The following is a 245,940-nucleotide window of genomic DNA, read 5'->3' on the forward strand; positions in this document are numbered from 1 at the left end:
CCTCAGACCAAGAGCCTCTTCACCACGCCAAGGAGCCCCCCTTGAAGAGGAGGTTCGGTCTGAGGAAGAAGACCGACAGGGCTAATTCCTCAGACCAAGAGCCTCTTCACCACGCCAAGGAGCCCCCCTTGAAGAGGACCATGTAATTCAGATCCAGCCATGTGATTTCCTGTTTACCTGGAGTTTACCTGGAGAGAGTTTCGGGGGTCAACGCCCCCGCGGCCCGGTCTGTGACCAGGCCTCCTGGTGGATCAGCGCCTGATCAACCAGGCTGTTGCTGCTGGCTGCACGCAAACCAACGTACGAGCCACAGCCCGGCTGATCAGGAACTGACTTTAGTTGCTTGTCCAGTGCCAGCTTGAAGACTGCCAGGGGTCTGTTGGTAATCCCCCTTATGTGTGCTGGGAGGCAGTTGAACAGTCTCGGGCCCCTGACACTTATTGTATGGTCTCTTAACGTGCTAGTGACACCCCTGCTTTTCATTGGGGGGATGGTGCATCGTCTGCCAAGTCTTTTGCTTTCGTAGTGAGTGATTTTCGTGTGCAAGTTTGGTACTAGTCCCTCTAGGATTTTCCAGGTGTATATAATCATGTATCTCTCCCTCCTGCGTTCCAGGGAATACAGGTTTAGAAACCTCAAGCGCTCCCAGTAATTGAGGTGTTTTATCTCCGTTATGCGCGCCGTGAAAGTTCTCTGTACATTTTCTAGGTCGGCAATTTCACCTGCCTTGAAAGGTGCTGTTAGAGTGCAGCAATATTCCAGCCTAGATAGAACAAGTGACCTGAAGAGTGTCATCATGGGCTTGGCCTCCCTAGTTTTGAAGGTTCTCATTATCCATCCTGTCATTTTTCTAGCAGATGCGATTGATACAATGTTATGGTCCTTGAAGGTGAGATCCTCCGACATAATCACTCCTAGGTCTTTGACGTTGGTGTTTCGCTCTATTTTGTGGCCAGAATTTGTTTTGTACTCTGATGAAGATTTAATTTCCTCATGTTTACCATATCTGAGTAATTGAAATTTCTCATCGTTGAACTTCATATTGTTTTCTGCAGCCCACTGAAAGATTTGGTTGATGTCCGCCTGGAGCCTTTCAGTGTCAGAGAAAAGCACGTGTCCTTTTGGTCAGCTGCCACCATATAGACAGACACCGAAAGTGTGACACCGGTAATTATTATATAGTGTAGATGGAATATTTTACAACGGAAAATTATAGTCAATTATTCTTAAAGTTAATAAAATTGAGAAAAAAATTAAAATCAGACGTTTCTTCGAAACCTAACTTTTTTTTTTCGAAAACTGCTGTTTATCATTCATTTTAGTTCATGTCTTATTTGTAATTCATTTTATTTCCATGTTGAGGCCCTCCCCCCCCAGGTCTAAATCCTGCCCTGATCAAAACTAAGCACTAAACCCACAAGAGATGTCAAATACGTAATCCTAAAAATCATTGTTCATTAGAATAATTGAGTGTCTTTGGGCTAGTGTCCAGGGCGTTTTAAATATCAAGGTTCAAGCCACGTTAACACAGTTACAAGACTGTTAGGCCTTTAGTTATTACAAAGTGACAACCATCCCCCCCTAAACATCACCCTCTTAGTAACAACTAACCACTCACCCCCACCCCCACCCCCTCCCCTTTCCCTAACGACCTCCCCCTTCCCCACAACCACCGACGTCATCACTCCCCCTCCCCCAGGTCAATGGCGCCATTTAGCCATGGAGGTCAAGAATAGTGGCACCACTAGTCATTCCTCTGCCATCCACCACACCAACTCAAGCTCTTTCTGTGCCATCAACCTGTGGTAATTTAAAAAAATTATTACTCCAATTTCATGGCAATTTTTTGATAGATCAACTTTGAAAATATTTTATCAATTTTTCTTTCTACAAAATATTGAAAGAAGCATTCTAAATACATAGTAAAAATTCAAACTATTGCTCACTGCCGTTCATGAATAATCTAGTAATGTCCATACTTTTATCTTTGCAGACATTGTTTTGGGGTGTTGCTGCTGGTGATATCTCTTAAGACTTGCAGCTGCCCACAACATGGACCTCACCACACAGCAGCTGCCAACATAGGGAATATCTTCATGCAAGATCCGCTAAACTTAAGATCATTAATTAAAATGTAACAAATATTGTCTGTATTACAACAAAGAAATGTTCAAAGAACACACACAAAGGGGGTTCAAAGAATACAAAAGAAATAGAAAAAGGAAATAATAGAAAAGCCTCAACTGCTGTATTTGTCAGCAGGAGGACAACATTCACACAATTCGGGAGCTTTAAGCTCGGAGAAAAAAAAATACCTACCCCAACCCTACTAACAGTAGTAATGAGGCGGACAGCCTCTATACTGCTATTATTAGTAGTTTGAGGTATAATACATTTTTAAATTTCATGACCTTGTGTTTGCATTGTCAGGAAGGTAATTGTTGCGACACTGGGCAGTGGACACTCGTGTACAACACTTGTACAAGTGCTTGCAGTGAAGATATGTAGTCTTCTAACACAGGTTATGATCACCTCTCGTCTCTAGTGTTCTATATTGTTTGTCAAGAGGATTCTGCGGCAATTAAACAAGTTGGAGAGTAAACTCAGTAACATACATTACAACCTAGCCAAACCTAATATCCCTTAGACACCTATATTTAACTGGAAAAAATCTTGTCAGCTCCTTTGAATCAAATCTGATTGGCTTTCATCGACCTGTCCCCCGAAAGTTTACCGTTCCCCCCCTCCTGTAAACAGTATCTTACATACGTGCACATTTACCTAAAAATTTCCCATAACTGTGTATAAACCCTATGGATGATAGAGATGTATAGTTTAGGGAATGTTAGGCAATCAGGTTTGATCCAAGGAAGGGGAGGGTACTTGCAACTACTTTTATCAAGATTACCTTCAAGGGGTGTCTTTGTATTAGTGAAGGTAAAGACACCCATTGAAGGGCATCCAATTTTAACATGAAAGTTAGGATCATTACCAAGATATTATATTTCCCCTACACTTCCACGTCCCTCGCAGCACACTCGGCTAACAACCAACACTATGGGTTATCTAACCAGTTGGAGCTCGGCAGTATTTATAACCTACCATACCTGCCACTAATGGCTGGCATCCTAGGCACAACCTGAGGACCACTACATTCAAGCTCAGACACTATTTTTCTGGGTTTCTAACCCAGCAGGGTTAATAACCCTATTCTCACTAATACCAGACTAAATCACCCCCCTAACTATACTACTCAGCATCAGTTAGTGAATCCTTTCTGCCGACTAACATTTCACTTCAGATCAGAGGATTTCATTATTTTCATCATTAACGTCTGCCAGAAGAGTTAGACTTAACTGCTTACAATCAAACCAACCACAATTCTGAACGCTAATACCTGTAAATATAAAAGAAACACAACCTGAAAATGAATAACTGAACATTATAAATTGTATATCTTAATTTTCCGAAACATTAATGTTTTATCACTGATTTCATAGCTTAGTAGCAGCGCATAGTCCTTGTGGCTTCAATATCAATATCCCCACGGAAACCACGAGCAATAACAGATTCCACCCAGCTTCTGAAGGTCGTTGGTGGGTTCCAGGCCCACAGTTCTACGTATTCTATGCCTTCAGGGGAGATTACTCTCCTACTATATGCATTCATAATGCATATAGATTCTCCAGTTCTATACATTACCTATCCTACTGACCACCTAATTCTATAAGTTATTTTGATAGAAACTAAATGTATATATATATATATAAATATATATAAATATATACATAAATAATAAAATTATATGTATATATGTCGTGCCGAATAGGCAGAACTTGCGATCTTGGCTTAAATAGCAACGCTCATCTTGCCATATAGGACAAGCGAAAATTTGTGTATGCAATAATTTCGCCAAAATCATTCTCAACCTAACGAAAAAAATATATTACACTGTTTTAGTATTAAATTATTATAAACAAATCTAAAATATATTTAGTTGGGTTAGGCTAAAATAAATTGTTCTTGCTATAATAATGTTAGGTAAGTTTTCTAAGATTCTTTTGGTGCAAAATTAAAAAAACTTTTACATTAACATTATTGAAAATAATATATCTTTAATCGTATAAGAGAAATTTTAGAAAGGACTTAATTTTAATTGAGTTCTTGCTAATTGACCAGTTTTACATATTCGGCACGACATAATGTATGTGGGTGGGTGTGTGTGTGTATATATATATATATATATATATATATATATATATATATATATATATATATATATATATATATATATATATATATATATATATATATATATATATATATATATATATATACATATATATACATACGCACATTCAGACTTCCCACTTTGACAATTTTCTTATTCTTTTTAGTAATCTTCACTGGAAAAGGGGTTACTAGCCCATTGTTCCCGGCATTTTAGTTGACTTTTACAACACGCATGGCTTACGGAGGAAAGATTCTTATTCCACTTCCCCATGGATATAAAAGGAAAAGTAGTAAGACCAAGAACTATTAAGATAAAATCAAAGAAAACTCAGATGAGTGTGTATAAATAAACGTGTACATTGTGTAGTGTGACCTAAGTGTAAGTAGAAGTAGCAAGACATGCCTGTAATCTTGCATATTTATGAGAGACAAAAGACACCAGCAATCCTACCATCATGTAAAACAATTACAGGCTTTCGTTTTACATTCGCTTGGCAGGACGGTAGTACCTCCCTGGGTGGCTGCTGTCTACCAACCTAATACTATCAGTTAAAAACAGAGTAAGGGAGTTAGTAGATGGTGAGAGGGAGGTATTAGGTAGATGGCGAGAATATTTTGAGGAACTTTTAAATGTTGAGGAAGAAAGGGAGGCGGTAATTTCATGCACTGGCCAGGAAGGTATACCATCTTTTAGGAGTGAAGAGCAGAATATAAGTGTAGTGGAGGTACGCGAGGCATTACGTAGAATGAAAGGGGGTAAAGCAGCTGGAACTGATGGGATCATGACAGAAATGTTAAAAGCAGGGGGGGATATAGTGTTGGAGTGGTTGGTACTTGTGTTTAATAAATGTATTAAAGAGGGGAAGGTACCTAGGGATTGGCGGAGAACATGTATAGTCCCTTTATATTAAGGGAAAGGGGACAGAAGAGATTGTAAAAATAATAGAGGAATAAGTTTACTGAGTATACCAGGAAAAAGTGTATGGTAGGGTTATAATTGAAAGAATTAGAGGCAAGACAGAATGTAGGATTGCGGATGAGCAGGGAGGCTTCAGAGTGGGTAGGGGATGTGTAGATCAAGTGTTTACATTTAAGCATACATGTGAACAGTATTTAGATAAAGGTAGGGAAGTTTTTATTGCATTTATGGATTTAGAAAAGGCATATGATAGAGTGGATAGAGGAGCAATGTGGCAGATGTTGCAAGTATATGGAATAGGTGGCAAGTTACTAAATGCTGTAAAGAGCTTTTATGAGGATAGTGAGGCTCAGGTTAGGGTGTGTAGAAGAGAGGGAGATTACTTCCCGGTAAAAGTAAGTCTTAAACAGGGATGTGTAATGTCACCATGGTGGTTTAATACATTTATAGATGGGGTTGTAAAAGTAAATGCTAGGGTGTTCGGGAGGGGTGGGATTAAATTATGGGGAATCAAATTCAAAATGGGAATTGACACAGTTACTTTTTGCTGATGATACTGTGCTTATGGGAGATTCTAAAGAAAAATTGCAAAGGTTAGTGGATGAGTGAGAATGTGTGTAAAGGTAGAAAGTTGAAAATGAACATAAAAAAGAGTAAGGTGATGAGGTTATCAAATGATTTAGATAAAGAAAAATTGGATATCAAATTGGGGAGGAGTATGGAAGAAGTGAATGTTTCCAGATACTTGGGAGTTGACGTGTCGGCGGATGGATTTATGAAGGATGAGGTTAATCATAGAATTGATGAGGGAAAAAAGGCGAGTGGTGCGTTGAGGAATATGTGGAGTCAAAAAACGTTATATATGGAAGCAAAGAAGGTAATGTATGAAAGTATAGTAGTACCAACACTCTTATATGGATGTGAAGCTTGGGTGGTAAATGCAGCAGCGAGGAGACGGTTGGAGGCAGTGGAGATGTCCTGTCTAAGGGCAATGTGTGGTGTAAATATTATGCAGAAAATTCGGATTGTGGAAATTAGGAGAAGGTGTGGAGTTAATAAAAGTATTAGTCAGAGGGCAGAAGAGGGGTTGTTGAGGTGGTTTGGTCATTTAGAGAGAATGGATCAAAGTAGAATGACATGGAAAGCATATAAATCTACAGGGGAAGGAAGGAGGGGGTAGGAGTCGTCCTCGAAAGGGTTGGAAAGAGGGGGTAAAGGAGGTTTTGTGGGCGAGGGGCTTGGACTTCCAGCAAGCGTGCATGAGCGTGTTAGATAGGAGTGAATGGAGACTAATGATACTTGGGACCTGATGATCTGTTGGAGTGTGAGCAGGGTAATATTTAGTGAAGGGATTCAGGGAAACCGGTTATTTTCATATAGTCGGACTTGAGTCCTGGAAATGGGAAGTACAATGCCTGCACTTTAAAGGAGGGGTTTGGGATATTGGCAGTTTGGAGGGATATGTTGTGTATCTTTATACGTATATGCTTCTAAACTGTTGTATTCTGAGCACCTCTGCAAAAGCAGTGATGTGTGAGTGTGGTGAAAGTGTTGAATGATTATGAAAGTATTTTCTTTTTTGGGTCACCCTGCCTCGGTGGGAGACGGCCGACTTGTTAAACCCCCCCCCCCACACACACACAGCTGTGCAGCGTACTCCAGGTTACTAATTTGCAGAACAATGACGGCGCAAGGGGGGATGAAGGGAGGTAAAGGTAAGATCAAGGGCTTCTAGGTGATGTCAAGAGGGGTCTAGTAAGATCAAGGAGGGTCTAGAAAGTCTAAATATTTACTGTACAACCCAGTTTCAAAACAAATACTCCCCCCTCAGATGCTCCAATACAGACTGGAGTTTTAAGCGCTAAACCCACATTGCTGTACTACTGAAAATATTTTTGGGACTTCAAAGCAGAAAATTACTTATCCAGGCCCTTTACAACCCTACTGAAAATAGGAAGATGTAGTTAATTCCACATTTCTGAGTAACTTATTTTTTTTTCCGGCTATAATATATTCTGCTTAAGGAAAATTTGTCCCGTACATGTGAAGTTAAAACTTTGGTTGTGTAGTTTTAAAAATAGGTTAGACAAACGAGTGGTTGAGTTGGACCTGCCTAACATGGGCCAATAGGCCTGGCTCAGTGCTCCTTTATGTCTTAATAATTGATATGCCTGATTTAATTGGCTTTCCTTAAACCCAGCATCAAGACCTCTACCATTACCCTCAACACTAAACTATCTCAGTATAATTATTAACCCGGTAAATTAACACAGAATTACACAAGTCAGGATGACATCTGACATTTTTATTAGGGTATTTATACTCCCCCAGGATGCGACCCCTACCAGTAGGCCTACTCAGGGCCAGTAGGGCTGCTGCAGTGTTCATGTGAACCGTGCCAATGGATATAAGGGAGCATGCCCACTTGTGACTGGGATCGAATCTCGGTTCTTCAGTTTACGCCACTACCAGCTGAGTCATGATATATAACTTACACATTTAATCTCTGCTTCCTACAATCTTGCAGGATGGGTATTTACTGCATAATAAACATATTACACAATCTAAAACTTCCTAAAATCTAATCAGTCTTCAATTCTAAGCTTTACAACCCATTTCTCCAATTTTTATTTCCACCCCATTCAAGGTAACCTATAGAATACATTCCTAATTATTTCCTGGCCAGAGATTTCATCTCCGGTCGTGAGAAGCTAATACTCTCCACTAAGCTACTTTTGATATCAATTGCTTACAATATTTCCTATACTCTCCCCACCACCTTCCCACCTATTACAATTACTATCTGCTTCGATAACCAAACTTTAGTGGACTTATAACCTGGAAATACCTTACAAGTGGGCCATGCCCACCTCAACATCAACTGTTGCATCTCCATATAACAGTAAATGTTACGGGTCAGATCATTTACTAGTGTGGCTGTGTCCACTCCTCAGACTGGTCAAGGTTGCCGTGTTGATCAATGTTGCAGCAGACAGTCAGGCACAGCAATCCTCAGTTACCACACCTGAAAAAATACTCATAACCATGAACATTACACATTCATAAGCAAACATTATCTTTTTCTTTAATAAACATTTCTTTCACAAATCTGATGACCAACAATTTGTTTACATGGAAGTTATCTGGATCACAAGGCGCAAGTTCCTTGGATCAAGAAACCTTCACTGTTATTTTTTAATAATTAAAAAAAAATCCCAAAACTGGATACATAATTATCAATTATGTAACGCCTAGTGTGAGAGTTATTGTTTGATCAGAGGAAAGGGAGTAGCTCAGTTCCTTGCATCAAAGCCCCTCCACTCAAAACCATCCCCCCCCTCTATTACAACCCAAGATTCCAAATGGCCTGTTATCCTGGGTGTAAAGGGAGCAAAATAAACAGAGCAGATAAGTTTTGACATCATATCCTTCACCAATTTAGAACAGCAATATGTACACTATATACAACAATAGGTATTATTGCACTCCACGGTAAGCAAGGCAGAATAGAAGCCACTAGAGAGCAGACCGTGCTTCAACCAGCTCTAGAATGGGAATGACAAGGGCAGAGAGGAGAGTGGTACCCACATAACCTCTGCGATTGCCAAAACCATCTTATTGGCTGGAATCTGGGTACTGATTGAAGGACGGGGCCCCATCGTCAACTCTGTCACCTGGTTCGCTGGTTGGGGGAGATAACCTGTAAATGAGGGTGTGTACATGCGCCGAATAAAGGTTAGGTACTCCTTGCATGCCACACCCTCTATTAAAAAAAAAAAAAAAAAAAAGTAATTTTTAAATATGGTAAGATTTACTCCAGATGTAATATATACAGACTTTGTAATAAAGAGTTCGACAAGTGTGACCATGGCGTAATAGCGCACAAAATGCGTGCTAAAGGAATAACAGGAAAAGTCGGTCGATGGATCTATAATTTCCTCACTAACAGAACACACAGAGTAGTAGTTAACAGAGTTAAGTCCGAGGCAGCTACGGTGAAAAGCTCTGTTCCACAAGGCACAGTACTCGCTCCCATCTTGTTCCTCATCCTTATATCCGACATAGACAAGGATGTCAGCCACAGCACCGTGTCTTCCTTTGCAGATGACACCCGAATCTGCATGACAGTGTCTTCCATTGCAGACACTGCAAAGCTCCAGGCAGACATCAACCAAATCTTTCAGTGGGCTGCAGAAAACAATATGAAGTTCAACGATGAGAAATTTCAATTACTCAGATATGGTAAACATGTGGAAATTAAATCTTCATCAGAGTACAAAACAAATTCTGGCCACAAAATAGAGCGAAACACCAACGTCAAAGACCTGGGAGTGATCATGTCGGAGGATCTCACCTTCAAGGACCATAACATTGTATCAATCGCATCTGCCAGAAAAATGACAGGATGGATAATGAGAACCTTCAAAACTAGGGAGGCCAAGCCCATGATGACACTCTTCAGGTCACTTGTTCTATCTAGGCTGGAATATTACTGCACACTAACAGCACCTTTCAAGGCAGGTGAAATTGCAGACCTAGAAAATGTACAGAGAACTTTCACGGCGCGCATAACGGAGATAAAACACCTCAATTATTGGGAGCGCTTGAGGTTCCTAAACCTGTATTCCCTGGAATGCAGGAGGGAGAGATGCATGATTATATACACCTGGAAAATCCTAGAGGGACTAGTACCGAACTTGCACACGAAAATCACTCACTACGAAAGCAAAAGACTTGGCAGACGATGCACCATCCCCCCCAATGAAAAGCAGGGGTGTCACTAGCACGTTAAGAGACCATACAATAAGTGTCAGGGGCCCCGAGACTGTTCAACTGCCTCCCAGCACACATAAGGGGGATTACCAACAGACCCCTGGCAGTCTTCAAGCTGGCACTGGACAAGCACCTAAAGTCAGTTCCGGATCAGCCGGGCTGTGGCTCGTACGTTGGTTTGCGTGCAGCAACAGCCTGGTTGATACATAAATACACATTAAAATCCATTAATCTTTAATATAATATAAAAATCAACTTTCTTTGGTCTAGAGGTATTTGAACTAACATCTGATAATATATACATGTTACAATAATAAATTATAATTAGCATTTTACTAAAAATAATTCGTGACCCTACACAGGGTACAACTTTCTTGACACTCCTGTGTCACTATATATATCTATGCTAAAATAATAAATTAAGTAACATTTAAAATAATAAATTTCAATCAACTGTTTCTCACGACACATCAGAGTTGTGACGCTCTCTCCACCGTGTCACACTTGACACCCTTTTCTCTGCGTCAAACTACCCGCATAGCGTCTTTGTCGAGGCCAGTCACATGACACTATTCAATGTACACTACAACCAGGCCATCTTCAGTGTCACACGACACCCTTTTCGTCTCAGTGTTCCACTACGGTCCTGTGCATGTCTCAGCGTTCCACTCCATCATACTTGCTTAAGTGTCACACTACGGACCTAGCCCAGTTCAGTGTAACCTTATCTTCATGTAATGTCCCACCAAACAGCATCCGATGACTCCGGCCCACAGTTGATCTGCGTAGGCGGTGAGTCCGCAGACATCACCGGTAGTCCTGTAAATACTCTCTAAGGCCAGTTGACACTCCGCTTGCCGAACACCATGCTGCAAGCTCACTGAATGCGGCCGTCAAGTAAATGAGGCCAACAGACTCAGTGAGCTGCGGTGAGCGGTTCTTCTAAAGCCAGTAGATGTGTACCATTAGGTGTCCAGGTACCTACTGCTTAGATGCGTACCCTGAGGAGTTCAGGTACTTAATGTTGCTGAAGCCAGTAGACGTGTACCCTTAGGTGTTCAGGTACCTACTGCTTAGGTGCGTACCGAGAGGTGTTCAGGTACATACTGCTCTAAGGCCGGCTCAGCAGTCCCCACAATGAGTTTGATGACGTACCCAGTGGTACTGCCGGCCGGCAGGTTAACTATTTAACCGCTAGTTTGGTAGGGGGCCGCAACACCCTCTAAGACATTAGACCCCAAAGAAAATTAAAACCTAAAATATTAATAAATTGGGGGCCAGGGGCTGCAACTCAACTCTGCTGTTGTACTGACAAATACATCACCAAACAATACTTACGTTATATCGGTGTATTAAAAGGATGAGGAGGCGGTAAAGCCGGCGGGGGTAGCAGGAGGCAGAGCTACACGTCTCTTCGATAGGACTATTGGAGGTTAACTGACCTTAAGCGTCCTAGAGGTTGGTCACTGTCCTGACCTTCACTATAACACCATCACTGATAACTTGACTAACTCTGACTACCACCACTAGATGGCACTACTACTACACCCTCAGTCCTCACTATCAGTACTACTGATGGTGGAGCGCTCAACCCTTAGGGGTCATAGGCCACCTGGGAAGATAAGTTCACTCCCAGGGGGCATAGATCACATTTCTTGGATCAAGAGACCCTCACCACCATCTTCAAAGAACCTCTCTCAAGGCCACCACTCTCACCACCAGAGGCGCTCACTACTATTGTACCTCTAGTACTCTACATGAGAATATACCTGGAGAGGGTTTCGGGGGTCAACGCCCCCGCAACTCGGTCTGAGACCAGGCCTCATGGTGAATCAGGGCCTGATAAACTAGGCCGTTACTGTTGACTGTACACAAACTGACATATGAACCACAGCCCGGTTGGTCAGGTACTGACTTTAGGTGCCTGTCCAGTGCCTTCATGAAGACAGCCAGGGGTCTATTGGTAATCCCCCTTATGTATGCTGGGAGACAGTGGAACAGTCCTAGGGCCCGGACACTTAGTGTGTTGTCTCTCAACATACTCGTGGCGCCCCTGCTTTTTATCGGGGGGATGTTGCATCTCCCTCCAGGACCTTCCAAGTGTATATTATCATGTATCTCTCTTGCCTGCATTCCAGGGAATACAGAACAAGGACCTTCAACCCTTCCCAGTAATTTAGGTGTCTTATTGTACTTGTGTATGCTGTGAAAGTTCTTTGTATGCTCTCCATGTCTGCAATGTCGCCAGCCTTGAAGGGGGTTGTTAGTGTACAGCAGTATTCCAGCCTAGATTATTATTATTATAATAAAAAAGAAGCGCTAAGCCACAAGGGCTATACAGAGATTCCAGCCTAGAGATAACAAGCGATTTGAAGAGTGTCATCACGGGATTGGCGTCCCTAGTTATGAAGGTTCTCATTATCCATTCTATCATTTTAGTAGCCGATGAGGTAGATACATTGTTGTGGTCTCTGCAGGTGAGATCCTCTGACATTATCACTCCCAAGTCCTTCACATTTCTGTTTCTCTCTTGTATGGTAGAATTTGTCGTATACCCTGATATATTTTTAATTTCCTCAAGTTTTCCGTATCTGAGTAGTTAAAATATCTCCTCGTTGAACTTCATATTGTTTTGAGTGGCCCATTTGAAGATTTGGTTGATGTCCGCTTGGAGTCTTGCAGTCTTCGATGGACGTCATTGCCTTGGCAATCCTGGGTCATCACAAAGCAAGACACGGAGCTATGTCTCACGTCTGTGTGTCAGAAATGAGGGGAGATTATTGTACCACTAGTACTCTACATGAGGGGAGATTATTGTACCACTAGCACTCTACATGAGGGGGGATTATTGTACCACTAGTACTCTACATGAGGGGAGATTATTGTACCATTAGTACTCTATGCTCAAGGCATATTCCTTTAAGAAAAAGGAGGAGTAGAAGTAAAATAGAGACAGGCGCTCCCTTTACATGCAACGGAAAAGGACAGAGCGGCTAAAAGAGGCCAATATATCTGAAATGCATAAGGAGACACTGGTCAGAGAAATAGCAACCATCGAACTAAAGCTCAAGGAATCTTATAGGAGTCAAGAATTGCAGGAAGAACCAGAAGCCATAAATGAAATCGAAAGAAACCCATAGTAGTATTTCTAATTAAACAAGATGGGTCCTGCACAGATGACAGCAAGGAAATGAGTGAGCTACTCAAGTCACAATATGACTCAGTTTTTAGCAAGCTGCTAACCAGACTGAGTTTACCTGGAGTTTACCTGGAGAGAGTTCCGGGGGTCAACGCCCCCGCGGCCCGGTCTGTGACCAGGCCTCCTGGTGGATCAGAGCCTGATCAACCAGGCTGTTACTGCTGGCTGCACGCAAACCAACGTACGAGCCACAGCCCGGCTGATCAGGAACCGACTTTAGGTGCTTGTCCAGTGCCAGCTTGAAGACTGCCAGGGGTCTGTTGGTAATCCCCCTTATGTATGCTGGGAGGCAGTTGAACAGTTTTGGGCCCCTGACACTTATTGTATGGTCTCTTAACGTGCTAGTGACACCCCTGCTTTTCATTGGGGGGATGTTGCATCGTCTGCCAAGTCTTTTGCTTTCGTAGTGAGTGATTTTCGTGTGCAAGTTCGGTACTAGTCCCTCTAGGATTTTCCAGGTGTATATAATCATGTATCTCTCCCGCCTGCATTCCAGGGAATACAGGTTCAGGAACCTCAAGCGCTCCCAGTAATTGAGGTGTTTTATCTCCGTTATGTGCGCCGTGAAGGTTCTCTGTACATTTTCTAGGTCAGCAATTTCACCTGCCTTGAAAGGTGCTGTTAGTGTGCAGCAATATTCCAGCCTAGATAGAACAAGTGACCTGAAGAGTGTCATCATGGGCTTGGCATCCCTCGTTTTGAAGGTTCTCATTATCCATCCTGTCATTTTTCTAGCAGATGCGATCGATACAATGTTATGGTCCTTGAAGGTGAGATCCTCCGACATGATCACTCCCAGGTCTTTGACGTTGGTGTTTCGCTCTATTTTGTGGCCAGAATTTGTTTTGTACTCTGATGAAGATTTAATTTCCTCGTGTTTACCATATCTGAGTAATTGAAATTTCTCATCGTTGAACTTCATATTGTTTTCTGCAGCCCACTGAAAGATTTGGTTGATGTCCGCCTGGAGCCTTGCAGTGTCTGCAATGGAAGACACTGTCATGCAGATTCGGGTGTCATCTGCAAAGGAAGACACGGTGCTGTGGCTGACATCCTTGTCTATGTCGGATATGAGGATGAGGAACAAGATGGGAGCGAGTACTGTGCCTTGTGGAACAGAGCTTTTCACCGTGCCTGCATCGGACTTTACTCTGTTAACTACTACTCTCTGTGTTCTGTTAGTGAGGAAATTATAGATCCATCGACCGACTTTTACTGTTATTCCTTTAGCACGCATTTTGTGCGCTATTACGCCATGGTCACACTTGTCGAAGGCTTTTGCAAAGTCTGTATATATTACATCTGTATTCTTTTTGTCTTCTAGTGCATCTAGGACCTTGTCGTAGTGATCCAATAGTTGAGACAGACAGGAGCGACCTGTTCTAAACCCATGTTGCCCTGGGTTGTGTAACTGATGGGTTTCTAGATGGGTGGTGATCTTGCTTCTTAGGACTCTTTCAAAGATTTTTATGATTTGGGATGTTAGTGCTATCGGTCTGTAGTTCTTTGCTGTTGCTTTACTGCCCCCTTTGTGGAGTGGGGCTATGTCTATTGTTTTTAGTAACTGTGGGACGACCCCCGTGTCCATGCTCCCTCTCCATAGGATGGTAAAGGCTCGTGATAGGGGCTTCTTGCACTTCTTGATGAACACGGAGTTCCACGAGTCTGGCCCTGGGGCAGAGTGCATGGGCATGTCATTTATCGCCTGTTCGAAGTCATTTGGCGTCAGGATAACATCAGATAAACTTGTGTTAACCAAATTTTGTGGCTCTCTCATAAAAAAATTCATTTTGATCTTCGACTCTCAGTCTGGTTAGCGGCTTGCTAAAAACTGAGTCATATTGGGACTTGAGTAGCTCACTCATTTCCTTGCTGTCATCTGTGTAGGACCCATCTTGTTTAAGTAAGGGCCCAATACTGGACGTTGTTCTCGACTTTGATTTGGCATAGGAGAAGAAATACTTTGGGTTTCTTTCGATTTCATTTATGGCTTTTAGTTCTTCCCGCGATTCCTGACTCCTATAAGATTCCTTTAGCTTAAGTTCGATGTTTGCTATTTCTCTGACCAGTGTCTCCCTACGCATTTCAGATAGATTGACCTCTTTTAGCCGCTCTGTTATTCTTTTCCGTCGCCTGTAAAGAGAGCGCCTGTCTCTTTCTATTTTACATCTACTCCTCCTTTTTCTTAGAGGAATAAGTCTTGTGCATACATCGAGTGCCACCAAGTTAATCTGTTCTAGGCATAAGTTGGGGTCTGTGTTGCTTAGTATATCTTCCCAGCTTATATCGGTTAGGACTTGGTTTACTTGGTCCCACTTTGTTTTTGTTATTGAAGTTGAATTTGGTGAATGCTCCCTCGTGACTAATCTCATTTTGTCGTTCTGGGGCTCTGCGCATACATGTCTGAACCTCAATTATGTTGTGATCTGAGTATATTGTTTTTGATATGGTGACATTTCTTATCAGATCATCATTGTTGGTGAAGATGAAGTCTAGTGTATTCTCCATTCTAGTAGGCTCTATTATTTGCTGGTTTAAATTGAATTTTGTGCAGAGATTTAAATGCTCGTGTGAGTGTGAGTTTTCATCAGAGCTGCCTCCTGGTGTTATTACTGCAACAATATTATTTGCTATATTCCTCCATTTTAGGTGCCTTAAGTTGAAATCCCCCAGGAGCAAGATGTTGGGTGCAGGAGCTGGAAGATTTTCCAGACAGTGGTCAATTTTTAACAGCTGTTCCTGGAATTGCTGGGATGTTGCATCCGGAGGCTTGTAGACTACCATGATGACTAGGTTTTGGTTCTCGACCTTTACTGCTAAAACTTCCACTACATCATTTGAGGCATTAAGCAGTTCTGTGCAAACAAGTGACTCTGCAATGTACAGGCCAACCCTCCCCCCCTTTTGCCTGTTCACTCTGTCACATCTGTATAGGTTGTAACCTGGATTCCATATTTCGTTGTCTAAGTGATCCTTTATGTGGGTCTCAGTGAAAGCCGTGAACATTGCCTTTGCCTCTGCAAGCAGTCCATGGATGAAAGGTATTTTGTTGTTTGTTGCTGGCTTTAGACCCTGTATATTTGCAAAGAAGAATGTCATCGGACTGGTGGTATTGTTGGTACTGGGGGGGGGATTTTTTTTCCGGCATTAGTCGAAGATCTAAATGAATTTTTTATGAGCCACAGAATTTGGTAAACACAAGGCTATCTGATGTTACCCTCATGCCAAATGACTTCGAACAGGCAATACATGACATGTCCAAGCACTCTGCCCCAGGGCCTGACTCGTGGAACTCCGTGTTCATCAAGAACTTCAAAAAGCCCCTATCACGAGCTTTTAACATCCTGTGGAGAGGGAGCATGGACACTGTGGTCGTCCCACAGTTACTAAAAACAACAGACATAGCCCCACTCCACAAAGGGGGCAGTAAAGCAATAGCAAAGAACTACAGACTGATAGTGCTAACATCCCATATCATAAAAATCTTTGAAAGGGGCCTAAGAAGCAAGATCGCCACCCATCTAGATACTCATCAGTTACACAACCCAGGGCAGCATGGGTTTAGAACAGGTTGCTCCTGTCTGAATCAACTACTGGATCACTATGACAAGGTCCTAGATGCACTAGAAGAAAAAAAGAATGCAGACGTAATATACACAGACTTTGCAAAAGCCTTCGACAAGTGTGACCATGGCGTAATAGCGCACAAAATGTGTTCTAAAGGAATAACAGGAAAAGTTGGTAGATGGATCTATAATTTCCTGACAAATAGAACACAAAGAGTAGTAGTCAACAGAGTAAAGTCTGAAGTGGCTACAGTGAAAAGGTCTGTTCTGCAAGGCACAGTACTTGCTCCCATCTTGTTCCTCATCCTCATATCTGACATAGACAGGAATGTAAGCCACAGCACCCTGTCTTCCATTGCAGGCACTGCAAGGTTCCAGGCGGACATCAACCAAATCTTTCAATGGGCTGCAGAAAACAATATGAAGTTCAACGATGAGAAATTTCAATTACTCCCATATGGTAAACGTGAGGAAATTAAAACTTCATCAGAGTATAAAACATATTCCAACCACACAATAGAGTGAAAAACTAATGTCAAAGACCTGGGAGTGATCATGTCGGCGGATCTCACCTTCAAGGACCATAACATTGTATCAAGCGCATCTACCAGAAAAATGACAGGATGGATAATAACCTTCAAAACTAGGGATGCCAAGCCCATGATGACACTCTTCTGGTCGCTTGTTCTATCTAGGCTGGAATATTGCTGCACACTAACAGCATCTTTCAAGGCAGGTGAAATTGCTGACCTAGAAAATATTCAGAGAACCTTCACGGCATGCATAACTGAGATAAAACACCTCAATTACTGGGAGTGCTTGAAGTTCCTGAACCTGTACTCCCTGGAATGCAGGCGGGAGATACATGGTTATATACACCAGGAAAATCCTAGAGGGACTAGCACCAAACTTACACACGAAAATCACTCCCTACGAAAGCAAAAGACTTGGCAGACGATGCAACATCCTCCCAATGAAAAACGGGGGTGTCACTTGCACGTTAAGAGACAACACAAGTGTCAGGGGCCCAAGACTGCTCAACTGCCTCCCAGAAAACATAAGGGAGATTGCCAATAGACCCCTGGCTGTCTTCAAGCAGGCACTGGACAAGCACCTAAAGTCGGTACCTGACTAGCTGGGCTGTGGTTCGCACATTGGAGTGCATACAGCCAGCAGTAACAGCCTGGTTGATCAGGCCCTGATCCACCGACCGGGTCGCAGGGGCGTTGACCCCTGGAACTCTCTCCAGATATACTAGTATTATACATGAAGGGCAGATTGCTTTACCAGGTTCAATCCAAGTTCTTTGGATGGAATCCCCTCACTGGCATCAGGGAACCTCTTGAGGAGGGGGAAGGGGAACACAATGGCATTAGTTACCTCACCCTAAGCCACCAGTGACTTGTGGGAACACTCCAACTGCAATAACTGTGCACTTCTAGAAGACAGCTAGAGAATGAATGATATTTCAATTATAACTAAGCGCTAAACCCACTAGGGTTATACAAAGAATGAATAACAAGTATTGTTGTTTACACCTTGGGTCACCCTACCCTAGCGAGAAATAACTTTTTTTGCGTATTATAATTCATACTTAGTCCTAAGGGAGGAGGAAGTTCGGGCGAGATATAAGCGACTATTGGCAGAAAGTTGGGCTAGTTCAAAGATGAGTAGTGGGGGGGTTGAAGAGGGTTGGAATAGTTTTAAAAATGCAGTATTAGAATGTGGGGCAGAAGTTTGTGGTTATAGGAGGGTGGGGGCAGGAGGAAAGAGGAGTGATTGGTGGAATGATGAAGTAAAGGGTGTGATAAAAGAGAAAAAGGTAGCTTATGAGAGGTTTTTACAAAGCAGAAGTGTTATAAGAAGAGCAGAGTATATGGAGAGTAAAAGAAAGGTGAAGAGAGTGGTGGGGGAGTGCAAAAGGAGAGCAGTTGATAGTGGGAGAGGCAATGTCAAGAAATTTTAATGAAAATAAGAAAAAATTTTGGAGTTAAAAAAGTTAAGAAAGCCTAGGGAAAGTATGGATTTGTCAGTTAAAAACAGAGTAGGGAAGTTAGTAGATGGGGAGAGGGAGGTATTAGGTAGATGGCAAGAATATTTCGAGGAACTTTTAAATGTTAAGGAAGAAAGGGGGGCGGTAATTTCATGCACTGGTCAGGGAGGTATACCATCTTTTAGGAGTGAAGAAGAGCAGAATGTAAGTGTGGGGGAGGTACGCAAGGCATTACGTAGAATGAAAGGGGGCAAAGCAGCTGGAACCGATGGGATCATGACAGAAATGTTAAAAGCAGGGGGGGACATAGTGTTGGAGTGGTTGGTACTTTTGTTTAATAAATGTATGAAAGAGGGGAAGGTACCTAGGGATTGGCGGAGAGCATGTATAGTCCCTTTATATAAAGGGAAGGGGAACAAAAGAGATTGTAAAAATTATAGAGGAATAAGTTTACTGAGTATACCAGGAAAAGTGTACGGTAGGGTTATAATTGAAAGAATTAAAGCCTTCGACAAGTGTGACCATGGCGTAATAGCGCACAAAATGCGTGCTAAAGGAATAACAGGAAAAGTCGGTCGATGGATCTATAATTTCCTCACTAACAGAACACAGAGAGTAGTCGTCAACAGAGTAAAGTCCGAGGCAGCTACGGTGAAAAGCTCTGTTCCACAAGGCACAGTACTCGCTCCCATCTTGTTCCTCATCCTTATATCCGACATAGACAAGGATGTCAGCCACAGCACCGTGTCTTCCTTTGCAGATGACACCCGAATCTGCATGACAGTGTCTTCCATTGCAGACACTGCAAAGCTCCAGGCAGACATCAACCAAATCTTTCAGTGGGCTGCAGAAAACAATATGAAGTTCAACGATGAGAAATTTCAATTACTCAGATATGGTAAACATGAGGAAATTAAATCTTCATCAGAGTACAAAACAAATTCTGGCCACAAAATAGAGCGAAACACCAACGTCAGACCTGGGAGTGATCATGTCGGAGGATCTCACTTTCAAGGACCATAACATTGTATCAATCGCATCTGCTAGAAAAATGACAGGATGGATAATGAGAACCTTCAAAACTAGGGAGGCCAAGCCCATGATGACACTCTTCAGGTCACTTGTTCTATCTAGGCTGGAATATTGCTGCACACTAACAGCACCTTTCAAGGCAGGTGAAATTGCCGACCTAGAAAATGTACAGAGAACTTTCACGGCGCGCATAACGGAGATAAAACACCTCAATTATTGGGAGCGCTTGAGGTTCCTAAACCTGTATTCCCTGGAACGCAGGAGGGAGAGATACATGATTATATACACCTGGAAAATCCTAGAGGGACTAGTACCGAACTTGCACACGAAAATCACTCACTACGAAAGCAAAAGACTTGGCAGACGATGCACCATCCCCCCAATGAAAAGCAGGGGTGTCACTAGCACGTTAAGAGACCATACAATAAGTGTCAGGGGCCCGAGACTGTTCAACTGCCTCCCAGCACACATAAGGGGGATTACCAACAGACCCCTGGCAGTCTTCAAGCTGGCACTGGACAAGCACCTAAAGTCAGTTCCGGATCAGCCGGGCTGTGGCTCGTATGTTGGTTTGCGTGCAGCCAGCAGCAACAGCCTGGTTGATCAGGCTCTGATCCATCAGGAGGCCTGGTCTCAGACCGGGCCGCGGGGGCGTTGACCCCCGGAACTCTCTCCAGGTAAACTCCAGGTAAAGACAGAATGTAGGATTGCGGATGAGCAAGGAGGTTTCAGAGTGGGTAGGGGATGTGTAGATCAAGTGTTTACATTGAAACATATATGTGAACAGTATTTAGATAAAGGTAGGGAAGTTTTTATTGCATATATGGATTTAGAAAAGGCGTATGATAGAGTGGATAGAGGAGCAATGTGGCAGATGTTGCAAGTATATGGAATAGGTGGTAAGTTACTAAATGCTGTAAAGAGTTTTTATGAGGATAGTGAGGCTCAGGTTAGGGTGTGTAGAAGAGGGAGACTGCTTCCCGGTAAAAGTAGGTCTTAGACAGGGATGTGTAATGTCACCATAGTTGTTTAATATATTTATAGATGGGGTTGTAAAAGAAGTAAATGCTAGGGTGTTAGGGAGAGGGGTGGGATTAAATTATGGGGAATCAAATTCAAAATGGGAATTGACACAGTTACTTTTTGCTGATGATACTGTGCTTATGGGAGATTCTAAAGAAAAATTGCAAAGGTTAGCAGATGAGTTTGGGAATGTGTGTAAAGGTATAAAGTTGAAAGTGAACATAGAAAAGAGTAAGGCGATGAGGGTATCAAATGATTTAGATAAAGAAAAATTGGATATCAAATTGGGGAGGAGTATGGAAGTGAATGTTTCCAGATACTTGGGAGTTGACGTGTCGGCGGATGGATTTATGAAGGATGAGGTTAATCATAGAATTGATGAGGGAAAAAAGGCGAGTGGTGCGTTGAGGTATATGTGGAGTCAAAAAACGTTATCTATGGAGGCAAAGAAGGGAATGTATGAAATTATAGTAGTACCAACACTCTAATATGGGTGTGAAGCTTGGGTGGTAAATGCAGCAGCAAGGAGACGGTTGGAGGCAGTGGAGATGCCCTGTCTAAGGGCAACGTGTGGTGTAAATATTATGCAGAAAATTCGGAGTATGGAAATTAGGAAAAGGCGTGGAGTTAATAAAAGTATTAGTCAGAGGGCAGAAGAGGGGTTGTTGAGGTGGTTTGGTCATTTAGAGAGAATGGATCAAAGTAGAATGACACGGAAAACATATAAATCTATAGGGGAAGGAAGGCGGGGTAGGGGTCGTCCTCGAAAGGGTTGGAGAGGGGGTAAAGGAGGTTTTGTAGGCGAGGGGCTTGGACTTCCAGCAAGCGTGCGTGAGCGTGTTAGATAGGAGTAAATGGAGACGAATGGTACTTGGGACCTGACGATCTGTTGGATTGTGAGCAGGGTAATATTTAGTGAAGGGATTCAGGGAAACCGGTTATTTTCATATAGTCGGACTTGAGTCCTGGAAATGGGAAGTACAATGCCTGCACTTTAAAGGAGGGGTTTGGGATATTGGCAGTTTGGAGGGATATGTTGTGTATCTTTATATGTATATGCTTCTAAACTGTTGTGTCCTGAGCACCTCTGCAAAAACAGTGATAATGTGTGAGTGTGGTGAAAGTGTTGAATGATGATGAATATTTTCTTTTTGGGGATTTTCTTTCTTTTTTGGGTCACCCTGCCACGGTGGGAGACGGCAGACTTGTTAAAAAAAAAAAAAAAACTTAGTCCTTTTCCCTTATCTTTTATTAACAGTCTTCTCATCCATATTCTCATTCTATTTTACTCATTGGTCCTATTTTACTGTTGATTCTCTAGTTCATGCTTCTGGTTCTCCTGTTTATGCTGGTACTCTTGCTTATGCCGCTGCTTCTATTACTGGTACTTCAGCAGGACTCCCATGAGTAACCATGTCAGCCAGATTTATCCATCAAAATCAAGCTGTAGGTAATTAAAACACAAAATAAAAAGCATATATATTTACAAAGCTGAGCTGAAGAGATCAACAAAGTATAGAACACAACGATACCTAATAATAACTAAAGTCACATAGATGTTAGTAAGGAGATTACAGTTTTTTTTTTTTTTCAGAAAACAGAAGTGTCTCATACATAGGTCTTTGTCAGATAATGACCTGACTCAGTGATCAAGCAACCACTGTCACACTAGTGTTGGGTATCAGCAATTAAGCAACAGCTGGTTACCCATGGTTAACCATCCAATGGTGAACTGGGGCTAAGCTCTTCCCCCAATTTAAAAACAGGGGTTCAGTAAATATTATGAACCTGGCACTGCATATTCACTTACTGGAAATCATGCTTAATAGCCTCTTTCTTGTGCTGGGATGAAATCACTAAACTTCAGGCATTCAATCCATTGACTGTCACACAAATTTTATTCATACAGAGTATCATAAAATGCTTGAAACTATATCTGAACATAACCCTTGTGAGATGTAGCCCAATTATGTCCTACTACAGTTATATTTTTCAGGGCTTTCACAAATTATTTATGACTCTCAAAGATTTGATTTTTATGCATTATACACAGCCAAGTAACTACAAAGTAGTACTGTACAGTTTTCTTAAGACACAGGTAAATTATTACAGTACATTAATACAGAACTGTATATGCTTTTCATGTACAACATACAGTAGGGCCCCACTTATACGGCAGGTTAGGTTCCAGGCTACTGCCGGAAAGCAGAATGCCATTTTTTCCCACTTATAAATGCATATAAATGCCAGATAACAAGTTTACACTAACATACATTAAGTTAGCAATAGAACTAGGCATTAAAAAACAATAAAAAGTAAAATACACACTCTGTACACTCATTATTTTCCTCAAAATATTTGTAGTCTTAATGCAGGGCAAAAGGTGAGTAGTATTTACTCTAAGAAGTCATTTGTGGTAACCCTCCTGGCCACCCCAGCCACACATAATATACTACGATGACGCTTAAAGCTCCCTCGAGTGATAAAATGCATATACAATACACTCATTACTTACCTTATAATATTTGTAGTCTTAAAGGTTTTAATGTAGGGTGAGAGGTAAAAAGTACTGATTTGTAGAAAGTCGTGTGGGAGATAGGGTAGGGTAGCCCGCCTGGCCACCCCACCTACTATGTAAACAAATGGACGAAGCGTCTGGTTATGGTTCATAAACATTCATACAAACACCTTATATTGTTTACAAGTTGTCTCCACAGTGGTACAGTAGAATAAATAAAGACCAACACTTCCATTCCCATGTAATTTTTAGAAGGAATGATGCTCTGACAAATCATTATTATTACAAGTTGTTATTATTATTGCAAGTTATTATTATAATCATAATAGAAAAGAAGCACTAAATCCAAAAGGGTCTTGAATAGCTATAGACAGAGTGAAGGCATACGAAAGTAATAAATTACTAGTTAAGTTACTGGTGTTTGACTAGAGAAAACATAATTCTTCTGACAATCCAACCAACAGCTTGGTAAACAAATCATATATTTATGTCAATTTTTATACTGTGGGTGTATCATGTTTGTATGTTACGTAGCATGTTTATTATATAATTTTGAGAAAAAAATCATAGATGGATGAATAGAAATGTCTATATTAGTGTAATATATGACATTTAATGCGCCCAACAGATTACATGTACGTATTATTAATACGGCGTCTTCAAGAGTAGAGAGACTCTTGGTGATTTTAATGTGTACCTCCATGCCAGCACAGTGTGTAAGTATATTTAGGTACAGGTACACATAAGAATAATTATCAGAGTACATATAAAATATGCAATAACTTTAAAACACTTGAAATTTTGGAAAATTTTCAGACATAATAGAGATATGTGTTCATGGAGAATGTAAACAAGCCGGATGGGGTGCACTGTATTTGAAAGACTGTTTGCTTATAGCAAATTTTGGTCATAATTTGAAATTGCCGTATTAGCGGAATGCTGTAAGGTGAAACGCCGTAAAGCAGGACCCTACTGTACTGAATGCAGTACTGTACATCATTGTCACATTTACAGTATGAAAGAAGATACAAGTCTTTAGGATACAGGAAGCATCAGATTTACTTGACTACTGATGAAATCTCATAAGCCATTACCCAAAATGCAACACCCATGTATTCTGTGTGCAACACATTAACATTAAAACCAGCAGAGTTGGAAAAGCAAATTTCATAAAAACTGCAGCAACCCAATTAACACAAAAATTAGTGAACTGTAGTGAAAATGTTTATTTTTCTGGTCACCCTATCTCAGTGGGAGATGGCCAATTAAAAAAAAATCAATCATGACTTGGCATTAAGTATGCAGAATTTTAAGTAACACCAGAGTGGAAATAAAAAATATCTCAAACTTAATAAAATATGTATCAAGTTATATGAAGAACAAGCAAAACTCTTGAATGACCATATATTAGTACAATAATATAGCAAACCAAGAAGTTATTATAACCATGCTCCATTAACTTATCTATCATAGGGATCTTCCCTCTGATATGGTTGGCATGACTTTAAAACCTTGAGCAGCCTTCTTAACTCTTTCTTGCCAGTTCTATTCTCTTTTGGCTCCCATACAAATTGCACCTACATGTGCTTCTCTACTCTCTTTGCCCTAGACATTTATAACATACAGATCATTGGATAATACTATAATATTATTACTCACATGGCAGAGGAAAATATTCATTAAAAGCATTTAACCTGAGATTATTATTTAACACTACATGACAGAGGAGAATGCATATTAAAGAAAAGAAAATTGCTAATTTAAAATGCAAAGAAAAGAAAGCTGGAAATTTAAGATGCAAAGGGAAATCAGGAGGAAAGATAATAACTAGGATGCATACATTAAAGGCAGAGTAACAAAGATATCTCGGACTATATAATAGCATCTTCATTAAAGATGGAATTTTCAGATTGACCGAGAAAGTGAGAGAGTGGACATAAAAGGGCATTAAGAGAGAAGATGAAAATAAAATTATGCTCTATGACATAGAGCACTATTAGGTACACCATACATGGTGTAATGTCATCCAAGGACAGAGAACAAGAAGAGAGCTAAAAGAAACAGACTGCTTTAGCCCCTGTGGAAATAACTGCAGGCTTTGATACAGTATATGAAATGGATGTCTTTTGTTTGTCAAGAAACAGGAGAGAACCTGTTACGTAAGAGGACATGTGCAATTGATGACATTTTATTGTGGCAACGTTTCATTCTTCAGGAGGTTTGTCAAGCCAATACAAGGGCACAGAGGGTACCCTACATATACCCTCTGTGTCCCTGTATTGCTTGTATTGACTTGTCAAAGCTCCTGGAGAAGGAAACATTGCCACAATAAAATGTCACATTAGTTGCTTATGTCTTTTTACCTAACATATTGTTGATAATTCTATCAATACTGTCACAACAGGAGAGAATCTCTTGACAATGGGATTTGTCTAATGATGACCTGATAAGGCATCTGCTGGCCTAATGGACCAAGCTTTTTACCACATATAAATAAAAATAACTTACCATAGTTATGTCCTATTTAAGAAGCCTGTTGTGAAGAAACCTTACTGGGGCACATGCATATACTGTAATTTTATACTCATTACCAGTTCTTATAATCTTACTGGTTTGTGTATAAAAGTTAGCACTGTATCAGAGCTGCTGAACTGATGCAATAAATCAAGTTTCTAAATTGAGTCTTTCCAAAAATACAATAATATTGAATCTGCCATGAATAGTCATACTACAGTTTTTTGCCTCTGCTAAATACTACAAAAATATAGCTATTATATTCTATAACAAAGCATAACAAACAGAGCACACAAACATCATGGCTTAAAAATATGTACTGTCCATCCAAAAACTCTTGCCAAAAGAAGCATATACCTACTATGGTGTAATGGGAAACAAAACAAAGTTTAAAATCCTCAAAACATAAGTGGTTGATTCATGTCATACATAATCTTCCCTGTGTATATGCACAAGACAAGAGAAAAACACTGTACAAAAGCTTTATAACTAAACATACTGTAATCACTAATGTCAACTGAAGGATATTTCTGAGCTTAACATTATGACTTACTAATGCTGTACTAATACAGTGAAGTACAATACCACAAATCTAAACTTTAGAAACTTGGGAACTTCCACAATTACGCAAACATATTTTTATTAGGCCCCATGAAATGAAATTAAGAAAGCTTTGAAATCCAAGGAAGTTTCTGAGACTTGCAATGTTCTTAATACTATTTTTCTGTCTCTGACGATCTGTTGGAGTGTGAGCAGGGTAATATTTAGTGAAGGGATTCAGGGAAACCGGTTATTTTCATATAGTCGGACTTGAGTCCTGGAAATGGGAAGTACAATGCCTGCACTTTAAAGGAGGGGTTTGGGATATTGACAGTTTGGAGGGATATGTTGTGTATCTTTATATGTGTATGCTTCTAAACTGTTGTATTCTGAGCACCTCTGCAAAAACAGTGATAATGTGCAAGTGTGGTGAAAGTGTTGAATGATGATGAAAGTATTTTCTTTCTTTTTTGGGTCACCCTGCCTCGGTGGGAGACGGCCGACTTGTTGAGAAAAAAAAAAAAAAAAAAAAAAAAAATTGCAATCAAACCTAAGCGCTAAACCTACAAGGGTAATACAGCGTTGTTTTTGATTATATGCTCTTATTTTCATGCACACATGTGGTGTCTTAAAAGAGTTTTGGTTAAAATCAGGCTATGTTTTTATGGTTCTTTTGGAAATTAGGAAAGAGAATCAAAATTTACTTTTTCTTTTTCCATCAAATTTGCTGATTTTTATATTTTTGGATATAACTGTTTTGCTTGGTGCATATTGGGCTATACAATAATATTTTATATCTGACGATAAATATGGGTATGTTTCTCTCTATTTTGGAAATGGAATTAATGAATTTCCTCCCTTTCACTTTCAATTTATGTCCACTGTGCCAATACTATGGTTGTTACCATGACTGATCAAGAAATGCCTAAAGCACTGCAAGAAGAAATTACTACAGTATTATATTCAAGGGAAAGCACTAAATACGAAAAGGTAAATAGCACTCAGGGTAGTGGAGGGATGAGGATAATCAATCTGAACCAAGGAAGGAAGGGTAGCTCCAATTCCTTTAATCAAGAGCCCTTCACCAGCATCAAGGTCCTCCTCTACCCTTTCCCCCACTTCAAAGGGTTTCTGAGAGAAGGTGGGTGTGAGAGGATGATTAACTGAATGAAATGTGATTTGTAAAAGACCGAACTTAGCCTGTACCTTTAATGATGCTGATGAAAAGCTCTTGATCCAAGGAATCATATACCTATCCCTTAGATCAAACCTCATAATCTCCCCATCATTACCCAAATGGGTTTAATACTTGCCTATCAATAACATTGTAATTACTATTATTATATTCATGGGACAAATGCAAAGCCCATTCTTATTATTATATTCAAACTGAGCACTAAACCCAAAAATATAATTATAATCAAAACCAAGTGCTAAACCTACTAGGGTTGCTGAACCCAAAAGGGTCAATGCAAAGCCCTTTGGGTTTTGCATTGTGCCTAGGAAAGGGTTCAATGGAAGGGAGATGAAATCCAGTTCCTTGGATCAAGAGCTTCTCACCAACATCAAGGAACCTCCCATGAGGGAAGATAATACTGTAATTAACTAAGATTGTAACAAGAATAGCAAAGAATTATTTAAGAAGACTGTACAGATCCAATTATTTTACTGAATTCAAAGTTCAAGTTATTTTTTTCTATCAAGAGCACTGAAACTTTGTATGTTTCCTTCAAGGAGGGAGTGATGGAGTGCCTAGATGCTAGTGAAAGGCTTCTGATCCAAGGAGCTGTAGTTGTTCTTCCATTTCTTAGATCAAACCTGATTACCTACCATTCCTCAGGTGCTGTTTCACCTCACATGAGTTTAGCACTTCCATGAATATAATAACAGTAATAAAAATAGTAATAGTAATAGTAATAATAATAATAATAACAATAATAATAATAATAATAATAATAATAATAATAATAATTAATAATAATAGATGAATGGAGCAAGGGGCTAGTAACTCCTTCTTCTGTATATATTACTAAATGTAAAAGGAGAAACTTTCGTTTTTCCTTTTGGGTCACCCCACCTCGGTGGGATATGGTTGGTGTGTCGAAAGAAAGAACATTTGAATTTCTAAACATTCACTTAAATCATGCATGTTACTTTAATGTTTTTGGAAAAATCAGTCAATTTTTTTTTTAAATGTTTGAAGTTGTTGGTAATTGGCATGGAATGATCTATTTTATTTTTTATCTGTTGATATCAGATGCTATGATTTTTGCGTAGAATCCAAATCTATGATAAGATATATACAGGTCTCCCTCAACATTCGCGAGGGTTAGGGGATCAAGAGCCTCGCGAATGTTGAAAAACCGTGAATGTTTGGTGCCCCAATATATTGTAGGGAAATATATTACAATACTGCTTCCTTAACTTGTTGAACCATGAATAATCATAAAATACATGAAAACGTTGTAAATTGTACTAAATACATGTATATACATGTTATGCTTTAATAACGTATGTTATTTAATAACATGTATGTTAATAACATGTATGTTATTAAATACCACAGACTCCATCACTGCCTCCACCACTGCGAGTCCCTACTACCCTCCCTCCGACCCTCAGTGTGGTGAGTGTTTTGTTTGTTCATTATTTGCTATTAAACTACAGAATAAATAATGTAAACCCATTCATGACTGCATATTGGAATGGCTATTAGGAAAGGTATTAGACGGTGACATCATGTGTTTACTCTTGAACACAGCAAAGAATCGAACATTTCTGCTATTGCTAATAATAACAATAGTAATAATAATAATAATAAAAATAATAATAATAATAATAATAATAATAAATACGATATAATTGAAGAAGGAAATTGTACAAAAATACAAGGGAGTGGTTGACACATCGTCAGTGTGACTTTGTTTATGCTGGAGTGAACATTAGTCTCCCTGCTCTTCCAAACATTTCACAATAATTCAGCGGTTGAGGCAGTGGTATTTAATAACATACATGTTAGGTGATGAAAGATTGAATATCAGATTGGAGGGAGAGAGTATGGAGGAGGTGAACGTATTCAGATATTTGGGAGTGGACGTGTCAGCGGATGGGTCTATGAAAGATGAGGTGAATCATAGAATTGATGAGGGAAAAAGAGTGAGTGGTGCACTTAGGAGTCTGTGGAGACAAAGAACTTTGTCCTTGGAGGCAAAGAGGGAAATGTATGAGAGTATAGTTTTACCAACGCTCTTATATGGGTGTGAAGCGTGGGTGATGTATGTTGCAGCGAGGAGAAGGCTGGAGGCAGTGGAGATGTCATGTCTGAGGGCAATGTGTGGTGTGAATATAATGCAGAGAATTCGTAGTTTGGAAGTTAGGAGGAGGTGCGGGATTACCAAAACTAATGTCCAGAGGGCTGAGGAAGGGTTGTTGAGGTGGTTCGGACATGTAGAGAGAATGGAGCGAAACAGAATGACTTCAAGAGTGTATCAGTCTGTAGTGGAAGGAAGGCGGGGTAGGGGTCGGCCTAGGAAAAGTTGGAGGGAGGGGGTAAAGGAGGTTTTGTGTGCGAGGGGCTTGGACTTCCAGCAGGCATGCATGAGTGTGTTTGATAGGAGTGAATGGAGACAAATGGTTTTTAATACTTGACGTGCTGTTGGAGTGTGAGCAAAGTAACATTTATGAAGGGATTCAGGGAAACCGGCAGGCCGGACTTGAGTCCTGGAGATGGGAAGTACAGTGCCTGCACTCTAAAGGAGGGGTGTTAATGTTGCAGTTTAAAAACTGTAGTGTAAAGCACCCTTCTGGCAAGACAGTGATGGAGTGAATGATGGTGAAAGTTTTTCTTTTTCGGGCCACCCTGCCTTGGTGGGAATCGGCCAGTGTGATAATAATAATAATATGTTATAAATAATAATAGTACATGTTATTATTAATAACATGTATTATTATTAACATGTATGTATTTAATAACATATATGTTATAAATAATAATAGTACATATTATTAATAACATGTATTATTATTAACATGTATGTTATTAAATACCATTGCCTCAATCACTGCCTCTACCACTCCAGTCACACTCAATCTACAAGCACCAAACACAATGAATTATTGTGAAATGTTTGGAAGAGCAGGGAGACTAATGTTCACTCCAGCATAAACAAAGTCACACTGACGATGTGTCAACCACTCCCTCGTATTTTTGTACAATTTCCTTCTTCAATTATATCATATTTATTATTATTATTATTATTATTACTATTGGTATTATTAGCTGTAGCAGAAATGTTTAATTCTTTGCAGTGTTCAAGAGTAAACACATGATGTCACCGTCTAATACCTGTCCGAATAGCCATTCCAATATGCAGTCATGAATGGGTTTACATTATTTATACTGTAGTTTAATAGCAAATAATGAACAAATAAAACACTTGCCACACTGAGTGGTGGGATGGCTGGCTGCCAGTTGCGGGGGTCGGAGGGAGGGTAGTAGGGACTCGCAGGTGGCGGGAAACTTAAATATGATTTGGCGGCTGGGAATTTGGTGGCTGGGAATTTGGCGGTTGGGAATTCGCGAATGTGTGAAGCCCACGAAAGTTGAAAATGTGAATGTTGAGGGAGACCTGTATTAAAATTTTATGGGGTAGACTAATAAGCCAACAGAAGGACTGTCTTATGAGCTAAAGCTTCACTGAGTGGATTTTCATATTACTAAGACCCAAGTCAGAAATTTAACCTTATAAATAAAATACCCCCCCCCCTCCCAAACTGTAGTGTGATTATACCTTTTTAAATGAACCAGTCAAAAAGTGTGGAAGTTTTTTTTTTTTTTTTGGTGAATCTGCACAAGTTGTTTAGTTAAGGCTTCGTAAAAAAAAAAAAAAGCATCCAGCCAAGAACTTGACCCAGATCATGTTGGATTTGTGGTGCCACACTATATCACAGTACTGTACTAAAGTTATAAAAAATATGCAAAAAATACTCACAAAATATAAAATACTACAATCAATACAAACTGGCAAGTTGTGACAAAACATCTGTCTCCAAATTTTGGGCACAGATGCTTTTTAAAAGGAGCAATTGTCTTTTTCTCATTTAAAATTAGTTATTCTGCCTCTACAATTTATAAACATATAGCAAAGGATTATTCCACAATTAAATTTTCATTTTAAGCTTAGGATAAAATGTCTATGCAATAAGATCCTCTTAATATATCTATATGGTACTGAGCACATATCTAATAACCAGGTAAACTGTTTTGTAACCTGGTACAACTAACTGATGTCAGTTGAAGGATGGTACAAAGACTGCCTTCTAAACTACTATGCAGTCACAGTTGTAACACAAATTTTATAATTAATTTTTACACAATAAACCAAAACTATTACCAGTAATAGAAACAGTTATTATTTGTTAACATAGTGCAAAATATTTTTAAGGATGAAGTAAAAATGGAAAAAGTTCTGCAAATATATATGTGAGGTATCCCCTGCATAAACTCAGCAAGTGCCATCCCAGACAAAAGTGTGCTCTTGTTTCTGAAAACATATTCTCACTTTATTGTTTTGTTTGGTTTCTCCTTGTCTATCGGCACTGAGACTCAAAGTAAGATTGCCTTGAAAATGACATCCTTGACCTTAGTAGCTTGAGCATAGTTTGAATAGAGAATTCTATGAAATAGTCAACCCACGGAAAACAAGTCTCAGCTCTCTGTCAATAGGAGCACAGGATTTGCACACATCTATGCCAGCAGCCACTTACAATTCAGTTTTTTGAAAGTGGCATTTACTGAGTTTGTGAAGGGTGCACCTTATATATTTATCAGTAAAAATTATGAATTAATAATGAATACTGGGAAAATATTTTTTCAAAGTAAAAAATTAAATTATTATAGAAATACTACATTGTTTTAATATTATCTATTATATAAATAAGTGCATTCATATGCCAAACTAAGATTTTGTTGGCTAGCATATCACAGCTAATTATTAAATATACGAGGCACTGTGCAGCAACAAAGAATAAACGCCTCCACAGCCAAAATCCGAGTCAGTGGAAGAATTGATTCCTTGTGTCATCTGTTTGTGGGAATGAGTGGATATTATCATCATCTGCATCTGTAAGTTAGGCTCACAGCCTCATAATAAAATATGGTAACTTAATCTTTGTAGCTCCAATCTCCCCCATACCTGCATTTTTCTCCACTGTGTGAATTTAGCGCTTATTCTTTGTCTGCCATGCAACACCCCATATTTAACATGATACAAACATGCATAGCATTAATTTCTTACAGGCAATCTGAATTATAATACATTAATATTTTGGCACCATAAATATTTTGGACACCTATACTTTATTAGGAGGAGGTAGATAACTACTTTGTTACTTGTTCTAGCCTTATAATGAGCTGATGTACCTAGCCACCTCACAGAGTCACAGTATTAGAAGCAGGCCTATCTTCTAAATATTTTCAGAATACACATTCATATTTTCTATGGGTTTTATTCATAACCAGGCAAGACAAGATAGGTACTGTTGTTGCTACAATATAAGACAATGTTATAAAGCTCACAGCCATAATATAAATTAATGGCAAGATTTCAGAGGCTACTTTAAATTTCAGAATTACACCTTGGAGGAGCTCACTATTAATCCTACAGTAACTTTTATGCATATATCTCAGTTCTACTATGTATTTTTAAGATATATTAATAGAGAATGCTAAAATCATTTGTGAAACTGAATGCAACTACTAAATCATCATATCAAAGATATGATGATTTATTAGTAATTAAACAAGTTATAAATATTTCTTAAGGGCTTAAAAAATATATATTAATATTTGACATTCAATATCCAGCAAGAAATGTAGTACTGTAGACTCTCATATAATGCTATTCAGATGACCCATTTTCAGTGTAAGTTTATATTCCTCAACCACCAATTCACAATGTGCCACAGCAAACATGAATTACTGTGAAGTTCAAAATGAAGACAAAAAAATGAAAACTTAGAATTCCACACTGCTACGGAGCATATCATAATTCAGTCATGTCATTTGCATGAGAGCGATTGAGAGCGCAGCCAAAAAAAGCAAGGAGTGTGAGCAAGTTAATATTTTGTGAAGGGATTCAGGGACACCGGCAGTTAGCTGGACTTGAGTCCTGGAGGCGGAAAGTACAGTGCCTGCACTCTACAGGAGGGGTTTGGGATATCTGCTGTTTGGAGAGACATCTGAACTGCCGTATCTGTTCACTTCTGGCAAGACAGTGATATTGTGAACGATGGTGAAAGAGTTACTTTTTTGGGTTACCCTGTCTCGGTGGGAGACATGCATGTACACGCACACAAGCAAGCAACTAACAGGCCAAATGTCTTTTGACAAGTGCCTTTAACAATTTGGTAACTGGTAACTAACACACACACACACACACTATGTTAGGTGAAAGTCTACTGTGCACTGATACTTTTAGGGTATATGTCACTATTCACCAAATTTAGCCAACATGACCTTTATATGCTGGGAAAACAAAACCAAATATCTATGAAGACAAAATGTTTAACATGCAGTACAGTAATATAAAGAAATACTATAGTTACCACTGAAAATTACAATCACTGCAATACTTTTAATAATTCTACAATCCCTCTATACTTAACAAGACCTGAAAAAGGCCTAATTCTAGACTTATTGTGCGTAATTTATCAATTAAACTTTATCACAGGTATGTATATAAACAAAAAACTACTTGTATATAGGGTTTGCTACTATCCAGTTTCGGGTATCTGCAGTTGGTCATGGAACTTATCCCTCATGAATATGGGGGGGGGGGGATACTGTGTTGATGTTAAATTTATAGCTGAAATTGTTACAAACAATAACATTTACTACGACTAATATTGTATCTGTACTACATCAGTTACTGGATAGCAAGGGTTGCCATTGCTTTTAGCTTACTAAAGTTTAAAAGAGAAACTAAACTGTAGAAACAATTTAATTTTAAGTGATTGAAATAAATCATGAAAAAATATACCATGTTGATTACTAAATACAATATGCCAGTTTGTCTTGTGCTGCACATTATTACAGCACTGTAGTACACCTTTCCCCCCACATATAATTTTTACCCAATTATAAAATTTAGTTCAATTATTTAAAAAACTAGCCTTAAGTTGATATACAATGTTCAAATTGTTGAAATATTTTTTCATTCCACTATATCTTTTTACCATATATTACTCAAGAGATGGCAGGCAAAGATACAAACAATATTTAGTGGAAATTGATTATTCAATCTTTTTCTTGCCAAGGAGAGAGTTGTGAATGTGTCGTGGTCTTGTACCATTTTTAATGCTCTCCTGGTAGGTTAGGAAGATCTTTGCATACTCTGGCTTTCTCTTGGCATATGCTTGAAAGTCCTCTGTTGGTGTAGAGACGAGTGCCACTTATTAACAAATCTTATAGGGGTGGATAAATTTGGAAACATAAAAGGAGATTTGCACTGAAATTATAACATGGTCTAGGAATGTATATGTACATAGCATGATGAGGGAAATGCAAGACAGAATGAGAGGCAGTGATTTAAAAAAAAAAGATGGACAATTAAAAAAAAAAAAAAAATGGGCAGTAGGTTCTTCTGAAATGCAATATAGCCCCTGGATTAACAGTTCTTGTAAGCATTAACAGAACCACTCTGAAATTAAACACTGATGATCTCCGGTATTCTACTCTAGTTAAATTGTTCAGGATGACAGCCTACAATAATGGAAAAAAAAAAAAAAAAAGATCAATAAACTGAATCCCTTAAATACTGACAGAAACAAGTACAGTGGACCCTCGACTAATGCTATTAATCCATTCCTGAGAGCTCATTGTTAGCCAAAATTATCGTTAGTCAAGTTAATTTTCCCCATAAGAAATAATGGAAATCAAATTAATCCGTGTAGGACACCCCAAAGTATGAAAAAAAATTGTTTTTACCACATGAAATATTAATTTTAATACACACAAACTGAAGAAGACATGCACAGTTACATGACACTTACCTTTATTGAAGATCAGGTGATGATTGATGGGATGGGAGGAGGGGAGAGTGTTGATGGTCTTAGTGTTTAGAAGGGGAATCCCCTTCCATTAGGACTTGAGGTGGCAAGTCCTTTTCCGGGGTTACTTCCCTTCCCTTTAAATCTCTCAAACCAACCTTTGCTGGCCTTAAATTCACTCACATCACTAGCTGCTGGCATTTTCTTAATTAAATCGTCATGCAACTTCCTAGCCTTTTCACATATGATCGCTTGAGAGATGCTATCTCCTGCTATCTGTTTTTCGTTTATCCACACCAATAACAGTCTCTCAACATCTTCGAGTACTTGCGATCTCAGTTTCGAAAACATAGTTGCACCTTTGGCAAGAACAGCTTCCTTGATTGCCGTTTTCTTGCCCACAATAGTAGCGATGGTTGATTGGGGTTTCGTGTACAACCTGGCCAGCTCGGAGACACGCACTCCACTTTCATACTTAGCAATGATCTCTTTCTTCATATCCATAGTAATTCTCACCCTTTTTGCTGTAGGGTTGGCACTAGAAGCTTTCTTGGGGCCCATGGTGACTTATTTTGCAGGTGCAATCACTAAAAAGGCTGTGATAATATGAAATGTTTCGATTGTATGCTTGGAAGCGACCGTGGTGACTGGCTGGCTTGTAAACACTGGCCAGAAGTGGACGCGTCTCAGACGGAATGAATAGTGTTGGTCGAGTTTTTTAGCGCAAGTCGAGGCAAAATTTTTGCGTTAAAATGTATCGCTAGTCGGATTTATCGTTAATCGATGCCATCGTTGGTCGATGGTTCACTGTATACAGAAAGTTTATGCCTCAATTTCTCGAGGAAGAAAATTATTGCACTCCACGAGACCTGATAGTCCAAAACTTAGACCAATATTTCAACTCGGAAAGATAATGAGAGGTAGAGAGAATTTCACATGCCTCTATGAGTTACCATGTAACAATTCATCCAATACTAATCCCAAAGTTGTCACTTTCTGGCAAAATTAAATTATCAAAATACATGAGAATGTACATAGGAGAAGGGGTACAAGATTCTCTCTCTCATTTGATACTATTCTACTAGGTACCTCAAGGAAGGAGTGAGTAAACAAACAAATCAGCAAATGTATTACTTTGTTTCAGAGCAGAGGTAAGATCTTATATCTTTCAAAGTATACCGCCACATTCATGGAAGAAAATTCAGAATAATGCCCCAATGGAAGTGATAGGAATAAATTATACACGACCCATTATCTTAAAAAGGATGGCAGAGACCCATTAAGGTGTAGGTTTTCCTCACTTAATGTGGATTACTTTTGTGGGAATTCTCTTATAAATGGTCAGTAGAACAGGTGGGATTTTATTCTGGGGGGCAGGGGGAGGGGAGCTTAAGCCAGGATTTCAATCTGGGGAGGCTTAGAAATAATAAGATGCTGTAAAAGTTGAAGAAATCATCTTTAAAACATGATTTTGAGTATGTATATGAAATTTCTTAAACTATTGTGCTTTCGTGGCTACTGGTCAATATAATACAGTGAAAATTAGCCTTTAATTTAAAAAGAAAAAGTAATCCACTGTATGTTTTGTGAGGAAGATTGTATAAAATGCCGGGACACAGTATGACTAAATATGAAGTCTGATCTCAGAAAAGTGTTTATGGGACAATATTAACCCTTTGACTGTTTTCGACGTATAAATACGTCTTACGAGCCAATGTTTCTGACGTATATATACTCAATAATTCTAGCGGCTTCAAATCAAGCAGGAGAAAGCTGGTAGGCCCACATGTGAGAGAATGGGTCTGTGTGGTCAGTGTGCACCACATAAAAAAAATCCTGCAGCACACGTTGCATAATGAGAAAAAAAAAACTCTGATCGTTTTTTTGGAATAAAACGCTGACTTTGAGGTGTATTTTCGTATAGTATTTATCGTTGTATTCGCGTTTTCATGGTCTTAGGTGATAAAATGGAAAACATATTACAGAAATAGAGATGATTTTCATTACTTTGACGATGAAAACGACCTTGAAACTGAGCTCAAAGTAGCGGAAATGTTCGATTTTTACCAATGTTCAAGAGTAAATAAATCACACCACACGTCCAATACACGTCAACTGGGGAGTCTAATATTCTTTCACTAGTGCACTGATATTATTTATACCATTTTTACAATAATGCAGTAGTCTGCATAACAGTAAATTTTGTATTGTTTTGTATGAATAAAAAATCAAAATAGAAAGCAATAATAATATAAGAGGGGCCTAGAGGTGTGACTACTGAACAGATCATATGTTATTTTAGTGCCACGAATGTCTACCTTGTTTATTCTGGACCCTATTTTGAAATTGGCATCTTTCTTAGTTTGCGTGAAATTGGCCAAATTGCCAATTTCTGACCACCATATTGGGTAGTCCAAATTAGTAAATGGGAGGTTTCTTGTACTCAGCTGATAGATAAAATGGAGTTCTAAAGAAATAGCTATGAGTTTGGTCAACTGGAACAATGGAATTGGCTGAAAATAGGGCTCAAAGTCGGCGAAATCGCCGATACGCATATGTCGGCGAAATCGCCGATACGCATGTCGCCAAGACCGCTAACTTCGCGGGAGCATAATTCCATGAGTTTTCGACCAAATTTCGAACTTTTGGTGTCATTACCATCGGGAAAAGATTCTCTATCATTTCATAAGAAAAAATAATTTTTTTTTTCAAAAATTGAGCGACATAGAATGACAGTTTCAGAAAGGGGCCTGAAACAGTCAAAGGGTTAAGGATGGGACTCTTCAAAATTTTTGCCAATATATATATACCAACACCCAGTTTTAAGCTGATACCATGAAAAGTAGTTGGTATCCACCAATACCGATACTTTAGCACACCCCTAGAAAAGATGACTAGTGAACTGCCCATGAGCTGTATCAAAAGCTGAATTATCCCACTGAAATGTCTGGAAGCACCTAAGTGATTATTAATAATATATTTAACCCTTTTACTGTTTCGGTCATATATATACATCTTACAAGCCACTGTTTGGCGTATATATACTCATAAATTTCAGCGGCTTCAAATCAAGCAGAAATAAAGCTGGTAGGCCCACATGTCAGAGAATCGGTCTGTGTGGTCAGTGTGCACCATATAAAAAAAAAATCCTGCAGCACACAGTGCATAATGAGAAAAAAGAAACTCCGACCGTCTTTTTTAACCCTTAAACGGTCCAAACAGATCGACGTTCAAATTCGTAGTGCTACAAAAGTAGATCTACTTTTTTTACATATTTTCAAATATAACAAAAAAAAATGTAGATTAAAGTTTTTTTACACGTTTTCAAATGTAAAACAAAAAAGAAGATCTACATTTTTTTTACATACTTTCAGATGTTGAAAAAACGTATATATACGTTTGAACCGTTTAAGGGTTAATTAAAATGCCGATTATGTGGTCTATTTTCGTATAGTATTTATGGTTGCATTCTCGTTTTCTTGGTCTCATTTGATAGAATGGAAAACATATTATAGAAATAGAGGTGATTTTGATTGGTTTTATTATGAAAAGAACCTTGAAATGGAGCTTAAAGTAGGGAAAATGTTTGATTTTTGCCGATGTTCAAAAGTAAACAAATGGTGTCGTTTTCCAATAAATGTCCAAGTAGCCATTCTAATATGCAGTCATGAATGGGTTGACATTATTTATACAATTATTACAATATTGCAGTAGTCTACATAACAGTAAATCTTTTATTTTTTGTTTGAATAAAAATTCAAAATAGAAAGCAAGAGTAATATCAGAGGGGCCTGGAGACGTGACTGATGAACACAGAAAATGTTATTTTAGAGCGTTGTTCATTCTGGACCCTATTTTGAAATTGTCATTTTTTTCAATTTTCGTGAAATTGGCCAAATTGCAAATTTCTGATCACGTTACTGGGTAGTTGAAATCGGTAAATGGGCAGTTTCTTGTACTCAATCGATAGAACAAATGGAGTACTAAAGAAAAATCTATGAGTTTGGTTGACTGGAACAATGAAATTAGCCGAAAATAGGGCTCAAAGTGGGCAAAATTGCCGATTTGTAAATATTGCCGAGGTCGCTAACTTCGTGAGAACGTAATTCTGTCAGTCTTCCATCAAATTTCGTTCTTTTGGTGTCAATACAATTGGAAAAAGATTCTCTATCATTTCATAAGAAAAAATCATTTTTTTTTTTGGAAATTTTGCGACACCAGGAGACACCTTAGGATTTGGGGTTACGACAGTTAAGAGGTTAAAAAGACATGCTAAATTCATATGGGCAGTACAGAAAAAACTAAAGAGTTGTCAAAAAACTTTTTAAGTTTATTAGGAAATGAAGTGATACAGTATTAGAAATTACTCACTTCAGACAATACTGTATGTGAACTATTGTTATGGAGTAATGTTTTATCCAGGCAGCTACTACATGACAATAAAAGCTATATAATGTATTACTTTCCTATACAGGAGGGCTCTGCATATACAGCAACCTCTTTTCAGTGTTCCACATTTTCTCTGGCTTTCAACTGAGCCATTGTTCATTATGTTTGGTGCTTTTACTGCTTTTCCACCATTTTCATGCAACAGTTGCGTAGGGGAAGGGTGACTGGCACCATATTTTATGGTAAGTACTATGCATTTATTTTACTTTTTTTTTTTTTTTCAACAAGTCGGCCGTCTCCCACCGAGGCAGGGTGACCCAAAAAAGAAAGAAAATCCCCAAAAAGAAAATACTTTCATCATCATTCAACACTTTCACCACACTCACACATTATCACTGTTTTTGCAGAGGTGCTCAGAATACAACAGTTTAGAAGCATATACATATAAAGATACACAACATATCCCTCCAAACTGCCAATATCCCAAACCCCTCCTTTAAAGTGCAGGCATTGTACTTCCCGTTTCCAGGACTCAAGTCCAACTATATGAAAATAACCGGTTTCCCTGAATCCCTTCACTAAATATTACCCTGCTCACACTCCAACAGATCGTCAGGTCCCAAGTACCATTCGTCTCCATTCACTCCAATCTAACACGCTCACGCACGCTTGCTGGAAGTCCAAGCCCCTTGCCCACAAAACCTCCTTTACCCTCTCTCTCCAACCCTTTCGAGGACGACCCCTACCCCGCCTTCCTTCCCCTATAGATTTATATGCTTTCAATGTCATTCTACTTTGATCCTTTCTCTCTAAATGACCAAACCACTTCAACAACCCCTCTTCTGCTCTCTGACTAATACTTTTATTAACTCCACACCTTTTCCTAATTTCCACACTCCGAATTTTCTGCATAATATTTACACCACACATTGCCCTTAAACAGGACATCTCCACTGCCTCCAACCGTCTCCTCGCTGCTGCATTTACCACCCAAGCTTCACACCCATATAAGAGTGTTGGTACTACTATACTTTCATACATTCCCTTCTTTGCCTCCATAGATAATGTTTTTTGACTCCACATATACCTCAATGCACCACTCAATTTTTTTCCCTCATCAATTCTATGATTAACCTCATCCTTCATAAATCCATCCACCGACATGTCAACTCCCAAGTATCTGAAAACATTCACTTCTTCCATACACCTCCTCCCCAATTTGATATCCAATTTTTCTTTATCTAAATCATTTGATACCCTCATCACCTTACTCTTTTCTATGTTCACTTTCAACTTTCTGCCTTTACATACATTCCCAAACTCATCCACTAACCTTTGCAATTTTTCTTTAGAATCTCCCATAAGCATAGTATCATCAGCAAAAAGTAACCGTGTCAATTCCCATTTTGAATTTGATTCCCCAAAATTTAATCCCACCCCTCTCCCGAACACCCTAGCATTTACTTCCTTTACAACCCCATCTATAAATATATTAAACAACCATGGTGACATTACACATCCCTGTCTAAGACCTACTTTTACTGGGAAGTAGTCTCCCTCTCTTCTACACACCCTAACCTAAGCCTCACTATCCTCATAAAAACTCTTTACAGCATTTAATAACTTACCAACTATTCCATATACTTGCAACATCTGCCACATTGCTCCTCTATCCACTCTATCTTATGCCTTTTCTAAATCCATAAATGCAATAAAAACTTCCCTACCTTTATCTAAATACTGTTCACATATATGCTTCAATGTAAACACTTGATCTACACATCCCCTACCCACTCTGAAACCTCCTTGCTCATCCGCAATCTTACATTCTGTCTTACCTCTAATTCTTTCAATTATAACCCTACCGTACACTTTTCCTGGTATACTCAGTAAACTTATTCCTCTATAATTTTTAGTCTCTTTTGTCCCCTTTCACTTTATATAAAGGGACTATACATGCTCTCCGCCAATCCCTAGGTACCTTCCCCTCTTTCATACATTTATTAAACAAAAGTACCAACCACTCCAACACTATATCCCCCCCTGCTTTTAACATTTCTGTCATAAGAACATAAGAACGAAGGAACACTGAAGCAGGCCTACTGGCCCATGCGAGGCAGGTCCAAGTCTCCTACCGGCTTATGCCAATGCACCCAACCTAGTCAGGTCAGGTCACATTGACTTAAGGGAGGAACATGGCAACCGACCTGGTAGCACAAGCTATCAGGTCCAACTCACACTCACCCACATCCACTCATGTATTTATCCAACCTATTTTTAAAGCTACACAACGTTCTGGCCTCTATAACTGTACTTGGGAGTTTGTTCCACTCATCCACAATTCTATTACCAAACCAGTGCTTTCCTATATCCTTCCTGAATCTGAATTTTTCCAACTTAAAACCATTGCTGCGAGTCCTGTCTAGGCTAGATATTTTCAGCACACTATTTACATCCCCTTTATTTATTCCTGTCTTCCATTTATACACCTCAATCATATCCCCCCTAATTCTACGTCTTTCTAGAGAGTGAAGATTCAGGGCTCTCAGTCTATCCTCATAGGGAGGGTTTCTGATACATGGGATCAACTTTGTCATCCTCCTTTGTTGGTTTAGAAAGACACGTAAGCAAACACTACGACATATTTATTAGAAAACGTTTCGGTCCTGGGACCTTGATCACTTATCAAGGTCCCAGGACTGAAACGTTTTCTAAACCAACTTGTCGGTATTTATTACCAAGGTTTATACCATCCTCCTTTGTACATTTACACACGTGTTTACACACGTGTTTACACACATGTGTTTACACACATGTATTTACACACGTATGTAAACACATAAGAACGAAGGAACACTGAAGCAGGCCTACTGGCCCATGCGAGGCAGGTCCAAGTCTCCTACCGGCTTAAGCCAATGCACCCAACCTAGTCAGGTCAGGTCACCTTGACTTAAGGGAGGAACACGGCAACTGTCCTGGTAGCACAAGCTAATCAGGTCCAACTCACACCCACCCACATCCACTCATGTATTTATCCAACCTATTTTTAAAGCTACACAACGTTCTGGCCTCTATAACTGTACTTGGGAGTTTGTTCCACTCATCCACAACTCTATTACCAAACCAGTACTTTCCTATATCCTTCCTGAATCTGAATTTTTCTAACTTAAAACCATTGCTGCGAGTCCTGTCTAGGCTAGATATTTTCAGCACACTATTTACATCCCCTTTATTTATTCCTGTCTTCCATTTATACACCTCAATCATATCCCCCCTAATTCTACGTCTTTCTAGAGAGTGAAGATTCAGGGCCCTTAGTCTATCCTCATAGGGAAGGTTTCTGATACATGGGATCAACTTTGTCATCCTCCTTTGTACATTTTCCAGAGCATTTATATCCATTCTGTAATACGGTGACCAAAACTGTGCAGCATAATCAAAATGAGGCCTAACCAAGGATGTATAGAGTTGAAGAACAACCTGAGGACTCCTATTATTTATGCTTCTTGATATAAAGCCAAGGATTCTATTAGCTTTACTGCGAACACTTATGCACTGTTGTCTTGGTTTCAAATTACTGCTAACCAGAACTCCTAAATCATTTTCGCAATCCGTAATATTAAGATCTACATTATTTAGTTTATATGTGGCATGGTTATTGTCCCGTCCAACATTTAGAACTTTGCATTTGTCTATATTAAACTGCATCTGCCACCTCTCCGACCACTGCATCAGTCTACTCAAATCTTCCTGGAGTGCTCTAATGTCCTCGTCAGAATGAATTCGACGGCCTATTTTGGTGTCATCGGCAAACTTGCTGATGTTGCTCTTTATGCCCTCATCTATGTCGTTTATGTATATTGTGAACAGCAGGGGGCCCAACACTGACCCCTGTGGAACACCGCTCGTGACGCTTTCCTACTCTGATTTCTCCCCATTTATGCAAACTCTCTGCTGCCTATTTGTCAACCATGCCTCTATCCAGGAAAAAATTTCTCCTCCTATTCCATGTGCCTTAATTTTCCTCAATAGTCTCTGATGTGGGACCCTATCAAAAGCCTTACTGAAGTCCATGAACACAATATCATATTCATTACCATGATCTACCTCCTCAAATACCTTAGTGAAAAAAGTTAACAAATTCGTAAGGCAGGAACGCCCCTTTGTAAAACCATGCTGAGATTCATTGATTAATTTATGCTTTTCAAGGTGGCTACGAACTGCCTCGGCAATTATTGATTCCATAAATTTTCCCACTATGGAGGTTAGGCTTATTGGTCTATAGTTTGAAGCTAAGGACCTGTCACCTGCTTTGAAAATAGGTATCACATTTGCCATTTTCCACTTATCTGGCACCATGCCAGTTTGTAGTGATATGTTGAAAAGATTAGCCAAAGGTTTGCTAAGCTCCACTTTACATTCCTTTAGAACCCTTGCATACAGTTCATCAGGGCCTGGGGATTTGTTAGGTTTTAATTTATCTATTTGCCTAAGGACCATGTCACTTGTGACCCTAATCGTGCACAGTTTATTATCGTCCTGTTCCACATAATTTATCATTTCTGGAATATCGCTGGTATCCTCCTGTGTAAAAACTGAGAGGAAGTATGTGTTAAAACTTCTACACATTTCCTTATCACTGTCAGTGAGCTGACCCGAGGAACTTTTGAGTGGGCCTATCTTGTCCCTGATCTTACTTCTGTATACCTGAAAGAATCCTTTTGGGTTAGTCTTCGAATCTCTTGCAACTTTAACCTCATAATCTCTTTTTGCTTTTCTAATTCCTTTTTTTATTTCTCTCTTTAACTGAATATATCGATTTCTTAATTGCCCCTCTCCTCTTTTGATTTGCCTATATATGCCTCTCTTTTGACCAATTAGATATTTTAATCTATTGTTCATCCATTTAGGATCATTTTTGTTTGATTTGATTTCCCTATTTGGAACATAATTTGACTGAGCAGCTAGAACTATGCCCTGGAAAGCGTCATATCGGCATCCATCACCACCCTTAGTCAGGTCATTCCAGTTCAGCCCACCTAAGTAATTTTTCAGTCCTATGAAATCAGCCAAGCGGAAGTCAGGGACAGAGACTTGATTGCCATTATTAGGGGAATTCCATGATATATTAAAATTGAGTGATTTGTGATCACCCTCCCCAAGGTCATCATTAACCTCAAGATTATTAATTAGTGTTTCCCTACTGGCAAGAACCAAGTCAAGGAGGTTATTTCCCCTAGTTGGCTCTGTCACAAACTCTTTCAAAAAACAATCCTGGACCGTATCAAGAAAGTCACCCGACTCCATATTTCCTGTCAAATTGCTCCAGTCAATCTGTCTATAGTTGAAATCTCCCATTAGCACAACATTTTCGTTTGTAGATGCCTTACGAATTTCGTCCCATAGAAGTTTACTGCACTCTCTATCAAGATTTGGGGCCCTGTAAATCACACCCAAAATTAGTTTTTCTCGGCCCTCGAGAAGCTGTAACCAAACAGATTCAGTGGCTGACGCTTCTAATTTTATATCTTGTCTAACACAACAATTTAAATTGTCTCTGACATACATCACTACTCCACCACCTTTCCTGTTGACCCTGTCAGTGTGGAATAATTTATAGCCTTGTATGTGACATTCAGAGGGCATCTCTCTATCTTTCAGATTGAGCCAGGTCTCTGTTATAGCAATAATATCTATGTTTCCTGCACTTGCAATTAATCTTAGCTCATCTATCTTATTTCTTACACTCCTGCTATTAGTATAGTAAACCTTAAGGGAGCTAGTCCCTTGCTGCCCTCTGCTGTCCCCCTTTGTTTGCTGACCTGATCTATTGTTTTTATTTATAACCTCATGCTGAATGCCTTTTATACATTTACTGTTTCGAACCCTAGTGTTGCAACCTGCTTGTTTCCCACACACACCCATACCTCTATCTTCTATCAGTTTAAAATCATAGGCATTTCACCAATGGCTTTCTCAATCGAGTCTGCAAGTGCTACCACCCCAGCCCCAGAGAGATGTACCCCATCCCTTGCATACATATCATGTTTGCCATAAACGTTGTTCCAGTTGTCAATGAATGGGATTGCAAGTTCCTTGCAGTATCTGTCTAGCCAGCAATTTACACCAATTGCCCTAGACAACCATTCATTTCCTACTCCCCTTCTAGGCAAGATGCTACATATGATTGGGATCCCTCCCTTAGACTTAATAAAATCTATAGCTGACCTGTACTTATCTAGCAGCTCTTCTCTCCTACCCTTCCCAATATCATTTCCACCAGCACTGAGACAGATAATGGGCTTGTTCCCATTACCTGACATGATATTATCCAGCCTGTTGACTATGTCCCCAACACCAGCTCCAGGGAAGCACACTCTATCTCTCATCTTCTTATTCCTATTACAAAAAGCATGGTCAATATATCTTACCTGAGAGTCACCAACCACAAGAATGCACTTACCTCCATTAGCAGGGGCAGTAGTACCCTTACCTTCACTGGCCACTGAAGTACATTCATCCTGAAGAACAGAGAAGCGATTTCCTACCTTCAGATCTTCACTCTTAACTTTCCTTACTCTGATGTGCCTCCCATTACTGTGAACCACTCGCCACTTGTAGCAGGTACTGGGCTGCACCTCACTGCTGGTAGCCGTTGCTACCTCCCCACCTACAGCCTCCTCACAGTGAGAGACAGACTGCACCTCACTGCTAGAAGCCTCATTTCCCACAACTCCAGCCACCTCACACTCTCTCCCAGACCCGTTGAGGTGGACCTTCAGCCTCCTAATCTCCTCCTGGAGAAGCAAGACCTCCTCCTTCAACTCTCCAACCTCAATTTTTAAAACACTGCAGAAGCAAGCCATGCTTTGTAACTCAAGCCATGATCCTATCAGTTCCAGCTGCTTTACCCCCTTTCATTCTACGCAATGCCTCACGTACCTCCCCCACACTTACATTCTGCTCTTCTTCACTCCTAAAAGATGGTATACCTCCCTGACCAGTGCATGAAATTACTGCCTCTCTTTCTTCCTTAACATTTAAAAGTTCCTCAAAATATTCTTGCCATCTACCTAATACCTCCATCTCCCCATCTACTAACTCCCCTACTCTGTTTTTAACTGACAAATCCATACTTTCCCTAGGCTTTCTTAACTTGTTTAACTCACTCCAAAATTTTTTCTTATTTTCATTAAAATTTCTTGACAATGCCTCTCCTACTCTATCATCTGCTCTCCTTTTGCACTCTCTCACCACTCTCTTTACCTTTCTTTTACTCTCCATATACTCTGCTCTTCTTATAACACTTCTGCTTTGTAAAAACCTCTCATAAGCTACCTTTTTCTCTTTTATCACACCCTTTACTTCATCATTCAACCAATCACTCCTCTTTCCTCCTGCCCCCACCCTCCTATAACCACAAACTTCTGCCCCACATTCTAATACTGCATTTTTAAAACTATTCCAACCCTCTTCAACCCCCCTACTACTCATCTTTGCACTAGCCCACCTTTCTGCCAATAGCTGTATTGAGCACTTAATATATAAAGTGTTAACATGTTATCAGGCATTTTAGATGCATTCAATTATGAAAAACTGCTCTTTTCCAACCTGAAGAGGGTTGGTAACCTAAGAGCTGTACAAACAGGGCCCTTCTGTACTTCTATTTCAAATCTTATATGAGGTTGTTTGGTGTATCCAATTAGGTAGAAACAAAACAAGGAAGGATCCATTAATATGATTTACCAACCTGGGGTCACAACACATGCAAACAAAAGGATAGGTGAGGTATGTCAGCAGACAGGATGTATATGTTATATCTGTTCAAAGTGCATTTTAATTTAAATAACCATGAAGTTCCAATTTTCTAGAGTAATGCTGACCACTTTATTAGTAAATAACAATGTATTATACCAAAAGAAAAATATCTGGCAACAAACACATGTACATTTGTTGTGTTGCTACACAAAAATAAGCTAGATACAATTTACTGTTTGTTTTCTTTTTTTCTTTTATCAGGTTTAAAACCAATCAACTATATAAGGATCATTAAAGCTGAAAGTCATCTGTATATTACCAGTGGAGGATATTTTAATATCTGTAGTAGTTATTAAAGTAAACTCTCAGTGTATATACCCTGAAAGATAAGTATATATACCCTTGACAATTCATTGTACAGAAAGATTGATTCACAGCCACTTACACCAGCCCTTATTACAGACACAGAATTCACTGCTAAACAAACTATTTCTTTGTGCAGTATAGAAAATGTAGCTTGTATGTAATAAAATATTAAGCACAAAAGAAAGCCACTAGCATGCATTTCAGGTAGACTAATCCTAATGCTTATAGACTACTTAAGACTAGACATGAGTTATTGAGTGGTAACATACACTTGATATGAATTACAGGGACTTGTACAGATCACACACTTACCGTATGTTATATAGCCCTTATTATCTTGATCGGCTTGCTTAAATATTCGTGTAGTCTCTTCTGGTGTCATATCCAAGGAAGCTCGAAGAGCTTTAACAAGATCATCAAGAAGAATATGACCTTTACCCCCCCGATCAAAAAGTTTAAAAGCCCACTTGAGAGTATCTTCTGTGTTGGCTGGCTCTGAATACTGACAGTATCCTACAAGATATTCACGAAAATCAATGGTACTCGAGTTGTCCTGAAAAGAAAAAAATAGTATTCAATTATTTACCATAACATATTCATTAAGAAATGAGACTAGTTACAGGTATATACCATCTAAAAGTTTAACATTTAATGATCTAACAAGTTATTATTCTTATAGTCATGGATGTCCTCAGTTCTTCTCTGTGTAACATCTTGTATTTAAAAAATTTCCACATTACTTGACCTATTTTTACCAAAAAGAAAGAGATAAAAGTTGATTAATAAAAAACTCTGAAGTAATAGTATCTCCAACCTTTAGCCAAAGGGAGTAAAGTATAACCTCAAACTAGAGTGACTCTTGGAATGAGAATTATTGATGCCTTGCTGGCATACGTCAGGTATGGAATACAAGTAGGGAAATAAGACTAATCAATATAAGTAATCAGCCCTGACAAAGCAACTACTGATGCTTCTTTGTTAGGCTGTGTGAGTGTGAGGATGTGTTGGGGACCCCTTACACCCCACAAAGAAAGTTTCAGAAAGAAAAAGATAAAATGATATGATACTTTCCTGATGGGAATACCAATTTCTTACCTTATCATACAACTTAAACAGCTCAACAAGGGCTGGTTCGGATTCAGGGATGCCTAAATATTTTGCAAAGTCTGTGAGTGTGATTTTTCCTTCACTGATGGCAATATCTGCATACTGACTCAAAAGTTTTTCTTCAACATTCTTCAGATTCAAACTGAAATTTAAATAACGATATGATATAATCTGATATGACAAAGAAAATATTGTACATGTTATACAGTATGTCTTTCATACTGTAGTACATATATCGTAAATTACTTAAAGTGGGATTAATATGAGGTAAAAGTTTCATTAGACACTGTAATATTGTAGGAAAAAAAAGTAGACATTAGAAACTGGATAAGATAAATGAGAAATAAACTAAAGTATGAGGTAATGCTGTGAAGCCTTTGGTAACTGGAAAATATAAACTGTTTCCCCCACCTTCAGAGGGGTGATGCCAGTGAAGGATTTTTGATTTAAGGAACTGAAGCACTCTTACCCTTCCTAGGGCCAGACCTAATTATCTTCCATTTCCCAAGTGTAGAGTAGCCCCATTAAAGATATACATTCACCATTATTCATTCAATATCTATCTTGCCAGAAAAATAGATATCATAATTCAAATGACCTACTGAGCTGTATCATCTCTGCCCCTCCTTCAGAGTGCAGGCACTGTACTTCCCACCTCCCAGTTTGCTTCCCTGAATCCTTTAATAAATGTTACCTAGCTCACACTCCAACATCACATGTGATCTCACATACTCTCACAAGCCTGCTGGATGCTCAAGCCCTGGCATTCAGAACCTAATTTACCACCTCCTTCCAGTCATTCCTGGGATGACCTTTACCCCTCCTTCCTTCCATCCAGTTTGCATACCTTCCTAAGCCTATCCATCCTATCCCTCTCTATCCTCTTTATATGCCCAAACCATCTCAACAAGCTCTCATCAGTTCTCTTAATTCTGTCTTTGTGATCCCACACTGTCTTCTAAGGTTTACACTCCAAATTCTTTACATGATATTCACATCACAAATCACTCTCTCAAACATGCCATCTCTACTTCCTCTACCCACCTCCTCAACGTAACATTCAAAGCCCAATCTTTACACAAAGGTGTTGGTACTATGATACTCTAGTACGTTTCCCTTTCTGCCTCCACAGATAAAACTTCTTGTGTTGAATGATGGTGAAAGTGTTTCTTTTTTGGGTCACCCTGCCTCAGAGGGAGACAGTGGTATGTTGAAAAAAAAAAAAGAGTAAAGTTCTTTCCATAGATACCTTAACACACTACCCACATTTTGTTTTCCATCTATTCTATGGCTTATATAATCTTTCACAGACCCATCTATCAACAAGTCCACTTCCAAATACAACCATTTTCTTTCAATTCCTTCCATCCAATACATCCAACTTTTCATTGCCTAGACTTTATGTTACTCTCAATATCTTGCTCTTTTCTTTTTACTTTCAATTTTCTTCTTTTGCATACCCCCGAAATTACTTTTCCAACCTTTGCACCTTATCTTCAATATATATTAAAAGACTCATATCATTGGCAAAGAGTAACTGTGACCACTTGCACTCAGCACTATTTTTATTTTTAACACACTGGCCATCTCCCACTGAGGCAGGGTGACCCAAGAAAGAAATGCTTGCATAAAGCTTTTCTTCTTTTATAAGAACATGCACCTTGTTCATAAACAAGGATGCTGAACACAAGCTCTGTTGTTCCATACACAAGTCAGCTGGATATCAAAAGGCAACTTTGACAGGTTCAAACCAATCAACTTCAACAAGGAATATGTAAGTTTAAGTACCAGGCAATGTTGCTGGGTTGCATCAAATTTATCATCTTTTAATTCCACACCACTACCGAACACCCTATCATTCACTCTTACAGCTCCATCTATAAATATGTTGAACACTATATTAATAAATATATATTATGAACACTGGAGCAAATATTCTTCAGTGTTCACAAGTTTATCCTGTATTCTTACTCACCCAAGCCGATGACGAAGTTTTTGATACTCACCCAAGCCGATGACGAAGTTTTTGAAATTCAATTAGTCCAGTTTGACAGGGAAGATTCTTGAGTTTAGCCTTGTACATTAATCGACAATCATCGTAAGTATAATCAGCCACAGGAACACCAAGGGCACTGTGGAAAAAAAAAAAAGAACATTTTCATACATTAAGGTCATGATTTTACATGACTCATTCAATTTTCACACAGTCAAGAGTTATTTAATTAAAATACTAAGCAAAGAAGGAAACTGTGAGAGTTGAAGAGCTTTGACCAATGAGACTGCTCAGTGCTCTTGGCAATTAAAAGTAAATATGAACTTATATGGGAACACCCAAGATAAAAAAATGTAACAAAAATCACCCATCTCAAAAACTAATAAATTCTATCTACCAACAAGGTCACAGAAAAAGTTACTAATGTGTGCAAAAGCAATGTTATGGATGTTGAGTGCTAGGGGTTGGAGCATCCAACAAGAGTTAATGAGCTTTTCACACCATACCTGGAGTATACCTGGAGAGGGTTTCGGGGGTTAACGCCCCTGCGGCCCGGTCTGTGACCAGGCCTCACAGTGGATCAGGGCCTAATCAACCAAGCTGTTACTGCTTTCTGCACATAGACTGACATACGAACCACAGCCTGGCTGGTCAGGTACTGACTTTAAGTGCCTGTCCAGCGTCCTCTTGAAGACAGCCAGGGGTCTATTGGTAATCCTCCTTATGTATGCTGGGAAAAAGTTGAACAGTCTTGGGCACCTGACACTTATTGTGTTATCTCTTAGTGTGCTCGTGGCACCCCTGCTTTTCTTTGGGGAAATGTTGCACAGCCTGCCAAATATTTTTTTTTCATAGGGAGTGATTTTGTGTACAAATTTGGTACTAATCCCTCTAGGATTTTCCAGGTGTATACCGTATCTTTCCCGCCTGCATTCCAGGGAGTACAAGTTAAGGAACTTCAACCATTCCCAGCAATTTATGCGTTTTATCATAATTATGTGTGCTGTAAAGGCTCTCTGTACACTATCCACGTCAGCAATTTCATCTGCCTTGAAAGGCACCATTAGTGTACAGCAATATTCCAGCCTAGAGAGAATAAGCAACTTGACGAGAATCATCATGGGCTTTGCGTCCCTAGTTGTGAAGGTTCTCATTATCCATCCCATCATTTTTCTAGCAGATGTGGTGGATATATTGTTATGATCTTTGAAAGTGAGATCCTCTGACATTATCATTCCCATTAGTTTTTCGTTCTACTGTGTGGTTGGAATGTGTTTTAAACTGCGATACAAGTGATTTTTATGACCTGATGTGCTGTTGAAGTGTGAGGAAGGTAACATTTATTAAGGTATTCAAATAAGGTTAGCTGGACTTGAGTCTTGGCGGTGGGAATTAGTGCTTGAATTCTAAAGGAGTGTTAGAAATGTTACAGTTCAGAGGGTCATCTGAACTGCAATACCTGTACACTTCTAACAAGACAAGCTATTGAAAGAAAGATAGTGATATTTACTTTTATTTGGTGTCTCTCCTTATCTTGATGGCAGACAGCTGATGTATTAAAAAAATATTATGAGCCACTCTTACCTCTCACAATCAGCAGCAAGAGAAAAAGCAATGACCCAACTTTGAGTGTATAGGATCACTGGTAAAATAATACCTACACCAATAAACAAGGACATGTTGCTATGTTATAGGTAGTAGGTTGGTAGACAGCAACCACCCAGGGGATTACTACCGTCCTGCCAAGCGAGTTTGAAACAAAAGCCTGTAATTGTTTTACATGATAGTATGACTGCTGGTGTCTTTTGTCTGTCTCATAAATATGCAAGATTTCAGTTACGTCTTGCTACTTCTACTTACACTTAGGTCACACTACACATACATGTACAAGAGCATGCATGCATGCATGCATATATATATATATATATATATATTTTTTTTTTTTTTTTTTTTAACAAGTCGGTCGTCTCCCACCGAGGCAGGGTGACCCAAAAAAAAAGAAAGAAAATCCCCAAAAAGAAAATACTTTCATCATCATTCAACACTTTCAAAACACTCACACATTATCACTGCTTTTGCAGAGGTGCTCAGAATATAACAGTTTAGAAGCATATACGTATAGAGATACACAACATATCCCTCCAAACTGCCAATATCCCAAACCCCTCCTTTAAAGTGCAGGCATTGTACTTCCCATATACTTCCCATATAGGATAGGAGTGAATGGAGACAAATGATACTTGGGACCTGATGATCTGTTGGAGTGTGAGCAGGGTAATATTTAGTGAAGGGATTCAGGGAAACCGGTTATTTTCATATAGTCGGACTTAAGTCCTGGAAATGGGAAGTACAATGCCTGCACTTTAAAGGAGTGGTTTGGGATATTGGCAGTTTGGAGGGATATGTTGTGTATCTTTATACGTATATGCTTCTAAACTGTTGTATTCTGAGCACCTCTGCAAAAGCAGTGATAATGTGTGAGTGTGGTGAAAGTGTTGAATGATGATGAAAGTATTTTCTTTTTGGGGATTTTCTTTCTTTTTTGGGTCACCCTGCCTCGGTGGGAGACGACCGACTTGTTGAAAAAAAAAAAAAAAAAAAATATATATATATTTATTTATTTATATATACACACACCCCTCTGGGTTTTCTGCTATTTTCTTTCTAGTTCTTGTTTATTTCCTCTTATCTCCATGGGGAAGTGGAACAGAATTCTTCCTCCGTAAGCCATGTGTGTTGTAAGAGGCGACTAAAATGCCGGGAACAAGCGGCTAGTAACTCCTTCTCCTGTATAAATTACTAAATTTAAAAAGAGAAACTTCTGTTTTTCTTTTTGGGCCACCCTCTCCAGGTAAACTCCAGGTAAACCCTGCCTCGGTGGGATACGGCCGGTTTGTTGAAAAAAACAAAAAAAAAAATGTTGCTATGTGCATCTAGCTTTTATTCCATGCTGGAAGTCATTAATATAAATTGCTGGCCAACACAACTGTAAGGCAAACTGATGTGCTGTAATACAAATCTTATGGTTGCTTATATAAACAAATGGTATATGGTAGGTGGAAGTATATCTTTACAGCTGGTCTTAGAAATGAGCAGAGGTTAGGATAACAGCTCTTGGTCTGTATCAATAAAAAAGGTAACACATAAACCAGCATTGGGGAAAAAAAAAAAAGAAAAATCAAACAACCTGAATTATTATACTGTACTTGGGTAGAATTAACCCTTAAACTGTCCAAACGTAGATCTACGTTTTTTCAACATCTGAAAGTATGTAAAAAAGTAGATCTTCTTTTCTTTTTTTACATTTGAGAAAGTGTAAAAAAACTTTGATCTACGTTTTTTTTTTTTTGTTATATTTGAAAATATGTAAAAAAAAAACATAGATCTACTTTTGGAGCACTACACATGTGAACGTAGATCTGCTTGGACAGCTTAAGGGTTAACAGGCAAGAGAAATTATACTTACTCAGCCATAACTTGCCGAACATTATTAGCAAATAGTTTGGCATCTTGCTTTTCTTCCTCATTGGGAGTGTATACAGGCAAATACTCCAATTCACAAAAATTGTGGAACTGGCAAAGTGTTACCCAAAGCATTTTTAATCTGTTTAAAGAAAAATGGAATTAATTTTGATGTGAATACTATGTGCACATTTTTAGAGTGGGTGACAGATAATGCTGATCATTATTTAATGGCAGCTACATTGAGAGAATGAGGTTGGAGCACAAGGTTATCAGTGAGTAAGAGTGAAGTAAAAGTGAATGAACTAAAGAAAACAGTTAGGGTAAGATATAAGCAACTTCTGGGTGAGAGACGGGTTAGAGAAAGAGTACAGGTAATGAGGTGGAAAGTCAAAGAGGTATAGGGTAGATTTAAGAATGCAGTGCTATATCTGTAGTAGAAGTCTGCAAGCACAGGAGGTATTGGATTGTCCTAAGAAATGTGGGAGAGAAAAGCTAAAGGAGATTTTGAATGTTAGAGACTTTAACTTGAAGATTTGTAGGCTAGTTATAATAGTTGAATACTAGTGAAATAGCTAAGAATTTGGTTGAAAGGAGCAATGGAACTGACTTTTAATAGGACTCAAAGTGGGCAAAATTGCCTTAGTGTAAACTGCGCCCAGACTGCTAACTTTGTGCCTGTGTAATTCCAAGAGTTTTCCATAAAATTTCATACTTTTTGTATCATTACCTTCAGAAAGATTCTTGACCATTTCAGATTTAAAAAAAAAAAAAGCGAACACTGGGAGCAATATTAATTTTGGAGCTCTGGACAGTGAAAGGGTTAAGAAACTGAAGACAGTAAAATGGTATGTAATGAGGCTAGTTCCAGAGCTAAGGGATATGTAATATGAGGAAATGCTAACAACATTGGAGGACAGAAGAACCAGGAGAGACATGATAACATTATACAAAATACTGATAGGGTAGACAGGGACAGTCTATTTGAGAGGTACTCAGGGATACAGCTGGAAGGTAAAGACACAGATGAGCCACAAAGATGTCAGGAATTATGTTTTCAGTCTCACGGTAGTCAGGAAGTGGAATAATTTCGACAAAAAAATGGTAGAAGCAGACTCCATACTGTACATGATTTTAAGAGCAGGTATGACAGAGTTCACGAGGCTAGAAGGGAGTGAATCAGGTAAGTGGCAGGTTGAGAGACAAGGCCAAGAGCTAAGACTTGACCCCTGCAACCATGTAGAGGTACAGTAGGGCCCTGCTTTACGGTGTTTCACCTTACAGCGTTCTGCTAATACAAACTTTTCAAATTATGACCAAAACTCGCTATATGGCTCCCCCCACCTGACTTTTTAATACAGTCACCACGCCCCAACCAGTTTGTTTACATTCTTCATGAGCACTGTGTCTCTCCATTATGTCTGGAAACTTTCCAAAATTTCAAGTATTTTAAAGTTATTTCATGTTTTATATACACATATTTTTTTTTCAACAAGTCGACCGTCTCCCACCGAGGCAGGGTGACCCAAAAAGAAAGAAAATCCCCAAAAAGAAAATACTTTCATCATCATTCAACACTTTCACCTCATTCACACACAATCACTGTTTTTGCAGAGGTGCCCAGAATACAACAATTTAGAAGTATGTACGTATAAAAATACACAATATACTCTGAAAAGGTTGGAAGGAGGGGGTAAGGGAGGTTTTGTGGGCGAGGGGTTTGGACTTCCAGCAGGCGTGCGTGAGCATGTTAGATAGGAGTGAATGGAGATAAATGGTATTTGGGACCTGACGATCTGTTGGAGTGTGAGCAGGGTAATATTTAGTGAAGGGATTCAGGGAAACCGGCTATTTTTATATAGCCGGACTTGAGTCCTTGAAAAGGAAAGTACAATGCCTGCACTCTATAGGAGGGTTTCGGAATATTGGCAGTTTAGAGGGATATATTGTGTATCTTTATACGTATATGCTTCTAAACTGTTGTGTTCTGAGCACCTCTGCAAAAACAGTGATTATGTGTGAGCGAGGTGAAAGAGTTGAATGATGATGAAAGTATTTTCTTTCTTTTTGGGTCACCCTGCCTCGGTGGGAGACAGCCAACTTATTAAAAAAAAAAAAAAAAAAAAAAAGTGTACCTGTACCAAAAATAAACTTACACACTGTGCTGGCATGCAGGTACACATTAAAATCACTAACAGTGTCTTATTAGTCTTGAGGATGCCACATTAATAATGATAATAATAATACGCAATAATAATCACTCTGAGGCGCATTAAATGTCGCATATTATGTTAATATAAACAATTTCTTTAATCTATGATATTTTTTTCAAAATTATATAATAAACAAGCTACGTAATATATAAACTTGATAAATACACCCCACAGTAGAATAAATTAACATAAATATAAGATGTTAGGTGTCGATGAAAGTATCAACTAAAAGCAGATGCGTTCATCTTTGTTAACATCCTTCGCATCTCTCTCCTCCCTCACTGACTCGTTCTCTCTCTCATTTATTCATTTTACCTCGTTTACTCACCTGTCACCTTACATTAAGACTACAAATATTTTATGGTAAGTAATGAGGGTGTGTAAAGGTAGAAAGTTGGAAGTGAACATAGATAAGAGTAAGGTGATGAGGGTATCATATGATTTAGATAAAGAAAAATTGGATATCACATTGGAGAGAAGGAGTATGGAAGAAGTGAATGTTTTCAGATATTTGTGAGTTGATGTGTCAGCAGATGGGTTTATGAAGGCTGAGGTTAACCACAGAATTGATAAGGGACAAAAGGTGAGTGGCGCGTTGAGGTATATTAGGAGACAAAAAACGTTATCAATGGAGGCAAAGAAGGGAATGTATGAAAGTACAATGGTACCAATACTCTTATATGGGTGTGAAGCTTGGGTTGTAAATGCTGCAGCAAGGAGGCAGTTGGCAGCAGTGGAGATGTCCTGTCTAAGGGCAATGTGTGGTGTAACTATTATGCAGAAAATTCGGAGTGTGGAAATTAGGAGAAGGTGTGGAGTTAATAAAAGTATTAGTCAGAGGGCTGAAGAGGGGTTGTTGAGGTGGTTTGGTCATTTAGAGAGAATGGATCAAAGTAGAATGACATGGAAAGCGTAAAAATCTGTAGAGAGAGGAAGGCGGGGTAGGGGTCGTCCTCGAAAAGGTTGGAGGGAGGGGGTAAAGGAGGTTTTGTGGGTGAGGGGCTTGGACTTCCAGCAAACGTGCATGAGCGTGTTAGATAGGAGTGAATGGAGACGAATGGTATTTGGGATCTGACGAGCTGTTGGAGTGTGAGTAGGGTAATATTTAATGAAGGGATTCAGGGAAACCAGTTATTTTTATATGGCAAGACTTGAGTACTGGAAGTGGGAAGTACAATGCCCGCACTTTAAAGGAGGGATTTGGGATATTGGCAGTTTGTGTATCTTTATATGAATATGCTTCTAAACTGTTGTGTCCTGAGAACCTCTGCAAAAACAGTGATTATGTGTGAGTGAGGTGAAAGTGTTGAATGATGATGAAAGTATTTTCTTTTGTTTTGGGTCACCCTGCCTCAGTGGGAGACGACCGACATGTTGAAAAAAAAAAAAATAATGAATGTACTGTACATGCATTTTATTGTTCTGGGGCACTTTAAATTTCGTAGTATATTACGTGTGGGTTGGGTTGGGTGGGGTGGCCTGGCTGGCTACCATACCTCCCACATCTGACTTCCTACAAATAAATATGACTCGCCTCTCACCCTACATTAAGACTACAAATATTTTAAGGTAAGTAACGAGCGTGATGTGTGTATTTTACTTTTTATTGTTTTTAGCCCTTAAACTGTCCAAACGTAACTCACGAAATCGTAATCTCAAAACGCGACGGTCTGGAGTTTTGAGACTCTCTGACCGCCGGTTCAATCCCGGCCAGGGTATGGTTTATCCAAATGTAGATCTATGTTTTTTCAACATTTGAAAGTATGTAAAAAAGTAGATCTTTTCTTTTTTTACATTTGAAAACGTGTAAAAAAACTTTGATCTACGTTTTTTTTGTTATATTTGAAAATATGTAAAAAAAACGTAGATCTACTTTTGGAGCACTACGCATGTGAACATAGATCTGCTTGGGCAGTCTAAGGGTTAATGCCTAGTTCTATTGCTAACTTAATATATATTAGTTGTAAACTTGTTATCTGGCATATGTATGCATTTATAAATGGAAAAAATGGCGTTCTGCTTTTCGGCGAAGTCCGCTTTCCGGCAGTAGCCTAGAACCTAACCTGCCGTATAAGTGGGGCCCTACTGTATGCGATTACTGTAAAGCACAGTGTAGTCCTCTTCTTTGACATTTCTCTGAAAGAAGGCATCTAACTAGCTTTCTCAATGAATTATAAGGCTGTAGAATTGAGAAAGTAACTCAAGAAACACTTTGGAAAAATTAAGGTGATGGGTGTATAATTAATGTTGTGCCTGGATACCCAGGTGTTGCATCTCACTGTTGGTATGTTGATATATCAAAAATGTTGTCCTTCTTTACAGAGGGAAAGGTACACAACACTTCAATCCCTTCAAAAGCTTAACCAACATCTTGCTACTAAACAATGTGTATTTCTTACGCTCCAGGACCATCCCAAGTCCAAGTAAAAGAGTCTGTGCGGTTGTGGTACCGGATGATGACTGGTTGAACAGGCACTCCTGGATAGAATGCTCCAGGCTTAAAGGTAATCAGGCATGAGCGATTGGTGCATGTTCCTTCTGGGAAGACCATTACCTGGAAATTTATAAACCTTTTAAAACTTGGTTTTATCCAATTATTTTATCACAAAACTTTTATACTGTTCAAGCAAGCAAAAACAAAACAAAAAATTGATGCATTAATTAAGTTGCAGATTACTCTAATAACAAGGACAATCGATACCTTAAAACAAAACTTCTGTTGTATACCATGTATATATAAATTATTTTATATTTAAATATAACAGTAATACAGTGCAACACTGCTAGGTCAGGTTCTTTTACTACTATCTCCTACACCCCACCCACCATTAAAGCAGAAATCACCAGCACCTCAGACAGGTCAGGTTACAGATTGGAAAAACTTACGGGTTATAAGATGAAGTTAATATAGATTATTCAGCATTTACGTTTATTACAACCTGGACAGTTGTTCAGGTCTCAGTCGTCTCCATAAAACTATCCTGAAGCAGACTTGTTTACATGTGTCTAATTTAGAGGTCTTTCCTAGGCACAAGCAAATTTCTTTAGTGAACTGCATAGAAATCAGAAGTGTCTAGGGGCTGCTTGATTCTGCTTTTATTACAATGCTAGCAGTATCCCATGTACAGCAAATGCTTAAGGCACTATTCTAAATTATATACTATTCCTTAGTTTTACTTAAAGTTAAAATATCTCTTATTGTCAAATACATAGTTTATCATGATTTGTTAGTAAATATGGTTGCTAATATTCCCATGAGTATTCAGGTAATGACAGATTTATGTTTAAAATATCCTTAATTCAGTAATGAAAAAACCTACAAATGTTTTTTTGGAGATAAAGGAAGCTTTCAGCACTAGGGGTTTGAACATCCAACAGGCTTGTGTGAGTGTTAGATCAGTGAGTAGAGACAAGTGGTTTTTATGAATTGACAAGCTGTTGGAAGGTGAGCAAGGTAACATTCATAGAGAGATTCAGGGAAACCAGTAAAATGTACTCGTGTCCTAGGGGCAGGAAGTACAGTGCCTATACTATAAAGGAGGAGTGATGATTTTACAAGTCAGAGGGCCATATGAACTGTGATGTCAGCACATGTCTAGCAAGACAGTAACTGAATGAATGATGGTGAATTCATTTTTTTTTTGTCACTACTTTGGTGAGAGATGGGTGGTGTGTTAAAAAAAAGATAAGTTAAACATCATATTTAGCTTTTTGCAACACTGCTCAAGACAGATATAACATATGTTAGTCTGCTGCTAATGTTTAGCATTTTCTTTTCCCCCAAGTGCTGGGGTCATCTCGCTGCCCTTTAAACTAACCAAACTGCACTTTAAAAAATAAAAATTTCAACAAAATCAGTTGATAAATTTGTTAAAATTAACAAGTTTGGATGGCTTAAATATCAATTATTCAAAAAGTAAACAAATTGTCAAAGAAAACTGAAGAACAATGAAACTAAAGAATTAATAAACAATAAACAAAAACCAACAGTCATTTTAATACTGTACCAAAGTACACCAGATGTACAAGTGGGAGATGACAGTAGTTGAAAAAGTAATTATAATCATATGGACAAGCTAAACCAATGAAGATCCTATAACACCTGGGAATGGGAGGCAATTAAATATGTATACAATATTTACCTGTGGCCAATCTTCTTCACTGGTAGCACGACGCTTTATTTCCTGGATAGTATTTTGGCGAGAATTTGTATCTTCTCGCCAGACATACACAGGTTGTGTATAATCAATATATTCTGCCAGAAATAAAGAATAAATAAATTCTTCAATAAAGCTGCCTGTATTGCATAAACCAAAACAGTGATTTTGAACAATATATAAATATTAATACAATATTATTATACCCAGTAGACTACAATACATGTAAAGTTTCTCATAAAACATTTTATCTGAAAATTTAGCTATAATATTTAGCTTAGAAGTGAAAATATTTATTATATCATCACTTACATATCTAAGTTATTACATTTCTTTCACTACCTGTGCCATCCTATGATTAGCATTAAAACATCTAAGTACTGCAATTTTCCTTGATAAACACATTTCTGCTGCACATTCTACCCTGTGCCTTAACATAATATCCATCACCACCCAAAACTTATGTAGATGCAAACTCCTTCCCATTTTGCCACACACGATGAAGTTCAGTGCCATTTCAGCAACTTTCTGAGTACAGTATTCTTCGTAGTCCGTTGTTTACCTTTTAACAAATTTTGAAACTACATTTACCAAAAATCTTCATTTTACAAAGAAATTATTCAGAGAGTAACATCTTAACAATAAATTCCTATTATCCATTATTAGAATGTGATCTGGTTAATAAATACATTACTATATATACATACAGAAGTATTTACATGGTATTAAAATTTTTATTTTGTTAAAAAAGTGATACCGTCATAGGCAATACCATATTTCAAAAAGCAGAGGATAAGTAAATACAGGCTATATCCAGGTCATGAGTTGCAGTCATGGTTCATAAAATTCCAAATGAGCTTGCTGTATGGAAAACAACAGTACAAAGGATGGTTATGTTTCACACATTCATACTGCAACTTGGGTGGTTGCAAACTATTATTGGTTCCTACATGTTTCATTTTTTAATATGGATGTGTAACTTGTGCTGACTACATTGTGGGACCTTCTGAATCTTTACAAGTTATAATTAAGTGTTAATGTGCAATGAGAGCTGTATGCTAATGGATACAATGTTGAAGGATTGACTTGTAGTGTGCAGGTTTTTTCTTAACAGTGACTGGCATGTCTGATCAATATTTAGTGGTAACTAGAGTATGGGTCATAGGAAAGTAGGGTACAAAGAGAAGGGTGTCAACAGGTAAAGAGGGAAGTGGAAATAAATGTGTTAAAATAGGGGATGGTAAGGTAGAGGTCTGAGTAACTTTTGAAAAAGGATGGCTAGGGTAAAAGTGATAAGGCAATGATTAGATGCAGTAGGTGTGATCTAAAGAATAAAAAGGAACAATACCATATAGTATAGAAGAGAGAAAAGCAAAGATTTGTAGAATGATGAAGTGAAAGGCTGGAAAGGAAGATAAAGTTAGCACATAAAACTTTTTACATTATATGCAAAATATGAATAAGATAAGACAGAATATACAATAATAGCAAGTATGAGATTAGGATGCGTGATGTCGGTTGCTGCTTTAATATATTTATACCCAGGTGAGGTTCCTAAAAAAAGTAAATACTGACTGGTGGGAAGAGGTGCAGGCTAAAATAATGATGACTCTGACAGAAAAATGGGATTAAAAAAAACCATACCGCGGACGGGGATAGAACCTGCGTTCAGAGAGTCTCAAAACTCCAGACCTGATCGCGGGTTCTATCCCCGTCCGTGGTATGGTTTGTTTGCAATCATGTCATTACGATTTTGTGAGTCAGAAATGGGATTAGTCACAGTTATTCCTTGCTTACAACACACAGTTTTTGGAAGATTTGGAAAAGAATTTTCACAAGCTGGGTATCCTAGCACTAAGTGAGACAAAGCTAAAAGATCAGTCATATCTGAGAGAATCGGAGCTAGGGCAGGAATAGCAGTAATATTAACTCTTATACTGTTGATCATGTACATCAGTGAGACTAATTTTGGTGCCACAGATCTATGCTTAAATTATGGTGCCCTCAAATTTACTGTGAGTGGCAAATTTTAGTCTAGACTTGAAAGAATGGGTCTCAACACTGGGTGTGAACTGTTTACAAAAAATTGTTTCCCCATGCAAAGCATGATGGGAACAGCTAACCACTGTTCCCTGGGTGAAAATATCAATTTTGCGGCATTTTCTAGGGTGATGTTCGTAGTTTCTTGGTGTCAACAGACTGGAAGGCATACTCATAAGATAAACAAGATCTGAGCAGTAGCTTGAAATACAATAGGCGTTAAATTGACAAAAAATGATAAAGTTTGAGAGATTTTCGAGGGAGGGGAGAGAAAGGCCCCCTACCTTGTCTGTTTTATGGATTTTTTAATAGATCAGCTTCAATTATTGGGACAACCTAAACCCTGACCAAGCATTCTTTAATATGGTTTATTAGCAGAAAAACAGCACTAGGTAATACGCTGTACTTTTGAAAAAGAGGCTAAGTACAGTACTATACAAGATTTGATGCAGGGTGCAGTAACAGCAGTTTTAAAAATTATGCACTAACAGACAAGAGGTCACCAAGTACACTTAAAAGAAGGAGACAATTTCAGAAAGATTTTTTTTCTTTTTTTTTTAACAAGTCGGCCGTCTCCCACCAAGGCAGGGTGACCCAAAAAGAAAGAAAATCCCCAAAAAGAAAATACTTTCATCATCATTCAACACTTTCATCTCACTCACACATAATCACTGTTTTTGCAGAGGTACTCAGAATACAACAGTTTAGAAGCATGTATGTATAAAGATACACAACATATCTCTCCAAACTGCCAATATCCCAAACCTTTCCTTTAAAATGCAGGCATTGTACTTCCCATTTCCAGAACGATACAAGCAATTATTGAGGAAATGGTGGGTTAGAAAAAATGCTGGAAATGAGGTGGTGGTGGTCAAGGAAAAATGGGGTAAATTTGAGAAAGCATTGCTAGAGTGAGAAGCAGAGGTTTGTGAGTATAGGAGGGTGGGTGGGTGCAGATGGGAAGAGGAATGATTGGTGGAATGAGGCAAAGAGAGTGGTAAGGAAGAAAACATGAGCATACAAGAGGCTTCTGCAAAAATTAAAAATGTTTGATGGAAAACAGAGTATATGGAGAGGATGGGGGATGTTGAAAGAGTAGTGTGTGAGTACAAAAGGAGAGCTATTGAAAGAATGGGCAACTCCGTATGAGAAAATTTTGAGGAAAATAAGGAACTATTTTAGAGAGATCAATAAGGTGAGGAAACCTGAAGAGCAAATGTACTCAGAAGTTAAAAACAAAAGAGGGGAGATGTTACAACAGGAAGGTGGAGGTACTGGAAAGCTTAACCCTTTCAGGGTTGCCAGGCCCTCTCTGAGATTTGCTCTCAGGGTCGCCAAATTAAAAAAAAAAAAATTTCCTATGAAAAGATGGAGAATCTTTTCCCGATCATAATGACACCAAAAGTACGAAATTTGATGGAAAACTTACAGAATTATGCTCTCGTGAAGTTAGTGGTCTTGACGATGTTGACGCATCGGCGATTTTGCCCACTTTGAGCCCTATTTTCGGCCAATTCCAGTGTACTAGTTGACAAAAATCATAACTATTTTGCTAGAACTCCATTTTTTCTATCGAATGAGTACAAGAAACCACCCATTTACCAATTTCAACTATCCAATACAGTGGTCAGAATTTAGCAATTTGACAATTTCACACAAATTTCAAAAGATGCCAATTTCCAAATAGGGTCCAGAATAAACAAGAAAGACATTCCTGGCACTAAAATAACATTTCCTCTGTTCATTAGTCATGTCCCCATGCCCCTCTTACATTCTTTTGCTTTCCACTTTGAATTTTTATTCTCACAAAAAAATAGAAGATTTACTGTTATGCACACTACTGCATTAGTGTAGAAATGATATAAATAATATCGGCGCACTTGTGGAAGAATATAAGACTCACCAGTTGACGTGTATTGGACACTTAGCATAATTTGTTTACTTTTGAATTTTGGTAAAAATCGAACATTTCTGCTACTTTGAGCTCAATTTCAAGGTACTTTTCATTGTAAAACCAGTGAAAATCATCTCAATTTATGTAATATGTCTTCCATTCTATAAAATGAGACCAGGAAAACTAGAATACAACAATAAATACCATACAAAAATACAGTGCAAAGCCGCTGTTTTAATCCAGAAACACGGTCAGTTTTTTTTTCTCATTACACACTGTGTGCTGCAGGATTTTTTTTTATACTGCACACACTGACCACATAGACCCATTCTTTCATATGTAGGCCTACCAGCTTTCTCTCACTAGATTTGAGGGCGCTAGAGTTGAGGCGTACTAGTACGTCAAAAACCCTGGTGCGTAAGCTGTACTAGTACGGCCAAAACCCTGAAAGGGCTAAAAAGATATTTTGATGAGTTACTGAATGTTTATGACAAAAGAGAGAGGGTAAGTTCATGCATGGGCAGGGATAGATAACATTGTATAGGAGTGAGAAGCCAGAGGTGAATGTGGGAAAAGTGCATAAGGCAACAAGTAGAATGAAAGAGGAAAAAACAGATGGGATAGATGGGATTAAGACAGGGATGTTAAGGGTAGTGTTGAAGTAGTAGGTATGTTTGTTCATTACATAAATGAAAGTAGAGAAGGTATCAAAGAATTAGCAGTGTGTGTGCAAAGTTCACTTGTATGCATATGGGGGACAAACAAAAATATAAGAATTATAGGGGAATAAAGCTGGGTATACAAAGTAAAATTTATGGTAGAATTATTATTCATCAGGGGTTAGAAAGTATGAGTGCAGTAGAGAAGGGAGGATTTAATAAGGTAGGGGATATGTAGACAAAGTGTCTTAATTGAAGCATATAAGGAAGATGTACTAATATAAAGGTAAAGAGCTCTTTGTTACATTTATGGATTTCAAAAAGGAATATGATAGGGTGAATTGGGAACCCATGTGGCAGATGTTGCAAATGTGTGGAATAGGAAATAGGTTACAAAAAGCAGCTAAGAGGTTTTGTGCAGAGGGTATGATTGGGTTATATAGGAGAGAGAAGGGACAATTTCCCAATGCAAGTAGGAGACAGGGATGTGTTATGTCACCATATTTGTTTATCATATTTCTAGATGGTGAAGTAACAAAAGTGAATGATAGGGTGTTGGGAAAAGGTGTAGGATTCAGATAATAATAACAATATATATTTATCTATGCCATACAAATAATGTAGATGGATCTGATACAAAGTGGGAGGTATTAGTTACTCTTAGCTAATGACAATTCTTTAGGGGGATTCTGAAGACAAGCTGCAAAGATTGGTGGATAAATTTGGGAGAGTATTTAAAAGGAAATTAAGTGAACATAGGAAACAGAAAGGTGATGTGGGTAACAAAAAGTCTAGGCAATGACAGATTGAATACCAGATTGGAAGAAGGGAGTATGGAGGCAGTGAATGTGTTTAGATACGTATTTGGAAAATTCATACTCTGGTACAAGGGAATGTACCAGAGTATAGTGGGCCAACACTTTTATACAGGTGTGAGGAATGGGAGCATGGGTTCTGAATATTGCTGCAAAATAGGAGGCAGAGGCAGCAAAGATAAAAACAAACAAGCAAACAAACACACACACAGCCAGAAGGTTTCAGAGTTGAGACACAGGAACAGGGGAACAAAATTGGAAGTTAAAAACTCAGATGAGTCATAGGAGTGTTAGGAAGTATTTCTTCAACCTTAGAGTTGTCAGGAAGTAGAACAATCCGGAGAGTGAAGCAGTGGAAGCAGGATCCATACATAGCTTTAAGAAGAAGTATGATAAGACTCTTAGAGCAGGGAAAGAGTGGACCTAGTAGAGACCAGCAGAGGTGGAGCCAGGAGCTGTGAATCAACTCCTGCAACCACAAATAGGAGAGTATACATGTATGCACATACACATATATACACATTCGCACATATACACATACATACACATATACACATACACACACATAGGGATAACGGGGAAGGCACTGCAATGAATCAGGGAATATCTGCCAGGAAGACAACAGCAGGTCATGGTACGTGGTGAGGCGTTAGAGTGGATGCCTGTGACGAGCGGGGTTCCACAGGGGTCAGTCCTAGGACCAGTGCTGTTTCTCGTAGAACAGACTCTGAAGTGTCATTGTTTGCAGATGATGTGAAGTTGATGAGAAGAATTCAATCGGATGGGGACCAGGCAGAACTACAAAGGGATCTGGACAGGCTGCAGGCCTGGTCCAGCAACTGGCTCCTGGAGTTCAACCCCACCAAGTGCAAAGTCATGAAGAATGGGGAAGGGCAAAGAAGACCGCAGATGGAGTACAGTCTAGGGGGCCAGAGACTACAAACTTCACTCAAGGAAAAGAATCTTGGGACGAGTATAACACCGGGCACGTCTCCTGAGGCGCACATCAACCAAATAACTGCTGCAGCATACAGACGCCTAGCAAACCTAAGAACAGCATTCCAATATCTTAATAAGGAATCGTTCAGGACCTTGTACACTGTGTACGTTAGGCCCATATTGGAGTATGCAGCACCAGTTTCGAACCCACACCTAGCCAAGCATGTAAAGTAACTAGAGAAAGTGCAAAGGTTCGCAACAAGACTAGTCCCGGAGCTAAGGGGCATGTTCTATGAGGAGAGGTTAAGAGAAATTGACCTGACAACACTGGAGGACAGGGCAGATAGGGAGGACATGATAACGACATATAAAATACTGAGAGGAATTGACAAGGTGGACAGAGACAGAATGTTCCAGAGATGGGACACAGCTACACGGGGTCACAGTTGGAAGCTGAAGACTCAGATGAATTACAGGAATGTTAGGAAGTATTTCTTCAGTCACAGAGTAGTCAGGAAGTAGAACAGTTTGGGAAATGATGTAGTGGGGGCAGGATCTATACATAGCTTTAAGAAGAGGTATGATAAAGCTCATGGAGCGGGAAGAGTGGCCCAGTAGCAGCCAGTGAAGAGGCGGGGAGAGAAGCTGTAACTTGATCCCTGCAACCGCAACTAGGTGAGTACATCAACCAAACAACTGCTGCCGCATACGGGCGCCTAGCGAACCTAAGAACAGCATTCCAACATTTTAATAAGGAATCGTTCATGACCCTGTACACTGTGTACGTTAGGCCCATATTGGAGCATGCAGCACCAGTTTGAAACCCACACCTAGCCAAACATGCAAGGAAACTAGAGAAAGTGCAAAGGTTTGCAACAAGACTAGTCCCAGAGCTAAGGGGCATGTCCTATGAGGAGAGGGTAAGGGATATCGACCCTACAACACTGGAGGACAGGAGAGATAGGGTTGATATGACAATGACTTATAAAATACTGAGAGGAATCGACAAGGTGGACAGAAACAGGATGTTCCAGAGATGGGACACAGCAACAAGGGGTCACAGTTAGAAGCTGAAGACTCAAATCAATCACAGGGATGTTAGGAAGTATTTCTTCAGTCAAAGAGTTGTCAGGAAGTGGAATAGTCTGGGAAGTGATGTTGTGGAGGCAGGATCCATACACAGCTTCAAGAAGACGTATGATAAAGCTAATGGAGCAGAAAGAGTGACCTAGTAACCACCAGTGAAGAGGTGGGGCCAGGAGCTGTGACTCGACCCCTGCAACCACAACTGGGTTAATACAACTAGAGGAGTACATACACACACACATACAAACACATATACACATACATAAATACATACACACACACACACACATATACCCATGCATGTATGCACATGACTCGAGTCCAGGAGCTGTGGATCGGTCCCTGAAACCACAACTAGGTGAGTACACACATCCACCCATCTTCTACCACTGTCTCTGACTTCTACATGTAGTATAAATATTGTTTGTAATTCTTCCTATTCTTTTAATTCTGCATGTGGGCATCCTTTTTATGGGTGATATAATATATGATCAGTTGGAGTGTGAGCAGGGTAATATTTAGTGAAGGGATTCAGGGAAACCGGTTATCTTTATATAGCCGGACTTGAGTCCTGGAAATGGGAAGTACAATGCCTGCACTCTAAAGGAGGGGTTTGGGATATTAACGGTTTGGAGGGATATGTTGTGTATCTTTATACATATATGCTTCTAAACTGTTGTGTTCTGAGCACCTCTGCAAAAACAGTGATTATGTGTGAGTGAGGTGAAAGTGTTGAATGATAATGAAAGTATTTTCTTTTTGGGGATGTTCTTTCTTTTTGGGTCACCCTGCCTCGGTGGGAGACGGCCGACTTGTTGAAAGAAAAAAAAAATAATAATATATGTACATGGTAAATTATGAGGAGATTCCCAATTATTCAAAATGTTTCCCAATCTGGACTAGCACTGATCTCATGATGTCTGAAACAACACCAGGACTCACCAAGTTATGTTTGTAGGAGCATGTTATTGGAGCATAAAAATACTGGTTACACATAATGAAATTTTTCATTGATCATTTAGAATTAATTGTCATCAGCAATGCATATTTACATGGTATAGTATTAAAATTTCCCAATACAGGATATCATGATCAACTTATTGCATACAGTTTTTTACATTAATAAGATGCACAACATGCACTTCATTTCACCTGAGGCAATACATCTAAAACTAACTTCTAGCATGCTACAATTTACAATTACTGTGTTATGGGAGAGTTCTAATCAAATTCAAGGTCTACTGGAAACATTACATATAACTTAGAAAGTATATGAGTGACAGAAGGGAGACAACAGACTAGCATTCATAGCCTATTAATTAAAAAATTAATACATTATCACTTTACAGTTCATATTGTATTTCACGAACATACTGACAAAACACATGAAAATATAAGATGAACAATTTGGAATGATGCTGTTGTATGGCACAATTTTTTGTTGACATTATTATAATTACTTTAAGCATTACAGAATGACATCAGGAAAACGTCACATGGCTGCACTGATGTACGATGTCGAGATATAGTAATAACTGAAGATGCTAGCAAACCACACACTCACTCCCTACTGCCAATGTGCCTAACATAAGAAAGTGCCTATTTAATCTGGAAAGCTGGTTTCTCCTACACTTTGAGAACACAGCATGTTAAACACCTACTGCCAAAGAGGGGTAGTTGTAGGTTCTCTATGCGGTTCACCAGACATGGAACATTGGACCAGTAAACTGCGATGGCATCAAAGAAACTGCTATGAGGCCCAACAATAAGGATGGGAGCTTCGGCTTTGGTTGCTAAGCGCCCTTTGATTTTGATCCATTGGTAGCCATAGCACCTCATCATCATGCGACCCATAAGGCCCATATACCACCGAATCTTCCTGTGGAGTCACAAAATATAACCTAAGTGAGATATTTCCTGGTAATTTTGAAACCCTTGGAAATGTGGCTGGAAAAAACTGATGCTATGTTGAAGAAGTCTGGAAAAAATTAAATACTGTAACTCAATACTGTAAAAGGTTGAATAAAACTCCAGCATCCACTCAAAAGACAAAGACTTGTTTTTGTCCTAAGTTACGTAAGTCTGTTAAGTACTATTTTCAAAACAATAACAAGTCTGTAAAGGTCACTATGACATCGGAATGTGTAGTTACCTACTGTATTAGTAATTACCTATTTATAACTACAGAAACATAACCATGATTGCGGAAGCCCATGAAATTTTATCATAATTAAAAAATTCCCAACACAGTACGTATTTACTGTGCTTAACTTTCTCCTAGAGCCTATTACATACAATTATCAAGTATATTACTTTATTTACCCCTTCTCCTGTATATATTACTAAATTTAAAAGGAGAAACTTTCATTTTTCCTTTTGGGCCACCCTGCCTCAGTGGGATACGGCTGGTACGTTGAAAGAAAGAAAGATTACTTTATTTGTAAAGAAAAATTCTGAATAAACATTCTTACTTCCGTTCATGCAAGACTGTGACCTCTTCTCCTCCCTCTTGTTCTAGTTCTAAAAACTTTACCCTATACATTTCTTCCTATTCGTTCAAACTTTTCTGTTTTCAATATCCGTTATTTTTTATATCAACACAGCATTAAGACTACTGCTACTATTAATAAAGGTAAAACAATATGTGAATGAGATAATGTATTCAATATTAGTGCAACAGATCAATTGCACATAAAACAGATAAAATTTGCAATAAAGGCAATACGTATGGAGATGGATAAACAGTCAGTATGAAAGAAGGGTTGAAAATAGTCACCAAGCTCTCTGATAAACAGGGCTATCTGTTAAATATGTTGATCAATCAGCAACTTGGAAATCCTCACAGTAAAGCAGGCCACCTTTCCATGAGATAATCATGGGCAAATCTGGTGTAACCAGTGTATAGTTGTGAGAGAACTGTCTTCTCCTATTAACATTAAGTGGAAACATTCAGCAGCCCAGATAAATAAAAAAAAGTGCTTACTTATACCACCATATAAATAACAATGAGGGTTCATAAGTTAGCACTGAAAATAACAGTCAAATGTATCAATTGCCCATGAAAAACAATTTTATTTTCAAACTGTACATAATTGTTAGAAAATAAAGTGGAATTTATCTGATACATTTTGAAAAAAAAAAAAGCTGGTTTTTGCAGAGTATTTAAAAACATAAGGAGAAATACTACAGCAGGAAGACCTCCTAGCCCATGCTAGGCAGGTCTAACTCACCCACTCATATACTTGTCTAACCTATTTTTAAAGATACACAAGGTTCTTGCTTCAATGATGCTACTCAAGTTTATTCCACTTATCCACAACCCTCTTACCAATCCACTGCTTTTCTATATCTTTTCTAAATCAAAATTTTTCCAACTTAAACCCACTGCAGCAAGTCCTGTCTAATATATTTTCAGTATGTTGTTTATATCTCCTTTATTTACTCCTGTCTTCCATTTCTACACCTTAATCATTTTTTTTAACATGTTGGCCATTTCCCACTGAGGCAGAGTGACCCAAAAAGAAAGAAAAAACTTTCATCATCATTGAACACTGTCACTATCACTCATACATAATCATTGTCTTTGCAGAGGCACTCAGATATGGCAGTTTAGATGTCCCTCCAAAACTGCCGATATCCCAAACTACTCCTTTTAAGTGCAGGCATTGTATGTACTTTCCATTTCCAGGGCTATAGTCCAGCTAACCGGTTTCCCTGAATCCCTTCACAAAATATTACCCTCCTCACACTTCAACAGCTCGTTAGGTCCCAAAAAACCATTTGTCTCCATTCACTCCTATCTAACATGCTCATATATATATACAGCCTCTCCTCACTTAGTGACGTACTCATTTACCGACGACTCGAACTTACGATGGGCTCTCTGACCAGTATACATGCCTAAATACAGTGGAACCCGGTTTTCATCCTTAATCCGTTCCAGAAGGTCAGTCAAAATCCAAAATGGACAAAAACCGAAGTAATATTTCCCATAAGAAATAATGTATATCCAATTAATCTGTTCCAGACTCCCAAAAATATTAAAAAAAAAATTTATTTTATAGAGAATAACTATAGTTTTACATACAGAAAACAATGAGAAATATAAATGACTAATTTTAATGGATAAATAAACATTTAAATCACTGTTACCTTTATTGAAGATTCTTGTTGGCATATGGAAGAAGGCGAGGAGGGGAGAGGGAGGAGAGATTATTGTTTGTCCGAATTTGCAGCCTTGCCATGCCTTACCACACTGTGTATGCCACTTCGCTTCTTGAATCTGTCAAACCAGCGTTTGCTGGCCTTAAATTCACTAACAGCAGCACTCATTCCAGGCATTTTCTTTATGAGATCCACATGCAACCGCCTTGTCTTTTCACAAATTATCCCCTCCACAACACTATCTCCCGCTAAATGTTTTTTGTTGGTCCACACCAACAACAAGTTCTCCACATCTTCAATTGTTTGTGATCTCTGTTTCGTCAGCATATTTACCCCTTTTGCAACATAGCTTCCTCAATTTCTACTTTCTTCACCAGAATGGAACTGATTGTTGATTTGGACTTGCCATACATCCTGGCAAGCTTGGCCACACATACGCCACTTTTGTATTTTGGTACAAGCTCTTTCTTGAATTTTATTGTGTTTTCACCTTCTTTACCAAAGGGCTGGCACTAGGAACTTTCTTTGGCCCCATGGTGGCTTATTTGCAGTTGTACTCAATAAACAAACACAAAAAACAATTTATTATTATGAAATGTTTCAGATGAACATGCAGAGTATTGCTCACTGAACAAGTGACAGAGGCAGACTGAGTCACATGTGTGAGCGGCTGCGTCCCGGGTGAGCAGACACGTCTGATATGGATGATTTCTGAGCAGAGGTACAAAACATGGGGTAAAATTTCACCCAAAAACGTGGTCAAAATCCGAATTGTACAATATCTGCACCAGACGAAATCTGGGGTTCCACTGTAATGTATATTAGAGCTGATTTCCTCTATTCTATTTAATACAATATGCAGTACACTACAGTATAAACGTTTAAAAATGCAGTAGACCGTCATTTAACACAGTAGTTATGTTCCTGAAAATGCCATTTTAGTCAAACTGAAGAACTTAGAGAAAAAATAGGGTTACGTTCCTGGAAGCCCAAAAAAAGCCAAACAACTTTTTTTTAGGCCTCCAGATCTTACAAAAATTAAAAGTGAATATGTAATTGTAGTTCACTGTCGTGATGTATTATGTTGTTTTTACTGCTTAAGATTACAAATGCAACAGAAATAATAGTATTTCTTACCTTAAATTGTGGATGCTGGTGATTGTGAAGAGAGTGGAGAGTTATGCTGTTGCCCTACAGGGCTGAGGTGGATGGTTGTACTGAGGTCGATGGTTGTACTGGAGTGTGCATAAATTCTGTAATGGATTTCTGTTCTGTTTTACCCTGCAGTACATTATACAAATGACGGTAAGGCTTCAGCTGCTCTAGACACCGTTTCAGGGTCCTCTTCAGTGAAAAAGGTCTAACTTTAGGTCAGTCAGTAAATCAGTCAAGTCAGTCAGTCAGTAAGTCAGTCAGAAGATCAGTCAGCAAGTCAGTCAGTAGATCAGTCAACTCAGTAAGTCAGTCAGTAAGTCAAGTCAGTGAATCAGTCAGTAAGTCAAGTCAGTGAATCAGTCAGTCAGTAAGTCAAGTCAGTGAATCAGTCAGTCAGTAAGTCAAGTCAGTGAATCAGTCAGTCAGTAAGTCAAGTCAGTGAATCAGTCAGTCAGTTAGTCAAGTAAGTCAGTAAAGCAGTCAGTAAATCAGTCCAGTCAGTAAATCAGTCAAGTCAGTAAATCAGTCATCACACACTCATGTTTACCTCATTCTTTTTATGTGCACAGTGACGCTTCATTACGGCTATAGGCTATCTCTTGTCTAATATCTCTGTTCTTCGTTAATTCAAAGACTTAAATGCTTGAACCTTTTCTTGCCACTTTCAGCAACACTTGTATGCCTACTGGGTGCCATGACTGCTTGGCAGATTTAACATATTACAAGAAAAAGATATAAACTCCTAGCAGAGGATGGTATTTATCCCACAGGCGATGCGCTAAAAATTTTTTCCCTTCCCACGAATCATGTTAAGTTAATTTTACGAAGTGTTATACAAAAATATGCCGCAATTCTTCAATTGTGCTATAACCAAAACATACCAGACAAAACCGTGGTAAATGACAGTCTACTGTATACCAGAAATGTTAGAAATGGTGCAAAGGTGACATTAAAACAATATCAAAGATGGCTGACACAAACCCACTACCATTATACTAGTATGCTCCTCACTTAGTGACAAATTCGTTTACCGGCGTGGTCTTAGGAATGGAACTTCGTCGTTAAGTATGGAGAGGCTATATGTATATTTAAAATACTATAGTTCTTATAGAAGCAAGTTAGGTTTAAGCTTGTCCAAAATGCTCTGCATAACCAAGGTGCTTTCCTTGTGACTGATGTAATGCCATCCAACTTTGTATAAACGATGTATGTGGAAATAAATATCGACCGATTTCTGTCAGACTAAAATTGCTATTTAAAACTACCTGGTGAGAAGCTTGACAAAGCTCTTGGAGGGCAAAATGTTGCCACAATAAAATGTTACAGTACAGCTTCTCATCACTTAATGAAAGAGTTCTGTTCCTAAGACCATGTCGGTAAACGAATTCATGGCTAAGTGAGGAGCATACTATAATGTTACTGGGTTTGTGTCAACTATCTTTAATATTGTTTTAATGTCACCTTTCCACCATTTATAACATTTCTGCTATATTTTTAAATGTTTATACAGTAGTGTACTGTATATTGTAGTAAACAGAACAAAGGAAATCAGCTCTAGTATACATTATATAGGCATGCATACTGGTCAGAGAGCCCATCGTAAGTCCGAGGTGTCAGTAAACCAGTATGTCGCTAAGTGAGGAGAGGCTGTAGTTGAATCTGTGTCCATTTACCTAACATTATGTCGGTTATTCTACCATTATTACTTGTATTTAAATCACTGCATAAGTGAAGCAAGGATAAAATAATCCAGTTGTCTGAAGACTATTAAATGAAATGGTAATTTTAAGCAACAAATGCCAATCATTAAGACAGCAATGGTAATCCAGAGATAGTAATACACTATTTTATCAAGACAAATGTACACTATTTCCATCATTCACACATAATCACTGTCTTTGCAGAGGTGCTCAGATATGACAGCTCAGATGCCACTCCAAACAGCAAATATCCCAAAATTCTCCTTTAAAGTGCAGGCACTGTACTTCCCACCTCCAGGACTAAAGTCCAGGCTTAAGTAAACACATGCAATGTTTCCACCCTTGCCGGGAATTGAACCACGGACACTCAGAGTGTGAAGCGAGAGCATTGCCTACCAGGCCATGGGCCTGGTATGGTCACAGCCACACCCTACAAACCATTACCAAAGGCTTTTGGCTTTTCTTAGAAAGCTGCAACATAATGAACAGACAATACAAGAAACAAATGCTAATTTGATATTTCATGTGTTTAACTTTATCTGAGTAAAAACTCCATGTAAGTATGTATGAAGTTCGCAAAAATGTGGAAGTCTTATCATAAGATTCGAAAAGTTCCCTATCTGCCAATTACTTTGAAAAATATTCATGAAGACCAAATACAAAATATCAAATGTTTCTAATGCAATCTTCCTATCCAGTCTGGCTGATCAAACCCTGATCAACTGCAAGGCCTGGTCTTGGACTGGGCCATGGGGGCATTGACCCCTGGAACACTCTCCAGATATACTCCAGTCAGCAATCATAATCATGCACTTCTTGTTTCAGTTATGTCCTATCAAAAAAAAAATATTTATTGTTGAAACTGTCAGTACTGTTTTTCATTACTGTCCTCTTATATTAACATTGATTCTATGAATAAACAAAATTTTGGTACTTAGAACAATCAATCTGTTGATAATTTTATCCTCTGAGTTATGCTAACTTTAGCAATCACAAAATTTACCTTGAGCTTATACAAATAATTAAGTAATTTTCAGCTTTATTTTTAATATGCTCAAAACTAATTTCCAAACTAAAAACTTCTCAATGTAAAAAAACTAAATGTAAAACAATATCTGTAAAACCATGTATTTTCTCAGAAAAGCAAAATTTTATTTTATGTTATTATTTTAGAGTGCAGTAATATTTTGAGTGAAAAGGTGGAGGTGAGCTATTTCCCTCCAGACTTTAGATTCAGTTTGGGCAAGAGTGTTGTTACTTTTTCTTCAACTAAACATGATAATATTAGCAGCTCCATAGATCATACAAAATCTATGTCATACAGACAATTCAAATATGTATTGAATAATTAAACATAGAATGTGTAATCTCATGATATTGCCGAGGGCCAAAGCCAGAGTTGGCAGCTCTCTCCACATCTCCTAGACACTGCCTCTCATATTTTATTTATATATTACTTCATTTTTTCTGGTTTATTGCTTCCTTTTAGATAAATTCATGTATAGTTTAAGCTTCTTTGGTATAGATATGACACATTTCTATGATTTTAGCAAAATTTGGTAAGAAACTGCAACTCATATTTTTACGTTGTTGACACGTACCAAGTGTGACTTATACTAAGTGTGGGTATGGGACAATGGAAATTCAGAACACATCCCACTGTCTGCATCAAAATAAAAATTCTGCATCACTGAATTCACCAATGATGAGATTCTCATGGAATGCATCCCTTGAACATAATGACAGGGTGCATCAACCAAAAGACTGCAGTATATTAATGCATACATATAATGGACTTTAATTCATATCCCACTACATTATAGTGCAGCTGCTCTCATATTATAGGCAATACCTTCCTGACTGCAAGATGCATCACAAAATTCTTGATTTCCCATTGGATAAACTAATACAAGTATAAAGAAATGAATACAAATATTATAAGATCAACTTTGACCAGCTTTGTATTCCCACTGCTGCATTTAAATGCTCATAGTTTAACTGAATAATAATAGTCGTAAAACCAACATACATTAAACATTCTACAGCCTACTTAATACACCATAAACATTCATTACCAATTAGATATAAATACTGACAAGACATATTTTATTGGTATAGTATACCTGAGACTACATTAATGATTTTGTATATTCATTTGTTCATAAATCTTCAAGTGTAGTGAACACAATATTGAGAACACCTCACAACCTCAAGCAGCCAAGAAAAGTTTTAATTTGCCACATAGGTGCTCATACAAAAAAAAGTAAAACCAGCACAGTACAATGAAATTGTAAGTCGCAGCCAAACATTAGGGGTACATGCAAGCAGCTTGAAAATTAAAAGCATCACAGGAACTCTGAAAGAGAAAGGCAAGGTGAAAATGTATGCTCAGTGAAAACAACAAATTGTTTATAGATTTTGTACACAGCAATATCAAAATATGACAATGAAACTAAAAGAATAATATATGAAGAAGATACAGCAGCAGAAAAGATAATGAGATTACTACAACTACTACTACTACTGCTGCTGCTGCTGCTGCTTTCCACAATCTACAATATAGTAGCAGTAGCAATGAGGATACTTTGTGGAGATTTATGCCCAGCTTCGCCACAAAAAAGAGGGAGGTCCAGAGTGACCCTTTCACAATACAGTATAACAAGCATCAGCCTTACTCTGGGAAGGGATAGCAATTTCTCCCATCACACCCAACTACTCAAAGCCTACTTACAAAGAGTAACTGTAAAAAGCACAAAGGTGAATACTGATAAAAAACAGATAACTAAACTCTTAGTATAACTCACTATCCTATTTTGGAAAAAATCATATTCCACAAACTAAACCTAAATGAATACATCCTACTGATAGCCTTTATATATAAGCAACCTTTAGCTCAACCTCTCTGAACAATTAGAAAGTGAATAATTAGTATACTAAGTGTAATTTTTGGAAAATTCCTAAAAACATCCTAAGTACTGTATGACTTGTCCAATACGTATATGCTAATGAAACTGTAGACCAGTATATTCTTGCATTACCTTAGTTAAAAAAAAAAAGCAAGAGATAGCTTGTGTAAATGAAAATAATTATCTGTACTACAGTATGTGTAAATAAAGCATCATGTGGACTCAAAGCAGTATCTGCCAGGCCACAGCCTCACACCTCCACACAAATGCCACAGTGCTACATTAAAACTGAAATGAAGATTTTTGCTTAATCCACTGACTGAAATATCTCCCACTATTGCCCCACATCACATTTTAAATGATAACCTGCTAACACTCAAAATTAGTTTACATACTATACCCATCAAAATTGTCAATGCAAACTTGGATTTCTTAGTTTACTTTGACAGCTGTGAAGAGTATATAAACTATCTACTGAAATTCAGTGTGGCTAGGTACTACATTGTGTAAAATGCAATTCAAGGAAACAGCGGGTCCTATCATAACAGTTGATTAAATAAAAAATTGTTTCAATATTGTACTTGTGCCATCATGATACATGTGTAGAGGCATGAGGCTGCCACCTAGCAGATTCTGCCACAAGTCAACATAACATCTTGTTTACACAAATTGTTACATTTGTGATATTGTGAAATATCAGTTTGCAAATGTCTGTACATGTATATTGATCAAGATTATGAAATGATGGCCGCAGTATATGGAATATGCAATACTATATTTGTATTTCTTACACGTAAATGAACATTCAAAAAATTACTGAAGATGGGTAACCACATATGTATATAATACAGGAATGTAGTTTGCAAATAAACATTGTGATACATACCCAAATCCAGAAAGCTTGCTCTGATTACGTTTGCAAGTTTTAAGATAAGTTACAAAAACTACTCAAATGCAGGCACGGTATTCCACATACAATAATAACCCATACAAAGACATAAACCCCAAAAATTAATATTCCGAGTTTCTGCCTCCACGCGTGTTGTTATTGAGAATTGACAAATGTTCATTACAATTTAGTTACTCACGGTATTCCATTTTTAAACTGAAGGAGTGACTATGCCATAAACTTATATCTTCTACTCCTTGTTACTACTAGGAACTAATTTTCTTGTGGTCTCTATAAACAGCAATCCTTACACACTATTTGGGCACGGTAATACATAAAGCGTAAGTGGCACCAATCCATAGGTCATGATTCTCATGTGATACACAAATGCATACTAAATTTTTTATATTTTTGAATAGGGCTTCCATCCAAGAAAACTGCAAGTATAGTCAATTATCAATATTGTTATAGTATTACATGTCATGTTTTTTATTTCGTAAGAACTCCTCACATCTAAACAGTCAGTGTAAAGACTGTACAGTGCATTACAACTCAAGTGTGTAACCTACAATTTTATATATAATTAGATCAAAGGCATATTTCTGTGCAGAGTGAAACCCTTGAATTGCCAAGCATCCTAATTCATGTGTTTCAATTATCCAACATTTTTTTTTTTTACTTAATTAAAGGCCTTCTATAAACAACTTTGATTATTTCTGTGTTTATTTACAGTACCCATTTTTGACTGCTTGGTGCACATCCCCTGAATAAACAACCAATCACTGAATTTCATTTAACCCCTTCAGGGTCCAAAAAAAAAAAAATTTATTTTTTCTTATGAAATGGTAGAGAATCTTTTTGTGAAGGTAATAAAACAAAAAGTACTAAATTTGATGGAAAATTGACGAAATTATGCTCTCGTGAATTTTGATGTGTCAGCGATATTTACGAATCGGTGATTTTGCCGACTTTGACTCCCAGTTTAGGCCAATTACATTATTCCAGTCAACCAAATTCTTAGCTATTTCACTAGTATTACTTCTATTCTATCGATTGAGCACAAGAAATCGCCAAGTCAACTGTTTCAACTACAAATTAAAGTGATCGGAAATTGTTAATTTGGCCAATTTAACACAAAGTTCAAAATATTCCAATTTCAAAATAGGGTCCAGAATAAACAATGTAGGTATTCCTGGCACTAAACTAACATTTCCTCTGTTTATTAGCTACGTTTTGAGGCTTTACAAATAAATTCCATTTTTATTTTTTATTCACATAATGAATTTTTATTCACACCAAAAAATAGAAGATTTACTGTTATGCAATACTGTAATAATTGTATAAATATCATCACCATATTTGTGAATGTATATTAGACCCACCAGCTGGTGTGTATTAGATGTGTGAGGTCGTTTGTTTACTCTTGAATATCGGCAAAAATTTAACATTTCCGCTACTTTGAGCTCAGTTTCAAGCCATTTCCAGTGCTAAAACCGATCAAAATCATCTCTATTTCTGTAATATGTCTTCCATTCTATCAAATGAGACCAAGAAATCGCAAATACAACTATAAAAAACATACGAAAAAACACTGCAAATTCGCTGTTTTAATCGAAAAATCATGATTTCAGTTTTTTCTCTCATTATACACAGTGTGCTGCAGGATCTGTTTTATGTGGTGCACACATACCACATAGATGTATTCTCTCATATCTAGGCCCAAATGTACCACTCAGAGTTTATCAGAGTGAGCTGAGCTCATGACGTAGATCTACAGTTTGGACCCTGAACGTAAAGCTGTAGATCTACGGGACGGACCCTGAAAGGGTTAAAATATGTTCAGTGGGTTTTCCATAATCAAATCTCTTTTTAGACATTTTTCCTTATGAATGTTAATATTTACTCAATTAGAGCAATATTAATAAGAAACGACTCCCGAAACACAAAATGAGCTTAAATCTGAATGATTATTATACAGACCTAATTTTGCATTATCTGCCGATTCTAAATTCGTGGGACCACTAGTAATGTAATCTACCCTCAAATTTGACGGTTTGTTATTATTATTTTCTTCTCTTATTTTTCCCTTCTTCCTTTCCTCCTAATTCTTCTTCTTATTATTATTACTACTGAATTACTATTATTACTATATTATTATTAATACATGTACTGTATTATCATTATTTTTTCATGGGAAAGCACTAGCTCTACAGTAAACATGCACCATGTGGAGAATGGGAGGCATTCAGGTTTGACCCAAGGAAGTGAAGGATAGATCCTGGATCAAGATTTCTTCACTGGCATTAAGCCTCCTTCCTTTTAGGAAATTTGTGGGTTTTACTATATCAGTCATCGCTATATTCTGTCACTCAATAAAACATACCTAGAAGAACACTTAGGAATAATACCTTGGCTGGAACAACATACAAATAACCTGCACATGGGAGAAAGAAACTATGATGATGTGTCATTCTAACTTGGACCATAAACTAGTCACATTAAGCAGTGGTCCAAGGCGAACCAAAATGTTGTCAAAGTTTCTTCCTTCTATGTGCGGGTTATTTGTGTAAAACACACCTAAACGCAATGTAAATACAATTTAGATAATGTAGTCTGTAAATGTCTAATATGTATATCAGTTATAACCTCTCTCTTCAAAACCAACTGCTTATGCATTACTGTTGCTGCTCTATTTCTACCACCCAATAATTATTATAACCAAAATTATCTTTCCAAAGAACATTACTATCTCTTCATATCAGGCTAAATAAGCTTAGCATTCAAACAATCTAATACTTAATCCTGTGCAGAAATGACAAATTTAGGCCAAAAAGTGAGAGAATGGGTCTGCAGACTGGGAGTGTGAAGTAAACAAAAATTCCTACCTTGCATAGGGAATAATGAGAACAGCTAACCACAGGCCCTATTTGGGTTAAATTAGTAAGTTTGGGGCACTTTCTATGGTGGGTTTCAGGGTTTTACTGGCTATTTTTTGCCAATAAATATGCCACAAGATATACAAGTGAAATAGACAAATTTTGGGTTGATATAAGACTGACAGTAGTTAAAAAAAAAAAATGGTGAGAAATGATCCCAGCAGGCAGTTTTCTTGAGGAAAGGTGAGACTTCCTTGCATTCCCACAGCTTTTAACCAAAAATGTGTAACATGTTTCTTAGTGTACATACAGTAAAAAATTTTAGCACTTAAACATGTAATATGTATTGTTATAGAAAAACTCCTACAGTTCACACTTTTTTTTTTTTTTTCAACAAGTTGGCCATCTCCCACCGAGGCAGGGTGACCCAAAAAAGAAAGAAAATCCCCAAAAAGAAAATGCTTTCATCATCATTCAACACTTTCACCACACTCACACATAATCACTGTTTTTGAAGAGGTGCTCAGAATACAACAGTTTAGAAGCATATATGTATAAAGATACACAACATATCCCTCCAAACTGCCAATATCCCAAACCCCTCCTTTAAAGTGCAGGCATTGTACTTCCCATTTCCAGGACTCAAGTCCGACTATATGAAAATAACCGGTTTCCCTGAATCCCTTCACTAAATATTACCCTGCTCACACTCCAACAGATCATCAGGTCCCAAGTACCATTCGTCTCCATTCATTCCTATCTAACACGCTCATGCACGCTTGCTGGAAGTCCACGCCCCTTGCCCACAAAACCTCCTTTACCCCCTCTCTCCAACCTTTTCGAGGACGACCCCTACCTCGCCTTCCTTCCCCTATAGATTTATATGCTTTCCATGTCATTCTACTTTGATCCATTTTCTCTAAATGACCAAACCACCTCAACAACCCCTCTTCTGCCCTCTGACTAATACTTTTATTAACTCCACACCTTTTCCTAATTTCCACACTCCGAATTTTCTGCATAATATTTACACCACACATTGCCCTTAGACAGGACATCTCCACTGCCTCCAACCGTCTCCTCGCTGCTGCATTTACCACCCAAGCTTCACACCCATATAAGAGTGTTGGTACTACTATACTTTCATACATTCCCTTCTTTGCCTCCATAGATAACATTTTTTGACTCCACATATACCTCAATGCACCACTCACCTTTTTTCCTCATCAATTCTATGATTAACCTCATCCTTCATAAATCCATTCGCCGACACGTCAACTCCCAAGTATCTGAAAGCATTTACTTCTTCCATACTCCTCCTCCCCAATTTGATATCCAATTTTTCTTTATCTAAATCATTTGATACCCTCATCACCTTACTCTTTTCTATGTTCACTTTCAACTTTCTACCTTTACACACATTCCCAAACTCATCCACTAACCTTTGCAATTTTTCTTTAGAATCTCCCATAAGCACAGTATCATCAGCAAAAAGTAACTGTGTTAATTCCCATTTTGAATTTGATTCCCCATAATTTAATCCCACCCCTCTCCTGAACACCCTAGCATTTACTTCCTTTACAACCCCATCTATAAATATATTAAACAACCATGGTGACATTACACATCCCTGTCTAAGACCTACTTTTACTGGGAAGTAGTCTCCCTCTCTTCTACACACCTTAGCCTGAGCCTCACTATCCTCATAAAAGCTCTTTACAGAATTTAGTAACTTACCACCTATTCCATATACAGTGGACCCCCGCTTAACGATCACCTCCAAATGCGACCAATTATGTAAGTGTATTTATGTAAGTGCGTTTGTACGTGTATGTTTGGGGGTCTGAAATGGACTAATCTACTTCACAATATTCCTTATGGGAAAAAATTCGGTCAGTACTGGCACCTGAACATACTACTGGAATGAAAAAAGTTCGTTAACCGGGGGTCCACTGTACTTGCAACATCTGCCACATTGCTCCCCTATCCACTCTATCATATGCCTTTTCTAAATCCATAAATGCAATAAAAACTTCCCTACCTTTATCTAAATACTGTTCACATATATGCTTCAATGTAAACACTTGATCTACACATCCCCTACCCACTCTGAAACCTCCTTGCTCATCTGCAATCCTACATTCTGTCTTACCTCTAATTCTTTCAATTACAACCCTACCATACACTTTTCCTGGTATACTCAATAAACTTATTCCTCTATAATTTTTACAATCTCTTTTGTCCCCTTTCTCTTTATATAAAGGGACTATACATGCTCTCCGCCAATCCCTAGGTACCTTCCCCTCTTTCATACATTTATTAAACAAAAGTACCAACCACTCCAACACCATATCCCCCCCTGCTTTTAACATTTCTGTCATGATCCCATCAGTTCCAGCTGCTTTACCCCCTTTCATTCTACGTAATGCCTCACGTACCTCCCCCACACTTACATTCTGCTCTTCTTCACTCCTAAAAGATGGTATACCTCCCTGACCAGTGCATGAAATTACCACCTCCCTTTCTTCCTCAACATTTAAAAGTTCCTCAAAATATTCTCGCCATCTACCTAATACCTCCCTCTCCCCATCTACTAACTCCCCTACTCTGTTTTTAACTGACAAATCCATACTTTCCCTAGGCTTTCTTAACTTGTTTAACTCACTCCAAAATTTTTTCTTATTTTCATTAAAATTTCTTGACAGTGCCTCTCCCACTCTATCATCTGCTCTCCTTTTGCACTCTCTCACCACTCTCTTCACCTTTCTTTTACTCTCCATATACTCTGCTTTTCTTATAACACTTCTGCTTTGTAAAAACCTCTCATAAGCTAACTTTTTCTCTTTTATCACACCCTTTACTTCATCATTCCACCAATCACTCCTCTTTCCACCTGCCCCCACCCTCCTATAACCACAAACTTCTGCCCCACATTCTAATACTGCATTTTTAAAACTATTCCAACCCTCTTCAACCCCCCCACTACTCATCTTTGCACTAGCCCACCTTTCTGCCAACAGTCGCTTATATCTCCCCCGAACTTCCTCCTCCCTTAGTTTATACACTTTCACCTCCCTCTTACTTGTTGTTGCCACCTTCCTCTTTTCCCATCTACCTCTTACTCTAACTGTAGATACAACTAAATAATGATCCGATATATCAGTTGCCCCTCTATAAACATGTACATCCTGGAGCCTACCCATCAACCAATACATAATCTAACAAACTACTTTCATTACGTGCTACATCATACCTTGTATATTTATTTATCCTCTTTTTCATAAAATATGTATTACTTATTACCAAATCTCTTTCTACACATAGCTCAATTAAAGGCTCCCCACTTACATTTACCCCTGGCACCCCAAATTTACCTACTACTCCCTCCATAACATTTTTACCCACTTTAGCATTGAAATCCCCAACCACCATTACTCTCACACTTGATTCAAAACTCCCCACGCATTCACTCAACATTTCCCAAAATCTCTCTCTCTCCTCTACACTTCTTTCTTCTCCAGGTGCATACACACTTACATGTTCAGTACTAATTATATGCAGCTTCTCCTCACTTAGCAACGTACTCATTTACCAACGACTCAGACTTATGACAGGCTCTTTCACCAGTATGCATACCTAAATAATGTATATTAGAGCAGATTTCCTTTATTACAATATACAGTACACTACTGTATAAACATTTAAAAATATACCAGAAATGTTATAAATGGTGCAAAGGTGACAAAGACAGTTGACACACACCCACTACCATTATAGCATGCTCCTCACTTAGCGACAAATTTATTTACTGACATGGTCTTAGGAACGGAACTCTGTCGTTAAGTGAAGAGAGGCTGTATTGTATCAATATTATTTTTACGTGAAGGACTAAACCCCCCATGGGTCTATACATATATGAAGCAGTGGTGGGGTAGCACTGTGCCCACAAGAGAGGATGCAAAGACAGTACCTTACCTGTGGCCTAACACACTCAGTACCCTCAAGTACATTAGTTATTCAACTGAAAGCTACATGATAACCTTCAGTAGAATAATGAATGGTCAAATATTTTCAACATTCTTAACTCAATATGAATGTGAATACGTAATGCAAAAAATAGTATACATATTTCCTGTTATAAGATGGTCTGGGTCATGAGATGGGGTATAATTTCCCCTCTATAAATTACGATTTCTGCAAAACCTGATATAAAAAGGGTGTGCGTGTTCAGGCCTCACAGATGGTTGTAAATCATTTTTTTTTATTTTTGTATCAGCAGTTAACACAGTCAGTGTTTTTATGTCCAAAGAGGACACTGTTTATATATAAATTGTTCATCACTACTGGAGTCATAGGTTAATTAACAGATGTGACTAAATTAGCGTTTACTATATAGCAGTCAACAAAAGTTGCGTTTTCATGTGTTTTGCATCATCAGGTTTAAAATGTGAGGATATTGGAGGTAATGTTTATAAATAAACAGAGAGACTGGACCAAGATTTATATATCCTTTACTTCCCTCTGTCTACATAATCAGGGTTCAAAGAGAAGCTGGATATGATGGATATACATTACCTACTGAATACACAATGTGCATCAGTTTAGGTCTTAAATTTCTGGGTTCATGTGTTTTGGCTCTGTCCACGAGAGCAACTCTAAGCTTGGGAGATGCAGGTGGTCAGTAATGATAATTGTAGTGGATAGACAAGATTGGCTTGCCATAGATGTAACAATGATGAATAATTCTGTAACCAATGAGCTTTGTCTGTTGTTTCCAAATACACTGACTTTGGTGAATCTTGTTCCATATTTCCAAAGTCTGTTATACGGAAGATTTATTGAAGTAAACTGCTGGAATACTTTTTCCTTTTCAATAGCTTTTTTCATATTTTTTTGGGTAGTTCACACTTATGAGGGGGAGGAATATTACTCAGGGCATATTTATTCCCCACCCCCCAAAAAAAAACTCATTGTATAGTCAGTAATCAAACCATACCACGGGTGGGGATAGAACCCGCGATCAGAGAGCCTCAAAACTCCAGACTGTCGCGTTAGCCACTGGACCAGCTAGCCACATTAAGATTCGTCCAACTAGGTATATTTCTACACCATAGGAAGGTTAGCATAGGCACCACTGTGACCACAAATGCAAGTTTTTACAGATGAATCTCCAGCTAGCGTGGCCGTGACGAACTCTAGCTCAAGTCCCCTCAAAGTCGTTAACATGAGCTAGAGTTTGTCACGGCCATGCTAGCTGGAGATTCATCTGTAAAAACTTGCATTTGTGGTCACAGTGGTGCCTATGCTAACCTTCCTATGGTGTAGAAATATACCTAGTTGGACGAATCTTATTGAAGCTAGCTGGTCCAGTGGCTAACGCGATGGTCTGGAGTTTTGAGACTCTCTGATCGCGGGTTCTATCCCCACCCATGGTATGGTTTGTTTGCAATTATGCCATTACGATTCGAGAGTCATGTTAACGGCTTTGAGGGGACTGAGCTAGAGTTCATCACGGCCACGCTAGCTGGAGATTCGTCTGTAAAAACTTGCATTTGTGGTCACATTGGTCCCTATGCTAACCTTCCTATGGTGTAGAAATATACCTAGTTGGAAGAATCTTATTGTGGCTAGCTGGTCCAATGGCTAACACGACGGTCTGGAGTTTTGAGACTATGATTGTGGGTTCTATCCCCGCCCGTGGTATTGTTTGCTTGCAATCGTGTCATTACGATTTCGTGAGTCATAGTCAGTAATATATGATAATACACTACTGATACTGCATAGGAAATTGAATTTGCAAGTATTGTTTTGGCTGGGCCCTAGCCAAGAATGAGTTTTATTCTGTGAGCTTGTATAGGGTAACAAGATCTGTCACAATCTTTATATTTTTTAGTTCCTTCATGACAATGCTACTGAATTTAGTAGATGATAGAGGCAGCGCTATATTAATTAAGTTCGATTTATTCATAAGATGTTCCAATACCATTGCAGTTTCTTAATATAGTATACATGTACATCTATTGTGTAGGCATACAAGGCCTTAACACTTTGAAACCTTTAGCCTTTTGCATATACAGTACAGGTTTACTGCACATTTCATGGATAAAACATAATAAACATCCCTTATGCTATAAGCTTAATTACAATAAAAAATTATAAAGCTAGGTAACTGTGGTATTTTAAACTGTATGTACTCAGTGGCCCACTAATACGATTTCTTTATTACACAATGGTGATTTTTCTGTAAAAAAAAAAATCACTAATGTAGTTGCAGTATTCTGAATGAATAAAAGTACCACATAATTTAATAGAACATTGTTGTACTGTAGTATACAGTAAATTAATAAGGACTAGAAATTAATTTTATACACAAAGAGAAAAGAGAGGCATGACAGCCCCAAGATAGTGGAGTCACTCATACTTTCACCAGGAACAAAATTATGCTGTATCTTGGTACAACACAATACTGAAAATGTGACCTATGGATCAGTACTCACCCATTATTTATCCTATTAACTGCATGATTTTAAGACTTGCATATTTTAAGACTTGCATATTTCATTAGCCAACAAAGATGAATGAAAATTCCTGATAAACCAAATACTATATAGCATATCTTTCCATAAGGAATTTTAGTTACCTGAATACTGACAAGCCAAAACAATATACTGTACAGTGTTTTACATATTTTTTTAATTCAGCATCTATATAGAAACCTACCTGACTATATTTTTTACATTATAATATTTTTCACGAGACTCCTCCGCTATTTTGGTCGTACGTTTTATAAGCAAAATTTCATTTTTATTTGCCAAGGACACTAATTCATTTAAAAATCTTCAATTACTGTCCTATCTCTAGCATCATTATTATTCCTGTTGTTCGTTTATATGTAGCATGTAATAAATTATCTCAACTATCACTTTTGAGGCTGAATAACTTACAATATCATGAAAATATAAAACTGTAGTGCTAGAGCATATGTTTATATTATAAGAGATTTGAAATGCTAGCTAATAATACAATAAACCATAAATGTGAAACACCATAAACCTTAAAAAAAAATTTAAGATGGTTTTAGAGAGTATAGAAAGTTTAATCCATCTTCCAAGAGATAAGAAAACCCAAACAATTATAAGTTAAATTAAAAAGTTAGACATGCAAAGAGTTTAAACGCTTTGTCAATTACAAAATGACCAGATGAGTTACAAGATGTCCAACAGAATTCATTTCCAATGACTGAAGAATTATGAAACTTAACACTCAATACATACAAATTTAAGTAGAATAGTCCGATATAGCAAACTAAAACCTGGGATTGAAAAGAACATTGCCTTTAATGAGAAATAGTTTCATTCTCATTATAATATGATAACTTAAATTTATAAGCAAAAAATTCCAAAAATTGATTACTTCAAGTGGCAAAACGGGCATGTTCTTTAAGATGCTTGAGAATTTTGTTTTACTTGACATAGGCAATGATTACAGCTTATTTCTCTTCCTGAAAATTATGACAAAAATTGCTATAGTATTCTAAACGTTCATCCTTTTACTCCAAAAAATGGTCTATCACTTACTCATAATTCTTGAAAATACGTATATAAGATTTGCATTCTACAGATAATATATAAATTTGTACAAGCATATATACAACCCTCTGGGTTTTCTTCTATTTTCTTGTTAGTTGTTCTTGTCCTTGTTTATTTCTACTTATCTTCATGGGGAAGTGGAACAGAATTCTTCCTCCGTAAGCCATGCGTGTTGTAAGAGGCGACTAAAATGCCGGGAGCAAGAGGCTAATAACTCCTTCTCCTGTATAAATTACTAAATTTAAAAAGAGAAATTTTCATTTTTCTTTTTGGGCCACCCTGCCTCGACGGGATACGGCCAGTTTGTTGAAAGAAGGAAGAAAATTTATATACGTATTTATTTAAGGTCAGTGTGAAGCTCTGCATATACTACGTACACAAAATTATCAAATATATATCACATTTACTGTAAAGTATGTTTTTCTAGTACAGTATCCTCTACCAAAAATATTCAACCTGAAGTATACTTTTAACAAACATGTCGTTCATTAAAAATTAGATGTAAATCTACAAGATGAATATAACAGTCCACGAATATCAAAAATTAAAATTAATGAAGGTGGTGATGAGATACACGTAGAACTATTGCAAACATCTAATGTGGCTGTGATTAAAGGGTTACTGATCTCTAAGTGTAGACCACATATCTCAGTAATAATAACAGCATATATTAAACAAGGCACTCACACAATGCAACACAAGCAGAGCATGCAAATGAGTATTAAAAGCACTCTCAGTGGAATTTAAAGCAGTAGTAGAAGCAATAAACAAAACTATATAAACACAGTAAATCTTGAAAGAAACAATTTTTTTCAAATCTAAACTAAAAGTAATATCAACTGTAATACTGGGTAAAATCAAAATTATTGTACATGAAATAACATGTTTAGCATTTGTATGTGATATTGAGACAATACCATGCGAGACAGCTCATGGTCCAATCGCATTGGTACAACAACTACACAAACACATGATGTATTAAGCTTCAGGGATGCACTTATCGCATTTGACAGTAGCAGGTGGAAGGCAGACTTTTCCTTTCCATTATGAATGTATGGACCTAAATATCACTAACACTAGAGAGAATGTGCAGCAGATTAAAAATGCCATGTCTGGAGAACACTTTGTAAGCTGTGATCTGAGCCCTCTGGTGACTGTGTGCTCATGCTTAACAAAATAATTAGCAATAAGTGTCGCTTCACTATCATAAGACAGAAAATTGCAGCAAGCTTTAAACTAAATTTCAATACTAAATATTAAAATAAGTAAATACTGTATCCCTAATTTTCAATAAGGGCTGAATGAGGTTTTGTGCCTCGTCTTACAATTATGGCATCATAAAACCTAAAACAAATAAAACTTAAAAAAAAAAACAAAGCTTTAACAAGTAGTCAGTATCTGGTAGATTCCTGCTCAATAAAGCTCTTATTAAGAACCTCATGCTTAAATAGAATATATAATCTAAAATTTACTAGAGTATTTTTCAATTTAAGAATAAATTAGCCACAACAAATTACATTACTAAAGGTTATATGAATAAATATATACAGTATGTCAAATACCTTTCCTTGAATATGTCAACAAAAAGTTTCATTAGTAATATCAACAATTAGAAAAGTACAATACTACTGTATACAGTAAACCAGTGCTGTTTATGAGAATTATAGCCCACAAAAAACTTTAGAATCGAACAAAACTGCAAATGGAAAGGAGGTTAACTGATCGTGAAATAAGTGGCTTGGGACTGGAAGTTGCTGAATGTCCCCTACTTTAGAGAATATTTTTGTTCACAGATATTTTACTTCAAAAGAATACAAGGAAAGAAGTGACATATATTACAAGTATACAATTTTCCTTACTATGGTTTATGACAATAAGGATGATGAATATGACAAAATTTGAAGGGATAAAAGGGGACAATAATTTCTCTACCTGTTCTCGATTTTTGGGGTCCTAACCCCTTTCCACCCCTGGCTTGGTCCTAGAAACCAGGCCCCCTTGTTGATGGCCTAATCAATCACATTACTGGTGCTAGCAGCACGCAGTTCAGCAAAAGCACCACAGCCCGACTGATCAGAAAGGATTTGAAGATATATTCCCATAACTTTATAAGATTAAGTCTTAAGGCTTTGTAAAACCTAATCCCTATGACAAAATTTTGACATATCTCTCACTGCTTATTTCATAAGAGTTACAATGTAAACACTATTCTGAAGTGTGACTTTGTGTTGTGAAATGCACATTTCTTCTGAAGTTATGACTTGCAATATTGCAAACTGGGAAACTCTCAAACAGCAAGGTATTACTGCAATATCAAATTTAGAGTAAAGACATTATGAGCTTCAATTAATGTTGTTCCAAATAAATAAGGCCACACAATTAACTCAAAGGTTAAGATAATTTTATTAATATAATAAAATTTTTGTTTTAGCATATATGCTACTGAAGGAAGAAAATTTCTTTATATAGGCACACCCACCACCACACCCAAGTGACCAGGGTCACTGAAGTGTCTACGTGACAGTACTAAAGACAAAGACTTAAAAAAAAAAAGAATTGAATATAATAGACAATGCACAGAGAATTAATTAGAATTACTTTGCTATGCAAGCTATATATTTAGCATAAAACATGCAATTAAATTAAGTTTAATTTTTATAAAGTAATGATAGAAATCCTAAATAGATCAAACTTTTGTCATAGACAAAAGAAAATAATTAATATTTTATTAATGGGCCAAACACGAAATACTCTAAATGCTTTGTTCACATACCATAATTACTTGATAAATAGTAGAAAGCAAAGTCTTTAAGTACTGGTAGTATAGTATGGTATGTAACTTATAAAATTATACATGTATTTACTTACACTAAAATCTTATTTTTAACTATTTATCAGTATGTATCTAGCTATCTTAAAAGATAATCAGATATACAGTAGTGCAGTAACTTTTAATATAAAACTGACTTAATTTAGAGTACTTTCATAATACATACTATATAATAACAAAAACACTGCTGGTATAGTAGAAGCAGCTAAAAAGTTACTATCATAATACTGCAGCATTTATTAATTTATTGTGACTTAAAAAATATTATACCAACCCAAATTAAGCACAGCAATTTTAAAAGTGAAGAATGTGCTTAATAGTATCTGCCTTTATGTAAAAAATTAAAACTAAAAGGGCAAAAAATTTTTCACTATTATATTCAGCCAGCCTCTCTGTAGGTGAAATCAGAATGCATAACACTGAGTTTAACTGATCAACAAATACTGACAGTACAGTACTGATTATGTTCAGTATTTTTCTCTTATGCAAGTCAGGTACAATATCAGGTGAATAAATGTGTGTAAAAGATTACGTTGACACTTCTGGCATATAAAATAAAAGAAATACTGAACTCATTACACCTAATAAAACACAGAGCAGGAAATAAACAGAATACCCAAATGACACATTACTAGAAAATAAAGATCTTAATAAAGAGTAATTTAAAGTCAAATATAAAGTGAGCATCAGAATCAAATTTTACAATGAATTTTATATACTATTACAGAGAAAAATGAAATTCTAAACATAAGGCAAAACATGTTCAGAAGTTCGGGTATTATATTTAGTTCTAATCATATAAAGCCAGCTTGGGAAATTTTAATAGTACGTATTGATTTGCCATGCCTTTGACCAAATATACTGTAAATAATATCAGTGTTATGAATTCCAAGAATCAAGGGATCAAGGGCATTGTAATAATGGAGTGGAGAGAAAAAGAAAACAGTGCAGAGCCTGCAATAATCTAAATGATATCTGTGCATTAATTAAGGCAATATCTATGCAGTGCATAAAAATTGTTACAACACACTGAAAAACGTGAATGAGTGAAAAAATAAAATAAAATATGCAAGAGCAATACTAGGAAAGTTCCTGCAATGCTAAATATTTGTCTTTTACTTTTGCTGGTTACCACTAAAATATATGCTACTCTTTATTGAACTGCTTATTATAATTTTTATTGTAATTTCTTATATAAGTACAGCCAATGAGAATTATTAATGAAAACAATGTTCTGGCATGTTAAGAGGGTGAAACACTTTCGTCATAGTGGTATTTAATATTGGAGCAATGTGATAGGTGAGGTAATGCATTAGAAATGAACACTATAAGCAAGACAGAGTAGGGTTGGGAAACATCTTTAAATTTATGTACAGTAAACCAAAACAAATACTTTAGTCTCACGCAACTGGAAACAATGTTAATTATGTACATGGTAACTTAGTGTATATCACTAACAGACAAATTATGAAAATTCTTCTAATGTCTTATACAGTAATTATTTACTCGTATTTACTAAAAGATATAAATGTTTATAAAAGATACACCATTACATTGTATCATGCAAGTTCAACTGAATATTTCCTGAGGTATATACAGTACATCTAAAATTGTCCATTGTAGTCAGGTGTGATAGTAGGTGCTTAAATCCCTCCACAGCATTGACATCTACCAGGCTACCACTTGCTACGACATTGTCCATGGTCTCATTAATCCATATAGCAGAGAGGCGATATCTTAAAAAGTCAGAATACTGCACCAGTTTTCAATGAGACTAAAGTGAAAACTGGCCATTACAGGATTAATGAGACCATTTGACATAGATTAACCAGGGTTAAAATGTCCCCGTACTTGCGAAGAAGGGCACACTTGTAACCTCCCCCTTTGCGACGACGCTTGGAGCCCCCATGACGACAACAGGCAGGGCGTCAAAGTAGGATGAGTGGGGTGCTACAGCCAGGATGGGGGCCTCCTTAGGGTGTGCCTGGTGACCCTTGACCTGCACCAGATGGAACCCCCCCGCCGTGAAGACCCCCCGCACCCCCCATCGGACCAGGTCCTTCATCACACTGAGGGAAGGCACCCAAAATACAATTAGTCATCAAAACAGAGTTGTAAGTAGCAAGAAAACCTTTCTACACATTAGCACATCACTGGCTATACAAATTAGAGATTCATTCCAATCATGCATGTACAGTACAGTATATACAAAAGCCTGTGAAATGTTATTGAAAATGCTTTTTATTAATAGAAAAAAAATAAAAAAAAATGTATATATATATATATATATATCACCTCCAGCTTCTTGCATACACTGGCAGTAGTTAACTTTGAAAAGATATGCAATTCTTGACACCTGGAAAATTTATAAACAACCTGTAAAAAATTAAAGTGATAACATTTTTTTTTCAATAATGACTGTAAATATGTCAAATACATAGTGTACAAAAAATATATATGCAAATATAAGCGAGATTTTCAAGTTTAAATTGCAGAATGCATACAACATACTAAAATATTTATTAAAACATGACTAAATGTTAAATACTAAAAACTAAGTTAGCTTTCCAATACAAAATAAAACTACTGAATTTTTTTTTAAATCATACAAATTATAGGCATAATTAAAGATATTTTCAGCATACATAATCAGAGGACAAAAATAATATCCTTAAAAGAGGTACAATACTAAAGTTGGGAATCCTTTGAGAATGTACCACAGTATAAAAAAATGCACAGAGTTTACAGTATTCAATATCCACAACTACTTACTACCACTGGCCCACCTCTTCAAATTCAAATTTTTATTTCTTTGTAAACTTTACAATGTAGACTGACATGTTATAAGGAGTCTATTTCCATGCCTAGTATACAATGTTTAATTACAATATTGATTTGCAAGTGCAAAGAAAGTCACTATCATGCTGAGGCATTTCAAGCAGACTAAACCCAATACATTACAGACTACACTGTATACTTAATACTAGATATATATGTCATAGTTGGTTCGAATTGAACATTGATTTTTTATGACTTACTTCCACTGGGATATCCTGTCTACCAGTGACAATCCCTTCAACTAATTTAACTAGTATATATATAAGCCCATTTTTTCTGCTGGTGCTTCAGATTCATCAAGACTGTGGTACTGTACTAAACACCTGCTCGTAAGCTGAGAGATTGATTACCTCATTTTCTACCTCTTCGGTCTTTTGTAACTGTACGTACTGATAAAGCCACTGGCTGGCGAAACATTTTCTTAATAAAGATACCCAATTGTTGCGCATGCATCTAATTCTTCACTTGTTGGTATTATATACCACTGATGTTTGGATTATATTAAGAAACAAGTACTAAGAAAGGTTAACTTCAATTTCATAGATCGCAACAAGCTCCGTAGGAGTGTGTTGAGGGTCTATGAAATATATCATGCAGAGGCTGAGAGAAACAATAACAAAATTCTTAAGTGATAGTGTAGAGAAGGCATGAAATTAATAGTGTTCCCAACAGCGAAGTGTTTGCCTGGAGTTTACCTGTAGTGTAGTGTAGTGTGGCCGTAAATCAACATTCGTAGTCTCAGTAAATAGTTATTATATTTGAAGAATGAGACACTTGTGCAACATTTGGTTATCTTTATTACGGAGATGTTTTGCCACCCAATGATTTCTTCAGTTCATTACAGAGAATTATTATTTTATTATTTTTTTTTATTATCACACTGGCTAAGCCACATGGGCTATACAGCATCATTACAGAGAAGAATGGTGGGAGATGAGGAGTTTAAGGTAATCAGTCCCTCAGCCTGGAGTTGACGTGTTCAGTCCATCAATCTTGAGAAAAGTAGAGCATATGCATGGAAATATAAACACATATGCAGTATAATGTGATCCTTTATTGACTACGTTTCACCCACACAGTGGGCTTTTTCAAGTCACAAACAGATCTACCTGGGGTGGAAGGGACGCGAGTATTTATAGTCAGGTTCAGAATGCTGAGGTTAGGTGGAGAATGCTGCATCTGATGATGTACCGAGTGGGGTTATAGAGTCTAAAATCTTGGGTAGCTTGGAAAGGAGATTGGATAAGTTTGTGAGCAGACCTTCTACAGTGTTCTTCCATTCCTGTGTTCTTATGTGGGATAGCGATGAAGAAGTTTCTTGGCAAGTGGTTCAGCTATGTTATAGAAGCCACTATTCTGGTTGAAGTTGTCGGATATAGAAATAAGTGATGATTCCAGGATTCTTTGGTATTGAGTGTTGTCTTCTGTGGCGATAAGTCTTGAGTTTCTGTAGTTTATCAAGTGGTTGAGTGAATTATGGTGTTGTACATAGGCATTCCTTGTGTTGTCAGACCTGTTTGCGTATTGGTGTTCTGAAATACGTGTTTGGAGGTCCCTTGATGTTTCACCCACGTATAATTTGTTGCAGTCATTACAAGGGATTATGTATACCCCTGCAGAGGGTGGAAGCTTGTCCTGTCTATCACTGGTAATGTCCTTGATGGTCGTGGTTGTGGAGGTAGATACTTGGAATGAGGTATTGGAAAAGATGTTGGAAACGTGTTTGGCAATGGAGTTGGTGGGGAGGACTATGTATCTCTTCTCGGCAGTGTCTTCTCTGGGTGTGTTGAAGATGTTTAATGCCTGTTGTCTGCAGTCTCTGATGAAGTGACGAGGATAGTGGAGTTTAGAAAATACTTGTTCAATTATCGTGCATTCTTCTTCAAGAAACTCATTGCTGCAGATTCTGAGTGCACGCAGGAAGAAGCCTATAATTACACCACGTTTAGTTTTGGTGTCGTGGTGAGAGTAGAAGTGGAGAAGATCGCTTTGGTTGGTGGGTTTTCGATAGACTTTAAAACGAAGTTCGTGGTCAGCCTTGCAGAGCAGAACATCAAGGAAAGGAAGAGTGTTGTTGACTTCTTCTTCAAGTGTGAACTGGATTGAAGGCTCGACCTGGTTGAGCTTGTCTTGGAGAGCTTGAACGTTGAAGCGTTTAGGAGTTATGAGGAGAATGTCGTCAACATAACGGAGCCAGGTGACAGACGAAGGAATAATGGTGGAGAAACGTTCGCCTTCTAGATGTTCCATGTATAGGTTTGCCAGGACCGCACTGAGTGGCGAACCCATGGGTAGTCCAAAAGTCTGCTGAAAGAGGTGATTTTCGAAAGAGAAACACGCAAAGCCAACACACAGTTCAACAAGGTCGATGAAATCACTGGCTGGAATGGGAAGATCAAGTGAATCGTCAATTTTCCTGCGCAAGAGATCGATGGCTTGTGTAGTAGGTACTTTGGTGAATAGGGAAGTCACGTCAAGGCTGGAAAGTTTCTTGTTCCTGATGTTGATGTTGCGAATGCGATTGAGAAGATCACCCGAGTGTTTGAGATGTGCTGGACTGATAGTGCCCAAGAGTTTAGAGAGGTGTTTTGCGAGAATTCCTGAGAGCTGGTGGGGAGCACTGCCTATTCCCGAGGATATGGGCCTCAGTAAGATACCAGGCTTGTGAGTTTTTGGCAGGCCGTACATTCTGGCAGGTCTGGGGTTGCTGGGCATGGTGTGCAGAAGTTTCTTCCCTTGTTCTGAGCCCCTCAGAATGCGGCGAGTCCTTTGAAGAAAAGTTTTAGTAAGGTTGTCCACTTGGTTAGTTGTGAGAGGTTTGTAGGTATCTGGGTCATTAAGTAGAGTGAGCATTTTGTTCCTGTAATCGTCTGTGTTCATGATAACAACACCACCTCCTTTATCAGCGGTGGTGACCCTGATGGTCGTGTCTTCTGCTAAAGCTAAACTTTTGAGTGCATTGATGTAACGTCGAGGTATGACTGGGGAGCTGCGTGTTGAGATGGCTGCTGAGATGATGCCTTGAAGATAGCCTTTTTGGAAGTCGGAGTCATTGTGTCTGTAGTTTTTGGCGATGAAATTGAGGTCTTGTTTTGGTTTTGTAATTCCTGTTGCGAATTTGAGGCCTAAGCTGAGGGCTTCAGTTTCTGTGGTTGACAGTGGACGAGATGAAAGATTTTGAATAATTTCAGGTCTTCCTAAGCTTTTCCAATTACTATTATCACAGAGTGTTTGTAGTTTCCTAGTAAGTCTGATCTTCTGTTGAACATTCGCTGTGGTAACTCTGCTGCGAATGATTTCGGCGGTGCGTCTGTTCATGTTCCCCCGGAGTGTTGTGCCTAGTGTTCTGGCTTGGAGAAAAGCTTCCTTTGTAGCATTGCTTAAGTCATCCGCACACTCTTCAAGGTAGGTCCGAGCTGTAGCGGAGAAAGGTGGTTTGATGTTGGCAATTTGAGGAGGAGTAGATCTTGGTAAGACCATTTCTTGGATGCAATCACGAAGAAAATTGTATCTGTTGCGAAGTGAGTAAGCTATCCCACATAAGAACACAGGAATGGAAGAACACTGTAGAAGGTCTGCTCACAAACTTATCCAATCTCCTTTCCAAGCTACCCAAGATTTTAGACTCTATAACCCCACTCGGTACATCATCAGATGCAGCGTTCTCCACCTGACCTCAGCATTCTGAACCTGACTATAAATACTCGCATCCCTTCCACCCCAGGTAGATCTGTTTGTGACTTGAAAAAGCCCAATGTGTGGGCAAAACATAGTCAATAAAGGAACATTATACTGAATATGTGTTTATATTTCCATTGTGTCGGTATTTTATACCATTTATTTCCACCAGAGCATATGCATGGAGAAGTGGGTTATATACTTTACACAGGTGAGCTGAAGCAGCAGGAGGTAGAGTCATCAGTGGAAAATTTCTATAGTGTAAGTCATGCCTATTGGTTAGGCAAAAGTTGATGAATTCCCTATAACACAATCACAAGATGTTGCGGTGTCTGACAGATATGACACAGCAACATCTTGGGTTCTTGATATAAGAAATTTTTCAACTCTTCCCTATGAGGATAGACAGAGGGCTCTGAATCTGCACTCTCTAGAAAGGCATAGAATTAGGGGGGATATGATTGAGGTGTATAAATGGAAAACAGGAATAAAGGGAATGTAAATAGCATACTACAAATATCTAGCCTAGACAGGACTCGCAGTATTGGTCTCAAGCTGGAAAAATTCAGATTCAGGAAGGATATAGGAGAGCACTGGTTTGGTACCAGAGTTGTGGAAGAGTGGAACAAACTCCCGAATACCGTCACAGAAGCTAAAGCGTTGTGTGGTTTTAAAAGTAGGTTAGATAAATACACGAGTGGGTGTGAGTAGGACCTGACTATTATTATTATAATCAAGGGGAAGCGCTAAACCTGTAGGATTATACAGCGCCTGTGGGAGGGGATGTGGAAGGTATTCAGGCTTAATTCAGGGAACTGGAGCACAGATCCAATTCCCTAGATTAAGAGCCCCTCACCAGCATCAAGGAACTTCCCTTGAAGGAAGGACCTGGCTAGCTTGTGCTAATAAGAACATAAGAACGAAGGAACACTGCAGCAGGCCTACTGGCCCATGCGAGGCAGGTCCAAGTCTCCTACCGGCTTAAGCCAATGCACCCAACCTAGTCAGGTCAGGTCACATTGACTTAAGGGAGGAACACGGCAACCGACCTGGTAGCACAAGCTAATCAGGTCCAACTCACACCCACTCGTGTATTTATCCAACCTATTTTTAAAGCTACACAACGTTCTGGCCTCTATAATTGTACTTGGAAGTTTGTTCCACTCATCCACAACTCTATTACCAAACCAGTACTTTCCTATATCCTTCCTGAATCTGAATTTTTCCAACTTAAAACCATTGCTGCGTTGGGCCAGTGGTTTAAGCTGGTAGGTGACTTGGACCTGCCTCGCATGGGTCAGTAGGCCTGCTGCAGTGTTCCTTCTCTCTTATGTTACAGGCATGACCTCTTACACTATTGTGTTTACACTGGCGACTTTAACCCTTACAGCTTCAACTCACCTGTCTACGGTATATAAGCCATTTCTCTGTTCATATGCTGTATTGTTCTCAAGATCGATGGACTGAACACATCAACTCTAGGCCGAGTGACTGATTACCTTAATTGAACTCCTCCTCATCTTCCACCGTTCTTCTCTGTAATGGATTGAAGAAGCCACTAGCTGGCAAAACATTTCTGTAATAAAGCTTCCCAAATGTTGCACGATTGTCTCATTTTTCAGCTAGTCTGTTATCTAAACTATTTACATAAGTTGTTATTTTATCAGGGGTCATACAATGTCTGGGGAATGAGAGGCAATATGATTTCATCTACTATTATTATTATTATCACTGCTATTTATGAGGACCACTAAACTCTTATGAGTTATACAGTAACTGGGAGAATGGAAGGTAATCAAGCTCGATTCAAAGTGAGAGGATTTAAATACCTTACCACCCTTTATATACAAAAAAAGTGTCACAAGTGCTATCACCAATCATTGCAACACTCTTTAACAAATCCATTGAATCCTCCACCTTCCCTACAGTTCTCAAAATAGCAAGGGTCACCCCGATCCATAAAGGAGGAGACCAAACAGAGTTGAATAACTATAGGCCAATATCCAATTTACACCCTCTCTCAAAAATCTTCGAAAAATTAATTCATAAACGAATCTACTCCTACCTCATCTCCCAAAACATACTCAACCCCTGCCAATTTGGATTCAGGCCTAATAAAAATACTAATGATGCTATTATACACATGCTAGAACATATATACACTGCAATAGAGAAAAAAGAAGTCCCACTGGGGATATTCATTGACTTACGTAAAGCTTTTAATACAGTTGACCATGACTTGCTCCACGTAAAATTGTCACACTATGGTATAAGAGGGGACTCCCTCAACTACCTCAAGTCATACCTCAGCAACAGAAGCCAATATGTGTACGCAAATGGGGCAAGCTCTTCCGCACAACCAATTACAGTTGGTGTCCCACAGGGAAGTGTCCTTGGCCCTCTTCTCTTTCTCCTATACATAAATGACCTACCAAATGCTTCGCAATTACTCAAACCCACACTATTTGCAGATGACACTACATACGTCTTCTCTCACCCGAGCCCAGTCACGCTAGCCAATACTGTAAATACCGAATTACAGAAAATATCTACCTGGATGAGGACTAACAAACTTACACTAAACATTGACAAAACCTACTTCATTCAGTTTGGTAACAGAGCTACAGATATCCCTCTTAACATAATGATAAACGGATCACCTATCACAAAGCTAACAGAGGGAAAATTCTTAGGAATCCACCTTGAGAATAGACTCAAATTTCATACACATATACAACAAATTTCTAAGAAAATTTCCAAGACTGTAGGCATATTATCGAAGATACGGTACTATGCTCCACAGTCAGCCCTCCTGGCCCTATATCACTTTCTTATTTACCCCTATCTCACCTATGGAATTTGTGCATGGGGCTCAACAACAATTAACCATCTCAGACCACTAATTACCCAACAAAAGGCTGCAGTTAGAATGATAACAAATTCTCACTACAGGCAGCACACTCCACCAATATTCAAAACACTCAACCTACTCACCATACAAAACATCCATACTTATTATTGCACCTATTACATACATAGAACACTTAACTCTGATATTAACCCTCCCCTCAAACATCTCCTTGCCAACCTCAACAGAACACATGACCATAACACAAGGCACAGATCACTCTTTGATGTTCCTCGTGTCCATCTCACGCTATGCAAAAACTCAATGCACATAAAAGGCCCTAAAATCTGGAATTCATTACTTGTAAATATAAAAGAAACACTACCTGTTTATAAATTCAAGTCTCTTCTCAAAGATCACTTACTCACCCAAAACCAAATAAATACTGAATAACTGAACCTTATAAATTGTATATCTTAAATGTTTCTCACAATTATATCACATAAATGTTAAACCTAAAACCCAATCTAGCAGAATACTCCATTCGACTGAATGTACAGCAATGCATGCAACCATATGACCTGTCTTTGTAATACTCATTTGTGCTTTATAGTTATCTGTTTACAATAATGTCTTATCACTGATTTCATCATTGCTTAGTTAATCTTAAGTTAATTTTAAGCCAGCCCGTAATGCTATGCATATAAGTGGCTTTGGCATGCTGCTCTTACCTGTATTTTTTTTTGTACCTCTGTATGTATGCTCAAATTACTAAATAAATAAATAAATAAATAAATAGGTCCCATTCCTTCCATCAAGATGATGTCCCTGTTTACTTAGCAGTAAGTAGTTGTGGGTCGCATCCTGGGAGACATGACTCACCTAGTTGTGGTTGCAGGGTTTGAGTCATAGCTCCTGGACCCGCCTCTTCACTGGCCGCTACTGGGTCACTCTCCCTGCACCGTGAGTTTTATCATACCTCTGTTTAAAGCTATGAATGGATCCTGCCTACACTGCGTCGCTTCCCAAACTATTCCACTTCCTGACTACTCTGTGACTGAAGAAATAAAACAGTCCCCAACGCTGCACTAACTCTCTTAGGTTATCCTGGGTGGCATACCCTCCAGGTTAAAAATCCTAACAAATCTTATCAGGTTTGATCCAAGGAAAAGAAGAGTAGTTCAAATTCAGTGGACCCAAAGTCCCTTACCAGCATGTATGTGCATAATGTAATGTTTCCATTGTAGAAAAGTATCATGACTCCGTAAAAACAACTATATTAAATTTTAATCAAGTTTCTTATCCCTCTGCCATTCCCACAGCTCTGCTGGGAGAAAAATCTTTAAAGCTGCCCTAGCCACTCAACCCACAGTGGTATGTTTGACAATATCCTCACCTCATCGCCTTGCTAAAATTTTCCATCTTAAACAAACTTTATTTCTATTTTATTTTTTTTTTTATTTTATTTAAAAATTTGAGCACACATACAGAGGTACAACAAATACAGGTAAGAGCAGTATGCCAAAGCCACTTATACTATGCATAGCATTACGGGCTGGCTTAAAATTAACTTAAGATTAACTAAGCAATGATGAAATCAGTGATAAAACATTAATGTAAACAGGTTACTATAAAGCACAAGTGAGTATTACAAAGACAGGTCATATGGTTGTATGCATTGTTGTACATTCAGTAGAATGGAGTATTCTGTTAGGTAGTGTATTTAAAAAATAATAAAGTTAGATTGGGTTTTAGGTTTAACATTTATGTGATATAATTGTGAGAAACATTTAAGATATACAATTTATAAGGTTCAGTTATTCAGTATTTATTTGGTTTTGGGTGAGTAAGTGATCTTTGAGAAGAGACTTGAATTTATAAACAGGTAGTGTTTCTTTTATATTTACAGGTAATGAATTCCAGATTTTAGGGCCTTTTATGTGCATTGAGTTTTTACATAGTGTGAGATGGACACGAGGAACATCAAAGAGTGATCTGTGCCTTGTGTTATGGTCATGTGTTCTGTTGAGGTTGGCAAGGAGATGTTTGAGGGGAGGGTTAATATCAGAGTTAAGTGTTCTATGTATGTAATAGGTGCAGTAGTAAGTATGGATGTTTTGTATGGTGAGGAGGTTTAGTGTATTGAATATTGGTGGAGTGTGCTGCCTATAGTGAGAATTTGTTATCATTCTAACTGCAGCCTTTTGTTGGGTAATTAGTGGTCTGAGATGCTTACTTGTTGTTGAGCCCCATGCACAAATTCCATAGGTGAGATAGGGGTAAATAAGAGAGTGATATAGGGCCAGGAGGGCTGACTGTGGAGCATAGTACCGTATCTTCGATAGTATGCCTACAGTCTTGGAAATTTTCTTAGAAATTTGTTGTATATGTGTATGAAATTTGAGTCTATTATCAAGGTGGATTCCTAAGAATTTTCCCTCTGTTAGCTTTGTGATAGGTGATCCGTTTATCATTATGTTAAGAGGGACATCTGTAGCTCTGTTACCAAACTGAATGAAGTAGGTTTTGTCAATGTTTAGTGTAAGTTTGTTAGTTCTCATCCAGGTAGATATTTTCTGTAATTCGGTATTTACAGTATTGGCTAGCGTGACTGGGCTCGGGTGGGAGAAGACTTATGTAGTGTCATCTGCAAATAGTGTGGGTTTGAGTAATTGCGAAGCATTTGGTAGGTCATTTATGTATAGGAGAAAGAGAAGAGGGCCAAGGACACTTCCCTGTGGGACACCAACTGTAATTGGTTGTGCAGAGGAGTTTGCCCCATTTGCATACACATATTGGCTTCTGTTGCTGAGGTATGACTTGAGGTAGTTGAGGGAGTCCCCTCTTATACCATAGTGTGACAATTTTACGTGGAGCAAGTCATGGTCAACTGTATCAAAAGCTTTACGTAAGTCAATGAAGATCCCCAGTGGGACTTCTTTTTTCTCTATTGCAGTGTATATATGTTCTATAAAGTGGAATATAGTATATTATACAATTAGGGTGACTGACATATATTACATCACTTATGGAAAGCCCCCTTGTGACAAAGCATTTCGGGGTAACATCATTACTTTATTTACTCAGTTCATCCTGTGTGATGACATATAGTAGGAAACTATAATAATAATCTTTATTTCTATATGAACAAGGTATACAGGCCTAGCTGACATCAATGATTTACTACTATATAGAAAGCCCCGTGTTATGCAGAGCATTTCGAGCAAATTAGGTCAATTTTGTCCCTAAGATGCGACCCACATCAGTCGACTAGCACCCAGGTACCTACTGTTTCCACCCGTACCAGGGATTAAACCACAGACCTGATTGTGTGAGCTGAGCGCTAGGAATCGAGCTACGGGACACCTCTACCTTTTGTTCCTACACTGTAACTATCATAAGCAATAGTATAGGACGACGCTGCAGGTGTTCTATACTAACTAATGCATATTTATATATTTATTTTAATCAGAGGAAGCGCTAAACCGGTAGGGGTCATATAGCGGCTGGAGAATGGAAGACAATCAGGTTCGATCTAAGGAAAGGAAGGATAAGTGCGGTTCCTTGAATAGAGATCCCCGCCCAGGTAATTATCACATGGATAATGTAACTATACACAGCGGATGTTCCCATAATGTAACTACACAGCGAGTGTTCCTACAATGTAACTACACACAGCGGGTGTTCCTACAATGTAACTACACACAGCGGGTGTTCCTACAATGTAACTATCATACGGAACAGGGTAGCAACACACTACTGGTTTTCTCAAGCTTCTAAAAATATGTAGGAGATAAGTGGTTGGATAAACAACAAGTGCACAAGGATGCTGGAGAAGAGAGGGCGATTAGTAAGTTCCTTCCGCTAATTTGCACGGGATCAGTAGACCAAGTAAGGAGGAAGTGAGGTATATATGAATGTATCCAATGACCAAGTAAGGAGGAAGTGATGTATATATGAATGTATCCAATGACCAAGTAAGGAGGAAGTGAGGTATATATGAATGTATCTAATGACCAAGTAAGGAGGAAGTGAGGTATATATGAATGTATCTAATGACCAAGTAAGGAGGAAGTGAGGTATATATGAATGAATCCAATGACCAAGTCATATTACACCACTGCAAAACCAGGCCATCCAATAACGAAGACTTACACCACTACAATCACCACACTGATTAGCTTTATCTTATCCTGGGTTGCCAAACTACCAATGAGAAAGCCACTGTGCAGCACTTAGGTATTTACTGCTGATACGTTTCGCTGTGATTTCGTGTATAGGGCAAGGAGGAATAACATCTTGTAGGAGTGAGGAAGAGCCAGTTGTGAGAGTGGGGGAAGTTCGTGAGGCAGTAGGTAAAATGAAAGGGGGTAAGGCAGCCGGGATTGATGGGATAAAGATAGAAATGTTAAAAGCAGGTGGGGATATAGTTTTGGAGTGGTTGGTGCAATTATTTAATAAATGTATGGAAGAGGGTAAGGTACCTAGGGATTGGCAGAGAGCATGCATAGTTCCTTTGTATAAAGGCAAAGGGGATAAAAGAGAGTGCAAAAATTATAGGGGGATAAGTCTGTTGAGTATACCTGGTAAAGTGTATGGTAGAGTTATAATTGAAAGAATTAAGAGTAAGACGGAGAATAGGATAGCAGATGAACAAGGAGGCTTTAGGAAAGGTAGGGGGTGTGTGGACCAGGTGTTTACAGTGAAACATATAAGTGAACAGTATTTAGATAAGGCTAAAGAGGTCTTTGTGGCATTTATGGATTTGGAAAAGGCGTATGACAGGGTGGATAGGGGGGCAATGTGGCAGATGTTGCAAGTGTATGGTGTAGGAGGTAGGTTACTGAAAGCAGTGAAGAGTTTTTACGAGGATAGTGAGGCTCAAGTTAGAGTATGTAGGAAAGAGGGAATTTTTTTCCCAGTAAAAGTAGGCCTTAGACAAGGATGTGTGATGTCACCGTGGTTGTTTAATATATTTATAGATAGGGTTGTAAGAGAAGTAAATGCGAGGGTCTTGGCAAGAGGCGTGGAGTTAAAAGATAAAGAATCACACACAAAGTGGGAGTTGTCACAGCTGCTCTTTGCTGATGACACTGTGCTCTTGGGAGATTCTGAAGAGAAGTTGCAGAGATTGGTGGATGAATTTGGTAGGGTGTGCAAAAGAAGAAAATTAAAGGTGAATACAGGAAAGAGTAAGGTTATGAGGATAACAAAAAGATTAGGTGATGAAAGATTGGATATCAGATTGGAGGGAGAGAGTATGGAGGAGGTGAACGTATTCAGATATTTGGGAGTGGACGTGTCAGCGGATGGGTCTATGAAAGATGAGGTGAATCATAGAATTGATGAGGGAAAAAGGGTGAGTGGTGCACTTAGGAGTCTGTGGAGACAAAGAACTTTGTCCTTGGAGGCAAAGAGGGGAATGTATGAGAGTATAGTTTTACCAACGCTCTTATATGGGTGTGAAGCGTGGGTGATGAATGTTGCAGCGAGGAGAAGGCTGGAGGCAGTGGAGATGTCATGTCTGAGGGCAATGTGTGGCATGAATACAATGCAGAGAATTCGTAGTTTGGAAGTTAGGAGGAGGTGCGGGATTACCAAAACTGTTGTCCAGAGGGCTGAGGAAGGGTTGTTGAGGTGGTTCAGACATGTAGAGAGAATGGAGCGAAACAGAATGACTTCAAGAGTGTATCAGTCTGTAGTGGAAGGAAGGCGGGGTAGGGGTCGGCCTAGGAAAGGTTGGAGGGAGGGGGTAAAGGAGGTTTTGTGTGCGAGGGGCTTGGACTTCCAGCAGGCATGCATGAGCGTGTTTGATAGGAGTGAATGGAGACAAATGGTTTTTAATACTTGACGTGCTGTTGGAGTGTGAGCAAAGTAACATTTATGAAGGGATTCAGGGAAACCGGCAGGCCGGACTTGAGTCCTGGAGATGGGAAGTACAGTGCCTGCACTCTGAAGGAGGGGTGTTAATGTTGCAGTTTAAAAACTGTAGTGTAAATCACCCTTCTGGCAAGACAGTGATGGAGTGAATGATGGTGAAAGTTTTTCCTTTTCGGGCCACCCTGCCTTTGTGGGAATCGGCCAGTGTGATAATAATAATAAAAAAAAAACGTTTTGCCTGCTCTGCAGGCTTCATCAGTCGAATATAGAGATGATTACAACACTGGAACATTAGTGGATATGTAATTTTGAGGGGATCAGTACTCAACCTACTGTCTACAGTACCGACTGACGAAGCCTGTTAGGATAACAAGACGGTTCCGATAAAGATATCTAAATTTTATACACGACTCACTCATCAACTTATGGCTATTATATATTTATATAAAAAGGCAAATAAATGCAAGGACCATAAGTCATGCTCACCAATCAGTGTGGAGATGGAAACTTGCCATGCGTCACAGGTCACGTGATGACCACGCCACACCCAGATGAGATCTACATCAACATCGTAAATTAAATGATACCAGTGTTTACCAGAGCAGATCACAGAGTTCAACTTCCCAAAACACACACACACACACCCCTCGCAACCACAAATAGGTGAGTACACACATACACACACACACACAGAAGACTCAGAAGTGTCCCTGTTTGCAGATGATGTGAAGTTAATGAGGAGAATTAAATCTGATGAGGACCAGGCAGGACTTCAAAGAGACCTGGACAGACTGGACACCTGGTCCAGCAAATGGCTTCTCGAATTTAATCCTGCCAAATGCAAAGTCATGAAGATAGGGGAAGGGCACAGAAGACCACAGACAGAGTATAGGCTAGGTGGCCAAAGACTGCAAACCTCACTCAAGGAGAAAGATCTTGGGGTGAGTATAACACCGAGCATGTCTCCGGAAGCACACATCAATCAGATAACTGCTGCAGCATATGGGCGCCTGGCAAACCTGAGAACAGCATTCCGATACCTTAGTAAGGAATCATTCAAGACACTGTACACCGTGTATGTCAGGCCCATACTGGAGTATGCAGCACCTGTTTGGAACCCGCACTTGATAAAGCACGTCAAGAAACTAGAGAAAGTACAAAGGTTTGCAACAAGGTTAGTTCCAGAGCTAAGGGGAATGTCCTATGAAGAAAGATTAAGGGAAATCGGCCTGACGACACTGGAGGACAGGAGGGTCAGGGGAGACATGATAACGACATATAAAATACTGCGTGGAATAGACAAGGTGGACAAGGACAGGATGTTCCAGGGAGGGGACACAGAAACAAGAGGCCACAATTGGAAGTTGAAGACACAAATGAGTCAGAGAGATAGTAGGAAGTATTTCTTCAGTCATAGAGTTGTAAGGCAGTGGAATAGCCTAGAAAATGACGTAGTGGAGGCAGGACTCATACACAGTTTTAAGACGAGGTTTGATAAAGCTCATGGAGCGGGGAGAGAGAGGGCCTAGCAGCAACCGGTGAAGAGGTGGGGCCAGGAGCTAGGACTCGACCCCTGCAACCACAAATAGGTGAGTACAAATAGGTGAGTACACACACACCCCTCGCAACCACAAATAGGTGAGTACACACACACACACACACACACACACACACACACACACACACACACACACACACACACACACACACACACACACACACACGAAGACCAGGCAGAACTACAAAGGGATCTGGACAGGCTGCAGACCTGGTCCAGCAATTGGCTCCTGGAGTTCAATCCCACCAAGTGCAAAGTCATGAAGATTGGGGAAGGGCAAAGAAGACCGCAGACGGAGTACAGTCTAGGGGGCCAGAGACTACAAACCTCATTCAAGGAAAAAGATCTTGGGGTGAGTATAGCACCAGGCACATCTCCTGAAGCGCACATCAACCAAATAACTGCTGCAGCCTATGGGCGCCTAGCAAACCTCAGAACAGCATTCCGACATCTTAATAAGGAATCATTCAGGACCCTGTACACCGTGTACGTTAGGCCCATATTGGAGTATGCGGCACCAGTTTGGAACCCACACCTAGCCAAGCACGTAAAGAAACTAGAGAAAGTGCAAAGGTTTGCAACAAGACTAGTCCCAGAGCTAAGAGGTATGTCCTACGAGTAGAGGTTAAGGGAAATCAACCTGACGACACTGGAGGACAGGAGAGATAGGGGGGACATGATAACGACATACAAAATACTGAGAGGAATTGACAAGGTGGACAAAGACAGGATGTTCCAGAGATTGGACACAGTAACAAGGGGACACAGTTGGAAGCTGAAGACACAGATGAATCACAGGGATGTTAGGAAGTATTTCTTCAGCCACAGAGTAGTCAGTAAGTGGAATAGTTTGGGAAGTGATGTAGTGGAGGCAGGATCCATACATAGCTTTAAGCAGAGGTATGATAAAGCTCACGGCTCAGGGAGAGTGACCTAGTAGCGATCAGAGAAGAGGCGTGGCCAGGAGCTCGGACTCGACCCCCGCAACCTCAACTAGGTGAGTACACACACACACACACACACACACCAAACACACACACACACACACACACACACACACACACACACACACACACACACACACACACACACACACACACACACACACACTATTAAAATATAACCAGAAAGGATTGGTCATAATTTATGATATCCCAGTAATTAAATCAGACCTATTAAAAAATCCATAAAACAGACTGATTGGGTTATGAGGGAGGCTCATCCATCCTCAGGAAAATCTGCAAGAATCAATATTCCCACTGTTTTCAGCTCGATTTCAAGCTACTTCAGGCCCTCAGATTAATCAGAATCCTCTATTTCAGTAGTATATCTTCCATTCAATTAATGGATACCATAAAACAGTTAATAAATCTATAAAAGACTTCCAAGAAAATGTCTCGATTGCTATTTTAAAACGCATTCAGAATTTTGTTTTTCTCATTGTGCACTGTGGGGGCAGGATTTTTTTTTTTTTGGTATACTGTGCACACTTGCCACACAGATGCATTCTCAAATCTAGGCCAAAAGTTACTGCTTACAGCTTATGAGTGAGCTGTCCTCATGACAGAAAAACATGAGGTACTCTAAGCTCTGTGACATAGTTGTGAATGAAGTAAGTGCATTTTTAAGGGCATTTGGCAACCCAGTACTCTCTAGGCTGATATCGTGTTTTGAACTAACCCGGCATAATTGTTTTGATAAGAAGGATGATCAGATAACAGGTCAGAATTTTGTGGCACAACAAATACTCTGGCCCAGTTTTCACTTTTAAAACTCCTGTACCTTCACCATCCATAGCCTTTACAATTTTTTTCATTAGGCCTAACTTTTTATGCATTGATGGAAGAAATATCTTACAAGGATCCACCAGGGATATATGTTGTAAGTTGAATCTTCCCGGGAGTTTTTTCTACGCTGATTTTTTTTTTTCTTGCAGAATGAAAGAATGCATTTTTATTAATCGAATAAGACTAAACAGAGTGGAATCTGATCAAAATTTGAATTTTATGGCATTTGGAAGTTGGCAAAAAATGAACACTGGTAGTTTCCCACCAAGGTAGGGTGACCTAAAAAAGAAACACTTTTACCATCACTGTCTTGCCAAAGGCTTATCAGTACTAATGTTCATACGCCCCTCCATGCTGCGAATATACCCTCCTTCAGAGTGCATGCAATGCACTCTTTCTAGTTTTTTGATTGATGCTTGTTTTTCAGTCACTTTTAATGTTTTTTAACTTATGATATTAAATGTGTTTCAAGGTGTTTTAGTGCTTCAAACATGAGGAAATACCTAACATTGCTCCACTTGCAATACAGTATAATTTGGTGGAATTTTATTTACAGTGGACTCCCGCATAGCGATATTAATCCGTGCAAGAGAGCTCATTGTTATGCGAAATTATCGTTATGCGAATGAATTTTCCCCATAAGAAATAATGGAAATCAAATTAATCCGTGCAAGACACCCCAAAGTATGAAAAAAAAATTTTACCACATGAAATATTAATTTTAATACACACAAACTGAAAAAGGCATGCACAATTACATGACACTTACTTTTATTGAAGATCTGGTGATGATTGATGGGATGGGAGGAGGAGAGAGTGTTAGTGTTTAGAAGGGGAATCCCCTTCCATCAAGACTTGAGGTGTCAAGTCCTTTTCTGGGGTTACTTCCCTTCTTCTTTTAATGCCACTAGGACCAGCTTCAGAGTCACTGGACTTCTGTCGCACAACATATCTGTCCATAGTGGCCTGTACCTCTCGTTCCTTTATGACTTCCCTAAAGTGTTTCACAACATTGTCAGTGTAATAGTCACCAGCACGGCTTGCAATAGCTGTGTGAGGATGATTTTCATCCATGAAGGTTTGCACTTAAAGCCACTTTGCACAGATTTCCTTAATCTTTGTAGTAGGCAATTTCTTCAATTTCTCTCTCCCATCCTTTGAACCAGTTTCCTCAGGTCTGGCCTCTTGCTGTTGAAGTTGATCTATCAGCTCATCAGTGGTTAGTTCTTCATTGTCCTCCTCCACCAACTCTTCCACATCATCCCCACTAACCTCCAACCCCAAGGACTTTCCCAATGCCATAATGGATTCCTCAACTGGCATAGGATTCTCAGGGTTACCTGAAACCCTTCAAAATCCCTTTGGTCTACACATTCTGGCCACAGTTTCTTCCAAGCAGAGTTCAAGGTCCTCTTAGTCACTCCCTCCTAAGCCTTACCTATAAGGTTTACACAATTGAGGATATTAAAGTGATCTCTCCAAAAGTCTCTTAGTCAGTTGAGTTTCTGAGGTCACTACAAAGCACCTTTAAACAGAGCTTTTGTGTACAGTTTTTTGAAGTTTGCAGTAACCTGCTGGTCCATGGGCTGCAGGAGAGGAGTGGTATTAGGAGGCAAAAACTTCACCTTAATGAATTTCATGTCCCCATAAAGTCGCTCTGCCACGTCTGTAGGATGACCAGGGACATTGTCTAACACCAGGAGGCACTTAAGTTCTAATTTCTTTTCAGTTAGGTAATCTTTCACATTGGGGGCAAATGCATGGTGTAACCAGTCATAGAAAATGTCCCTAGTGACCCATGCCTTACTGTTTGCCCTCCACAGCGCACACAAATTTTCCTTGAGGACATTCTTTTGCCTGAACGGTCTGGGAGTTTGAGTGATACACTAATAAAGGCTTCACTTTGCAATCACCAGTAGCATTGGAACACATCAACAGAGTAAGCCTGTCTTTCATAGGCTTATGTCCTGGGAGTGCCTTTTCCTCCTGAGTAATGTAGGTCCTGCTTGGCATTTTCTTCCAAAACAGGCCTGTTTCATCACAATTAAACACTTGTTCAGGTTTCAGTCCTTCAGTTTCTATGTACTCTTTGAATTCCTGCACATATTTTTCAGCTGCTTTGTGGTCCGAACTGGCAGCCTCACCATGCCTTATCACACTATGTATGCCACTACGCCTCTTAAATCTCTCAAACCAACCTTTGCTGGCCTTAAATTCACTCACATCATCACTAGTTGCAGGCATTTTTTTAATTAAATCCTGATGCAACTTCCTAGCCTTTTCACTTATGATCACTTGAGAGATGCTATCTCCTGCTATCTGTTTCTCATTTATCCACACCAATAACAGTCTCTCAACATCTTCCATCACTTGCGATCTCTGTTTCAAAAACACAGTTAAACCTTTGGCAAGAACAGCTTCCTTGATTGCCTTTTTGTTGCCCACAATAGTAGCGATGGTTGATTGGGGTTTACTATACAACCTGGCCAGCTCGGAGACACGCACTCCACTTTCATACTTATCAATGATCTCTTTCTTCATCTCTATAGTAATTCTCACCCTTATTGCTGTAGGGTTGGCACTAGAAGCTTTCTTGGGGCCCATGGTCACTTATTTTGCATATAAAATCACCAGAAACACTGTAATAATACGAAATGTTCCGATTGTATGCTTGGATGTTACCGCGGAGGCTGGCTGGTAAACAATGCCACCAGCGGAACATGTGAGGCTGGCTAAGGGCGCACATTAGACGCGTCTCGGACGAACAGCGTTGAGCGGGTTTTTTAGTAGTATGCGAGGCAAAATCTTGGCGATAAAATGTAGCGGTATGCGGATTTAACGTTATGTATGCGGGGGTCCACTGTATTACTATTTTGGTTCTCCAACACCATGTACAAGGAATACTTTTTTTTTTTTTAACACACCGGCCATATCCTATCAAGGCAGGGTGACCTAAATTGGTGCAAGGTGCAATTCTGCCAAAACATAAAAACTAGTCACATTGCTTGGCTTATTGGGTTATCCCGAGATAAATCTGCATAGTGTTTTGTTGCTGAATTCCACATTTAGTATCAAGAAACTGTAATAAACTTGAAATGAGCAAGTCATCTTCCTGGCCTTAGCATTTCTTTCTGAGTTGTACCAAAGTCAAAAATATTGGAAGGTGGTGGATTTGAAGGTGCTAAAAGTTGTGCTGTCTAGTATATTGGATATATTGTCATCACTCACATACTAATACATTGCGCACGCACACACACGCACACGCGCACATGCACACACGCACACGCACACACACGCATGCGCACACACACACACACACACATGCACACACACACGCACACGCACACACACGCACACACACATACACACACACACACACACATACACATACACACACAGACACACAGACACACAGACACACAGACACACACACACACACACACACACACACACACACACACACACACACACACACACACACACGTACTCATATACAACAGGCCTAGTGTCTAATCGACATGTGCCTAGGACAAAATGGTAACTAACACACACACCAGGCCTAGTGTCTAATCGACATGTGCCTAGGACAAAATGGTAACTAACACACACACACGAGGTGTCAGAGTGGGCACCTGTGACCAGCGGGGTCCCACAGGGGTCAGTCCTAGGACCAGTGCTGTTTCTGGTATTTGTGAACGACATGACGGAAGGAATAAACTCCGAGGTGTCCCTGTTTGCAGATGACGTGAAGTTGATGAGAAGAATTCATTCGATCGAAGACCAGGCAGAACTACAAAGGGATCTGGACAGGCTGCAGACCTGGTCCAGCAATTGGCTCCTGGAGTTCAATCCCACCAAGTGCAAAGTCATGAAGATTGGGGAAGGGCAAAGAAGACCGCAGACGGAGTACAGTCTAAGGGGCCAGAGACTACAAACCTCACTCAAGGAAAAAGTTCTTGGGGTGAGTATAACACCAGGCACATCTCCTGAAGCGCACATCAACCAAATAACTGCTGCAGCATATGGGCGCCTGGCAAACCTCAGAACAGCATTCCGACATCTTAATAAGGAATTGCTCAGGACCCTGTACACCGCGTATGTTAGGTCCATATTGGAGTATGCGGCACCAGTTTGGAACCCACACCTAGCCAAGCATGTAAAGAAACTAGAGAAAGTGCAAAGGTTTGCAACAAGACAAGTCCCAGAGCTAAGAGGTATGTCCTACGAGGAGAGGTTAAGGGAAATCAACCTGACGATACTGGAGGACAGGAGAGATAGGGGGGGACATGATAACGGCTTACAAAATACTGAGAGGAACTGACAAGGTGGACAAAGACAGGATGTTCCAGAGACTGGACACAACAACACGGGGACACAGTTGGAAGCTGAAGACACAGATGAATCACAGGGATGTTAGGAAGTATTTCTTCAGCCACAGAGTAGTCAGGAAGTGGAATAGTTTGGGAAGCGATGTAGTGGAGGCAGGATCCATACATAGCTTTAAGCAGAGGTACGATAAAGCTCATGGTTCAGGGAGAGTGACCTAGTAGCGACCAGTGAAGAGGCGGGGCCAGGAGCTTGGACTCGACCCCTGCAACCTCAACTAGGTGAGTACACACACACACACACTACACAAACTACATGCACACTCACAAACTACATGCACACTCACAAACTACACACACACACACACACACACACACACTACACACGCATACTACACACACACACTACACACACGACAACCCTCTTGAAGCCGGAAGTGGACCTAGTAGCTGCCAGCGAAGAGACGGGGCCAGGAACTGTGACTCGACCCCTGTGACTACATATTAAGTGAGCGCGCGCACTCACAAACTAAACTAACTTGTTGACTCGGCTTATTTGGCAACATTGTAGTAGTTGTAATATTTCGGGAGCACTGAGACTGCGTTGGGCACTCAGCACTTAGTTATAAAAAATCATATACTAAAACACAAAAAAAGGATAAAATCACCAAATAAAAGCAACGAACTAGCAGCAACTGTTTATACGTCCAGCGTAAATTACTCATAATTCGCGAAAACCAAAGAGAACATCACCATATCAATAAATTTACTGATGATAAATAATAATAACGAAATTTAGACAGAGTTTTGATTAGCTTATAAAGATTAATGACTCTACTGCTTATCACTCGTAGTGTGAGAATGTGTGGAAATAGTCATTGACTTTCTTGGGGGTTATCTTATGTAAATTGCACATACATTATTACTATGTATGATAAATGTGCTTATATATACCTGTACCTAAATAAAATTACATGTACAACACAACATAAACATTACCAAGCATAATAAAAATATGGTTATAATTATGACCATAATTTTTAGAGGGATGGACCGGTAAGCCAACGGAAGGCCTCGGTCAGATAACCAAAAGCTCCAACGGCGGGTCATCATCTGACTAAGACCCGCGTCAAAAAACATTTGTCCTGTTTCCTGATGAACCTTACCTAACCTAACTTACCAAGCGTGGGTGTGTAGTAGTGGTAGTGATATTAATGGTGGCAGAGGTGGTAGAGGATTTAGGAGGAAAGGGGTTAGCGAAGGATTTATGAGGCAAAGGACTAGGGCAAGGGTTTAGGAGGCATGGGCCTACGGGAAGGGTTTCAGGGGCTAGCAGTAACAGCTTGAATGATCAGTCAGTAAACGATTACTTGAAACTAGTAATGCCATCTCTTGTTGATGTCACATGCCGTCTGCAGAAAGACGTCTCTGTTGCGGCTAGTGCTCTCACTAGTGTCAGTAAGTAAGTCTGTTGTTGTTCCTTGTGTTCCAGATGGTGATCCCATCCTAGTTGACAGTAATTCGTGTAATGTAAGAAGTTGTTTCTCGAGTAACTTTCACATGTTGTTAACGTTTGTAAGTGAAGTTTATAGTTGATACCTCGTGTCACTGTGTGTGACTCAGATTGAATATCAGAACTGTTGACCATGTCCATTTATTTTCCCCTGTGCTTGCAGTGAGAGATAGTAGATTCGTTCTCCCTTGCTCATATTGCGTGTTATAGCGTTATTTTTTTCAACCGGGGAGAGTCATCCACTCCACCGAGTTTGTTCATTCCTCCAGTAAGAAAGAACCGATCCCTTGTGTTCTGGTGATTCGATTCCTGCTCCAGGAAGATCTTATTCTGACTGTGAAGCCACCAGCACCCATTAGCGACTTTGTAATGAGCCAAGAATTACTGTATCGAACAGTCGAGTTGAGTACTCCTAGCAGAAGAGTTAGTAATTCCACAGTCACTAGTGAATGTAGCTGTATCTTTTGTAGATACTCGTTCAGATCGTCCATGTAGCTGTATCTTTTGTAGATACTTGTTCAGATCGTCCTCAGTCAAGGCATGTGTTAGCCATCGCAGAAGAGTTCGATCCACCCAAAGATGATAACCATTCTGCATACGTAAACCTTACCCTCGAAGAATTGGGTTTAAATGTACGTAGTCTGTATAATTAGATGACCGAGATGAAGGAAATTGTCAACTGTTTGTTATTAACTGATCAGTTTTTTTTCAGAATTTTTTTTTGTGTTCACGTTCCCTCCGAGTTCTGAGAATTTAGCAATAATGATCTGAGTGCACCAGATTTTGCTGTTAATTACTTTCACTTTGTAAATATATATTTATTTCCTCAGAATCCGTAGAGTGCATGAATACAGATCAGTCGATCATTTCCATCCATATTACCTGGAGTTTACCTGGAGAGAGTTTCGGGGGTCAATGCCCCCGCGGCCCGGTCTGTGACCAGGCCTCCTGGTGGATCAGCGCCTGATCAACCAGGCTGTTGCTGCTGGCTGCACGCAAACCAACGTACGAGCCACAGCCGGGCTGATCAGGAACTGCCTTTAGGTGCTTGTCCAGTGCCAGCTTGAAGACTGCCAGGGGTCTGTTGGTAATCCCCCTTATGTGTGCTGGGAGGCAGTTGAACAGTCTCGGTCCCCTGACACTTATTGTATGGTCTCTTAACGTGCTAGTGACACCCCTGCTTTTCATTGGGGGGATGGTGCATCGTCTGCCAAGTCTTTTGCTTTCGTAGTGAGTGATTTTCGTGTGCAAGTTCGGTACTAGTCCCTCTAGGATTTTCCAGGTGTATATAATCATGTATCTCTCCCTCCTGCGTTCCAGGGAATACAGGTTTAGAAACCTCAAGCGCTCCCAGTAATTGAGGTGTTTTATCTCCGTTATGCGCGCCGTGAAAGTTCTCTGTACATTTTCTAGGTCGGCAATTTCACCTGCCTTGAAAGGTGCTGTTAGAGTGCAGCAATATTCCAGCCTAGATAGAACAAGTGACCTGAAGAGTGTCATCATGGGCTTGGCCTCCCTAGTTTTGAAGGTTCTCATTATCCATCCTGTCATTTTTCTAGCAGATGCGATTGATACAATGTTATGGTCCTTGAAGGTGAGATCCTCCGACATAATCACTCCCAGGTCTTTGACGTTGGTGTTTCGCTCTATTTTGTGGCCAGAATTTGTTTTGTACTCTGATGAAGATTTAATTTCCTCATGTTTACCATATCTGAGTAATTGAAATTTCTCATCGTTGAACTTCATATTGTTTTCTGCAGCCCACTGAAAGATTTGGTTGATGTCCGCCTGGAGCCTTGCAGTGTCTGCAATGGAAGACACTGTCATGCAGATTCGGGTGTCATCTGCAAAGGAAGACACGGTGCTGTGGCTGACATCCTTGTCTATGTCGGATATGAGGATGAGGAACAAGATGGGAGCTAGTACTGTGCCTTGTGGAACAGAGCTTTTCACCGTAGCTGCCTCGGACTTTACTCTGTTGACGACTACTCTCTGTGTTCTGTTAGTGAGGAAATTATAGATCCATCGACCAACTTTTCCTGTTATTCCTTTAGCGCGCATTTTGTGCGCTATTACGCCATGGTCACACTTGTCGAAGGCTTTTGCAAAGTCTGTATATATTACATCTGCATTCTTTTTGTCTTCTAGTGCATTTAGGACCTTGTCGTAGTGATCCAGTAGTTGAGACAGACAGGAGCGACCTGTTCTTATAAGTCGTAATGCATTACAATGAAACTCATTACGTTAAAAGTGATTACGTTAACATCCATTGCGTAAAACTCATTATGATACCATCCATTAGCTCTAAGTTATATATGAATTTGTTATTGTATAGAATCAGCCCAGAACCACCTGCCTGTTCAGCCTATAGCATAGTAGTGTATGTCGAGACAACATACGTAACATGACAGAGCTGTCAGCATAGCTGCTGATCCCCTTGCATGTGTTGTATAGATTAGCTGAGCATCATAGTACCATCCATGTGTTTTATATAGAAGATCTCTATTAGGCCTGACTGTATGACGTCACAGGATACAGAATGAGTGAGTGAGAGGCGCTGCCTCGTCCTCACTCTGCGCTTAGACATCCAGGCAGTAACACGGCAGGCTGGGCCCATCCCTTCCTTACCACAGTCTGACAATACATATCTTTACCATCCAACAAGTGGGTTTACCTTATCCATCATATCTCCTTCCGAACCCCCACGACACTTGATCCACTAGGCCTGGTCTGGGACCGAGACGTTGAGGGGCTAGCCCCAAGCCTCCAAATAGGAGGCTTGGAGCTAGCAGCAAAGTGCTAGCCAATGCAGTATAGGAGGCAAAGAGTTAAGGAAAAAGAGGTAAAGATAAAAATGCACAATACCGTGACTGGAGCAATACACAAATAACCCACACATAGAGAGAAGCTTATGACAACGTTTCGGTCCGACTTGGACTGTTTACAAGTCACACTGGCAAAACGAATAAGGAAGCAGCTCGATAACGGAATTTAGCATGTGTTGCAAGAGACACATCAGTGAGCAGAAATGTAGGATGGCTTACAGGAAGACATGGGGGAAGGGGAGGACGCATGCCCTGTGTCTCTGTGGTGAGTGGCCAGGAAGGTAGGGTAGAGGGTGGCCAGGAAGATGGGGTAGAGGGTGGCCAGGAAGGTAGGGTAGAGGGTGGCCAGGAAGGTAGGGAAGAGGGTGGCCAGGAAAGTAGGGAAGAGGGTGGCCAGAAAGGTAGGAAAGATGGTGGCCAGGAAGGTAGAGAAGAGGGTGGCCAGGAAATAGGGAAGAGGGTGGCCAGAAAGGTAGGGAAGACAGTGGCCGGGTGAGTAGGAACATAAGGGAGGGAGGGGGTGGGGGAAAGGGGAGGAGGTGGGAGTAAGTCACATGGAACAACGTGTTCCACTATGTCACACTTTCACATTAGAATTTGCTGCCCATTTCTAAGTTAGGTTAGGTTAAGTTAGACCGAAAAAGCTATGAAGATAAAAGACGATAAAATAGTCTGCAATGCGAACAGAAAATGGGCAGCCACTGTGTGAAGCTGGTATCACTAGGTCATATTTCAACTGTTCAGGGTTGTCAACAGTCACCCATTTGACTGTTTATACAACAGTGCCATATTCTCTGAGGTTAAGAGTACAGGCTGGACAGTGAGTGAGACAGAGTAAGAATGGGGGGTGGGGAAACGAGGGTGGAGAAAGTTAAAAAGCGCTAAATAATATTAAGAAGAGTGAAGGTTGAAGATGGTCTATAGAAAGGGACAGGGAGATAAATTAATAGTGTACATATAACTTGCACTTAGGAAAAGGAAACTTATAACAACATTCCGGTTGAACTTGGACTATTGACAAGTTGAACTGAAGGGAGAGGGGAAGGCCAGACTATATAGGAGGGAGGGCGAGGGGAAAACTGGAGCTGTAATGGTGGTGGAAGTAGAGGTACTAGTAGTAGATGTAGTTGTGGTTTCCGCAGCTGTGGTTTCTGCAAGTGCGTCACCATCTGGAGAAGACCCGGGCCGGAAGTACCGGCAAATCTCTAAAGAAGAAGGTATCTGTAGCTTCTGTGGTTTCTGTACAATCGGATTCCACAAGGATCGGTACATGGATCACCATTGTTCTTAGTGTACGTGAACGACATACCAGAAAGGATCGAATTTGATGTATCCTTCGCAGGTATGAAATTAATGAGGAATTATAAAACTGACGAGGATATTGAAGGTCTAAAAATGAACTCGATTAAACTGGACGTGACTTGGACCTGACTGGCTTGGGCCAGATGACTTGGACCTGACTGGCTTGGGCCAGATGACTTGGACCTGACTGGCTTGGGCCAGATGACTTGGACCTGACTGGCTTGGGCCAGATGACTTGGACCTGACTGGCTTGGGCCAGATGACTTGGACCTGACTGGCTTGGGCCAGGAGATGGCCTGGCCCTGACTGGCTTGGGCCAGATGAGGACTTGGATATCAGAAACACGGCTGGAACAAGTGTAGAAACCTTCAAGAGGAAACAGGTGCCAGATCAACCAGGCTGTGATGGATATATGGGGCAGCGGGCCTCCAGTAGCAACAGCCTAGTTGATTAGGCAAGCACCAGACGAGCTTGGCCCATGGCCGGGCTCCGAGAGTAATTAAACTCTCGAAACTCTTCAAAGGTATATCAAAGGTGCGTAACATAGACCAGTAGGCCTGCTGCAGCGCTCCTTCTTTATGTTCTTATAGGAAAGCTATTGACCCATGGACGCAGGAAAAAAAAACTGAGGACCAAAACTGTCTGCCCTTATACACAACACTCCTAACATGAATCTTAAGTTTAGATTTGTTTCTGTTGATTCTTACCTTTCTCATTCCGTTGTTAAATGCTCTAAAATTCAAAATATTCATGACTTGACTTTTATCTCTTCTCCTTAACCATTCACCTCTCCTGTTTTTTTTTTCATTGCCTTTTCCTGTCTTCTTCCCTGGTGGGTTGTGTCCTTGGGGATGATGTCCCTCAAGAGTTTCTGTGCTACGACCGTGGGTCAGTTAGCTCTCGTAATTACAGTGCTCCTCTGTTCACTTGTTCTTATAGATTATCACCAAAACTACTATTACTACTACTACCTCACCATTACTATACTCTGCATATGCACTCACATGCACACGCGCAAACACGGATGTGCCAAACAAATGAGACAGTCCAATACCAATTAGGAAACTATGCAAGAGCCAACGAAAAAGTATGGTGGTTGTGTGCGCCTCTAAATATAGGAACTAGGGTCCCAGGAAAGTGAGAGGCATGGGAGGGGAGATGGAACGTTAATGTATGAAGCAACGTGGCACACAAATACCTTCTCTAGTCTTCATTCCTAGCAACAACATTAATACCACAATATAACCATCGTATAGGCAAGCGTATATGCACACACAGGCTTAACATACGACGATTCCGGGGTTCATCGCCTCCAAGACCCGGTCCTAGACCAAACCTTCTGGTCACTGGCCTGATCGACCAAGCTGTTGGTGCTAATTCGGAAAAAAAAGCCCACTGGCACCTATCACTAAAACAACAGGCTACACAACACCTACCATTACTGACCAGCAGCCCTTACTTCCCACATCCTAAAAATCTTCGAGTGCTGAGATGTCAGCTTACAAAATTCATGGAACAGCAAAAATCGACATAATCCAAACAAGCACAGTTTGAGAGGGACGACCATGCCTTTGACAGCTGTTGAACCACACACACACACACACACACACACACACACACACACACACACACACACACACACACACACACACACACATATATATATATATATATATATATATATATATATATATATATATATATATATATATATATATCGTGCCGAACAGATAAAATGGTCAATCAGCAAGAACTCATTTAAAATTAAGTCCTTTCTAAAATATTCTCCTATACGTTTAAAGATATATTTTTTAATTTATGTTAATGTAAAAATTAATAATTTTATACCAAAAGAACATAAGAAAACTTACCTAACCTTATTATAACAAGCGCAATTTAATTTAGCCTAATCCAACTAAATATATTTTAGATAAGTTTACAATAATTTAATAATAAACAAACACAATGAAATATATTTTGTCATTAGGCTCAGAATTTTTGCGAAGTTCCTAAATACCCAAATTTTCGTTTGCCTTATTCAGCAAGAAGAGCGATTGCTATTTAAAGCAAAATCCCAAGTTTTACCTATTCGGCACGACATGTATATACACATACGATAAGAAAAGCAAGGGCAGAATCAACAGACAATAAGAGCAACGAACTTTAAACACTCCACACAAAGAACCCTCTTCAGTCTTCTATTTTTGTTTCTGTGTTGAACTGATAAAGCCACTGGTTGGTGAAACGTCTATATAATATTAATATATCCAGTTGTTGCACGTGTCTAATAATTCAACTTGTCGGTATTATATACCAAATATTGTTATACCAACTTTAAGTAATCAGCATCAATCACCATTATTTACAGAGCTAACATGTAGCAACCACAACCCCCACCCTTATTAACAAGATACAATACACAGCAACTACCCCACTCTCACCACCACAACGACCTCCATAAACTGGCTGGCACTTCACAGCACACAGGAAATGCTTCATTAATATAATGGTGATTAAAAATGGAAATCATTGGCGGAACATTTAGAAGCTAATTTTCTATACAGTGATGGGAAACACGGAAGGAGGGTAGAATCTGAGGAATCCAATAGAAATTAGTCACTGATTTCACTGGTTTTTGCAAGGCTAAATCTACATAATGTATATGCTATGTATGCCTATGACAACTAGGTTCCCTCAAAAGCATTTTGCAAATTTATACTACTGTTTGTAAAACCATTTTGTAGATTAGTACTAAATAGACACTGAGTTAATGCTGTCAAGAGTATATACACCGAGATCCGTACATCTCTCAGTGTATATATGCTAAGAGTTTACTTTAATCCATATTTCAGGGATTAAATTATTCATAACTGGTGGTGTACATGTTACGTGCATGTGGAAAAAAAAATGGATGAACCTGGAATTTGATGGGGAATGATTGTTCTTAACAGATACTGAACCTCTGAAGTGTCTGATAGTTCACGGTCATCCTTGAAGAGTTTTAGAAATTCAAGATGTCTGCCGAGGTACCCATTCTCCATGAATATTACAAGATATATAGGTCAACACAAATAATTGGTAATTTAATAAAACTGATTACTAACAATGTTACGTAAAGAGATGTTGGCAGGATGATTCCATAAAAATCAGATATCCAAGATGGCTGTCATCTTCAACATAAAGTACAGGATGTTTAACAAGTCTTAAACGGGCGAAATTTTAACGAACATTATATCTCAATTCACAGCAGGATTCAAACCTGCATACTCTACCAAAGTACACAGTACTTTCAAAATCTCTTTCGAAGTTCACTGCATATGGCAGGATTTGATGAAATTACTCGTCACTAGCCAGGTGTCCCAAGGTATAGGAGTGACCGTCTACCTTCGGCTAGGCGCCCATGCTTATCTGGGATCTGGTTGAGTGGCGAAAGTAGTGTACTTTGGTACAGTGTGTGCAGGTTCTAATCCTGCTGTGGATTGTTAGATAATGTTTGTTATAGTACTGGATACAATGTGAGACACCTTTCCAGCGTTTATGCATTAAGCATGAGGAGAGTAAACTAGACAACCTTTTCCCTAAAGCTAAACTAATAACTAAGATACTGACCTTTGTCATATGGTTCAAGCAACTGTCAGATCCTCAAGATTTGCAAAACACAGAGCATAAATATAGATAATCAGCACATCTGAAAAGGAAGCAAGGCTGATCACTGCTGGAGCTGCAGGGATCAATTTCAAGATCTCTGATGGTTCAACCCAAGCATCATGAGGCAGAGACCACAGAGAATCTTGGCAAGCTCGTTCTTCTTCCACCAAAATTTCGGAGTCTAAGTCTGAAGGTTCTTCATCTAGAACACCCTTTCCCATATTCATGCCTGGAAATGAGCTCGCTTCGCGTTTTCATTGAATGCTTCAGGAGTCAGAGGTAAAGTTTTAAGTATTGGCAAAAGACTTGCACTTCTTCATCCTGTCACTGAGAGCCAAACTTTGTATTAGATATGTGACATTCATTCTGCAGCCTCTAACCATGGCAAGCTACAATGAAGGCTACTTGATCCGTGAACAGCATGTTTCATGTCTGCTGAGAGATCTACACTTTTCAATCCACTAACTGATCACGAGCTTTCACAGCCTTAGTTTTACCTACGACACAACACGCCGCCATAGAAGCAAAACATATTACCATTTTTCATTCTCATTTATTACTCATCCATTCATTACTAAAGCATACAATTTCAAACTTATTTAATTAAAATGATTAACATTCATGCTGATATGCGATTATGAAGTCACAGGTGTTTAATGACCACCTTAGCAGCCATCTTGGAGTGTTCAAATCCCTCAAGGGTGACAGAGTGGCACTCACTGGATTATCTATCTAGATACCTAACAGACTCAAATTCTGCTGAAAATAAGCAAATTAAGGGGGTTTGGCAACCAGAATACTGTGCAGTCGACAGACTTTAATCCCAATAAATCAACAAACAATGCCAGCTGATTATAGGATGAGAGACGGGGCCAGGGGCTGAGAATTGACTCTTCCTCCCCACTCCCATCTTCATCCACATTTCTACGAGGACACGTGAGCGAGTAACAAGGCAGCACAACACTTGACACCTGCAGTACCAGCATGACAACCAACCATCCCCGCCACTAAACAAGCTAGTATTTTTTTTTACACAGGGTTTGACAAGGTTAAGGATCCCTAGCTTTATTGACAAGCTATTTACAGGTTAAGGATTCCTAACTTTATTGGCAAGCTAAGAGCTGTTACCTACATCAGCTCATTTGAAAGCATTTTTATTGTTATGAGACATACAAGTAGGGAATAGGATGAAGTTGGAGCCATCTGTGGGCCAGCATTTTCATTTGATCAACTGACTTTATCTCGTTGACATCATTATGCTGTACGAATGTGTTCCATACACGAGTCATCCTGGGTATATATGATCTCAGATGGAGTGATGTTCTTGAGAAGGGTACAGCCAGAGTGAAGTTGCTGTTTTCTGCCCGTCTTGTGGCATAAATGCTTGTTTCACGCTGTCCTCGAAGTGGATCCAAGTGTGGTACTTTGACAATATTGACCTTGTACATAACAGTAAGGCCACCCACATCCCTCCTGTGTTGAAGGCTCTGCTGAAATGACAGATCTATCCAGGATGGGTCCAGGCGAGAGATGAGACGTCTTGCTCTGTTCTCTACTCTGTCAAGCAGTCGCAGATAAGAGGGGGGGGGGGCAGGCAAACCAAGAAAGTGGAGCATACTCAAGGTGTGAGCGTACTTGTGCCTCGTGCAGAATCTTGCAACCCCTACTGTCAAGCAGATGCGAGATACGGCGAAGTGCTGTAAGCTTCCTGGCTGCCTTGTTTGCAAGATTTACAACATGGTTCATCATGGTTAGTTTGGAGTCAAATTTCACCCCAAGGATATCAACTTCTTCTCCAGGTGCCAACACCCTCCCATTCATCCTTACTACTGCACCAGCATTACCACCATGGTGCCTAGAGACGATCATCATTTGCGTTTTCTCAGGTGCAAATGTTACTTGCCATCTATTTCCCCAAGCTGATATAGCTCGTAGTTGGTGATTGATGTAGCTTAGAGCAGCTGGCATTTCTTCTCTTGGATAAGTGAATGTCAATGTACAGTCGTCTGTATTCTGCCATTGTCTCCCTGTACAGCTTGTATTAAAAAGAACCTTTGATCTGATACAATAGCAAGTAATATCCAAAAGCCAACAGGCCAAACAAACAGCATCTTGCAATATACAGACTATGTAAATAACATACAATACAGTGAGACATTCCTCTCCCTCCGTGTGTGTGCGCGTACTCATCTATTTGTGGTTACAGAGGGCGAGTCACAGCTCCTGGCCCCGCCTCTTCGTTGGTCGCTACTAGGTCGGAGTGCAACGGACGAGTGTAGCAGTAGCAGCAACAACACCCACAATAAGAGGCATTCTTGAGCCTCCCAAGCGCTTGGACGTCATGTCCACAGCTGGAGGTGACTCCAAAAGGATCCTGTAGTGCTTGCTGCCTTTGCATCTTCTGACATCGTCTGCTGCTATGCAACTGCCACACCCTTCGAGCCCAGTGTAGGCGGGGTTTGTGGCAGCACAAGGTGCCTAGCTTCACCTTCCGAGCCCTGTGGGGGCGGGGAATGGGGCTAGGCCTGGGGACAGCTGGTCCCAGACGAGGAGGTACTTGTACCTCCTCCCATGGCAGACATTGTTCTGAGACATTCTCTCGAAAGGGAGCCAAGGCCGGGCCACCACTTGGAAAAGGCCTGGGCCGGGCGATTATACCGGCGAACCTACTACAGTACAGCTACTAGGTCCACTCTCCCTGCTCCAAGAGATTTATCGTATCTCTTCTTAAAGCTATGTATGGATCCTGCCTCCACTACATCACTTTCCATAATGTTCCACTTCGTGTGTGTGTGTGTGTGTGTGTGTGTGTGTGTGTGTGTGTGTGTGTGTGTGTGTGTGTGTGTACTCACCTAATTGTGGTCTACCTACCTGAAGTCTGATAAATTAGATCTACTACCTGGAGTCTACCTGGAGGGTATTCCGGGGATCAACGTCCCCGCGGCCCAGTCCACGACCAGGCCTCCCGGTGGATCAGGGCCTGATCAACGAGGCTGTTACTGCTGGCCGCACGCAGCCCAACGTACGAACTACAGCCCGACTGATCCAGCAGAGACTTTAGGTATCTGTCCAGCTCCCTCTTGCAGGGGTCGAGTCACAGATCGTGGGCCCGCCTCTTCACTGGTGTGTGTGTGTGTGTATGTGCCTGTGTGAGTCTGTCTCTCTCTTTCTGTTTCTGGCATAGCAAGTGAGTGTCACATCTGACATACAGTAATACAATACGTGGTTCCCAGGCTCAATGTTTCAACAAGAGCCACTAGTCGAAAAAATCTGACTGGAGAGCTTACTACGCCTACACACCTACACACACACGAGTTAGGAAGTATTTCTTCAGTCATAGAACTGTCAAGAAGTGGAACAATCTGGAGAGTGCCGTACCGAAGGCAGGATCCATACATAGTTTTAAGAAGGGATACAATAAAGCCCACGAAGCAGGGAGAAAATGGACTTAGTAGCGACCAGCGAAGAGTCGGGGCTAGGAGCTGTGAATCGACCCTTTCAACCACAAATAGGTGAGTACACGAGAGAAAAGGCCTGCAACAACGACGTACAAAATGCTGAGAGGAATAAAGAGGGTGGACAGGTCGGGTCTGTTTAAGAGGCGGGTCTCAGGTATACAAAGGCACACTTGAAAATTAAAAAAAACATAGGTGAGTCACAAGGATATTAGGAAATACTTCTTTAGCCTTGGCGTTGACAAAAGTTGAACGACCTAGATAGCGAAACGAAGTTGTAGAGACGGGATTCATACGTCTGACAGATCTCACGTAGCCAGGAGAGAACTCAGCAGCGTGCAGAGGGGAAGCTGGGCCAGGATCAGAGACTCGACCCCCTGCAACCACCAATAAGCGACTACAGATAGATGAATATAATTAGAAGTAAAAGATACTCTTGAATTTCTGTGATGACAGTGATCGTAAGTCTCAAGTCAAGAAGCAAATGAAAAGTCTGCAGCCCAGTTCTCTCAAACTTCATCTTCCTTCAAGAAGTAAGGGAAGGGGGGGGGGGTGCCGTGATGTTGCTTAAAGATTCTCGACCCAAGAAATTTGAGCTATCTTCTCTTTCCCTGGATCAAACATAGTAACTTTATAGTCCCTGATGTGCAATATGGCTCCTACATGCTTAGCGCTTTCCCACGAATGAGAGGAAATGAAAGATTAAGAGAGCACCATGACCCAGAGGACATTCAACCCTCAAGGACACACACACAAACACACCTCAGACTTTAATATACCTTTGTAGGCTTTCGAATTTTCCCACTCTCGCAGCCCGGCCCTGGGCGAGGCTTGTCTGATGCGTGCCTGATCAACCAGGCTGTTACTGTTGGCGACCAGCTGGCTCACATCCATTACAGCACGGTTGATCTGGCACTTAAAGGAGGTACATGTCCAATTTCCTCTTGAAAACTTCTACACTTGTTCCGGCAATGTTTTTGATATCACCCACGAAAATTGACACAATGTTCTCTTATTGTGCCCAGGGTGCTCCTGTTCCCCCTCTTCCCCACTGGATTTATTTTACACATTCTCCCATATCTCTCACTCCAATATGTTGTTATGGCATTGTGCAGATTTGGAGACCAGATCCTCGAGCACCTTCCACGTACATATTATCATGTAAGTCTCTCCTTCGCTCTAGTAAGTAGATATTTAAGACTCTGAGGTATTCCTACTAATTTAAATGCTTTATTCACTTTATGAGGGCCGTAAAAGATCTCTAACTGTTCTCTCTTGCCCTGAAAGGAACCGTCAATAATGAACAATACTTTAGAAGAGAGAGCACAAGTGATTCGAAAACATCACCATCAGCACTAGTTCTCTTTTTCTAAAAGTTCTCATTATTCACCCCATCATTTTCCTGGCTTTCATCATATTCGCCTTACAGTGTTCTTTGAAAGAAAGATCAGCTGACATCATTATACCCAGATCTCTCATATGTTTCTTTCATTCTATTTGATTATATTTTTGTGTTTTATATAGTGTCCCTATCAAGTTCATTCTTTCCGTATCTAAGCAGTTGGAACTTGTCACTATTAAACGCATGTTGTTCTTCACTGTCCACAAAAGACTTTGTTTATATCTTCCTGTATTTTTTCGTGTCCTCTGCCGAAGTGATTTTAGTGCTTCTCTTAGTATCATCTGCAAATGACGATACGTAACTGGGACAAATGATTTTTTTATCTATGTCTGCTATGAGGATAAGAAAAAGTAAAGGCACCAGGCCCTTGCCTTCGGGGATTGAGCTCTTTGCTAATGCTGTATTTTGCTCTGTTTACTAATACTTTTCGTGTTGCTTGTCAGGAAACTGATAACCCATTTGCCTACTTTCCCCTTTATACCTAACACCCTCAATATATGTGCGAAATCCGTGTAGACTATATCTGCGTTTGGGTTTTCTTCCAACGCCTCCGTAATTCTGTCACAGTGGTGTAGTAGCTGTCATAAGCATGATCTTCCTGCTATAAATTCATGCAAGTTTGAGTTATGTAGGTTATGCAGTTATAAATAAGGAATTTCATGAATCTGGTCCAGGTGCTGCTTCAGTGACCATGTCTTCTATTTCTTTTTCGAATTCTTCCGCCTCTGCACTTATGTCAGTTACATGAGCTATGTGGCCTTCAAGGGTAACGAAAATAATTTCTGCATTCTCCATCCTGCTTTAGTTTAGCAGGTTTGTGAACATTGATTCATTTTGGTCTTTTAGAATTTCGCTCATTTTATTTTCATCATCAGTGCACGAACCTCCTGTGATTCACCGGGTCATCAACTGGACAACACCCGGGCCGGGACAGTACCGGCGAACCTCATCCAATCCTGTGATTAATGGTTCAATTCTACACCTAGTTCTTAACTCAAAGTTTGCATATCTTTAGAAATATTTGACGTTTCTAACAATATCCTGGACAGCTTTTTGTTCCCTTTGTTATTGTTTCGACTGAATCATAAACTATCTTCAAGCCTAAAAATAAGTAAAACCACTAAAATAACAAACAGAAACACAGCTTTAAATTTCCGTATATCAACAAAGAGTAAAGAAAGGAAGAGTGGAGAAAGAGGAGAAAAGAAAAAGAGGAGGGAATTAGGCTGAGTGAGGCAGGGAATAGAGGTGAGCTAAAAATTATTAAGAGGGGATGAGCGGGGTGACTCGAGAGAGGTGTGGGAGATGGTGTAGGAGAGGGAGATGGTGTGGGAGAGGGAGATGGTGTGGGAGAGGGAGATGGTGTGGGAGAGGGAGATGGTGTGGGAGAGGGAGATGGTGTGGGAGAGGGAGATGGTGTGGGAGAGGGAGATGGTGTGGAGGGGAAGGATGGTGCGGGGGAAAGGATGGTGTGGGAGAGGGAGATGGTGTGGGGGGGAAGGATGGTGTGGGAGAGGGAGATGGTGTGGGGGGAAGGATGGTGTGGGGGGAAATATAGTGTGGGGACGGGGAAGGATGGTGTGGGAGGGAAAGATAGTGTGGGGACGGGGAAGGAATAGGTTAAGAGAGGCTGGGCAGCATAAGTGGTCTGGAACAACACGCTCCTACGATACCAATAGATCCAGCTTTCACTGAACCCCCTCTCCCCTCTCCTCCTCAAGTGTCTCACCACAATCCTCAACCTATCTCACTTCTCCCTTTAGCATTCTCACATACACAAAGAAATGGAACAAGGCTCAATACATCGTTGTAATAATAGGTATAATTGGACCCATAAGGATGGAAGGTAACAAACCCGGCAAACGGCAGGGCCAGGAGCTGGTGCTCAACCCCTTGCAATCATAAACAGGCGAGTACATATAGATAAGTGCACATGCAAGAAGACGCAAGGTGTAATAATATTTTCAAGGGGAAGCACTAAGCCCATAGGCATTATACAGCATATGGGAGGAGGAGGATGATGAAGAGGAGAAGGAAGAGGAGGAAGAGTGAAAGGAAAAAGGAAGGGAAGAGGGAAAGGAAGATGAGAAGGAAGAGGAGAAGGAAGAGGAGAAGGAAGAGGAGAAGGAAGAGGAGAAGGAAGAGGAGAAGGAAGAGGAGGAGGAAGAGGGGGAGGAAGAGGCGGCGGCGGCGAGAAGAGGGAGGGGTAAAGGACGCAGAATTAAAAATGCTGGAATTTGAGCAAAACTGAAGAGAAGTATTCGCTGAAGCAGAGACAATGTAAAGAAGAGAGGGAGAAAGGGACTACAATAAGAAGGAAAAAATTATTATAAATTATGAACTAAAGGGCCTCCCAAGTAGAGTTATAAACAATGAAAGTTATGTGACTGGAGGGAATATCACCATGGGTGTACCACCACCAGTCAAGATTAACACTTCAGTACTAATGATACAACTGCCAGATACCTTGAAAATGTGAATGTGTTCCAAATATTTAAAGAGAGAAATAGACTGCTGATATGCATGTTGGAGAAAGTAGTTACTCTTCAAAGATAATAAAGAAGAGAATAGATTCAGAAATGGTAAATTTTCTCTTAAAAATACCAGTTCTACGACAGTAACAGAAATAAAGCAGTCAAGAGTGGGACTGGTAGACTGGCTAGAGTGTAAGAAAACATTCTGAACATGAGGCTGATACACAAGCTGAGAGAGCAGGCACGAGCAGCAGTAATCGTAGCCAAACGGATTCAGATATACCTGGAAAATAGAAGGCGGAGAGTGATGTTAAAAGAGGAAGTATCAGAGTGGGTACGAGTGACGAGTACAGTCCCCAAAGGGCCATTACCTGAAACCCTCCTATTCCTGACCTATATAAATGACTCGCAATATAAAAATAAATCTTTTACCAATGACGTGAAACTAGATGGAAATATATATGGAGACGGCAGGGAGAAGCTTCAACACAGACAGCATATCTTAAATGGGCTGGGCTTCAGACAGGGTCAGCCGAATGGTCATTAGAATTCAATCCTAAGTGGAAAATAACGAGAATAGGAGAAAAAGGGCAACGACACGAAATATATTCTAGAGGAGAGGCACTGTAAGCAACACACAAGAGAAAGTCTTGGTAATAAAATTTACACCAAACATATATATGAAAGCATATATTAACTGCATAACGTTTACGGCATATGCAATGCTAATTTAACAGCTTTCTGCAACCTTAATTTTTAGGATATGATGTAGATACAAATAAGCCACAGGGACATTATGAAATACGATGAAGAGATAGAGGTAAAACACCTTACATAAGACGCGGGAGGCCAATAGTCAACACAATTGGTCGTACTTACGAGGCGGGAGCCAGGAGCTATGAATCGACCCCTGTAAATGAGGATAATACATTCCAATCACTGGGGATTATAAAAGAATTACCACTCAGACCACTGAGTTCAGCACGGGTAAACCAGTGCCTCTTGCTGCTCTCGTGGTCTATCAAAGGACCAATGACAAAAACCCTTGTCGGGTATTTTACCCCGAAGAATAAACTAACATTGTCCAACACAATCTCCATCGTCACTCAAGTCAACATCCACGAGCACACTTGCAGAAGGATGAAGTCTGAACCCCTGAAGCACCACCAGATGTGTTTGGTATCCACGTACCTCAAACCTACACTGAAAGTGAGTGCCATTACCATTTATTAAATTAAAAGTCTGTTGGCTATACAAGGGCCATTAAGACTGCATATCACATGTGTAACATCAAAATTTAAAATAAAGTAAACAAGTGTAAATAGAGAGAGAGTGTCTCAGTTATCACTGAACTCCTTCAACTCGTCCTCCTAATAACTATATCACACTTAACATAGAAGAGCCCATTTCTAAGTCATGTTGTGATGGGTCAAGGTCACAAAAAAACATAAATATGAGTTAGGAGACAAAAAATAAAAAAGTGTGCAGCGTAAACCGAAAAACAGGCAGCCACTGCAGACGGCTCTTATAACACGTATTTGACTGTTTTTACAACAGTGTCATGATGTCTATGGCTAAGATGACTGGCTGACAGTATATGGAGAGTAAAAGAAAGATGAAGAGAGTGATGAGAGAGCGCAAAAGAAGAGCAGATGATAGAGTGGGAGAGGCACTGTCCCCTTGCTCAAGCATCGCCAGAGGTGCTCTTTAGAACAACGGTATACATAATAAATCACAAACACGACTTATTCGCTCAACAATATGTCTTCAAGGTGACTTTCCTAAATGCTGCACCTTAACTAAAATAATGAGAAGAGATTAAACATTCATTGCAATTATTTAGCCGTAATATATATATATATATATATATATATATATATATATATATATATATATATATATATATATATATATATATATATATATATATATATATATTATATATGTGGGAGAGGAAGGAGAGGAAGGGAGATAGAGAGGTGGGAGAAGGGAAGGAGAGGAGAGGGAGAAAGAGAGGGGAGGGGCGAGGCAGAGAGAGAGAGAGAGAGAGAGAGAGAGAGAGAGAGAGAGAGAGAGAGAGAGAGAGAGAGAGAGAGAGAGAGAGAGAGAGAGAGAGAGAGAGAGAGAGAGAGAGAGAAAGCACTTGTCAATATTCGATATAACTTGCGATTTTGGCAACGCTTTGCTTGCCGAATAAAGTAAGCGAAAATTTGTGTAAGCAATAATTTCGTTACAATCATAATGAACCTAACGAAAAAAATATATTTCATTGTGTTTATTATTAAATTACTGCAAGCTTATCTGAAATATATTTAGTTGGATTAGACTAAATTAAATTGCGCTTTTATAAAGTTAGGTAAGTTTTCTAAGGCCCTTTGGTGCAAAATTAGTAATTTTTACATTAACATAAATAAAAATATATATATTTCAACGTATAAGAGAAAATTTTAGAAAGGACCTAATTTTAAACGAGTTCTTGCTGACCAATTTTAAATATTCGGAACCACACACACACGCAATATATATATATATATACTATATATATATATATATATATATATATATATATATATATATATATATATATATATATATATATATATATATATATATATATATTACGCAGAAAATTCGGAGTGTGGAAATTAGGAGAAGGTGTGGAGTTAATAAAAGTATTAGTCAGAGGGCAGAAGAGGGGTTGTTGAGGTGGTTTGGTCATTTAGAGAGAATGGATCAAAGTAGAATGACATGGAAAGCATATAAATCTATAGGGGAAGGAAAGAGGGGTAGGGGTCGTCCTCGAAAGGGTTGGAAAGAGGGGGTAAAGGAGGTTTTGTGGGCGAGGGGCTTGGACTTCCAGCAAGCGTGCATGAGCGTGTTAGATAGGAGTGAATGGAGACGAATGATACTTGGGACCTGACGATCTGTTGGAGTGTGAGCAGGGTAATATTTAGTGAAGGGATTCAGGGAAACCGGTTATTTTCTTATAGTCGGACTTGAGTCCTGGAAATGGGAAGTACAATGCCTGCACTTTAAAGGAGGGGGTTGGGATATTGGCAGTTTGGAGGGATATGTTGTGTATCTTTATATGTATATGCTTCTAAACTGTTGTATTCTGAGCACCTCTGCAAAAAAAGTGATAATGTGCGAGTGTGGTGAAAGTGTTGAATAATGATGAAAGTATTTTCTTTTTGGGGATTTTCTTTCTTTTTTGGGTCACCCTGCCTCGGTGGGAGACGACTTGTTGACTTGTTAATATATATATATATATATATATATATATATATATATATATATATATATATATATATATATATATATATATATATTCCATACTTTCAAACATTCTCTCACCTTCCCTTCGTCAGTTCAATGGTTCACTTCGTCTTTCATAAACCCATCTGCTGACAAGTCCACTCCCAATTATCTGAGCACATTCACTTCCTCCACTCTCCCTCCAATCTGATATTAATCCTTGCTCTCTCCTATGTTCACTTTTAATTTCCTTCTTTTGCATACCCTCCCAAATTCGTCCCCCAACCTCTGCAACTTCTCTTCATAATCTCCCAAAAGTAGTATCATCAATAAAATAATTATATATATATATATATATATATATATATATATATATATATATATATATATATATATATATATATTTATTTATTTATTTATTTATTTATTAAAAGGAAGTGAGAAAAACAAAGTGGAATGATACAGGTCGATATATTAAATTCGGCTTTTAGTGATTTTTACATCGCATACTGTTAGATTTGTATATTATATCGTAAATAAAAGAGCAAAAGGCCGAGATGAAGTCATAACCCCACTGACAGAGCTAGTCTATCATGTTACCACCTTCAACCACACTTGTGAAAGGACGACGCCAGTACCAACCACATTTGTTTAAGGACAAAGCCAGTACGAACTTTGTACTATATTTCAAAAAGCGTTAAGCCCATGCTGGTATCTGAGTACCAAGAGTGGTGGAGTCTCGAGCCTCAGTTAGCTAATACTGGCATGATCTCCTGACTAATCAAGTTGGTGGTGACCATGTGGGAAGGACAATGCATGCACTCCAAAGGATGGGTAGGAATATTTGATGTTTAGAGGAACATCTGAATTGTCGTACCTGCGTGCCTCTGGCAAGACAGTGATAATGTGAATGATGAACATACAGGTACAACACCGTGGCTGGAACAATACACAAATAACCCGCACATAGGAGAGAGAAGCTTACCACGACGCTTCAGTCCGACTTGGACCATTTACAAAGTCACACTTAGTAAATGGTCCAAGTCAAACAGAAACGTCGTCGTAAGCGTCTCTCTCTCCTATGTGCAGGTTATCTGTGTAATGTGAATGATGGTTAAAGTGTTTTTTTTGTCGGGTCACCCTACCTCGGTGGGAGATGGCCCATATATTATATATATATATATATATATATATATATATATATATATATATATACAGTGGACCCCCGCATAGCGAACTTAATCCGTGCAAGAGGGCTGGTCGTTATGCGAAATGTTCGCTATGCGAATTAATTTTCCCCATAAGAAATAATGGAAATAAAATTAATCCGTGCAAGACACCCAAAAGTATGAAAAAAAATTTTTTTTACCACAAAAAAAATGTTAATTTTAGTACACACAAACTGAAAAAGGCATGCACAATTACATGACACTTACTTTTATTGAAGATCTGGTGATGATTGATGGGATGGGAGGAGGGGAGAGAGAGTGTTAGTGTTTAGAAGGGGAATCCCCTTCCATTAGGACTTGAGGTAGCAAGTCCTTTTCCGGGGTTACTTCCCTTCTTCTTTTAATGCCACTAGGACCAGCTTCAGAGTCACTGGACCTCTGTCGCACAACAAATCTGTCCATAGAGCTCTGTACCTCCCGTTCCTTTACGATTTGTCTAAAATGGGCCATAACATTGTCATTGAAATAGTCACCAGCACGGCTTGCAACAGCTGTGTCAGGGTGATTTTCATCCATAAAGGTTTGCAGTTCAACCCACTGTGCACACATTTCCTTAATTTTTGAAGTAGGCACAATGGATTCCACAACTGGCATAGGCTTCTCAGGGTTAGCCCCAAACCCTTCAAAATCTTTCTTAATTTCCATACTAATTCTCACCCTTTTTACCACAGGGTTGGCACTAGAAGCTTTCTTGGGGCCCATGGTCACTTATTTTCCAGAAACAGCACCGAAAACACTGTAATAATACGAAATATTCCGAGTGTATGCTTGAACGTTACCGCGGAGGCTGGCTGGTAAACAATGGACGCGTCTGGGACGAAGGTCGCTGAGCGGGTTTTTGTCCACTATGCGGGGCAAAATTTTGGCGAACAAAGCGTTCGCTATGCGGATTGTTCGCTATGCAAGGCGTTCGCTATATATATATATATATATATATATATATATATATATATATATATATATATATATGCAATACAATCGCAAACAGGCGATCTTAAAAATGCAGAACAAGGGATGGAAATTTGTAACTCTAGATCTCTCATACTCGTGCGTCGTCAGGAGCTATGCAACGTTGCAAGACAGCAACAGACAGGATGGGATATTCTCTGAGGCAAGGCAGAAGGTATAAGAACATAAGAACATAAGAACGAAGGAACACTGCAGAAGGCCTACTGGCCCATGAGACGGCAGGTCCAAGTCTCCTACCGGCTTAAGCCAATGCACCCAACCTAGTCAGGTCAGGTCACATTGACTTAAGGGAGGAACACGGCAACCGACCTGGTAGCACAAGCTATCAGGTCTAACTCACACCCACCCACATCCACTCATGTATTTATCCAACCTATTTTTAAAGCTACACAACGTTCTAGCCTCTATAACGGTACTTGGGAGTTTGTTCCACTCATCCACAACTCTATTACCAAACCAGTACTTTCCTATATCCTTCCTGAATCTGAATTTTTCCAACTTAAAACCATTGCTGCGAGTCCTGTCTAGGCTAGATATTTTCAGCACACTATTTACATCCCCTTTATTTATTCCTGTCTTCCATTTATACACCTCAATCATATCCCCCCTAATTCTACGTCTTTCTAGAGAGTGCAGTTTCAGGGCCCTTAGTCTATCCTCATAGGGAAGGTTTCTGATACATGGGATCAACTTTGTCATCCTCCTCTGTACATTTTCCAGAGAATTTATATCCATTCTGTAATACGGTGACCAAAACTGTGCAGCATAATCTAAATGAGGCCTAACCAAGGATGTATAGAGTTGAAGAACAACCTGAGGACTCCTATTATTTATGCTTCTTGATATGAAGCCAAGGATTCTATTAGCTTTATTGCGAACACTTATGCACTGTTGTCTTGGTTTCAGATTACTGCTAACCAGAACTCCTAAATCTTTTTCGCAATCCGTAATATTAAGATCTACATTATTTAGTTTATATGTGGCATGGTTATTGTCCTGTCCAACATTTAGAACTTTGCATTTGTCTATATTAAACTGCATCTGCCACTTCTCCGACCACTGCATCAGTCTATTCAAATCTTCCTGGAGTGCTCGAATGTCCTCGTCAGAATGAATTCGACGGCCTATTTTGGTGTCATCGGCAAACTTGCCGATGTCGCTCTTTATGCCCTCATCTATGTCGTTTATGTAGATTGTGAACAGCAGGGGGCCCAACACTGACCCCTGTGGAACACCGCTCGTGACACTTCCCCACTCTGATTTCTCCCCATTTATGCAAACTCTCTGCTGCCTATTTGTCAACCATGCCTCTATCCAGGAAAAAATTTCTCCTCCTATTCCATGTGCTTTAATTTTCCTCAACAGTCTCTGATGTGGGACCCTGTCAAAAGCCTTACTGAAGTCCATATACACAATATCATATTCATTACCATGATCTACCTCCTCAAATACCTTAGTGAAAAAAGTTAATAAATTCGTAAGGCAGGAACGCCCCTTTGTAAAACCATGCTGAGATTCGTTGATTAATTTATGCTTTTCAAGGTGGCTACGAACTGCCTCGGCAATTATTGATTCCATAAATTTTCCCACTATGGAGGTCAGGCTTATTGGTCTATAGTTCGAAGCTAAGGACCTGTCACCTGTTTTGAAAATAGGTATCACATTTGCCATTTTCCACTTATCTGGCACCATGCCAGTTTGTAGTGATATGTTGAAAAGATTAGCCAAAGGTGTGCTAAGCTCCTCTTTACATTCCTTTAGAACCCTTGCATACAGTTCATCAGGGCCTGGGGATTTGTTAGGTTTTAATTTATCTATTTGCCTAAGGACCATGTCACTTGTGACCCTAATAGTGCACAGTTTATTATCGTCCTGTTCTACATAATTTATCATTACTGGAATATCGCTGGTATCCTCCTGTGTAAAAACTGAGAGGAAGTATGTGTTAAAAATTCTACACATTTCCTTATCACTGTCAGTGAGCTGACCCGAGGAACTTTTGAGTGGGCCTATCTTGTCCCTGATCTTACTTCTGTATACCTGAAAGAATCCTTTTGGGTTAGTCTTCGATTCTCTTGCAACTTTAACCTCATAATCTCTTTTTGCTTTTCTAATTCCCTTTTTTATTTCTCTCTTTAACTGAATATATCGATTTCTCAATTGCCCCTCTCCTCTTTTGATTTGCCTATATATGCCTCTCTTTTGACCAATCAGATATTTTAATCTATTGTTCATCCATTTAGGATCATTTTTGTTTGATCTGATTTCCCTATTTGGAACATAATTTGACTGAGCAGCTAGAACTATGCCCTGGAAAGCATCATATCGGCAACCATCACCACCTACCTGACCCTTAGTCAGGTCATTCCAGTTCAGCCCACCTAAGTAATTTTTCAGTCCTATGAAATCAGCCAAGCGAAAGTCAGGGACGGAGACTTGATTGCCATTATTAGGGGAATTCCATGATATATTAAAACTGAGTGATTTGTGATCACTTTCCCCAAGCTCATCATTAACCTCAAGATTATTAATTAGTGTTTCCCTACTGGCAAGAACCAAGTCAAGGAGGTTATTTCCCCTAGTTGGCTCTGTCACAAACTGTTTTAAAAAACAATCCTGGATCGTATCAAGAAAGTCACCTGACTCTAAATTTCCTGTCAAATTGCTCCAGTCAATCTGTCTATAGTTGAAATCTCCCATTAGCACAACATTTTCGTATGTAGATGCCTTACGAATTTCGTCCCATAGAAGTTTACTGCACTCCCTATCAAGATTTGGGGCCCTGTAAATCACACCCAAAATTAGTTTTTCTCGGCCCTCGAGAAGCTGTAACCAAACAGATTCAGTGGCTGACGCTTCTAATTTAATATCTTGTCTAACACAACAATTTAAATTGTCTCTGACATACATCGCTACTCCACCACCTTTCCTGTTGACCCTGTCAGTGTGGAATAATTTATAGCCTTGTATGTGACATTCAGAGGGCATCTCTCTATCTTTCAGATTGAGCCAGGTCTCTGTTATAGCAATAATATCTATGTTTCCTGCACTTGCAATTAATCTTAGCTCATCTATCTTATTTCTTACACTCCTGCTATTAGTATAGTAAACCTTAAGGGAGCTAGTCCCTTGCTGCCCTCTGCTGTCCCCCTTTGTTTGCTGACCTGATCTATTGTCTTTATTTATAACTTCATGCTGAATGCCTTTTATACATTTACTGTTTCCAACCCAAGTGTTGCAACCTGCTTGTTTCCCACACACACCCATACCTCTATCTTCCATCAGTTTAAAATCATAGGCATTTCACCAATGGCCTTCTCAATCGAGTCTGCAAGTGCTACCACCCCAGCCCCAGAGAGATGTACCCCATCCCTTGCATACATATCATGTTTGCCATAAAAGTTGTTCCAGTTGTCAATGAATGGGATTGCAAGTTCCTTGCAGTATCTGTCTAGCCAGCAATTTACACCAATTGCCCTAGACAACCATTCATTTCCTACTCCCCTTCTAGGCAAGGTGCTGCATATGATTGGGATCCCTCCCTTAGACTTAATGAAATCTATAGCTGACCTGTACTTATCTAGCAGCTCTTCTCTCCTACCCTTCCCAATATCATTTCCACCAGCACTGAGACAGATAATGGGCTTGTTCCCATTACCTGACATGATATTATCCAGCCTGTTGACAATGTCCCCAACACCAGCTCCAGGGAAGCACACTCTATCTCTCATCTTCTTATTCCTATTACAAAAAGCACGGTCAATATATCTTACCTGAGAGTCACCAACCACAAGAATGCGCTTACCTCCATTAGCAGGGGCAGTAGTACCCTTGCCTTCACTGGCCACTGAAGTACATTCATCCTGAAGAACAGAGAAGCGATTTCCTACCTTCAGATCTTCACTCTTAACTTTCCTTACTCTGATGCGCCTTCTATTACTGTGAACCACTCGCCACTTGTAGCAGGTGCTGGACTGCACCTCACTGCTGGTAGCCGTTGCTACCTCCCCAACTACAGCCTCCTCACAGCGAGAGACAGACTGCACCTCACTTGAAGCCTCATTCCCCACAACTCCAGCCACCTCACACTCTCTCCCAGACCCATTGAAGTGGTCCTTCAGCCTCCTAATCTCCTCCTGGAGAAGCAAGACCTCCTCCTTCAACTCTCCAACCTCAATTTTTAAAACACTGCAGAAGCAAGCCATGCTTTGTAACCGTCCACACTAATCCCCAAAGCAGCTCAGGGTCTGTGACCTCATGTGACGACTGACCACTGACGACAGACGACTGACCACTGACGACCCATGAAACAGAGTCTGTATTGCGGAAAAGCGCTTAATCTTACGAAAGGATAATACAGCTTCTGGGAAATGTGAGGTAATGACGTATGATCTGAGGAAAAGCGTTGAAAACCTCAGATAAAGAGGCCATTAGCAGCAATACATTATGAGCGAAGAGTTTTCCATCTTGTTGCAGGAGGAGCCAAGATCCACTATGTAACTCCACTACACTTATATTATTTAACTTAAACATGTATCCAGCCACCAGCGCTCACCTACATCTATAATATAATCTAATACAACTACTGACCGCTAACAAGTTTGCAAAACAGTTTTTGTATGTGTACACTCACCTATTTGTGGTTGCAGGGGTCGAGTCACAGCTCATGGCCCCGCCTCTTTGGTGGTCGCTACTATGTGTGTGTTTTGTGGAAAAAATACTATTAAATGTGAGAAAGTTGGATAGTGCACGGGAGGTTACAAAGGAAAAATTTTACAAGTAAAGAGAACACTGGCGTGTGTGTAACAGGGAGAAACCCAAACTCTCGCGGAGAAGCAAGAGATGTGGTTTCAGCACCTGAACGGCATAACATGCGCTCATACACTAGAGAACTAGCAACACCTTTTCCAGTTTATACGGTTCACACCAACACATGTCCCGGTCTCACACTACGGACCAACACATGTCCCGGTCCCACACTACGTACCAACACATGTCACGGTTTCACACTACGGACCAACACATGTCCCGGTCTCACACTACGGAGCAACACATGTCCCGGTCTCACACTACGGACCAACACATGTCCCGGTCTCACACTACGGACCAACACATGTCAAGGTCTCACACTACGGACCAACACATGTCACGGTCTCACACTACGGACCAACACATGTCCCGGTCTCACACTACGGACCAACACATGTCACGGTCTCACACTACGGACCAACACATGTCACGGTCTCACACTACACTATTATTATTATAATCAATAAGAAGCGCTAAGTCACATTGCACTAAAACCCGTCCTGATGCACACTACAACTGTGGGCACGTGTCCCGGTCTCCTAATCACAGACATCATTTTAATATTGCCGACAGTGAAATAGGTGGCTGATAAAGTTATTTAAGAAATTCTGATAGTTGTTTATCACGCTGAGTGGCTGACAGTTTTCTGTTCGCAGGACTCAACGTCTTATCTCCTTTATCTTATATTTGTATTATCCCTCCCCCACTGTGAAAGATCTAATCAGTTATTTTTTGTGGACGAAGTACATGGGAACAAGCAAAAAATTTGCTGCAATTTGAGCTTATCATGAGATTAAAAGAAGTGTTCACAGAGGAGACAGAAGAGACTCCGGAAAGACGGAGAGGTGGGGTACACCATCAAGTGTTGGACACAATACATACAACCGAGGAACAAGTGAAGAGGCTGCTATGCGAGCTAGATACCTCAAAGGCGATGGGGCCGGATAACATCTCTTCGTGGGTCTTGAGAGTGAAAGCAGAGGCGCTATGTGTACCACTAACAACAACCCAACACATCTATCGAAACAGGGCGACTATCTGAGGTATGGAAGACAACAAATGTAGTCCTAATTTTAAAAAAAGGAGACAGACACGAAGCACTAAACTACAGACCAGTGTCACTAACATGTATAGTATGCAAAGTCATGGAGAAAATTATCAGAAGAGTGGTGGAGCACCTAGAAAGGAATGAGCTTATCAATGACAACCAGCACTGTTTTGGGGATGGGAAATCCTGTGTCACAAACATACTGGAGTTCTATGACAGGGTGACAGCAGTAAGACAAGAAAGAGAGGGGTGGGTAGACTGCGTTTTCTTGGACTGTAAGAAAGCGTTTGACACAGTTCCACACAAGAGATTAGTGCAAAAGCTGGAGGACCAGGCAGGTATAACAGGGAAGGCACTGCAATGGATCAAGGAATACCTGTCGGGAAGACATCAGCGAGTCATGGTACGTGACGAGGTGTCAGAGTGGGCACCTGTGATGAGCGGGATCCCACAGGGATCAGTCCTAGGACCGGTGCTGTTTCTGGTGTATGTGAACGATACGATGGAAGGAATAGACACAGAAGTGTCCCTGTTTGCAGATGTGAAGTTGATGAGAATTCAATCGGACGAGGACCAGGCAGAACTACAAAGAGATCTGGACAGGCTGCAGGCATGGTCCAGAAACTGGCTCCTGGAGCTCAACCCCACCAAGTGCAAAGTCATGAAGATTGGGAAGGGGCTCATCTCCTAAGGTGCACATCAACCAAATAACTGCTGCAGCATATGGACGCCTAGCAAACCTAAGAACAGCATTCCGACATCTCAATAAGGAATCGTTCAGGACCCTGTACACCGTGTATGTCAGGCCTATATTGGAGTTTGCAGCACCAGTTTGGAGCCCACACCTAGCTAAGCATGTAAGGAAATTAGAGAAAGTGCATAGGTTTGCGACAAGGTTAGTCCCAGAGCTAAGGGGCATGTCCTACGAGGAGAGGTGAAGGGAAATCGACCTGACGACGTTGGAGGACAGGAGAGATAGGGGGAACATGATAACGACATATAAAATACTGAGAGGAACTGACAAGGTGGACAGAGACATTATGTTCCAGAGACGGGACACAGCAACAAAGGGTCACAGTTGGAACTTGAAGATTCAGATGAATCACAGGGATGTTAGTAAGTATTTCTTCAGTCATAGAGTCATAGCTGACATCAGTGACTAAAGAAAGTCATTGTTATGCAGAGCATTTCGGGCAAACTAGATCAATTTCGTCCCAGGATGCGAGTCACACCAGTCGACTAACACTCAGGAACCCATTTTACTGATGGGTGAACATGGACAACCGGTGCAAGGAAACAAGCACACTGTTTCCACCCTTACCGGGAATCGAACCCGGATTCTCAAAGTGTGAAGCGAGAGCTTTTGCCACCAGGCAACGGGCCACCTTTCCAAGTATCCCTGGTTGCATTCAAACATCATACTGCCACAAAATACTGAAAAAAGACAAGTTGCAGAAAATGCCTTTACTAAGACAATGTTTGGCCTTGTTAGAGTTTGTCACTTGATAAAGCCCTACACGAGCGACACATTGTCCCAATAAAGGCTTGTTCTACTACGTGTTTTGTCTCCAAGCTGAAGACCTTGACACATGGGGTACTTTATTATGTGGCAGTGCTGCTGTGCCTCTGTTCAATCCATTATCGTAAACAGTCGCAATTCAGACTATTTATAAAATTAATAGATCAATGTTAAGGGCAGGTTCGTCTGTGGAATTATTTTACAGATTTTCCCATATCTTCTACTTCAGCATATTTCTTGATTTACATTATTTACGTTAGGTTAGATAAGACTGTCAATTTTCAATAAAAATTAACTGACATACCGCAACGCCAATGACTGAAATGATAAAAATGATAATTTTGAAGTACGGACCAAAAACAGGGACACAACGAGCATACTAGAAAATAGATAACACTGTTTAAGGCTCGTGAACAGTCGCCCGTTTGACTACTTTAACAGTGAAATACCAAGAGAATAGCCTACCCGTTCCCATTTAAGATGTTACACATGGATTAAATTCATGGGTAATCGCTAAACCCGTAGGTGTCATGCAGAGTCCGGGAATGAGAGCGATCAAATCTGACCCATAAAAGGGAATAGTAGCTCCAATTCCTGATTAAAAAGCCCTTCATCAGCATTAAGAGCGCAACACTCCTTGAAGAGCTTGCACCTGGAGTACTGAGGATTATGGGTACTCTGCTGAGTCAGTTTATACATGTAGTAACATCCCAACCTAGTTCTGGCGATTACGTGACTAACATGTGTTGGGGATTCAGAACGAGGAATTATGGTAACAATGACACGACTGGATAGTCTGTTTTCTTATTGGCGGAGTAAGACGAAGCCCAGTCTCAGCACATTTACCCCTTATTCTGTTATGATCTTAACTGGTTGGCCTATTTCAAGTGAAATCACGTGACACCAGAGTAACGGACAGAGGGGCCCACATGAGTGATACATAAGTATATACTATACAAGTACTATACTAATGGCAAACTGTGTGTCGCACTTACAGTACATGTGCCTGTGAGGAGTCCGTCTTAGCTCCTGGTCCCTTCTCTTAACCTTATATCTACTAACATTTTATAATATATTACGCTGCAATAACTAAAACACGTGTTCAAGAGGTAAGCCCTTTCCTAATGGCTTCATTAGGTGTTGATTATGTAACCGTTAACCGGACTTACCAGGATGTTACAACTCTTCTGAAGGACGATTTCAGATCAAGTCAAAAGCAGAGGTACCATGGGCACAATAAGAGAACACCATATCCACATCCGTGGCCCCAGACTATTCAGCATCTTATCAGAACATCAGAAAAACTGCTGGGACAAATGTAGAAGTCTTCAAGGTTGTGAGATATGTGGGACAGTGGGTCGCCAGCAGCAACAGCCTCGTTGAGCCCAAGCACCAGACAAGTCTGGTCCAGGGCCGGGCAAAACTTTCGAAACCAAAATATCACACAACTTCCATGTAGCTCTTTTTTTTGTATCATTCAAGATCGATACACTGTATAATGTAACAGAAGAAAACTACGGGTGTTCTAAAACGACTTTTTTTGGGGGTATCCTAAGTAATTTACACATACGTTACTAGGTATGATAATTGTACGTACGTATACCTGTATCTAAATAAACTTGCTAACGCAGTTATATTCACACGAATCTTGTGTTTATTTTTTTTTTGTAACAGCCATTTCACAGAATACGTTGCTGAACTCAATGAGTCATCACTGCACTAACACCCTTTCCCCGTTTATCAATGACGCTGTTGGTCTACCTACCTGCCTCCAGGTAGTTAGGTATACTGTAGCACATTAACTACCAGTTAACAAATGCCCCACACAATAGCCGAAACCTGCTGAACATGATGCACTTTATATTACATTATTATTATTATTATTATTATTATTATTATTATTATTATTATTATTATTATTATTACTATTATTACTATCAATTATTATCAACATCACACTGATACATAAAGTGCAAAACATCAGCAGTGTAAGAGCCACTAACTTAACTTCATAGAGAGAGAAATAAAATGTTAAAGGCATTATTGATTGCCAAGCAAATCAGAGTACGCAGCACCACTGTGTAGCCCATACTTAATCAAGTACGAGTATGTGCAGAAGCTCCAGTGTGTCGGGAGGTATGCATCCCAACTAGTTCCAGAGCTGAGGGGAATTAATTATAAAGGAAGATTAGAAAAACTGAACTTAACGTATTTGCTAGCGGGTTGATTGCAACAACAGCCTGGTTGACGAGGCTGTCAACAGGAAAGCCTAGCCTCCGGCCGGCCTGTGGGGGAAAAGAGGTGTAACCCGGGCACAAGTATGTCACAGGGACGTTTGTAAATGCTTCAGCTTAAGGAAAATGAAAGAAGCGAATGGAGCTGGATGAGGATGTAGTAGGAACACTACACAAACTATATACCAGTCAATATAATAGAGAACATGCAGAAAAACTGATGTAAATTAATGGTATATAATTCCACCGATGTATATCAACTGTTAATAATACACATTATATTACTAAGACCATATGTATGTGGTTGATGCCATTTTTGTAAGACGTCTCGCTCACCAGGGACTCTGGTAAGTTACCCCCTGATGGACAAAACATCTCCTCAGTAAAATGCCATGAACCACATCTTGTGCCTCATTGACAGAGAATTACATCTCCATACAAGTGAAGGGTGAGCGAGAAGAAATTTCCCCTATTAACGTCACTAGAGGATCCAGGGGATCCTCACGACTCACCCAAATATCATTTGACTAATATTCAAGACAATGTTTTGAATTGCAAGGGAGTTATTATTTATGACAGCTTATAAGTCTTTCAACAACACAGTAATATGTTAAGCGACACCCTGTATTAATAAAAGTATTAGTTGTTAATTATGGGTGTCAATACAATATGCTGGTACCATTGCAATGAAAATGGTGTTAGGTTACTAAATTTATCGTCCGAGGAGGCACAAAATTAGATTTTGAAATTAGTTATTGTGCACCCCTTATCTATCGGGGTGTCACTAGCACGTTAAGAGACCATACAATAAGTGTCAGGGGCCCGAGACTGTTCAACTGCCTCCCAGCATACATAAGGGGGATTGCCAACAGACCCCTGGCAGTCTTCAAGCTGGCACTGGACAAGCACCTAAAGTCGGTTCCTGATCAGCCGGGCTGTGGCTCGTACGTTGGTTTGCGTGCAGCCAGCAGTAACAGCCTGGTTGATCAGGCTCTGATCCACCAGGAGGCCTGGTCACAGACCGGGCCGCGGGGGCGTTGACCCCCGGAACTCTCCAGGTAAACTCCAGGTATCCTGTGGGGGGGGGCAGTGCAAAAGTATTTGGATACACAAAAGGCCTAGGAACTAGGCCCCAAAAGGGTTTACAAGAGTACGTCTGGATTTATAACTACAGTTCACTTATCTGTTACAAGCAAATTTAGGACACTTTCTTAATATATCTGGTATCTAATTTTCATTAATAAAATACCTTAACATGTCACATAGGTTATTATACTGTCTATCTCGCCATGAGACGTACTCGGGGAAGAGATGTTGACTAAAATAATTCACTAAGAGTTAACAGACAGAACCCTGTCTCTGTGGGACCATATAAACGTCCCGAGGATGAAAATCAATGGCCAAACGACCAGCAGCGTCGGTGATAAAGGAACAAAGTGCAGTACGCCTAAGTGATCTGATGACCCCTCGAGTATAGTGTCATGTTCTGTGAACTGACATTTATAGTGACAATGGAAGTCGTCGTTGAAAACACCCGTATCATTCTTCGTATGTTTATACAGCTGGAATGAATCAAATGATCAGTAATTTTGCAGTAAAATTCTAGCTTTCTCTGAAGAGTCTTTTATAATTCTTTTTCAACTGACAGAAGAGATGCCATTTGCAATTCTTACTGACTTCAAGAGATTTTGAAGTGGTTGTTGGTGCAGGATGGTGGTGGTGGTGGTTGATGCAGGGTAGTGGTGGTGGTGATGGTGGTTGTTGCTGGTGCAGGGTGATGGTGGTAGTTGTTGCTGCAGGGTGGTGGTGGTTGTTGGTGTAGGGTGGTGGTGGTTGGTACAGCATGGCAGTGGTGTCAGTGAGAGAGATCACATATTTGCATTTATTCGTGCAGAACAATGCTCGTGGCGTCCCATCTTCAGGGCTATTATCTGAATTTATATTACAGTCGACTAACACGGTTATATAATCTCTACTGGATAAACGTGGGCAGCAGGAGCAAGACACCCACACGCCTCGACCTGACTGGGAGTTTAACCAGGATCCTTTCACTTGTAGAAAAAAAAACTCATTCGGATTAATAATTCGGATGACTATTAACCCAATAAAGACAAGAAGTGTAGTTTATTTCCATTCTCGTCCTTTTAAACGAGAGGCAACTCACAATAGTCTGCTAATATTTAAGTAGTACCTAATTACTGCTACTTGAACAGACATTTTTATTACACTCATGGAAGGAGGGCTAAACCCAATGGGGTCATAAGTAAGTTTATTTAGGTAAATAAACATTGTAACATATTTGTAAATTACCTAAGATAACCTAAACAATAATAATATCTTTATTTACTACATGTACATGGTATAAAGGCCTAGCTGACATCAATGACATACTACTATATAGAAAGACGCTTGGTATGCAGAGCATTTAGGGCAAATTAAGGTCAGTTTTGTCCCAGGATGCGACCCACACCAGTCGATTAACTCCCAGGTACCCATTTTACTAATGAGTGAACAGGGACGGCAGGTGTCTTATGGAAACGTTTACCTAATGTTTTCCAGCCGTACAGGAGATTCGAAATCCGGACCTCAGTGTGTGAGCTAATTGCGATAGCGATCAAGCTCTGGGACATCCAACAAGTCAAACTGACTGAGGGAATGGAAGGAATTCTGACTCGAGTCAAGGAACTGGAGCACAGGTCCAATTCTTTAGATAAAGAGCCCCTCACCATCATGGAGAAACCTTCCTTGAGGAGCTATGTGAAGAGAGGCAACAAGTGTAGAAAGACCTGTCCAATGTTTCCACCTACCCCAGGACTGAGCTACGGTCTACTGAGCTGAGAGTCAGGGAGTCAAAGTGCGTAAATAGATTTAGATTTACATTTAGATTTTCTATTTCCTTGCAAGTTTACAATGTGGTTGACATATTGTAGGAAGTATATATACATAGGTAGTTTACAGTGAGGGTTTACAATGATTTGTAGTGCAGAGAGAGCCACGATCTTATGCTCGTCGTGTTTTAGTTTTCTAATAATAAAAACTGATCGTATTTTGTAAAAAAATCCACAATTGTCTCAGCACATTATTTTATATTAAGTAAAGATTCCCACCTCTGAGCTGTACTGATCCATCTGTGATTCTCATCATAAGACACACGTGGGACACCTAGGAATCTTTAAAAAGACATTTCGTCAACCAGAGGCTTTTTCAATTCAACAGAAGTCGCATACCGGAGACAATTAAAATGAAGCAGAAGCAAAAGTCTGTGGATTAATCCTTGATGGTGCACGGTGTCGAAAGCTTTCTTGCAGTTCAGGAAAACACAGTCAACCTGAGATCCCTTTCCTGTTTTATCTTTACTCGTAGAACGCCAGCTAGTCTGAGAGACAGGATTTCCCGTCCCTTAAGTTATGCTTGTTTTCTTTAATAAATTCTTGCCTCCAGGTGTTCAACCAGTCGCCTCACTTTCTTTTACATCAAGAGGCACCGTATAAAGTGCCTCTTGCCTGTGACCTGTCTTTCCATGGTTCTGGCAATTGGCTCGCCCCCAGAGACTTGCTGAAGAGCCTCGCTATAGGACTCCCATCCCCCTGGGGTCCTCATCCCCCAGTCCTGCATCCTCTTTCAGCACCTAAAACAGAGAGACTAAGTTTGCTTTGCATATCTTTAGAAGTCATAACGACTTAGTAAAGCTCTACACAGAGCGAAACTGTCTCAGTAAAGGCTTATTCTTCGCCGTGTTATCTTTACTGCACCACTGTCGGCACTACTTCATTTAGATCCACCTATGGTGTAGTGTTGTCGAGCTCTGTTTTTGCGTCTAGCTCCTCGGGTATTTCCCAACTTAGCTCTGGTATCTTCCTCTGCTCCACTCAGAAAATCTCTTTAAATCTCATATTAAGTCCTTCATATCTTCACCACTCGAGTTCCTCTATTTTTTCAGCCTTTTTACCTAGTCCTTTACCTTCATTTTTTTCGTATGACTGTGGAGTAACTTCCGATCTATGTTAGTCTTTGTAGTGACATCCTCGAACTGCCTGTTTACCTTCTTATAATCACATACTCATTTCTCCTTGCCTTCCTGCTATATAAAGATCATTAATAATATTAATTTTTTTAAAGGAGTAGGCCGGTAAGCCAGCGGAAGGCCTCGGTCAGATGACCAAAAGCTCCAACTGCGGGTCATTATATGACTAAGACCCGCGTCAGGAAACACTTGCCCTGTTTCCTGAGGAATCTTACCTAAATCCATTAAATGTACCAACCAACGCGATGAAAGCTCTCGTTGAGAAAAGCTTTATAATGAAAGTTTACGCTGTTTCGTATGTCTTCGTCATCCACTTGTCGGCTCATTGCATCTTCTACACATCTGTTTTCTTAAGCCTTCCATTCACTTCTTCAGGTTCTAAGGTGAGCGCTTCCCTTCTACATGACCTGTTACTTTCTCCTGTCTCCTGCACCTCACCTAGAGCACGTACCAACTTTTTACACCGGTGGCTGCGTAAATTCTGATCCGACTACAGTTCAGCAAATATAGACAATAATAGCAGTTCAGGGTGTATTACTGTAGTGACAATAAGAGACTGTATATAAACAGTTTCTAAAATAATATTTAGATTATGCGGCCCAATTCTAATCCTTATATACAGATTTGCATAAATACAGAAAAAGTGTCCAAGTTAATTCAATGAACCTACACTTGTTTTTAAGGCGCAGAATAATGGATAATGTGACTGAGGAGTACAGTTTGAAGTTAAGTAAGAATAAAGAGGATTTTAAATAGTAGGCGTAGCAGAGTATCGGTATTGGTATAGGCTAAAAGTTTGGTGTTGTCCCATCCTTAATAAATAAAGTGGTGAAAATATCTACCCAAGAGAGAACTCTAAACAACGGATTAAATTTCAATAAACTCAGCTTCATATAGGATACGGGTAAACAATAACTTGGCAAAAAGGGTTGTATATTATTAGAACAAACTAATAAATAGAAGTATCATTGAGGGAAATATTTTGCGTAGATTTAAAAACAGGTTATACCGTTAGACAAATATATTGGTGGGAATATTTGGGTGTGAGCAAAGCCTGTTGAACAAGGAAGTGCAGATCTGAAGCGCTCTCTCTATTTTTATGATTCCTGTTTATATAGATCTGAAAACAAACCGTGCTAGTGTGCGTGTGTAATATATATATATATATATATATATATATATATATATATATATATATATATATATATATATATATATATATATATATATATATGCAAAACAGCCACTCTGAAATAATAGAGAAATTCCAAGCGCTTTCGTGACTACTCACATTATCAAGGAACTATGAAAGTAAAGCAACCAAGGAAGGTATATAAGGGGGTCTGGCCAACACCTCACTATCAGATCCCACAACGGTTAAACACCTGACGCGCGCCGGCCCAACTGGACAGGTCCTTTGCACAACCACCAACAAACTATTCTACCCAAGAAAATTTTTGTGATGAATGGTTTGAAAAACCGACAAGTTCAAGATTGAGACACTTATGCAGCATATGGAAATCTTTATTCATTTATAGAATGTACAGCATAGGGCCGTAGACGTGGCTTATATACTGTAGTGAGGTGAGGTGATAGTGGATGGTACCACTATGACCCCGCCTCCGCCTGCTTCACCTCACCTCACTACAGTATATAAGCCACGTCTACGGCCCTATGCTGTACATTCTACAAGATTGATGGACTGAACACATCGACTCCAGGCTGAGGGACTGATTACCTCATACTCCTCCTCTCCTTACGCCTTCCTCTTTGTATTGGACTGATGAAGCCACTGTGTGGCGAAACGTTTCCTGAATAAAGATTCCCATATGCTGCATAAGTGTCTCAATCTTCAAGAAAATTTTTAAAAAATTTTATTTGTCCAGTGTATTATTAAATTCTTCCCAAATTCTATTAATTATAAATGGATCTAATTTATATAAACCAAAGGAAATATTCATATTATTGTCAAAACTGCTTTTTATGAAACAAGATTCAATTATATTCCTGTCGACCATGGACTTGCTTGATACTACTTTCTCAACTTTTTGAAAATCAATTGGATGGTTAAAATCTCTTACATGAATAAATAGAGCATTGGAATCTTGTCCAGTTCTAATGCTATATTTATGTTGTTTTAATCTTAGTTCGAGATTTTTACCAGTTTGACCGTAATAAACTTTATCGCAAATTTTACAAGGAATCTTATAGACACATCCATCAGCATTTTGGGGGGAATTCTTTATCAAAAGTTTTTTTTACTGTATCAAGATTTTTGAATACAACTTTAATATTAAAAGTCTTAAGAAGAGAAGGCATATCAACGAAGTTTTCATGGTAAGGGAGAACCAACATATTTTTAGTTGAATAAGGCTGGTTGTCCCTTTTTGGATTGTAAATAGTATTTCTAGCAACTTTAAAAGATTTATCAATTACATTTCTTGGGTATTTTAAATCATTACCTATTTCATAAATTTTGGATATTTCCTCATCTATGAACTCAGGACTACAAATTCGTAAAGCTCTCAAAATCATTGATGAGAAAACAGACAGTTTGACTCTATCTTGATGCGAGGAATAATAGTGGACATAGGAACAGTTATTTGTAGGTTTTCTGTAAATTTTAAATTTGAATTCATTATTACCCTTAATAATTAAAACATCTAGAAAAGGTAATGAGTTATTTTCTTCAAACTCAACAGTAAAGTTTATGGAATGGGCTAAGCTATTTAATTTTCCAAGGAAATGGTGTATATCTACATTTTTGGGCATAAGACACAAAATATCATCAACATATCTGAACCATTTAGCTCTATTATGGAGGATTGTGTTAAGCAATCTTGTTTCAAAAAATTCCATGTATAGGTTACTAAGAACAGGTGACAGAGGATTTCCCATTGTAAAACTTATCATTAAATACAAATTTTGCATCAACAATGCAAAGTTTAATAAGTTTAATGATAGTAGGAACTGGCAATGGTAAATCATAGTTAACGAGTTCTTCAGATAAGAAACTTAATAAATCATCAACAGGAACTTTCGTAAACAAGGAAGTAACATCAAAACTAACCATGTTAAAATCATTTAAGTCTGTCAAGGAGCATTAGAACTAGACAAGATTCCAATGCTCTATTTATTCATGTAAGAGATTTTAACCATCCAATTGATTTTCAAAAAGTTGAGAAAGTAGTATCAAGCAAGTCCATGGTCGACAGGAATATAATTGAATCTTGTTTCATAAAAAGCAGTTTTGACAATAATATGAATATTTCCTTTGGTCTATATAAATTAGATCCATTTATAATTAATAGAATTTGGGAAAAATTTAATAATACACCGGACAAATAATAATTTTTAAATTTTTTTGGGTAGAATAGTTTGTTGGTGAGTTGTGCAAAGGACCTGTCCAGTTGGGCCGGCGCGCGTCAGGTGTTTAACCGTTGTGGGATCTGATAGTGAGGTGTTGGCCAGACCCCTTATATAGCTTCCTTGGATGCTTTACTTTCATAGTCCCTTGATAATGTGAGTAGTCACGAAAGCACTTGGAATTTCTCTATTCTTTCAGAGTGGTTGTTTTGCATATTCTGAAATCCTGTTTACTGTGATCTTATTGCATATATATATATATATATATATATATATATATATATATATATATATATATATATATATATATATATATTATATATATATATATATTTTATTATCACACTGGCCGATTCCCACCAAGGCAGGGTGGCCCGAAAAAGAAAAACTTTCACCATCATTCACTCCATCACTGTCTTGCCAGAAGGGTGCTTTACACTACAGTTTTTAAACTGCAACATTAACACCCCTCCTTCAGAGTGCAGGCACTGTACTTCCCATCTCCAGGACTCAAGTCCGGCCTGCCGGTTTCCCTGAACCCCTTCATAAATGTTACTTTGCTCACACTCCAACAGCACGTCAAGTATTAAAAACCATTTGTCTCCATTCACTCCTATCAAACACGCTCACGCATGCCTGCTGGAAGTCCAAGCCCCTCGCACACAAAACCTCCTTTACCCCCTCCCTCCAACCTTTCCTAGGCCGACCCCTACCCCGCCTTCCTTCCACTACAGACTGATACACTCTTGAAGTTATTCTGTTTCGTTCCATTCTCTCCACATGTCCGAACCACCTCAACAACCCTTCCTCCGCCCTCTGGACAACAGTTTTGGTAATCCTGCATCTCCTCCTAACTTCCAAACTACGAATTCTCTGCATTATATTCACACCACACATTGCTCTCAGACATGACATCTCCACTGCCTCCAGCCTTCTCCTCGCTGCAACATTCATCACCCATGCTTCACACCCATATAAGAGCGTTGGTAAAACTATACTCTCATACATTCCCCTCTTTGCCTCCAAGGACAAAGTTCTTTGTCTCCACAGACTCCTAAGTGCACCACTCACCCTTTTCCCCTCATCAATTCTATGATTCACCTCATCTTTCATAGACCCATCCACTGACATGTCAACTCCCAAATATCTGAATACATTCACCTCCTCCATACTCTCTCCCTCCAATCTGATATCCAATCTTTCATCACCTAATCTTTTTGTTATCCTCATAACCTTACTCTTTCCTGTATTCACTTTCAATTTTCTTCTTTTGCACACCCTACCAAATTCATCCACCAATCTCTGCAACTTCTCTTCAGAATCTCCCAAGAGCACAGTATCATCAGCAAAGAGCAACTGTATATATATATTACATATATATATATATATATTATATATATTTATATATATATATATATTTATATATATATATAAATATATATATGGGGAAGTGGAACAGAATTCTTCCTCCGTAAGCCATGCGTGTCGTAAGAGGCGACTAAAATGCCGGGAGCAATGGGCTAGTAACCCCTTCTCCTGTATATATTACTAAATGTAAAAGGAGAAACTTTCGTTTTTCCTTTTGGGCCACCCCGCCTCGGTGGGATACGGCCGGTGTGTTGAAAGAAAGAGAATGATATATATACATTATATATATATATATATATATATATATATATATATATATATATATATATATATATATATATATATATATATATATATATATATATATATATTTCAACAAGTCGGCCGTCTCCCACCGAGGCAGGGTGACCCAAAAAGAAAGATAAAATTCCCAAAAAGAAAACACTTTCATCATCATTCAACACTTTCACCTCACTCACACATAATCACTGTTTTTGCAGAGGTGCTCAGAACACAACAGTTTAGAAGCATATACGTATAAAGATACACAACATATCCCTCCAAACTGCCAATATCCCAAAACCCCTCCTTTAGAGTGCAGGCATTGTACTTCCTATTTCCAGGACTCAAGTCCGGCTATATAAAAAATAACCGATTTCCCTGAATCCATTCACTAAATATTACCCTGCTCACACCAACAGCTCAAGTCCAAAATACCATTCTTCTCCATTCACTTATATCGAACACGCTCATGCACGCCTGGTGGAAGTCCAAGCCCCTCGCCCACAAAACATTATAATATATATATATATATATATATATATATATATATATATATATATATATATATATATATATATATATATATATATATATATATATATATAATTTTTATTAACACATCGGCCGTTTCCCACCAAGGTAAGGGTGGCCCGAAAAGGAAAAACTTTCATTTACTCCATCACTGTCTGGCCAAAGGCGCGCTTACACTACAGTTATAAAACTGCAACATTAAAACCCCTCCTTCAGAGGGGTGAATATTAAAAACGACTTCAAAAGTTATGGACGGTATACTTGGAAAATGACTTAAGTAGGTAAACCACGTGTCTTTTACCTACAACTTCTCAGTTACCCATACTAGTTCCATCCAATTAACTGTTCTCAGGACATTTACACACACACAAAAGTGGGAGGGTGATTTGAAGCTGGGAGTTTCCTGGGTGTGCAATCACTGGGGAGAAAGCTGCCAATAAGTATGCTAGCCACGTATGGCGCCCCGTCCTCGTATTCTATACAAGCGTCTGGTTTTTTATTTATTTATTTATTTATTTCCAATTTGTGCACACATACAGAGGTACAAAAAAAATACAGATAAGAGCAGTATGCCAAAGCCACTTATACTATGCATAGCATTACGGGCTGGCTTAAAATTAACTTAAGATTAACTAATCAATGATTATTATTATTATTATAATCAAAAAGAAGCGCTAAGCCACAAGGACTATACAGCGCTGCTACTAAGCAATGATGAAATCATTGATAAAACATTAATGTAAACAGATAACTATAAAGCACAAGTGAGTATTACAAAGACAGGTCATATGGTTGCATTCAGTTAGGTAGTGATTCTGTTAGGTAGTGTATTTAAAAAATAATAAAGTTAGATTGGGTTTTAGGTTTAACATTTATGTGATATAATTGTGAGAAACATTTAAGATATACAATTTATAATGTTCAGTTATTCAGTATTTATTTGGTTTTGGGTGAGTAAGTAATCTTTGAGAAGAGACTTGAATTTATAAACAGGTTGTGTTTCTTTTATATTTACAGGTAATGAATTCCAGATTTTAGGGCCTTTTATGTGCATTGAGTTTTTGCATAGTGTGAGATGGACACGAGGAACATCAAAGAGTGATCTGTGCCTTGTGTTATGGTCATGTGTTCTGTTGAGGTTGGCAAGGAGATGTTTGAGGGGAGGGTTAATATCAGAGTTAAGTGTTCTATGTATGTAATAGGTGCAGTAATAAGTATGGATGTTTTGTATGGTGAGTAGGTTTAGTGTATTGAATATTGGTGGAGTGTGCTGCCTGTAGTGAGAATTTGTTATCATTCTAACTGCAGCCTTTTGTTGGGTAATTAGTGGTCTGAGATGGTTAATTGTTGTTGAGCCCCATGCACAAATTCCATAGGTGAGATAGGGGTAAATAAGAGAGTGATATAGGGCCAGGAGGGCTGACTGTGGAACATAGTACCGTATCTTCGATAGTATGCCTACAGTCTTGGAAATTTTCTTAGAAATTTGATGTATATGTGTATGAAATTTGAGTCTATTATCAAGGTGGATTCCTAAGAATTTTCCCTCTGTTAGTTTTGTGATAGGTGATCCATTTATCATTATGTTAAGAGGGACATCTGTAGCTCTGTTACCAAACTGAATGAAGTAGGTTTTGTCAATGTTTAGTGTAAGTTTGTTAGTCCTCATCCAGGTAGATATTTTCTGTAATTCAGTATTTACAGTATTGGCTAGCGTGACTGGGCTCGGGTGAGAGAAGACGTATGTAGTGTCATCTGCAAATAGTGTGGGTTTGAGTAATTGTGAAGCATTTGGAAGGTCATTTATGTATAGGAGAAAGAGAAGAGGGCCAAGGACACTTCCCTGTGGGACACCAACTGTAATTGGTTGTGCAGAAGAGTTTGCCCCATTTGCGTACACATATTGGCTTCTGTTGCTGAGGTAAGACTTGAGGTAGTTGAGGGAGTGCCCTCTTATACCATAGTGTGACAATTTTACGTGGAGCAAGTCATGGTCAACTGTATCAAAAGCTTTACGTAAGTCAATGAAGATCCCCAGTGGGACTTCTTTTTTCTCTATTGCAGTGTATATATGTTCTAGCATGTGTATAATAGCATCATTAGTATTTTTATTAGGCCTGAATCCAAATTGGCAGGGGTTGAGTATGTTTTGGGAGATAAGGTAGGAGTAGATTCGTTTATGAATTAATTTTTCGAAGATTTTTGAGAGAGGGTGTAAGTTGGATATTGGCCTACAGTTATTCAACTCTGTTTGGTCTCCTCCTTTGTGGATCGGGGTGACCCTTGCTATTTTGAGTACTGTAGGGAAGGTGGAGGATTCAATGGATTTGTTAAAGAGTGTTGCAATGATTGGTGATAGCACTTGTGACACTTTTTTGTATATAAGGGGTGGTAAGGTATTTAAATCTCCTGCCTTGTTTTTTAGTGCGTTGATAATAAGGGAGACTTCGTATGGGTTAGTCGGAGCTAGGAACAGTGTGTTCGGGTAGTTGCCGGTGAGGTAGTCATTTGGTGGGGTATCTGAGCTTGGGATTTTATTGGCAAGGTTTTGTCCTATAGTGGAGAAGAAATCATTGAGTCTGTTTGCTGTTTCTGTTGGTGGGAGTTGGGGTTCATCTGTTTTTGCTAATTTTATTTCGCTATTTCGTGATATCTTTTTTGTTCCCAGAATTTCTGATAGGGTTTTCCAGGTCTTTTTTATATCACCTCGTAAGTTGGATAATCTGTTCTCATAATACAATTTTTTTGCCCTTCTTATCAGGCTGGTTAGGATTGACGAGTAACGTTTTGTTTGGTCTCTGGTTATGTGACCCATTCTGTACTGTTTTTCATATTGGTGTTTTGTATTTATGGATTTGAGAATGCTGGGTGTTAGCCAGGAACTGTTCAGTCTCTTTCCTGTCATCTGTTTAGTTTTTTTAGGGCAGTGCTTGTTATAGAGGTATTGGGTTTTTTTTAGAAAATTATTAATACATTCGTCAATATCTGTATAGGTTTCTAGCTCAGTGTGCCAATCAATGTTTGCTATTGCTGTTGTGAAGTTATTAATGGCTGCCTCATTGTGAAGTCTGAAGGTGACTTTAGTAGTGTCTTGGGGTAGTTTACCAAGAGTTGTTATGAGGAAAGTAGGGTAGTGGTCTGTGGTATTATCTGTAATTATGCCTGATTTTAAAGGGGATATGGTGTTGGTCCAGATGTGGTCAAGTAGGGAAACACTAGTCTCTGTAACTCTTGTAGGTTTTGTTACTGTTGGTAGTAACATACAGTTACTCATTGTGTTTGTGAATTCAGTAACGTGTGGGTCCTGGTCTTGCAGGAGATTTATATTGAAGTCACCTGAGAGTAGTAAGTGATCTTTGTTCATGCGTGCATCAGTTATCATACTTCCTAGATTTTGACTAAATTGGCTAATGTTTGACTGTGGAACTCTGTAGATGTTTATCAATGTGAGAGGTTTTTGTAGGTACTTTGATTTGAATTTAGCTATTATATATTCCCCATGTTCATCCCTTGTGCAAGTATTAGTGATACATTCTAGTTGGTCTGAGTAGTATATGGCTGTGCCACCCCCTTGTTGATCTGGCCTACAGTTGTGTATGGCTGTGTAACCAGGAATGGCATAGACATCTGTACTATCAGGCTTTAGCCAGGTTTCAGTTAGTGTAATGATGGACATATTGGCATGTAAGGAATTTAGTAATGCTATGAGGTCATCGTAATGCTTGCTTAAAGATCTGATATTGTAGTTAAATATAGTTATTGTAATTGGGCTACAGGCATGTAATGTGTTTACCCTGGTGCCTTTATTTTCCACCCCATTTAAATTATGTTAATATCGATTAAATATAAGCAAACTCTATTATTGTCGGTTACGTTAACTAACGTTAGAATAATGTAACCTAACCTAATTAATCAAAAATAGTTGAAATTTATTAGTGAGTATAATTCGTCCTCTAACTTCAGTATGTGATTACCAATATTCTGAGGAACTATACGTTTCGCGCTGACGTTACAAATGGTGATTTACACTAACAACAAGCGTGCAAGACACACACGAGGTATTAGTACATAAACAAAGGAGACATTTCGCTCACAAAGGCTTTGTATTACTCATGGTATACAATACCGACAAGTTAATGAATAAGACATCTGGAGCATTTGGGTATCTTTATTGCCGAAACGTTTCGCTTGCATAAAAGGCTTCTTCAGTCGAATACAAATGAATTAACACAAAAACCAGTAGCACTTCCACTGCTTCCAAGTGCCGCAAATATGTCTTACTCATCAATTTTTGACATTATCAGAGCAGTTGCCAGCTTATCATCTTGAGAACTATTGGAGAAACAATCTACGTCACCAGTACACTATCATCAACGCCCACCGCTCACCTACTATACTCGCTATACACCGTTTCCCGTTCTCTGCATTGGAGTGATAAGGCCCCTGGTTGGCAAAACGCCTCAATAAATGACCTAACAATGCAATATCTCGCGCTGGCTGACAGCCGCACATTCATGTTGATTTAAACAACGGAACGGGTATGGTATGAATAGCTGAAGACCCCAAAAACGCTGCCCCGAAGTAAAAAAAAAATACTGTGGGTAGGAACAATTGTGCATACTAGTACACTGAACATAGTACCAGCACCTGCGTTCTAGTACGTCGGACACACTTAAAGGGCTAAACGTTGCAGGTAAAATTAGACCGGAGGCAGTTGAAATGTCATGTTTGAGAGCAATGTGCTGCGTGAATATGCAGAGACTTCAGAGCATATTATTGTCGAACAACGGCGTGTGAGTCGTGAAACTCCAGGCCAGTGCGTAAGCCACTGGATCAGGAACGTTACGACTCACCATGGGTTTAACCGCCACCCGTTCCGTGGTTTGTTTGCACTCACGTTGTTACGATTTCGTAAGTCTATGATGATTTATATTGTGAACGAGATTTGTCTCTGCGTAGAACGTTCTGAAACAGACGAATTGAAACCTGTTATCCTAGTTCATCTAGAAGTAAATAGGTACCTGGGTGGAAAAATTAAGACGAATGATGAACAAGCTATTTTATTAACGACGTGTAGAGCTGTATCAAGTCGCGATCGAAACATAGCTTGTTGTGCAACACTTTTTTTTGGCTTACTACTGTCTGCAGTGCGTTAATTAGATCCTAAAGGAACCTGGGTATTAGTCGCCTCTTGTGAGTCTTACCTGTCTTGGCTAAAATGATACTTGTGCACCTAATACGACATTTTTATTAATGTGGCAAAGTTTCGTTCTCCAGGAGCTTTGTCGAGCCGTTAACGCAACGATTTGGCAAAGCTCCTGGAGGGCGAAACGTTGCCACAATAAAAATGTCGCATTAGTTGCACACGTGTCCTTCTAAGATATTGACGGTAATTCTACCAACATTATTAGTCTTACCCGTGATTCATCTGTGAACCGTTTCTGGAGCTTTCGTTCTCTTGCAGCAGCCCGGTCTAGGACAGTCCTGTTGATCACCTGGCTGTTGCTGTTGTGGACAGCACCCTGGGACGCACCATAATAATAATAATAATAATAATAATAATAATAATAATAATCTTTATTTCTACAAGCACATGATACAACTTACAGAGACCTAGCTGACATCAATGACATACTATACAGAAAGTCCCTGGTTATGCAGAAAATTTCGGGCAATTTAGGCTAATCTTGTCCCCCAGGATGCCACCGATATCAGTCGGCTAACACCCAGGAACCTACTTGCTGCTAGGTTAACAGGAGCAGCAGGTGCAAGGAAACACGCCTGTTTTCATCCGTACCGGGAATCAAACCATGAACACTCAATGTGTGAGCTAAGTACGCTACCAACCGAGCTGCTTGGCTTGGGTTAAAAACCCCTTAGAGTGAAATTAACCAGAATTAAGGCTCTCTTTAAGCCAATCCTGTATGATGAAACACGACTGCTCGCTATTGGTGTAACTAATTAAAAGACGACACGTGTTAATAAGTGCTCTACTTACTGCTATCTGCTGGCGGTGATATTCCCGATAAGATAAAGCCCAGTTTTTTCGATCCCGCCTGTTTGAAGACAGCCTTCAACACCTGTCTGAAGACAGCCTTCAACACCTGTCTGAAGACAGCCTTCAACACCTGTCTGAAGACAGCCTTCAACACCTGTCTGAAGACAGCCTTCAACACCTGTCTGAAGACAGCCTTCAACACCTGTCTGAAGACAGCCTTCAACACCTGTCTGAAGACAGCCTTCAAAACCTGTCTGAAGACAACCTTCAACACCTGTCTGAAGACAGCCTTCAACACCTGTCTGAAGACAGCCTTCAACACCTGTCTGAAGACAGCCTTCAAAACCTGTCTGAAGACAACATTCAACACCTGTCTGAAGACAACATTCAACACCTGTCTGAAGACAGCCTTCAACACCTGTCTGAAGACAGCCTTCAACACCTGTCTGAAGACAGCCTTCAACACCTGTCTGAAGACAGCCTTCAAAACCTGTCTGAAGACAACATTCAACACCTGTCTGAAGACAACCTTCAACACCTGTCTGAAGACAACCTTCAACACCTGTCTGAAGACAACCTTCAACACATGTCTGAAGACAACATTCAACACCTGTCTGAAGACAACCTTCAACACATGTCTGAAGACAACATTCAACACCTGTCTGAAGACAACATTCAACACATGTCTGAAGACAACATTCAACACCTGTCTGAAGACAACATTCAACACATGTCTGAAGACAACATTCAACACCTGTCTGAAGACAACATTCAACACCTGTCTGAAGACAGCCTTCAACACCTGTCTGAAGACAGCCTTCAACACCTGTCTGAAGACAGCCTTCAACACCTGTCTGAAGACAGCCTTCAAAACCTGTCTGAAGACAACATTCAACACCTGTCTGAAGACAACATTCAACACCTGTCTGAAGACAACATTCAACACCTGTCTGAAGACAACATTCAACACCTGTCTGAAGACAACATTCAACACCTGTCTGAAGACAGCCTTCAACACCTGTCTGAAGACAGCCTTCAACACCTGTCTGAAGACAGCCTTCAACACCTGTCTGAAGACAACATTCAACACCTGTCTGAAGACAACATTCAACACCTGTCTGAAGACAACATTCAACACCTGTCTGAAGACAACCTTCAACACCTGTCTGAAGACAACCTTCAACACCTGTCTGAAGACAACCTTCAACACCTGTCTGAAGACAACCTTCAACATGTGTCTGAAGACAACCTTCAACACCTGTCTGAAGACAACCTTCAACACCTGTCTGAAGACAACCTTCAACACCTGTCTGAAGACAACCTTCAACACCTGTCTGAAGACAACCTTCAACACCTGTCTGAAAACAACCTTCAACACCTGTCTGAAGACAACCTTCAACACCTGTCTGAAGACAACATTCAACACCTGTCTGAAAACAATATCCAACACCTGTCTGAAGACAACATTCAACACCTGTCTGAAGACAACCTTCAACACCTGTCTGAAGACAACATTCAACACCTGTCTGAAGACAACATTCAACACCTGTCTGAAGACAGCATTCAACACCTGTCTGAAGACAACCTTCAACACCTGTCTGAAGACAACATTCAACACCTGTCTGAAGACAACATTCAACACCTGTCTGAAGACAACATTCAACACCTGTCTGAAGACAACATTCAACACATGTCTGAAGACAACATTCAACACCTGTCTGAAGACAACATTCAACACCTGTCTGAAGACAACATTCAACACCTGTCTGAAGACAACATTCAACACATGTCTGAAGACAACATTCAACACCTGTCTGAAGACAACATTCAACACCTGTCTGAAGACAACATTCAACACCTGTCTGAAGACAACATTCAACACCTGTCTGAAGACAACATTCAACACATGTCTGAAGACAACCTTCAACACCTGTCTGAAGACAACATTCAACACCTGTCTGAAGACAACATTCAACACCTGTCTGAAGACAACATTCAACACCTGTCTGAAGACAACATTCAACACCTGTCTGAAGACAACATTCAACACCTGTCTGAAGACAACATTCAACACATGTCTGAAGACAACATTCAACACCTGTCTGAAGACAACATTCAACACCTGTCTGAAGACAACATTCAACACCTGTCTGAAGACAACATTCAACACATGTCTGAAGACAACATTCAACACCTGTCTGAAGACAACATTCAACACCTGTCTGAAGACAACATTCAACACATGTCTGAAGACAACATTCAACACATGTCTGAAGACAACATTCAACACCTGTCTGAAGACAACATTCAACACCTGTCTGAAGACAACATTCAACACTAGTCTCTACTCTAAAACATATCCTGGTAACTTTGCTGGTGTGACTATAAAAATCTGAGTTTATTTACGGTAGTCATCATACACCGTGAGCTCCAATCTCTCCAGAGGGTACTATACCATTGTCTTACCTTATGCTCATACCATTGACGAGTTTCGAGTCTTTCTACTCCCGGAGCCCGGCCATGGGCCAGGCTCTTTAAACATTTAAACTTTCAATTAAAACGTAAACCGGTAATTCCAAACAATTCTTCAATTACAATCCTGCAATCACGAACGTATACTTGCAAATAAATATATCACCCTGTTCACTTTAACTACTGAGTGATTATTTGCACGTGAAATTTAAAACCAAATTTATAATACAAAAAATGTGAACTTGTAATTAAAACTGAATATCAATTAATATAAAAAAATGAAAGAGAAAGGTCCAGAGGAAAATTATACTAATATATTTTAATCATTGTAATGCCAAAAAATATATTCCAACTAGGTGTGTGTACACACGACTAAAGATGTACACACGAACTAGAAAAGGTACACACGACTAAACAAGAGGTTTACAGGATAAGAGATAGAAACGACTAAACAAGGTACACACGATGAAAAAAAAGATTGAAACGACTAAACAAAGGTATACACGATGAAAAAAAAGTAGAAACGACTAAACAAAGGCATACACAATGAACAAAAGATAGAAACGACAAAACAAGGGTACACACAATGAACAAAAGATAGAAACGACAAAACAAGGGTACACACAATGAACAAAAGGTAGAATAAACAAAGGTACACACAATGAACAAAAGGTAGAATAAACAAAGGTACACACAATGAACAAAAGGTAGAATAAACAAAGGTACACACGATGAACAAAAGGTAGAAATGACCAAAGTTCACAGTATAAAAGAAACTGAAACACGTCTATGTTTTCATCTTTTTAAACCAGGACATGAGAAGTTTTTAGGGCACATGACTAGTGGATTGACTAGTTTAAAAAAAAATCCTATAACCGCATTGTGATGATACACTGTTCTACATTATTATTTGGTCTAAAGCTTAACAAGAGAGTTATTAAGGCTGCATGATACCTGTACACCACCAGTCAAGGATACTGTAATCTTTAAAATAAGGAATGAAGAAAACTTCCAACATATATACACTGATATATAACTCTCTGTATATATATATATATATATATATATATATATATATATATATATATATATATATATATATATATATATATCCTTTTCAACCTGCTCTATATGATATTGTAGAACGGCAAGAATTACATTTAGCTACGCACTTATCACGAAGGAAGGTTCATACATTTTATTATTAGATGCACTGGTACCTTTTACCCAACCTTGAATACTTACATCAAGTCTGGAGTTTTTTATACATTGGCATTTTTAAAAACTCCACTTCTGTTAGTATTAAAGTGTTTAAAAGTTATCAGCGAAATTTGCCAGCCTGAGCTGGGAGACCTCAGTAAGGCGATAAGGATATCGTCAAACATTCCATTTTGGGTTCGGTAGTTACGGCAGCTTTAAAAGTTTCCTTCTATCAGAGTTGGAGTTATTAACTTACCTTAAGCTCGTCAACTCTCAGAACAGCCTATTACATACAAGGGCAGTGTGAATGATAATGTTATCAAGGGCAACAAACTACATGCTTACCGGGAAATATGAATATCTGAAACAGTAACGGTTGACTATAGTAACTGTGACCCGAGGGTTATTCTACCCCCGCAGTCCGGACCCAGGACAGACTTCCTTGTTGACTAACTGGGTAACCAGGCACTTGAAAAGGATGGTGATTCAGGTTCCTGTAAATTTGTACCTTTGTTCCGAAATGTAGTAAAATCCTACATGGGAGGCAGCCTAGAAACAACGAATTTCTTTCCTGCGAGATAAGGGCGGGGAAAGCTAGGTAGCGTGCAGCCTCTCTCTTGAGAGAAAGTAGCAGCCGGAGGATAAAGCCTCTACCAATTCTTGTGCCGAACACACGGATTTAGCGCTATACTTAACTATAATAATCTTGCAAGGCAGCAGAGGCTGAAGAATTCCATGCACAGTAAAAGTGGAATTCACTCACACCTTGGGAATGCACCATCACCACCACCTTGAATCGGCTGCCTCTTCCTGCTTTCACCTTCCCCCCATCCCTGCCCCATGCACTCTACGACCTGTGGACAAGCACCGAGCGAGGCAACATCTCTCTAGCATCGACCCAGTCTGCTGGGCCCTGGCATTTCAGCAGTCTTCACCAGCTGTCAGCGGTCTTACTCTTATACGCAAGGTAAATTTTCTCGTGGTATCCCTCTTAGCCCCAACTTCAAGGACAGCCCCACGGCAGCTATTTCCTGCCTCGACTCGCATTTAGAACAAGTTCTCATGTCAGTAATGTATCAGTAACGTGTCAGTAATGTAGTCCAGTGGATGAGCAGGGAGCCCTGTCATGGGCATAGTTGATGGGTTCTCCCAGTATGACGGAAAGTAATAGTCACTTGTAGTTCTGCTGTTTACTGTAGGAATATGTGGATACAGAGAAGAGACACAGTGACGTATGTTCACGGGGTGTCCCGTGTTTTGGTATGCAACACTCTCCTCTCACACTGAGTGTCCGTGGTTCAATCCCCGGCCGAGAGGAAAACGTTGGGTATGTTTCCTTACACCTGCTGTCCCTGCTCACTTGGGTATTAGCCTACTGGTGTGGGTGGCATCCTGGGAACAAGATTGAAGGACCACAATGGAAATAAGACAGTCAGTCCTCGACGCATTGACTTTCTTAAGAGAGTTATCCTGGGTGGCTAACCCTCCGGTTTAAAAACCGAAACAAATCTTATCTTGTGTTACAGCCTAAGGCTCCAGGATTTGAACTAACTGAGGGCTGTGCCCTTGAGCGCTGAAGTCCAACTGTCGTGAGTCACACTTGAATCATACTCGAATATTGGTTACCAGACATAACTTCCAAAGGCAACTCAACACAAGCGTTCCCTACTACTGCACTGTACTACATTACTGATACATTAATAATAATAATAATAATAATAATAATAATAATAATAATAATAATAATAATAATAAAAATACTATCTTTATTTTTACAAGTATGTGAACAAGGTTTACAGGCCTAGCTGACATCAATGAGTACATACTACTATATTGAAAGCCGCTTGTTATGCAGAGCATTTCGGGCAAATTAGGTCAGTTTTGTCCCAGGATGCGACCCACACCAATCGACTAACACCTAGGTACCCATTTTACTGATGGAGAACATAGACAACCGGTGTAAAGAAACACGCCCAATGTTTCTATCCTTGCCGGGAATCGAAACCGGACCCTCGCCGTGTGAAGCGAGAGCTTTAGCCATCAGGCCACGGGGACACTGACATTAAAAGCATATAAACATCAGAGAATTTTTATTATATTCATGGAGAAGCGCAAAATCTACAGGAACTGTAAATCGACTGGGGCATTGGAGGTAATCAGGTTTGATGAGATGCAGGTTAGGGTAGAAAAGATTCGTCATGGAACATGACACGTGCTTCCTGATGCGTGTCTTAGTCATATGATAATCCGCCACTGGAGCTTTAGGTCGTCAGACCTTCCGCTGGCTTACCAGTCCACCCCTTTTAACTGATATTTTGTTATCTGGGGTAATCATTAGAGGAAGGAGAGTAGCTTCAACAGCATCAAAATATCCCTTTTTGATGGGTGTGTGAAGGAAAACGAAGGGTCTGTGGGAGGTAATCAGGTTTAATCCGAGTAAGAGAGAGGCTGGCTAAATTCCTTGGATGAAGAGCCCTCCCCCAGCAGGAGAGTAGGGTGAGAGCGTTGATTGACTTACCGACGCCAGCCGTTCATGGGTCTGGCAGCAAGGTCCTCCCGGGAGAGCCCCCACAGGCCAGCAGACGCCAGTATGTAGGCTATCAACAGGCACATAATGATGCCCAACACCCGCACTGGCACCACGAAGATCGACATGAACACCAGCTGAAACAAGAAATAATTATGTATCAACACAGGTCTTAGTAACAACACTTCGGTCACCACCATCCGAAATGTTAAGATCAATAATACCACACATTATTATAATCATGGGGAGCGCTAAACCCGTAGGATTATACAGCGCATGTGGGAGGAGGATGGAAGGTATTCAGGCTCAATTCAGGGAACCAGAGCACAGATTCAATTCCCTAGATCAAGAGCCCCTCACCAGCGTCAAGGAATCTCCCTTGATGGGATAATACCACACAGAATTAAAGCTTTGATATAACGGACCCTTATGTAATGGATTCTCGGGAAATGACAAAATATATGGCCGGATAAATATTCGATATGCTTCCCATATAACGGACCAAAATCCACTACATCGATATATTGTCTATTAACTGTAATATGCGTGTCCGGTAGGCTGTCTTCTTGATGAATTCATTGTCTTGCATGCCAACCCTTGGAACTTGTACAGTTTATGCAATACAATAACTATATTGGTCAACCTCAGTAGTCAGTGTGAATAGAGGCAGCAAGGCGGAGATCCGGTGCAGCAAGGAGGATCCACTGGTCGAGACGCATGCTTACTGCTGAACAGGAACTGTTAGTCTCCAGAGTGACAGTAGTGAGACAGGCAAGCTCCATGTTGGGTGTTGCAGCAACGAACATATCTTTATACACCTTTTAATAATAATAATAACGTGTATATATATATATATATATATATATATATATATATATATATATATATATATATATATATATATATATATATATAACATACACACACACACACACACACACACAGCATACACTATTCTTAGGTGGATCATGAAAATTCTATGAGGGGTCGTCAAGTGTCCACTCACAGCACTGCACAATAGATACATTACCTAACTCTCTTGGCTCCTTACATGAAAGTATCCGAAATCCTAGGAAGCTACTGTGTGACGATCCTTTGATTTTTTTTAATGAAGTGAGAAACCTGCCAACACATCTTATGTATTTTATTTTTACGATGTAGAATAAATGACCTCTTTCAAGTGACCATAAGCTCCAAGCGGGAGCCTGTATTGAGATTATTTCCCATTTCGCCCGCCAAACATCGTATCGTACCATATGTGATTCGGCGGTGGAGGGCCCGGCCAGAAAAAAAAAAAACTATGCATTTCATACACTGCTTGATCCGAGAAAGATATCTCTGTATTGCATAACCCTAACCTCATATATCTCGATGTGACAGGAATAATGCAGAGTGCGGCATAACTTTCTAATGCAACTAAATATATTAGCATTGAAGATTTGAAGAAGCGTTCACAAGTAATCACGTGGAAACTCAATGGCATCCGAAAAGACCCGAGTCTGATTCCTAGGCGGGTTCTAAATGTTTGAGAAAGTTACCTTACACATGCAGTCAATGTTCACCTAGCAGTAAAATTGACTTCCAGGGTTCGCTGACTATTATAGGTCGCATCCTAGGAGGTAGAGGGACAAGGAAAGGCAGTCACTGTGGTCTTGTTGAGTTTTCCCTGGCTTTACACACACACACAATATATTAGTTTTAAGACGAGATATGATAAAGCTTATGGAGCAGGGAGAGAGAGGACCTAGTAGCGACCAGTGAAGAGGCGGAGCCAGGAGCTGAGTATCGATCCCTGCAACCAAAAGCGCTGAGGTTTGCAACAAGACTAGTCCCGGAGCTAAGGGGTATGTCTCTCGAGGAGATTACCTGGAGAGAGTTCCGGGGGTCAACGCCCCCGCGGCCCGGTCTGTGACCAGGCCTCCTTAGGTCAGTGTCCCAGGATGCGATCCACACCAGTCGACTAACACCCAGGTACCCATTTTACTGATGGGGAACATAGACAACAGGTGGAAAGAAACACGTCCAATGTTTCTACTCTGGCTGGGAATCGAACCCAGGCCCTCACCGTGTGAAGCGAGAGCGTTAACCACCAGGCCACCAGAGAGGTTAAGGAAAATCGACCTGCCGACACTGGAAGACAGGAGAGATAGGGGGATATGATAACGACATGTAAAATACTGAGAGGAATCGAGGTGGACAGAGACAGGTTGTTCCAGAGATGGGACACAGCAACAAGGGGTCACAGTTGGAAGCTGAAGATTCAGACGAATCACAGGCATGTTAGAAAGTGTTACTTCAGTCACAGAGTTGTCAGGAAGTGGAACAGCCTGGGAAGTGATGTAGTGGAGGCAGGATCCATACATAACTTTAAGAAGAGGTATGATAAAGCTCATGAAGCAGGAAGAATGATCTAGTAGCGACCAGTGAAAAGGCGGGACAAGGAGCTGTGACTCGACACCTTCAACCAGAACTAGGTGAGTACACACACACACACACACACACACTAATATATATATATATAAACTTTTTAGCCAAAAAAAGCAGGAAGCGACGGACAGAAGGGAATTCGTGTTGGGCTCTGAGGTGTAGCTGGCCTCAGTGCGTACAGGTTTGATGGGTTCACTGTCACCAAGACACTTTCGTGCTCGGCCCTGGCTTCATTCCCTGATTCAACCGTCGCAAGGAAAGCACAGAACTACACTGAGTGTGTTTAAACATAAATATTTTAGCCGCTGTCAAACACTGTTGTGTTATCCACTGTCATCTATTTGTGGTTTTAGTCAAAGATTATCTTTCCCACGACCTGTTCTGAGACCATGCCTTGTAGGTTGGAAAAGAAATATTACAAAATTAAGATCTACATTAAAAAACACATATAAAAGTAAAGGTGTATTTATACTGAGTGTAAATAAAAACCTGTAATATTATTATATTCACGGTAAAGAGCTGAACTTGCTAGTGCCATACAGCGCCTGTGGAATTTGAGGTAATCAGATATGATCTAAGGAAAGGGAAGGTAGCTTTATACCCTTGTCTTTGTGATGTGAGAGTAAGACACATGTGCAACATCTGGGTATCTTTATTGTAGACGTTTCGCCATCCAGTGGCTTTATCAATACAAATTCCAGGACATAACTTGAAGACAGTAGAACTATGTACAGAAGATGAGGTAATCAGTCCCTCAACCTAGGAGTAGGTGCGAACAGCACCATAGTCGTGGAGATTCTGAAGCAGAAGAAAGAATCCTGGCGCTTATATAGTAACGTCAGGTGAAGCAGACGAGGGCAAATTCACTGGTGGGCGGGATTCCCCAGTGGAAGTAGGTCCTTCCCAAAGAGATGGGTTAGTTGTAGTAGTAGTTGTCATAGTTGTGAAGGTTATGTACATGTCCTCAGAATTAAGAATCCATGATGTTGCAGTGTTTGACAAGTTGTGTACGAATGGTATATAATACCGACAAGATGAGAGTAAGACACATGTGCAACATGTGTCTTACTCTCATCTTGTCGGTATTATATACCATTCGTACACAACTTGTCAGACACTGCAACATCATGGATTCTTAATTCTGAGGACATGTACATAACCTTCACAACTATGACAACTACTTCTACAACTAACCCATCTCTTTGGGAAGGACCTACTTCCACTGGGGAATCCCGCCCACCAGTGAATTTGCCCTCGTCTGCTTCACCTGACGTTACTATATAAGCGCCAGGATTCTTTCTTCTGCTTCAGAATCTCCACGACTATGGTGCTGTTCGCACCTACTCCTAGGTTGAGGGACTGATTACCTCATCTTCTGTACATAGTTCTACTGTCTTCAAGTTATGTCCTGGAATTTGTATTGATAAAGCCACTGGATGGCGAAACGTCTACAATAAAGATACCCAGATGTTGCACATGTGTCTTACTCTCATCTTGTCGGTATTATATACCATTCGTACACATCTTTGTGATGTGAATGGTTTGTATGATGTAATGGATACCCTTGTCTCACAAGCCCTTCTCTGGTATGAAAATCCCCTCAAGGAAGGTTCCTTGATGTTGGTGAGGGGCTCTTGATTTAGGGAATTGGATCTGTGCTCCAGTTCCCCGAATTAAGCCTGAATGCCTTCCACATCCCCCCCCCCCCAGGCGTTGTATAATCCTCCGGGTTTAGCGCTTCCCCCTTGATTATAATAATAATAATAATAATAATAATAATAATAATAATAATAATAATAATAATAATAATAATAATGGTATGAAAATGCCTCCCTTGAAAGAATTACTTTCACTCAAATGTTTAGAAAACTAAAACGCAATGCTAAAATAATTAAACTGCACAAGAAATTAAAGAATTTCACAAGTACAATGAAGTTACGCGAACATGAAAACAAATATCGTTTCATGTCACTAAAAGTGATTCTTGTAACAAACATTTTCGCGCTGTTGTTGAGGTACGAGGAGGTAAAGAATAGTCTCATTGAAAAGTAGAGTGAAGAAAAGACACGTTCGCTGAACAAGCTTTTATTGGGACAGTGTTACGCTCTACAAAGAGCGAAACGTTGTCCCAATAAAATCTTGTTCTATACCGAGTCGTCGGTACAGACGGCAATACACCATTTGTATCCGAAAAAAATGGAAAGTAGGCGGCTATTCAGATTATTAACCAGAAGGGTTAGTCCCAGGTTAACCTAAGAAAGTCTGGCTGATTTCCATTGTGGTCCTTTAGCCCCTCTTTCCTGGAATACAACCCACAACAGTCGACTAACACCCAAGTAGTACCTACTTACTACTAGGTGAACAGGGGCCAACAAATGGAAGGAAATATGCCCAACGTTTCCGGTAGCCCCAGGATCGAGCACGGATCCTTCGGTTTTAAGAAAGGATTACATGTGAGCAATGAGAGAACTCAAACATCAAAAAACCACGACTCTTCAATCTACTATCAGCAAAGTTAAGAAATATCGGAGGAACAAATGTAGAAGTGTCTACTTTTGAATTCTACAAGTTAGTACCTTATGTAAATGGTCAGCCGGGCTGTGTGAAACTGCTTCCAGGCTGACTGAATAATTGCTCACCAAAAATATGACTTCCGACACTAGAAGAATTCGGGAGACTTATCATATTTAAATACAATTTCCATTAACGTCCGAGTTTCATGTTTATAGCTTAGAATGATAAATATTTTATGACTATACGATTACTGACATCTTCCTACATGTGAACCCAAGATGTCATCCCACCTCCTCTGGCTGACTGTGAACCCACCACCTATTACTTCACTTCCACTGCCCATGAACCCACCACATGTTACACTTCTTTGTCTGTGAACCGAAGATGTCACACTGCCTGCCTGTGAACCCCCCCACGTGCCGTTCCACCTCACCTGCCTGTGAACCCCCACCTGTCCCTCCACCTCACCTGCCTGTGAACCCTCACATGTCACTCTCCCTCACATGCCTGTAAACCACCACCTGTTCCTCCACCTCACCTGCCGGTGAACCCCCACCTGTCCCTCCACCTCACCTGCCTGTGAACCCTCACATGTCACTCTCCCTCACCTGCATGTGAACCCACCGCCATTCACCCGTCTGCAATAAATATATTCATAGCGAACAGCTAAACACGTAGGGTCACAATTGCAACAAGAGAACGAGAGGTTATCAGGTTCGAGCCAAAGATAAGGCATTTCACTTCTCTGAATGAAAAGCATCAAGACGCTTCCTTCACCGGTTAACAACCCGAGACATCAAAAGAATCGTATCACAAGACAAGAAATAAAACAACAATGGATTGGCACAAAACAACAAAACCACCACCATCCAGCAGGGTCACCATCTGGAGAAGACCCGGGCCGGAAGTACCGGCGAATCAACAAGAAGAACAACCACCATCCAGTGAGGTACCATCCACCTATCATACAAGTATGAAGCAGAAACCTGTTAAACATTTCCTCTCTCTTTACTTTCTCTCATGAGCGACTAAAATGGCAGGTATATCATACAAGGTTTTGCACTGTTTAACTTCAGTTAGCTTCAACCAGTTTCTTAATACCTGATATTATTATATTTCCTTTTGAATTTAGAAGGCCTCATCAAAACCGGTCCTTGGAGACAATGATCACCTTGAGCTTTTAACAGACGTATAAACCACAACACATATAAGGCTGAATTATAAATTTGTTTACAAAGCACAAATTTCAGCCCAATAATAGAGCTTTCCATATACAAGCAAATCAGCACGATACCAGATTTTGAGTTGAATTTGCCTGCATGACACGAAGCATAAATTACTGGGTGTTTAAATCGGTACTTAAAGCCACAGCACGGAGGATGATATCAGCCTTGGTTGTGGTTGAGAAGATTACAGTGCTGCACTGATGGACAGAATACTATACAGACTCCCTGCTTCAACAAGCTGTTTGTATTCCCTTTATTCCTGTTTTTCCCTTGTACACTTCAATCATATTCCAACAACTCTCCAACTCTACGTTTTTCGAGAGTGAACCGTCAGGCTATCTTCGCAGGAAAGAATTCTCATATATGGGATCAACTTCATCCTTCTCTGTATATTAGAACGTTACATCTACATCTGCCACGTTTCCGATCACAACATCAAACAATCCATGTCATCCTGTATATTCCCTCGTTTATGTCGTATATGTAAGTTGTGAACACGGGTCCCAATACCCACCCCTGTGGCACACCACTTGTAACGGGTTTCTATTCTGATGTCTCCCCATTTACTCACGTTCTTGCCTATTGGTCAAACATGACTCAACCCAGATAATTTTTCCTCATATAACATATAGGAAAACAAAAATTTCATCCTTTACAACTCTTAATTTTTTTTTTTGCTCCATTATCAATATTTTATTAAACAAGAGCCAATGATGATACTCTTCGAGTCATTGGGTCTCTCCAGGCTAGAATACTGCTTTATACTAACGGTCCCCTTCAAGGCAAGCGAGATTCCCGAGTTGGTAAAAGTGGAGAGCTTTCACTGTCTGTATACACTCAAGCATCTGAACTACTGGGAAAGCTTGAAGTCCCTTCGATTGTGTTTTACAGAGCGTAAGCGAGACAGGCACACAGTAATTTACACCTGGAAAATACTGGAAGGGTCTCAAACCTGAACACAAATCACACTGTATCACAAGAGACTTGGCAGAGTGGAAAACATCTCCAATAAAACGCAGAGGCACAACGAGTACACTAAGAGAGAACTCCATCCGTGCGTAAGGGAAATTACCAAACAAACCTCTGGCTGTTTTCAAGAGGGAACTTGGCAAATTTCTCCAACAAGTTCTTAGCCAGCCTGGCTGTGGTTCATGCGGCCAGCAGTAACAGCTTGGTTGATCAGGACTTCATCCACCAGAAAGCATGGTCTGGGACCGGGCCGTGAAGTATCCATCATGTACATAATATGGATCAATTACTAAAAGATACACGTGCAACGTTAGGTAAAACTAGGGATACTTAAGGCATTAAATCCGTGTAGGCCATTTAACTCCGTTCTGTTTGATAAAAAAAAATGGGAGGGGATGGGAAGAATGGGGGGAGCTAAGGACAGGAATAAAAAGACAAGTAATTACCGAAATTGAAAACAAAAGGCAAAAGAAAATTCAATATTACGAAGAGTGAAAACAAAAGGCAAAAGAAAGAATTCTAAATTAGCAAGAGAACAAAAGGCAAAAGTAAAAATTCAAAGTTAGTGCAGAAAAACACCTTACAGTTAAAAAAAAAAAAATCTTATAGAGAATCTGCTTTAAAGGCCGGGTGCGGTTTGAAACAAGTGGGCAGACGATTACGTAGGTCAGGGAGCTGAGAGGTCGGAAATAAAGTGCCACACTGTCAAGATGTAAATTCACAAACCTACAAATCAGAAATGAATATTTTACGTCTTGTTTGTATTCCTGAAACACTATCTAGTTTTACTTCCCGATTTGTGTAGTTTTTGGAAAGGTGTTACTGTTCAAGACTTGGAGATGTTCGAAGTATTTAGTCCCTAAAATAGGGATTAAAGTAAACGGCATACACATCTATGTACCGTATATAATCTGTGAAGAGTGAGAGCTACGTTGTCCTTAAGGAATATTGTGCTTGATTCAACAACAGCGTTGAAATGATATCCATTCAGCATGTTACATTTTCACAGTTTGCGTAATCCGATCTATTTTCTTGTGCGATGTTACACATCCATTATTGCTCTGTCTACAAGTTAACTTGGTAATAACAATATTTTTTTTAAAAGTTCTGGATTCGATTCTCGAGCGAGCCAAGACTTCTGGGTAAGTTTCCGTACACATGTTTTCCCGGCTGCTGTGGATCGTATCACAGGGAAGCACCGGAAGTATCCAAACGGAAGTCATAGTCATACTGCTTGACTTTCTCCGGGGGTTGACAACCCGAAGACTAACTTCTTAAAAGATGTGGGTGGGTGTGAGTTAGACCTGATAGCTTGTGCTACCAGGTCGGTTGCCGTGTTCCTCCCTTAAGTCAATGTGACCTGACCTGACTAGGTTGGGTGCATTGGCTTAAGCCGGTAGGAGACTTGGACCTGCCTCGCATGGGCCAGTAGGCCTTCTGCAGTGTTCCATCGTTCTTATGTTCTTATTTTCTTCCTAAATTTTCATAGTATACTTCAGTCACCTTAAGTCAAGGGTGTTTTGAATTAAGCATTAATTCTCATTTCTTAACAATATGGAAAGCGTTGATAATTCTCAAGAAAGTGCCAACTAGATACTTGTCCGAGGCATCAAATGCGATAATAACTACACATCAACCAAAGGATAACGGAGACACCATTACAAGACACTTGTTCTACACACTTCTGGGATTTCAAGAAGCCTAATTTGCTAATAAAGGAGAATAAGAAACCAGGAGAACTGGAAACCAGACCTTGAACAAATTTCACATGCAAGTAATAGTTGTAAAACAATTTACTGCTGGTCTTTTATCCGTGATCAAGTTGACGCCTGAAAGAAGCTGATACAAAAACTCCTCACCCTCTAATAACGGAGAAAACTAAGGGTAGGTGGAGAGAGGGAAGGAAAGGGTGATAAGAGGAAGCGACTGAAAAAAAAGAAAAGGTGGAAAGAGGGAAGAAAGTATTTGGAGAACGAAAGACAGAATACAGGAAGAGGGGAGAAATGGTGGGGAGAAGGAAGACATCCAAGATTAGTCGATGACACCATGGCTTGGCAAGGTCACAAGCATTAGAAGTCTCGAGGTTCATTCAGTACAATAAGGTCATCTCAAAACCGCTCTATCGGTGCCAAGTATCCATTCGCATACTTAGTTCCTGGTTGTATATATGGAATGTCAACTCAACAACCTACATACCTTCTCAGATGCTTGCACGTTAAACCACATTTTTCCGTCTTGTATGCCCACAGAAGTTAGTATTCCAATTTAAGGATAATACTAAAACTGCAAATTGCTACAGGTATTTTTATTGATGTCGCTGTAAACATTTTTAATTATATTTGAAATATCTTATTTTTTTCATACTTCACTAATGAAATATTAATTATAAGGTTTGGAAAATGACTCAGCAATAAAAATTATAAAACTTGGCTTTCTTTTACTGCTACCACGTGTTTATAATCCATTATTATTAAATGTTTCCGAAAATTACTCAAGTCAAATATTACATTAAATTTGATTTTGATTCTCATCTCCGAGACCTATCCGAAAAAAAAATTGGTAGTAAAGTATAGAGTAAAAGTACGGCCTCACTTTCACTCATGCAAGAGGAGACACTCAATGCCCTAAGGTAGGCCAGTTCTGAGAACACGCAACTACACATTATTATTTATATTGAGAGCCAGTACTCACTCCAAGTTGAGTACATAATATTAATCATATATTTAGAAATCAAGACGTTACAATGAGGCATGAAAAATTAATGGCACAATGTTTAACAGTTATAAACGAGGAATCTTGAAAGTGCACAAATTTCTTGGACCTGGTTTAAAAAATTCTATATCAGCAATCACTGTGTTCCATTTAGTAGCTGTAATCTAAATGTGAAACGGAAGCCCATTAAATATTTTACACTCTGGCAAGATTATCTGTCTCTTCTCTGTCTCGTGAACCCATAAGATGGAAGGTAAATTATACAAACTTCGACTTACATTCAGTATGCACTTATCTACATTTTCACATTTTTTAATAATTCTCATTCCGTAATAATTCCTTTCAATTTTAGGAGGCCTGGGACGATGATTCCACCATCATTAGCTGATAAATAAGCAGAGTTGTCAATACTGTGAACCATGCTGAAGTAACACACTTGTGTATAGCACTTTCCATGATAATTTCTTGAGTCAGTTAATAAATATAATTACTTGAAACATTGGTATTTCTTTGTTTTACTCACACTCAATGTCTCAGTGCCGACACATGTAACTCCATTTCCGGAAATACTACAAATGATATTAAAATACAATGAAGAGGTATGAGAGACATATTTCAGACTGAGTCGATGATTACCTCGCCGATGGGAAATAACGAGTGATTACTATTCAAGTCAAGAGCTTTATAAAACTACACAGTGATACGTTGTTTCAATAAAAGCCTCTTCTGCAAGGTAGATTTTAAGTGAAGAAATATCTGAATGGCTGAACGTAGCAAGTGGAGTTCCTAGCGAATTCGTCCTCAGCTCAGTACATTTCATAACATAAAATGAGCTATAACTTCTTGAAACAGAAGTAACATAAACGGCCAATGTTATTTGACTGGCAGTCGGTTGCCCAAACGTAGAGATATTGAACGGCTTTACCAGATGTGTTGCGTTCCTTGTTTTCAATCTGCTTCTTTGTGGTTAAATATACGTATTTATAAGTTTGTGTAACCGTTTCAATATTAATATTACATTCATGGGAGGAGCGCTCAACCCATGAGGGTCACTCAGCGCATGGGGAAATTAAAGACACTCAGGTTCCAGTTAGAAAAAGGTTACATCCAATTCACTGGAAGAGCTCCTCGCCGGAATGAATGAACCTTTCCTTGAGGGATGAAGCGTCAAGTCTGCGAAACTGTTCGCTGCCCGGCAAATACACACTTTCTAAAAACTAACCACGGTACGGGTGGGGGTTTGAACCCATGGCGAGTGAGGATTAACACTCCAGGCCAATGTGTCATGAAGGCTGTTTTGAGGGGATTTGAGCCCGAGTTCCCCATAGCCACGCTGGCAGAAAATTCGTCTATAAAAACTTCCATTTGTAGTCACAGTAGGGGGTCCATGCTAACCTCCCTGTGGAGTATAAATATACCTAGTTGGATGAATCTTATTGTAGCCAGCTGGCACAGTGGCTTACGCAATGGCCTGGACTTTTTCGACTCACTCGCCACCCGCACTGTGGTTTGTTTGCAATCATGTTATTACGATTTCGTGGGACACACTTCCATCATAAAAAAAAAAAAACTTAAATTTTGAGTATAACACATAATTAGAAAAACTTCCTATCTGTGGCTGACTAGTAGTATTCAAATGTGCTTAAATAAGATAGCGTTGTTGTCGAGGTGAGACATAAATTTCATATGAAAAATATATGTAGAACGATGATATTGATTACTGTCGTATAGGCTGCCGGAGACATACGGTTAATGTGACCTTCCAGCCATGTGTTCATTGACGTTACTCAGATTCTTTCCTTTCGTCAATATTTTTACCGTTTCTCGCCCAGTCGTTAGTTCGTCTCACATTCTCCCCCTCCCTTTCACCGAATTTCAAGATTTCATATTTACTCTGCTTGAACTCCACCAGCCACTTGTTTGACCACCCCTATACCATGTCTAAATTTCCCTGGAGACCCTCATTGTCCTTTCCTGTTCCTATTCATTTTAATAGCGTCACATTATCTGCAAAGGATGCGATCCCATATGACAAGTAATTTACATATATCAGGAAACGTAGTGGTTTTAGTATTGATTCGTCCGCGCTTGCGTGTGCCTGTGTTATAACGTGTCCTTGCCCTCGCGCACTCGCTTTCTTGCATGCTTGGGATCTTGCTTTCACACACGCTTGAGTTCGTTCGTTCCTCTCTCTTTCTGACCCCAACGGAGGTCACATTGACTTTACTGGGTCATCCTAGATAAAATCTACATTATATAATACCGATAAGGGTTTATATTATTAGTATACAATGTCGACAAGTAGATGAGCAAGACACCTAGAGTCTACCTGGAGGTGTTCCGGGGGTCAACGCCCCCACGGCCAGGTCCACGACCAGGCCTGCTCAGGAAGATTGTACACTGATCGAAGCTATGGGGTCTAACACACACCAAGGGCCGAGTGACTCCCCACCTCAACCTTACTTCAAGGCAAAGAGACTATCACGTCGTATCTACATCTTCACTACTTCTGTTGTCGCCTCTGTAATTCGACCGAAGAAACCTGCCGAGCAGGCTTAACGTCTCTTCAATAAAGATACCAAACTGTGCCTTTATGGAAATTATAAAAACATTCCATGTATGTTAACCAATTTAATAAAAAGTCAAAACTTGCACTTAGGAATGGAACCTTATGGTGACGTTTCGGTCCTTCCTGGAACATTGTGTAGACAATGGTCAAGAACTGACCGAAACGTCGTCACAAGGTTCCTCTCCTAAATACGGGATGCTTGTCAATGTTACGTATTGATTGCTTAAATAAAACGTACACACTGAGGCTTTGATGGTGATACTGTGAGTGTACTGGTGATCTACCTATCTGGAGGGGATTCCGGGGGTCAACACCCCCGCTGCCCGGTCCACGACCAGGCCTCCCGGTGGATCAGGGCCTGATCAACCAGGCTGTTACTGATGGCCGCACGTAGTCCAACGTACGAACCACAGCCCGGGTGATCCGGCACCGACTAAGCATCTGCCCAGCTCCCTCTTGAAAGCAGCCAGGGCCCTATTGGTAATTACCCTTAAGCATGGTGGGAGGCTGTTGCACAGTCTTGGGCCCCGGACACTTATGGTGTCTTCTCTTAGTGTACCAATGGCGCCCCTACTTTTCATTGAGGATATTTTGCACCGTCTGTCCAGTCTTTTACTTTCGTAGGGAGTAATTTCTGTGTGAAGATTCGGGGCCATTTCTTCTAGGATTTTCCAAGTGTATATTATGATATATATCTCTCGCCTGCGTTCACGCGAGTACAAGTCAAGTGCTTCCAAGCGTTCCCAGCAGTTGAGATGTTTGATAGAACTTATATGTGCAGTAAAGGATCTCTGTACACTCTCTAGATCTGCAATTTCACCTGCTTTGAACGGAGATGTTAATGTACAGCAGTATTCCAGCCTAGAGAATAAGTGATTTGAAAAGGATCATCACTGGCTTGGCATCTCTCGTTTTAAACGTTCTCATTACCCATCCTATCATTTTCTTTGCACTTGTGATCGTGGCACTGTTGTGATCCTTGAACGTGAAATCCTCAGACATTACTACTCCCAGGTCCCTCACATTATTTTTCAGCTCTATTGTATAATCAAAGTTTGTAGTATACTCAGTTCTAGTTATTATCTCTTCCAGTTTTCCATAACGGGGTAGTTGGAATTTGTCGTCATTGAACATCATATTGTTTCCCGTTGCCCATTGGAAAATTTGGTTTATATCTTGGAGGTTAACCGTATCCTCAACAAATGACAATCTCAGGCAGATCCTAGTATCGTCTACAAAGGATGACACGGTGCTGGGGATTACATCTCTATGTCTGATATGAGGATGAGGAACAGTACGGAGCGAGTACTGTGCCTTGTGGAACAGAGCTTTTCACTGTCTGATATGAGGATGAGGAACAGTACGGAGCGAGTACTGTGCCTTGTGGAACAGAGCTTTTCACTATGGCAGCTTCCGATTTAATTCTGTTGACCACTACTCTGTGTTCGAGTGGTTAGAAAGTTGAAGATCCATCTCCCCACTTTGCCAGTTATTCTTTTAGTACGTATTTTGTGCGCTATTACGCCATGATCGCACTCGTCAAAGGCTTTTGCAAAGTCTGTGTATATTACATCTGCATTGTTTTTCTTCCAGTGCATCCAAGACCATATCATAGTGATCCAGTAGTTGCGAGAGGGAAGAGCGACCCATGTTGCCCTGGATTGTGCAGTTTTTGGGAATCCAAGTGGTATGCAATCGTGCTTCTTAGCATTCTTTCAAAAAATTTTATGATGTGGGACGTTAGAGCTATTGATCTATAGTTCTTAGCTAATGCTTTGCTGCCACCTTTATGGAGTGGGGCTATGTCCGTTGTTTTTAGTGACTGACATTTCACCCATATCTAAGCTCTTTCTCCATAGTATACTCATGGCACGCGAAAAGTTTCTTGTATACTGTAAGTGTGCTGGTGATGGTCATACTGTTAGTGTGCTGGTGGTGGTGATACTGTGAAGGAGTGTATTGGTGGTGATACATACTGACAGTGGCGATAATGTGAAGGGATGTAATGGTGGTGGTGGTGATAATGGCAAGGAATGTATCGGTGGTGGGTGCTAGCGTTTAAATCTTTGGCTCCCAGCCCAGCCTCTCACTTCCTCCCAGACGATGCACTCTCCGTTTAGTTGTGGTAGTCAAAAGTAGAATTATTGGTCATGGCTGGTGAATGTTTGCTAAGTGTAGGTACTGCACAATCAGCACAAAATATACTGTTACAGGACAACGTTACTGAATATTTAAAGATTAACGAAGGTATGCGTATCGAATACAAAGACAAATTTATTGTTAAGAAAAAGAATACTTAATGGGATTAGTAAGCCTCAGGGGTATCAGTTCAGAACAACCCAAAGAAGCCAAGCGGAGTGGCTTATTTCCATTAAATTACATTGAGTTCTTTTTTCCACGATATGACCCACATCAGCCAACTAACACCTTGACAACAGTAAAGGGCCCTTAGTTTAGGGAACTGAAGCTACACTTTACTTCCTTGGATCAACCATGAATACCTCCCGTTCCCAAGAATTGTATGATCTGGGTTCAATCTTAGCACAGTCGGAAATGGTGGGAATGTTTTCTTATATCTGTCGCCCCAGCTCACCTAGCAGTAAGTTAGAAGACTCCTGTGGGTCGCATCCTGAGAAGAATCAAAGGACTTCAACGGAAAATAAGTCATAAGTAACTTAACGGGTTATCTTGGGTTAATAAACCTATTGAAATCTTGTATCCCTACAAGTTAGCACTTCCCACATGTAATAATTACTAGGTAACAGGGGCATTAAGTAATATCTTAATTTCTACAAGTACTTGTACAAGGTATACAGACCATAGTTGACATCAATGACATACTACTATATAGAAAACCGTTCGTTATGCTGAGCATTTCGGGCAAATTAGGTCAGTTTTGTCCCAGGATGCGACCCACACCAGTCCACTAACACCCAGGTACCCATTTTATACTGATGGGTGAACAGGGACAACAGGTGTTTTATGGAAACACGTCCCTAATGTTTTCCAGCCGTACCGGAGATTCGAGCTCAGTGCGTGAGCTGAGTGCGTTAGCAATCGAGCTACGGGACACCCAGTATTTGGAGACTTGCCCATACCTAGCCACGAAGGTCGATGACTCTAGGAATCACCCCACAGAAAATACCAGAGTTCCTGTCTTGAAATTAACGGTCGGAGCATCAAGCCTCCGTCACTCCTCGAGCGGAGACTTATCGGGAATTAAGCACAGTACCTACTATCATTTTTTCTGGTATTTGACAAGTACAGTAGAGGTAACATTCAGCTCTTGAATTATTAAAGGAAAACGCTAAACCGGTATGGGTCACAGCGCCTGGCGATGAGTCAATCATGTTCGATCCAAGGAGGAGGGCAGGTTCAATTCCCTGAATCAAGAGCCCCCTCGCCGGCATATAGGAACCTCTCTTGAGGGATCTTTATTTTAGTAATGAGAAAGCGTTAAACCCATACGTCGTACAGCGCCAAGGGAGAATGTAAGGTAATCAGGTAGGAAGCAATGGAGGATAGTTACAGTTCCTTGAATGAAGACTCCTTCACGGGCATCGAGGTATCCCCCTTCCCCTCCCTTAAGGCGCGCTCGCTCTCTCAATACTCTACATTTTTAACATTCCAGGGAGCACTATTTTACTTCGCCCCGTCAACCCCGGAAGTAAGCTCCATTCGGGTTAAATTTACAATTTTTTTTAACTATTTGAAATTTCTGCAAATTTCGTGTAAAGAACCGACATACTGGCACACAGTGGTAATAAATTATTCGGATTTAATCAAGGATAACCCATTAAAGTCATAGTAACAGAGTTGTGTTTACATTGAGCTCATGTAGCAGGTATCTTAGTCAACTTGTGTGTGCTGATAGCGCAGAATTGTGTTATTCAGCAGTCGAATGTTACCGTACATGAATTACATTTAGAAACTTCCCTAGGTGCCAGATCAACCAGGCTGTGACGGATATGTGGGTCAACGAGTCACCAGCAGCAACAGCCTGGTTGACCAGGAAAGCACCAAACGAGCCTGGCCCATGACCGGGCTCAGGGAGTAGGAAAACTCTCGGAATTCATCGAAAGTAAAGATAAAAGAATGGAAAAAATAAAATATTGGTTATTAATGATACACAAACGTTTAGAAGTTTCATTGCTCAGTGGTAAATTTTTATACAACAGAAAAAAATACAATGGTTTTGAGGACATGTTATGTGCACAAAAAGTATATTATTTACATTTAAGCTAAGATTAAGTCCAACAATGTGACTTTCTCATTCTTTCGACTCAACCGGAAAAGATCCGGTTCAAAACTAGCGAGTGGTGAGATGTATACCTTGAGTATACATCAATGTCCCCGCGGCCTGGTCCATGACCCGGTCTCTATACATCTGTTGCCCTTTTGCAATTAGCACTGAGTCTGGAACTTGCCTATGGGACCAAACGCAAGTAAGCCACTTGGCATTCTTTGGTTATCCTACATTATTAACCTTCTGGTTTTAATAATCCGAATCGTTTTATAGTTTTGGCAATGGGAATATCAAACTAAGGACGCAAAACCTACAGTGTCGAGACCTCCCTAGCTACGTCTGCCCAACGACTATACGACGTTGAGCACACTGCTACTCTTCTGATCAGCGAAGTTATGTAGCCTAAAATTTGGTTGGTACCTGGGAATACCAATTGCTGCTAGCACATACTTTCAAGGACCCCACTGGAAATAAGTCACATTAGCTTGATCGGGTTATTTATGGTTAAATTCTGCGTAATTTACTAAAATAAAAACATTGTAAAAGCTTAAAGTTAGGTCCTAAGCCTAAATATAACTTATTGATCCATTTATTGGCTTAGTCAACGGTGCTTGACATTACTAGGCAAGGGATGCATGAATTACGTACATGCATATTTCATGTTGTTCGTTGCTGTGTACTTCCTTGACGACCAAGATTCCATTTTACAATTTAATGACCCTTTTTTTTAAAGAAATAACATATATCTGCTAAAGATTTGAAACATTTTCCAAATATTGTTGGATAGCATTACTCTTATTAGCTAACTTTAAAGATGTAATGTATGGTTGGGTGTTTGGTGTAAAGACTATCGACTACCAGAATCATTGCCTAAATTTGGCCAAAGCTACTTTTAATCAATAAAACGGGGTTTCTTCGAAATATTTGTTTGTCTACTTTTACACAGTGCTGTTTAAAATTTATACAAGCTGGATTATAAGTTTATTTGGGTATAAGTTTACACAATTTTTGAACGATTACAACTCTCTTACATAGTAACGTGCGTAAATTACCTAGGATAAACCTAAACAAGTCTGACTTATTTCCACTGGTGGTATTATTATTATTATTATTATTATTATTATTATCAAAAAGAAACGCTAAATCCACTGGTGGTAAATTATTTGGATTTAACCTGGGAATTAAAGATAAATATCATATATAGGTAATTATGAAAATCTGGTACTTATGTGTTTGAAGATTTCTGACATGTCTAATATTAGGTTGGTTTTGTCATGGGCATTGTTCAGTGGACATAGTTTTATGGAAACAAACACATATGCAGTTTAATGTGATCCTTTATTGACAACGTTTCGCCCACACAGTGGGCTTTTTCAAGTCACAAACAGATCTACCTGGGGTGGAAGGTAAAGGATCACATTAAACTGCATGTGTGTTTATGTTTCCATTGTGTCGGTATTTTATACAAATTATTTTCATTGGACATTGTTTTATGTTGTACAGATTCATGAAACGTAAAATGATCTAGTAAATTTATGTAAGCACAATCATCATACATAGTAACGTGTAAATTACCTAGGATAACAAAAAAAAAAGTCAGTGACTTATTTCCATTCGGGGGCTAACGAAACTCAACCTTAAATAACCTAACCTAACTCAACCTTACTCAGCCAGCGGTAGGTATGGGGCTGGCGTGTCTTTGTTTACGTTCACTATTATTGGCCAGAAGTGTCAATACTAACCGTTGATTGGCCCTGACGTGCTGCCAGTCAGTAAGTTTATTTTGGCACGGGTACATATAAGTACAATTATCAAAGTGTAAATTACCCAGGGTAACCCAAAATATAATTTTATTTAGGCACAGGTACACATAAGTACATTATTATTACTATAATAAAAAAGGAGCGCTAAACCACAAAGGCTATACAGCGACACATAAGTATCATAGTGTAAATTACCCAGAATAAACCAAAAAATGTACAAGTGACATTTTTCTCTCAAAAAAAAAATTGCATAAGAAATAATTTGTACCGGGGGATAGACAGCATTTTAATAAAGAACATAATACGTCATTTCTTAATTAAAAGAACCTGCTCTGTATATTAGGCCAATTATTTTCATTGAGAAAGCTATTATACGTGTTGACCTGATTCCAAATTTTTTGATGCTATTTTCAATATAATCTATCTTGAAGGCATTGTATAATTATTCATTGAGAAGTGCTAAACCCGCATTCATGGAGAAGCGCTAAACCCGCAAAGGTCATAGAGTGCTTGGAGGAAAAGATAATCAAGTTTGGAGTGAATAGCCTCAGTTCCTCGGATCAAAAGCCCTTCACCAGGGTGGCTGGAGAGAATACATCCTTGAACTGACCTTGAACTTGTCATAGGCTGTGTTCAGTTCAAGGCGGTGAACAAATGGGTTAAGCAGCTGAGATGTCTCTTCAATAAGCGGGGCTCGCTGCTCCCCGCCCTCCTCACTCATGTTACACATCGAGTTGATCTCAATATTAAAAAAAATCCCACGAGAGATGAATCTTCTCCACTACTCTCACTCTAGACACTTGCTGCTACCATGAATTTCGATCAGTCGTCAACTGCTTCCATTTGGCAACTATTCTGCTGAAAGTCTCTCGTATTCTCTCAGTTATAAACTGGTGAATATCAAGCGTTTTAAATAAACAGTTAGAATCGAGGGAGGAACCAGGGAGATAACACAACCTCCCACTTGCAACACTCATTGACAACTGACTCTTAGTTCACGTTATGCTGCTGCTGCTGCTGCAGCTCTTCGCGCTGTTCCTGTGCGCACCCGCACCCACCACCTGTCATGGCTACACTACGTAGTCTTATCTCTTTTAAAGGCAAATGCAACTGGCTTAAGTTAGATGTATTAGGTTATTAGGCCGGTTAGTTTGTTTTCTTTAAAGGTAATCGACTGTACGTAGGTCATTAACGCTGCAGTTCACTTGTATACTAAGAATACTATAACATCTACAACAGGTGTTAATCTCTCAGTGTACACTATATACACCCAGATATAGACATATATAGGGGGATATATCAAGTATGTCAGTTAAATAAGACAAATTTATTCTCTAGTGATAATAGCTCAAATCTTTATAATCACGTAACTCTGATGTAGACATATGATTTTAGAGAATAAATAAACATTTTAATTCATTATACCCCGTTACATTATAGAGATTGACTGCCAGTTGTTTTATTTTAATTCATCAAAAGATTAGAACCAAATTTCCCCTCCAGATAAAAGAATCCGACCCTACATACAATTAAGAACAGTTTCAAGTCTTATTATTTACAGGGTTGGATCCTCTTAACATCCTCACTGATGTAAACAAATCTGGCTCAAGGACTACTGGCTATGTACGTATATATTTTTATTCGAAAATTTGGAACAACCAAAGTTTTTAACCTAGATGTATTCTACCTCAAACTACAGCCAAAATTCATAACCCGAGTCTACGTCTTCGTGGTGTGTAGAACAAGTTTTATTCAAGTTAAATATATGATTGCACAAGTTTTTTTTTTTTTTAACTTTCTTTAAAATATAGATTAAGCACATGATTATTTTAGTCATACATTTGTGATAAATGATGAAAACTTAATCGAGGATAACCCAGTATAGGCATATAGTTTGCTTTATTTCCATTAGTGACTTGTATAGTCTAACTAAACTTAAGTTTCTATTAATACCTGTAAGTCACTTCGACTTTTTTTGGGTTATCCTAGGTAATTTACACAGGTACTTATGTGTACCTGTGCCTAAGTAAACTTAATACTATTTGTTAGATCCTTAAAAAATATATCTATGTGGATATTAAAATTAGTCAAAAGTTTTGCCTAAAATGCTGACCATTCTATGGTACTCAAGTTATTGTATGTTTTATGCAATGGTTTGGTGATATTAGGTTAAATTATGTATAATGTAAATAAGCTTCTTTAGGTACAAGTACACATAAGGACAATGATCACACATACCAACATGTTAATTACCTAGGGTCCTTCATGTATTATATATGATCGTTGTAAGTTTAAATGGTAGTAGTGGAAGCCTGCTCCTCTGAGGATTTTGGATATTTATAGTATGAAATGTACAATGTTGATTTTACACTTGAACTGAGCCCTGTGGCCTGGTGGCAAAAGTTCTTGCTTCACACGGTCAGGGTCCGGGTTTGATTCCTGGTGAAGGGGTGGAAACATTGGACGTGTTTCCTTACACCGATTGTCTACGTTCACCCATCAGTAAAATGGGTACTTGGGTGTTAGTCGACTGGTGTGAGTTGCATCCTGGGACAAAACTGGCCTAATTTGTCCGAAATGCTCTGATAATAAGCGACTTTCTATATAGTAGTACATGCATGTCATTGATGTCAGCTAGGCCTGTATACCATGTATATGTACTTGTAGTAAATAAAGATATAACAACACCCACCTAACCCATTGTATGAAACCACACTGACTCCACATACTACATTATTACATTTTTTGCTGCTTTATGAACCATACAGGTTTAGCACTTGTTTTTAAATATAATGGTAATAAAACTGTAATAATTAAATTTTAACACTGTATTATCTCCTTAAGTTCACATATATTCATTCCTTAGTATAAACCTTGGTGATTGATACTGATATTAGAAAACATTATGTCCTAGTGTTTACCTGTTTCTTTTTAATACTCACAATTTCTGTGGCCTGGTGGCTAAAGCTCCCGCTTCACACACGGAGGGCCCGGGTTTGATTCCCGGCGGGTGGAAACATTCCGACACGTTTCCTTACACCTGTTGTCCTGTTCACCTAGCAGCAAATAGGTACCTGGGTGTTAGTCGACTGGTGTGGGTCGCATCCTGGGGGACAAGATTAAGGACCCCAATGGAAATAAGTTAGACAGTCCTCGATGACGCACTGACTTTCTTGGGTTATCCTGGGTGGCTAACCCTCCGGGGTTAAAAATCCGAACGAAATCTTATCTTATCTTACAATAATGATAATATATTTACCCTTATCAGAATAAAGATATGATAGTCACTTAATAGTGCTATACAAAGAAATTTTTAGTTAAATCAGTCTGTAGCTATGCTCAGCATTAGGCAGTGTCACTGACTCTTTAAATTTCCAACGTTAGCAAATTACCCACACCACACGATCACCGACTTGTAAAATGTTACCAAATATAACCATAAGTTATCAAATAACCTATTTATTGCTTGCATTAGGTTATGTTAGGTTACTGATTGGCAATAGTTTTGCTAAATTTATACACAGGAGAAAATATTAGACACATCTGACTGATTGAAGACATGGGAAAGTTGCTAGGATCACTTGCATTTCTCTGTTACTGTAGCTAGTAAGTTTATTATGGCACAGGTACACATAAGTACAATTATCATACATAGTGTAAACTACTTACGCACAGTTGTAGATCTGTTAAATATACAAAGCTTTAAGGGAGTTAGTTACATCAATACTTGCAGATGGCTCTTGATCCAAGGAATTGGAGCTACCCTCCCCTTTCTGAAATCAGACTTGATTACCCCCATGATCCAAACTGTATGACCATTTTGATAGGTGGGAAGTCCTGTGCCTGTGCTCTGAAAAAAGGATGAAGTTGTAGTTCAAAAAGTCATTGAACAGTGATGTCTGCATGCTTCTGGCAAGACAGCAATTGAAGGAATGACACTGAATCTAATTTCTCATTTTGGGTCACCCTAACTTGGTGGGAGATGCTTGATGTGTTAAAAATATGTACAGTGATACCTCTCATATCCGAACTATATGGGCCGAGACTGGTTCGGAAACATGGAGTTTCTGGATATGTGAGGGGGAAAAAATGCACATCTGTACCATCATATCGTCATCCATACCCCATCATATTGCCATTGGCGACTGCGTTGTAGGTTTAAAAAACGAGTTCAACATCGTCTGACAGTAAGACCAGACACTCTGGGCTCGAATAACAGCCTCCTGGATTTCATGGACCACAGGACCATAGCTTTTCAAATGGGCTGTGGACAGTGGATGCTCCAAATACTCCAAAAGTGCTTTGACATCTGTTGCTGAACTTTTTGGTCTTGGAGGCATTGGGTTGTCGTTGTCACTTTTGGAATGTTCCGGGTGCAACACTAATTCTTCAATCTCTGCATCCGTCAGAGATTGCACACACCAGGGTCGTCTTCGTAACACTAGCCAATCCTGCACGTCGTCTTCTATGTTTTTTTTCCCCAGCCTTGGACCAACCTGTATCCACGGGCAACAATATTTCCCTCTTTTTTTTTTTTTTTTTAAGTAAGCACATTCTTCCCCTCTTTGGTGCCATACACAAAACACAGCTGTAATAATGCTAAAAGAAGGAGTGGAACCGCCACAAACTTGCTTCCGACTGCACCGCCATTATGCGCACCTGTTCGGTTAGGAGACAATAGCGGGACTGAGAACAGTGGGTGTCGAGGGTGGTGAAGAGCATGGCTCCTACTGGCCAACAGGTACACTAAAGTGCACACCAAATTTGATTCAGCCTTCTATCCGAATGGCTGTTCAGATGTCTTGGTAATAATTTTAGAATTTTTCCCTTTCCCAGGGCCGGTTCGGACATTGGTGAGGTTCAGATAATGGCAGGCCAGATATGCAAGGTATCACTCTATATACTGTACATGTGTATATATTTTCAGGACTAAACTGAAGTACAAACCCATACTTTACTCTTCTGCAGTGCTATTTTCATTATTTAAGGACACAGGATACATTAATTTGTTCCCCTATGGCACTACTGTACTGTAGTGAGTACTCTTGCAAAACAAAACAAAAAATTATATAATAAAATTATTCTTGGCAGATGAGACGTTGTACAGCAGAAATGAATATGAACCACCACAGCCAAAATCGGTTGGTGAATGAATCAGTTTCTTAATGTTTTGTCTGTGGAAATGTGTACATGTTTTCTGCATCTGCAAGTTAGGCTCAGAGCCTAACTTAAGCCTCCTAGCTCCAATCTAACATTAGCTATTTGTAATGTAGCATCTCATTTTAGTAGTCATTATTGAGGTTTTAATGCATTCGCTGTTTCCTACAAAGGGAGGGTGACCCAGCATAGGAAACACATTCACCTTCAGTTGTAGTACATCTGGATTATAGCTGAAAGTACCCAAGTTAAACCTTGGGTCAGGAGAAACATATGGGAGTTAGTCATCTGTTGAGGTTGCATCGTTGGGGAGGACTTAAAAAAAAAAAGACCCTAATGATACTCACCCATTCTGTTCTTGGCTTCTTGGGTTGTCCTGAGTTAGTAACCCTTGGAGTTATCTTTCTAGAAGTGCACAGGCATCACAATACTTGTTATATAAAAAATACATGACTATAAGGTGTCTTCAAATAGTAGGCAAATGAGGTGGATAATGTGACTGGCTAGGCCTGCCTAAGGATAATATGCAGTGTATTTCAAGTGGTATTCAATCAGTATTATTTCTTAATTTTTTTTATTTTCATTTCCTCTTTGTATACTGGTCAACAGATGAGGCCAATATTTTTATCCTTTATCTGTGTGCCTTTTTTTTTGGGTTGACCCTGGTATATGGATAACTGTTGGTCATTCTGTCAAGCAACCACCATACTTGGAGCTTCACTTGACTTCTAAGAGGCAGCGAATCCATCCTGTGTTCCTGCTTATCATCATGCTTTTTGCTTCATATATCTTTTAGAGGCTTGTTCTACATCATCAGCCTTCCCAGAGCACATATGCCACAGTAGACAAGTGAATTTAGATGTATAGATGAAAACTCAAACTTAAAGTTTAGTTTAATATGTTTATTATGCACCCCATACCCATCCTGTGGGCGGTAGTCAAAAGATTACAGAGGTACATAATTGGTCCAGGGACTGGACTCCAAAGTTTTGATAGCTGAGCAAGTTACAATGGTAATGAACTAGATCTGGTCATAATCATGACCAAGTTACAAAGGTAATGAGCTCCAGGTAGAGCTGGTCACACTCATGAATAATTGCAAAGGTAATGAATCATAAACACATTAATCATGAGAATTTACAAAGGTAATGAGCTCCAGGTAGAGCTGGTCAAAATCATGACAAGTTTCAAAGGTAATGAATGATAAACACGTTATCACATGATTACAATCATAGACAAATTACAGAGTAATGAGCAGTTAACAAACATAGCAGGGAATTCATCCATTGCCCCAACAACAGATGTTGCTAGGTGCCTGTCTCTCCTCGGTAGACAGCCATTGCAAACAGCAGCAAGTTGCCCCGGGATCTGCTGCTTGCACGAGCACCATCGACCCTCCCCAAGAGGTCCAAGAAGCCAGTGACTCCGTTAGCAGCCCGATGCAGAGCTCCCCTAGGGACATGTCAGCGTCCTGGTGGACGCCAAGTTGATTGAAGATCCCAGGCCCTCGTGTGCACGGATGTTGAAGCTTAAGGAACTGAGTACACACTGCCTGTGGCACACCTGGCAGCTGCCTTGCGGCCGAACTCCACGATGCTGTCCCTGTAGTGGAAGTTCCTGTGAGCCCGGCACTCCCTGCAGTGCCATCGCTGACATCGTGGGTTAGGGGAGAAGCACCCTCTACAGATGGGGTGGCGCTGGGAGTTGGGTGGGTGAGGCGGGGGACTCGGGCAGGGGTGAGGCGTTATGAGAGGGTCACTGTTTACTACACACGCCCTCCCCCTCCCCCCCAGCGGAGAGGGGGGGAGGCGCTGACTGGTCCTGACTCGACAACACCAAATCCTCTGAAACTGCACAACACTTCAACTATTTAAGCTGAAACGATGCACTGGGATGTCCGTTCGCTGCTCTGGTATCTTCTCAAAGCATTCACACTGAGTTCTGTTAAGTAGGGACCTGGTCAGCCTCTTTGACCAGGAGCTATCCTTGAAAATCCCGCAGCTAGCCCGCTACACAACCTGCCGCCTGTAGGTCTATCCGGGAACTGTCAAACTTAAAGACTCCACAATTCTTGAGAAAACATCACAATTGGAGCACAAAATTTCTGAATCCAAGCAGTCGACAAGGTGACCAATCAGACTAACTCACTGCTCATGCATGGTACAGTATTTTTTTTTTTTTTTGTACCCACCACCACAGTTCCAAGTACCATCAGGCATGTTCAGTAACATGTCAGTGTGCTGCAATTGTTGTAGCTTGTGGATTTGGCAGTTCAGTTCTTCTGTAGGGTTTTGTGGTGTTGCACAGCAAGAATTACGTGTACTGTAACCTCTTAGATTGCATTCGTGTGCGGTTACTCAGCATCCTTATAATTTCACAGCTTTACAAAATCAGTTCATTACTTATGTTATCATTAGCCATTTTGTGAGGACGATATTTTGGTAGTACTGTACCATGACTGGTGAATGGAAGATGATGATGATTACTAATGGCTTCATTCACTGGTGGTGTGATCATCACTAGTTCTTGTAGCAGTTATGCCATTCCCTAAGGATAATGAAAGTGCATATAATGCTCTAAAATTATGAAAATGTAAATTATCTTTCCTTTTCTGTGCATACTGTACAGTTATGGTAATTAATGGGCAGTAGTGCTTGTTGAGGTTTAACCCTTAAACTGTCGAAACATAGATCTATGTTCACATGCGTAGCGCTCCAGCCTTGATTTTCCCCATTTGAAAGCATGTAAAAAAAAAAAAACGTAGATCTACGTTCGGAGTCCCCTGCACATGGACATAGAAGGGTTTAAGTTTAAGGGTTAAGGGTCATCAGTGAATTCTACACTGAACCCTGCCTTCTGGTATATGGAAGGAAATATTGCCCAAATATGGGTAGTAATTTTGAAAGGAAAAAATGTTAGCTCTAGTTAATTTACTCATTTTGTTTTGGTATACAGTACAGTACAGAATATGATATAATACATACCATAATACGTACATGTACTTTAACAGCATTTCATCTAAAAAGGAAAAATCTACCACCAAACTTTACTTGCTTCTATGACCCATGGAAGTCATAAACAGTATGTATTTGTTATACTGTACTTTATTTACCTCCACTTTTGTTTCCTATTCTTACCATTACTTTCATTGAATACATTTTTGTTATTAACATTTTGTTTTTCTATTCCCCCCTCCCCCACAGAGTAAAGTACTTTTAATTGTACTGTATTGTACAGGACTTCTCTCTGTCTTCACTTAATAAATACCCTTGCAAACACTTAATATGCAGTATACAACTTTCTCATGGTTCACTATTTTCTTTCTTCATTTCATCACAAACAAGTGATATATTTTTTTCAAAATTATGAATTTCTAATTTAAAACAAAATATGTACTTATCATCTCATATGCACTTAAACAAAGGCTGATTATATATGTACAGCTGTGGTGTTTATTATTGGTATACTGAAAGCATATTGTATTAACTAGTACAGAGCAAACAACACTGCGAAAGCAACTGTGGCTAATTAGAAACATCTCTTACAGTGTCGAGATGGCTAGTTAAGACATCAGTGAAGAGAAGCAGAGGTGACCTGAATCAACACCTGTGTTATACTCTTCAAAATGCTGTCTAACTCCCGCAAAAAGGATACAACAGCTAGTTGTGACAGCCTTGTTGGAAAATACATCAAGAAAGACTCTCCTCCAGAGGTGCCCATTATTAATGTTTGGCCGAATGCAAATCAAAACGACATGAGAAAAAGAAAAAGCACCATCACCCCACCATATGTTAGCAGCAGCAACCCACCATCTCATCAATCCTCACCAATGGTCCAAAAATACTCTACTAGCTCAAGAGCGCCATTAAATGGCATGTCTCATGGAGGAACTGAAGGAAAATACACACCTAATGTTGGAGAAGTTGTACAGCATTTAGGTGGCATGTACTTAGGGAGTAGAGGCAGTTTAGATGGATTGCTGAAGCAACAGGCACCTTCTTCACCAGCTATGTTTAATCATACATTTATTAATCATTATACTGGTTCCCAACACAGCCTGGACCAAATTTTATATGGTCCGAATCATATTAGGTCTCCTTTAGATCAGACACCACAGGGTGTATGCTATTCCTTCTTAGTGCAGTCAGGACAAAATCAATTATCTCAGTCCAATACTCACATGGGAAGTGGATCACCTCAGCCTCCCTCTCCAAGATTAGAGCAAGAACTACCACTTCCTCCTGGTTGGTCTGTTGATTATACATTAAGAGGTCGCAAGTACTACATTGATCATAACACAAAGACAACACATTGGTCACATCCTTTAGAGAAAGAGGGATTACCAGCTGGATGGGAGCGAATTGAGTCTCTTGAACATGGCGTTTACTATGTAAACCATATTACCCGACAAGCTCAGTATGAACACCCATGTGCACAGCAGTATCTTCCAAGAATTCCAGAGAATACTGTTTTAGGACCCCACAGAGCCCTGCCCATTCCACACCATACTGATTTTCGTCAGCCTTTATCTTTGATGCCAGCTTCTCCGTACTTGCATGAAGAGATACCTTACTGGCTCCGTGTCTATTCTCAAGCATCTCCTGATCATGACCACAAGTTAAGATGGGAACTTTTCCGGCTCCCTGAGCTTGACTGTTATCAAGCTATGTTAAATAGACTTTTTAAACATGAGCTTCACGGTATTGTCATGAGCTATGAAATGTATCGTATTGCATTAACCCGTGAAATTGAGCGAAGAATGCAACAGATGAACCTGCCGTCTGGAGCAGGAAGTGGTGCTGGAGTAACTATTACAGAAATAAGTGAAGATGATGCTCATAGTGAGAATGTCTCTACACCAGAACATTTCAAGCAGCAGATACTAAATGCTGACAACTTATTTGAATCCAAAGTGTAATATTTGCCTAAACTTGTATGATGTGCACATAGTGGTTCTAGTGTGATTAACTTCCTCAATATGTTTGGGGACTGTATGGCTTTTTTTGTGGCAGCTTTTCAGTGGGGAAACTGTTAGTGTCACGTAGAAATTTATTATAGTCTTGCCTGTGATCTCTAGGTTCTAATCTGATGTTTGGCTGTGCATAGTAAAGTATTAGTTTCTGGTGTTGCACCTGTTTCTCTTTCTATTACCAAAGATAAGAAAAACCCTTGATGGGGCATTTTGCTTTTATATGCTTCTTGTGGTATTGCTCATGTGACCTGTCAAAGCTGCACCATTTGATGTTTGGGGTGAGTCAGATTTATTCTTGCTCTTCTTTGTTTTAAGCTTATGATTACAACTAGCTTTGGTTTGCTCTACGTATTATATTCAATTTTTGCACTAATAGCTTAAAATTTTCCAAAGTTATTTCTAAGTTTGTCCTTTGTTATGCACCTCTCTCTCTACTCAAAAAACAAAAATTATGCATTTTATTGTAGTATTTTCTTTCTTTAAAGAAGAGCATTCCATTTGGTAACTAATGTAATTGATCAATAAATGTTTTCAGATCAATCTTGGACTTTCATGGTCTACAAAGTATTGCTTAGATACAGTATAAAGAATAATTATATTATAGGTATCTTATAGCAACAGCAACAACACTTTTGGTCCACTAGTCAATTCTTTCATTCAAATTCTGAAGCGTTTTATGCTCTTTCTTAACAACAAACTACATAAGCTAAAGAAAGTAAATTAATAGTGTATTGTTCCTCTTGTTCTGTTAGAAGTGTTAGAATTATGTACAGTATTCATAAAGATAAATATATTTATGATAAAAGGGAGAAAGATCAGTAAGACCTCGATTTTTGTAAGAGATGTGTTTAGGAGAACTGTGGTAAAGCAAAGTAAACACAATATATTGTTGAGAAACTGGTTGCTTTCCAAACACTTTTAATAGTCGCAATTTTTCACTATCAGTTTACAATGTATACTTATATAAAATGTACCTCTGAAGGGAGACTCCTTGAACCTGCCCTTCCCTACTTTGGATCAAACCCGATTGCCTCCCATTAACCCCAAGCATTATACGAGTCAAGTGAGCTTAGTGCCCCTGTCATAAATATAATAATAATAATAATCATATAAGAAATTATATCATAATTTGTGTAATATTTTATGCATCAGTATGTAGTACAAATTATAAATACATCTGATACAAAAGAAAAAAAATCAAAATGTTTTACATTAATACAGAAAACTTAAATAAAATTCACATGTATACCAATAGAATGAGAGTCCATGAAACATGCATCAGACATTCATGAAACAAATATTGATGCATTTCATAAAAGATTTATGTAAAATTGAAGTACTGTTCATTTTTATATCAACATAGGCTACTTGTTAATAGTGAATTTTCAGGTATATACATCAATACAGTCTTGGGTGTTTTCACCACAGATAATGCCATAGTAATGCCTGAAAAAAACCTAGTTGCAAATAATGGGCTTACATGCACATGTACATGCACTTACTCACTGTATAGGTAACTAACTAGCTTGTGATATTTGAATATATACACAGAACTTGTGGATATGAAGGGAGTACATAGTATACAGCCTCTCTTTACGTCGGTAAACAAATTTGTCGCTAAGCAAGGAGCATACTATAATGGTAGTGGGTTTGTGTCAGCCATCTTTGATATTATTTTAATGTCACCTTTGCAGCATATATAAGATTTTTAGTATATTTTTAAATGTTTATACAGTAGTGTACTGTATATTGTCATAAACAAGATAAAAGAAATCAGCTCTAATATACATTATTTAGGTATGCATACTGGTCAGAGAGCCCATCATAAGTCCAAGTCGTCAGTATACAAGTACGTCGCTAAGTGAAGAGAGGCTGTACATTTAGTTACCTTAATTAGGTGAAATCTATTGTCTTATAATCTTCAACTGAAAAATTATGGTTTGATGGTTTCTATACAAAATGGTGCATACATATAGTATTTGTTCATTCATACATTTGAAAAAACACCTTTATATTATTTACATGGCACAGTGCATGCAAAATTAACTTTAATAATTAATTATAAAAGATGTCTATTTGCAGCATAAGAAAGCATTCTGCTGTTACATGTAAAACTTGATACTACATTTAAATTTTACTTCTTAATATTAAGCAATTAATTTTTGTTTCCATAGATGGGAAAAGTCTTAGTACAACCTGTGTCTCAATCTAAGTGGGTAGAGAATTTAGCCTTCACCACTCCTTGCACTTAATATCGTGCATAGGTTTAGTGTTTTGCAACCCACACATGTCCTGCATGCGGGTTATCGTATGTGCGGCTCATCCTGCACTGTACTATTATCTGGATTTCAAGCTAGCTGGTGTATCCCCTATATCAGTGAAATTTTTTTTATTTTTTATTATTAACACGTCCGTTTCCCACCAAGGCAGGGTGGCCCGAAAAAGAAAAACTTTCATCATCACTCACTCCATCACTGTCTTGCCAGAGGCATGTTTACACTACAGTTATAAAACTGTAACATTAACACCCCTCCTTCAGAGTGACAGCACTGTACTTCCCATCTCCAGGAATCAAGTCTGGCCCGCCGGCTTCCCTGAATCCCTTCACAAACGTTACCTTGCTTTCACTCCAACAGCACGTCAAGTCCCAAAAACCATTTGTCTCCATTTGCTCCTATCTAACACGCTCACGTATGCTTGCTGGAAGTCCAAGCCTCTTGCACACAAAACCTCCTTTAACCCCCACCATCCAACCTTTCCTAGGCCGACCCCTACCCTGCCTTCCCTCCACTACAGATTTATACACTCTTGAAGTCATTCTATTTCGTTCCATCCTCTCTACATGTCCAAACCATCTCAATAACCCCTCCTTAGCCCTCTGGATAATAGTTTTGGTAATCCCACACCTTCTAATCTCCAAACTACGGATTCTCTGCATTATATTTACACCACACATTGCCCTCAAACATGACATCTCCACTGCCTCCAGCCTTCTCCTTGTTGCAACATTCACAACCCATAGGTGTATAGTGCATACACAGTGGTCATTTTTCCTTAAAATATGTCTCTAACAGTATTAATATTCAGTCTCATAAAAACTTAATGAAACAGATATTTGGTCTGGGAAGATCCTTTGTTCATATTTCAGTTTTCTCAAGGAAAGTACGTACCTTAGTGCCAGTAAAGGGCTCTTGATTCCAGAAAGTGGACTAATTCTCCTCTTCCTTTGTTCAAAACTGATCATCTTCCATTACCCATGCATTGTATAGCCCCTATGGGTTTAGTGTTTCCCTGATTATAATAATAACAATTATTATTTGTAAATATATTCTGTGGATGGTTTTGATTTTTAGATGCAGTCACCACAATTTTAGTGGGTCACTTTCACAACCTTTTTGACTATATTTCCTTTATTATGAATTTTATGGTGTTAATATTGAAATTCAGAAAAAGCAGTAAGAAGAGTTTATTGTGGATAGATTAGATTTTGCCACCAAAGTGGTTAGTTTATTGTTCACCCCATGTTCATCCGGTGGACAGTATCACAAGAGGATATGGATACACAAAAGGCCTAGAAATTAGGCCCAGAAGGGTGGGTTTACAGGAGTACATCTGAATTTATATCTACAGTTAACTTACCTGTTGCTAGCAATTTGGGAGTAGTTGTTGCTTAATATGTCTGGTAGCTTATTTTCATTAATAAGATATCTTGCCATATCACATAGGTTACTATACTGTCTATCTGTATATTCTTCAGTAAGTAGATAATTAAACACAGTGTTCAAGATTGTGACCATAGGACTGACCACATACTTTGCATTTGGTTGATCATCATCTGTGTCTCTGTCACACTGCCAGACATACACTACCTAAGCCTGGCCACTACAACATCTGTCAGTCTGTCTACATTGCAAGTTGCTCCATAAACATACTTATATGCATTCCAGGCTTCTAACTGCATTCCTATAAAATTCAGTTTCATTATTTACTTCTCTCCTAATATTATTCCTGGTGCTAGACACAGATACACCAAAGTTATACTCTACATTTTCTTTCAGTGTTATTGAATACCATGTAACCATTTATGACTATTTACACTGGACAAAAAAACAGATTTGTCTGTCACTGCTATAAATGTATATGCAGTTTATTAACTCAAGTATGTTGATTTCAAAAATTGAAGTCAGAGTCACCCTGGCAGGTCAGGATTTTTACTTAAATATTTTTTTGTAATGTATTGTTTTATTAAAAATCAAGAATATTGCACAATTGATGTATGTACATGCTATTTAATTGGAATCAGCTTCTCAGGAATACTCAAATTGTATGAAAAATTTTTCCAATTTTTATGTAGCCAAAACAATCCTTATGTGTTGGATCAATTCTGATTTCAGATTTTAAGGCTACATACATGTACTTAAATTAGTTTAAAATGTACACTTTTAGCTCATTAGCAGATTTATTGTCCATTATCATCATTTTGAACCACAGGCACTACATGCCCACACACTTATCTCATCCTCTGCCAAACCGTTTACCACTTACGTAAATCCGTGTGTTTTTTAAAAATTATTTTATTAAAAAAATTGTCCCAGCAAAGTCGCACCTCCAAATATTGAAATCGAGGTCATACTGGATACATACTGCTAGATATTTTACATCATGGTATCGCTTCTACTTAAAGATAACTGACTTTGAAACACTTTCTTCTATTCCTGTCTTCATAGCAGATTACTGTATTATTTTTTGTCAGTATTGCTGTGATAGTGAATGTCATTTGTATTGACAGCTCTAATAACCTTTTTTTCCTTTAACTGTTCATAATATAAATAAGTACCTGTAATTAAATCTCATTATCTACTATAGTATGGTACTGAATTATTCAGGAATACAATACATGTACGTATATTATACATATATTTATTCTAAAGTACTGTACAGTGGACCCTCGACCAACGATATTAATCCGTTCCTGAGAGCTCATCGTTAATCGAAATTATCGTTAGTTGAGTTAATTTTCCCCATAAGAAATAATGGAAATCAAATTAATCCGTGCAAGACACCCAAAAGTATTGAAAAAAAAATTTTTTACCACATGAAATATTTATTTTAATACACACAAACTGAAGAAGACATGTACAATTACATGACACTTACCTTTATTGAAGATCTGGTGATGATTGATGGGATGGGAGGAGGGGAGAGTGTGGATGGTGTTAGTGTTCAGAAGGGGAATCCCGTTCCATTAGGACTTGAAGTGTCGAGTCCTTTTCCGGGGTTACTTCCCTTCTTTTTTTAATGCCACTAGGACCAGGTTGAGGGTCACTGGACCTCTGTCGCACAACATATCTGTCCGAGGCCTGTACCCGTTCCTTTATGACATTCCTAAAGTGTTTCACAACATTGTCAGTGTCATAATTAAACAATGTCAGTGTCATAATTAAACACTTGTTCAGGTTTCAATTCTTCACTGTCTATGTACTCCTTGAATTCCTGTACATATTTTTCAGCTGATTTTTGGTCCGAACTGGCAGCCTCACCATGCCTTATCACACTATGTATGCCACTACGATTCTTAAATCTCTCAAACCAACCTTTGCTGGCCTTAAATTCACTCACATCACCACTAGTTGCAGGCATTTTTCTAATTAAATCGTCATGCAACTTCCTAGCCTTTTCACATATGATCGCTTGAGAGATGCTATCTCCTGCTATCTGTTTTTCGTTTATCCACACCAATAACAGTCTCTCAACATCTATCACTTGCGATCTCAGTTTCAAAAACGTAGGTGCAACTTTGGCAAGAACAGCTTCCTTGATTGCCATTTTCTTGGCCACAATAATAGCAATGGTTGATTGGGGTTTTGTGTATAACCTGGCCAGCTCAGAGACACGCACTCCACTTTCATACTTAGCAATAATCTCTTTCTTCATATCCATAGTAATTCTCACCCTTTTTGCTGTAGGGTTGGCACTAGAAGCCCATGGTGACTTATTTTGCAGGTGCAATCACTAAAAACGCTGTGATAATATGAAATGTTCCAATTGTATGTTTAGATGGGACCACGGTGGCTGGCTGGCTTGTAAACACTGGCCACAAGTGGACGCGTCTCGAACGGAACGAATCGTGTTGGTCGAGTTTTTTAGCGCTAGGCGAAGCAAAATTTTTGCGTTAAAATGTATCGCTGGTCAGATTTAATGTTAGACAATGCCATCATTGGTCGAGGGTCCACTGTATACTGTAACTGTATTTTGAGTTTGCAATAAATTAGATGAGTTGGTACAACTGGTACTGTGCAAGTAACTTAAAAATCCCTTGTAGAATTTACAGGAAATGTATACTGGAGGATATACTTTATGCTTGGTAGGTATGCTCCTGTAGATGGAAAAAAATGACATTTTGTTTGGTCTGTCATTTTATTTTTATTTCTTTTCATGCTTACATTACATGGACCAGGTACAGTACATGAAGCTTTTGCAAAGATGATTCAATATAATGATTCCAAATGATAAAAGGAATGGATATACTGTACTCCTGATGTTATCACCAAATAAACCCTTTAGAGATGTAAGGATTCAGCATTCTTAGGTACCCTTAATTTATATTAAAATTTAAAGGATAATAAAATGGAATTATCCAAAAGTGTAAAATTAGATGAAAATAAGTAAATCTGAGTAGTGGCTGGATATAAATTAACAAAATCGAATGTAGTGCTGTTAGCCAAATGAAAGATGTGGTTTTGTAAAATAGCATTAAGTAGGGGTAAGCATAGAAGGATGTAGCGATCAGATGTTCAATAGATGGTAAGTATGAGCTGTTTTAGTGTACTGAAAAATTGCAAACTAGTTAAGAGATTACATGATTTAAACTTTAGGCTTTTATTACATATGCATGGAAATGAAAAGCTGCATTATGTTTGTAGACCAGTTGAACCCTCTTATCCACTGCATTTATATTGATCTCTGTTGTGTCTTTGCTGACTGGGAATACACGAGTGTTTTGGTTTTTCGCTGATCATTGTAATAATCAGCTCAAGACCAAGAGGTTTGTAAGTCCTCTTTCAGTGACAGATGGAAACAAATGAATATGTAGGTAGTATATGTGGAAGCTTGATGGTAATTTGTGCAGAATGTTGATGCTAAGATTCTTAAACTACATGCTTGAATTGGAGAAACCTCTTACGTAGATAAAAGTATACTGCAAAACCTTCTGTTTCATGCACACCTCTTAATGATTATCCTATTACCCTTCCTGCATAGTTGCTGACATAGGGTTATAAACTATAATGTTAATGTGTTGCACTGAGGCCAGGGAAAATGTTGCACGTTCATAACATGATTTCAAGTGGTCGGATGTGAGTATTTTTTTCGCTATATCAGTGGCATGTACATTATATTACAGAATTGGCATGCATTCTTAAGTAGGTGTCCCTTGTTTTATGCGGTATAAGTGTTCTAGGCCATAAACACTTATTTGAGCACAATGAGAATCTTTAGTATGCTTTACAAGCTATGCTGACTGAATACAGCAAATGTATATTGCATATACACAATTAGTAATAGAACCAGGACATTGCATAATAACAGATTCACATAAAGCGATGGACACTTGTACTGTACTAAAAAATATTTGTATTTCCTTATTTTTAAATACCTATGCCAGTACGTTATAAAAATTTATTTTCAACATATTAACTTATAACTTATGTATGATAAATTTTTTACAGTAACGCTCAAGCCACTTAGAATAAACTGCATGAAGAAATGCTGTAATTTGTAATGGTATAAATGAAGTTTTCTTTTATATTTTGCTTTAAATAGAAGTACTCTATACAGTTTCAAGAACTATTTACAGTTTTAACCTGGGAAAACATTTCCATCTAACCTTTTACATTTAATTTGTTCAAAACATTAACAGTACATTGTAGAGGAGTAAAGTTTCTATCTGAATTTAGAATTGAATTACCATATGTATTTTGTATGTACAACTGTACACTGTGTGCATAGAGTGTATGATATATAAATGCTGTGTGTGTGTGTGGGGGGGGATGGTGTAGGTGTAGTTACCTATTTGTAGTTACTGTCTTCCCTACAAATTCATGGGAAAGGTTCCTTGGGATCCTGTGAAGGACACTGCAAATAATATTTAAGATTTGAGTTCATTTTATGTTTCAGATACCATATCTCTGTAAATATGCAGCACTGATCTTATGTGGTTAATGTTGACATTCATAAGAAATAATGACCATAAAAAAAAATAGGGCGTCATTGAGCCAGAAAGAATGTTGGATAACTGAATCTTTTTGGCAACTGCCCTCAAATAAAAGTTGGATAATCAAAATCTGTGAATATGAAAACTCTTGAATTTGTGGGGATGAATGTATTCTTTTGTAACTAAGGCGCAGATCTATGCTTATGTCCTTTATTTAATAATTTTTTCAAATTACATGTGGTTTTACTACAGTAACACCCTCGATATAACTAACTAATAAGGGATGTCTGATATATCTGAACAATGTTAAAAAATAGCAATAAAATGCACTAAAGTACTCTACTGTATATACCTAATATAGCACTTACCACAAATTACAGATACACTGCAGTAAACATTGAAAATAAATAAAAGTACAATTTACCCAGTGGATTTTGCCCAGTTTTAACCCTTTCAGGGTTTCCGACGTACTAGTATGGCTTACGCACCAGGGTTATTGACGTACTAGAATGCTTAAATTCTAGCGCCTTCAAATCTAGTGAGAGAAAGCTGGTAGGCCTACATATGAAAGAATGGGTCTTATGTGGTCAGTGTGCACAGTATAAAAAAAATTCTGCAGCACACAGTGTATAATGAGAAAAAAAAAAACTTCGACCGTGTTTTTGGTTTAAAACAGTGACTTTGCAGTGTATTTTTGTATAGTATTTATGGGTGTATTCTAGTTTTCCTGGTCTCATTTTATAGAATGGAAGACATTTTACAGAAATTGAGATGATTTTGATTGGTTTCACAATGAAAAGTACCTTGAAATTGAGCTCAAAGTAGCAGAAATGTTCGATTTTTACCAAATTTCAAAAGTAAACAAATCATGCCAAGTGTCCAATACACATCAACTGGTGAGTCTAATATTCTTCCACAAGTGCACTGACATTATTTATACCATTTCTACACCCTTTCTACACTAATGCAGTAATCTGCATAACAGTAAATCTTCTATTTTTTTGTGAGAATAAAAATTCAAAGTTGAAAGCAAAACAGATGTAAGAGGGGCCTGGGGACATGACTAATGAACAAAGAAAATGTTATTTTAGTTCCAGGAATCTCTGTCTTGCTTATTCTGGATCCTATTTGGAAATTGGTGTCTTCTGAAATTTGTGTGAAATTGGCAAAATTGCCAATTTCTGACCACTTTATTGGATACTTGAAATCGGTAAATGGGTGGTTTCTTGTACTCATTCCATAGAAAAAATGGAGCTCTAACCAAATAGATATGATTTTTGTCAACTAGTACACTGAAATTGGTTGAAAATAGGGCTTAAATTGGGCAAAATTGCCGATGCGTAAACATCGTCGAGACCGCTAACTTCGCGAGAGCATAACTCCGTAAGCTTTCCATCAAATTTCATACTTTTGGTGTCATTATGCTCGGGAAAAGATCATCATTTCATAAGAAAAAAATAATTTTTTTTTTTCCGAAAAATTTTCGACCCTGAGAACGAGATTAGGAGAGGGCCTCTCGACCCTGAAAGGGTTGAAAGTCTATTATATCAGCATCTATTATATTGAAGGTTTACTGTATTTACTACTTCCTCTTGTAAGCTATCTCATTGTACTGCCATTCTGTTAGCAACTGTTTAGTATCCTTATTAATGATGTTAGGAAATCTTCCTAGTCTATTCTTTTGTATTTGTTTATTATCTTATGTGATTATGTCTTCTCTTTTCTTCCTGTCAACTAATGAGGAGATATCTAATGCTTTGAAAACTTACCCATAATTAAAGCCGTTAATTTACGTAAATTTAGCATCATCAGGGCAAGTGGTAGTCCTTGGGGCATCCCACTTTCTTACCATTGTTAGCATATTTCTTTTAATCAGACAACATAAAATCCTCAGTAATGGTTGCTTCCTACAGTATGTTTTGTAGTTTTCAGATTAATCTTTCATTAGGAACTCTGTTTAAAGCATTCTTGAAATCTAATTAAATGTAGTGTACCCATCCATTTCTTTACTGAATAATTTTGGTGACTGTTATAGGAGCTTAATATATTTAGTATACAGGTGTTTACTGATCAAGAACTAAAGAGTTTGCTATGCAACTTGCAGCCTCTCAATTGTCTTGTTAAATGCTTCTCCCCCATATGTTGCTGAATGATGCACTCTATGTATTCACAGTTCTAAGTAGCTACAGAATATCACTTTTATCTTGAATTTCTTGCACTGCAATGTTAGACATTTATGCTAGTGATTTTAATTTTTCTAGTTTGTAGTGATTCTTTGCCCAATAGAACAAAGTTTTTACCTTTCTTTCCACTCTCTCTCATCTCCAGGTGTAATTAATCTTTAATGTTGTTTCATATAGAAAATGTACATTGTTTTAATGTTTGCTTTCAGTTACAATGTCAGACTTCTCATTTATAATTCATTATCCCTTAATTCTAGTCTTTTTGAGATCACTCCATCTGTGTTTGCATACACAGTATTTGTATCCGAATTGTATTTATCTATCCCCCCTTTTTTTATCCATCCTCTGGTTTTTGAGATACTGCACTATGTTTGATAAGAGTTTGATATTATTACTCTCTAGTAATTTTCTTTTCTTGCTAATTTTTCATTACTAAACTTTTTGGCAGTGTGTATATCTTTTATTTTTGTCATTTCCTCTTTTAATAAGTCTTGTCTAATGGTTAAATTTTTGTAGCCTTCCTGTTTCTTTGTCTCTTATGTATGTTTGACCTATACATATGTCAGTTTGTTTGTTTTTTTTCCATTTTGCCTATACTGCTGTGCTGTTGTCTCACTCATTTGTTCTGTTTCCTCATTCTTTGTCCATTTTTGATGTGATTTCTTTTTTCAGAGCCAGCTGAAAATAATGGTCATTTTCATCTGACAAGAATACAGTAGTTGAAGTAGTCATTTCCTTTACCTCCTCTCTGTTCATTCTGTTCTTAATTTAATTTCATTGCAGGCTGTGACTGTGTTTAAGTCTTCCAAACTTCTATTGATATTCAATATGTAGTCTGCGTGTGTGTATTATATACTGTATATACAGTCAACATACTTGTATACACTTGTTTTTGTTCTCTTCTATATTCCTTAACATTTGTCACTGTAGTGTATCCTCTTCAGTCCCTTTGGAAAACATGGGTTTTGTATACATTTATTAAAGTGAAAAGAAAATTTTGAGGTTAGGTTTGAATGTATACAGAAGTGGTATTGATATTAAGAGAGATGACTGTTAATGTTATAAATGAAATGAAGCTGGCTGTCCTAGCATTAAGTGAAATGTAATTCAGTAAGGTGAGAGTGTTTGAATAGGAAGGAATAAATGGATCAAATCTGGTGTATTCATGATAACGAGGGCTTAGAAAAAAAAGGAGTTGTGGTAATGTTAAATGAAAATATATGGAAAGAAAAGAGGGGCAAGTTTGTTTAAATTAAAAAAAATATTAGTATAACATGAGAAGTGGGTTGTGATTTTTTTATGCAAATAGAGGTGAGAGATATGTACAATGTATGAGAGATTATGGAATTCTGGGAGGTGTTAAGTGAATGTTTAGGAAATTTCGAATTAAATGAAAGAATGATTGTTCTGGGGGACCTTAATGCTATAGTACCATTTTAGTAGAGTACATATTGTAATAGAAAAGTTTTGAATGCCAGGGGTAATGACAATAGGAGTGTTTAATTAATAGCAATTGTATTTAGAAAGAGAATGTCTCAGGAAATGTTGGAAAGAGGGTAGGAACTTTAGCATTCAGTAGATACTTATGAGTGTGTTAGATCAGAGTAAGTAGAGACAAGCAATTTTTGAGATTTGACGTGCTGTTGAAGTTGAGCAAGGTAACATCAAGGGAGGGATTCAGGATAACCAGTTAGATAGATTGAGGTTAAAAGTCAGTCAGCCATTTCTAAACATATGAACAATGAGAAAAAGTTTTCAGCTCAGCATATCATGAATGTGTTAATGCTTCTAAGAGTGAGTACTGTACGAGCCATGGCAATCGTTTCATTATCTTTACAGGAGGAGAGTATATCATCTGTAATGTGTGTAAGGATCCAAATACCAGTATAGATCCATTGCTATCTTTTTTATGCTGTTTTCAAAACTCCTTCCACCACATACAAGACAGATCAAGAAATACATCATTATTCACCAGTAAAAGCTTGCAAAGGGAGAAGAAAGGCAAAACCTACAACTAGAAATGGGATTAGATGGATATGCCGAGTCATCTGCAATATGGTTATCATTCAAGACTATTTTACAAAAATGGAAGAAACACTGCAGTACTCTTCATTCATTAGCAACTCAAATTATGGGGATGGAAAGGTAAGGTTGCTGCTCACTTGAATAGATTAAGTAGAAGCTTTATATCAGTTATCATTTATGCTGCCTCTAAAATGGGGCTAATACAGCCTCTCCTCGCTTAGCGACCTACTCGTTTACTGGTGGCTCGGACTTACGACGGGGTCTCTAACCAGTATGCCTACCTAAATAATGTATATTATTACAATATACAGTACACTACTGTATAAACATTTAAAAATATGCCAGAAATGTTATAAATGGTGCAAAAGTGACATTAAAATAATATCAAAGATGGTTAACACTAACCCACTACCAGTATAGTATGCTCCTCACTTAGTGGCGAATTTGTTTACCACCGTGGTCTTAGGAACGGAACTCCATCGTTAAGTGAGGAGAGGCTGTATTTATATGGGTCTTAGATTAAAGTGGTGATTAACACCAACAACTATGTAAATAGACAAGAATGCAAGTTTAAGACATTTACTAGGGAGATGTTTCACCCACCATTAAGGTGATGCATCACCTTAATGTTGTGTACGTGTCTTTTTATGTGCATATATGGAGCTCCACATACTGTATTGAAGGATGGAAATTATTTTTTGACAGGTATTTCAGGGGGTGGTGTGCCTTAATCCATGGAATTGGAGCTACCTCTCTCCTTCCTCAGATATAACCTGGTTACTTCCCTGGCACTGTATGGGTTTAGCATTTCCTCATGAATACAGTACTTTTTGGGGAAAAATAATGAATTCAAACATATAACCCCTGTATATATACTGTGCAAGCAAACAGTTATATGATATATATATGTATGTCAGTTATTAAAACCCATGTGGTATACTGTTATACAGTAAGCTCTCTTATAAAGCTATTCTGTATAGTGCAACTTTTTGCAAATGCAACTGAAAAAGTACATCCAGAATTAAATAACATGTACTGTGAATGTCTTTCTAGGAGCTGTTCAGTTGTTGATGTGATTCTTCAATCACATTTACAAAAAGTTGCTCTATATAGAGGGGGTTTATAGGAAAGTATACTGTAAAGCATTTTTTTATGTTACTAGGCAACATGTATGTCAACTCAACCTTTATGTCAATTCATTGGGTTACCTTGACACTAGTGCTGAGCTCTTGATCCACAGAATTGGCAGTACTGTCTCTTTCTTTGTGTCAAACCTGATTGCTTCCTATTTCCTTTTATGTAACAAGGGAATTGTGGGATACATCTTTCTTATCACTGCCAGTCAAGCAGATTCCCACCTTATATCTGAGCATCTTAAGGATCACTTTCTGGCAAGGTACTGTATGACCCCTAGAGGAGGGCCCTGCTTTAGAGCACTTCACTTTACAGCATTTCACTAATGCAGCAGTTTTCAATTATACCCATTCTTCATTTATTCAGACTTCCTACAATAAATATATTCACCACTCACTGTAAGTTAAGGATGAAAATATTTTATGAGAAGTAATGTGCATACTGTATGTGCATATTTCAGGCCTAGCTCTTCTGCTCACTTAATGTATTTTTTTTTTTTTATTTTTTTTTATTATCACACTGGCCGATTCCCACCAAGGCAGGGTGGCCCGAAAAAGAAAAACTTTCACCATCATTCACTCCATCACTGTCTTGCCAGAAGGGTGCTGTACACTACAGTTTTTAAACTGCAACATTAACACCCCTCCTTCAGAGTGCAGGCACTGTACTTAATGTATGATAGTGTAAAAATGTTCTTTCTTTCTTTCAACACACCGGCTGTATCCCACCAAGGCAGGGTGGCCCAAAAAGAAAAACGAAAGTTTCTCTTAAATTTAGTAATTTATATGGGAGAAAGGGTTACTAGCCCCTTGCTCCCTGTAAAAATGTTATCAGGTTTTAATATGCATTTGAAAGTAAAAAAAAAAAAAAAAAAGGCTATGTTTCACTTTACAGTTGTAGCCCAGAACCAAACCTGCTGTATAAGCAGGACCTTAACCTGCTGTATAAGCAGGGCCCTAACCTGCTGTATAAGCACTTCCTATGAATAATAGTGATAATCAACCTTTATGCAGTTACATTTACTGTGTGCATAGTAATGATATCATGGGCATTTATATACGTAATGTATGCTTGAATATCCCAGTTTTCCATACAAGCAGAAGCTCATGATGACTACTACCTGAGTACTAACACCTTGCATCTTAATCCAGGTATAGATAACAATGTATCAGAATTAGTGCATCAACTCTCACAGGAGTCATGTATAATTCGGCTAACCCTTTCAGGGTCCAAAGGCCAAATTTCAAAGTGCGTACCAGTATCCAAGAATTTTCAAAAAATAATTTTATTTTTTCTTATGAAATAGTAGAGAATCTTTTTCTGAAGGTAATAAAACAAAAAGTACAGAATTTGATGGAAAATTGATGAAATTATGCTCTCACGAATTTTCATGTGTCAGCGATATTTACGCATCGGCGATTTTGCTGACTTTGACTACCATTTTAGGCCAATTATATTACTCCAGTCGACCAAATTCTTAGCTATTTCACTAGCATTACTTTTATTGATTGAGCACAAGAAATCACCAAGTCAACTGTTTCAACTACAAAATAAAGTGATCGGAAATTGGTAATTTGGCCAATTTAATGCAAAGTTCAAAATTTTCTAATTTCAAAATACGGTCTAGAATAAACAATGCAGGCATTCCTGGAACTAAACTAACGTTTCTTCTGTTCATTAGTTACGTTTTCAGGCTTTACAAATGAATTCCATTTTGATTTTTTATTCACATAATGAATTTTTATTCAAACCAAAAAACAGAAGATTTACTGTTATGCAATACTGTAATAATTGTATAATAATATCACCACATTTGTGAATGTATATTAGACCCACCTGCTGGCGTGTATTAGACGTGTGGGATCATTTGTTTACTCTTGAACAACATTTCTGCTATTTTGAGCTCAGTTGCAACCCATTTCCATTGCTAAAACCAATCAAAATCATCTCTATTTCTGTAATATATCTTCCATTCTATCAAATGAAACCAAGAAATCGCAAATACAACTATAAAAAACATATGAAAAAACACTGCAAAATCGCTGTTTTAATCGAAAATTACAGTCTCGTTTTTTTTCTCTCATGCACTGTGTGCTGCAGGATTTGTTTTGTGGTGCACACATACCACATAGATGTATTCTCTCATATCTAGGCCCAAATTTACCTCTCACAGCTTACCAGAGTGAGCTGAGCTCATGGCGTAGATCTACGGTTTGGACCCTCAACGTATAGCCGTAGATCTACGGCACGGACCCTCAAAGGGTTAACAGACAAAATCAGTGGCCAGACAGCATTTGGAAGCAACTGACAAAGTCTGTTCAATGCAGAATTGTCCATTATTCTTACAATCTGCTAGGTTAATTAATTTTGAATTTAATGGACAAAATCTAATCAGAATTTTCCATTATTATTATAATCAGGTGGCTCTAAACCCGTAAGGGTCATATAACGATAGGTACCTGTAAATCCATTGATTTTTTTTTTTTTCCCCAAATTTTTAGGTGTGAATAATAAGAGTACTCATGAGCATGTCACTATAAGCACTCCTAGTGTTCTTGTTATTTTTGGTGAATTTAGACTATTTGTAGTGAGTGCTTAAGAAAGAAATAGCTTTATAGTATATTAACTTGTTATAGAACAATGGTAAATTTAAACTAAGCATTAAATTTGAGTATATTTATGGCAACGCTAGTTACTGTCATTTAGTAACATATATGTGTTAGTAATGTGCATGAAGTACATTTTAATACATAATTAACTTTACAGGTGTGATAAGGCTAGAATCAACATGCCTCAGGATACATTCCTAGCAGTCAGGATCACCATCGAATCCAAGATAATGGAAGAACTTCATAACCTCGCAGAAGATATGTAAGCATGTTACAAGATGGGTGAAGACACACACACATCTGCACAAGCCTTTGTTATAATGTTTTCTCATCATAACAAGATAAAGCTCCCCTTGAGAGAATTGCTGTTATAATGAAAGCTTATGCTATTTTGCCTCTCTTCATTCATACATCAGCTCACATCCTCTCCCACCTAACCCTCTTAAAATCCTGATCATAATGTTTAGTAGTGTGGGTTATATACCACGCTGTATAGTGACTGCACTGGGAAGTCAGTGCTTATTTTATTCAAGGTGCTTTGATGCTGGTGGAGAGCCCTTGTTCCAAAAAACTGGAGATACCTTCCCCTTCATTGATTCAAAGCTAGTTGCCTCCCATTTCTCAAGTGCTGTGTGGTCCTCACAGCACCCTTGTATATAATAATCCGAGTACGGCATTATATAGTACAGCCTCTCCTCACTTAGCGACGTGCTCGTTAACCGACGACTCAGACTTACGACGAGTTCTCTGACCAGTATGCATACCTAAATAATGTATATTAGAACTGATTTCCTCTATTCGGTGTATTACAATATACATTGAAACCTTGGCTTTCGTCATTAATTCGTTCCAGAAAGTCTGACAAAAACTGAATTCGACAAAACCTGAAGCAATATTTCCCTTAAGAAATAATGTAAATCCAATTAATCCATTCCAGACATGCAAACGTATTAACAAAAAATGCATTTTATAGAGATAACTATAGTTTTACAGAAAATAGAAATAAATATAGAGGACTACTGAAATGGATAAATAAACATCGAACATCACTTTTACCTTTATTGAAAACTTGTTGGCGTATGGAAGGTGGCGAGGAGGGGAGAGGGAGGAGAGGTTATCTCTGCCACTGTCACTACCACCCTCTACTACCATCACTGCTGCCCTCTACCACCATCACTACCACTACCACCATCACAACCACTGCCACCCTCTACCACCATCACTACCACCCTGTACCACCATCACTACCACCCTGTACCACCATCACTACCACCCTCTGCCACCATCACTACCACCCTCTACTACCATCACTGCTGCCCTCTACCACCATCACTACCACTACCACCATCACAACCACTGCCACCCTCTACCACCATCACTACCACCCTGTACCACCATCACTACCACCCTCTGCCACCATCACTACCACCCTCTACTACCATCACTGCTGCCCTCTACCACCATCACAACCACTGCCACCCTCTACCACCATCACTACCACCCTGTACCACCATCACTACCACCCTCTACCACTATCACTACCATCCTCTACCAATGAGAAACAAAGCCAGACTGACTCAGAATGCTTGGGATGCTTTGTGTGGGTGCGGGCAGACACATTCAGTACGGCAGACCACTGCCAACCAGACAAAAACCGAGGCGATGAACGAAAACTGAATCCGATGAAAACCAGGGCAAATGAAAACCGAGGTTCCACTGTACAGTACATTACTGCATAAACATTTAAAAATATACTAAAAATATTATAAATGGTGAGAGGGTGACATTAAAGCAATATCAAAGATGGTTGACATAAACCCACTACCATTATAGTAAGCTCCTCATTTAGCAACGAACTTGTTAATCAACGCGGTATTAGGAACGGCATTCCATCGTTAAGTGAGGAGAGGCTGTACTGTACTGTATTAATGTGCACAATAATTTGATCGCTATGTGATGGAGGTGCTCACAGTTCATTTTCCAAAACTGGGATATACTACTTGGTTTATAGTGTATTTATTTATTTTTAATACACCAGCCACCTCCCATCAAATTAGGGTGACCCAAATAAGAAGTAATGTTTGCACCTTCATTCACTGAATCACTGTCTTGCCAGAAGCATGCTGGCATCACAGCTCAGATGACGCTCTGAACTACATCCCCGCCACTCCTTTAGGACTCAGGTCTGGCTAACTAGTTTCTCTGACTCCCTTCACAAATGAATTTATGCAGAATTCATTGTAATTATTCATTTTTTTTTGTGATGTATGCTAATTACTTACATTTTCTTAATCAGTAGCCAATCTTCACTCCACAAGTGGTTGACCAAAACTAATTCATTAAAAAGATGCTGTACTGTGTAGAGTACATTTTACATCTTAATCAATTTCCTCCATAATAAGTATAATCATGAGTTATGAGACCTTGAATATTTTTTATGATTAATTATTGTAATTCACTTATATTATTAATAATTTATAAGCCTTTTAAATTACAATATGAAAAGTTTCTATGATACAAGAATTATACATGGAAGGCAAAGTATGTCAAATTCAAATTGTTTATTGCCTTGCAAGTTTACAATATGGTTGACATACTGTAGGAAGTATATTTACATAGGTGGTTTACAGTGAGGGTTTACAATGACTTGTAGTGTAAAGAGAGCCACTATCATGCCTTGGCATTACGAGCAGTTTAAACTTAATAGATTACTGATTACTTAACAAATAAATAAAATGGTTAAATGAGTGATGAGGGATTAGAATGAAAAGAATATGAGAATAAGAAGAAACAATTGAAGAAAGATTAAGCAGAGAAAGCTTGAGAAGGAAATAGAATTGACAGTTAATGAACATGGTTAGATATTAGGGGGAAATATTTATAGAATATTTTGAGTTGTTACACGTAGATGAAAGGGAGGCAGTGATTTCATGCATGGAGCAAGAGAAATAATAATTTTATTTCTTTAAAATGTCCGTAGGTACTGTATTAGGAAGAGAGAAGAGCCAGAGGTGAGTATGGAGGAAGTGGGTAGACTTGAAGGAGATACTAAAGCAGATAGGTATATAGTTTTTGAATGGTTAATGTATTTGTTTCAATTTTTTTTACCTCAATGGCTGTCTCCTGCCAAGGCAGGGTGACTCAAAGAAGGAAGTACATTCATCATCATTCATTCAGTTGCTGTCTTGCCAGAAGTGTGGTGACCCATAGTTCAGATTGCTGTATCCTCTGACTGTAACATCCCCACCCCTCATTCAGAGTGCAGGCAATGCCCTTCCCACTTCCAGGACAGTTATATGTACTGTATTCACAAAGAATAATAATAATAATATTTTGTCATTTCCTTCATTAAGTAATTTATATCATTTTACAGACAGGAAATGGAAACTGAGCAACAATCCTTGTCTGCCCTTCTCAGCAGAGTAACAGCTCGTTGTCAGCACTTTCTGGAGCAGAATAATAAGCAGGTAGCAGAGTTCCAACAACTACAAACAATTTACTCCATGAATAACCACATAATCATTCTGATTGCTATGATGAAAGTTCCACTCCATAAGGCACAAATAGACCATTTTCAATCCTTGCAAGACTTTAAGCAGATAAATGTTTTAACCAAACCTATTGAAAATGAAGTGGAAAAAATCTTTAATTTAACTGAAAATCAGTAGCTAAAGTATGTGTAATATGTAATTTTGTACTGTACTGTTGCACATTATATTCAAGAAAACAAACTGTTTCACCATCATATGGTTTTGGTACTTGTTTTTAATAATAATAATAATAATACACCATAATCTGAAATTTTATAAGCATTTTCAAAACCTTGAGTAAAAATGCTATATGATAATATTCATGAGGAAGCATTAAACCTGTAGAGGTCATACAGTGCCTGGTAATTGGGTTTGATCCAAGAAAAGTGAGATTATCTCCATGAACCAAAAGCCATTCATCAGCATCAAGGAAACCCCTTCCCCTTGATGAATGCTTTAGCAACAAGAGGACTCGGTAGCAATGGTTAGCACTAACAAACTTGTATGAAGGTTGCTTTAATGGTGTTACATGTGCATATGTAAAAGTTAACTTCAGGTGGTGTAAAGTGGAACACAGAAAAAAAACAAAAGGCTTGCACTGAAGCTTAAAAAACTTAATGAAAGTTAAAGTAAGAGAAACATACAAAGTGGGATAAGATCTGTCTTTGAATGTTGGAATAATGTAGTTTAAAATATGGCATCACATCATAAGTTAACAGTAATATAGTTCACAACAAACCCACACTGGTGGCAAAACTTTCAGTAACACTTCAGTCTGCTCTGAACCATATAAATTCTTGTTAATGATCTAAGATAGACCAAAATTCTTAAAGTATCCTTTCTAGGGTGTAGGTTGTTTGTAAATTGTTCCAGCAACTGTATTGTGGCTTTTATTTATCTTTAATATAACATGGATCAAGCCAAAGATATTAACCAGAATTGGGAAAATTACTCAGCTAATAAATGTCTCTGTAATATAATATTTTCTATTAATATACAATATAAAATTGCATTTTATGTTGTACAAGGGATACATGTTTATTCTATGTTAACCCTTTGACTGTCGCAACCCCCAATCCTGAGGTGTCTCCTGGTGTCGCAAAATTTAAAAAAAAAAAAAAATTATTTTTTCTTATGAAATGATAGAGAATCTTTTCCCGATTGTAATGACACCAAAAAAAAACGAAATTTGATGGAAAACTGACAGAATTATGCTCTCACGAAGTTAGCGACCTCGGCGATATTTACAAATCGGAGATTTCGCCCACTTTGAGCCCTATTTTCGGCTAATTCCATTGTACCAGTCGACCAAACTCATAGCTATTTCTTTAGAACTCCATTTTTTCTATCGATTGAGTACAAGAAACTGCCCATTTACTGATTTCAACTACCCATTAATGTGGTCAGAAATTTGCAATTTGGCCAATTTCACGAAAATTAAAAAATATGACAATTTCAAAATAAGGTCCAGAATGAATAATGCAGACATTCCTGGCTCTAAAATAACATTTTCTTTGTTCATCAGTCATGTCTCCAGGCCCCTCTGATATTACTCTTGCTTTCTATTTTGAATTTTTATTCAAACAAAAATAGAAGACTTACTATTATGCAGTCTACTGCAATACTGTAATAATTGTATAAATTAGATCAACCCATTCATGACTGCATATTAGAATGGCTAGTTGGACATTTATTGGACAATGACATCATTTGTTTACTTTTGAACATTGGCAAAAATCAAACATTTTCCCTATTTTGAGCTCCATTTCCAGGTTCTTTTTATAGTAAAATCAATCAAAATCACCTCTACTTCTATAACATGTTTTCCATTCTATCAAATGAGACCAAGAAAATGAGAATACAACCATAAATACTATATGAAAATAGACCACAAAGTCGGCATTTTAATTAAAAAAAACGGTCAGAGTTTTTTTTTCTCATTATGCACTGCGTGCTCCAGGATTTTTTTTATATGATGCACACTGACCACACAGTCCCATTCTCTCACATGTGGGCCTACCAGCTTTCTCCTGCTTGATTTGAAGCCGCTAAAATTTATGAGTATATATACGTCAAACACGGTACCTCGTAAGGCGTATATATACGGCCGCGACAGTCAAAGTGTTAAATGTGTTATTTATTATATACTTGACTTGGATATTAAATTTATGTAAAATAGTGTATCACAATGGGGATGTATTAATATATTTTATTTCAGTACTTTCACTTATTTAGTAATCAAGAATTTTAATTACATATAGAAAGTTTGTCCCCCTATATATATATATATATATATATATATATAAAATATAGGGAGGTACCACCTCTAGAACTGTTATGGGGACCCTCATCCTCAGAGAAAAGAATAAACTTGCTTCAGGGAAAACTCAAGACTCTCCCTGAAGCTGTTTGAGAATTTTCTCCTACCACCCCCTATATTATGTATATATATTTTATTTAAAGACAAAATACATTGACAAAACATTCACAAAAATATGATACAAAGTAAAACAACATAGGTAACTCAGAGCTACATCTCGAATACTTCGTCCAGCTCCCCTGCGGTGGGCCGCGTGCCCAGAATGCTGCAGGCATTTCCTCTCTGGATCGCAACACTGAGTCTAAAAGAGGAAGCTGGTCGCCCTGTGGTCCTTGGTTTCTATGATGAGCTTTTCACCCAGCTCTTTGAGGAACTTTAGAGCACACTTGCCCCATGCTCCAAGGGTCTCCGACCCTATTGGAATGAAGTTATAGCAAGGGGAAAGGTCTTCATATTTTCGGATCTTCTGGGTCTCCCTGTGGCTGGCAGCTCCACCCCCTTCCACTACAGAGTATGGCAAGTAGGTGTCTGCCAATGTGGCAGCACAGGTGTAGTCCCAGGCAATCTGCTTTCCATCCTTCCAGGGTAGCATAGTGGCTCCATCAGGACGCTTTTGACTTCCATCAGACCTCTGTACTTGGGGTTCCCGTTGAGCTGGGCAACGGGCTGTGGCGAGGCTTCTCTTTATTATGTCATTGATCTCCTCATGTCTGGCATACTTCCCTTCTGCTGTGTGGCACACGAGACCATGAAGTCCGAATTGATCAGCTGTCACCCTGCCGCAAATACACCTATGTTCGGTGAGGATGGGGGCGGCTAGGCGAAGAGCAACACCAATCCGAATGGCCTGTGGGTCGAGACGGGTGCCCAGGGAGGAATTGGGAACAGCTAACAGGAAATCTCCTGAGTGTGGTGCCTTCACTGCCAGGAGACGAGCTTTATTCTTTCCTGAAGCATTGGAGAGCATTGTGTTGGCGATTTTTTCCATGATCGGTTTGTCCCAGTGGGACTGTTTGTGCTGTTTGTGAGGAGCTGGTCTACTGGAGGAGTCTGTAAGGGTGTCCCACTGAATTGCTGCTTCAGTAAACCTGGGGTCTTGAGCTCCTACCAAGTCTCTCAAGCGTTCGGGCACTATCTTCTTGACTAATGCACTGGAAGCCAAACACGAAGACAGAAAAGCAGGTAAAGCAACATGCGTTGCTTTACGCACCCCTATACCTCCCAGTCGCACTGGGAGGGCTGCCTGATCCCATTGCTCATCCTCTAGTGACAGGTTCAGTGCCTTCTTAAAAGTTGATCTCAGGTGTGCGTCATATTCATCGAGTGTTGGGTTGTCAAAAGAGGGTGCACACCTCAAGAAGTAAGTGAGTCTTGGCATAGTAAGACACCTTGTGAGGAGATACAGAGCATCATGGGCATCAAGATCGCTTATTCTCTCCTCCATTCTCATCAGGTCATTCAATTTGTCCCTGAGGACAGTATCGATGGCCTGGTGACCCAGCGGTGCCCCCAAGAGGGTACTGTTGGACGGAGTTGTAGTTGAGACTTCTGGGAGGATTCTTCGCACAGCATTGATTATTTTCTGGTTCGCTGTGATGATTTCACACTTGGAGGGATTGAGGATGAGTCCCAAGTCTTCTCCCTGTGTTTTCACCAGTTGTAGGTCCCCCACGAGGGACTCTTCAGTACCTGCCAGAGTGCCGTCATCCAGGTACCAGATATTGAGCTCACTGCGTAGGCTGGAAGTTAGTTCTCTTACTGCCAAGCAGAAGAGAAGTGGAGCGAGTGGGTCACCCTGCTGAACACCCTCTGATGATTGAATTTCATGTTCTCCAAACAAAAGAATTGAGGGTTTGCTGTAGCCGGCTGAAATGAAGGGAAAGAGACTGGGGAACCGAACCCGAACAGCTGGCAAAACAGCATCTCTCTTCACCATATTAAAGGCATTTCTAAAATCAAGTTTGACTATGGCCTTGTCTTCTGCTAAGTCCCTGATGTAGGCCCTTGCCGCATGAGCTGCAGCTTCACTGCCTTGAGAGACCCCAAAGCCCAGTATATATATATATATATATATATATATATATATATATATATATATATATATATATATATATATATATATATATATATATATCTCCATGGGGAAGTGGAACAGAATTCTTCCTCCGTAAGCTATGCGTGTTGTAAGAGGCGACTAAAATGCCAGGAGCAAGGGGCTAGTAACCCCTTCTCCTGTATATATTACTAAATGTGAAAGGAGAAACTTTTGTTTTTCCTTTTGGGCCACCCTGCCTTGGTGGGATACAGCCGATGTGTTGAATGAAAGAAATATATATATATATAATATATATAATATATATATATGGAGGCAGTGGAGATGTCATGTCTGAGGGCAATGTGTGGTGTGAATATAATGCAGAGAATTCGTAGTTTGGAAGTTAGGAGGAGGTGCGGGATTACCAAAACTGTTGTCCAGAGGGCTGAGGAAGGGTTGTTGAGGTGGTTCGGACATGTAGAGAGAATGGAGCGAAACAGAATGACTTCAAGAGTGTATCAGTCTGTAGTGGAAGGAAGGCGGGGTAGGGGTCGGCCTAGGAAGGGTTGGAGGGAGGGGGTAAAGGAGGTTTTGTGTGCGAGGGGCTTGGACTTCCAGCAGGCATGCGTGAGCGTGTTTGATAGGAGTGAATGGAGACAAATGGTTTTTAATACTTGACGTGCTGTTGGAGTGTGAGCAAAGTAACATTTATGAAGGGATTCAGGGAAACCGGCAGGCCGGACTTGAGTCCTGGAGATGGGAAGTACAGTGCCTGCACTCTGAAGGAGGGGTGTTAATGTTGCAGTTTAAAAACTGTAGTGTAAAGCACCCTTCTGGCAAGACAGTGATGGAGTGAATGATGGTGAAAGTTTTTCTTTTTCGGGCCACCCTGCCTTGGTGGGAATCGGCCGGTGTGATAATAAAAAAAAAAAAAAAAAAAAAATATAAGTGAACATAGAAAAGAGTAAGGTGATGAGGGTATCAAATGATTTAGATAAAGAAAAATTGGATATCAAATTGGGGAGGAGGAGTATGGAAGAAGTGAATGTTTTCAGATACTTAGGAGTTGACGTGTCGGCGGATGGATTTATGAAGGATGAGGTTAATCATAGAATTGATGAGGGAAAAAAGGTGAGTGGTGCGTTGAGGTATATGTGGAGTCAAAAAACGTTATCTATGGAGGCAAAGAAGGGAATGTATGAAAGTATAGTAGTACCAACACTCTTATATGGATGTGAAGCTTGGGTGGTAAATGCAGCAGCGAGGAGACGGTTGGAGGCAGTGGAGATGTCCTGTCTAAGGGCAATGTGTGGTGTAAATATTATGCAGAAAATTCGGAGTGTGGAAATTAGGAGAAGGTGTGGAGTTAATAAAAGCATTAGTCAGAGGGCAGAAGAGGGGTTGTTGAGGTGGTTTGGTCATTTAGAGAGAATGGATCAAAGTAGAATGACATGGAAAGCATATAAATCTATAGGGGAAGGAAAGAGGGGTAGGGGTCGTCCTCGAAAGGGTTGGAAAGAGGGGGTAAAGGAGGTTTTGTGGGTGAGGGGCTTGGACTTCCAGCAAGCATGCATGAGCGTGTTAGATAGGAGTGAATGGAGACGAATGATACTTGGGACCTGACGATCTGTTGGAGTGTGAGCAGGGTAATATTTAGTGAAGGGATTCAGGGAAACCGGTTATTTTCATATAGTCGGACTTGAGTCCTGGAAATGGGAAGTACAATGCCTGCACTTTAAAAGTGCAGGCATTGTACTTCCCATTTCCAGGACTCAAATCCAACTATATGAAAATAACCGGTTTCCCGGAATCCCTTCACTAAATATTACACTGCTCACACTCCAACAGATCGTCAGGTCCCAAGTATCATTCGTCTCCATTCACTCCTATCTAACACGCTCACGCACGCTTGCTGGAAGTCCAAGCCCCTCGCCCACAAAACCTCCTTTACCCCCTCTCTCCAACCCTTTCGAGGACGGCCCCTACCCCTCCTTCCTTCCCCTATAGATTTATATGCTTTCCATGTCATTCTACTTTGATCCATTCTCTCTAAATGACCAAACTACCTCAACAACCCCTCTTCTGCCCTCTGACTAATGCTTTTATTAACTCCACACCTTCTCCTAATTTCCACACTCCGAATTTTCTGCATAATATTTACACCACATACAGTGGACCCCCGGTTCACGATGCTATCGGTATCCGATAAATCCTGTAACCGATGCATTATATCGCATAAAATTTGCCTCGCTTCCCGATACAAAACCCGGTATGCGATGTGGTACGTACAAGACGTGTCCATGTGTGGCCTGAACTGCCCCGTGTGTGCCAGTGTTTACAAGCCAGCCAGTGTGCGCGCATCTAAGGATACATTCAGTACATTCCATATTATCCATATTATCACTGTTTTTGGTGCCTGTTTTTTGCAAAATAAGTCACCATGGGCCCCAAGAAAGCTCCTTTATGGATGAAAGTCACCCTCAGACAGCTATTGCAAGCCGTGCTGGTGACTATTACACTGACAGTGTTGTGAACCACTTTAGGAAAGTCATAAAGGAACGAGAGGTACAGGCCTCTATGGACAGATATGTTGTGCGACAGAGGTCCAGTGACTCTCAACCTGGTCCTAGTGGCATTAAAAGAAGAAGGGAAGTAACCCCGGAAAAGGACTTGCTACCTCAAGTCCTAATGGAGGGGGATTCCCCTTCTAAATGCTAACACCATCCACACTCTCCCCTCCTCACATCCCATCAATCATCACCAGATCTTCATTAAAGGTAAGTGTCAATTATTCTTTTGTTATTTATTGTTATTTATTGTTATTGTTGTTATTGTAATTACTATTCTATTGCATTAAACTTAATATTTCATGTGGTAAAAGTTTTTTTTTCATACTTTTGGGTGTCTTGCACGGATTAATTTGATTTCCATTATTTCTTATGGGGAAAATTGATTCGCTTTCTGATATTTTTGGTTTACGATGAGCTCTCAGGAACGGATTAGTATCGCGAACCGGGGGTCCACTGTATTGGCAGTTTGGAGGGATATGTTATGTAACTTTATACGTATATGCTTCTAAACTGTTGTATTCTGAGCACCTCTGCAAAAACAGTGATTATGTGTGAGTGAGGTGAAAGTGTTGAATGATGATGAAAGCATTTTCTTTTTGGGGATTTTCTTTCTTTTTTGGGTCACCCTGCCTCGGTGGGAGACGGCTGACTTGTTGGAAAAAAAAAATATATATATATATATATACATGCATTTGACAAGGTGCTGTATGACTTATGGGTTTAGTGCTTCCTTATAAATTTGTCAGAAACAAATATGCTTACATTAGACAAAAAATATAATAGTGAGTATCTGTTTATAAACCTACATCATCAGTCTGCATGTTGTCTTTGAGTGCCTCTGGAATAATAAGAGGGAAGGAGGGCTGGCATTGATCACATTATATTTATGGGAGGTGCCAAACCCTTAGGAGACATACAACATCTGAGGAATAAGAGGTAATCAGGTTTGATGCAAGGAAAGGAATGGTAGCTCTAATTCCTTGCATGAATATCTCTTTACCAGCATCAAAAGAATCCTTTTTCTCCCTTGGATGGTAGATGAAATGGCATATTGCCATAAAATATAAAGAATAACATTTCATGCTGCAGAAAATTTTATGCAACAATGTTTCACTCTGGGTAGAGCTTTATTGAATTCTGCCAAGGTTACTGTTAGCACACATACAATGGAACCTCAGTACTCGAACAATTCGGTATTCGAACGCTTTGCTCGGTAAAAAAAATTGCTCAGTAGTCAACCGTTTGCTCGGCACTTGACCAAACAAACACAACCTGCCAGAACTTTGCTGTAAACTATTATGTTTCTTCGCATTTTTTGGTGTTTTTTATATTATTTGTATAAATAAGTCACCATGGGGCCTAAGAAGATCAGTGATAACAGCCAACCAAAAAGAAAATTGGTTGGGAAAATTTTGTTCGGTACTCAAAACAGATCAGTACTCTAACAGCCTTCTGGAATGAATTAAGTTCGAGTACTGAAGTTCCACTGTACATGGTATATGTATATACTCACAGAGATTAGGTTAGAGTAAAAGTGGTAAGGTTTCTCATGGATGGGGGTTGTCATAACTGGAATCACTGAAGTGAGTAGAATCGTAAGAGTCATGAGGTATAGGTAAAGGTTCCTGGTTGACAAGATGGAGTAGGGCAGAAATGCAGTAAGTTTCCTATTCATGGGGTTGTTAACTGTCCATATAATGTGCGTGCACTAGAGATTTGATTAAGCTAAGATGCATTTGTCTCTGCCAAGCCTCTAGCATACATATAATGTGGACAGCTACCAACCCATGATGGGACGATATGCAAAATCTAGCATGAACCACTAGACCTGTTACATTGCTCCTCTATTTGCACTATCAACCCAGGAATCTTGATATATGTCCTATAATCTTTCAGCTGTCATACTTCAATGATTCCAACTCCAGTAAATTGTTATGATACCTCACCTATGGTACCCTAACAACTTACTGGAGATAGAAATATGGGAGGAAGTGAAAAAAACATGGGCTCCATGGGCACAATACGAGAACACTGTATTAACATCCATGGCCCAAGATTCTTCAAATGCTTCCAGCAGATATTAAAAATATTGCTGGAACAATTTAGAAGTCTTCAAGAGTAAACTGAATCAATGCCTCTGTTAAGTGCCAGATCAACCATGCTCATTCACAAGGTGCTATGTGACCCCTATGGGTTTAGCACTTTCCCTGATTAAAAATATATATATATATATATAGGCTAGTGGGTTGCTAACAGCAACAGGCTGGTTGAACTTGGTCTTTTTTTTTTGAATGCTGGCCATCTCCCACCAAGGTAGGATGACCTGAAAAAAGAAGAAACACTTTCATCATCACTCTCTCCATCACTATCTTGCCAGAGGCAAGCTGTTACCACAGTTCAAAACAGCAACATATTTCTACCCCTCGTTCAGAGTGCAGGCACTCTACTTCCCACCTCCAGGATTTGAATCTGGCTAACTGGTATTCCTAAAATCCTCCATAAATGTTATTTTGCTCACACTCCAACGGCACGTCAGGTTGTGAGGGTAAAAAAAACTTTCAAAACCAATCACAGGTACGTTCATAATTCCCACCGTACCTCCAGGAGTACATACATATATAGAGTATGTGGCAACTGTACCTTCAATATGACCCAATAAAGCTCTACAAGGAGAAATGTCCTAATAAAATATTTCTGCAGCTTACTGGTGTCTTTGTGCCCCTTAAAAGGGGTATTTATCATAGGCAATTCTGCTGTGATTAAACTATCATACAAGTATATGGCAGAACCTCATAATTTGACAACAGCAAGTCCAGCATGTTTCATTACCTGCAAGGAAAATGTGAAAAATGAATTTAGTTTGTTTATAATGATGAGATGAAATAGCTACAAAATATGTTTATAAGATGAGCAGTGGTTCTTTATGAATTTGAATTAAAATATTGGTAAATGTGTACCATTAATTCTGAGAAGGAAACCTACAAGGTTTTATTTTCTTAGTCATGATTAGGTAGCTATTGCTGAAGCAATCACTGCTACATGCAAGAAAAAAGGAGGATAATTGACATGTCTGTGACCTAAGTAGACATCAGTATTTACCTGGAGTTTACCTGGAGAGAGTTTCGGGGGTCAACGCCCCCGCGGCCCGGTCTGTGACCAGGCCTCCTGGTGGATCAGCGCCTGATAGGCTGTTGCTGCTGGCTGCACGCAAACCAACGTTGATCAGGAACTGACTTTAGGTGCTTGACACAGGCTCAGTCTTGAAGGTGAGAGCAACTGCTCCCTTTCTACCCTACTTGACACTCATGGCTATAACAAATGCTGAAATGTATATTTTTGTTACATTATTATTTGCTCCCTTTCTACCTCACTTGACACCCATGGCTATAACAAATGCAGAAATGCACATTTTTGTTACATTATTATTGTATTGTCTTTCATGTACCAAGTTCATGTAGGGCTTATAACATTATTCATTTCTTGAAAGGGGGTGTTCTTTACTATAGGTTAAGGCTTCTTGATCTGAGGAATTGGAGTCATTTTCATCCCTCCCTTTCCTCTATTGAAACCTAAATATCAGAATCTGGTAATAAATTGCTCTTAATAATGATTAAATACCAAGACCTTGCATAAATACTGTATTAATAAATTCAGATAAAGTACAGTGATTGACACTTAGTTTGTGCAGTCAAGGAATTCATTTAACCTCAAATGCTGGATTCTTTCACCACTTAGTTATATAGAGTGTTATTTAGTTATTATTATTATTTACAAGGATTGTTAAACTGGTCGGGTTTGGTCTGCACCTTGGTAATGGGAGGTTAACAGGTTTGATCTATTGATCATAGTTATTTTTACTGAGGGCTGGAATGTTATTGTTCATTGTAATTCTCTTCTTTGTTACAAAATATTAAATTATTTTAAGAGAATTTTTATTATTAGCACTTTGCCTTGCAAATAACAGATGTGAAAACTAGAATTAATCACCTCATTAGTCAAGACATTTTAAGGTTGAAATATCATATCTTCACAAACAGTTGACTAACTGGCAAGATTCTTCCTTATACCTTGGAGTTGTAGGCCAGATATGGTCCTAACTATTCTGTTAACTTGGCTTGTCTTCACTTAAAACTGGTTATCACATAGGCTCTCCATTGTTTAACACAGAAGTTTTAAGTTTCCTTGTGATGTGCATGCCATGAGCATGTTGAAGAATGTGACACTTGTGCAGCATTTGGAATCTTTATTGAGGAAATGTCTCACCAGCCAGTGGCTTCTTCAGTCCAATACACAAAAAATGGACTGAAAAAACTACAGGCTGACAAAACATTTCCTCAATCAAGATTCCCAAATGTTGCACAAGTGTGTCATTCTTCAACTTGTTGGTTTTCTAAACCATTTACATCATGTCCTAAGCATACTGAGAGTGTTCATAGGAATGTTCCTCCACTGTCCACTTCTCAGTGATTCAAAGTTGTACAAAGTGGAGAATACTTTTCTATTTATTGACTACTGCCAAGCACTAAAGACAAAAATTAGTTGTCCTTTATGTAATTCAGAAACAGCATTCCTGTCACCTGTCTTGGGACAATATTTTCACCTGACCACTCCAGAGTGCCATTCCTGGTCTTTCTCAGGACACGGATACCCCAGGATGGTTTTCCTTGTCTCGTCACAACTGTCCTCTCACCTCTGGTATTTCATTTTGTTGCCTTTAGATTACTATATTGATGGGGATGCTCCAAACCATGGGAGTTACAACAGCACTTTGGGAATGGGAGGTAATTTGGTTTGATCCAAGGAAAGGGTGGGTAGCTACAATTCCTTGGATCAAGAGCCCTTCACCAATATCAAAACACCACACTGAAGAGCACCTTTTGTAAACCATATAATATATTCATTGTGAGAGAAATTCCCTCTCATAAAACTTTATTGAGATGTATTTTTAAGTACAGTGTATAAATAAACCTAACAATGATTGCTGATAAATTTACATACAAAGGATACTTTACATCTTGATTTTAATGCCATCAAAGGAAATGTACACACTCCAGTCCATACAAACACAGGCCAAGAAACTAGCACATTATAGATTTATACACTATAGATTCTTCTTTCAACAAACCGGATTTATCCCACCAAGGCAGGGTGGCCCCCCAAAAAACATTAAGGTTCTCTTTTTAACTTTGGTAGTGTATACAAGAGAAGGGGTTACTAGCCCCTTGCTCCCAGCATTTTAGTCGTCTCTTACGACACGCATTGCTTTCGGAGGAAGAATTCTGTTCCACTTTCCCATGGAGAGCTACATTAATTTTGCCCTTATAAAAACTTGCCTTATTATTATTTTAGTTATGGGGAAGCACCGAATACATAAATCATACGATGCTTGGGTCTTTGCGTTATGTGGTATGGTATAAATATAAGCAGCACCAGCAACAAAGGTAGTTCTTGTATGAGATATTAATCTTGAACATAATCTTAAAGCTCCAAGCTTGTGGAAGACTCTAAATAAGGACTCATCAGTTTTGTATGTGACTGTCTAGGTGAACCTCAGTAGTTGTACATGTGAACAAACAAATGTTCCAGTGAAGGTGTACGTTTGTCTTCCTGTGTATTTACTTAAGAAGTAACCCAGGACACAAGGAAAAAAAAAAAAAACAGAAGCAAGCTACTACAAAAGAGGCAGCCAAAATGTCTGTTCACTGTGGTACTGGAGCATTCAGCCAGAGTCATACTGAATTATGTGATGGGTATACAGTGGAACCTCGGTAAACGACCAGCTCCCTACTCGGACAAAGCTCAGCACTCTACCAAACAAATGTGACCTGCCAGAACTCCACTGTAAACTATTTCATGTTTCTTCGCATTTTTTGGTGGTTTTTTTGTATTATTTGTATAAATAAAGTCACCATGGGGCCTACGAAGATTAGTGATAACAGCCAACCACACAGAAAACTGGTTGGGAAGAACTTGTTCGATACTCAAACAGAGCGGTACTCGAACAGCCTTCTGGAATGAATTAGGCTTGCCTACCGAGGTTCCATTGTATATTATTTTAATTTAGTGGGCAGGAATATGATCATACTATTTGGCTTTGACTTAACTCTAGGTTAAATTTTCACAATTTATGTCCACTGTATACATATAATATTGTGTTTAATTAATGAACTCAGTTAAAAATATGAAACATCATTTTTTAAAAACATTTATAAATAAAGCTTACTTTTTCACAGAAGACTTTTAACTTCAGCATTCCTCTACCACGGTCATACACCTGGGAACCATAGAGAGGTACCATCCACAGAGCATGCCCAACGTACAGTCATGTTAATGCAACACAAACCCACTGCCCTTACACAGTGGGAATACCTGTATGATAGATTTATATAGTAGGTCCAACCAAAGTGTGTTGTTATCCTCTTGTATAATAGTTACATAGTGGGAACACCCATAGTGTGCTCCTACCCTACTCCTAATGATAATTGCCTAAGTACAAAAACTAATTATGTTTTCCTGTCATATTCCATCACCCAGGATGGGTTTTATACATTAATTGATGAAATCTGTCAACCAGAGCTGGGAGACTTAAGTAGGCCAATGATGATATTGTCAAGCATTTCACTCAAGGCTCAGCAGCTACAGGAACATCAAAGATTTTATTCCAACAAACTTGGAGTTACTATTGCCTATCATGCTGTATAGCCCTTGTTACTTAGCACTTCTTTTTGATTATAATTAATAATAATATTGCCTATCATTTCTCAAGATGACATATGTCACAATTGTTAGTGTAATGCTCTATCTGGGGGGAGGGGAGACTACCTGATGTGTGTCACTGGGGGGTAATTAGGACAGGGCTATTGTGATGAATGGTTTGAAAAACCGACAAGTTGAAGATTGGAAATAAATGGTATAAAATACCGACACAATGGAAATATAAACACATATGCAGTATAATGTGATCCTTTATTGACTATGTTTCGCCCACACAGTGGGCTTTTTCAAGTCACAAACAGAACTACCTGGGATGGAAGGAACGCGAGTATTTATAGTCAGGTTCAGAATGCTGAGGTCAGGTGGAGAATGCTGCATCTGATGATGTACCGAGTGGGGTTATAGAGTCTAAAATCTTGGGTAGCTTGGAAAGGAGATTGGACAAGTTTGTGAGCAGACCTTCCACAGTGTTCTTATGTGGGATAGCGATGAAGAAGCTTCTTGGCAAGTGGTTCAGCTATGTTATAGAAGCCACTATTCTGGTTGAAGTTGTCGGATATAGAAATAAGTGATGATTCCAGGATTCTTCGGTATTGAGTGTTGTCTTCTGTGGCGATAAGTCTTGAGTTTCTGTAGTTTATCAAGTGGTTGTGTGAATTAAGGTGTTGTACGCAGGCATTCCTTGTGTTGTCAGACCTGCTTGCATATTGGTGTTCTGAAATACGTGTTTGGAGGTCCCTTGATGTTTTGCCAACGTATAACTTGTTGCAGTCATTACAAGGGATTATGTATACCCCTGCAGAGGGTGGAAGCTTGTCCTGTCTATCACTGGTAATGTCCTTGATGGTCGTGGTTGTGGAGGTAGATACTTGAAATGAGGTATTGGAAAAGATGTTGGAAACATGTTTGGCAATGGAGTTGGTGGGGAGGACTATGTATCTCTTCTCGGCAGTGTCTTCTCTGGGTGTGTTGAAGATGTTTAATGCCCGTCGTCTGCAGTCTCTGATGAAGTGACGAGGATAGTGGAGTTTAGAAAATACTTGTTCAATCATCGTGCATTCTTCTTCAAGAAACTCATTGCTGCAGATTCTGAGTGCACGCAGGAAGAAGCCTATAATTACACCACGTTTGGTTTTGGTGTCGTGGTGAGAGTAAAAGTGGAGAAGATCGTTTTGCTTAGTGGGTTTTCGATAGACTTTAAAACGAAGTTCGTGGTCAGCTTTGCAAAGCAGAACATCAAGGAAAGGTAGAGTGTTGTCGACTTCTTCTTCAAGTGTGAACTGGATTGAAGGCTCGACCTGGTTGAGCTTGTCTTGGAGAGCTTTAACATTGAAGCGTTTAGGAGTTATGAGGAGAATGTCATCAACATAACGGAGCCAGGTGACAGACAAAGGAATAATGGTGGAGAAACGTTCGGCTTCAAGATGTTCCATGTATGAGGCCCATATCCTCGGGAATAGGCAGTGCTCCCCACCAGCTCTCAGGAATTCTCGCTAAACACCTCTCTAAACTCTTGGGCACTATCAGTCCAGCACATCTCAAACACTCGGGTGATCTTCTCAATCGCATTCACAACATCAACATCAGGAACAAGAAACTTTCCAGCCTTGACGTAACTTCCCTATTCACCAAAGTACCTACTACACAAGCCATCGATCTCTTGCGCAGGAAAATTGACGATTCACTTGATCTTCCCATTCCAGCCAGTGATTTCATCGACCTTGTTGAACTATGTGTTGGCTTTACGTGTTTCTCTTTCGAAAACCACCTCTTTCAGCAGACTTTTGGATTACCCATGGGTTCGCCACTCAGTGCGGTCCTGGCGAACCTATACATGGAACATCTTGAAGCCGAACGTTTCTCCACCATTATTCCTTCGTCTGTCACCTGGCTCCGTTATGTTGACGACATTCTCCTCATAACTCCTAAACGCTTCAATGTTAAAGCTCTCCAAGACAAGCTCAACCAGGTCGAGCCTTCAATCCAGTTCACACTTGAAGAAGAAGTCGACAACACTCTACCTTTTACCTTTCCTTGATGTTCTGCTTTGCAAAGCTGACCACGAACTTCGTTTTAAAGTCTATCGAAAACCCACCAACCAAAACGATCTTCTCCACTTTTACTCTCACCACGACACCAAAACCAAACGTGGTGTAATTATAGGCTTCTTCCTGCGTGCACTCAGAATCTGCAGCAATGAGTTTCTTGAAGAAGAATGCACGATGATTGAACAAGTATTTTCTAAACTCCACTATCCTCGTCACTTCATCAGAGACTGCAGACGACGGGCATTAAACATCTTCAACACACCCAGAGAAGACACTGCCGAGAAGAGATACATAGTCCTCCCCACCAACTCCATTGCCAAACACGTTTCCAACATCTTTTCCAATACCTCATTTCAAGTATCTACCTCCACAACCACGACCATCAAGGACATTACCAGTGATAGACAGGACAAGCTTCCACCCTCTGCAGGGGTATACATAATCCCTTGTAATGACTGCAACAAGTTATATGTTGGCGAAACATCAAGAAACCTCCAAACACGTATTTCAGAACACCATTATGCAAGCAGGTCTGACGACACAAGGAATGCCTGCGTACAACACCATAATTCACACAACCACTTGATAAACTACAGAAACTCAAGACTTATCGCCACAGAAGACAACACTCAATACCGAAGAATCCTGGAATCATCACTTATTTCTATATCCGACAACTTCAACCAGAATAGTGGCTTCTATAACATAGCTGAACCACTTGCCAAGAAGCTTCTTCATCGCTATCCCACATAAGAACACTGTAGAAGGTCTGCTCACAAACTTGTCCAATCTCCTTTCCAAGCTACCCAAGATTTTAGACTCTATAACCCCACTCGGTACATCATCAGATGCAGCATTTCCACCTGACCTCAGCATTCTGAACCTGACTATAAATACTCGCGTTCCTTCCACCCCAGGTAGTTCTGTTTGTGACTTGAAAAAGCCCACTGTGTGGGCGAAACGTAGTCAATAAAGGATCACATTATACTGCATATGTGTTTATATTTCCAAGTTGAAGATTGAGACACTTATGCAGCATATGGGAATCTTTATTCAGGAAACGTTTCGCCACACAGTGGCTTCATCAGTCCAATACAAAGAGGAAGGCATAAGGAGAGGAGGAGAATGAGGTAATCAGTCCCTCAACCTGGAGTCGATGTGTTCAGTCCATCAATCTTGTAGAATGTACAGCATAGGGCCGTAGACGTGGCTTATATACTGTAGTGAGGTGAGGTGAAGCAGGCGGAGGCGGGGTCATAGTGGTACCATCCACTAGTCGAAGTAGGTCTTCGTCCAAAGGTTGAACAAGTGTTGAAGAATTCTTTGTAACAAGATCCCATGATGCTGCAGTGTCTGACAGTTGTGATGAATGGTTTGAAAAACCGACAAGTTGAAGATTGAGACACTTATGCAGCATATGGGAATCTTTATTCAGGAAACGTTTCGCCACACAGTGGCTTCATCAGTCCAATACAAAGAGGAAGGCATAAGGAGAGGAGGAGAATGAGGTAATCAGTCCCTCAACCTGGAGTCGATGTGTTCAATCCATCAATCTTGTAGAATGTACAGCATAGGGCCATAGACGTGGCTTATATACTGTAGTGAGGTGAGGTGAAGCAGGCGGAGGCGGGGTCATAGTGGTACCATCCACTAGTCGAAGTAGGTCTTCGTCCAAAGGTTGAACAAGTGTTGAAGAATTCTTTGTAACAAGATCCCATGATGCTGCAGTGTCTGACAGTTGTGATGAATGGTTTGAAAAACCGACAAGTTGAAGATTGAGACACTTATGCAGCATATGGGAATCTTTATTCAGGAAACATTTCGCCACACAGTGGCTTCATCAGTCCAATACAAAGAGGAAGGCATAAGGAGAGGAGGAGAATGAGGTAATCAGTCCCTCAACCTGGAGTCGATGTGTTCAGTCCATCAATCTTGTAGAATGTACAGCATAGGGCCATAGACGTGGCTTATATACTGTAGTGAGGTGAGGTGAAGCAGGCGGAGGCGGGGTCATAGTGGTACCATCCACTAGTCGAAGTAGGTCTTCGTCCAAAGGTTGAACAAGTGTTGAAGAATTCTTTGTAACAAGATCCCATGATGCTGCAGTGTCTGGTACCACTATGACCCCGCCTCCGCCTGCTTCACCTCACCTCACTACAGTATATAAGTCCTATGCTGTACATTCGGCCCTATGCTGTACATTCTACAAGATTGATGGACTGAACACATCGACTCCAGGTTGAGGGACTGATTACCTCATTCTCCTCCTCTCCTTACGCCTTCCTCTTTGTATTGGACTGATGAAGCCACTGTGTGGCGAAACGTTTCCTGAATAAAGATTCCCATATGCTGCATAAGTGTCTCAATCTTCGACAGGGCTATTCATTAAAATTTACATTCCCCTCATGAATGTAATATATAATCATGGAACAGCTTAACCCATAGGGATCGTACAGTCCTTGGGGACAAAGAAGGCAATTAGGTTCGAATTAAGGAGAGGATGGCTCCACTTCCTTTGATCACGATCACCTCGCCTAGCATCAAGGAAATTTGTTCGAAGGGAGGAGTTAGGATAGCACTGAGAGATACTGAAAGAAATGAACAATCCAAAGTGAATAATGGATGTTCATAAGATTATTATATTCATGGGTAAGCACTAAACCAGTAAGGGTGATATCACCTAAGATATAGGGGCAATTTGGCTTTATCGTCTTGCACCAACAGGTCGAGTTGTTGTTTCAAATGGATGACATCATCTACGTGTACAGGGAGATGATTGATGACGGATTCTACATGGGTGAGCTGAGGGGTCAGCTAGGATTGGTACATACCCACTTTCTTCAAGGGAAGTTTCAATTACTTGAATCAAACTCTTGATGCCAGTGAAGGGTTTTTTTCCAAGGAATTATGGCTACCCTCACCTTCACTGGATCTAACCTGATTACCTCCCAGTCCCCAGGCGCTGTATGGGCCTTCCTTTGATGCTGGTGAGGGGCTCTTGATTCAAGAAACTGGATTTATACTCTACTTTCTTAGATCAAACCTAGTACCTCCCATTTCCCTGGCACGATATGATCCCTGTGGGTTTATGACCCCTATGGACTTGACAATTCGAAATAATATTAATTCTTTCTTTAAATGCACTGGCTGCATCCCACTGAGGCAGGGTGGCCCAAAAAGAAAAACAAAAGTTTCTCTTTTTAAATTTAATAATGTATACAGGAGAAGGGGTTACTAGCCCCTTCCTCCCGGCATTTAAGTATTTCTTTCTTTCTTTGTTGGGTTTATCAGGGAGGCATTTTAGTCACCACTTTCGACATGCATGTCTTATGGAGGAAGAACTCTGTTCCACTTCCCCATGGAGGTGAACGAAAATAAATAAGAACAAGGAGTAATAAGAAAATAGAAGAAAACCCAGAGGGGTGTGTGTATATATAAGTTTGTACATGCATGTCCCCTCAAGGAAGGTTCCTTGATGTTGGTGAGGGGCTCTTGATTTAGGGAATTGGATCTGTGCTCCAGTTCCCCGAATTAAGCCTGAATACCTTCCACATCCCCCCCCCCCAGGCGCTGTATAATCCTCCGGGTTTAGCGCTTCCCCTTGATTATAATAATAATAATGTACATGTATGTGTAGTGTGACCTAAGTGTAAGTAGAAGTAGCAAGACGTACCTGAAATCTTGCATGTTTATGAGACAGAAAAAAGACACCAGCAATCCTACCATCATGTAAAACAATTACAGGCTTCTGTTTTACACTCACTTGGCAGGACGGTAGTACCTCCCTGGGTGGTTGTCTACCAACCTACTACCTCCCATAATAATTATAATTATTAATTATTAACGATCTGCACTTCACAGCCCTTGTGTAGTTGACAGTCCTTAAATTTAACAAAGTAGCATGCAAGATAAGTGTTACTGATACCATCAACACCAACCAGTGAGGTGTTATTAGTGTAATTGACTTGTGCACCATAGCAACATTTACTCTCTCCCTCTCTCTTTCTCACACACACACGTGTGTTGCAGGGGTCGAGCTGTGAATCGACTACTGCTACCACAGATAGTTGAGTACACACACACACACAGGCTCACATAAGAACATAAGAAAGAAGGAACACTGAAGCAGGCCTACTTGCCCATGCGAGGCAGGTCCAAGTCTCCTACCGGCTTAAGCCAATGCCTCAATCTAGTCAGGGCAGGCCACATTCACTTAAGGGAGGAACACGAAAATGACCTAGTAGCACAAGCTAATCAGGTCCAACTCGCACCCACCCACACCCACTCATGTATTTATCTAACCTATTTTTAAAACTACACAACGTTTTAGCCTCAATAACTGTACTTGGGAGTTTGTTTCACTCATCCACAACTCTATTACCAAACCAGTGCTTTCCCATATCCTTCCTGAATCTGAATTTTTCCAACTTAAAACCATTGCTACGAGTCCTGTCTAGGCTAGATATTTTCAGCACGTTATTTGCATCCTCTTTATTTATTCCTGTCTTCCATTTATACACCTCAATCATATCCCCCCTAATTCTACGCCTTTCTAGAGAGTGCAGATTCAGGGACCTCAGTCTATCCTCATAGGGAAGGTTTCTGATACATGGGATCAACTTTGTCATCCTCCTTTGTATGTTTTCCAGAGCATTTATATCCATTCTATAATACGGTGACCAAAACTGTGCAGCATAATCTAAATGAGGTCTAACCAAGGATATACAGAGTTGAAGAACAACCTGAGGACTCCTAATATTTATGCTTCTTGATATGAAGCCAAGGATTCTGTTAGCTTTATTGCGAACACTTATGCACTGTTGTCTTGGTTTCAGATTACTGCTAACCAGGACTCCTAAATCTTTTTCGCAATCTGTAATATTAAGATCGACATTATTTAGTTTATATGTGGTATGGTTATTTTCCTGTCCAACATTTAGAACTTTGCATTTGTCTATAGTAAACTGCATCTGCACTTCTCCGACCACTGCATCAGTCTATTCAAATCTTCCTGGAGTGCTCTAATGTCCTCGTCAGAATGAATTCGACGGCCTATTTTGGTGTCATCGGCAAACTTGCTTATGTCGCTCTTTATGCCCTCATCAATGTCGTTTGTGTAGATTGTGAACAACAGGGGATCCAACACTGACCCCTGTGGAACACCGCTCGTGACGCTTCCCCACTCTGATTTCTCCCCATTTATGCAAACTCTCTGCTGCCTATTTGTCAGCCATACCTCTATCCAGGAAAAAATTTCTCCTATTCCATGTGCCTTAATTTTCGTCAATAGTCTCTGATGTGGGACCCTGTTAAAAGCCTTACTGAGGTCCATGTACACAATATCATATTCATTACCATGATCTACCTCCTCAAATACCTTAGTGAAAAAAGTTCATAAATTCGTAAGGCAGGAACGCCCTTTTGTAAAACCATGCTGAGATTCGTTGATTAATTTGTGCTTTTCAAGGTGGCTACGAACTGCCTCGGCAATTATTGATTCCACAAATTTTCCCACTATGGAGGTTAGGCTTATTGGTTTATAGTTCGAAGCTAAGGACTTGTCACCTGTTTTGAAAATAGGTATCATATTTGCCATTTTCCACATATCTGGCACCATGCCAGTCTGTAGTGATATATTGAAAAGATTAGCCAGAGGTTTGCTAAGCTCCTCTTTACATTCCTTTAGAACCCTTGCATACAGTTCATCAGGGCCTGGAGATTTGTTAGGTTTTAATTTATCAATTTGCCTAAGAACCATGTCACTTGTGACCCTAATCGTGCATAGTTTATTATAATCCTGCTCTACATAATTTATTATTTCTGGAATATCGCTAGTATCTTCCTGAGTAAAAACTGAGAGGAAGTATGTGTTAAAAATTCTACACATTTCCTTATCACTGTCAGTGAGCTGACCCGAGTAACTTTTGAGTGGGCCTATCTTGTCTCTGATCTTACTTCTGTATACCTGAAAGAATCCTTTTGGGTTAGTCTTCGATTCTCTTGCAACTTTAACCTCATAATCTCTTTTTTGCCTTTCTTATTCCCTTTTTTATTTCTCTCTTTAACTGAATATATTGATTTCTTAATTGCACCTCTCCTCTTTTGATTTGCCTATATATGCCTCTCTTTTGACCAATGAGATGTTTTAATCTATTGTTCATCCATTTAGGATCATTTTTGCTTGATCTGATTTCCTTATTTGGAACATAAGTTGTCTGAGCAGCTAGAACTATGCCCTGGAAAACGTCATATCGGCAATCATCACCACCTACCTGACCCATAGTCAGGTCATTCCAGTTCAGCCCACCCAAGTAATTTTTCAGTCCTATGAAATCTGCCAAGCAGAAGTCAGGGACAGAGACTTGATTGCCATTATTAGGGGAATTCCATGATATATGAATTAAACCATCCTAGCTTGAGCAAGTAGTCCTGCTGTCGTGTTTCTTTATTCTTGTCTGTGACTATTTCCACTGAAACTTATGGTCATATGACTGAGGCCTTCGACTGGCTTACCCGCCAACAACCCTTTTAAAGATTATGTAACATTTCATGACAAGTTATATTCAATTCCTTGAAGCAAGAATTTTCTAGAGGCATCAAGGTACCCCGTTGAAGGGTGACCCAGAGACAGAGGGGCAGCCATGGGCACAAAACCAAAATACGCAGGAGGAACCAGTTTTTGTTTGCTCTGACCTTGTGGTGGCTTATAGCTTTCCTGCCCGGGGGTCATCCCCTTCATGGGCTCTAAAGCAAAGGAACTGGAGCTACCCTACTCTTCCTCGGGTCAAAATTTATTACCTCCGACAGGATTTAGTAATCATGGCCTTTTTGTTATTCACAGAGTGATCAAGACCGTGTCAACAGAACACCCTCTTCAGCCAATGCTCGCGTAGTAAATCTAAGTGTGGCCTTCAGGAATCTCAGCAGAGTCTTTCTGGGTACTTTATACAACATATGTTAATTCATCTTGGACTATGCAAAACCAGTGTGAAACACACCTGAGGAAGGAAGCATGTTTAGAAACCGAAGAAAGTGCAGGAGTAAGCAACGGCAAGTTCTTGAGCTGTGAGAAGCAAATGGAATTAAATCTAACCGCACTGGAAGTTAGAACTACGGGAGATATAATAACGACATACAAAATACTCGGGAACATGGATAGGGTAAACAGGGACAGGTTGTTTGAGAGGGGAGAAACGGGAACTCGGGGACACTGCTGGAAGTTAAAGACAAATAAGGAGGGAATGCATGTGGCAAGCGGCAAGTTGAGAAGCAGGGCTAAGACCAAAGACTCGACCCTTGTAGCTATTTACAGGTGAGTACACACACACACACACACACACACACACACACACACACACACACACACACACACACACACACACACACACACACACCGAGCACATACATCTGAGATGCACCTCAACCAAATAACTGCTGCAGAATATGGGCGCCTGGCAAACCTGGGAACAGCGTTTCGACATGTAAGGAGTCATTCACAACGTTGTACACCGTGTACATCAGGCCCATACTGGAGTATGCAGCACCAGTATGGAACCCACACCTGGTCAAACACATCAAGAAATTAGAAAAAGTGCAAAGGTTTGTAACTAGACTAGTCCCGGAGCTAAGGGGTATGTCCTACCAGGAGAGGTTTAGGGAAATCAACCTGGCGACACTGGAAGACAGGAGGGATATGGGGGACATGATAACGACATACAAAATACTAAGATAAATTGACAAGATGGATAGCGGCAGAATGTTTCAGAGATATGACACAGCAACAAGGGGTCACAACTTGAAGTTGAAAAATCAGATGAGTCACAGGGATGTTAGGAAGTACTTCAGTCATAGAATTGACAGGAAGTGGAACAGTCTGGAGAGTGTTGTAGTGGAGGCAGGAGCCATACATAGCTTTAAGAAGAGGTATGATAGAGCTCATGGAGCAGGGAGAGAGTGAACTTATTAGCGATCATTGAAGAGGTGGGGCCAGGAGCTATGAATCTACCCCTGCAACCAAAAATAGGTGAGTACACACACGCACAGACGTTCAAGATTCTGTACACTGTACGTCAGGCCCATATTGGAGTATGCAGCACCAGTATGGAACCCACACCTGGTCAAGCACGTCAAGAAATTAGAGGAAGTGCAAAGGTTTGCAACAAGACTAGTTCCAGAGCTAAGGGACTACAAACTTCATTCAAGATAAAAGATCTTGGTGTGAGTATAACACCAGGCACATCTCCTGAAGCGCACATCAACCAAATAACTGCTGCAACACATGGGCGCCTAGCAAACCTAAGAACAGCATTCCAACATCTTAATAAGGAATCGTTCAGGACCCTGTACACTGTGGACGTTAGGCCCATATTGGAGTATGCGGCACTAGTTTGGAACCCACACCTAGCCAAGCACGTAAAGAAACTAGAGAAAGTGCAAAGGTTTGCAACAAGACTAGTCCCAGAGCTAAGGGGTATGTCCTACGAGGAGAGGTTAAGGGAAATCTACCTGACGACACTGGAGGACAGGAGAGATAGGGAGGACATGATAGCGACATATAAAATACTGAGAGGAATTGACAAGGTGGACAAAGACAGGATGTTCCAGAGATTGGACACAGTAACAAGGGGACACAGTTGGAAGTTGAAGACACAGATGAATCACAGGGATGTTAGAAAGTATTTCTTCAGTCACAGAGTAGTCAGGAAGTGGAATAGTTTGGGAAGCGATGTAGTGGAGGCAGGATCCATACTTAGCTTCAAGCAGATGTATGATAAAGCTCATGGTTCAGGGAAAGTGACCCAGTAGCGACCAGTGAAGAGGCGGGGCCAGGAGCTATGAATCGACCCCTGCAACCACAACTAGTTGAGTACTCACACACACACACACACACACACACACACACACACATACACACACACACACACACACACACACACACACACACACACCGCATATAAGCAAGAAGTGCCACATAAACAAGACAAGCACGCAAGGTAGCTAATCTAAATGCAAACTAGAGGATCCTGGTCACTGTGGATTCAATCTGAAATACATTCTGAATAAATGAATCACAGTGAAGAGACGCTGGGGCGCTATCATCCCCGAGGAACACTAACCTGGCAGTAACATTCTTCCACATGAAACCACATACACCATGGATGTAATGTTCAGAGATATTATTGTTATAATAATAATATTATCATTATTATTATTATCAATCATTATCACAATTATTATTATTATTATTATTATTATTATTATTATTATTATTATTATTATTATTATTATTATTATCAATCATTATCACAATTATTATTGTTATTATTATTATTATTATTATTATTATTATTATTATTATTATTATTATTATTATTATTATTATTATTATTATTATTATCAATCATTATCACAATTATTATTATTATTATTATTATTATTATTATTATTATTATTATTATTATTATTATTATTATTATTATTATTATTATTATTATTATTATTATTATTATTATTATTATTATTATTATCAATTATTATCACAATTATTATTATTATTATTATTATTATTATTATCATAATCATTATTCTTTTTAATGGGAAGCGCTAAATATGTACGCGTTATACAGCGCCTGGGGAATGGAAGGTAATTAGATTTGATTCGAGGAAGAGGAATGTAGATCTAATTGGTGAGGTGAATCTGCTACAAGAAGGCCGCCCAGTCCTGTCCTTGAAGGTTACTGCACTTGACTATACAGCCGGAGGTGTATTTCTCTCAGCGCTAGGAGTTTAATCCCTATTTTAGGAATTAAAACAAGTGGTGAAATAGGTTACGTGCAGCCTTAAATAAGTTTAAGTAAAAGATAAGAGTTTGTTCGGATTTTTAACCCCGGAGGGTTAGCCATCCAGGATAACCCAAGAAAGTAAGTGCGTCATAGAGGACTGTCTTATTTCCATTGGGGTTCTTAAATCTTGTCCCCCAGGATGCAATCCACACCAGTTGACTAACACCGAGGTGCCTACTTGCTTGCTACCTGAACGGGGACAGCAGGTGTAAAGAAACACACCCGGCCGGGGATTGAACCACGGACACTCAATGTGTGAGGCGAGAGCGTTGCCTTACTAGGTCACAGGACACCTTAGTAGAGGTACACATAAACACAATTATCATACAGAATTTAACATGTGTAAATTACCTAGGGTAACCACCCAAAAAAGTCAGTGATGTATTTCCACTGGAGTCCTTGACGCTAGTGTAGTTAATAGGTCCTAAACCACCATTATATTACCAAGGACTCCAGTGGTAACAAGTCACTTTGTCTGGCTTTTTTTCGGTTATCCTAGGTAATTTACACATATGTTACTACGTAAGGTAATTCTAATTACCTAAAAACAAACTTCTAAGCAGAAACAAGATTGCAAACAAACCACGGAACGGGTGGGGCTTGAACTCATGGCGAGTGAGTACGCACTAGCCTGAAGTTTCACTACTCCCTCGCCTTGGGTTCAAATCCCATCTGTTTCATGGTTTCTTCTAAGTAGGATACAAGAGACTCGAAATTTTGAAGCTGATCTGAGGAGCCGTAATCTAATTATCACATGGAATTATTTTTGGAATGACTTATATAACATTGTGCATAGTCGCTCATGCACGGAAACTGTTCCATGATTCTTGCCTAAGATACATACACCAGCGTTGTAAGAACCTTCATTACCTGCGGGAATTTTATGTGTAAGAAACTCCAGAACCTGTAGCTCTGGACTCTGTTAGTGAAGCAGTAGAGGTGTAACAGCAGCTCTGGACTCTGTTAGTGAAGCAGTAGAGGTGTAACAGCAGCTCTGGACTCTGTTAGTGAAGAGCAGAGGTGTAACAGCAGCTCTGGGCTCTGTTAGTGAAGAGCAGAGGTGTAACAGCAGCTCTGGACTCTGTTAGGGAAGCAGCAGAGGTGTAACAGAAGCTCTGGACTCTGTTAGTGAAGCAGCAGAGGTGTAACAGCAGCTCTGGACTCTGTTAGTGAAGCAGCAGAGGTGTAACAGCAGCTTTGGACTCTGTTAGTGAAGAGCAGAGGTGTAACAGCAGCTCTGGACTCTGTTAGTGAAGAGCAGAGGTGTAACAGCAGCTCTGGACTCTGTCAGTGAAGCAGCAGAGGTGTAACAGCAGCTCTGGACTCTGTTAGTGAAGCAGCAGAGGTGTAACAGCAGCTCTGGACTCTGTTAGTGAAGCAGCAGAGGTGTAACAGCAGCTCTGGACTCTGTTAGTGAAGCAGCAGAGGTGTAACAGCAGCTCTGGACTCTGTTAGTGAAGCAGCAGAGATGTAACAGCAGCTCTGGACTCTGTTAGTGAAGCAGCAGAGGTGTAACAGCAGCTCTGGACTCTGTTAGTGAAGCAGCAGAGGTGTAACAGCAGCTCTGGACTCTGTTAGTGAAGAGCAGAGGTGTAACAGCAGCTCTGGACTCTGTTAGTGAAGCAGCAGAGGTGTAACAGCAGCTCTGGACTCTGTTAGTGAAGCAGCAGAGGTGTAACAGCAGCTCTGGACTCTGTTAGTGAAGCAGCAGAGATGTAACAGCAGCTCTGGACTCTGTTAGTGAAGCAGCAGAGGTGTAACAGCAGCTCTGGACTCTGTTAGTGAAGCAGCAGAGGTGTAACAGCAGCTCTGGACTCTGTTAGTGAAGAGCAGAGGTGTAACAGCAGCTCTGGACTCTGTTAGTGAAGCAGCAGAGGTGTAACAGCAGCTCTGGATTCTGCTAGCTAAGCAGTAGAGGTGTAACAACAGCTCTGGACTCTGCTAGTGAAGCAGCAACTCTGGACTCTGTTGGTGAACCAACAGAGGTGTAACAACAGCTCTGGACTCTGCCAGTAAAGCAGTAGAGGTATAACAACAGCTCTGGACTCTGCTGCTACACTAGAGTTGTCGCCACACTCGCTGGTAAATAAAGTCAAGAGTTGTGGTGGTTGTCAGTGAAGGTGCGAGGTGCGGGTAATGGTGGCAGGAAGGATCTATAAGTTACATTTATTGCAGGAAGTCTTGTTAAAGGATAAAACGTAAAGAATGATAAGAGGAAAGAGGTTAAGACATTAATGGAGAAAATGTATTGTATAGGCTAGGCTAGGTGGGGGGCTAGGTTAGACAAGGCTAGGCTAAATGAGGCTAGGCTAGATGAGGCTAGGCTAGACGGGGCTAAGTTAGACTAGCTAGGCTAGATAAGGCTAGGCTAGACGGAACCAGGCTAGACGGGGCTAGGCTAGACGAGGCTAGGTTAGACAAGGCTAGGCTAGACGAGGCTAGGCTAGACGGGGATAGACGAGGCTAGGTTAGACGGAGCTAGGTTAGACGAAGGTAGGCTAGAAAGATACTCGATCATCGAGCAGCGAGAGAAAGATACATCATAAGTTACACCTGGAAAATCCTAGAGGAACTAGTTCTAAATCTGCACACAGAAGTCACTCCCTACGAAAGCAAAAAACTTGGCAGGCGGTGCAACATCCCCACAATGAAAAGCAAGGGTGAGTACACTAAGAGACAACACAATAAGCTTCAGGGGCCCAAGACTGTTCAGCTGTCTTCCGACACACATAAAGAGGATTATCAACAGACTCCTGGCTGAATTCAAGCGGAAACTGGACAGGCACCTAAAATCAGTACCTGATCAGCCAGGTTGTGGTTTGTATGTTGGATTGCCTGCAACCGGCAGTAAGAGTCTGGTTGATCAGGCCCTGATCTACCTCGAGACCTGGTCATGGACCGGGCCGCAGGGGCGTTGACCCCCCGAACACCCACCAGGTAGACTTTAGGTAGTGTGATTTCAGGTTTAATCCGAGATAATAGGAGGTCGCTAAAGTTCCAAGGATCAGGAACCCTTCACCACTCCACCTCTTCAGTTTACACACTGGGGGGTCCAGGGCCAATCCCAGGCACGGGCTGAAACGTTGGATATGTTTCCTTACACCTGCTGCTGTCCTTGTTTACCCACCAGTAAGAATGTGCCTGGGTGTTAGTCGACTAGTGTGCGTCGCATCCTGCGGACAAGATTACTCCAAGTTGCCAGAAATGTTGTACATAACCAGGGACTTTCTATATAGTATGTCAGTGATGTCAGTATGTCAGTTATGGTCTGTAATACTTTTATCACGTATTAGTAGAAATAAAGATTATTATTATTATTATTATTATTATTATTATTATTATTATTATTATTATTATTATTATTATTATTATTATTATTATTATTATTATTATTATTATTATTATTATTATTACTATTATTATTATTATTATTATTATTATTATTATTATTATT

The 245,940-nt window shown here is 39.5% G+C and overlaps 2 protein-coding genes and 2 long non-coding RNA genes across 11 annotated transcripts; 2 read left to right on the forward strand and 2 right to left on the reverse strand.

Moving 5' to 3' along the window:
- Positions 1-1,663: 1,663 nt before the first annotated feature.
- On the reverse strand, positions 1,664-11,717 carry LOC138854637 (uncharacterized). Its single transcript, XR_011393829.1, has 4 exons — positions 11,264-11,717; positions 8,001-8,177; positions 1,980-2,073; positions 1,664-1,800 (listed from the first exon to the last, which is right to left on the reverse strand). It is a non-coding gene; the product is annotated as an uncharacterized lncRNA (long non-coding RNA).
- Positions 11,718-22,205: 10,488 nt separating this feature from the next.
- On the reverse strand, positions 22,206-188,204 carry LPCAT (lysophosphatidylcholine acyltransferase). 2 transcript variants are annotated; one of them, XM_053793771.2, is made up of 10 exons: positions 187,746-188,204; positions 168,701-168,846; positions 69,898-70,115; positions 60,789-60,901; positions 59,046-59,200; positions 54,438-54,575; positions 50,985-51,110; positions 48,967-49,120; positions 48,184-48,424; positions 22,206-34,736 (listed from the first exon to the last, which is right to left on the reverse strand). In XM_053793771.2, the coding sequence occupies exons 1-10, from the start codon at positions 187,863-187,865 to the stop codon at positions 34,603-34,605; spliced, it is 1,545 nt and encodes a 514-aa protein (XP_053649746.2). In that variant the 5' UTR covers positions 187,866-188,204; the 3' UTR covers positions 22,206-34,602. The 2 variants fall into 2 exon arrangements, with proteins under 2 accessions (XP_053649746.2, XP_069955003.1); XM_070098902.1 differs by lacking the exon at positions 69,898-70,115 and adding an exon at positions 94,197-94,414 and having other exon boundaries at positions 187,746-188,203.
- LOC138854638 (uncharacterized) lies at positions 117,657-229,561 on the forward strand. The gene is made up of 2 exons (XR_011393830.1): positions 117,657-117,816; positions 227,122-229,561. It is a non-coding gene; the product is annotated as an uncharacterized lncRNA (long non-coding RNA).
- sav (scaffold protein salvador) lies at positions 188,655-217,221 on the forward strand. Of its 7 annotated transcripts, none has more exons than XM_070098900.1 (6): positions 188,655-188,758; positions 195,840-197,206; positions 204,992-205,046; positions 209,499-209,804; positions 213,585-213,689; positions 216,801-217,221. In XM_070098900.1, exons 2-3 carry the CDS (start codon positions 195,918-195,920, stop codon positions 205,008-205,010), a joined length of 1,308 nt encoding a protein of 435 aa, XP_069955001.1. In that variant the 5' UTR covers positions 188,655-188,758; positions 195,840-195,917; the 3' UTR covers positions 205,011-205,046; positions 209,499-209,804; positions 213,585-213,689; positions 216,801-217,221. The 7 variants fall into 7 exon arrangements, with proteins under 7 accessions (XP_069955001.1, XP_053649744.1, XP_069955002.1 ...); XM_053793764.2 differs by lacking the exon at positions 204,992-205,046 and adding an exon at positions 191,972-192,023 and having other exon boundaries at positions 188,685-188,758; XM_053793767.2 differs by lacking the exon at positions 204,992-205,046 and adding an exon at positions 191,972-192,023 and having other exon boundaries at positions 188,730-188,867.
- Positions 229,562-245,940: the final 16,379 nt, after the last annotated feature.

Source organism: Cherax quadricarinatus, chromosome 65, assembly GCF_038502225.1.
Source record: "Cherax quadricarinatus isolate ZL_2023a chromosome 65, ASM3850222v1, whole genome shotgun sequence".
NCBI classification, from domain to species: domain Eukaryota; kingdom Metazoa; phylum Arthropoda; class Malacostraca; order Decapoda; family Parastacidae; genus Cherax; species Cherax quadricarinatus.

What these genes read in the sequence shown, in the direction of transcription:
- LPCAT (XM_053793771.2), bottom strand. Translation starts at nt 187,865, where the DNA reads ATGTGTAACATGAGTGAGGAGGGCGGGGAGCAGCGAGCCCCGCTTATT. An exon ending in CCCATGAACGGCTGGCGTCG is followed by an intron (nt 70,116 to 168,700) that starts GTAAGTCAATCA and finishes GTGACTCCACAG; the next exon opens with GAAGATTCGGTGGTATATGG. An exon ending in GTGAAGAAGATTGGCCACAG is followed by an intron (nt 59,201 to 60,788) that starts GTAAATATTGTA and finishes ATAAATTTCCAG; the next exon opens with GTAATGGTCTTCCCAGAAGG.
- sav (XM_053793765.2), top strand. Translation starts at nt 195,918, where the DNA reads ATGCTGTCTAACTCCCGCAAAAAGGATACAACAGCTAGTTGTGACAGC. An exon ending in AACTTATTTGAATCCAAAGT is followed by an intron (nt 197,207 to 209,498) that starts GTAATATTTGCC and finishes TTATCTTTACAG; the next exon opens with GAGGAGAGTATATCATCTGT.